The 255,471-nt window shown below is 43.2% G+C and overlaps 4 protein-coding genes and 1 long non-coding RNA gene across 7 annotated transcripts in view; 1 reads left to right on the forward strand and 4 right to left on the reverse strand.

The window, feature by feature from the left end:
* LOC132592868 (uncharacterized) overlaps nt 1-16,976 on the reverse strand; it is a 102,359-nt gene extending 85,383 nt beyond the window's left edge. Inside the window, exon 1 of the long non-coding RNA XR_009558424.2 lies at nt 16,878-16,976. This is a non-coding gene — a long non-coding RNA (uncharacterized LOC132592868). The remainder of the gene's footprint in view (nt 1-16,877) is intronic.
* Nucleotides 16,977-35,627: 18,651 nt separating this feature from the next.
* On the reverse strand, nt 35,628-107,167 carry DNAJB6 (DnaJ heat shock protein family (Hsp40) member B6). Its single transcript, XM_060280911.2, has 10 exons — nt 107,029-107,167; nt 95,057-95,149; nt 92,693-92,802; nt 89,575-89,631; nt 87,198-87,308; nt 75,821-75,952; nt 74,342-74,483; nt 73,654-73,724; nt 41,886-42,083; nt 35,628-37,341 (listed from the first exon to the last, which is right to left on the reverse strand). The coding sequence occupies exons 2-10, from the start codon at nt 95,119-95,121 to the stop codon at nt 37,259-37,261; spliced, it is 969 nt and encodes a 322-aa protein (XP_060136894.1). The 5' UTR covers nt 95,122-95,149; nt 107,029-107,167; the 3' UTR covers nt 35,628-37,258.
* LOC148684297 (uncharacterized) lies at nt 42,239-43,284 on the reverse strand. Its single transcript, XM_088653801.1, has one exon. The coding sequence runs from the start codon at nt 43,132-43,134 to the stop codon at nt 42,382-42,384; it is 753 nt and encodes a 250-aa protein (XP_088509927.1). The 5' UTR covers nt 43,135-43,284; the 3' UTR covers nt 42,239-42,381.
* A 4,780-nt stretch (nt 107,168-111,947) lies between the features above and the next one.
* On the reverse strand, nt 111,948-176,526 carry UBE3C (ubiquitin protein ligase E3C). Of its 3 annotated transcripts, XR_015946324.1 has the most exons (24): nt 175,970-176,526; nt 170,476-170,529; nt 166,846-166,920; nt 165,538-165,684; nt 164,140-164,255; nt 163,707-163,864; nt 162,737-162,890; nt 162,161-162,381; nt 157,433-157,587; nt 155,022-155,209; nt 144,282-144,368; nt 143,049-143,206; nt 142,041-142,273; nt 135,353-135,457; nt 134,355-134,442; nt 132,432-132,529; nt 131,230-131,362; nt 130,019-130,266; nt 121,220-121,432; nt 118,331-118,519; nt 118,161-118,227; nt 116,819-116,949; nt 113,644-113,938; nt 111,948-112,177 (listed from the first exon to the last, which is right to left on the reverse strand). XR_015946324.1 is itself a non-coding variant. In XM_035128957.3 (23 exons), the coding sequence occupies exons 1-23, from the start codon at nt 176,033-176,035 to the stop codon at nt 113,768-113,770; spliced, it is 3,255 nt and encodes a 1,084-aa protein (XP_034984848.2). In that variant the 5' UTR covers nt 176,036-176,526; the 3' UTR covers nt 112,291-113,767. The 3 variants fall into 3 exon arrangements, 2 of the variants coding, with proteins under 2 accessions (XP_034984848.2, XP_088509926.1); XM_035128957.3 differs by lacking the exon at nt 111,948-112,177 and having other exon boundaries at nt 112,291-113,938; XM_088653800.1 differs by lacking the exon at nt 111,948-112,177 and having other exon boundaries at nt 112,291-113,938; nt 166,846-166,916; nt 175,970-176,054.
* Nucleotides 176,527-228,403: 51,877 nt separating this feature from the next.
* MNX1 (motor neuron and pancreas homeobox 1) lies at nt 228,404-240,303 on the forward strand. The gene is made up of 3 exons (XM_035129838.3): nt 228,404-229,233; nt 234,295-234,455; nt 237,702-240,303. Exons 1-3 carry the CDS (start codon nt 228,624-228,626, stop codon nt 238,077-238,079), a joined length of 1,149 nt encoding a protein of 382 aa, XP_034985729.3. The 5' UTR covers nt 228,404-228,623; the 3' UTR covers nt 238,080-240,303.
* Nucleotides 240,304-255,471: the final 15,168 nt, after the last annotated feature.

The raw sequence follows: 255,471 nt of genomic DNA on the forward strand, positions 1-255,471 counted from the left end.
TCATAAACTGAAGCGAACTTTCCCATTGAAAGTAATGGAAAGTGAATTAATCCATTCCAGATGGGTCCGCGGCATTCGTAAACTGAAAATTCGTAAACCGAGGTGTTCATAAACCAAGGTTCTACTGTAATGTGCTTTGAAAGTGCTTTAAAGGTATCGTGTGTACGCAGCCTCCGTTACAGAACGGCATGGCCAGGGCGCTCAAATTTCAGCAACGCCCTGGACAACGCTAAAATTAGGTGCTCACACACTCCTCTTGTGGCTCCATTCTACACCATTGTTGCAGTGTCCCCAATGTGGCCGAACGGGTCACACTACCCTAAAACCACCTCTGGCATGGCCATGGTGATACCTAACTTTGTATACATACACACATATACACACATCTACCCACACACTGTGCAATGGGGGTGAAGGGGTGGGCCATTTGAGTCTAGCTCTGCAGACCTACTTTGAGGCTTTGCAGACCTAGGCCCAGACTTACCGTATTTAAAATGATGGGCGCTTAGTTTGGGTTATTTATTTTTGATTTTATTTATTTTTGATTTTTTTTGGCCTCTTTGATACACTTCTCAGGTACCCACTTACATTCCCAAGCACTGCAAAAAGGCTTATTCTAATCACATGGACCATGATCATGATAATACTTTTTTATAAAATAAAAATCTCTTGGTCATTAAGAAGTATTCATACTACTTTAATAAAGGAAATTCTGACATTGGAGTTCCCAATTGTATACTTAAAAAATGTAATCCCTTTCTGCCTGGTGGAGTCCTTGCGACACATATACAAATTGCAATTGTCTTATAGGTTTAAGGAAACTTCTTTTATACCTTTGAAATACAGAGAGGGAGAATTTAAGGGTTTCCTGTCAATTAAACAGCCTGTTGCCTAATTAAAAAACAACATCCCAAGATAATGAATACTCCTAGGAAGTTCTGCACCAACTGAACAAGAATAGTGCTAATATGTTCTTGAGTGTTTTGTTTAGTGCATATAAATTATAAATTATAACAGATATCAAGAACATGATGGGGACCAAAGAACAGAATATGTGGAAAGACGTTATTCAAAAGTAGGAAATATATTCTTCATTGAGATAACTACCCTATCTTTTTTTCTGCCTCTGCAAAATAAGAAAACAATTCCATCTATCTACTCCTGCCCTAAGCACCCCAACACACACACCTTGTTCTAAAAAAAATTCCACACACACCCCGGCCCAACAGAGTCCATACCCTTCAAGGAAAACTTATGTAACAAGGTAAGTCTGGGATAGCTCACTCAGTAGTGCATGAGACTCTTAATCTCAGGGTCGTGGGTTTGAGCCCCATGCTAGGCAAAATATTCCTGCATTGCACGGGGTTGGACTAGATCAGGCATCCCCAAACTGGGGCCCTCCAGATGTTTTGGCCTACAACTCCCATGATCCCTAGCTAACAGGACCAGTGCTCAGAGATGATGGGAATTGTAGTCCAAAACATCTGGAGGGCCGAAGTTTGGGGATGCCTGGACTAGATGATCTTCGTGGTCTCTTCCAACTCTACAATTCTGTGATTCGAAGATGTACTTGAAATAACCAAGTATTCCTTAGGACAGGGTGGGGAACCTTTTCCCTTCTTCAGCTTCTAAAATTAATCCATGGTCGGAACTACTACCTACATTGCATGATTCCTTCAAAATCCCCAAATGTGAGCATTGGAGAACTTCCAGCTTTATATAGAGAGAGAGATGGGGGGGAGTGTATTTAAGGTGAATGTACCAGGTCAATACCTGGCAATATCGCAGAAACCAGAACAAAGCCAAGAAGGATTCCACTTGTAAGAGAGCAGGCTTTGATGATAGACATTGACCTTTGCTCCTCCTTTTAAGAAGGAGGGACATTATTTTGAGAGGGAACATAGCTCAGCAGCAGAGCACTTATTTGCACCCAGAAGTCCCCAGGTTCAACCCCCTGTGTGTGGTGGTGGTTTTCAAAATAATAAAATAGTGGGAAATGGAAAAGAACTTTCTCTTGTCTGAGATCCTGAGGCAGCCGAGGTAGATGACAGCAGACTCAGTGAGCAAACCATCCGATGTGGTCTAAAAGCAACTTCATAGAATAAATTACTCCCCATCATGTGGCTTATATAACTTGATTTATAAGAGGTATCTAATTTACCCTAACACAGAGTTGCATTCAACGTTGGTCATACTCAGACATGGGTGTAGCCAGGGCAGCTCCTCCCCCCCAAAAAAATCAAATAAATAAATAAATCTTAACCAAAAGTAGAAATAATCAGAATATTTGAAATTGAAATGCTTGGGTGATGTTGTGGTGTATTCAAGGAAAGCAACTAGCAGCTCGGTTCTGGAACAGGGTAGGTGGGAGTCCTGCCCTCCCAACATAATGGTTACGATCATGTACTCAGAGTAGACCCACTGAAATCAATGAATACGACTAGCTTAATTTCAATGGGTCTACTCCGAGTATAACTTAGTTGGGTACAACCTACACATTTTTTATCATTTAGTAAAGCAACAATAGTGTACTTCCCATTCCAATGTATCATGCCACAGTTCTGCGAGCCCTGTAATACAGCTATTAAATAAAATTAAACTATTCTTCAAATACCGTAACGCTGTTCAAACCCTCAGTGTGCTAGTGATCCGTCTACTGGGAGCAGATGAATTTTGAAGCCCAGAGAACGAACAATAAAAACCACCTATTTTAGGGTGATGTAAAAATGCATATCAATTTTGGGTTAAGTTTCTTCTTCTTCTTCCTCCTCCTCCTCTTCTGGCTTGCTTGGAGCCATTATGGCTTAAGGAGATCAATTCAGCTTTGGGGATGCATCGCTTTCTAATTTCCAGAAACACATTTTATTTATCTGAAAGACCATATGGCTTATCGGGTAACTGTGTATACAGTATAGCTACAACAAATCCACAAGGAAGATAATATTTACCTAATAGACCATAACAGCACAGAATAACACAATATGGCCCCCTATTTGATTGTGCATTTCGGTACGAGCACATCCTGACCATTTACAGAGCAGGCTATCACCCTGGTCAATCCATATTTAAGCAATTCAATTCAAAGTGGATTTCCAACAACAGAGAGATTAGAGGCATCCCTCGGATGCATTATGGCTCATGTAGTAATTTGGAAAATACTTTGTACATCACTGATAATTGACTCCAAAGGAGCTGTTAGGCTTTTATCAGTTAAACACATCCTTTTGATATGCAGGGTAAATTTGAAAAGCAAAATATTTGCTGAATAATTTACTACACCAGACTAAGTGCAACATAGGCATGTAAGGGGGCTGGGGTAGGCTTTATAGTGCGTTATATTGTTATGAGTTTGTGGGTGCCTGGCACCTACCGGTATAATCCAAGGAAGTGTTAAAATATAAGCCAGGCCAGCTCCCTGCATTGAGGAAATCGCCTGGGTGATGGGCCATTAAGAGAGCAAAGAAAAGGGGGCTCTGGGCCAGACCGGAAATGGAGTGGAGTCCCTCCTCCAGTATTTAGATAGTTGGTAGGACAAAACCTGGGAGGGAGAGCAGAGTTGGCTGTGATGCAACCTAGATAAAAGGCTGCAGACTGGAAAGTCAGAGAGGCAGAGCATGATGTTTGATTTCTGTTTGAATCCAAAGCTGCAATCATGAAAGAAACAAGACCCACTCGGGGCGTTAATGCTGTGAACCTCTCCATCATAGGCTCAGGTTGTATATATATTTAAATACACCATACATCACAAAGACACTGCAGTCTCCCCTGTGCCCTATTCCCAAAAGGAAACATGAACCCTGCATAAGCCCCTGGGACTCCTGAAATCACGCACCATTCAGAGACTGGGCTGGGGTGCGACAATATTTTGCCAACAGGGAGGGGATTGAGGAGGCGGTGAAGGGGAAGAATCCCACCCCACAGCTTGACACAGGGGTCAGCAAACTTTTTCAGCAGGGGGCTGGTCCACTGTCCCTCAGACCTTGTGGGGGGGCGGATTATATATTTTGGAAAGAAGAAAAAAATGAACAAAAAATGAACGAATTCCTATGCCCCACAAATAACCCAGAGATGCATTTGAAATAAAAGCACACATTCTACTCATGTCAAAACACCAGGCAGGCCCCACAAATAACCCAGAGGTGCATTTGAAATAAAAAGGGCACATTCTACTCATGTAAAAACATGCTGATTCCCAGACCGTCTGTGGGCCAGATTTAGTAGGCGATTGGGCCGGATCCGGCCCCCGGGCCTTAGTTTGCCTACCCATGGCTTATTCAGTGCAAAAGTTAATAATGCAGGTTATGTCAGTCTTGCATCAAGCACCCTCCATGAGGAAGTAGCACAGGTTTAAAGCACATTAATTGAGTTGCTCGGCTTTGCTCATATAGTCTGCTACCAGACGCAGAAACTGCCATCCTAATGATTTCTATTTACATTTTAACAGCAAGCTTCTTGTCCTCAGCATTGCTAACATCTCATGACAGCTCAGAAACCAAATTCGGGGTTGCACTTAGCAGCAACAGCCCTGTGCATGCCCTGCTGTATGCACAGAACCTCGTATCAGAACTTTAAATGAATAGGGATAGATTACGGCTGCTGCCACAATCCCGCTCCTCTTCAATGCATGCACGCACATTTGTGTGATGGAAGTTTGAACCAGGAACCCCTTAGCTCACACCTCCAGTTTGCTCTGGTCCATGGGGTCATGAAGAGTCGGACATGACTAAACGACGAAACAACTACTACTACACTAGTTGCCATAGCAGTGTTGACCAAAGATTTTCTAGCAAACATTCCCCAAGTCAAATAAGAGGCAGTATCTCTCTAGTGCAGGCATCCCCAAACTTCGGCCCTCCAGATGTTTTGGACAACAATTCCCATCTTCCCCAACCTCTGGTCCTGTTAGCTAGGGATCATGGGAGTTGTAGGCCAAAACATCTGGAGGGCCGCAGTTTGGGGGTGCCTGCTCTAGTGCATGCTTCATGGTATATCTGCAGCAAGTCACACACACACACACACACACACACACACACACACACCTATCCCCTAGGCCTGGGGGAGGGGGTGTCCTCCTACTCCTGCTTAGGCATGCTGCAAATTCCCAGGATACCTGCTACTTGGGGCAACAATGCCACCAACAGGCTACCAACATTCTACTTATCCTCTTAGAGATTTCCATATCCAAATAGTTGCTTTACAGCAGGTGTGAGGAACTTTTGGCCCTCCAGATGTTGCTGAGCTACAACTCCCATCATCCCTGGCCATTGGGCATGCTTTCTGGGCCTGATGGAAGTTGTAGTTCTGCAGCATCTGGGGGGCCAGAAGTCCTCTCCCCAGGCCTTCCTTAGAGCACTTAAATGCAATTGAAAAATTCAAGGTCAGAACAGTACAACTGTGAGTAGCTCGATCCAATAAACAGTATGCTCCTATATGCATTCAAATGTCAATACAAGGCCACATACTGCTGTTATGAGGTCATTATTTTTAAAAAAAAAATGATGGAGTCAAGACTGCTGTGCAACTGAACCAACATTTTTGCACAGCAAGCTTGGAGAAAGTTGGTCTAAAGCAAGCTATGATTCTCTTTCTTCCAAGCCCACTCCCCCGGAAAAAAAACAGGGTAAAGAGGAGGACAAAATGGGCCTTCTCTTAGCACAGACTTCAGTTCAAGGGGGGGAAAAGCACCTGAGCTCTCAAGCATTAGATAGGCCAAATGCAACTGGCAAGCACCGTTAGCAACCTTTCAAATAAGGACGGTGTTTCCAGGTGCAAGGAACAGAAAACAGAGGAATGCAATTGTTGTTTGCATCATGTATGAGCTCACTGACAAACAAAAAATAAAGCTGCATTGAAGCTGTAAGAAACAAAATCTAAAACACAGAGCACAGCCATAGCTACAGAGGGGTGAGTCTAGCCGGGTTTCCCGCCCTGGGAGAAGCCTCCAGAGGGCAGCCACTGAGACACCAGCCTATGTGTGTCTGTATGCGAATACATGTGGGAGTGTGCCAAACTGGGTCTTTGACCCGGGTGAAATAAAGCTTAGTTTCACCCTTGCACAGAGTTGGGCAATGCCTTGCTTAGGATCAAGCACAAAGTTCCAAAACCGTGAGCTAGCCTTCAAGTTCCCCAGAATTCTTCATCAGGCTGCATGTTAAGTAACGCAAGGGGGAAGGAGAAAGCGGGGCATTCAAGAAAGAACCATATATATATAAGATGCAGACCGTATGATGATAATAATAATAATAATAATAATAATAATAATAATAATAATAATACAATTATTTATACTACTCTGGGCGGCTTCCAACAAAATATTAAAATACAGTAGTCCATCAAACATTAAAAGATTCCCTAAACAGGGCTGCCTTCAGATGTCTTCTAAAAGTTTGGTAATTGTTTCTCTCTTTGACATCTGGTGGGAGGGCGTTCCACAGGGTGGGTGCCACTATCGAGAAGGCTCTCTGCCTGGTTCCCTGTAACTTGGCTTCTCGCAGTGAGGAAACCGCCAGAAGGCCCTCGGCGCTGGACCTCAGTGTCCGGGCAGAACGATGGGGGTAGAGATGCTCCTTCAGGTATACTGGGCCGAGGCCGTTTAGGGCTTTAAAGGTCAGCACCAACACTTTGAATTGTACTCGGAAACGAACTGGGAGCCAATGCAGGTCTTTCAAGACCGGTGTTATGTGGTCTCGGCGGCCGCTCCCAGTCACCAGTCTAGCTGCCGCATTCAGGATTAGTTGTAGTTTCTGAGTCACCTTCAAAGGTAGCCCCACATAGAGCGCATTGCAGTAGCCCAAGCAGGAGTCCAGCAGTAAGGAAACAAGGTTTGCTCCATCATTCAGTCCACCCCAATTTTGAAGTATTTGTGGATTAATGGATCAGCGATTTTTCTAGGGAATGATCCATTGTTGTTACTAGCATTCCAAGAAAAGAGGTGAATCAAAATCTTCTGATTTTACTATAATTATTTGGCTTCCTTTTTTCCACCTTCAGCCTCCAACCTGCCCCTTGAATATGCAAAATGAAAGCATGAGATTGAAGGGAGTTTGGGAGCCATTGTCCTGGGATATCAGAAGCAGCAAAAATGTGCTTCAGCTGCCCTTGCTTTAAGACAGCATTTCTCCACCCTGGTAGGAAACATGACCAGGCATAATTAGCTAGGGCTCATAGGGCTCTTTAAAGATGAAAAGTACTTGTTAGTTTTTTTAATGTCTGAATTTCCTCACTTTGGTTTTAATTGGCTTGGTTCATAACCTTCAATGTTCTTTCCCTCTATTTTTGCGTGCACCTTAATTCTTCGTAGGCGAAATGAAAATGCATAATATAAAGCCCCATGAATAACAAAACCCAGCATTCCAGCCTAGTGGTGTTTAATTAAAGTTGCTTGCCCACTCCTGCTTCGGTGATGCTTCTAGTTGCTCCCACTCACAGCTGCAACTCAAAAGAAAGCAACTTTAAAGGAAAGAGGGAGGTGGAAAGAATATGTAGTCCTGTGTTTCTGGACTGAGGAGGATGGCTAAATGTGCAAAGGCCTGTACTTCTGGATTTCTGTGCCGAATTAAAACACATATAGGGGACCTATACTAAATTTTCTTGTTACACTCATACAGGGACACGGGTGGCGCTGTCGTCTAAACCACTAAGGCTTGCAGATCGGAAGGTTTGTGGTTTGAATCCCCGTGATAGAGTGAGCTCCCATTGCTCTGTCCCAGCTTCTGCCAACCTAGCAATTCGAAAGCATGCCATTGCAAGTAGATAAATAGGTACCGCTGCAGTGGGAAGATAAATGGCGTTTCCATGCACTCTGGCTTATGTCACAGTGTTCCGTTGTGCCAGAAGCGCTTTAGTCATGAACCGGAAAGCTGTCTGCAAACAAAGGCCAGCTCCCTCAGCCTGAAACAAGATGAGTGCCGCACCCCATGGGCACCTTTGACTGGACTTAACCACCCAGGGGTCCTTTACCTTTACCTATTTTTACCTATGCTCATACATTAGGGATTGGCAAATCTGCCAATTCTGGTTTCTTGTTTTTTCAGTCTTAAGTTCAGCTCTCTACATTTTCACATAAAACTTGGGGTTTTTTTAAAAAAAAGTTCTCATGAAAACTAATAATACTTGAGTGTAAATTTATCCTAATATACATTTTTCTTCAAGCAGTTTTCCCTAATATAAGGCATTTTTATTTTTTAACTGATATTTCTAAGCACACTTTATCCTATTATATCATATTTATCCGGTTGCATGCCTTTTTGCATGCATTACTTGGTTGCAGAACTGGATTGCGAAATCGAGGGAAGTGAGTATTTCAAAGGATTTGCGCATTTTGGTTCACATATACAGTGGTACCTCGGTTTACGAACTTTATCCATTCTGGAAGTCCGTTCTTAAAACCGAAACCGTTCTTAAACCGAGGCACGCTTTCCCTAATGAGGCCTCCCGTCGCTGATGCCCTTCCACCGTTCAGATTCCGTTCTTAGACCAAGGTAAAATTCTCAAACCAAGACACTATTACCGGTTTTGCGGAGTTTGTAAACCAAATCGCTCTTACACCGGACTATTCTTAAACCGAGGTACCTCTGTAGTTTCAAGCCATACAAATAACGTAGATTTACCTTTAAATGAAAATTGATGGCAAGCCCACCCAAAGGAACTTACATCTTTTTTAAAAACCAGAGTGAGTAACAACAGTAACAACAACAACAACAACAACAACAACAACAACAACAACAACAACAACAACAAGAGTTTCAATTAGGTAATGACCCCGTTGTCCTATGAGCATTAGTGGTGGATTTATACTGGCCAAATGTGACAGCTGAGTGGGGCAACACACCCATCAATCAATCACTGACCTCATTACATCATCACATCATTGGCAGGTGGGTTGTCCCACCCGCCTGTTGAAATCCCTTGCTGTCAGGCACTAAGACACAAGGGGCATTGCCAACCCTATGCTTGGCATCTGGGGAAGCCCTGAGCACAGAGGTGGCAGGGAGAAGAGAACGAAGACAGCATTTTGCAAGCACTGGCTGAAGGCAGAAGAAATCTATCTTGTACCCGATGCCTGCAAGAAAGTGAGACTTAGAACAAACTTGGGACTCCAGGTGTTTTTTGCAATACAACTCATCATCCCTAGCTAACAATGCCCATGGTCTGGGAGGATGGGAATTGTAATCCAACAGCAGCTGGAGACCCAAGTTTGGGAAACACTGACTTAGCAACCCTTCCATTCCTATTGATGCTCTGAAAGCCCCCAGAGTGCTCTATTCCAGAAAGCCACACTGGAAAATACAGCTGCTTGGTTTACTCCAAAACTGAATTCAGCACAACACTTTAATACACATACATATATTTTAGAGATTTCCATATTGCCCTTCAGCAGAGCTTCCAGGGTGGTTTGCAAAAATGCATAATGTATATATCTTGGTCCCAACCAGTATACAGTACATTAAGAGTAACAGTATCATTATTCTGCTCTCAAAAGATTTCCAGTACCTCAAAAAAAGGTGGTAGAGCTGCAAGGCTAGCAGCCGGGCTAAGCTTGTCCATGTAAATAATCATTTTGTCGCTCCTTCCCAAGCAGAGAACCTCACTGTCATCAGTCATTCCACTACAAACGTCTAAAGCTAGCAATAGACAGAACAATGCCTTCCCCATGGAGCATAACTACTGTTCTCCGTGCTTCGTATCCGCCTGACCCTGTTTTCTCAAGCTGTTAAAGAAGACTGCGGTATTACTGTACAGTGGTACCTCTGGATGCGAATGGGATCCGTTCTGGAGCCCCGTTCGCATCCAGAGCAGCACTCAACCCGCGTCAGCACTTCTGCGCAGGCACGGGTTGCGAACCGCCGAACCCAGAAGTAACCCGTTCCATTACTTCCGGGTTCGGCGTGTACGTAACCCACAGCATTTTACATGTTCCATGGAAAAAAACCACAAAGGTAGTTGCTAGGCCAGGGGTGGCTGCCCTGTGGTCCACCAGATATTGAGGGACTACAACTCAAGTCATACCTGTCCAGTGACCGTGCTGGCTGGGGCTGATGGGAGTTGGAGTCAAACAATATCTAGAGGGCCACAGGTTCCCTCATACCGGCTCCAAACATACCAGTAGAGCTGGGAAGAAAGATGGCAGACCTCTGCCTTCCTCTTCATTCTAGTTCATCTCCAAGCATAAAGCGAGTGCCCCACCCTCATACTTATACGTGTTTGGCTAAATGTGGCAACAGGCCCTGAAACAAGTACCGCTAGGCCAAGGTTTCCAAACTTAGGTCTCCAGTTGTTGGACTACAACTCCCATCATCCCTAACTAACAGGACCAGTGGTCAAGGTTGATAGGAACTGTAGTCCAAAAACAGCTGGAGACCCAAGTTTGGGAAACCCTGTGACAGAGCCTGTTCTCACATCATTCACTCTGACGGGGTGGCTGAAGAAGAAAGGCCAGCAACCATGATGCCATTCAGTAATCCCCTAACAATTCTCAACAACCTTACTAACTGCAGTTCCCAGGATTCTTTGGGGGAAGCCAGGACAGTTTTGTTGGATTCCTAGAATCCAAGACCGCCATTTGGGGCAAGTGTTATTTGCTGAGAGAACCTTAGCAGAGATTTAAAATCACAAAACATGCATCAGTGAAAAGCATGGAAATATAGGCTGTAGAATCTTTAAAGTGAGGGCCCCCAAAACGGCCCCAAAGCTTTCCCCAAGCTGCCCCACATCCCTAGCACAGAGATAGGCCACACATTTGGTAAGTCATAAAATAGCTTACTTACAAAACTCTTCAAAGGCCAGATTCACAGTCAGAAAAGTTATGAAAGGTAAAACTTAGGGGTCAGCAAACCTTTTCAGCAGGGGGCCGGTCCACTGTCCCTCAGACCTTGTGGGGGGCCGGGCTATATTTTTTGGGGGGGGGGGGTTGAACAAATTCCTATGCCCTACAAATAACCCAGAGATGCATTTTAAATAAAAGCACACATTCTAATCATGTAAAAACACGCTGATATCTGGACCATCGGCAGGCCAGACTGAGAAGGCCTGAGATGGCTACCCATGAGATAAGCTGTGTGAGAGTTACTGTCTCTTTTCAAGAAAGGCACATGTACCTTATTCAAGCTTCAATGGAACTCAGAACATTATTGGCATAGGAGAGAAAATGCTAGTTTCAGATTCCATTCTGGTCTGAAACAAAAGGCTTGGTAAAGCCATGCAGCTGCAATGACCAGCTCAAGAGCTCCTTATATATTGAATTCACATGGAAACGAGGAATAACAAAGGCTTGGTGACCGATTTCCTCCCAAGTGAGGGGAAGTGACATAGGCTAAACCTGGCAGGACTGCTTACTCTATGGGTTTAACCCCTTTATGCACCAATTAGATTCAAACTTGCTAGGGTTTTATGAAGATGGAACCCTACATGTTTAAAGTATAGCATGTAATGTATAAATGTACAGTGGTACCTCGACTTATGAATGACTCAACTTACAAATGTTTCGACTTACTAATGGAGCTCCGTCCGCCATCTTGGATGCGATTTAGATAGGGTTGCTTCGACTTACGAATTTTTTCTCCCAATGCATTCCTATGGGAATCGACTTACGAATGTGCGTTCGGAACGCATTAAATTCGTAAGTCAAGGTACCACTGTATAGGGCAGATGGGAGGTCCTCATTTCCATGTGTGGCTTTATACGTCATAATGCCAAATCAGTCCCAGAAGTGGAACAGTGACATATCTGAACCATTCCTAGGATTGCCAACTTTTTCAACCAGTCACCAGTGCCTTGATATACTGTACACCAGTTGATAATAATTAAAGCTTATCTTGGGATGGAGATAAACGTTCTCACCTGCTAAGGGCTTCAGATTAATCTCCTGTGAAAGGCACAGCTGCAAAGTCTGGTTGTAAAGTTGGCGACTCTCCATCTGTCTTTTAGGCCTGTGTGTGCACGCACACAGAGAGAAAGAGAGCAAAGAGCAAAGTACTTTACTATGCACTGTTCAAAATAGCAGGAATTAAATGCATAGGAGTGTTCTCAGCCCAAAAGAGGGAGCAGGCAGAGGTAGTGCTTTTAGTGCTGAGCATTAGCACACATTTCCCCAGCATGCTAACAGGTAAAACTAGGGATAATTCCATTTTCTAAAATACTGCCCCTGGAGTATATGAATAACAGGTGGATGTAAAACATGGCTGGCATGTAAGAAATCTCTGGCAGGGAGAGGGAAGAATGATGCTTTAATGAAGGTGATTGGTGGGGTGTTTTTTTTAAGGGGCTGTTTTCTGTCACAATTTTGCCTTTTGAGTCTGAATGCTACTATAAAGTAAAAACTCTGTTACCAAGCCTTTCGGGGTGAAAAACAAAACTCAAAAGTACAAGCCAAAGTTGAGAGCAAGTGCAATACCTGAAAAGAATCCCACCTGAATTTTCTTGCACGGTAATTCCGCTACAGCATGTCAAATATTCATTCCACAGTCCTACTAAAGTACAAATATTTGTTTTATCCAGTGCCTACCTGCTTAAAAACCATTTAGCCCTGTTGTGGTAATGAATACTAATGTACCTTATAAGTGATATTTATAGCCAACTCTAGATGGGCTTACAAAATATTCCTTTCTGGCGAGTCTTTGTAGTATACTGTCCTCCTGCATTTCTTTTTTTAAGTTTAAAGAAGAAAACTGGGGGAGGGTATATGACTCATGCAGAAATATACATATATATATGTGCTAAGTTTCCAAGAGCTCTTATAGCCATTTCAGCCCATTATTGTGCAGCTAAAAGAATTGAAAGGGAAAGCAACAAAATGGGATATTTGGGCCAATGGCGGCAACTACCCTTATTCAACAGTAGAAGCATGTGAAAAGTTAAAGAGAGTTTAAAGGGATGTTCTTTTGTTGTACTTAACACTGATAAATGACATACAAGTCAGGATAACAGGGCAGAGCTCCTGTCAGGGAGACAGTGATAAATGAGAAGCCCTAGACAGAAAGGTCTACTAAACAGAAATCTGTATATGACACATTTCTTGTTGATAGACTTGTCTGCACAGACCAACTAACCCAACGAAGCTAAGATTCTCTATCCGGTCACATTCTTCGCTGAGTCCATCATGCACAGTGACCCATCTCTTGTTGGGTTTTTTCCCATTTCCTTGCGGCAAGGATGATCAGTTGACCTTATTGAGGGCAATGGTGCCAGCCTCAGAATTGTGGCTCTCCTGCAAAATATGACTGGTACCCATTTCAGGCGGGTAATTGTAAAGCAAAAAATGAACCCCAAAGCAAGAAAGCCTTGCCGTTATTTACCATTGCCTGAACAATCTCATTCCTCTTGAAAATACTGTTTGATATAAAAAGCTTTGCCTCACAGGGAGGAGGAAATAATACAGTAATAATAAAAACCCTATTCTTTATGAGTGGGGGGAAAGGCACAAGAGCTATGATTCATGGACTAAAGCTACGTAAGTCTCTTGCTCCTGAACTCGCAGCAGCCTACATCACATCACACAAGACATCTTTATCCCCACAAAGAGGAAAGACGAAGAGGGGAACGTGACAATCGGGAGACAATCGCAAAAAGGCGTTTCTGTCACCCATTTATAGCAGTCAGGAAAATAATACCCAAGAATAATCACACATAACATTGCCTTCTTTACAGATCCCTTGGTTTCTTTCTCGGTCTTCCAGTTTGACGGTGTTTGTCACTGAAGAATAAAAGTTATCAGGTAATGGACATTGAAGGAGGGCGTTAAAGCTGAACAGCTCTCAAGGAAGGAGACCCTAGGACGTTGAGGAAAACACGCTTTATATAGAACTAAAGGCATTCTGTTTGGGGAAGTACTTTGAAGGTCATCTTAGTCTGGGGACGTTTCACACGTTCTTCCTTCAAGGATTATTTATGATCACTGAATCAAAGAACTGTAGAGATGGAAGACACACTGAGGGTCATCTAGTCCAGCCCCCTGCAATGCAGGAATCTCAACTAAAGTATCCATGACAGATTGCCGTAGAACCTCTGCTGTTGTTGTTGACTTGTCTGCCCCAGAACCTCAAATGTCACAGGGGAATTCTAAAGTGCACACTCCATCCACGGAGGGCGCTTTGCGTTTGCTTTAGAATACCCCTGCTGCCTGAAGTGGTACAGTCCAGGAGAAGAAACTTTGCCACCTGACTCTGCTGGCTGCAAAAACCAGGGATAGGAAACCTGTGGCCTTAAAGATAGTGCTGGACTACAAGGGAAGTAACAGTACCACTGTATTCTGCTCTGGTCAGACCTCACCTGGAGTACTGTGTCCAGTTCTGGGCACCACAGTTCAAGAAGGATACTGATAAGCTGGAACGTGTCCAGAAGAGGGCAACCAAAATGGTCAAAGGCCTGGAAACGATGCCTTATGAGGAACGGCTTAGGGAGCTGGGTATGTTTAGCCTGGAGAAGAGAAGGTTAAGGGGTGATATGATAGCCATGTTCAAATATATAAAAGGATGTCATATGGAGGAGGGAGAAAGATCGTTTTCTGCTGCTCCAGAGAAGCGGAAACGGAGCAATGGATTCAAACTACAAGAAAGAAGATTCCACCTCAACATTAGGAAGAACTTCCTGACAGTAAGAGCTGTTCGGCAGTGGAATTTGCTACCAAGGAGTCTCCTTCTTTGGAGGTCTTTAAGCAGAGGCTTGACAGGCATATGTCAAGAATGCTTTGATGGTGTTTCCTGCTTGGCAGGGGGTTGGACTGGATGGCCCTTGTGGTCTCTTCCAACTCTATGATTCTATGATTCTAACTCCTATCAGCTCCAGCCAAGTATGCAAATTGTCCCTAAACCACTGACACATACAAAGTATTCCAGTATACGTAAAGCTAATATCGGGAGAAGGACTATAGACTACACTAGACAAATAAGACATACTGTACTTGCCTGCCTCCTCTTAGATTGTAACATGTTCAGATGAAAAGAAAACACCACCTAGGAGATTTAAAGCAAACATTCATTGGAGATTAGGATAACTGGGTGTGCCAGAGGTTAATTAAATTATTCGCAAGAATTTGTTGTTGTTAAAATTTATACTCCAGCCTTTCCACAAGGAGCTTGGCATGGTATGCAACATCTTTCCAACCTCACATTTGACTCTCACAACAACCTTGGCAGGTAGGTTAAGCTGAGAGAGTGTGGCCCACAGTCACCCAATGAGATTCATGTCTGACCCTGAAGAGGGATTGGATCCTCTCCCCACTGTTAATCCAACACCAGTCATCACCCTGTCCTGGTTCTTTTATTTCTAAATCAGGCATGGCCAAACTTGGCCCTCCAGATGTTTGGGGACTACAACTCCCATCATCCCTAGCTAAAAGGACCCGTGGTCAGGGATGATGGGAATTGTAGTCCCCAAACATCTGGAGGGCCAAGGTTGGCCATGCCTGTTCTAAATTATGTCATAGCTAGGTACTGACATAGTTCTGAGGTCTCAGGGGGAACACTTGAAGCTGCCTCCAAGTCAAAACATTGAGCCATTGAGCCCAGAACTGTCTACAACAGTGATGGGCAACCTTTTGAGCTTGGTGTGTCAAAATTCGCCAAAAAACTGAGCATAACTCGGGTGGTGTGTCACTTCCAGAAAAAAACATAATTTCGCGATATTTATAGTTTAAATAACAAAAATGTAATATATAACTGTATTTAATAAACCAAAAACTAATGATTTAACCAAACCAAACCAAACCAAACCAAAAAACCCTTATTTATGACAAAGTGCCCAGAGTTGTTGAGCTTTTTGGGGGGAGCTGCTGACCAAAGTTTTGGAGGTTTTTTGGGGGGGTGCAAAAGTTGTTTTGCTTTTTTGGAGGGGATGCCCCAAAGCTGCTGCACTTTTTTGGGGGGGGGAAGAGAACAGAAATAAATGACGAATAATACCTTCGCTGGAACTAACACGCAGCACCGACATCATCGTCTGCCAAAGCACACACCCCCCAAAGCACAGAACGGGTTAGAAAACGAATGCTGTTACACCCAATCATAATCTGCCAAAGCGCCATAAAAACAGCACAGAAAGGGTTAAAAAACCAATCTCTGGCTACCAGCAACAACAACAAAGGATCCGGGTTTTAACAGCGGAGACAAGCTGTAGCGGAGACAAGCTGTAGGAGGAGTGGGAGAACAAATAGGGGGGGGGAACCAACAGCAGCGTAAATGGGCCGATGGGGCGCGTGCCAGCAGTGAGGGCTCTGCGTGTCACGCCTGACACGCGTGTCATAGGTTCGCCATCACTGGTCTACAAGGACTGGCAACATCTCCCTGGAGTATCAGAAGAGAGGCATTTCCCAACCCCACCTGGCAATGCCAGGAATTGGGCCTGGGGCTTTCTCCATGCACAAGTGTGTCCTCCATGACCCCTTCCCAAAACCCTTTAGAAATTGTCAGATATTCTACGCACTGCATGGAACGAGGCGGCAGAGTGACCTGGGAGAATTAAAATAATTTTTTTCAGTCTGGAGGCATATAGCCCAGAACTCTAAGATACATACCCTTCCATTTGGTGTAATGGGTACAACAGCTTTTACACAAAGCCCTGTTCTCAGTGTTTGTTGGGGAAATGGCTGCAAATGAAAACACCCATTCTGTGATGTTGCTGAAACTATTTGCCCCTTTCTTCCTGGCTGAGGGAGAGGTTTATAGTTTGGGAGAGACTTGGCCTCTAGGGTAAGGTTGCTATGGGTTGAACAGAGTTTTTTTTAAAAAAATCTCACCCCTGGTAGCAAAATCAAAAGCATAGGAATTAAGCAGCTTGTTTTGAGCAAGTCCAGCAACAAAGTAAGATGGCTTCCCCCTTTCCACCCTGCTTAACAAAGTATCAGGCAACAACCTGGGAAGGAAGTTTAAAAAATAAGATTTACTTACTTTGGCAATCATGCATTGGTTCACAGCAATGGCAGCTATGCAGGCAAAATATCTATATTTACAGGATAACCAACTCCCGGTCCATGTGTCTAAAGCTGGAGCAAGCAGAGGTCAAAGGAAGAGAGAGAGAGAGGAACAGGAAGTGCTACATGCTCCTTCCTCTTCAGGAAAGGAGGGAAATGACATCACACAGAGCCCTCTCCCCCACTTGTATTTCTGTGGGACTGAGTATCTGCCTGTCAGCTCTGTGGAATTAGTCCCTTCTCGTGTTAACTAGCAAGAATATGCATTTGTTAGGTTTGGCTGCTAATCTCCCACAGTGAGGGGATAAGGCAGCGAGCATGGGGATGCCTGATTGGCTCAGCTGGTGCACAAGTAACACCTGCAGGACCCAAAAAATTCCCTGTCCCTAATCTAAATAATGTCTCACACCTGCACTTGGTTTTCCTCAGTCTAGTAGTCCTTTCTGCAGCAAAAGCCCCAGTCCATGTGAATTTCAGTTGGACTACCATGGAGCAAAACTGAACTGCTGATTGCAGGCTGAATTATCCATCTCTTCCACGTGTAATATTCTGCTGTTAGGTTGCAACTTTATCAACTTTTCTGGGCCTGGTGATTTTTATCACAAGTCTTAGGAGGGGGGGGGGCTCAGAGCCTAGAAATGCAAGATTTGAGATAAGGCACCCCATTCACAGTTTTCATTTGATGCTTTAGTTATCTTGGCGACAAATAGATACTGGGGGATGTGATTGGAATGCATCTTAAAGGTGCAAAAAAAAGCCCACCACCCACTCCAAAACCCCAAAAGATAAAAGAAGAAATTATCTCTTTTTTAAAAAAAATAATAATCATAGCTTTATTTTGTGGATGTTCTTTTTCACCATTGACAGGTGATGCATTGGCTCAAAATTACCTATGTCATCTTAGCTGCCTCATAAAGAAATTGTCTGTAGGTTTAATGGGAAACTGCCTTCTCAGTCATGGTGTGTGTCTGTCTGTCTGTCTGTCTTGTTTTCCTTGCTGTATCCTCTTTAATGCTCTGAATCTTGCAGAAGTTTTATCATCAGAGGAAATGGAATTTCTCTCCTGCCTTTAGAACACAAAAAGTACAGCATGCTAAACACTTGCAGCCAAAGAACCGTCTCTTTCATTCAAATCGATACATGAAATTTGGCATCTCGTAGGCTCTTTTTAAGATTCACAATTCACGGTGAATGGCAAAACCATCCCTTCCGTGTAACTCTTAAAAGCACAAGGGGTGCTCAAGGTCTAGATTTAACACATTCCGGCTGCAATCCTGTACCCATTTACCTGGGAGTAGACCCCGCTGAACTCAATTAATCTCACGAGTAGGCAGGTATGAGTTTCATTGTTACCACGTGGCCTTTTTCCCTCTTGTGAGCTCAATGAGACTTATTCCCAGGTTAGTATGCATAGAACTGTAGCCCTAATCCCCTCACCTCCATAGGCCACAGTCTCCAAGCGTTGTCCTCTGACCTCTTCCATTGATCTTATATATCTCACTCCATTACACCCTCTGGCTGCCCCGCATTGCTTTAGCTACCCTGCTCAAAAGTTCCCATTTTCAGTGTGTGAGCTTTTCACTGGAAAGCGGAGAATGAAAATGAAGCGTAAATCAGAAAGGATATTTTTTAAAATATATTAATCGGTAATATACTATGCAAATTAAATATGGGCTCAGTCTTTAGTCATTCCTTGGAGAGTAAAAGAAATTCTACTTTACGATCTCAGTGATAACATTCACATCAAATTAGAAAATTGGAGCTTTTCACCGGAACCGGCTATAGCATTCCTAAAAGCAAGTATAAAGAAGAAATTAATATTTTACATTGCAATTTGGTGCATATTCATCTGGGAGAAGACCTGCTCACTAAAGAGTACAATTTGCCTTTATACAATTTAATTTAATGAACTGGCATTTGAAACATTTCTTAATCCAAGCTCAGCCTTAACTAGCTGTGATAAATAGAAACCTGTGCATACAGGTTTAGAGCTTTGGTTTGGAGGAAATAATGGCCACTGAAGGGGGAAATCAAGCAAGACAATTTATAGTGGTAAAATAATAATAATAACAACAATAATAATCAAACATTAATTCTAATCTGACATCCAAATTGTAAATATTTGCAATGGTGTGTTTGCCTGCAGCACTGGAATAATGCATGGTTGGGGATGCAATGGTATTATAGCATTTGGCACAACCCATTCATAGGTGAGGGACTGTCACTCAGTAGCTGGGCACAAGTTTGCATATAGAATGTCTTGGGTTCAGTGGTGCCCATTGGGTCTGATAGGGTGGAATGCAGGGAGCCCAGCAGTAGGTGGCGCCAGAGCCAATGCCCAGACATTCTAATTTTGTCCCCATACTGTACTTTTCCCTGAACTTGGTTCTACAGGGGCAACACTGAGACTATGGAGGAGGAAGCTGGCATCCAATGCCTTTCCCCTGCACTGGATGGAAGTAAGAAGGCAGGCAAGTGGGGGCAACTTTGGTTGGTGGGGCAGTTCCCCATTCACCCCAATGGACCAGACCCCACTACTTGTAGCAGGTGGTGTGAAAGACCTTTCTCTGTCCGGCAGCTGCAGACAGAGGGCTACAGGGGCCAGATGGACAAACCAGTTGACCTTGTTGTTGTTTAGTCGTGTCCGACTCTTCGTGACCCCATGGACCAGAGCACGCCAGGCATTCCTGTCTTCCACTGCCTCTCGCAGTTTGGTCAAACTCATGTTCGTAGCTTCGAGAATACTGTCCAACCATCTCATCTTCTGTCGTCTCCTTCTCCTAGTGCCCAGTTGACCTAGCAGAGTGCAGATTCCTACGGTACTTTAAATTTATACCAGCACAGCAAGTGATGTCCTTGATAGATACTGAAGAGCACTTCAACAAATGAGGTTATGATCCAGCTGAAGTTAGTGGTGACTGAGGCTGCAATCCTAATGCTGCTTAAACTGGGAGTGAGCCCTGTTGAATTCAGGACGACTTTCCCCTCTGGCGCTAGACATCCTTCGGCTGGCCCACCTGCCCCCAGGAGCCAAGGCAGCCACGGATTGGTTCCCAGGTGTCAAGAAGAAGAAAGGAGGCTCTGCACAGCACTGCAAAAAAACCACCCCGCCCATTTCATGGAAGGAAAATGCATCTCCTACTATTTGTCTGCTCAAAATCACCTCTTCCAGGCTCCTGGTGTATGGGGAAAATACATACAGTACGGTCTTTTTCTCTGTTGAAAGACAAACAGGTTAGGAAGGACATTTTTTAAACAACAACCTAGAGAAAAGTCAACATCTGTATACAATCCAAATAAGCCTTAATTACCAAGGAATGGGGTGATAATGGAGTGCTTGTTTATTAGAAAAATCTGAATATTAGACATTTTAATATCTATCAATTGAAGCTGACAGCTAGAGGACACCACACTGGCAGGAAGTAGCCAACACCACATATGGGGTGAAAATTTGGGCTGTTCTGTTGTTCCTTTAAAAGGTTAGCAGCCAAGCACATGTATCCACAAATGCGAGCTGAATTTACTAGTATTTTATATTTATCTTCAGGTTTCCACATTTGGCTGGCTATCATATTTTAAAAAGAAAAGGGCTGGAGTCTTTGTCACCGGAATCCTTCTCTACAGGGTGAAGAAAATTACTTTTTTGCCATATAGGATTGATGAAGATTTGGTGGGTGCATTCTGCTGTGTGGAAGAAACAACTACACAATTTACAACTTGATATATTCCTTTGTTATTGGTATACGGAGAAAGAGAAAAGGAAATGTATACAGCATCAGCAAGAAATACAGCTTCATTATCAAAAGATGACTTGTTTGCCAAAATAATATCCTACCTCTCTGAAATACTCTCACTTTAAGTGCTGGTCCTTAGCTGAGTTGGGGGCTTTGAATTTGTTTCCAACATCTGGGCACTTGGAACTAAAATTTGCCAAGCTTCACATGCAAAATCAAATTGCGAGTCTCCCTGAGTATAAGCAGAGTTCTTTTCCCATTGATTAAAAAAAAAACGGACCTAGGTGGGAAATGGCCCTGAAGATGTGCAGAGTGTCTTTTCTTTGAGAAGCGAATGATTATTTGCCTACCCAGAAACTATTTGGATCTGCTGCAGGGCCTGGTTTTCTTTTCATTGAAGAATGAAGTGGTCGCTCAAAGGAAGGGTGAGCCTCAGTTTCTCCTCTGGAGTGGCTGGCATGTTCAGGGGGGCAATGCGCACACATGGCCAGGCTCAATGCATTATCCAAAAGAAGGCTGATCGCTGAAGAATCGTTGCTTTTGAATTATGGTGCTGGAGGAGACTCTTGAGAGTCCCATGGACTGCAAGAAGATCAAACCTATCCATTCTGAAGGAAATCAGCCCTGAGTGCTCACTGGAAGGACAGATACTGAAGCTGAGGCTCCAATACTTTGGCCACCTCATGAGAAGAGAAGAATCCTTGGAAAAGACCCTGATGTTGGGAAAGATTGAGGGCACAAGGAGAAGGGGAAGACAGAGGACGAGATGGTTGGACAGTGTTCTCGAAGCTACCAACACGAGTTTGACCAAACTGCGGGAGGCAGTGGAAGACAGGAGTGCCTGGCGTGCTCTGGTCCATGGGGTCACAAAGAGTCGGCCACGACTAAATGACTAAACAACAACAAAATGTTAAAATGACTTGGCTGGGTTTCTTATTATTTTATTTTTTGGGGGGGATGATTTTCATCCAACAGTCGATCAACAGAGTGAAATCCAAGCTAATAAAATTATGACCATTTGGTAACCCTGTCTAGAATATGTAAATGGGCATGTTTAATTTGCTTTCTCCTTACCAGTGAGGAATTGCAATCCCAGCTCCCCAAGCCATGCCCCAACACACATCTAGGGTCAGTCAGAGGCTGGCTTTGAGGTCAAGCAATGCAGCTTCCATACAGAGGCTGAGCAATTTATTTGAATTTATCCCATCCCATCCCATGACCTCAGAGCAGGTAGAGATATTAAAGCCTAAATAATGCAGCCCATTATACAATGCCCATTAAACTACTAAAATGCAATTAAACTTGCCCCCCATTAAAATGGGGCTAATGCTTTAAAAATTATGAGAAACAATCCAATTTCCTTGCATTGCTTTGCAAATGTCATAAAACGAAGCTGGGGGCCTTAGCAATATACAGTTCAGGATGCATAAACCGCTCTGTTACCCTTTGTTCCTGCCTTCCTATGTATATTCAGCTAATAACCAAGGCTGTGTTATATTCTCCGCTTTTAAGCAGAACTGACGGATTTGCTGTCTCCCATTCCGCCATGGGTGGATTTGAATGCAGCTGATTTTCTCTCCCTTTCCGTAGTAAATATGTCCCTCCAGTGGCCTCTTCAGAAACCACATCATGAAATTGTTGCATCTGGTATTCCTGGGAAGGAAATGCACTGTGGAAATTTTCTTGGGAAACTGTACAGTTTGGAGATGTTGCTGTTGTTTTGTTAGTTGTTAAATACTGGCTTATAAAGATCAAAGAAGAGTGAATCTCCTGTTCAGAAGATGACATTCTGAAGGGTAAACACTGAAGAAAAGTATAGCCTTGGAATTTCATGAAGAAAACAAACAAACAAACAAACAAACAAACACACACACACACACACCCCTACCTTGTGGCGCTTTAAATACAAATTTAGCCTCTTGGTTTACTCCTCCAATCAGTGCCAGGCAGGCCCCTCCAACAGATGCTGGCTGGCTGCCATTTTAAATTTCCAACAGTGCCCCACAGTGCCTCTCACTCCAGGGCATTGTGGGAAATTTAACAAGGTGGCTTGTAGATGCCATTGGCCAGATGCTGGTGTTCACATCTAGGGTGCTGATACCCCAGGGACTTCCCAGTGCCCAATGTTGGATGCTGACATTGGCCTTGACTACTGAAGAGTATGAATGGGGTGTCCACGTATCCCATTTTACAGAGGGTGGTCCTCTGTTTTGAAGAGCTGGCAGAGGGCAGTTTCTGAGTGTTACCCTTTTTAATATCTGAGCTATGTCAAATTACTTTCTTGGGTAGAGACGGTCAAAAAAGGCATGGGCACAATAGACTAACACACTGCCCTTCTAGAATTCGTTGCAATAAAAGCATTCCATTGAAGCCCTCCCAATGGTTTGGCATCTTGGGCTGAGCGGGAATAAAACTATCCATCATACTGGGTGATGTCATAGTTGCCCTTCCTTTCATGGACCACTTGCCTGGATAAAAGGTGTCAGCCGTGTTTTTCTGTCACCTTGGCTTCTAGCAGCTGAGTTGGACTCTTGCAGGTAGAAGTGGAAGTTGGAGTGGAGCAGGTAGATCAGGCCTACCTACTTCTTTAAAGGATGGAGAAATTAGAATATCAGAAGGAGAGAGAAACCACAATGGACAGGTCTGCCCATCCCATGTTTAGCTTTTAGGGAGAAGTATCTAGGCATTGTTGCTCCAGTTATCAGATTGGGAATTTGGGGCGGGCTCCTTTGAGCTAAAGGGGGAAGAAAACCTCAAAGTGATGAATTACTAGAACTTAAAGATGGGAGGGAATTGTTCGTTTTCAAGAGAAAAGTGGCAAATGAGGCTGTTTTGTCCCCTGTCCCAATGGTGGCTCCCCCATGCAACACTTGAGCCTTTTAAGAATGGCAGCTATAGACGAAAGGATTTCAAGACTTAATCACAATTTGACTAGTCTTAAGGATGTAACTGGAACTCTTAAGTGTTCAAGTGGCTTCATGTCCCTTGACAAAAGATTTTCTTTCTGTTCATAATCAAGGGCCATTGCCTTGATTGGTCTCCCATTGACCTCCATAGGAGTTACGTCAGGCTAAATATGAACCAATTAGCATCTAGCTGTAATTAATCAGAAGCTTGAAAGGAGCCAATGTGAGGAGCTGTGATCCTAAGCATGTTTACTCAGAGCTAAGTCTCACTGAGTTCAATGGGTCTTGCTCAGGATTCCTTTGTGGACAATATGCCCACAAAGAAATACTTTGTGAAGGATTGCAGCCCTGTAAGGGTAAAGGTTGCAGGCTCTAAACATATCCATGGTCCCATCTGGAACACCTTGTATTAAGGATTGCAAAAATATGTATTCTTTTCTTCTTTCAATCTTTTCCACAGCTGGAAATGAATAGGGGAAGCAGAAAGCCTTTAAAGGCACTGTAACAAGCACGTGTTGTGATAGGAGATCACCTAATCCACTTCTTGCCTGAGTGGGCTCTCCAATTTCTGCCTCAGAGCTGACAATTCCCTTTGGTTTTATGGAAGGAAGGTTCTTGTTCTTTTTTTATTTGCTGAATTTGTCTCCAGGGAAATCTCAGAGGATCAGCTTCTTGCCATGAGAAATAACTCCCCCCCCCCAATACTTCTTTCCTCATTTAGATAAGCTTCACAATTCCATTAAATGTTGCTTTTGTTAAGGTTCCTCTGCTCTCGTCTGGACTCTGAAAGTATTAGGTGCATCTTAACAGCATGATTGAGTTGGGCCAACCTCCACTATGCTAGGCTTCAACTGACAGACAAGCAGCAGAAATCGTTCTTCAACCTGCTTTTGTAGGAGCGGCATTTTGGCTCAGGACCCGACTGTGGATAATATAGACTCTACTCCACTTGGAGTAGAAATGGCAGAAATAAAACTGTTTCCTACTCTTCTCCATACGGAGAGATGCAAATATTCTGATCTGGATCATTAAAATATGAAATGGGAAACTGGAAGCAGGAGAAATCTTCCTGCTTTTTGCTCTCATCCTCAACATTCCTCATCACTGCCCCCCCCCAGCCTCCCAGCTCCTGTTGCCTAAGAGGCAAGCACCTCAGTCTGTCAAACAGTAGGACTGGCCCATCTACTTGCAAGACCAGTCAGTAAGGCAATTAACTGGAGCTTTACTGAGTATTGTAAAGATAAAGATAAAGGGACTCCTGACCAATAGGTCCAGTCGCGGACGACTCTGGGGTTGCGGCGCTCATGACTATGCTCAAAAAGGTTTTGTGAAGGCCCCATGAAGCAGGCCAAGGAAGGTACGTGTGAATGTGAGGGCTCAGTCACATTCAGCGGTGCAAGCACAAGACTACAGTTACCTGCAGCAACAGAAGGAGACAACATCAATTGTGCTCCCCTGACATGGGTAGGATATTGTTATTAGAGAAAAAAATATTAGGAGGAGCAAACAGGGGCTAAACCACAGCACCATGTGGTGTTTGAAGTGAGGTATGAAGTCATGTATGAAATTCTATTTTTATGTGGGCAAAATCCCTCATTTTTTAATATCTGCCTCCTGCTTCTAGATGATGCAGCTTATCATCCTGAAAGTAAATGTGATTTCATTGAGTGGCAGCCGGTATCTCACAATCGTGTGTGTGTGTGCTTTGCAATGTTAATCGACAAAGGAAGAGAATGTGGCCATTTAGTGCAGTCAAGAAATTGATTTTTTAATCATTCTGTTTAATTCTGATTTTTAAGTGGGTTCTCTTTATTCTTACAGGCCATGATTAAAACAATTGTGTAACTTTAATGAATGTGCAACTTTAATGAATTTTTTAAAAGTTACCTATTGAAGGTCATTCTCAAAAATGTAGATAAGGCAAAAACTACCTTTATCTGGAATATTGCAGTGTCATTTTCTGATTGCATTCAGATACTCACATACATTTTGGGTCTTGGACTGTTTTGGGACTTAACTAGCCATGATGGCCATGTTGTGCCTCCACTGGCAGACACAGTATGCTTCTGAATACCACTTTCTGGGGACTGCAGTTGGGGAGGGCGCCTGTGGTACTCAGCACCTGTTTGCAGGCTTCCCATAGGGGTCTGGTTGGCCACCAAGATGAGCTAGATGAGTCCAGCAGCCTCTTCTTATGTTCTTACGGTTTTACTATTGGTTTTTCAGCTCTAGGAGAGGGTGAGGTTGTGCTCTCCCTGAAGGATCAGGTTCATATTTTGGGAATACTCCTGGATTCCAGCTCGTCACTAGAGTCTCAAGTGGCTTTTGTTGCTAGGAGCGCTTAAGCCCAGCTATCGTCATCCCTAGACCAGGATAGCCTCAGTTGTCCATGCTCTAGTGACATCCCATTTGGGCTACTGTGATGTGATCTACCTGGTATATGGTCTGGAGCTGCAGCTGTGCAGAATCTTGGCATTTGGGGCAGCTGGATGGGAGCATGTGATACTGGTCCTGAAAGCACTGCATGGGCTGTCAGTTGTAAGCATGCAGAGGGTCGAAAGGCCAGCTGGCTAGCCCCCAGCTAGGTCATCTCTTCAAAGATACATTGGCCTCTGGCTCTGACATAAATCAGTGACCCAGGCCTCCCAGAATTTATCAGCAGAGCAAACTGGGCAAAAAGAATAGGCATGAGGCTTGTGGAACCATACTACAACTACCCTTGGACCCCTGCCTTGCCGACGCCTTGCTCCTTGGACCCCTGCCTTGCCGACGCCTTGCTCCTTGGACCCTCGCCTTGCCGACGCCTTGATCCTCAACCCTTGGACCTCTGCCTTGCTGACGTCTTGATCCTCGACCCTTGGACCTTTGCCTTGCCGACGCCTTGCTCCTTGACTCCCAGACCTTCGCCTCTGCCTTGCTCCTTGACCCTGCGATTGCCTGCTGCTGGACCCTCAGCCCTGCACCTGTTCCTGCTTCTTCACCACCATCTTGCCTCTGGTCCTGACGTCCTCAGCCAGGGCTTCAACCGCCCGCTGACCGGACCGTGACACTACGGATTTATTAATCATAATTCAGGACAAAATAAACATGTTGACTCTCTGTCTTCTTGGCGAGAGAGAGTGAAAAGCAAAAGCAACAACAACACAACGGAAGTTCCACTTGTTCCAGCAAACAGTGCTGGAATGTAAACAGACATATGACACACAAGAATCCCATGGCTGCAACTAAAGGAGGAAAGGCTGCAGGGTCGTCTCTAGGCCCGGGTCTGGTGGCGCGGGGCACCAGGGCGCCAGGCCACCAGGGGCGCCACAGCGCCCGTTGAGAGGCGTGGCGGAGGCCGCCCCAGGTGCGCCGGATGCAGCCCTAGGTGTGCCTCTCAGCTGTTCAGGCTGCTCTCCGGAGGCACCCGGGCCTGGGTGGGGCCGCCTCCGCCGCGCACAGGGGCGTTGCAACAGGGGGCGGCCAGGCTGGATGGCGCAGGGCGCCGGCCCTCCAGGTGGCAGCCGCGCTGCGCCCACCTGCCACGCCGGGAAACGGGGCGGGGGCGCCGGAGGGATCCGTCGCGCCAGGGCGCCAGGCATGCTTAAGACGGCCCTGAATGGCTGCTGGGCCCAACTCAAGGTGTTGGTACTAGCATATAGAGCCCTAAATGGCTTGGCACCCAAGTCTAAAAGAGCACCAATGATCCTAGACACTGTGTTTGGCAAGTGAGGCCTTGTTAGTGGTGCTGCCAGTAGGGCCTGCCCAGTTGCTGCTGCCCCACGATAAAGGCCTTTTCAGTGTTGGTTCCCCAGTTGTGGAATGCCTTCCCTATTGAGGGTGCACCTGTCGCCATCATTTTTAACTTTCAGGGGGAATTTAAAAACATGACTGTATACCCAGGCACAGGGTGGGTGGAGAATACAGTTCTTGGCCACCAGGGCCGACCCAAGACATTTTGGCAGCTGAGGCAAACCACCAAATGGTGCCTCCCACCTCGCCTTGCTAGAGAAGAAGGGTTGAGTGAAGGTGTACATCAGCAGCAATTGGTGGGGGGGTGGGTGGGTAAAGATCTACATTGGATCTGTTGCCCCTTTGGATCTTGCCAGTCCCCTGGTCTTAAGGGCCCCTGATCACTGCATGGAATGTTTTTCACTATAACTGCTTTTAGATATTTTTAGCTGTAATTGTTTTCAGAAAGTTCCCCCTTTGTTTTTGCTTCCCCCCCCCCTTTTTTACATAGTGGATCTGTTTGCATTGCCCCAGTGTGAGGCAGCTATGGGGAAAGGCAGGTTTTCTGCTAGGGATCATTAGGAAAGGAATGAAAATAAAGCTGCCAATATCATAAAGGCCATTCTACAAATCTACAGTGCGACCACACTTGGAACACTGTGTACCCTTCTGGTCACCACAGTTCCACAAGGATGTTGTAGAAATCAAAAGGGTTTAGAAAAGGGCAAACCAAAATGATCAAAGGAATGGAGCAATTCCCCGAGAGGAAAGGCTACAACCTTTGGGGCTCTCTGTTCCTGCTCTGCTCCTATGTCACCACTTACTCCTTATTTCCCAGCTTGTTTCTTCCTGTTTTGCTTTGCCCTTACAAGCAAGAAAGCCACACAAAATTTAAAAAAGCTCGGCTTCTCTTCACCACCACTAAAAGCGAATAGTCAGACCACCATTTGTCTCTACTAAACCAGGCTAGCTGCTATGGATAGAGCTTTGGCTTTTTTTATTTGTATACACAATTCTCCGATGTTGAAGTTCACATTTCTCAGCTCTACCTGCCTTTTAGCATCGCAGGCATGAGCAGCTGCGGCGGAAAACTTATCTGGCAAACAGCTCTTTCTCCCATCTGTACTTTCAGATGAAGCCCAGGATCTGGCACCAGATTTATCCCTTTGAGTTATGAAAAGCTGGACCTGTTTTTTAAAGTTTACAGCAGAGCATAGGCGCATGTGAAGAATGGACGGAGACAGCATATGGCCTGGGACATTTGGAGCAGAACTCGAAAAGGGAAAACTGGTGCTTTCTTCTGAAACTCTGTTCCAGTTTGTTTTATTAGCTGCTGGTACAAACTAGATTGGGTGGCTGCCACTCCTCCCCTTCTGCCAAGAAGCAGAGCGCCCACTTCCAAGGGAAGAGGGGGAAATATTTTGTGCCAACCAATGGGAGCAAGGAGCAATCGAGCAAAGTCTAACCTGAGCCTTGTAACGTGTGTGAGCAATATTGCGTTATTAAAACCGTAAGTGAGATGGGCCTCTTTTTGCTGCTCAGCTCTTAAATGCTTTAAAGAAAGAAACCCAAACCCTCTTGTTGAGACATCATCAGATGAATGAGTAGAAATCAGAAGTATGCAGTCAAATTATTGCTGCACAAAATAAGATAACAATTGAAACAGAAATATAGACTTCCCTACATTAAAAAAGGGAAGGAGAAGACCGTGTGTTACTCACTCTGGAAATACTCTCCCCAGCATTTCTTAGGCACCAGGCAAAAACATTCCTCTTAAACCAGGTAAAAGGTAAAGGGTAAAGGGACCCCTGACCATTAGGTCCAGTCATGACCGACTCTGGGGTTGTGCGCTCATCTCGCATTATTGGCCGAGGGAGCCGGCGTACAGCTTCCAGGTCATGTGGCCAGCATGACAAAGCCGCTTCTGGCAAACCAGAGCAACACATGGAAACGCCGTTTACCTTCTCGCTGTAGCGGTTCCTATTTATCTACTTGCACTTTTGACGTGCTTTCAAACTGCTAGGTTGGCAGGAGCTGGGACCAAGCAACGGGAGCTCACCCCGTCACAGGGATTCGAACCGCTGACCTTCTGATCAGCAAGCCCTAGGCTCAGTGGTTTAACCACAGCGCTGATTAACATATGTCCTTTAAATGTGTTTGTGGGAGGCAGGGTTATTGGTTTTGTTCTTGTTTTTATTATGTACTTTGTGGTTCTATTCTGCATTTTTATACTGTGAGCCACCCTGAGATCTTTGGATGAAGGGCAGTATGCAATTGTTGTTGTTGTTGTTGTTGTTGTTGTTGTTGTTACCCCACCCATCTGGCTGGGTTTCCCCAGCCACTCTGGGCGGCTTCCAACAAAATATTAAAATACAATAGTCCGTCAAACATTAAAAGCTTCCCTAAACAGGGCTGCCGTCAGATGCCTTCCAAAAGTCTGGTAGTTGTTTTTCTCTTTGACATCTGGTGGGAGGGTGTTCCACAGGGCGGGTGCCACTACCGAGAAGGCCCTCTGCCTGGTTCCCTGTAACTTGGCTTCTCGTATCGAGGGAACTGCCAGAAGGCCCTCGGCACTGAACCTCAGTGTCAGGGCAGAACGATGGGGGTGGAGACGCTCCTTCAGGTATAATAAATGATGATGACAACAATATAAATCAAATTGCAAAATGACAGTCTTGGCCCCATGGAAATAGAAGTAAATGCATAACATCATTTCTTCTGGATGTTGGTGGTGTGATCCTATGAGAGTAGACACCATATTGGGCATGCGAACCACGACACTGCTTTGCAGATTTGTGTAGGGTGTAATAGTTTCATTTCCAACGTGGAAATGCTTTTAAAAACACTATCGGCGCGTGGCTCCCCCCCCCTTTCCCTCTTGCATTTAAATGTCATTTCTGCACCAAATAAAGTACAGGCAACTTCTCCTGAAAACAGAAAAACCAGCCACTCCCAGGCTTAATGTTCACCTGTCAAAACAAGAGTAGCTGCGGATGCACAGAAGATTCTCCACTCAAGTTGTGCCTTAGCCCTGTCTTAGTCCTTGAGTGCTCAAAGAGCGGCATTCATTTAAAGAGTGGAAATTATTATATTCTTACCCCTTTTTGCATATTTGAGTGCATGCTTTAACATGCAACCTTATTTTTTAAAGCATGTAATAAGGGAATGTACATGCTTTGAAGGAAATGGGTGTCTTCTGTTGCAAGACCATTCAAAAGCAAGGTGCACGTATCAGAACCATTGCTATTAATATTTTTAGCATGGGGGATGTGTACCAAAAATCTAAGCATGCAGGTAAATCGTCTTCCAATAAGAATGATGGTAGTTTTTCAGTCATGAGGATCATATTATAATGACAATATTTTGTAGTGATGTTGTTTTTGAAATGTATTTTTATATTCTGCTAATTTGCCAAGTCTTCACATTCTGTAGAAAATCTGTTGTTGTTGTTGTTGTTGTTGTTGCTGTTGTTGTTACTAGGTAAGCATCCAATTTTCACTTAGGAGGAAAAACCAGTGCCCTAGATATCAAAACTGCTTAAGTTGGGAAATACTGTCCTAGAATGTGAACTTTACCAGTTTTTAAAGGGGGAGAAAGAGAAATCAAAACAGCAGCATAAATCGTTCCATTTGTTGTGCAGTATGTTGCTGTCAAGACTAAACAAGCTGGATTATATTTTGGAAACAGCAAATTCTGTCTTCTGCCTGAAATGCGTGCGTTCACCACATGGGGGCATATTTACACAAAACTGTGTAATACCACAGATTTTTCTACCATGGTGACTGGAACAAGCATGGCTCACAGCTTTACCTTAGTAAAGTGGTGTATAGAGACAGCAGTACAACAGACAGCACATCTAAAACTCACTTGGGGCTGGTTCAGACATGCAAGAACAATCACAAGGTTATCCTTGCTATAAGTTCTAACCACCCTTAGGAACAGGATCTCAAACTGCTAGATATCAGTGTAACACGTGAACTGGGAAGGCACTTTCCTTACCCAAGATACCGTGTGCATGTCTGGACTGCTGCAGTCATGGAAACTGCAGCAAACTCTGCCCGTCTGTAATTTGTTTCGTTTTTGTCACATATGCAGAGGCAGAAGGGATCACATATGAAGAAACTCCTACAGCTTTTCTTCTGCTTCAAAAACTATTTTGCCATGCAGTCTTGGGGCTTATTCTATTTTTTTTAAAGGGAGGCAGCCAGACTCAAAACGGACAGCTACGTTACCGACAGCGGGAGCAGAAAGGATAATTCAAAAAGAGCATTTGAGCAGCTCAAACATTTAAACCATGCAAATGTTTTATTATGGTAGGTGATGTAAAAAGACGTCGATAGGATTAAGTAATCCAGACTCGCCTAGAATCCCAAACCCTGATCAATCATGTCCAGGGGTACCCAAATAAAGGTCCGCGGGCCGGATGCGGCCCAATCGCCTTCTAAATCCGGCCCGCAGACGGTCCAGGAATCAGCATGTTTTTACATGAGTAGAATGTGTGCTTTTATTTAAAATGCATCTCTGGGTTATTTGTGGGGCCTGCCTGGTGTTTTTACATGAGTAGAATGTGACCTTTTATTTAAAACGCATCTCTGGGTAATTTGTGGGGCATAGGAATTCGTTCATATTTTTCTCCAAAATATAGTCCGGCCCCCCACAAGGCCTGAGGGACAGTGGACCGCCCCCCTGCTGTAAAAGTTTGCTGACCCCTGTCATATCCATTTCTCCTCTTAACCCCCCACCCGCCAGATATGCTTCCTATGATGCTGTCAGATTCCCAGTTCTGAGTGTTTTCTCTCTACATTGGCTGCTTAATGTTCTGAATGAGAGCTGCCCTTCTTATATATTCATACTAATTAAACATATTTTGGCAAGCCAAAACTCCAGCACTGGATTATTTTGTTTGCTGCTGTTGCTGCTTTATTGGCAATTTTAAATAATTTGGCTCCAACAGGCAAGATGTCAAGCTTGTATCCTATAAGGCAGGTGTACAAAAGCCTTAGCATATTGTAAGATGATATAGTCTTGAAACATATATACGCAAGGAATTGTGTGGCTAAAATTCAGCTCAGGTCTCCTTGGTTCTGCTCCCAGCTGGACGCGTGCCTACTGAATCATTCTCAGGTAATTTTCCATTTCAGCATTCTGCTAACCAGGTAGGAAAGACAGGCTCACTAAATACTGCAGGAAATTTCCACTAATGTTAACCCCAAGCATAAGTAATACGGCTGGCAAGTAGAAACGCCCATCTCTTCCCACTTGCATCAGCAGAAACTTAATGCAACTGGTAAACCGGGGATTTCCAAATATTTTTGCAGCTGAGACTTCTTTTCCGAAGATCACCTTTTTTCTCAGATCTTCGATGCAAAGTACTGTATGCTCTTCTCCTTCCAATCATCCGGATCCAGGCAGTGGCATTTAGGAAGGGGGGGGGTTACTATTGCTAACCACCTCCCACTAAACACACACACACACACACCGAATGCATTTCAAACCCAGAAGCAATTATTGGGCCAGTTCGCTGCTTTTTTGTGACTATTGTGGATAAAACTCCTCTCTGTGCACTAAGTGTGCATGCCAAAAAGGAGGGGGGGGGGACACAACCCATTGCTTAACGAAGTGGGGGGCAGTGGAGAGAGAATGCTAATATATAAACAATACTATAGTTCATACGAGGTATTGAAAGTAACTGAATAATCACAAACAATTATTTTGGGAATGTTGCCTTGATTAACTCAGAGACTGTGGGACTCCAGTTTCCATCAGTCCCAGCCAGCATTGCCACTGATCAGAGATGATTGGATTTTTAGTCCAACAATAGCTGGAGGGCTACATTTTATCTATGCTTGGTGTAAACTCTGCCAAGAAGCATGCCCCAAACATGAAATAGCATGCCTGCCTGGATTCAGTCCTCTCTCCATCAGGGCCATCTAGTCCAACCCCTCTGCAATGCAGGATTCTTATTACCTATGTGGTGCTCAAACCCACGACCCTGAGATGAAGAGTCTCGTGCCGACTGAGCTATCCCAGCAGCCACCAACCCTGTACTTACATTAGGCTCATCTAGATGAGCTTTCAGAACTGCTTCATAAATTATGTTTTCCACCCAGATGGAGAGTAAATCAAGGAAGTGGTATGAAGCAGTCCTCTCCCCATCATGCACAGAATCAGAGTTAGAAGGGATGTGAATTGTCTCCAACACAAATGAATCACATGGGCCCCGAATTTGCTTTGTCCTAAATTATTTCCTTGAAATGACTCTAATATAGCCAGTAAAACCTGCTGTTCACAGCTTTACAGGAACAGTCTGTCCTGTTAAATCACCTGTACAAGGAAGCATGTCAGAGGGACCTTCTAGGATGTGTGTGTTTTTAAAATCTAAACCTACATTTGCAAGCAGAAAACATCCGAACTGATTTGAATCTCCAGACAGGAAGTATAAGCTCTTCCAGTGGGACCACTGGCCAGTTTATGCACAGCAAATAAGCTTTAGAACAGGCATAGGCAAACTCGGCCCTCCAGATCTTTTGGGACTTCTTTGGTGATCATTCGCAGCCGAGTAAGATTGTCTTCCAGAAACACGGTTTTAACAATGAGTCCGTAAGTGACTGTGGAGGCCAATTCTGGACCCACACGTCCTTCCACAGTGGGGACATTGGTTCCTGGGCAGGAGCTGATCACGGTGTGGATTTGCCGAGCGTGCCTTCCTCTTAGCACGTTTCTCCCTTGCGTTCTGAGTTCAAGTGTCTTCAAAGTCCATGACACCTTTGGTAAAGGCTGTTCTCCAACTGGAGCACTCGCAGGCCAGTGTTTCCCAGTGGTCGGTGTTCATACTACATTTTTTAAGATTTGCCTTGAGACAGTCTGTAAACCTCTTTTGTTGACCACTAGCATTACACTTTCTATTTTTAAGTTCAGAATAGAGTAGTTACTTTAGAAGATGATAATCAGGCATCTGCACAACATGACCAGTCCAACGAAGTTGATGTTGAAGAATCATTGCTTCAACACTGGTGATCTTTGCTTCTTCCAGTACACTGATATTAGTTCGCCTGTCTTCCCAAGTGATGTGTAAGATTTTTCGGAGACACCGTTGATGGAATCTTTCGAGAAGTTGGAGATGATGTTTGTAAGTGGTCCATGTTTCACAAGCATACAGTAAGGTTGGTAGTACAATAGCTTTGTAAATAAGCCTTTTTGTTTCCCTGCAAATGTCCTGGTCCTCGAACACTCTGCACTTCAATTGGGTGGGAGAAAGCCGCACTCACAGAGCTCAGGCGATGCTGGATTTCGGCATCAATGTTGACCCATGATCCCTAGCTAGCAGGACCAGTGGTCAGGGATGATGGGAATTGTAGTCCCAAAACATCTGGAGGGCAGAGTTTGCCTATGCCTGATTTAGAACAAGGGTGGCTAACCTTTCCCCATTCAAAGGCCGCATTCTCTCCTAGGCTATCTTCTGGGGGCCGCATTCAAGTTGTGGGCATAGCCCAGCCCACCTGCAGCCACGATGGACCTATATGATCCCCAAGTGCTTGTATTAATGGGATGCTGCACCCAAGGTGGCAAAAATCAACAGTTCCAGTCATCTCAGGCAAGGCCCAGGCTGTGAATGAAGCAAGTCCTACACAATCGAATTTCCCCAGGGCGTTTTATTGGACTTTAAATTAAAACCCAGCACACCAGAAATTCCCTTGGCCGGTGGCACCAAACCCTAATGTGTCATCGAGAAATCCATTCTTGGGCTCCAATAAGTGAGAAACAGAGTCACTATGTTCTTCCACTTATTTCTGCAGCCCGTAAGAACAACAGTCATGTTGGCATCTCTTGGAACAGAGAGCTAAAAATAAAAATAATAAACCTAGTATAAAATCATTTCAGGCAATCACACACAAATCTATTCGACCAAAAAATATAATCATAGAAAATGTGTGCAGTAAAACATTCCAATTTTCAAAAATGGTATATTGAAATTGTAATGTACATATGGCATGAAGGTGGCACTACGTATCATTAAAGTGCTTGAGAATATATTTGGACAGATTCTAAAAATGTTATGTGATTATATTGATTGTGTGAATAAATCTCTCTCTCTGTATGTGTGTAACATTAAGGTTTTTAGACTTTTACTCAGACTTAAGCTATCTGTTTTTCCATCCATAGGATCTCCTGCTGTCTCTTGTTACCTCCTCAGATGCAATTCCAATAAATATTCATTTCTACGGAGAGCTATAAATCCACCCTTCATCTTGTTAGCGATGCAAAAATTCCCTCTTTCTAGAAACTTCCATTGAGTTAGTTTAGCACCCTGACTTTTTAAATATAAATGTCCGAAACCCATTTTTGGCGCTGTTCAAATAAAAATAAAAAGCCAAGGAATGGGGAACTTGCTTTATTTCTTTAAATATTAGTAACACGGCACGACACAAATCAGTGGTATTCATGTAACAAAAAGGGGGGGGGAATGGTTCTGCATCAAACTTCAGACATATTGTGTTTTAAATACCTAATGAGTTGCACAAGATTACATTTTCATAATACGAGCATTAAAGATTAATCCGAATAAGTACCCCAAATCCTCTTGCATCCTAATCTTCCTGGACCTAAGATACATTATTAGGGGGGCTAATCAAAGAATTCTCCAGGAAATTTGGGGTTTCCAACAGTGCCAAGGAAGAGAATTGCCACATAATTTATCAGGGAGAGAAGGGAAGGGAGGACACACAGGAGATCAAAGCAGCTGAGAACTTCAAATCGGGGATTAAGCAGCAAGGAGGCAACTTGCTTATACAGTAACCATGCTTGGGAAGAGTTAAAGGAATGGAAGGCTCCAACTTAGTAGTATTTATGAGGTTAACAGAAGCCACGTACCATGCAAATGAAACATTTATATGGAGGGGAATGAAGTTGCCTTGCTACATCCAACTCCTTAATTCACCCCTTCAACCCCAATTTAGACCAAATGGGAAGCAGCACATACTGTATACACCCAATGTACAAATACGTAGCCTGGATCTGACCTAGGAATACAGGCCGTAAGCTCTTTCCGGCTAGTCAAGGCTCTACTCTACCCTTGTATAGCCTCACATGCCACCCTAGGAAGGTGAGACGGGGTGCCGTGACCCTCGCTCTACTTGGCATGAACACATCATCAAGGCTACTGATTTTCGGCCAATGGGCATAGGGAAGTATTTCAAAGTATGCCTTTCATTATTTGGCTCGAGAGAGAGAGTTCTGGGGATCATAATGAACTCGCAAGGGTTGATTTCACTAAGAAGCTTGTGGGGGGGACCTGCTCTCTCACAATCATGGCCCACTGTTTGTGATGCATAGCACATAAATAATGGCATGTGCAAGCAAGGAAAATCAACTGCTTCTTCCCCTGTGGAAAATAAGATGCAGGGCTGAATCTCCCGAGAACTGATCCTCAGCCATTATGGGTCCAGCTAAGTTTTGAAGGAAAATTACGGTCATATGAAATGAGAAACATATTAAGGTCAGAATATCCCATGATGAAAACTGTTTGGTTTTTTTTTTTTGAAATATAGACACATCGTTTACAACCTTTTCAAGTTCTAGAAGAAGCACACTAGACTACGATAGCTTTAGCCCCAGGAAAGAAAGAGGTTCAAAAGGTTCTACCACATTATTATTATTTTTCTTTTTCGGAAAATAAAACACATTTCAAGCCAGGATCTGCTTATCTGATGCACCTGACATCCTGATCCTAAACACACGACTCAGAAGCCAAACCCACTGATTTCAATGGAAGCGACTTCCGTGAAGCGGGCTTCTGACAGGGGTGTCATACAGAAACTCAAGCAAATCTGTGGTGCTCAAGCATAATAGTGCAAGTTTAGTGTACTTTAGAGAGGAGCCATAGTTCCCCCCCCCCTTGCTAAGTGAGATTAGCCGTAAGAAAATATAAGCACCAGGAAAGGAGTGTAGGTGGGGGTCAAGTGGCATGACAGCAAAAGGGTCTGTGCTTGGGGGCATCGAAGTCCATTTTAATAGGGTGCCTTGGCTGACTTCTTCTTCTTCTGCTCCTCCCTCAGCTTCTGCTTCTTCCTCTTGCTGACTTCTTTGTATCCTGAGGAGACACGGCTGGTAAAACATTGTTCATATAGTTTCCCCTTCATTAAAGCAGAAGCATTCTGATTTTAAGCCTTTTGAAAATGCAAGGCAGGTCTCCCCCTGAGGAGCACAAGCACATGGCTTCAGCAAGTGCAAGGTTCCTCCCAGGCCACTCACGTTTCCTTAACAGTTGGCCTACCAAAGTTAGCTTCTCCACATGTTAAGTTACTTCCAAAAGGTGACCACCGGTCATAGGCTCAGTGCAATGGCCTCCTGGCCCTATTGAAAGCTCCCTTTAGCCTTCATTTCGGAGAAACTCTATCCATCATCTGAAGAGTCTCTAAAGGCTATGGCTAGGTCTTGACGAGATTGTTTACCCTGCACCTGTGAGTCGAAGAAACTAACAAAAAGGACTGTGTCGCCCAGCCCTAAATCAATGCAATATAGTTTGACTATATTGTTAACTGAAATGGCCCTTTTTGCTTCCATTGTGTCCTCCCTCTCAAAAACTGCAGGCTAGGTTGTGAATTTAGCTCCCTCCCTTCGCCTGTGATCTACTCGGTCCTATTTCAGAGCAACCCTGCCTGTCATCAGTTGAGGTTTTGAAAACTTTTGTCGAAATAGGCTTACCTTGTTAATTTGGCTTTTAACAACCCTACCAGTTTTTAAAGGCTGCTTTAAGGTCATCTCTGTGTCTGTTTCTGAAGGCATTCCTTTGAAATTTGGGGAAGAGTTAACAAAACATTCAAAGGAATTCTAGATGGCCTTGTTTATTTTCTTATCAAATGTGTACCAGTTTAAATGATGGGGTGGGTGGGTATTTTAAATTATCTATACTGTTTGCAGTAGTGAGACAGTATATGGCGCAAAGAGCACTCGCTCCTTTCAGTGGGGATTAAGCAGTTATAGTGCTTAAGTCAACAGGAGACTAACATGCACTAAAATACTTGGACCATGATATACTTACAGCACAGTTTAATGCATTGTCCTGTACCAGCAGACAAGCCAAATATTTGGTGCAGGGGTGGGGAAGCAACCCTGCATGGAATAAGCGGGCTTCCATTTGAATTATGCAGAAACAGGTAGTTTAGTTTGCCATTTGAATTCTACAGAAATCTGTAGTGCAACCAATTATTTAGAGCTGAAATCACCTGCTATGACATGTGAAGGCTGCTCCGTGGACAATGGTTGCTCTGTTTCTAAACTCTTTGACAAACTATTTTAATAGGGAAATTGCATACAAACCCCAAGAGATAAAGCACTGAGAAACCACCCTCTTGTCCTTACAAGGAAAATGCAGGTTTAATTGCATTGGTTAAAATTTGGTAGGGTAAACAAGAGGCCAGATAGGGGTTTTTTTGGTGAGCAATATCCAGCCCAAAAGGGAGCCACCGGTAGTTTTGAGTTGTCGGTGTCTCAAAATGGGCACTCGCTTCTCTCGTATCCAAGGTTGAAATTATTCACTGGATTCAAGTTCAGATTTTTGCTACTCCAAAAATGGGGGAGCTGCTCAAACCAGTTTTTCAGAACTACTGCCATTTACCAGTTCAGTCAGCTACCTAACCAGGGGGACAAACAAGTTAGGTATGCCCCATCCTAGGGACAGTTGTCCCTGATGCAGAACCTATGATCTTATTCAGAGACAGTAGGAACCCAACACAGGCAGTGGCAAGACTCCTAAATCACGGGTGAGGGCCCACCAGCAAGAGCCTTGTAAGTGGACCACCAGGTTGCCAACAGGGGGTAAATATTGACAACGTAAGCTTGTACTTCCACTTCCAGATACAAGGCTACAACCAACCGTTGGATCTCACAAGAGAGACAAAATTGCACAAGTGTCTGTCTCAGCAAAGAAGTGAGGACCCAGTGGGGCGAGAAGTACTAGAGTTCTAGCAACATGATTCATAGAATATACGAAACCATCTTCATCTGACCACTGGTCTATGTCACCCAGCATTGTATACTTCAACCGGCAGCTGCTCTTCAAGACACATCCACACTACGCTTCAAGATACACCTTCCTGCTCCTGAGATCAGTTTTCATGGGAGATGCCAGGTACTGAACCTGGGGCCTGCTGGATGCAAGGCATCTTTGCACACTACCCAATGCGCCCTATCTCCCACCCCATAAGTGATGCTGGGAAAAGTTGACCAGTGCCAAAGTCCATTTTTGGGGCAGCTTTCTTGTGTCTGCAATGCACGGTACAGGGAATAGTGATACTTACCTGATCGAACAAAAGTTTGTAAAAAGATGCAATGATTTTAAACGAGGAAGCATTGTAATTTTTGAATCTGACATGCGATAGCCTCTGGTCCCTTTAAAAAAACATGGAGCATTACCTCAATCACATGCACTTCCTGGTGTGTTTTTCTAACGCCCAAGGCTGTGCTACCTAGCAAACTGCGCTATGCCTAGCATTTTAAAATGATGGGCGCTAGTCTGCGGGAGATGGGTGGGGATTTGACAGCCCCTGTTTTACTTGCAAAGCAAAAAGCACAGATGGCTCCGATATTACATTGTCAGATTACAAACAACAGCAAGACAACGGCGTAGCTGCTGCAGCTGCAGACCCCTCTTTCATGTTATTCCAAAGAGCCACTTCAAAAAAAAACCTGCGTCCAGCAATTGACAAGGAAACAACCAGCCGCCGAAGCATAGTTACTCAAGTTGTGGGGAAGGTCAGCTTCCTGTTACCAGGTGTTGCCTTGCCTGTTTAGCCCCTGCTCTCATGCCAGCCTTGACCACAAAGCATCCTTGATACGTGCAGTATCAGGAGAAAATGTGGAGCGGTACCAGCGCTAGTCAGAGAGAGAGTAGATCCATTGAAACAAACAGAAATGACTAAGGTAAGTGAATGGATCTACTCTGAACTTAGTAGGAGATCATCCATGGCCATTAAGGCTGGCATATCAATGGCCTCAGAAGCAATGGGAGGGAAACAGGCAAAAGGTTTGAGGGCCCCAAAATGACAGCCCTTTGGCAACCTATTGATGAGTGACTTTAGTGCTTAATTTTAAGCAAACAAGAGTTTCCCTCTGGGTTGTTTCAAGTTTCCTAAGTTTGCACCATGAAAGCTTCCCAAGGTGGTCACCACTCTCGATTCTGGTCTCCATGGTTCATGGGAGCTGAAAGGAAGCCCTTGAAGAGTCATCCCAGCCAAACCTTGCCATAAAGCAGGTTTCTGCAAGTTCATATCCGCTTTTCCCAGATTGCGGAATGCCATGAGCAGGGATGATGAATAAGATGCTTGAGGGTAGAAGTGCCTGCAGTCAAGGAGCAACATGAGAGAGGATAACTCACCCCATCTGGCTGTGCTGCCTTGCCATAGCAAGGAAAGACCCAAAGACATTTCCCTTTCTATTCTGTCAGGGACTAGGTGAACACAATCCACCCTGGAACTTCTACACTCAGGGCAGTTTCTCATATTACACAGGGCAATTTGAGCCTACCAATCCTGGCTCCTCAACACACCTCCCTTTGTGAGACAGGGGTTTGTTGTGGGTTGGATCCAAACAGCCCCTTCCTCCTTCCACCTGAGGGAGAAAACCTCCGGATCCAACCCCCCCCCCACTTTAGGTGTGCACCTAAAAACCATGCTATGTGAAATCTTCCTCACACCGTCATTTCTCCTTAGTTCATGTTCATTTTGCTTGCGGTGGCACTCCAAGAAGTATGGAAAATGGGCAGTGACCACCTGGCAATGGTGAAACTGAGGTTTCCTGAAAATAAGTTCCCCAAAACTGGTTCTGAAGTTAAGCCATAGCAGGGGGGGCGGGGGCGGGGAGACTGAGAAGATTCAGTTGTGCAGTTACTAAGCTACAGTACCGCAGCTTCTCGTTTTAGTAAGCACATGAAACAGACTGGACCAGCAACTTAGTGCACTTGCGTCTCCCATGACGGCAGGCGGTAAAAAACAAATAGGGTATGAACAATGGATTATTCACATTAAGGAGCTTGTTAATACTGGATACCAAGGGAAATGTGAATCTTGCAGTATCAATCTGCAAATTAGATGTTTTTTAGATCTGGCACCGATTGAAATGAGCAAAAGGATGAGTGGGCTGCTGCTTATGTCAGCTCTTGCTAAATATATACTTTTGCTAAAGGAAATGAGGAGGGGGGGGCAAGCCATTTTGCCAAGGAGACTCCACCAGGTCTCAAAATTTTGAAAATCTAGTTACCTACCTGACAGTGCAAAGAACAAAATCTATCCAGGCTACTAGAAACCTGCATTCAGAGCAAGGGAAGCAAGCAACGTGTCAGCTACTAAACACAGTTCTGCTGTTTGCTGTGAGCTGTATGCACCATTTGGCATAGGCAATGAATTTTATTTGGGTATCTTCTGAAAACGGGCAGGGTAAGGTAGTCCTGAAGCTAGTCTGAATGCAGAGGAATAGAGCATGTGAAATGTTAGCATTAAATCAGTACACAGCAACGCGATCTTATTGGGTTCTTTGACTTAGGCTTCTGGCTAAGTGGCATAACTTTTTTTACCGGCTCCTGCTTTAGCACTGGCTCCTGCTTTTTTACCGGTTCCTGTGTCACCTTTTTGTGCACACCTGATGAATAAATGGGCGTCTCCCAGTTGGTCATAACCAAGTCATCATCCTCATCGCTATTACAGTGAAAGGTATGCTTGGGGTAGGCGGCAGGCTTCAGGGCTGATTTTGGAGAACGGGCATTAGCAGGCTGGAAAGGCAAGGCGTTTTGTCCTCTGCGTCTGCATTCCTCTGCAAAAGCTTCGTCGTCAGCTACACCTGAGAGGGGGGGAAAAAGCAGACCATTCAAGAAAGAAATGAGGGGGGTCACCCAGGATGGCTCTGTCTCCAATGGAAACAAGAGAAAAACCAGTCTCGTAACTTTAGCTGTTGTCCCAAGCAAGTCACTTAAGCTTTTTTTTTTTACACTTCAGTTTCTCCATCTGCAACCAATAATAATAATAATAATAATAATAATAATAATAATAATAATTTATTATTTATACCCCGCCCATCTGGCCAGGTTCCCCCAGCCACTCTGGGCGGCTTCCAACAAACATTAAAATACAGAGATCCATCAAACATTAAAAGCTTCCCTAAATAGGGCTGCCTTGAGATGCCTTCTAAAGGTCTGATAATTGTTGTTCTCTTTGACCTCTGATGGGAGGGCATTCCACAGGGTGGGCGCCACTACCGAGAAGGCCCTCTGCCTGGTTCCCTGTAACTTGGCTTCTCGTAGCGAGGGAACCGCCAGAAGACCCTCAGCGCTGGACCTCAGTGTCCGGGCAGAACGATGGGGGTGGAGATGCTCCTTCAGGTATAATGGACCAAGGCCGTTTAGGGCTTTAAAGGTCAACACCAACACTTTGAATTGTGCTCGGAAATGTACTGGGAGCCAATGTAGGTCTTTCAGGACCGGTGGTATGTGGTCTCGGCGGCCGCTCCCAGTCACCAGTCTAGCTGCCGCATTCTGGGTTAGTTGTAGTTTCCGGGTCACCTTCAAAGGTAGCCCCACATAGAGTGCATTGCAGTAGTCCAAGCGGGAGATAACCAGAGCATGCACCACTCTGGTGAGACAGTCCACGGGCAGGTAGGGTCTCAGCCTGCGTACCAGATGGAGCTGATAAACAGCTGCCCTGGACACAGAATTGACCTGTGCCTCCATGGACAGTTGCGAGTCCAAAATGACTCCCAGGCTGCGCACCTGGTCCTTCAGGGGCACAGTTACCCCATTCAGGACCAGGGAGTCCTCCACACCTGCCCGCCTCCTGTCCCCCACAAACAGTACTTCTGTCTTGTTAGGATTCAATCTCAATCTGTTAGCCGCCATCCATCCTCCAACCACCTCCAGACACTCACACAGGACCTTCACCGCCTTCACTGGTTCTGATTTGAAAGAGAGGTAGAGCTGGGTATCATCCGCATACTGATGATCTCTCCTAGCGGCTGCATATAGATGTTAAAAAGCATGGGGGAGAGGACAGAACCCTGAGGCATCCCACAAGTGAGAGCCCAGGGGTCTGAACACTCATCCCCCACCACCACTTTCTGAACACGGCCCAGGAGGAAGGAGCGGAACCACTGTATGACAGTGCCCCTAGCTCCCAAGCCCTCTAGACGGTCCAGTAGGGTGTTATGGTCAATGGTGTCAAAAGCAGCTAAGAGATCCAGCAGAACTAGGAAACAGCTCTCACCTTTGTCCCTAGCCTACTGGAGATCATCGACCAGTGCAACCAAAGCAGTTTCAGTCCCATGATGAGGCCTGAATCCTGACTGGAAGGGATCCAAATGGTCTGCTTCTTCCAGGCGTGCCTGGAGTTGTTCAGCAACCACTCGCTCAATCACCTTGGCCAGGAATGGAAGATTTGAGACTGGGCGATAGTTGGCCATATTAGCCACATCTAAAGACGGTTTTTTAAGAAGTGGTTTAATAACCGCCTCTTTCAGCAGGTCTGGGAAGGCTCCCTCACAGAGAGAAGCATTCACCAACCCGCGAAGCCCATCGCCCAGCCCTTCCTGGCTAGCTTTTACAAGCCAGGATGGGCAAGGGTCAAGGAGACAGGTGGTTGGTTTCACTCGTCCAAGCAGCCTGTCCACATCCTCGGAGGTAACAGATTGGAATCGATCCCCCACAACTTGACTAGACAGGACTCTAGCACTCCCCCGCCCCGGCCCTGCTCCCATGGTGGAGTCTACCTCTTCCCGAATCTGAGCGACTTTATCTGCAAAAAACTTTGCAAAATCATTGCAGGAGATCATGTGGCCCATACTGGGCCCGGATGGAGCAGGTGGTTCCGCTAAATTGCAAACCACCTGAAAGAGTCTCCTGCTGTTGTTTTCTGCAGATGCGATAGAAACGGTGAAGAAGGTCCTCTTTGCCATCGCTATTGCCACTTGGTAGGCTCGAAGTTGAGCTCTAGCCCGTGTCCGGTCTGATTCAGAATGAGTTTTTCGCCACCGGCGCTCTAGCCGTCTCAACGACTGTTTCATCACCCTCAGGCGCTTCGGAGCCAGACAGTCAATAGCCCTGGTTAACTCCGCATTCCAGCGGGCCACCAGGGAATCAGCTGAAAGGCCATCAACATGGGATAAAACATCCCCTGCCACTCTCTGGAAGCCAATTGGATCCATTAAGTAGCGGGGGTGGACCATCCGAATCGGTCCCACCTCCCTGCAGATGGGAAGGGTTGCGGAGAAGTCCAGTTGCACCAGAAAGTGATCTGACCATGGCACTTCTTTTGTTTCGCTTTTACTTAATGTCAGACCACCAACATCCATAGAGGTAAACACCAGGTCCAAGGCATGTCCGCGGCTATGAGTTGGGCCAGACTTATTCAGGGACAGCCCCATGGAGGCCATGCTTTCCACGAAGTCCCGGGCAGCTCCATGTAAGGTCGTGTCGGCATGGATGTTAAAATCCCCTAAAACAACCAAGCTAGGTGTCTCCTGAGTATTTCTGAGTAAGAGAATTTCTACCCATCATATTGGCACAGACCACAAATTGTGCCAGGGTAACTGCACAGCTACATTTTAGAATAGTGAGGCAAGTAGAAGAATATTGTACTTGCAAGTCGAAACTCCTAACAAAGGTTGTTGCAAGTGTACCGTGTTTCCCCTTTTTTAAGACACCGTCTTATAACTTTTTTCCTCAAAAAAACCACAGGGTGGCTTACTTTCGGTGGGGTGTCTTATTTTTTTTTAATTGCCGGTACGGTATTTATGGCTCAGGGCGCCGCTGGGCTCTCTTGAGTGCTCGGTGCTGCAGCAGCCACTGGTTCCAGGTGGCGGGGCGGCAGGCGTCCTTGACCAGGCCAGGCGGAGGCCGCTGGCTCAGGCGCTCCGCCCGCTGCTGCAGGGTGCTCCAAGCTCCTTGGCTGGGCCAGGCAAGGAAGAAGCAGTGAGCCCAGCGGTGGCGGCAAGCACAGAAGCAGTAGGGACGGCAGTGGATGAGAAGGCGGAGCACGGGGATGCAGCCAGCAAGGCGGGAGCGCGATCAGCTGTTAAGCGACGCTCTTGGAGCGCCGCTTCACAGCTGATCGTGCTCCTGCAGTGCCGGCCGCATGGAGTGACTCTGTGAGTGGAGGTGCCTGTGGGGGTTGGTTTCCGCGGCGCAGAAGTATGGCTTATTTTCGGGGTATGTCTTATATTTCTCAAATCCTTAAAAACCCTGCCATGGCTTACTTTATGACTATGTATTAAAAAAGGGGAAACAGGGTATACCACATTCCATTTTGAAGGAAATGACACACGGGAGTGCTCTGTTCTCTAAATTCTCCTTGAGCGTGTGCAGGACGTGGAGGCAACAAGACAAAACAGGTGTACTCAGCGGACTCTGCTTCCGGGAAGATCCCATGCTCTGAACACATCTAATGCCACTAGAATCCTACCCTGTTTCTCATATTTTAAGGCATCCCCATAAAATAAGCCATAGCAGGATTTTTAAGCATTCAAGGAATATAAGCCATACCCCGAAAATAAGACATAGTGATAGGAGCAGCAGCAATGCCGGCCGCGGCAGGAGGAGGAGGAAAAAAATAAGACATCCCTTGAAAATAAGCCATAGTGTGTTTTTTTGAGGAAAAAATAAATATAAGACGTGTCTTATAATATGAGAAACACGGTAGAGTTGGGAGGGGATCGCCAAGAGGAACCAGAAGAAAAAGCCCTGCAAAAATCTGCAACACAGCAAGATGTAAACTCAGGTGCATTAAAAACATAAGCAGGCCTGGATCCTAGTGACCATCTTTTGAGTGTTCAGAAATGGCACCAACAGATCATGCATTTCATTGTGACGCTACCTTCTGAAGGCCTGTTAAAGGGGGACTTTGGCAATAAGTGAAGAGCTTACTTGGGAGGCAAAAGGAAAGCTGAGGATTGCAAGAAAGATTGCAAAGATGAATAAGATCATGCAAAGGGAGAAAGAGATTTGTGCAAAGTGATCTTGACCACTGCCTGGGATGTAATGAGGCAAAAACTTTAAGGCAGAACTTGCGTTTTCGACATCTCTCTTTTAATAGCTTGCACTTCTCTTGACACAGATGGTGAGTTGCAAAGAGGTTACAGGACCCACCAGGTCTCTGCACCCATTTCTTTGGATCAACTCACTCAGATGCCCTTGACTGCCATGTCTCCCTAAATGGCTGCCCGTGGATTTGAAGCACAAGGTGTCTGGTTGAGGGGAGTCTGCAACCCTCTAGAAGAGACTACCAGTATTGTGCAATCCTGAGACCTGCACTCTGGGGTTCATTCATCTTATTCAAGAACCAAAGAGTCCAAGCAACTTTTCAAGTAAAAGGGTAACTGTTCACACTGGCATGGCAGAATTGACATTTTATTAGAGGTCAGTATTGCAAGAAGTTCAAGGTTCCTACTACAAGGAAGTACAAAAGCTCAGTGTAGCCTAGCTTTATGTTCCAACCAGCATAAACCAGTCTTTCCTAACCTAGTGTTGTCCAGACATTTTAGACTGCAGATTCTATTTTCCCTGACCTTCAGCCTTGCTGGCATAAACTCTCCAGAAAGCAACTGAGCCCACCAGAGGTGCATTCATAACAAAGCTTGAGTTATCCACAAGGAAGTGATGACCATCTGGAGCTGTCATCATCCATCCATTCATTCACATTTGAGCAAGAGTATAAAAAAGCAGCTACCTTCCATAGGGTATCACTCAATGTGGCTGTTGAACATATCTGCTTACATCCCATCTCACACAGCCCCCTAAAAGGCTTTTGCAGGCCTTTCCCCTTTTCACAGAGGCACAGACAAGCATAGTGAGTGGCTCCTTTGTTCTGCAAATTGAGCTTATCCAACTTCCCAGCTCAGTTCCACCGCTAGAAAAAGCCTTCATTTTTAGGCCTTTGGGTTTGTAAATCTATTGTTTTAGACTTCTGTGCTTTTAAATCTGGCTGTTTTAAACCTGCTTTGCTTACCAAGGATTTCCCTAAGGTTTTAAGAGATCCTGGCAGCCCCTCTGTTGCCACTACGAAGTGTCGTAGGTTAAAAACAAAGCAACCTCAGATACTGGGAATAAAATCCTCATGGGGCAAGCTATAAACCAACCACAGGAGACACCCCAAAGGGCTGCCCCAGTTTTAAGGAACGGAACGGATTAGTTCTTGAGGCAAGACATAAAAGTAGAAATGAAAAAGGCAGGCAGAGTGCGCCAGGAGGAAAACTTTTACCACCACAGAGACATTAAACAATATGAAAGAGGCGCTGGAATTTCCAACACATTGCTTAGTTCACCTCGTTAATCAGATTTAATGAGTGCTCATAAAAGCATGGTGTCATCCAAGGTGGTGCCACATTTTGTGCATGCTTTCCCTGCTGGCTCACGCATCATTTGGTAAGGATGGCAAGATGGATGGATGTAGTTCATTACAAGCGAGTCCTGTGACAAAGAGGACTAGGAACTGGTGTGAAGAAGTAAGACAGGTCAAAGGGAAAGGAAGTCCTTAAGAAGTATTGTATGTGCAAATCTAGGGGGCTCTTGGATCACAGCACTGAAAAGTAGTATGACAATAGTTCTCAAATGCCACTGAGGCACCTTTTTCAAACAGGACTAACATGGAAAACTGGCAGAACCCACGTGCCAGCTTGAAACTAGAGTTTAATTCAAAGTTCAGACATAACATAACCCTCCCCAAGCCCACCTTCTCTTGCCCTCAGTCTAAATTCTGAGTAATGGAAGTACTGTAATCTACAAAACAAAGCTGACTTCTTATAATGCCAAAGGCTTTGAGGAGCTTATCAGGAAAATATTAAACAGTGAGGCATGGAAACACTATTAAACTGATTTTAAGAAGGAGTTTTACTTCCTCTTCTACTGCCCATAACATTTTTTTAAGGGGGGTGCCCTTTCTCAGCTGTAAGAGAACATAATGTCTCCACCAGTCCCCACTAAATAGGACCAAGTCTCATCCTTGCACAGGATAAATTCTCAGTTGATTTTTCACAAAATACAAGATACTGCTGGCCCTCTGCTGTGATTTAGGTGACACAATAATTGCTCGGTTCGTTTAAGGACAGCAAATCCACAGTCAGCACCACTTATCCTAAAGTAGCCTGTGTAGGCTGCTCAGATTTGTTTCTATATAGCCCTGGAAGCCAGTATGCAGCTGGCCAGCCTATTGCTACATCAAAACAGAAAGTCACTGAGTTGTGGCTTGCACACTTAAATGATTGTGCGATTTGTACCAAGTTTAATGGGGATATTTTTGGGAGGGGGTAGGTATGATTGTTTGGGGAAGAAGAAACACACGTACAAAGGCTGCCAAGGGAAATGAATGTTGCTTCCACGTGCTGCAGTAGCAATGCTGGCCCAAGATATTTTGCTACTTGTGGCAGAAGGGAAACAGCACCCCCTCATTCCAAGTCAAAGTGCATGGTAACCAATTTTGGCACCTGAATCAGAAAATCCCAAAAATGCTTCTCCCATTTCCTAGGAGGAAAAGAAATGCAATAAATAGTAATACAGTAGGGGGGGAAATGGGGGGGGGAAATCCTAACTTGCTGCTCTTTTGTGACACCCAAAGTCTGCTGCCTGAGGCAGACGCCCCATTCTGCCTAATGGGAGGGCTAGCCCTGAATAGCAAAAGGAATTTCTTCTACACAGAAGTTCAATCCTGATAAGAGTGAGGCACTGTTAGTGGGTAGTTCCCTAGACTGGATGGATGGATGGGAGGTTGCCTGCTCTTGATGGGGTGACACTCCCACTGAAGGAGTGGGTAGACAACTTTGGAGTCCTTTTGGACCCTTTGCTGTCACTTGAGGCTCAGGTGGCCTCAGTGGCACAGAGTGCCTTTCATCAGCTTCGGCTAGTGGCGCCGTTGTGCCCCTATCCTAACTACTGCTGTCTGGGCTCTGGCAACCTCTAGGTTAGATTACTGCAATGCATTATATGTGGGTGCCTCTTAAGATGCTTCAGAAACTTAAGCTGGTGCAGGATTCGGCAGCCATGTTGCTCAGTGCGACAGGACAGTTTGAGCATCTTACACCGATCCTGGTCCAACTACACTGGCTGCCGATTCTGGGCCCCAATTCAAAGGGTTGGTTTTTACCTAGAAAGCTCTAAAAGGCTCAGGACTGCAATACCTCAATGGCCACATCTCACCATATGAACTGACCTGCACCCTGCAATCATCACCTGAGGCCTTTCTTCGGATGCCTCCTCCACGAGAGGCCCAGAAAGTGGCAACATTTTCTGCAGGGGCTCCCTGTTTGGGGAATACTCTCCTCAGGGCAGCTTGCCTGGCACTTTCATAACATATATTTAAGTGCCAGGTGAAAACGCTTCTCTTCAACAAGGCATTTGGCTGGTTAACAATCTATGGCTTTTTAAAATGTGTTCATGGGAAGGGGGGGATATTGGTTTTGTTGGTTATGTATTTTGTATTTTTCTGTTGTGAACAGCCCTGAGATCTTCGGATGAAGAGCGGTATACAAATTTAATAAGCTGTCGTCGTCATCATCATCATCATATCTATGCAGCCAGCTAGGGCTGTTTAATGATAAGGCTCTCTCTCTCAAGCCTAACCAGTTCCTAAATTATAACACTCTTTTCATTCCATGTTTGAAGACTGGTTTTCTGCCGGTGCCATTAAAGGCAGTTCAGATGGCAACAGGTCGAGGAAAAGTTTCAAAAGCCAACCACCATGCACAGGGAGAGTCATGAGGTCTGGATGATTATGAATAGGAATGTACATGTGATTTGACTGATCCGGTTTCTCTTCCACTCCATAAAGATTGCAGTTCAGGGACAGAAACGTAGGAAGTTGGCTTGTGACAGGTCAGGCTGCTGTCTACTCTGACTCACATCAGCTCTTGGGAGTGTCAAGCAAATAGCTTTACCATCACCACCTATGCCAAGGCTTTTAACCTGGAAGTTCTGTATGCAGAGCTGTGATCTACCACTGAGTCAGAAATCTACCTGCATATTCCTACATACATACATTCAGCCAGGTCACATTTAATTCCCTACCCACAGGCCACCACAACTTGTCCAGTAAATCCAAGGTAGATCATTTTTGGGGCGAAGATCAGAACAGATACTTTCTCACCAGAAGCGGCTTGGTCATGCTGGCCACATGACCTGGAAGCTGTACGCCAGCTCCCTCGGCCTATAGAGCGAGATGAGCGCCGCAACCCCAGTGTCGTCCGCAACTGCACCTAACGGTCAGGGGTCCCTTTCCCCCCCCCAGCTTACTAAAATAGGGTTTTCTTCTCCCCATGCAATTAGCAGTATTGGCTTTATTCCTCTCTAACCCAATTAAAATTCTCTTATGAAAAGAGTTCTTAGGCAGAACGGCTAGGATTCAAAGCTATCACACAAGTAACTGATAATTTGAATGTTAAAACTAGCTGCTTCTTTCATCTGATTGTTATAGCCAAATTTAATTGTAAAATGACTTAAAAGGTAATTCCAATCATGCTGATGTGCTAATTGTTAACTGCAACGCTGGAGATCTTTTCCAAAGAGAGACTTGTGTGGCTCAGTTGTTTGGATCTGACTTCTTCATTCAGTCGTGCAAGTCCCTTTTCGGATAGGAGTTTGCACTTATGTTTACCCAAGAACCTCATTTTACCCCAAAGGGCTGGCCCAGAAAGGGGCAGAGCTTTATTCTTTAGCAGATAGTTCAGCAGGTCTTAATCTCAGGGTCATAGGTTCCAGACCCATGTTGGGCAAAAGGATCCCTGCATTGCAGGGGGTTGGACTAGATGGCCCCCTGTGGTCCCTTCCAATTCCACAATTCTATTCTAAGGGTCAGCAAGTGTTCACTCTTAAATGAACATCTTAAGGAAACCTAAGAGCGACAGGAAGGCTTTGAGAAGTTGTGGCAGTATCTTAAACTGTGGCATGAAGAAGAAATGGAAGTGTACAATATATAAAAATAAAAGTATGGGCTGGAAACTAGATAATGGTTGCTCCATTCCCTTGATCCCTTGACTTGCTGTTTATGAACCATGTTTCTTCTCTGCTGATGTCTAGCAGAAGACAACATGTGATGTAGATGCTCTTGAGCAGGCATCCCCAAACTGCGGCCCTCCAGATGTTTTGGCCTACAACTCCCATGATCCCTAGCTAACAGGACCAGTGGTTGGGGAAGATGGAAATTGTAGTCCAAAACATCTGGAGGGCCGAAGTTTGGGGATGCCTGCTCTTGAGTTTCTTTGTCCCGCCCCCATGAGCAGCAGCCAATTAAGCAGAACCAGGGGTGAGGCAAAGCAGGAGCCCAACGTCTCCTGTAATACCCCTAGATCAGGCATCCCCAAACTGTGGCCCTCCAGATGTTTTGGACTACAATTCCCATCATCCCTGACCACTGGTCCTCTTAGCTAGGGATCATGGGAGTTGTAGGCCAAAACATCTGGAGAGCCGCAGTTTGGGGATGCCTGCCCTAGATTATTGGCTCTCAAACTTTTTTTCTCTTGGCCACACTTTCACACACGTGTGTGTGTGTGTGTGTGTGTGTGTGTGTGTGTGTGTGTGTAATACATCTGGAAACACAACTAGGATTGTCCTCAGTATCACTTGATGTTCTTGCTCCCATTTTGAAAAATAGCTATCCATATTCTGCCAAAAAAATAAAAAATATACATATTATGCTACACTACACTGAAATGCTTAAATGTTTCCTTGGTTGTCCTTGAATCTTCCTGCCCACACCTGCCATCTTCTTCTGCTGCACCAGTGTGGCAGGTCACACACACTTTGAGAACCACTGGTCTAGCTTGACTGGAGCTATCCAAGGCCTAATGTTGCAGAAGCATTTACAAGGCAATACATGGTGTTAGATAACTTGCTGGAATTGGTGTTAAATGAATATTCAGCATTTCAAGGCATATTCCCAAAGGTCTGTTCAGGTTGTATGATGAAACCTGAATAAACAGGAATCTCTCTTAACATCTTTCAGAGTCACAATAATATGAATTAGTTTAACCTAACTGGTAGGACAAGAAAATCCCCAAACCTCCATATTATCCTGTGTCTGAACACAACCCTCTTATCTAGAAGGGGGGGAAATGATATAATGAAGTATATACATTCTAGCCAGCAGAGGGCAGTGCTACACACTGAGAAAGATCAACTGAGGAAGATCAACATTGAAGTAATCTGTCAACACTTTTAATAAGGAATAGGTTTTCAGTGCATGCCTAATAAAAGGGTAAAAGGCACGACGATAAGTCAGTACATTTGCTGAAGATGCGCACTTCAAATTTACTGACAACTCTTCATTGTCAGAAGCAAAACTGCATGCATCCGTTCTGCAGTTTGTGGAAGGGCAAAGAGGCAATTAGCAACTGATATTTCTGAAACAAAGGCTTGGAGGGCAACCAAAACATAGTGATGAGCATAAGAGAAGTGGTGACACACTGATGATTAGATGCATTGCAAAAAGATCTGCGAAATTGAAGAGGGTGGTCTATTGATGGATATGAGCAAAGATGGCCAAAATAAATCTCCATTTTCAGAGACAGTACATCCAGAGTCCCTTACAAAATGCCAAATGTAGGAGACAAGCAACAGAGAAAGGCACTCAACAGACAGTGCTGGCCTGGGATGATGTCAGCCATAAACTAGCAGAGTGTTTTTGGCAAATCTCCTTCCCCTCCCCTCCCACACCTTAGCCTCAATTCTAGATCTGCAAAATGGGCACTTTTTCAAGAACTGTTGTAAACATCTGTTCTAAGATTGTAAAGAACTTTGCACACTTAATAGGAGAAATGACTCCTTCTCATAGGACACTGCAGAGTTAAGAGAGAGGGAGTTTACTGGTGAAGCAAGACTCAGCTTGCCATTCTTGAGGGTGAAGCAGCAATAAATGTATCCCAGCATAAGGGCATGGCTGAAGCAGGGAAACCCCAACTGTGGGACAAAGCTCTGACAAGATGGTACAGCTTCTTCTCTCACACCCTGGCCTCAGGCTGCATCTCATTTCATTGTACTTTTCGGGGTGGGGTGGGGTGGGGGTTTAAGTGAATGGAGTGCTTGCTTTGTCTCATGTTGGGATCACCATTACAAATGAACCTTTGTGCAACCTAATGGAAAGAGGTATACATGCTTTTAAGCATCTAAAAAGCACAAATCCTGCAGGAGTGCAGCAGTTATTTCTATTCAGCCCATGCTGGGGGGGGGGGGGAGCAAGAATATGTCACTGTAAAAACAATTTAAAATAGCCTTCCTTTCACCTCCCAAAACTAAGCGTTCCCGGAATACTGCCCTGCTCCCACTCACACTAATACAACATTGCTGAAATACCAATTTAAACCAAAAAAGCTACCATGATTCTTTGAGAACTTACTTCCAAATGCTGGTATCCGGCTATCTTCTACTACCCCTCCCCCCAAAAAAACCCCTCTCTTCACATTTTTCTCTGTCAAGTTCCCCAGTGTACAATTTATATTTCTATTTGCAACAGGCCTCTATTTGCAAAGCAGACTTAATGCCGCTTTGCTTCAGCGACATGGTTACATCATTGTGCCTCTAGACCAGGCATCCCCAAACTGCGGCCCTCCAGATGTTTTGGCCTACAACTCCCATGATCCCTAGCTAACAGGACCAGTGGTCGGGGAAGATGGGAATCGTAGTCCAAAACATCTGGAGGGCTGAAGTTTGGGGGTGCCTGCTCTAGATCAAAGCATCGTAGACAAATCAAGGGTTAATATTTAGTTTGCCAAAATAAATTAGTGCCTATGACAAGGCCGGCGTGATTCAAAAACAGTACAGTCAAAAACAAAGGACTACAGTAAACTGGACCCGGGTGAATGGTTTGGCAGTGGTGGCTCCCAGAGGGTAGGGGGAAACAGCTCTGCATGGAAGAAAAGGAAAATTTGCACCAATTACAATGCATTTGCTGCAACGGCATTTGAGATTCCTGAGCAAAATTTGGAAGCTTTTGCCCAAGTATTTTGCAACATGCAGGGGGAAGCATCCTTCTAAGCACAGCAGAGCAATGTTAGATACCATCTGTTGCATACCGAGAACCTCACCAAAAGCTCCCGAGAGTTTAGGAGAGCTGCCTTGTTGCTTTTAAGGTTTCCTCTTAAATTATGCACGTTAAAGTCAACTCTTTTAAAAGGATAGCTCAGATTCCCAAGTGATGCCATTTTGTGCTAGACGCTGCCATCGTGGTGTTGACTACAGCAGTGTGCATTCATAGATCACTGGATGCGATCAAATGTTGACATATCAAGCAGCTCGCGTTAGATATTTGCTTAGGAACACACTGAATTAATGAAGCCAAGAGGCTTGGGTAACTGGAAAACCATTACAGTACTTTCTTATTGCATTTTGTGCTAACACATGTCCTACAAAGACCACCCTCCCTCTCAATTTAGCATCCAGCATTCATTTTAGTAGACTAAATGCCCAATGGGGATCTGCTTGGGGGGGGGAGGGGGGCTGCAACCTTCCATTGATTTGGCAGTACTCAGCACCCTAAAAATCTTGAAGCATTTTCCAACACAGGGAACCTTCAGAGTTCAAAATACTGCCAGTTCCATGGCTCATACAGATGCTTCTGAATATTAAAAATTCTCCCCAGCAAGTGTTTCAAATTCCAGAAAAACCGCAACACTTGCAGCACTTCCAAATAAGGCAAAGTTATAATAAAAATCAACTTGCTTTTTCAAAAACACGAATGCTTTGCTATACTTCATCATGCATTTTTTTAAATTGAACTTAAGTTGATATATGTTCTACTTAAAAAAAAAAATTGAAATATCCCAGGGTTTGATATTATGTGAAAAGTCACTATTTTAGAAATTCCTGGCCAAACAATGCTTTGTAGACATGAGACTGAAATCATCTAGGAACCATTTATGGAATGTCAAAGCAGCTGTGAAATCACTAGCATGTGGTATTTTGCAAGTCTGGAAGAGATTTATTTGTTTTTTTAGCTCATCCCTGCCTGTGTTTACTCAGAAGTAAACCCCACAAAGTTCAATGGGACTCAGAGCAGCACATATACCCCCTTCTCCAGTGTATCATCACAAAGACATTAGTAGGTAAAGCTGACACCTAGGCAACTACAGCAGATTTGAAACCAATTCCACTCTACAGGATACAGGGGTCAGCTGGTTCACTCCAGCAGAGATCCCGCCGTGGGCCAGATCACGCGCCTGCACATGATTTCCAGCATCTCCACAGGCGTGATTTCCAGCGCCACAGAAGCGAGTCCCTGCGCCGCTTTAGCGCAGCGCACGGGGACTCACCGAGCAGGTGGCTCTGTTCGGGGGTGGCTTGGGGGCCGGTTAACAACCCCCGTGGGCCGCTTGTGGCCCAGGGGGCTTAGGTTGCCGACCCCTGCTCTATCCGTAACCACATTGGCTCTGTGTTCTTGCAGCTCCTGCTGAACCATTTAAGGACACTGTCGCATTCTAGATAAATAATCACTACAGCTTTGGAGATGATGCCAGCTTCCTCTGTTATCTATAGATCTGCCAAAACACCCCCCAAAACTAGGTGGTCTCTGATTGGACAATATAAGCTTGTGATCATATGAAGGCAGATCAGAATGAGAAGAACTACTTGAGAGAAATGAGCGTGGGGAGTAGAAAATGGGAATGGTGGGGGGCAGTAAATTAGAGGAAATAAAGTTCTGCGCTATGGAGACATGGCTGATGTTTCATGGGCAATTGCTTCCTGGTTTCTGAAATCTCAGGTGATCTCACTCCACGACTTTCAGTCTACATTTGTGACAGTTCACTGTGTTCCGACAGCCTTGAGCAATACAGAGAAGACAAACAGGGAAATTCCCATTCTTCCGTGATGTTTCTCTGCTTTTAGTTGTATGAATTTACTAAGAGCTCTTCCAAGAATGAATTTCCAGTTGCAGGTGTGGTATAAAACATTATACAAGACTGTAATGCAGAACACCCAACGTCTCGCCTTCAGAAAGCAAGGCCCTTTCGATAGTTTTCACAGCACCCTGTTACAGCCTCCTATTTTTGGAAGATTTGATCTGGCAGGCCTAAGCCTCAGACAAACTATTTTGGAACCAAGCTCACTCTTATGGTCGAAGAATGCCTAGCCGTTTGCCAAACAAAAGCTCTGCTGAACCAATGAAGGCATGGCAGCCTGATATGCAATGTGCCAAAGGTCGCTGCCTGAACATGACAAGTTTCATTTCAGTATGTTCCTCTGAGCTCAGTTCTTTTCGTACCCTGAACCGATTGCAGCAGCACAAACAAAACAAGCATGCTTCTCGTAATTCTAGAAGATAATGCATTCTTGGGCCCCTGCCCTATCTAACGTCAGGGACGGGCTGAGATGGCTATGAAGCAGACACTGTACCCTTACACTGAAGCAAGCGCTCTAGTCCCCAACTCACCTCACCTGCACCACACCCTGAACATAGCATACAGCTATGAAAGGCCTACTAGTCGAATTAAGGTCCACACACACAGTGCCAGCATTCAAAATTTCCCAGGTGCCAGATTGGCGATGGACAACTTCATCCCTCTGGCCTCTCCAGCTGTCTTAAGCAGGTAAGCAGAAGAGCTTTATCACTGCATTCTTATCCCACCTTTTCCTCCAAGGAATACATGGTTCACGCTCCTCCGCAGTTAATCCCTATGACCCTGTGAGGTAGGTTAAGAGGCTGGGACTGGCCCAAGGTCACCCAGTGAGCTTCATTCCTGAGTGGGGATTTGAACCCTGATCTCTCAGGTCCTAGTCCAGCACTCTAACCGCTACACCACACTGGCTCCCTAGAGTACTTCTGCTATGGGGCAGCTATAAAAATTAAGTAGGTAAATAAATATGGGGAAAGCAAAAAGTCACTTAGGGAAGGATCTGAAATATTCTCCTTGAACATGGGTAGGCAAACTAAGGCCCAGGGGCCGGATCCGGCCCAATCGCCTTCTCAATCTGGCCTGCAGACGGTCCAGGAATCAGCGTGTTTTTACATGAGTAGATTGTGTCCTTTGCATCTCTGGGTTATTTGTGCGGCATAAGAATTTGTTCATATTTTCCCCCCAAAATACAGTCCGGCCCCCCACAAGGTGTGAGGGACAGTGGACCAGCCCCCTGCTGAAAAAGTTTGCTGACTCCTATCAAACAGTGGCTGCCAAACCATCCTTCCCCAAGAGTATTATTGTTCATTATTAATGCATATACCCCTTTAGGTCGAAATAGGCTTCTAAGTGGTTTACAAGATTAAAAGCCAATTTCGCCAACATTAAACTATAAGCCTCAATAATTAAAGCATGCAATAAAACAATCCCATTAAAACAACTCAGCAATTAAAACAGGTCAAGAGATCAAGGGAATGTGTGTAATCAGGTGTGTCTTCAGAAGCCAGCGGAATGCCAATACAGATGGGGCCTCCTTTATTTCAGCAGAGAGGTTATCAGCGAATGAGTCACAGTGTATCCTGAAGGGCACAGCTGATCCACCAGCCAAAGATACAGATAGGGTATTAGCCCAAAACTAGTGACTTACAAAAGTAGCAGACAGCCATCTAAGAAGAAGCAGCACAGTATAAAGCTGTTAGTAAAACTAATCTTCTGGCCCGAGTTCTTGCAATTTACTGTTTATTTCTGGACTTTACCAAGAACTCCAATTTCTACTGCAGTAAAACTAATCCAGCATCCTTTCCTAAAATTGTAGTGCACTGTCACAGCTAAATATATTGAAAGCCTTCCATTCAATCTCACCACACCCCCAGTCTCCCTTGTTAGCCTTAAACAAGCCACAATTCTCTGACCCTCCGATCCCCCATCTACAACATGGTAACAAGCTTATTATACAGAAGATGCATTTGAAGTGCTTTGAACACTGGAATGCACAGTATAAATACCGTCTGCTATCGACAGTAAGCAGGTCTTGCTTTCTGATAACTGCAGCCTTTTATTTGAATGCCTGTCTTATGCTCAATAATTTACCTTGCAGTGGTATCTTTTGACGGGCATTTGGCACTTAAAGGACTGCTCATTGCCATGATGGGATATCCCAACCCGTTTATGTTTACTCAGCAGACTGCAAAGTTTGCTGATCCGGGCTTTATAATTCTGTGAAACCTCATACAAGCCCCATAAGTACTCAGGATAGATGCCAAAGGCTCAACTCCTATTATAGCACAGCCAACAGGTCTGGTGTATTGGAAGTTTTAGAATCTTTTAGGAGAAAGCTTGATTTGCTTAAGAAATGCAGTCAAGCCACAGACCTCTCATTCCAAGGATGAAATGGGAAGAATAGAGAGGTGGGCATTGAACGAAGCCTCAGTACTGAAGAAGTAAAATCCTGAAGAGACCACCCATTTCACACCAACCATCCCTTCGTAACTTCTCAGTGGCTGGAAGGTCTGATAAAGCAAGGAATACTCACAACCACCAAGTGTAATAAGCTAAATATGCAGCTATGGACTGCATGTGCGTCAGGTCTCACACCTTACACACAAGTAGTCTCACACAGGTAGGTAGTGCACCACACGTGAGAGGCGTGACACTCCACAAAAGGCAGCCCTTTGCTTTTTAGCGGTTTGCTTCAAGATGTTTCATGTTGTCTATTCGATGTGCATCTTTCTCTTTCCATGTATGGAAATCATGCAGTAACCTGCAGTACCTGACAACTTGAAGGATAGTCTTTCCCACATGTATCTACCGGAACATTAAGAGCTTCATCAGATACCCTTCTCCTGGTGCTCCTCTCTACTGAAATTAGGCAGGGGGCAACAGCAAAGAGCACCTTCTCAGCTTCAGTACTGTTTATGGAATGTTCTACTCAGGGAAAGCTCACCTGGTGCAATGCACTCTATGTGGGGCTACCTTTGAAGGTGACCCGGAAACTACAACTAACCCAGAATGCGGCAGCTAGACTGGTGACTGGGAGCGGCCACAGAGACCAGATAACACCGGTCTTTCAAGACCTACAGTGGTGCCTCACTTAACGAATGCTCTGCTTAACGAAATTTCCGCTTAACGAAAGGATTTTTCGAGCGGAGGTTGCCTCGCTAGACAAATTCGTTTTATGAAAAATTCGTCTAGCGAATCGCGGTTTCACATAGGAATCCTTTGAAATTCAATTAATGCTTTCCTATGAGCAAAAAGAAATTTAAAAAAAATTCAATGCATTCCTATGGGATTCGCTAGACAAATTTTTCGTTATAAGAAAAGACCTGTGGAACGAATTAAATTTGTCTAGCGAGGCACCACTGTACATTGGTTCCCAGTACGTTTCCGAGCACAATTCAAAGTGTTGGTGCTGACCTTTAAAGCCCTAAACGGCCTCGGTCCAGTATACCTGAAGGAGTGTCTCCACCCCCATCGTTCTGCCCTCACACTGAGGTCCAGCGCCGTGGGCCTTCTGGCGGTTCCCTCGCTACGAGAAGCCAAGTTGCAGGGAACCAGGCAGAGGGCCTTCCCGGTAGTGGCACCCACCTTGTGGAATGCCCTCCCACCAGATGTCAAAGAGAACAACAATTACCAGACCTTTAGAAGGCATCTCAAGGCAGCCCTGTTTAGGGAAGCTTTTAATGTTTGATGGATTTCTGTATTTTAATATTTTGTTGGAAGCCGCCCAGAGTGGCTGGGGGAACCCGGCCAGATGGGCGGGGTATAAATAATAAATTATTATTATTATTATTATTATTATTATTATTATTATTATTATTATTATTATTAGGCTTTTCTCAACAGCAAGGCCCTTTAAATGTTCCCAACCTTTTATAGATGGCTAGTTAGCTGCTGTGGATATTGTGCCTTTATCCCATTTCTTCTAGGAAAAAGGACTTTTTCATGCAGCCCACGGTTAAACTACGGAATTCACTTCCACAAGAAGCGGTGATGGCACCAACATAGAGATCTTTTTTAAAGTGTTAAAATTCATGGAGAGAGCTTTTGATGGCTGCTAGTCATTATGGCTATTCTCTGCCTCTACAGTTGGGATGTAGCAATGCTTCTGAATACCAGCTGCTGGAAACCACAGGAGAGTGCTCTTGCGCTTGAATCCTGCTTGCTGGTTTCCCACACTGTGAGAACAGGATGCTGGACTAGATGGGCCATTGGTTTCATCCAGCACATTCTTATGATGTTCTATTTTTATTGTGACTGTTTTTTATTAACTCAACAGTTGGAACGTATTTAAATGTCTGTAATGCTTTGTTCCCTGGTGCAGGATAGAAAATCGTTTAAGTAAGAATGTTCTATTGTCAAACTAAGAAAGGACTGATAAGTTAACATTCTTCCTAAACTTGCACATATGTTTGCCATAACATCTGAAGGACAGCTTTTCCTTGCTTCAAGAATAAAGAGAGATTATAACCAGCTGGGGAAAAGTAGCTTTGTGCTATTATGATAGCATGTTTTTAAATATTTGGGACTGCTTAAGACCTTGAGTTAAGATTATGCAAGAGTAGTAAATTGCAAAATTATTTGTCCTTCTTAGTTTAAACTAAGGCTACTTTCCTCAAGGAGAATTAATGAGGCATCTGCTGCAACCCATTAGTATACAGAAAATATGCAAACTTTCTGGTTGCACAAGCAACTATTGAATCAAGAGTCACTCCAGCACTGCTTGGTAATGTCAGAAATTAATGGTCATATAGAGGAAAATTTGCTCTGCAGCTCCTTTCCACATTAGATTTGCAATTCTCAGAAACTGGAGCAATGCTGGAAAGAACTGTGGCATAAAAGGTAAAGGTAAAGGGACCCCTGACCATTAGGTCCAGTCGTGACCGACTCTGGGGTTGCGCGCTTATCTCGCATTATTGGCCGAGGGAGCCGGCGTACAGCTTCCAGGTCATGTGGCCAGCATGACAAAGCCGCTTCTGGCAAACCAGAGCAGCACATGGAAATGCCGTTTACCTTCCCACTGTAGCGGTTCCTATTTATCTACTTGCATTTTGACGTGCTTTCGAACTGCTAGGTTGGCAGGAGCTGGGACCAAGCAACGGGAGCTCACCCCGTCACAGGGATTTGAACCGCCGACCTTCTGATCAGCAAGCCCTAGGCTCAGTGGCATAAAAAGGAGCCTCAAAAGACTGAAGGAGCCAAGTTTAGTGTAGCCTTAAAATCTCACCTGGTTTCATGAAGCAGAACAGAATTCAGGTTCTGCAGAAACAAACGAATGGGGTTTTGTTTTTTTTAAGTAGTAGTTTGACATAGAGGGCAGGTCTCCTCATCAATCAAATACAATGCAGCAAACACTATCTAGGGAAATCTTGTACCAAGTCACACCTACACATTCTGGCAAGCAAGGGAGCCTTTCCCGGCAGTATTCTCAGACAAACCAGTTACTATCCTTGTAGGCAAGTGTTGCCGTGTTTTAGAAAGTCCCAAAGACCATTGCACACACTGGACACCATGCAAAGAGGAAGTTACTTGGCTCCGTTGGAAATAAAAGCATTGACAATCCAAGGAAGTACAAAACTAAAGGAAAACCCAAAACTAATCTAAGAATGGTTTTGTTCTCAAGGGGAATAAACAGACCCTAAGTAAGTTTAAGCTAATAATACAAAGCACTGGAAGGCGGCTTAAAGACAGCATGCTAATTCACGGTGCTCTCCTAAAACCCGTCAATGCCAGGGGGCAGCAACCTTTTTCAGCCATGGGCCAGTCCACATTTTGGTGAAAAAAATGAACGAATTCCTATGCCCCACAAATAACCCAGAGATGCATTTTAAATAAAAGGACACATTCTACTCATGTAAAAACACTAGGCAGGCCCCACAAATAACAAAGAGATGCATTTTAAACAAAAGGACACATTCTACTCATGTAAAAACACGCTGATTCCTGGACCGTCCGTGGGCCGGATTGAGAAGGCAATTGGACCGCATTTGGTCCACGGGCCTTAGGTTGCCTACCCCTGGTCAATACTAAGAGAAGTGTTTTCTAGCCGGAAGGTAAGCCAGACTGCTGGTGGATCCACTATAAGACGCTGCCTAGGGGTCCACACATTTTGCCTTCTCTATGAAGCCAACTAGAAATGTATTATTGCCAGAAGCCTTGTCGTTGCCTCGCACAACAGTTCCAAAAGTCAGCATGGGATCAGGAACAGTGGTCTGCTCCCCTTGAAAGAAGGGCAAGCCCCAACCCTTATGCTGAGTTAGCTAGAGAGGCGTGTGGCAAATATCCCTGCTGTGCTGCTGAGGCCTGAGTGCCTCCAAAGTGCAGCATAGCTACAGGGACAAGGTTCCAAACTGAAGAGGGGGCTGTATCTCACGCTTCTCATATTGCACAGCTGTGAAGATAACAACACCCTGCTCCCCCTCCAGCTCTAACTGTGGGAGGAAGGCTGGAGCTTGTGATGAGGGTCAGAAAACTTGAAGCTTAGAAAACGTTTTTCAGGGAAGGAAATACAAAGGTACAATACTCCCCCCCCCAAATCCTATAAGAGAAAAACAGTTCTAGGAAAAGATACCGTGCATCAAGTGCTTGTAAAAGAGCTCTTGGCTGTTTATCAAAGATCTCTGCTTCCACCAGAGGAGTAAGCAAGCCAATACTTTACTTCTGACTGAGCAGCCTTTATTTAGTCCATCAGCTTGCAAACAGGCCTCTTGGACATGCTTCTTAACAGTACTGGAAATGTTCATTTTTAAAAATTATACTACCTGAACGATTATCTTGATTGCCTTCACTGTCAGGGTTAGTGCTCTGAAGAGACAAGCATTCAAGCTTTATACAAAAGTGCTTGTCACAGGTTTTCACCCAACATACAGGCAAGCTAGTACCTGGGAAGTATACTCCCAAAGCAATAATCTGACTGCTTTGCCACTTTCCCAAACCACTGGACACAGGAGGAGATACATGTAATGTTCTAAATTTTCACCCTTTGGCACCGAGGAGGTTTCTCTTCAGGGAGCTATCATAATCGGAGAAAAACAAAATTTCTTCACAGTGAATGTGCAGTTCTTTTTTGATATGGCAGAAAGTGTACAGACTGTAGCTGTCATCTGGTCTAAAAAAACCACTATTTTAACATAACCCAGACACCAGCTGACAAGCCACCAAGTCTTAGCTTGCACCATCTGCCCTAGATCGCTCACTCTGGCCAGGTAAGCATCTTTAAACAGTCTGCAGTAAGCTTCAACACATTTTCTTATATATTGTTGCACAACTTGCAGACTATCTTGAGAGTCCAGGTCACATGGTTGTTGCTGCAGTATTGCTTGTATATTCCAACAGGCACACATATGGAATGTGTACACTAAATATATATACTTTTCTGTCTGAAAGTCTAGAGCTAAGGCCAGAGCTATAAAATGCAGTGTGAATTGCCTAGAGCCAATTTGGAATAGTGGTTAGAATACGGGACTAGAGTCTGGGAGACCAGGTTCAAATTATGAAGCTCACTGGGTGACCTTGGGCCAGCCACTGTCTCTCAGCCTAATCTACCTTGCAGAGTTGTTGGGAGGGGGAGAACCATGCACATCATCTTGTCCTCCTCGGAGGAAAATGCAAAAGTATATATAATAATACTATGCCAATGCCTTTCAGAATAGCTTGGGTCCTTCATTTGCCCAATCTTGTCCTGGCAACCTTTTTTTGTTTTGTTTTGCCAAACAAAACAAACGCAAGTCCTGCCTACGTACAGTCATACCTTGGAAGTCGAACAGAATCAGTTCCGGAAGTACATTCAACTTCCAAAATGTTCAGAAACCAAAGTGCAGCTTCTGATTGGCTCCAGGAAGCTCCTGCAGCCAATCAAAAGCCGTGGAAGCCCCGTCAGACGTTTGGGTTCCAAAGAACGTTCACAAACCGGAACAATCACTTCAGGATTTGCGGCGTTCAGGAGCCAAAATGTCCGAGTACCAAGGCGTTCAGGATCCAAGGTACAACTTTATTGCCAAATGCTTCACATTTCAGAGCCAGTGAGATGGATGGCTCCTCTATCCTTTCTCATTTCTCTTGCTTGAGCCCTTACTGCCATGCCACCTTCTTTCCTCTCATCTTAAAGCCAGGTCTTTGGTTGGATGGAACAAAAGCAATGGAAATACAGTCTCCCGCCCGACCCCCCCCCCAAAGGTTAGTCCTAAATTTCAGCTGGGTGGGGGGAACGGTCTCCTGCCCTTTCCCCACACTAATTTCTACTGTGTTGGTATGTGGTGTGACAGCTAGAATGTTGAGAAGCACACATGGGACCACGCCTGTCAACAAGACGTTATAAATGTTGAGATATATGGATTAGAATTGTTGAATTGTAGAGTTGGAAGGGACTCCAAGTGTCATCCAATCCAACCTCCCACAATTGTCTGGCTCAGTATAAGGAGGTTTCCCATCTTCCTAAAAATACTGTGTTCATGCAGGCAAACCTTAAAAAAGGATAACATACCTTTGATACTTGTTTCGCACAACTAAACAATCACATCAATAAGAGTCAGGATTCTGAACACTAGTAACTTTTAGAACACTGTAACAGTTTTCAACCATAATCAGATTAAGCAAATGCCTGTTGCACAAATTTCTGGCTAAAATTAGGAAGGCACTGAGTACAAAGAGCGCTCTTTGAATGAGCAAGTGGGGAGCAACGAAAACATGCACATTAGATGAAATGCAAATAGAAAAGGCATCCTATAAAAGTCTTGTTTGTTTCTGCTATATAGAAATACACAAAATCAGTAGCTGCTACTGATTTGCCATTGTTTTCAATGCAGAAGGTTCAACCCAAGTTTTGTCACTACCTGCATTCAATGAATTCTTCCTGTACGTTTCAACAGGCTGTCATGTTTGACATTTGTCAATTCATAAGACATCTGCAGTGATCAGTTAATTAGGCTGTGCCACCCATAATTCCAGAAACTGCTCTCCCTTTCCCAGGGCACATGCCTCTCTGGGCCTCTCACTCTCAAGACAGCCACACAAAGGAAGGAAGAAGCGCATGTGTGACTCCTTGCCCCAGGCGGCGCCCTAGATTGTCCCAGGGGGTGTCTGTTTAGCACCTACTGACCTACATTATTCAAATAATATGCTATTATTTCCTGGCCAGCTGCCATTAACAGGCCCAAACAGCAATTTAGGAAATTTTTACCACCACACCCAACAGTGAACTTCTATCTCCACCCAAAATCTAATTACGTGACAGTCTAGTACTTTTTACCTTGGGTACACACATCAGAAATCTAAGTCACTGGAGTGCTTTTGAGAGACTCCCACAACAGAAGATATGCTGCTTGGGAAGGCATTATTTGTGTATCCAACTGCAGCAATTTATGGGAGAAAACAGAGTTACCATGGATCTAATCTTATGTAAACGTTCTGGGACGACGCACATAATGAAAACACAGCTGAATGCCCTTTTAAGTACCAAGTGGAATTATGATTTGAGAGGCACACTAGGGCCTTTATTTTTGTCTAAGGAGGTGACTTAGATGAGGAAGCCCTGCGACCATGGATTCTGACCTTTGTCAACAGCTTTTGAAACCTGTGCATTATTTTAAAAATACTCTAAATAAACTTCCCAAACATTAGAATGGTTTGCTCAGTACTTTTTACAGATTTGTGACTAATGGTTGCATCTCATACAGCAACGTAATAGTCCAGTCAGTACTAGAATGGGGCAATTCCTTCCTTTTTAAGCACTGCCTAGGAGCATTTTCTAATTTATATTTGTTTTCCCTGGTACATTTAGAATTATTGGGCTGCAGCCTAAGGCCAAATAAACTAAAAATTTGATTTAACTTCTGTGGCTATCAGCTCTTGCCTAAGTTCAGTTCAAACTCTCTGGTGGCTTGGTGTTTATTAATGGCTAACTAACTGGGTTTGTTTTTTGCTTTTAACAAATGTCCCTTACATCCCTTAGAAATGCAAATGGTTAAGCGGTATATCAGTGCCTTAAATAAACAAATAAGCCAGTCAACGCTAAAAGTATGAGATGGAGCACATTCAAGTGTGTTCTGTAATGCATATGCCCCTTGTGCCTTGGTGTACTTTTGCCTCTAGTCTACTGAGCTGGGGAGCCAGTGGTGAGGTACCATGAAAGTAACAGATGTCAGTGCAGGTGTGATTGTATGTCACAAGCAGTATCATGCACATATAGACATCTTATCTAATAACCACTGGTAGCCTTATCCTCCTGCAATTCCCTTATTTTTCACCTGAATCTTTCAAGAGAGCTATTGAATACACAGTAGCAGGGCTAGGAAAGATCTTTATCAAACAAAGTGGAAAGCCAGTGAGAGTAAACAATGCCAAGCTAAGTGAATCAATGATCTGGCTCAATATAAGGCAGTTCAAGGCGTCAATACGTCCAGTGTGAGCAACCTAATGCACAGCTTTAGGATTAAAAGCTTCTTCAAAAATCTGAGTACAAATAAATTCAGAATTCTACAGCCAGCAAAATAGAAGCAAGGACGTTTAAGACTGCAGCCTGCCCTGGACAACCTCAAAACATATGCTGAATAGAGATTGACTCAAATTCTTTTTTCAACCTGACCTTAATCAGAAACATGTACAGTAACCTAAAAAGTAACCTAAATATTCTGCTAGTGCAACTCAAATGACAAGAAACATACATGAAGATGCTACCAAGCAACTCATTATGAAGAGTGAAGGAAGAAGAGAAGTTTCGTTGGGTTGACTGTCGGTCATTTGACATGTGAAATCTCATTACAAGCAAGCTCAACTCTTAGGCTCAGAAAAGCATTTTGTATAAAGAGCAAAGTAACTGTTATAGGGAAGCCAGATGGCAATGGTGTTCTGCCGAGCATCGTAAGTAAAAAGACTAATGCAGCCCTTAAATTATAAAGAATGACAGTGACCATCATAAAGTAAGATATGAAACAGAGCTACTCCAGGTGGAGGACAGAAACCAAACAGCAGTCTCACATGCCACAGTACTACAGAAAATGAAATTAGTTTCGAATGCAGCTTATGATACATCATGGGAATCAGAACTGGGAGCAGAGAGATACCCAAACCCTGCTTGTATGGAGGACATTAGACTGAAGGTTTGGCAAAGTACCCACCAATAAGAACTGAGAATTAAGGCAAAGGCCTCACTGTCCTATATCACATCACAATGAGGGCACAGGTTGTAAACTATATGCAATCACTAAGATACCCAACTGCAGCCTCATTTATCAATTTTCAGCATATAGCATTTAAAAAAACACTTTTGTAGATGAAGAAACTGAGGTTAAGTGACTCATCTTGTAACAACAGTTAAGCAAGAGCTAAGCAGATTTTATGTTTGAGCATTTGGGTCTAATGTGAACCTACACGTATGGTTAATGAAGACTCCAAAACATACTGGGACACAACACTATACAAGACATCAGACAAATGCTATTTGCATACAAACCAATATGTTCAGCCAGGCAGATGGGCAACAGAGAAAGCCCAGACATGAGAATGACATGTATAAGTCAATGTTTAAATCTTTCAAAATTAAATCAGACATCTCAAAACTTAAGACACTCACATAAATTATACCTTTACAAAACACAACATTTTAAAGGGGACAGTTTAGCAATACCTTGTTGGAAATCAATCCCAAGGTACAAATGACAGCGTTCAATCTAGTAACTAGACAGAAGACAGGTTAATACAATGTATTTAATAATAAATTTCACGATTTAGAAAATTTGGTATTAGCATGTCTCAGTATTGAATGCTTCAACAACTGGGTCAAGTTTCAAACAAGGGGGGGAAATGTGTTTCATGTGCTAATGCAGAAGATTGCAGACCTTGTCACCTACACACAAATAAGCCACAGTACAGCATGCATTTAGTGGCCTTTAGAAACAACTTTTGAGACTTACCCAAGCTTTTAAAATAAAAGATGCCAAAGTTCCACAGAAAGTTATGATACAGCTACTTACCCACAGGATTTAAACATAGTACACATAGTAGGCTTGATTCAGACTTAGCTGCACATACACCCCACTGAAATTAACAGCACAAATAAAATCATGCCTTTGTTCCATTGATTTCAAAGTGCAACAAAGTCTGGATCCAATTTACAGCAGCTGTAAAATGTAGCCCATCTCAAGACTAGATGATCAGCTACACCAGCCAGTTGCAGCTAAAAAAACCCCACAAGTGATAGTCAAAGCTATCATTCCGTAATATAATAGTGTGCCAATGGAGCAGAATCTGTAGTCAGGAAGTGCCATAGGGTCAGTGGCAAAAAGCATATTGTTTGCATGCGGAATGTCCATGTTCTGCCACTCAGTGCGGACAACACTGAGCAAGAGGGACCAACACCCGTGTTAAAATAAGTATGGTGGTACCAATTAAGTATAAATCCATAACCTGCCCATTTGTTATCATTGTTGAATATTTCACCTCTAATTCCTTTTCCCATCCTACTCAATCACCCCCCTCTAATAACCATCTCAGCTGATGAGTGCTGACAGGGTTGGGTTTTTTTAAGCCAAAACATGAGTGCACTGAGAAACAAGACAGAGCTATAAGTGGGTTCATGGGAACCCCAAAACTTGCAGTAATTATTTTTTTTGGGGGGGGGGTCCACATAAGGACGCAGCATGTTCAGCAGTCACAAAATGCTGAGTGCTTGTTAGGATAGGGGAGAACCAAGCCAGGGTGGCGGCAGAATGGAATATCCAGGAAGAGAACATGGCTAGTTGGAATACTTGTAAGTAATCCACACTGGAACAGTTTGCTGTAGGTCTCACTTCCTCCCTCTAATTGAGAACTCGGGTGGTTGAATGCTTTATCATTTAGGAAGAGAAACAGAGCCATACATAGGGGAGTGGTTTTTACAGGAAACTTTCTAGGTGTGCAGAAATATACATACTTGGAAATGAAATGTTTTTTTAAATTTTTTAAAAAATGCAAAAGCTACTTTGACAAGAACCTGTCACATTACAGAACGCTGGTGGCAGATGAGTATATTGAGAGGGGCTCTAAATAAGCTGTTAGGCAGACTGCGGAAGTCTACAAATTAAATATATGGTCAAAAGTAATTGGAACAAAAATTTCAGGTCATTGGAAAAAAAAAGTAGGGCGAGTGGAAAATGGACTTGTCAAACCTCTGACATTTTACACTGCTTATTCCAGAAAAGGGGGGATGGCACTGGTTTGGGGAGCTGCATAAGCAAAAACAATTACATGACTCGGAATAGGAAAATGGTATTGTATTGTACTCGATATGTATGGCTGGAAAACTAATTACATCAATGAAGGGACAGGAAAGAAATCAAATAATATAAATCAGAAGATGGCACAACTGTAGACAAAGATCCACTTTGACTTCTCAGTCTTTCAAAAAAGGACAACAACCAACTCTTGAGGAGCTGATCACTTATATAATGGACAATTGATAAAACAAATCTCAATTGCTAAATACTAAGCAGTCAAAACACTTCTTTGTCTACTAGTGTGCAATCTTCTGATTTGATTTGATTTTTGTATCTTCAATGATGTAGTTTACATTAGATAAATAGATGATAGATAAAGATAGACAGACAGACAGACAGACAGACAGACAGACAGACAGACAGACAGACCATGTTTATACTCTGGGTCTTGCAATTGTTCTTGCTTTGGCTTCTAAGGACCTTCATTTTTATTGTTCTTTATCTTCGGGAGGTGCATGCCATGAAGCAAACCCCCAGGAAAGTAAATGAGCACCTTTTACCCTTTCCAGACTGGTAACAGGTAAACTGAATTTTTTGTGGATGCATGGACCAGGCCACTGACTAACAGGTTTTTGTTGGACTAAAAACAATACACCCAACCCCCAGATAAGGTCTGGATTTATTCTCACAAATGCTAAGCAGTAAGGACCACATTTCGCCAGATCAAATTTAACACCTTGTACATACAGACAACACAAAGTGTAGCTTGGCTTGCAATACCAGAAAGGTTAGCAGCTGAGAGTTAGATTTGACATCCAAATGACTAGCTGCTGCTAAATATTATGCAGCGCATTTGGAAAACATAGAACTGCCAGGCAAGTGGTATACTGGGGCTGTGTGCATTCTATGATCAGATTGCACAAGTACAAAAATCATCTAGCGCAGTATTCAGCATCCTGAAAATCTCCGCTCTTGATAGGCTACAAAGTATGAGCGGCATGTCTGTCAGTGATGCCAATTACATGTTTTCTCATAATTCCCATGGGATTATGCCAACTTGAAGGTTGGTGGTGAAGGTTTTGCAGATAATGCATATGCTTGATGCCTGGTGAAGTCTCATGAGATTTCAAGTGATATAGGAGAGGGCTTCAAAATAAGCAAATATGTAAATTTTAAATGCAGGGCAGGATGCAGGATGTTGACAATTCTTGGCACACAGTTCTGATTTTCAACCACAGTATACACACAGCCCCATGTTTGCCTGCATAGAGCCATTCCAGCAAAAGCACCCATTTGGCAAGTTAAGCACATTGTGTTTTGAAATATGAAATAATGTACAGTATTCTACTTTTTTTATCACCATAATATAGTTGTTGGTGGGCAAGCCTTCTAACTCTTGTCAAGTTTTGCCCAACAATACAGTTTGATTCTAATTTATTACAGTCATACATCGTGTTGGGTCAACTTCATGTTGCGTCTTTTTGCGTTATGTCCCACGGCAACCCAAAAGTACCAGAACAGGTTACTTCCGGGTTTCGCTGCTTGCACATGTGCAGAAGCGCTAAATCACACTTCACAGATGAACGCCAAATTGCACCACGCGCAGACACAGCGCTTCAAATTGTGGGCATTTCACATTACGGACAGGCCTCTGGGACGGATCCCGTCTGTAACATGAGGTACCACTGTAATAAGATACAGCTAGCACTGTCAATAGTTCTTAAACTGTGAATGTTGAGAAGGTACCAGGGGCTGATTCTTCAATGAAAGTAACCTATTAATGCTCTCCTTTAGCAACTTGGATGGAATTTATGAGGAGTGAAATGGAAAATGCACAAGGCAGCTAGTTTATGTTTCAGTTAAAGGCTTCTGATTATAGCAAGTGTGGTTAGCCTTTCCTAACTCAGTATAATTCACCCTCATGTTTCCCAAAGAGAACAGAAATAAGAAATGAAATATAATAGGTTATCATAATAGGTTACTGATTAATGAATTCTGTGTTTTTTCAAAAAAAATCTGAGCTTTTCTAATTCCTTTGTCCCACATGCCGTAGAATGGCACTTGGCCAGGGGCACTGTGGAAGATGCAGAATGGTGGTCAGCCTGTCACCACAGCCATTGCTGCTGCCACTTTTGTAGCAGCAAGGGGGGCGGGAACTCAGGGGGAAAGAAACTGCTACAGCCACTGCTAGTGGTGAGCTCCACACCCACAAGGAAGTGCTGGAGAATTTCTTCTCCCAATAAAGGAGTTTGGTGAAATGGTCCCCTCCCCTCTTTAATCATACAAGGACAGTCAATTTGGAAGACACTGCCCAAGATATGTGAACGTATGCCAACCATTGAGAGATTTACATTAGGGAGGACCTTAAAAGGGGTATGATCATAGAATCCAAAAACTGTAGTTGGAAGGGACCCCAAGAGCCATCTAGTCCAATTCCCTGCAATGCAGGAATGATGCTTTCTATAATTTGTAGGTAGGGTATCCAAAGCTAGAAATGGATACAAAGTGCGCTTGCACTTTCTAAATGAATAGGTACTGACTTTTTACTGAAGTTATATGGCATGGTGGCTAACATACAGTCCTCGAGATGTTATTGGACTACAACTCCCATCAGTCCCAGCCACCAGGAACAACAATGGGATGGGAACTGTAGTCCAACAACTTCCAGAAGGCTACGGGTTAGCCACTAGTGACTAGTAGGAAACAACTTCATTACAATGAATGATGATCTAAAGGTTTTAGAGCAAAGCTGCCCTGATAAAGGTTTACCTTCGCCTTTTTCTCCCACACTTCCAGTGTGATCCTCTGTCTCTTAGGTTAATCTAAACAGGTTTCACTGGAGCCTATTTTATACAGAATAAGGGACTCGCCCGTGTACTTATTTGACGGAAATGGCAGTCTAAAAAATGCAACACTTAAACTGAAAAACAAATATATGTTTCCTATTTTGCTTTTTGCAGCCATCTACTGTTTCAAGAAAAAACAAAAAGCATTGCTCACTGAAAAATAATGGAAATAAAAAAATTCCTTCCAGTAGCACCTTAGAGACCAACTAAGTTTGTCACTGGTTTGAGCTTTTGTGTGCATGCACACTTCTTCAGATACCATGCACACGAAAGCTCATACCAATGACAAACTTAGTTGGTCTCTAAGGTGCTACTGGAAGGAATTTTTGTTTTGTTTTGTTTTGACTATGGCAGACCAACACGGCTACCTACCTGTAACTTGAGAAATAATTGTTAGAGCTGCATTTCTGTCAGTTCACAAAAAAATGAATTTAGAGGGTGATATCAATTTCAATTTCTGGTGTCCTGCTTGAGCAATGAGCTTCGTGCAAATGGAACTTAACTCTTGCTCTCCCCACACATTCTCAAAAACTGCTTCAAAAGGTTTGGGGAACTCTCTGGCGCAGATGGGGGGGGGTTGCAGGCAGAGGACAAAAACAATTGTTTCACATCCGCTGGTGTGACATTTACCTAATCCAGAGAAATAACACTTGTCTAGTTGAGAATGTTGTGGTTAATCTTTTAGTGGCACCCAATTCTTATATGTGGCAATGTTTGCAAGGAAGAAAGTCTGAAGTAAGCAGGTACTGAAAAGCAGAGTATAGTTATCATCCAAGTTACACAGGCGCACAAAAAAAGCTACAAATGTTACCCATGAAAGAATGCACCACAAACATCAGCATTTATTCATTTTTTAAACGTTTTAGCAAAAATGACAACGTACCCAAGCTCACTAGTTTTAACTTTTGTTAGCCTAGGCTTAAACATTACACATTTAGATGTCAAAACTGACTAAATTGCCAGCATTCATGCACAACTAGAAAACATCCTTAATTCGTTTAAACCAAAAATGCACCATCTGTAACATATTAACATTATTTCACTACTAAATATTGAAAGCTTGAAACTAAATCTGCCTCAGAAATGTTAAACTTCACAGTAGATTTAAACTACTAGTTGGCTCACACATCAAACAAACAAACAAAAAAATCAAAAAAGCAGGATTCATGCTAATGTTAGTGTACAATTTTGCCCTAGCGCTAATGCAGGGTAATTGTCCACCTAGAATCAGGTTTAATAAAAAGCAAAGTGCATACAGAAATTTACAACAATTTTAAGGACAAAAAATGGTCCTATTCATGTGGTCCCAGCAAATAAACGCAAAAGTCTGACAGTATCATGAGCTCCGATGAGCTGTTTATAAATACTTTAGATTACGTACAGTATAATGAAAAGAGTTCTTTTGAAATCTTCAAAAAAATGTTCCTGTTAATCCTCAAAGGGTGCTCGTTATAGCTTAACATTTCTGTTAAATGCGTGCGTTGAATTACTTGTTATCCAAGCGTAGCAGCTGCTCCTTACCATTTACTGTTAAAGACTTTAACTGGCCATCTTCTTCAACTTCTACTCTCTCTTGTCCATTCTCAACAATTCTGCAGGATAAAAATCCATTTAATAGTCTTTTCTGAAGTGTTTTGGTTTTGTAAATAGCAACCAGGTGGCACATGGATATCTTGTCCATAAAGTGATTACCACTGATTGGCATCAAATAGCAGCAGCTAAACTGGCAAGCTTCATTTTATGCAAAAGCTTAGAACAATTCTGACTGCTTATGTAAACTGAACCCATTATGAAATCCTGAGCCACCATTTTAGCACAATTCCAATTTCATCCAGATCCTACATCACAATTTCACATATTTATCACATCTCTAATCCACTAGGACTGGATCTTTGGCACCTCAAACACAGGAATATTCAGCTAATTCAGACACCACTAACACCACACTCAAAACTTGGGAAAATCAGAGACAGCAACCTGAAAACAGAGAACCTAAGCTTATTGGGAACTGAGTGTGTCGCTAATGTAAACAGAGTCTATACACACTTTGAAGTTAATTCTGGCTAGTGAAAGCATTTGTTTCCTTCCTTGGGCAAGTAATAAAGTAGCAATTTATTTCTATAATTCTATGTCTTTAAAAATCTATTAAGACTACAGAAAACCAGTTGCATAACTAACCTACTGAAAATGTGAATTTAGATCACTGTACCTCTTTGTAGTAATTTTTCTGCCATTAACTATTTTAGTTGAAGTTGATACAGATTTGAAGTTGCCCATCCCGGTGCCACCAAACGATGTGGAGGAGAATGAAGTAAGGCCCCCATGTCCCAGAGAACCAAATGAAGTAAAACCTGGTAAGGATATCAAAGTGTCAGAATGTACTTGAACCAAGGCAGAAAAAGGGGTACATCTCCCCCCCTGAACCCCCCCAACAGTTTTTCACTCATGCTTTTCCCATAGATTAATAAACTCAGTAAAATGATTTGTCAAGCCACTATGTGTAACCATGTCTATTAACTTCAAATACCAGTTTATATCCTGATTCCGGCATTTTTTTTAAAAAAAAAACCCGCCAATCTCTTAAATTTAGCTGTTGTTTTTCCCTCAGCTTTCGATGCTCCAACTCAAAATGAAGTTTGGGTCCTTAATATGATATTCTAATACAGTCATACCTCGGTTTAAGTACGCCTTGGTTTGAGTATTTTCAGTCTAAGTACTCCGCGGACCCGTCTGGAACGGATTAATCCACTTTCCATTACTTTCAATGGGAAAGTTCACTTCAGGTTAAGTACGCTTCAGGTTAAGTACGGACTTCCAGAACCAATTACACTCATACCTCGGGTTAAGTACGCTTCAGGTTGAGTACTCCGCTGACCCGTCTGGAACAGATTAATCCACTTTCCATTACTTTCAATGGGAAAGTTCGCTTCAGGTTAAGTACACTTCAGTTTAAGTACTCCACGGACCGTCTGGAACGGATTAATCCACTTTCCATTACTTTCAATGGGAAAGTTTGCTTCAGGTTAAGTACAGACTTCCAGAACCAATTGTGTTTGTAAACCAAGGTACCACTGTATAATGATACTAAGAAATTAAATTAACAGTAAACCACATAATGTATTGCTTGTGAAAGTTAAAATTATGTAATTCACTGGTTTAAACCTATGCTGCAAGCCTTTTGAAGAGCTTTCCTAAATGCTAGCATTTCCTAAATGCTAGCTGGAATCCAAACTGTAATTTTATTTTTATGATGTAAGCCACCCTGTGCTCTGAAAGATGGCATATTATCAGTATTGTTATTAGTGTTACTAATAATAGTTTACCCAATGTCACATGGAAAATCACTTTTGAAACTGATGAACTTTTCAGAAAACAAACTACAGGCAAGTTCAAATTCAAGCCTTTATGTGCATCTAAAATAGCTCTGGAATCAGCACTGTTTCCTATCAGTTATCAGTTCTCATAATTCTAGCTCAGGTGAAGGGAATCTGTGGTGCTCCAGAGGCTGCTGTACTACAACTCCCACCAGCCTTGGGCAAGCACAGCCAATGTTCAGGGATGATGACTCCCAAATTTTCATGTCTAAACTAGTGGATCATCAAACAATCCTACCATTTATAGGTTAAACTTTGCTGTAATTGGGAAATTGTCTACATTTGCTGACTAAACTGAATTTAATTCACCTTACCTGTATCAAATGAAGAGAAACCACTCCCAAATGCCGGAAATCCGCCAAAAGCGGAGAAAAAGGATCCACCACCTCTGTTCCTATTTCCGCGTGGCCCTCGCCTATTGCCAAAGAAGTCATCGAAAGGATCTTCTGCAAATAAAATTAAAGTTTTAAAAAATCATATACCAGTAAGCTTCAGTACTACACACTCTTAAGTAAGGTACAAAATTAGTGACTTTTTAAGTATTAAAGACAACCAAGCCAGTGCTTGCTGTCTACTTGCAATATCACACACTTTCCATCATTAACAAACTTTAGTTCTCCAACTGGCAGATACCGTGTTTCTCCTAAAATAAGACGGTCCTCAAAAATAAGCCATGTCAGGCTTTTCGTTAGTAGAATAAATATAAGACATCACCCGAAAATAAGCCGGGGGTGGGAGCCGCTTGGCTGCAGGTGAAGCCCGGGATCTGCGTGGGCGACTGGGGGCGAACACCCTGAGCACTGCGGCGGTGGCGAAGAGGCACCCGATCAGCCCGCTTCTCAGCTGATCGGGCGCCTCTTCGCCACCGCCGCAGCGTTCAGGGCGTTCGCCCCCAGTCGCCCACGCAGATCCCAGGCTTCACCTGCAGCCGCAGCTGCCTCTCACCAGGCTCTTCGCGCTGCGCTGTGCTCCCCGAAGCGGCTCCCGTGCAGCCGCCTCTTGCCGCGGGGACCGTGCAGCCGCTTGGACTTGGATCGGATTTCACAGCGTGAGTAGGCACCGGGCGGGGCGTGAGTGTAGCTTTTGCGCATTTTCCAGCCCAAGTGCCGGCGGAGAACATTAGCTGCGAATGGACAATCGCTGCCTGCCTCCTGGCGCCCTATCAGTCAGCCCCGTGTGCTGCGCGCGAGAGCTGAGGGCTGTTGCCTGCCGGCGGTGCGAGACCTTGGGGGAAAAGAACAGACAGCTCGGCTCGCTGTGCACAAAGCGAGGGCGGCGGGTGGGAAGGGGAGAGATGTGTGGGGAGAACCCTTTCGCTGTTTGGAGCAAGAGGGGATGTATGGAGGTGTACTGCGGAAGAGGCAGCTGCTGTCACCGCCTTTCCATACTCCTTTCTGTGCAAAGGGAGAGCGGGTTTCTTACAGCCGCCGCGTTTCTTTGGGCATTGCTTACGAGCGCCGAGAAAGAGCCCTGTGTCATCCTCAGCAGAGCAGAACAGACAGTGCTGGCTAAGAGAAAAATGACTCGCGGTGCCCTTGCTGCGCCCAAAGTTATTGCTCTTGTGAGTCTCTCCCCCCTCCGCAAAGACAGCAAAAAAAAAAAGACATCCCCTGAAAATAAGCCGTGCTGTGTTTTTTGGGAGGAAAAATAAATATAAGACGTGTCTTATTTTAGGAGAAACACGGTACATGGAGTGGTCTCTCCTTTTCAGTGCAACCTTATGCAGGTATACATAGAAGTATATCTCATTGTGTTCACGAAAGTCTGCAGAGATTTACAGCCTTTGTGATCTTTTCCTCCCTATTGGAAGGGATGCAGCTGATTTTGCGGAAAGGTTCATTGTCACTGCAGGTAGTTCATTTTTAAATCATCATTGCCATTTAGAGAAATACATTATATATTCAAAATCCTGAAAGTATAACTACTAAACTCTGTTAAAGGAGATGAATCTGGTTTTCTAGATTCACTTTAACAAAATATCTTAAAAGCCATCACAAAGACTACAGATCATAATAAAGTATTAGAAAACCCACATTGGATGTGCTTGAAGAAACTAAGCAAGAAAATTTCTGGCAATGTGAAGTTCAAGTAGTTGGCATTTTGAAAGCTCAATTGTGATTTTATATGTTGCATTATCTCTTTTAAAATTGAGAGCTAGTCTTTCCTCTCTGAAAGCGGATCTATTGTAAAAGCCATGTCTTCCCTAAATAAACTTAAATGGTCCATTACATCTGATTGTGAGCGTATATGAAATCCTTGAATACTACCTGAATGCTAAAGTTATACTCCAAGCACTTTACCATAGTCGGTACAAATAAGTTGTATCAATATGCACGAAGTGTTTGAAGATGCATTAAGCAGACATATGAACTATGAACATACTAGGAATAACAAATAGGAATTTATTATATACTGCTGTAACTTTTTTATTAAGAAACAAAAACCATTTTGCACCCCTTTTGATAGGGGAAGTATTTTCATGAAACTTTTCTAAAGTAGTGTTTTGAATGTTATGCGTATGTTATGTTGTCGTTTAGTCGTTTAGTCGTGTCCAACTCTTCGTGACCCCATGGACCATAGCACGCCAGGCTGTTATGTTAAGCAGCATTATTTATTTATTTATTTATTTCATTTATAATATCGCTTTTCTGCCAAGGCATCCAATGAAGCTTACCATTTTTAAATAGTAAAACAAACAAATGGTGTAAATTATATGTTTGAAGGTCATTTGAGGTGTTTTTCCACAATCAATGGTATATAAATGTTGTTATGCAATAAATAAATAATTTGTAAAAAGTGAGTTTTCAGTCCTTGCGGATTTTTAAGAGGAACATTAAAATAAAATATGAACAAGGTAAAAGAAAAAAATACAGGTTAAGCAATGGAATTCAACAACTATATGAAGATGAATGGCTGAAAATGGAATGCTAGATCCAGACTACCTTAGCTGAATCAGAGGCTCACTGAAATTATGAAACATTAGGCAATGAGTTCAACGGGACTAACATGCAACCAACAATCTACCATAGATCCTACCCAGAATGCATAGCATTTACATATGCACAACACCCAGGAACCTTTTGGCAGAGGAAAAAGTCTGTGTGCCAAGTCAAAAGTACCCTGTGGCACAGGAAAAACTCGTTGCTTCCACATGTATTATGTAACTCCAGTTAAAATGCAGTTTTCCAGGATCAGAAGCATCTCTTATTTTCCCAGCTTCAAAACTTATCTAAATCAAAGAGTGCCTGAGAACAAGTTCCAAGCTGGATATACAGTACATATATATATTGCCTGTTCACACATTATAAACATAATGTATCTGACAAGGATACTTGTTTGAGCTCATATAAAGTGTAGTCAATGTTTGCATGCCTCATGAGGAGGAGAGAGGTTAAAAAAGTATCTGCATGATGCCTAGAGAATACCTTGCACCTAAATAGTTTCTATCTATGGGCTGTTAGGCTGCTGAAAGGAAAATAATATAGTGCAACTGACTTTCAGGGTTGGTGTGTTGTGCAACAAGCACACAGAGTGCAATGAGATGAGTGTTTGTGGGGGAGGAAGGCTCAGTTAATTTCAATGTACACAGGTTGTACATTGAGAATAAAGGTATTCTTATTATGAACAGTCACTAGTCAGGGAGCCTAACGTGGCTGCAGCTGTGAAAACATGACAGAAAACCCAGCTTTGCTGACAGCATACAAAAGAGGCCTTAGAGGCATTCCTGAAATTTGCAACTTGAAACATACTTACTAGGATTTAATTTATATGCACATATTCAGATACATAATCTCATAGGCATCCAAGTATTTGGGCTTAAGTGGCATCATTTCACAGCACGGGGAAAATTTCCTCCATCTCCTTCAGAAGTAAGGGGACCAAGATGAATAAAAACTTGGGACCATTATGCTCTTGGGGTGATATACGTTCAATACCATCTGCTCTGTCTTGGGTGTATACTAAATTTTTGTTCAAGGGAGTTTTCTTTGGTAGCTCTTTCCCTTCAACCTAATTTGACAACGGCAACAAAGCAAAAAAACACTCTCTGATAGGTCACTCATTCCCCTACTTCCAAAATCAGACATCAGTTAAAAAGAGGAGAAACAACACCTTGTTCATGAGTGAAAACCAGCCATTAAAAATATGGAACATATCTAGAACTAGTTGTCAAATTTGTTTTTAATTACTCCTGATATTACTGCCTCCTATGGGAGTAAAATCCATATAACTATCTGCTGTGTGAAGAAGTATTTTCTATCACTTGTACTCAGTCTTTGAACTTCAGATTCCTTGGATGTCCATGATTTCTAGTGTGGTGAGGGAGAAAAAAATTCCCCTACTCACTTTCTCCATGCCAGGCATAATTTTATAAACTTCTATTGCGTCACTTCTTATTCACCTTTTCTCTAAACTAAAACGTCCCAAACCCTGCAATCATTCTTCACAGGGGAGTTGCCTCATCCCCTCAATCATTTTGGTGGCACTTTTCCAACTTTACAGTGTCCTTTTTGAGGTGCGGCAACCAGAACTGTAGTGTTTTCCAAATGCGGTTGCATCATAGACTTGTATAATGGTTCTAGGTTTTCAACCACTGTTGTACTGTTGGTAAAACAATGATGTCTGTTGCTGCTACACAATTCACTTGGTCATTAATCACACTAATTAATCTGACCAACATCTTCCCAATAGGGCTTAACAGTGCATCTGTAAATCAAACAAGCATGTCACCTTCATGCTCCCATACTGCTAATTCTTATCTTCATAAATGTCCAAATTGAAAAAAGGGGGAGGTGAAAACTGCAAAACATTTATCTTCTGCTGGATAAGCCTGAGGCTAAGTCAAGAGCTGCATGGGCAAAAGAATTAACAGTGCCCTTCAGTTGCAACTGTTTAAGATTTTGCCCAGAATCCTGAATCCATTTAACTCTCAAATAATCCATATTGGGTGGTATAGTCCTACTTAGCATAAATGTACTGAGGTTAATGGACATGACCAACTTAAGCTTATTAATTCCAGTGGCTCTACTCTGAATAGGACTTATACCCCATTAGGTTCAGAACTTCAAAACAGTGGACCCTCCGGATATGAATTAAATCCATTCTGGAGGTCCATCCCCAAACCCGAAAAAGTCCATAGGCAGATGTGCCGCTTCTGTGCACACGCACTTCCGGGTTTGCCACGTTCGTAACCCAAAAGCTACGTATCCAGAGTGAAACAAAACTAGAGGGTCCACTGTATTATAGAATAGACAGCTGTTTAGCCAACATCAGAAAACTTGTGGGGTTGGGTTTGGTTTTTTTGAAAATTGGCAATAGGATAAAACTGATCATTTAGACCAGGCATAGGCAAACTCCGGCCCTCCAGATGTTTGGGACTACAATTCCCATCACCCCTGACCACTGGTCCTGTTAGCTAAGGATGATGGGAATTGTAGTCCCAAACATATGGAGGGCCAGAGTTTGCCTATGCCTAATCTAGACCAAACATATGGAGGGCCGGAGTTTGCCTATGCCTAATCTAGACCAACTAACTGCAATAGAGATGTAATTCCACATAGCACACATTTTTCTCTATTTATTCTGGATAAATCAAGTTAAATATTTTCTTGTAAAGTTGTATACATATGAAAATAAGGGTCAACAAAAAATGAGTTGGAGTAGCCCTCTGACCCTTTGACTGCAATTATATTTGGGGTATGCAGATATATGATGTTTGTGCATACAGCTGAAAGGCATAGCGCATGTCTATGTGCTATCATCATAAAGAGTAACATACATCTATCTATCTCATACATTAAAACAAGCATTAGTGCTTTGGTAGGATGTTTGCCAAGCACTACAAATGAGACAAAAAGCTTGGAAAGATTGTTCATGTATTAAAACTTGAGAACATATCCCTTCTCAGCTGAATGCACTATCAGGTAAACCACTAATGCAACAGTCTAAATTATTCCTCCCAAAGTGATTTGACTCACTAGCAAACTATGAAGGTCACTTGTGTAAACATGAACAATATTATATTACTGCCCACTATTATGCATCTATATATAACCAAGTTTTCTTTTGCTTTTTTGCTTTTAAGTTACCTGGTCATTTTCTTAAAACACATTGTCACACTCAACCCTATAGGATTATGAATGTAAAGTGGAAGGAGGCCTGAAGTTACCCCTATTCTCTCCATATTAAAATTATTGTAGTTGGGGGTGACTCAAGCCTTCAATTCCATAGGAATACCAAATTACCTTCTCTTACCATTCAGCAACACTGAGCTCTTGGGGAAAGTGTACTTCATCCCTTTCAGTTCTATCACTGTATGCCTTTGCATCAATGCACTTAATTCACCAGGTATTCTTTTCCATTCAAGTTATTTGACCTCATTTGTCTACATGCCTAGCACCTGGTGTGATAGTGCTCCAAATATCATACACATGATTTGTAGAAAAACTAAATTGTAGAGTAGAACAGAGTTTAAACATTAACTTGCACATAGTTAATTTTAACCTTTGTTTTGTGCTTGCTTTCTGTGAGATGCTCAAGTTACGCAGGTCAGCATGTCCTAAAATCAAAACCCAAAATAATTCTGATTTTGACATGTGTTGAGTGAAGTATCCCACTCTACAGTGATAATCCATAATCTTAATGTGAAAACTTTTTGTAAACACTAACAAGGTGCTTAGGAAGTTATTTAGGGATCTTTTATCTCTTCCCTTGTCTGCAGATCCCCCCACTTGCAGATACCATGCAACTATATACTGAAGCAGGCAATACCTTATCTTAAGAGAGTTATCCATTTGCAAATCTCTTACTGTCCTTCCAGTGCCAGTTACCCTGTTTCTCATATTTTAAGACATACCCATAAAATAAGCCATAGCAGGATTTTTAAGCATTCAAGGAATACAAGCCATACCCCGAAAATAAGACATAGTGATAGGCGTAGCAGCAATGCTGGCCATGGCAGGAGGAGGAGGAGGAGGAAAAAAATAAGACATCCCTTGAAAATAAGCCATAGTGTGTTTTTTTGAGGAAAAAATAAATATAAGACATGTCTTATAATATGAGAAACACGGTAGTAGAGGAATAAGACAGTTTCCACTGAATGGGATGCACTTAATTGACAGTTAACATGAAGCACTGGCTTAGCTGATAGCAATATTTGTCCTTTTTAACCTCACCTACCACATGTTCATTTTGAGCCAACTTGTTTAATGCAGTAGGGCTAAATGGACAGCGATTAAGGTGCATGTGAGAAAGCAAATGCACAAATAATGCTTTGCATTGATATGGGCCTCATACAGTGTGAACAGGAGTGTGTGAATCTGAACTTGTGATAAGGTTGCTCTCTGTAGATCATGACATATGTACAAGGTTGGCACAACTTAAATATGATGGTAAACCCTCCAGAATAAAATTTGGTGACCCTGGAGCAAGCCTGATACCAAGCCTCCTGAAAGGCATTCAGACATATCTTGAGTTCACCCACATCTGACCTAAAGATTAACACATGCAAATTTAATTGGCAAGCACAGGAACTCCTCAATGGGAGCCATCTACACAATGGTAAGGTGATTTGAAGGCAGATAGCAGACAGAAGGCCAGAGTCAGACAAATGGTTCACTATCAAAGTTGGTTAAACAAACAAGATGGCCAGTTTTCAGTCCTCTTCTGGCTAGGATGGGCAAGGTGAGAAATGGGCAGGAACTCTGAGGGAAAGACAGAAATTCCTCATCTCAAAGCCTGTCCTACTAGGAGACATTGGCTACCTCCTTAATTTGTAACTTTGCTGTCTGAAGCAGCATTTACTTACTCTGCCACTCCTATGTCATATAATAAGCCAAACTTTCTTTATTCCTGTGTGTGAGAGCTTCTTGTGGGTATAAGGTTATGGGTTAACACACATCCATAACAAGGGCTGCGCACATGTGAATTCAGGCACTTGTTACAACAGTATCAAGAAACTTCCATATCACACAAAACAGAAAAGCTACAATATTGATGTTTGAAAAAAAAAAATATGTGTTGACCACAAAAAATGTGGTACTTTATTCGCAACAGAAACATATTGGTGATCTGCTGAAAAGGCAACAAAATAGATTAATTAGGCGTCAAGTGTATAGACAACTCCCCCCCAAAAACCCAACTGTGTAGAAAGATACTCTTCAATATGGTTAGAGCTATTTTGTCCCCAAAGGAAACAAGCTTTGCAATTAAACAAAGGTACAGTAGCTGAAAATATGCTCATCTGTTAACACTCCTTCAGTACAATTATGAAATACTTGTATAACCAAGCAGGAGCAATTTCAGCAACCATTTTGAAGGGGATACAATTTGATTACAACTTCTTTGATTTGAACACATACCGGTATTTATATAAAAGCCCTCAGACCGTTTGAATGAGACCACCACAAAGTAATTTCATTCATTAATGTTGATCTATTTGTGCTGCTCTATTAACATCTCAACGGAAAAATAAGTAATTTTACAGTACTTCAACACAGAAGGCCAATTCATTATTCAGGCTAACAGATATTATTCTACACTGCTTTGAAGGGGTCCCTAGAGGCACTTTTAGAAATCTAAGAAACTGTGCACCACAAAATACTCATTTCACAGGAGAAAAACTGGTGATGCCTAGAACTACTAACAAATACAGCACAGACAAAAAATGCGGGCAACATCTCCTCAAACATAGGCATAGCACTCTACGAAGCAACTTTTTAAAAACCCTAGCTAAACACACCCACGGTTACAAAAAAAGCCAGGAAAACTCAATTTCAAAAATAAAATTGGGAGGGGCAAAGGGCTAGATAAGCCTATATAATGTACAAAGCCATCTACATAAAAGCAAGCATTCAGGCAGGATCTGTTAAGTATTCTGAACATTCCCAAAACTAGTAAGTGCTTGAAGTAGTGTTGTATTCAAACCGAACTATTCTATTGCTAAATTACTTTGTACTCCACAACTAAGCACCCTCAGAGAAGTAAAGAGGCAATTTAGATAAATAATTTATTAATTTTAATGTTTCCTTTCAGTAGAATTCCTCCAACTCTGATCCTATACTTATTTCTTCTTCCAGCTCCTCCAAGGTTATACTGCTAGGCTCTTCTGTCCACTCTTCTGACACTAAACTCACTTCCTCCTCAAATGACTCTTCTGCTACTCCTTCAGAGTCCTCCTCCTCCACTAGTAGCTCTTCCAACTCAATAGATCCTTCATCATATTCTTCAAAGACCTCAAATAAATCTTCACAATATTCTTCATAAAGCTCTTCCTCTAGCACTTCCTCCAGCTCCTCTGCCACTTCTATTGACTCATAACTACACTCATCCTCCAGCTCCTCTATAGACCTTTCTTCTGATCCTTCATTAGAATCCTCTGGCAGCCAACTGATAATCATTGAGTAGGTATCTACAAAAAGTACCAATTGCAGTTAAGTAAATTCATTAAATTAATTTGTTATTCAATATTTTGAGTTGCAATACCTTAATTTATGAATTAAATGAACTTTTCCATGTGAAGCCTCATAACTTTAAACAATTATGTAATACTAAGCTTTGTCAACTGAAACTTTTTTTCCATATATCAAGAGTCTCATGCTCTACCGAATGAGCTGACCAATGAATGATAAATTATATACTACAGTTCAGTGATCAATTGTCACACTGGTGGATCTCAATGAAGGTATCAGTTTAATAGCTTTGTTCAAGTTGATTTCTGTCACTTGTTAGTAAAGATTCAGAAATTTCCCACCCTATTTTTTTGGAATAACGCTAAAGACACCTTAAATATGCCCTGCTTGCAAGGAATGCAATTTTAACTCTGTCATTCCCATTTTATCCCCAATGCTTTATGAAAGCACTTGGGTGCAGTCATTAGGAAGTTTGGGACAAGGTGCCACCAGTATGCTGATAACTCTGCTCTATTTCTGTGCTATATCTGAATAATGAGAAGCTGTGCAGGTCCTGGACCAGTGCCTTGATGGAGTAGTGGGATGGATGAGGAATAATAAGCTGAGTTTGAATCCCAGCTAGTCAGGAACGGTGGGTGAGCGGTTCCTATATCAGAGAAATCAGCCAACTGCTTGCCTTAGATGGGTTGCACTGCCTCTGAAGGAGTAGGTATGCTGTTTGGGGGTGCCTCTTGAGCCAGGTTTGTCACTGGAGACCCAGGAAGCTTTCTGGGCTACAAGTGCCTTCTACCAGCTGTGGCCATTCCTGACCACAGTAATTCAAGCATGGGTGACCAAGATTAGATTAAGGCAATGAGTTCTATGTGATGGTTCTATTGCATTTGGTCCAGAATCTGCAGTTTATGCAGAATGTTGCCTATTTGTTACCAGGCCAAATTCAAGGTGTTACTATTAGTATTTGATCCTAACAGCTTGGTACCAGTTTACTAGAAGGATTGCCTTACCCCATGTGCGCTCACTTGATCACTTCAATCTGCAGAACTGGCACTTTTCCACTTGTAAGGAATCAATCTTTTACTGCAGCAGCTACACTCAAACTCCCTGCCCACTGCCATTAGGCAGGCACCTTCGCTGCATTCTTTCCAGCGCCTGCTAAAAGGGTTTTTGTTTAGGCAAGCCTACCTGGACATGTAAAGTTGACATGTATTTTAACCTGTAATGTATATTTTTAACTGTTGGTTTTGTTTATATTTTGATTTTTTTAAAAAAATTATCTTGTTTTAGCTTTTACCAAGATTAACTATTTTATGGTATATTGCATATTTTTTGTAAACTGCTTAAAGATTTTATTTACAATTAAGTGATATACAAATTCTGTTAAATAAAATACATTTGTAAGTATAAGAAGGAAAAAGGAACTGAATCTCTAGTGAGATTCAGACACTTCTATGGCATGCGTATTCTAGCTGGTCATTAAGGTGCCGACTCATAGAAAAAGTGGCCAGCTTGTTCAGAAGCACCTTGCTAGGCAATTATCCATACACTTTGCCATACCATCAAAGCACACTCTACCCAAGCAGGGGTGCCAGCTAGATTGCATTAACCTGACTTGCACTTTTCAAAGAATCCACCATCACCAAGCAGTGTTTACAGCAAGCCCACCCCCCACAATATTTAGAGTGCAATATATAAATATAGCTATACAGAATCCTATTTACTTCTACCCATGTCACCTCAAGACAAAAGAAATAAAAGGGTGCGAGGTCATTTCAAGCTGGTTTACAGCAGAGGTAACTAGCTTCGTAAGACCTCAGAATGTATATGAATAAGTAAGTCAATTTCAAACGGGAAAGCTTGAAAGCAAATCACTTCTGTAGCTGCAGTGCTACCAACAAGAACGTAACGTAATAAAACCCTGCTGGATTAGGCCGGTGCCCTCACAGTAGCCAACCAGATGCCTATAGGAAACCCACAAGGCGGCTCTTCACACAGTGACACTCTCCCCTCCTATGGTTTTCCAACAACTGGTGCAGACTGTTGCCTATTTAACAAATTCACAGTAGCCCTGAAATATCCAACTAAAGATACAAAGTCAGACTTTGTGTACTGTATACTGAAGCTATCCTTTTGTCAACACCAACAGTAAGTATAAAAGGTACAGATTTTATCACCACACCCTTATTGGGATCCATACATGAAAAAATGCAGCATATTTATTACCAACATATGTGTTTTAACATTTTTCATATCCGCATTTCCAAAAATGTCAAAGTTGTATACTCACCAAAAAAATCAAATGAGAATGGGTCTCTTCCACCAAAGAATTCCCTGAAGACATCTTCCGGATTCCGGAATGTAAAACCATATTCAAAGGGACTGTCAAAATGAGTTCCACCTGCAACAAGAGAACACTCAACATCACACCAATTCTGCATCTTATTTTCATATATAATAATAATTTATTTATACCCCACCCATCTGGCTGGGTTTCCCCAGCCACTCTGGGCGGCTTCCAGCAGAAATATTAAAATACAATAATTTATTAAACATTAAAACAGGACTGCCTTCAGATGTCCTCTAAAAGTCTGGTAGTTGTTTTTCTCTTTGACATCTGGTGGGAGGGCGTTCCACAGGGTGGGTGCCACTACCGAGAAGGCCCTCTGCCTGGTTCCCTGTAACTTGGCTTCTCGCAGCGAGGGAACTGTCAAAAGGCCCTCGGCAGTGGACCTCAGTGTCCGGGCAGAACGATGGGGGTGGAGACACTCCTTCAGGTATACTGGACCGAGGCCGTTTAGGGCTCTAAAGGTCAGCACCAACACTTTGAATTGTGCTCGGAAATGTACTGGGAGCCAATGTAGGTCTTTCAAGAACGGTGTTATGTGGTCTCGGCGGCTGTTCTCAGTAATGGTTCAGTATGACAAACCTGTCAAAGTTATTATTTTTCTTCTGAGGCATATTGACAATTTTACTAAAATCATAAGAGCTGCAACCGAAGATTCCCGGATCAGGAAATCTTAGGACAATAGTTGACTTGCCTAGAATTCTTTCCATCCTTTAAAGCTCCCCAAATCCTCAACATACATTTTAGACTACAAACTGAGTTCATTTCTAAGGTATTTAAAATTGTGTTAAGAGGACTAGAATATTCTTTTGAAAAAGTTATGACAAAGGTTTTCCGCAACGTCTGAGTCATTGTGTGAATTAGCAATGTCAAATTCATTAGCATATCATTTCTTACATTTTAACCTACTTCCTCCATGGAGGCATATGTAGTTCTTCCCTTATCATCATCAAGCTCACCCTTAACTAAACTAAGGGGTAGCAAGCTAAGGTCACTCAGTGAACTTCTAGTTGAGTAGTGATTTGAAGCTCGATCTCCACTGTCATACTCCAATACAGTAATTACAACACCACGAGCTCATACTGTTCATCTGGGCTTTACTAGACCTGCATACCCAGCAATCCCCACAATGTACAGAGGCCATGACACATTAAGATAGGTGACAGAATGTCATGTGTCATTTTTGTGTAAGCTGCTTGGCCCTTTGTGCAAACATTTGCTGCTTTAAGTTAAATTTACTGGACTGCCTCATGATAAAAATCACAGCAAACAGCTATGAAGCCAAAGAAAAGGGTGACAAGTATTTTGGCACGCCAATATTTGAATGTGCCAGAGTGCCTTGTGTGGAAAACCACTGATGAAGCAGGGCTCCCAGTTACTCTCTTCACCTTTCCCAGATTATGGTAAATTCATAGCTTGCGTTTTAAGTAGGTCTGACCACATCGAGTAATAAAATAAATGGGAAAGCCCTGCCCATGGTTCAGCTCCTGATCAATTAAAAATGTATATTCAGGGTGGTTTTTTTTAGTTAGTTCTTAGTTCTTCACTCAGCTGAAAACCACAAAGGCCTTCTGCCTTGGATTGGTGACTGAGAATTTTATTGATCTAATTATCTATCTATCTATCTATCTATCTATCTATCTATCTATCTATCTATTATCTATCTATCATCTGGCCCTTCTTATCAAAGGAGCTCAGGTAAATATGCTGTGGAACTTAGAACTATTTCACATCCAGATGGGCTGCAGGGAGTTATGAGAAGAGTATATTACCTACTCATATTGATCACTTTCTTAACTACAGAATTACAGAATTGTAGAGTTGGAAAGGAGCATGGGGGTCACCCAGTCCAATCCCCTGCAATGCTTATACTCACGACTTGAGATTAAGAGCCTCATGCTGCTTAGGAGTTAATGCAAATTAAATCAAATTGCTCTGTTGGTTTAGATTTCATCATATATAAGTTGCTTTATATTCACATATTTGATCTCATGCAACTTACTTTATTTCCCATCAATTTTTCCATAGCAACATTCCATTAAACTTTGTACAACAATACAGTAAGTGATTCAGTCCAGTTACAACCCTGATTCTGTGGTTTACACTCCCTGTTCCACTGTGTTGCTACTGAACAAATCTGAATGTTGACTGGGGAAATCCAATGAATGTTAGTACATTTGCCAGAATTCAGTATGGTAGGCACTGGTGGCATTCACTGGATCTCCAAATTAACCTGTTTGTATTAACATGCCAGAAACATCTTTAGCTAAAAAGTTATTCATAACATTAAAATAGGAGAAAGCATTGAACCCCTACGTACCTCCTCCTCCATTTAAGCCTTCCTTTCCATATTTGTCATATATATCACGTTTTTTAGCTATAAAGAACAGAGAATAGATAAGAAATAGATTACATTGATATGAAAGTAATGAAACATGAAAAATATATTAAGGTTATATATTAAGAATACATTCTATTTTAAATCATTATAACGAAAGGATCAAAATGTGTAATAAAATGGGCCTCAATATGTAAGCTATGCATATAAAACTAGTTACATGATTTTGACGCAGCAATATTTAAGTGTAATCATCCAAATAAAATAAAAAGCAGAGGCATATTCATTACTTAGTGCGAATTTTAATGGTGTTCAAGTTCAAGCTGCTATTTCCCCCCCCTGTATCTATTATTCAGCCATGAAGCAAAATGTATTATTCTTTCCTGCAAATTGCAACTAAATACCTTCAAAATATATAAATTAAGCATATGACTTAAATACATGTGTTGCAGAAAAATACAATCCAGAAATATCAGGAAATTTTCAAATAAAAAAACCTATTTGATATAACTTTGAAGAATCTCTCAAACCAAACACTACTGGAATCAACAGCAGCAGTAATATTATTATTATAGGCTGTGCTTTTAAAACATAACCATGTAAGAAAATTCATCATAATAGAAAAGCTTGAAAAAACCCCAGACATGTCAATTATTTAAAAATAAAAAGCATAAAATTCAAAAAACTAGTAATATAAAAATGGTTTCAAAACAGTTTTATTACTTGAAACTTGAAGCATTAAAAAAGGTCAATTAAACAAGGCAATTCAAAATAAGCAGACTTAAAAAAACCCATTAAAAAACTTGCAGTACTCCTCTGTGGGGAGAGAGTGCCATAATCTTATTATTTCTAATAAACTTGATGGCTTATTAATGCTGCAAGTGAAAAGCTAGTATGCTACACTATGAGAGGATCCAGTTATTGGGTCCAGACATTTCCCTAAATATAAAACAGACTTTGCAGAGAACAAAGCAGTTTTATCCATGATACAGAATTGTCAGGGGGACTCCCTACAGGGAGCCTCCCCCCCATCATCCTGAACGGCACTTCGCCCAGCGACAGCGCTAGCAGTGGGTCAGGGGGAAGCGGAATGGAGGAGGGAAGGGCTCAGTGAGGCATCAGAGCCCCTGCACCACTCTAACCAACAAGTGGAGGAGGGACGGCTCAGGGAGGCGTCAGAGCCCAGGCACTGCCCCAGCTAGCAAGGGGAAGAAGGGGCACTGCTCCTTCCGACGCCCGAATTGAGGCGCACGCCCAAACGCAGGGCAAGGGGGAGGTATTTCGGGGTGCCCAGGTCATTATGCTGGCCCCGAAGCAGACGGGCGCCATTGCCGGGTTCTGAGAGTGACTAGGAGGTCATGTTTTCTGCTATCTCTGCACTGTAAATAGTATGCACAATAAAACCTTTAAAGACACAACGGACTGGAGCGTCTTTACTCGGAATAGCCGCAACAACTCCCTGACAAGAATGAATTCTAAGCCTTGGTGTTTGCTTTTGTTAAATAGTGTGACCAACTTATGTCCAATATAAGTTTTGTTCTATCCTATATAATAAAGTACAAGTGTCTCTGCGTCCAGTCCCTGTGTCCCTGGGTTTGCGCTACTGCGGTTGTGCCCCACGGACAGCCGTTGGGACTTGGAACGCAGAGACACTTGGATATTATTATAGATGATATCTCGCTCGCGCACCCAGGGGGGGTCCTGCGCGTCTCACAGGGATCAGACACAGCGCCGTCGATCCCTCAGCTGTGATGAACACAAGCCTCCCCTTCGCATGTATCTTTAAGTTTAGTCGCCTGCCTGTAAAAGAAAGGAGCGGCAGGATCGGGGGCAAGAGAGGCCTCCACCCCTTCGGCTGCGCCTTCCCAGCAGGGCTTTCCAGGGGGAACCGCGAGCAGAGGCCCGGCTCTGTCCCCGCCCCCTCTCCCCGCCCGGCCAATCACTGTCGGTGCTGCCCGTGCGCTGTGGCCGTCCTGTAAAGGGAACCGCCCTGCTGTACCGAGACGAGCGCCAGAGCGGAGCGGGTGGGGCTGCGGAGCAGGGGAGGGACGGGGGAACGGGGAAGGAGGAGGGCGCTGGTGAAGCGCCTCTATTTGCCCTGGAAGAACGCCGCTTCTTTCTCTCTTTCTAGCCTCCAGCGGGGTCGGGTTCTCTCGGTGCTCTGTACCGGGAGCTGAGCCGGTTTCCCAGCGTGACTTATGCCAGTGTAGGAGTCGGGTTTGCACAGAGTGCCTGCCCCTCTACACGGGTGAGCCAGTTGTGCAGGTTAGGCGCTCTCCTCTCCCGGTCCCGGCTTCAGAAGAGCCGAGGTTGTGTGGATAAGCCCAGTGGGAGGTTGGGCTGAGCTGTTGGTGGGTGGGCAGTTTCCCTCCCCATTCTCTTTTCGATGGGCTTCAGCACTGCTCCGTTAAAAATACTATCGCGTTGAAGTAGTGAACAGCATGTTGCAAGTGACTCAAGCCCACGCTGGGGAATAGACTGGCTTAGAAACCACATACAGTATGTTCTAGCACCTGTTAATTTAATGGGCTTAATGATACTAGTAGTTAATAATATAATCCCACTCAATATACCAGGCATCCCCAAACTTCGGCCCTCCAGATGTTTTGGACTACAATTCCCATCTTCCCCAACCACTGGTCCTGTTAGCTAGGGATCATGGGAGTTGTAGGCCAAAACATCTGGAGGGCCACAGTTTGGGGATGCCTGCAATATACTAACAGACAAGAGCACACACAACACAAACCCTTGTTTGTCCCTCCTTTAAAAAAAAAGTAGTTGAGAGCATTCCTTGAAGAAGAAAAAACTCCTCTGCAACAAACAGCACAGAGAGCCACAGCCAGTTCTTTGGCAAGAAATAAAAGTTGTGTAACATGTTTCACTGCTAGCTCAGATTAGCAGCAGCTTTTGCTTTGGCAAGTAGTATGGTCTCATCCCAACTGGGAAGGTAAGCTGTAAAATTCCAGCACAGAGTTATTTTGATGGTAATCAATTCTAAAAATAAGTTTAACTTCCCAAACTGCAAAGGAACTGGCTTGAGCCAAATTTGCAGTCAGATTTAGAAGGTAAAAAACACATTTTAAATTTATCTAATACTCACTATCGGACAGAACTTCATAAGCCTCAGCTACTTGCTTAAATTGCCTTTCAGCTTCTTCTTTGTTATCTGGATTCTTGTCAGGGTGCCACTTTAATGCCAGTTTGCGGTACCTGAAACAAAAGGGGAAGTTGTGTAAGCTAATTTTATTCAAAATGGACAACACATACAAAATGAGAGATTTTATTCAAGAGGGACATCACATACAAAATGAGAGGAAATTGATTAATTCAACTGGCTAAGTTATAGTAGTAGTAGCAGTAGTATGTATACAGTACTCGCAGGTCTCAAGGCGGTTCACAGGATAAAATCAGAATATAAAAGCACAAAATGCATAATCAAGATAAAAACAAAAACAACCCAATAACTCCCCCAACACATTTTAAAAGGGCATGGGATGCCAATCAATCAAAGACCTGGTTAAAGAGGAACCTTTTTGCCTGGTGCCTAAAGGTGTATAAAGAAGGCACCAGGCAAACCTTTAATGTGTTAAAGTAGTCAGCAAACACATATTTTAAATGCAGTGAGTGGAATCCAATGTAGCACACACAGAGAGAGGGAATTTCCCTCTCCCACTGCAGCACTGGACTCGATATGCTGGTCTATAACCGTAATAAAGTACTTGACTGAACTGGACTCAAAGATGCTTACTGATTACAGGAACTTTTAATAAAATGATATGTAACTTCCCAATATGAATTATTTGAAGGCAGTGATATAGTAACATAATATAATACAGTGTAAGTTGATAAGCTTTAAGGCCTGTAAGATTTAAGATACTTTTAATAACCTTTTAATAACCCTCTCCATTTCTCAATTATCACTAACCATAGATTCCTATGATATTCAAATTGACAAACAATGATAGGCTCCTGCCCTCCAAACTATAGCACATGATTCTGGCAAATACTATCAATAGTTTGTCAATTCAGTTATCTTAGCAAATGGCTCGTAATACTAAATAGAGAAAAGAGAAGATGCCAGCAGCATTCTCAAGATCCTCCAAAGCCATGGTTTGTGGAATCACCTGAACTGAGCCTTTGTCTTCACATAGGAGAGCACATGTAGCAACTCATACAATTTCCTTAAATTGCCAATTAACATTAAAGAAGTTATTACAAACAATGGAGAATCTCAACCTGAAACAAATGAAACAAGTGAATGTTCCCAGATTAAGGTCTAAATTTTGCAAGATGAACTTTGATTCTTGTTGTACATACTAAAGTATGAAACCTGCTTGCAGCAAATTTTTATTGCCTCGTTCCCTAATTTCTCATTTGAACAAGCTCTCAGAAAATGTTCAGCTGAAGGAACAAGGAAGTAAACACTATTTATAGTTTTACCCCTAATAGTTAACCAAACTGATGAAAGTATCTCAATATATGTTTTTGAAAATTTGGACAGATTGGACAGCTAAAATAGGCAGATTGCTTCTAGGAAATGCAGAGCTGTTTTAACTCGGAAACACTGCAACAGCATACCTAGGGCAGTCATAAGAGCAAACAAATAGGAACACTGTCCTACATAGTATAAAGGCTGTACAGACGTACCTCGGAAGTCGAACGGAAAGTCCATTTGACTTCCGAAGTTTGAAAACCAAGGCACAGCTTCTGATCGGTTCCCAACTGCGGAGCCGCGCCAGAAACAATAATGGAAGCCACACCATACATTCGGCTTTTAAAAAAAACGTTCGAAAACCGTAACACTCATTTCCAGTTTTCGATCATTCAGGAGCCGGAATGTTCCGACTCCCAAGGCGTCCGGGAGCCGAAGTACAACTGTATTGAACTGGAAGGCTGTATTGAAAGGCTGTATTGGATTGAAAGCAAAATCATGATTTAATGCTATATGAAGGAGCCTAGCCTCTTCCCTAGTTCACATACACCTGTTCCTTCCCTTTGAGGGAAGACAAAGCTAAAGTTTCTCACCTAGGAATTGTGATTAACTATTGTTGGTATCAAAGTAAGTCAGCTTCAAATCATCCTTTATGAAGTTGGCTTCTTTAAAGTAACCATAGTCAATGTTACCCACAAATTCCCAGTCTAGACAAAATGAGAATTGTGTTAGTTAAAAGCAAAATCTTCTGAACTCATGGAGTCGGAGAGAAAAACAAACCTGGATATACCCCAAAAATTGCTGGAAAAGCATATTCAAGAATTCTTCTCATGACTTATCGATTCTCAAGACAGTTGTCTGGTACAGAACATCATCTGATACAGTAAATAATTCCAGTGATCACAAGCAATGAACACAGTAACTTGATGTATGAGACCATGTTAGCCACCCAAAATGTGGAGGAGACAATACATTCAAAGAAATTCAAAACTTATTTGCAGCTTACCTAGAGTTTTAAAGATTGGTACTTACGCTTTTTTAATGTCTTCTTGCGAGGCATGTCTGTGCACTCCTAGAACTTCATAATAATCCACCATGTTTTATATTGCTTTGATAACAAGAGTCCTTGGGGGAGAAAACAAGGGTTTTAACAAATATTAACACTGCAAATTTTGATTGCATGATAGAAATAGCTGAACTGGACATATATGCATTCATTTCTCCTGTATCTACCAATTTCTTCCAAACCCTATTTCAATGAACCCTTCTCACTTCTGTCACAGAGAGCTCTAGGAGAAAAACACAAGGGCCCCTTTCATCCATATCCATTAGAAAAGTTTCAATTGCACCATTTCCTAATGGCACGTGGAGAAACTTTATAACCCAAGTGCCTAATGCCCTCAATGGAAAGTAATGTTGCAGGGGAGGCACTGAAGTGGGCTGGGCCAAAGCCATGCCTCCCAAAGCAGCCATTTTCTGACTGGCACCCACAGCACTTTCTAAAATTCAAAATACACAGCTGAAACATACCATAGTTAATGGTATCAAATGCTGCAGATAAGTCCAAAAGGACCAAAAGAACTGCACTCACTGGTTCCTGGCATAAGTCATCCACCAGGGCAACCAAGCCTGTTTCAATACCAAACTCAGATTGAAGCCTGGATTAGAAAGCAGCCAGTAAGTTTCTGAATATCAAGTATCAAGTGGTTTTTGGAAGGTACCGTATTTCCATTTTAAACCAATACAGAATATACAGGAAAAGCTAACCATAAGAAATGTAAATAAGATTACTAATTACAAGTAAGAACAGAATGGCAATGCAGGGGGGAAAGGAATGAACAGCAAGCAGAAGAAAATCCATTTCAGCATTTATCAGCCTGATAAGCCTTGAAAAGATAAGGGATATCCTTTCAGTATGCGTCAGCTAAATGTGCTGAAAATTATATCCTCACCATTATGCAGTAAATAGAAGCTGAATTTCCTTTGACTATGGCTCTACAAATACTTAATGCTAACCGGTAATTTCTAACCCTCATTAGATTAAGAGCATAGACTTCATATGACTAACGGTTAATGTGTTTTGCTTTGGCAAGTCATAATCTTACAAGCCCAACTATAATGCAAAAGGAAAACTGAAAGCAGGTTTCAGTGTCCCACCACACACTGCATGCAAAGCATATCGCTACCGAACAAGCTAATCAGAGTTGTAGTAAAAAAATAAAAAATAAAAGTAGATGTTTGCACTTGCAAACTTGACATGTGAATACAAAATGGAAAAAAATGAATATATGTGTAAACACATTTAAGCAATGTGTAAACCTTACATGCTTTACTGATATCCATGAAATAAAATCCAAAGGTCACTCTTATTATATTTTAAGATTAAGCACAGTTACAGTACAATGCTAATAAAAGTTGGTACCAGCCAGTATGTGCATTTGTTACATAAACTAGTATCAATGCAGGCAATATTGGAGAATGCATCTTCAGAAAAAACCATCAAGGAAGTGATATAGGCAAAAATCTGCCCTTATTCCCTTATTGGGTTCTCCATCGGTTGGAGAATATAACAGAGGACAACCAGAGAAGTTTGAGAAGCAAAGCCTTTATTTTCGCTGTTGCAACAGGGTCCTTCCCCTCACGCAGGAGAACAAGGAAGGAACCCCAAACAAAGGTGTCCTGCCCTTAAAAAGAAATTTGAAATTGGTTTCAGCCCACCCCCCAGAAGCATCACCCGTACATCACAGAAGGGGTATAGCCCAAGACCGCCCTCCCTAGATTCATCATAGGTACATCATGAAAGGGGAGGTCTGGTGGCAGTAATCTGAGCATCCTGGACCCTGCCCCCTGCCCCCAAAACCTAATCAACAAAAAAGAGAGATATTTACATTTCCCTGTTTCCCAGCCAAGTTAATCATACCCTTTTGTCTGGCACTCAGGTATCAGGATGCCAGGGATTATTACTTTAATTCCTGAGACAATGAGAAGGTTCCCCCCACCCCCCTTCTTCCTTGCAGAGGAACACCTGGTCAGAGAGAGAGTCAAAATGGTGTCAGTCAGGCCTGTCTTCCTGTGCTGCTTCAGACATGTTTCTGTACATTCATGTACATGTTTTATGAACAATTATATATATGACCTCAAAATTCTTATAACAGAAGCAAAACGCAGAAAAATATAGGTCAACTTCTTCAGGGACTAGAAGGGACACAGCAGGGCAAACAGCTGGTCACAATTTTCATGAATTATAAGTTAACAATATAGATTTTCGGCAAGAGGAAGCTATCAAATTGGTACCTTTGCATTTCAAGAATTCCAAAATGTGGTACCTCTGACATTTCATACTTTTTAAAAACCAACAATTCTATCAATAGTTCATGCCACTTCACAAAATTTGTTTGAGGCTGCTTGTGGATAAGCAAAACAAGAATTCTATGAAGGAGTAAACATGCCAATTCAGTGCCATCAAGAAAATTCATGCTAATTGCTTCATTAGAATTTAAATCTGTCAGCATTTTGAAAAGCCATCCACCACCACTATTTGGAAAGAGTGAAGATAAAGGGTGCCGGACAACAACTCCATTCATTCAGTCTTAACACTTTAGTCTCAGGTTGCCCACCTAGTGGGATGTAATTATAAATCAAGAGAATCAGAGAGGCCAATTAAACAAAGGAAAATGGAACAGAAAGGAGGACACTGGTATGAAGCAGCAGTGGCCATATGATTTATGCAAAGAATGCAATAGTAAAGACAGCTGCATGATAGAACTTAAATATCATGCACCAGCTTTACACTGACATGTCTCCAATCCTACACAACCATTTCATGAAAGTACAAAGCAATACATATTGCATAGCTGTCAAGTTTTCCCTTTTCTCACGAGGAAGCCTATTAAGCATAAGGGAATTTCCCTTTAAAAAAGGGAGAATTTGACAGCTATAACATATTGGGGGGCAGGGGAGAACTGATGGTACGTTCAAGGGAATTTTACCAAGACACCCATCATGAAACACACATCACATTTATATACGCGCAGTATCCACATCATTCCACTAGCATAAGAAACTTGTCTGGCAGTATGGGATTTTCTTATCCTCTCCTATGCAGTCTTCTGTACACCTTCAAACTCAGCTCCAAAGGGTTAGGGAACCCTCCAGAGAAGATTGGAGGTATGCCCCAGGGGAGGGGGGAGGGGGAGGAAAGGAAGCAGAACTGCTACTGCATCAGCAGAACTCTGCTGGCAATGCTTGGGATACAATTCTTCTTCTTTTTTCTGATTTTCCCCTCTACTATACTATTCCAAAGGGCTCCCAAAAGGTACACAAAAGAGGCAGAGGAGGAGCTGAAACTTGACAACGCCGCATTCCATCAGCAGAGCTGCAGAATAGTAATAGTAATAGTAATTTATTTCGGCTATATGCCCATGAAAACAAAACAAATCAAGAGCAAAGGACGCACATACGCGTTTCCAATACACAAGTAAATGAATACAACTATAAAATGAATAGAGCTGCAGAATACAGTTCTTATGCTTTTTTAAAAAAGAGTATAGTTTTAGTATTAGCAGTGTAAAACTGTCTTTCTTCTAAAGCAATGCATCCCAGTTTGCAGCTGTTTTTTGACTACAACTCCTATCATCCCTAGCTAGCAGGACCAGTGGCCAGGGATGATGGGAACTGTAGTCCAAAAACAACTAGAGACCCAGGTTTGGGAAACACTGTTCTAAACCCTCTACTTGCCAATGGACTTGAGGGGGAAAGGGGAGGAATTTGTTTAAGACATTGTTACCATGCTAGTCAGCTGAAAAAGACTCTGAGATTGGTTTAAATACAGTGGTACCTCGGTTTATGAACACAATTGGTTCCGGAAGTCTGTCCATAAACTGAAGCGTTCATAAACTGAAGCGAACTTTCCCATTGAAAGTAATGGAAAGTGGATTAATCTGTTCCAGACGGTCCACGGAGTACTTAAACTGAGGCGTTCATAAACTGAAGAGAACTTTCCCATTGAAAGTAATGGAAAGTGGATTAATCCGTTCCAGACAGGTCAGCGGAGTACTCAACCTGAAGCGTACTTAACCCAAAGCATGGGTGTAATTGGTTCCGGAAGTCTGTTTATAAACTGAACTGTTCATAAACTGAAGCAAACTTTCCCATGGAAAGTGAATTAATCCGTTCCAGATGCGGCGTCTGCGGCGTTCGTAAACCGAAAATTCGTAAACCGAGGTGTTCATAAACCAAGGTTCCACTGTAGTAAGATTAAGTAGACAGTCCCTGCCTGCAGCCTTCTAATCTAAAAAAAAAACTGGAACAAAAGGAAAACAGCATGGAGGGAAGAAGCAAAACAGCAAACTCATGTGTCAGTTCTTAAAAGTTACAATGTTTTTATAAACAGATTGAATATAAACAATTCAGAAATAGGAGCCAAATAGAACCAGTCTCTCAGGAAAGCAAATGGAGTGGACCCTACTTTCCTCCTATCTCTCTCTCTACAGCAAGCAAATAGAATGATTGCTGATAGATGAGTAGATGGCAAGTAGGCATGTTGAAGTTTATGGCCAACAATAGCTAGACAATACTGCACTAGCTACATGCCTTATTGGAAATCCAGGTAGATTATTTCATCTGCTATGTGCTTCCAATAATTCAAGGGGTCTTGAAAAGAAAGTTCAGGAACCTCAATAAAAACACATGATTAAATTCATCATCCAAAACTGAGGCTACATATGGAGCAAAGAACTGGCTATGCAGAAAGGCCCAACTGAGAATAGTGGCCTTTCCAGCGAAACAACATTTAACAGTGAGAAGAAGGTCTGAGAAGAAAGCAGTCTTCTCCCATTTTTACAAATGTTTCAATAAAATTAAAAATAGCAAGGCACATTATGCTGCTCTTTCTTCCCTTCTTCACTACTGTGCATGTGATAGAAGACTGTGCATCTCCCTCAATACCTAGCAATTGCAGGAGACCCGGAAGAACTTTCTAAGTTCATTTGGATAAAAATGGAACAACAGGGGTTCCCCCCCCCCATTTCAAACATTCTCAAAAGAAACATGCAGGAGGAAGACACAGGAGGGGTTAGTGGCAAGCACCTATTTTTGTACCCCTAATAAAAGTGTATTAATTCCAACCATTAAAAAAAAAATTAGTCATTAAATCCAGAAGTAAGATGTGGTGTAAGGAACTTCTCTGCGTCCTGCCTCAGGGAACTGTGTATTAGGTAGTAGGGCTGGACGATATCTGATTTTTAACATCACGATATATCACACATCACAATATTTCAATTTATCACAATATCTGAAATAAGGCAGGAGCTATGTAGAGGTGAACATGGTAATGACCTGGCAACTTCTACTACCGGTACTTATGGGTCTAACTTAAAAACTGAAAATTTTTTGTTTATGTTTGTGTGCAGAGATATCAAAGGTAAGGTGAGAGAATGCTCCCTAAAAAATTAACTACATTACTAAACAAGAAAAAAGCCAATTCAGTGTCACACTTTTTGAAATTCAAATATAATTCACTGCTTCCATCCCAAAACCAAACACCTGGGGTGGGGGAAGAGAGCCACACAGACAACTACACACACCACACTGCCCCCCACCACAGTTTTTTTTAGGGGGCGGAAGAGTAGCATACCCAGAGCATGTCTTTCTTTTTGATTTTTTTTGCCAGCCAGCTCTTGAGATTTGCACAGCCATAGGCAGGGGAAACTGGAGGCAGTGTTAATGCTCCATTTGGTTCCTCAATCATTTCAGTCACAGGCAGCTCTTGTGATTTGCTGCCTGCAGGAGGCAGGGGGGAGCTTGGGCAGGAGTTAGCAAGGGCTGCACAAGACAAAGCATAGGCTTCCCCCAAGCTTTTCCAATACCGTGCTTGTTTCACAATAAATTGCCATGTCCTTTTTAAACAGTTATCACAATTTTCTCTAAATATCCATTTTAAACAGCATATTGATATACTGTATTGCACAGGCCTATTAGGTAGAAATACAAAAGGCAGCCTTTTTCCTCTGTGGCCCTCCCTTGCTGTGGAGCACCTGACTGACGCTAACACTAGCTATATTTCAGCAGAAGTTAGAAACTGGCTGTGTTGAGGGCGGATTGGTATACAGACTGCTTATGCTGGCTGCTGGTGTTTAGCATTTAACATTTTGTGCAGAGTACGATTATCATGTTTTAATGTTTTGAGAATCACCACTGGTCTGCTGCAGTTTGCTTCTTTGACTTCCAGCTGTGAATCTTGGGTGGGATATCAGTATTTAGGGATTGTTTTACCTGATCTATCTTGTCCTGAGATCAACCAATACAGGATGGGTTAGAAAGATCTTGGCAAATAAACAAAACTGTTTCCTGAAGGCAAACAAGGGCAATTCAGATATATGGTGTTATCCATCGCCCACAGTGGATTATAAATGGCAGATACAGTCATACCTCGTGTTACGTTCACTTCACGTTGTGGCTTTTCAGGTTAAAAATGCAGCAAACCCGAAAGTGTATACTTCCAGGTTCACTGCGCGCGCAGAAGCAATCTGCGTGCTTTATGCACACGCAGTAGCTCTACTTATGGACTTTTTGGGGTGCGAATGGCAACCCGAAACTGATCGCGTTCGTAAGTAGAGGTACCACTGTACCAGCATTTTGTACTGAATAGAACAGGCATAGGCAAACTCAGCCTTCCAGATGTTTTGGGACTACAGCTCCCATCATCCCTGACCACTGGTCCTGTTAGCTAGGGATGATGGGAGTTGTAGTCCCAAAACATCTGGAGGGCCGAGTTTGCTTATGCCTGGAATAGAAACTTGTATTTGTTGGATGACTTACCATCATCACACAAGAAATGAGAGCAAGAATGATGACAGGCTGAATAAAATTTCAGTTTGGACTTTTTTATTTCTATGTTTAAGAGTTTATAAAACAAAAATTTCCAGACGACAAAAAAGACATTAAAAAGCTATCCTATTTTTATCAACACTGTTCAACCATAGACCATATCTCCACAAACTCATCAACATGGAAGCTCTTTTAATGAGCATCAAATGAAGCAACCTTACAAATTATTTTGTCACTTATTAATGCAAATGTGTCAGCTGAATTCATCTTGCACCTAAACTCTTCAGTAAACAATCTTCTGATGTTACAGACTGACATATTGGAAACAGAAACTTCAGTTAACCTTTTAAGGCATCTGCAGAACAGAGGTAATTCCCAATCACAATGACTTTGCAAGCAACCTGAAGCAGGCTATATTTTAATGACTTATAAGTGACTACATACTTCAAGATGCCTAAATGGTTTGCAACCATCTAGAAGTTTCACAAGTAAATACAAAATAAAAATAAAAGTTCTGCACCTCACAGCAGCACATAAATATAAACTGGGGACCATATCGCTAATGACTGAATGTTAAGAGCCATGCCTGATTAAAACATTCTGTACCAAGCAAGTTTCTAGCACTAGATAAAACTGTCCTGCATCTTCCTCATAAGGGTACTAATATAGTATGTGGCAGAGCAAAATGCAAGGTGTATTTTTGCTGTTTTGCTTAAATATGTCTTGCTTAATTTATAAAGATGCCATCCTTGAAGAAAGGGTGTTAAACATGAAGTGGTACGTGACAGGGGGGGTGGAGGAGCAGAAATTGTAATGGAAGTAGACATCAGAAAGGTGAAGAAGCCTTAATCTGGGATTCAACTCATAAGGTTTTTCTTATGAAGATTTAGTTCTGCTTTTGGGGGAGGGGAGGGGGGAAGCAGGATATAGGTTTTAAAAATTCATAATAAATAATGACTCTATTGAGTTTTTGATCATGTGGTCTTCTGGCTATTCCAATTTATAAGTTACTTTGAATTAACTTAATTTTTTTTAAAAACTAGCAAACTGCCAACAATCCAAATCCTACGGCAAACACTCTGCTAAAGAGGGGTGGTAAAAGTGATTCTGTTGCACAAGAGGGCTTGTAATACAATATAAGAAGTTATAATCCTGCTCCACAATTTCCAGGTTTCAAAAATAAATAAATAATTCTAGGCCTCAATATGAAAAGCAATTAAAGCTCCACTTAAAAGGTACCGGTAGTACTTACACTATGTTAATCCAGGTCTTTACCAGAGTCATAAATGTTTTTGAGAGTCTAGTGTATTTTGAACTCAGCTACTGGAATGAGTACAGTTAAGATGGCCACAACTCTGTTTCTGTCTGAATGAGTACTGTATATTCCTGCGTATAAGACTAGTTTTTAACCCAAGACAATCTTCTCAAAAATTGGGGGTCGTCTTATACGCCGGGTCGTATTTCTTATACGGCGAGTATATCCCAAACTCTGGAACTGTTGAGGGTCGTCTTATATGCCCAGTCGTCTTATACGGTATATAACTTTACTGGGTAAACTGAAATATAAATATAAATAGTCCTTTGGCAAACAGTGTTTCTACAGATTGTGTGTTGAGACAATAGTTGCTGGGCAACAGGATACTTGCTTTTGGTCTCATCGCTGCCTCCTGTGCATTTTTCCTCATCACAAGGGAAGCTCTCCCTGAACAGCCTTTCCACATGCTGCATCTTATAAGGCTGATGCTTAAATCCTTTGATAAAGGTGAGATTGGCACTCTATTGGGAATTTTTGAAAACCTTAATACTCCTACCGGTATGTCCTGCTGATGCTCCATCCAACCTTTTTCTAATCTTGACCTTTGAGCTTCTAATTATCTCCTGAATGATTCTTGTCCTAAATACTTCCTTAAGGCTTCAAATGATCCTATTACAAGACCAACTTCTCTCTTCTTGTTACAGGCAGGTGGCCGTGTTGGTCTGCCGTAGTCGAAACAAAATTTAAAAATTCCTTCCAGTACGGTAGCACCTTAGAGACCAACTAAGTTTGTTATTGGTATGAGCTTTCGTGTGCATGTGGTATCTGAAGAAGTGTACATGCACATGAAAGCTCATACCAATAACAAACTTAGTTGGTCTCTTAGGTGCTACTGGAAGAATTTTTTTTCCTCTCTTCTAGTTCAGTCTGGTTTGGCTAGCAGGTATAGTGATGTCTGCTTAACCATATGCTTTGCAAATAAATGGTTCAGTAATTTCCATTTAAAAAGGACCAAAGAAGCAATATTTGAAAAGGCATAGGACAACCACTGTGAGAACAGTGATATTGAAATAGATGGTTATGGACCAATGGCCTGATTTTGCACAAAACAGGTTCTTAAGTTCACTCCGAGGACCAAATTATTCAGAAATATAGACTAAAGGGTGAGTAAAAGCCTTCAGCTAGAGCAAGCTTTGTCTTAGTGAAGAAAAAAATAGAAATACTGTACAGAAAAAAAATGCAAACTAATGTAGCATTTTGACACAGTGGCCGGAGTGGGCTACTTCAGAGTAACGACTCTACACAGCTCTGCATTTTATCTTTTTATTGGTGCTACGTATTTACAGTGCTGAAGGCAGTGCTATTTACAGAGACACATCTTATCCGCTAGAGTCAGAACCTCCGAATGGCGTTTGGCGCGTTTTCCTCCAACATAACAACTTGGGGAGACCCATCCTCTTCCCCCTACGTTTTCTGCGCAATTCCGGAGTTGGGGGGACAGGTCTGCCCCCCTTGCTTCCCCCTTCCTGTCTCACCTGGGGCGCTGGCTCCGCTACCCTGTCTGAGCCTCGGATCCCACTTCCTGCTTCCCCACTTGAGAAGGAGCTCTCCCTGCTTTCCCCTGCGCTCGGGGATGGGCTGGAACTCAGGAGGGGAGGGACTTCGCGATATCCCCTGTCCCTCACACATTTGGCTTTTAATTAATCCTAAAACAATTACTAAAGTACAGCCATCATAATCTGCCAATGGAAATTCAACCATGGTACAGTATATACATTTAACCATCATTTTTAAATTCTAAAATTTAGCTTTAAGATAATATTACTGTGGAAGACAAATGAACTCTGGGACAAATATAGTGTCTGGCGTCCTCCTACTTAGACCTTTAAGACAAAATGAATAATTACACAGTGAAAGGGGGGGAAATGAATTTCCATTTTTAAATCTAATGTGTTATTAACATTAATTAAATCTAATGTGTTATTAACATTAATTAAATTTGTATTTAATGAGTAATAAAATGTATGTTTTGTAAAGAATAAATAGAATTGTAGAGTTGGACTGTATCATCACTTTACTATCCTTTCCCTAGCTACTTAATCTCCTTCATTATGAGTCTGGAAATTTCTAGGGAAACAGGTAAAATCCCAGATGCCCAAAAGATCAACAGAGGCACCACATACTGGTAAATGGCCTCCAGTCTAGTCTTGCTGTTAAGTCACCCACTTAAAGCAAGTAACACATCTTTCAGTAATTTATTATCTCCTGCTCATCAAATAAGGCTTACTTAGGGCAGCTTACACAAGGCTGAACAAAACCAACAATTTAATATGTGAACTTTGGGTATTTTGTTAACCCACTCCTGACAAAAAGCTGGGCCAAATATGAAATATTGGACCCAGAACAAGTTTTACAAAATCCAAAGTAGCCAGTTTTTGTATATATCATCTCTACACAACCTCCAAAGTTTCATCTGAATCAAGTAACCAACCAAGGGATTGTTTGCTTTACTGTCCTGTAAAAGTTACCCTACTACTTTTTATTTTATTTTAGAAATGATACTTTAGATAAAATTTGTCAAGCAAGTACAGTATTATTAGTTATGCTTTAACAGATATACAAAGTATTCATCTACTTTTAAATCATAAGATTCCAACTTTCAAAAGTCCCCCCACAGCAATTTAACAGCTTCCAATTAAAGACAATTCTTTCTACATCTTCTAGACTGCAATCCCAATCATATTCAACAGGAGTCGCATCTAAGTAAACATGCAAAGCACTATTAGCCTATTCCTAATAGTTTTCAAATGGCAGTTTCTGACCTAAGCCTCAGCTCAGTTTGTTCTCTGAGGAATTTCGAAAGAGACAAAGGATTCAATTTCATACCGGTATTTTTAAATAGTAACTAACAACATTTGTACAGAGCCGTTAAAAACAATCCAAAAAAAGCAGGAAGGCTTCTTGAAGTTGCAAAGCATTGTGTAAAACCAAAAAGAATTTTAAAAAAGAAACAAAACAGGCAATTGCCACAGAAAAGAAATCGCTCACAGCAATACCATTCCAGAGAACAAGCCATGTTAGCCTACTACAGCAAAAATGAAAACAAAACAAATTTTTAAAGCGTTACGGTGCCTTCACTTATACAATAAGCTTTCGTGGACCGCAGATGAAATAGGTTGCATGTAGCCGAAGAAAAGCTTATAGCCGCCTCTTTGCATGTACAACAAATATGATCTATTTTGAATTTTTAAGCGTTTATTTTGGACGAAAAAAACATTTTTAAAAGTTGGGCCTCCGCTAAGCTCGAAGCCCTCGAACGACTGAAATCGCTCCCCTCTGCTCCGAAACCCAGACAAGACGCGCCAAGCGTTCCTATGGGGCGCCCACAGTCCACGATGCTCCCCCTTTTTGTGCTTTGTTTTGATTCGTTTCACGGAAGGCGCTACGGGGGCCACCCACTTCCACCAACCCCCCATGGAGTCCACGGCAGCTTCCCGGGGGTGGCAACCCCAGGACGGGGGATGGGAGCAGATCGGTGGGGGTGGGGCTGGGGAAGAGGAGACCAGACAGACAAAGAAGAAAGAGGCGCCTAGGCCATTGCGACCTTTGAGGGCCAATGAGGCACAAATGCCTAGAGAATCTAGGCGTGTGTTGGGGGGGGGGGGAGAATCGTTAGCAAAGGCGAAGCCGAGCACGAGCCGCGAGATAACCATCCTTCTCCCTCCCCCCACTCCCTGCAGCGGGCCTCATCCAATCACGAGAGAGCGCGAGGCGTAGGAGGGTATGAGAGGAGGGGGAAGTCCGCGCGCCCCTGGCGCCAACCCCCCCCCTCATAACAACCCCCCTTCCTTTCCCCTCCCCGCCACCTTCCTTCCCTAACGGGTCCCCGCAACGGCTCCCCGCGCCCTCAGCACTCCCTCACCTGCGAGCTCTTCTCCTTCAAGGCCGGCGACTGTAGCGCTCAGCTCGCGCCTCTCCCTCCCCGCGTCCCTTCCCGCTCTCTGATAAAGCAGTGGCAGCCGTGACGGTGAAGACGATGCCTCTCCTCCTCTCAGGGCCGCAAACAGGAAATGCGTCACACGCTGAAAGCGTCCGAAGAGCCGTTGGTGGTTTTTTTTCCTTCGTTTTGTTTCCTTCCTCCCTCCCCTGACCAGCGCGCCTCCGTAGATGTAGGAAATGAAAGAGTGACACGTTAGCTGAACTTCCAAGGTTTCGAAAGGTTCTCGATTTCCTCCTCCCCATTCTTTCATCCTAGCTCAACTCGCCTGGCGGAAATAATTTTGATATAATGTCTGATTGGGGAGCAGCGTACCCCCCCCCCAACAAAGGCAACCAGGAAGTTACCAGTGTTTTAATCTCTCATTTAATTTCATGTAAATATTTCATGTAAAATGTGAATATGTTTTAATCCTCCCCTGGCCTATGACATTTCATTATTTTCAGAGATGATAATAATAATTATTATTATTTATTTATACCCCGCCTATCTGGCGGGGATAACAAAATAATAATAGAATAATGGAATTGTAGACTTCGATGGGATCCCGAGGGTCATCTAGTTCAACCCCTGGTAATCCAGGAATCTCAACTCAATTATACATATGGAATAAATGATGATAATAAACAACAATGATGATAACCAGAACAATGATGATAGTTACCGGTATAATACCTGCTTGCAAAAGGTTCGAAGTATCGCTGGACGGTTGTTGTAAGCCACTCTGCTCAACCTTTAAAAAAAATTAAATTGTGCACACCAAAATAAAAACGGCTTTAATAATTATAATTATAATTATATTTGCTGCCGTCTTTCCGGGTGAATACGTTGTCGCTCAGTCACGATTATGGTCGAATCTTGGAATTTCCTCATTCATTTCTATTAACGCAGCTCTTGATTTACCGTAATGTGGACCCGGAAATTCCCGATCTGTGAGATTTGGTCGTTCTCTATCATTTCTTTTCTCTGTGACCGTAAACCTGGAGAGAAAGGGAAGGAAGAGAACGCGAGAGGAGGAAGTCTCAGCTCTCACTTCCGCCGGGGTTTAGTACTTTCCGGAAGTTTCTAGAATAACTCCTCCTGCTTTTTGGCGTCTCCACCCCGCCCCCTGTTCCACTGCCGCAGATGGGAGGGGGGATATTTCGGCCGCGGGCGGGCGCTCCCTGGCGGCTATGAGGAGGCGCTGCGCTATTAAGAGGACAGCAGTTGGGAGCGGGAGCAACGTCTCTAGCCTTCCTCAACCTTGGGACCCCCAGGTGTTGTAGGACTGCAACTCTCACATCATCCCTGACCACTGGTCCGGATAGCTAGGGTGGGATGATGGGAGTTGTAGGCCAACCTCTGGGGACCAAAGCTTGAGAAACCCTGGTCTGGACAAAGCCCAGGTAACATTTAGGGCAGGCATTCCCAAACTCTGCCCTCCAGATGTTTTGGGACTACAACTCCCATCATCCCTAGCTAATAGGACCAGTGGTCAGGAATGATAGGAATTGTAGTCCCAAAACAGCTGGAGGGCAGAGTTTGGGGATGCCTGATTTAGGGTGAGGCCAGTGGACACCTTTCCTCCCTGCTGCCCCAATATTTCTGGTCATCATTTTTAAGTAGCAGCTGTCACTCTCTTACTATCAATAGGCTTCTGGCTGACCAGTCGTCCCATCTGTGTGGCGAACTGAGGCAGCCACCTCAGGCGGTGGAAACCAAGGGGCAGTGCCCGTCTGTCAGCACTGCTGGAGCAGCAGTGGCTTCCAGGGAGATCTGACAAGAGCTGCATAAGATCTAGAGGGGGCTCTTGCAAAATGTTGTTGGAAGCTGCCACCTCCACTACTTCTCCTTACTTATCTGGCACCTCCATGCCAGTCTCTCCCACCCATCGGCAGAGAAGTGGCTACAGTCGCAGCTTCTGGGTTGCAGTGGGATCTCATGGATCTCTTGCAAGATCTGGCTGGAAGCCAAAAGCGCATGCAGGGCTTCAGCAAGGGACTGGGACAGGCCCTGTGGCCAACTGATTAGGTAGAGAGGTGGTTAATAGTCCCAGATAATCTGATATTCCCTCACTTAGGCGCAAATACCGGTAGATGACCATCTGATAGCTTAGATAGTGTTGTTGAATAAGATGCCCATCAGATTTTTACTTAGCAAATGACAACCTTAAAGCTTAGCAAATGACAACCTTAAAGCTGAAGAGAGTGGGTAGAAGGTACGTGGGAGAGGGAGACACTTTTGTTCTTGGACTTGGCTTTAATTTGCTACGAGCCATATTAATTTGTTGGTTTTGTCCCTTCACCAGCAGGTCCCAGGTTGAGTTATAGTAATAAAAAAAATGCCTTCAAAACAATTTAGTCAAAGAACAGGGTGCATGGCTTTTATATTTGTGTAAGCTATCTTTAATGCAAAAGGTGAAAGGTGTCCCATGTGAAAGCTTGGAGAGCTGCTGGCAGTTAGTTTAGAAGACAGTACTGAGCTAGATGGACCAGTGATCTGACTTGGTATAAAGCAGCTTCTTGTGTAAAAAGAAACACTTGAGACTTGGGAAGATACTCAGTTGCTGGAGTTGGCCATGGACAACTTACCTGTCACTCTGGAGGAATCTTCTGGGTTAAAGGAGTTCGCTTTTTCTGACACTCATCCAAATGATTCAAAGAAACGACTGTGGCAAGGCCTCAAAATTCTCCAAGTGGGGGTGCAAAAAGATGTGTATAACCGTTACAGACAAACCAATCCTTTAGTAATTTAGAGTATGTGTAGAATTGGCCCAGTGAGCCAGGTAACAGGCCCCTCCGAACCACCATAGCCTTATAATAATCCATTCCGGAAGTCCGTTCAACTTCCAAGGTGCAGCTTCCGATTGGCTGCAGGAACTTCCTGTAGCCAATCGGAAGCCCCACCGAACATTCTGCTTCCAAAAGAACATTTGCAAACCAGAACACTCACTTCCGGGTTTGTGGCGTTCAGCAGCCAAAACAGTCAACCGCTAAGGCATTCGTCAACCAAGGTACGACTGTAATTGAGTGATCTCTCCCTCCACACCGCCAGTGCAAACACAGCTTGAGTGAGTGCAAGCCTTGTGGAGACGTGGATGCCACCCTCCAAAGTTTCTCTCTGAACAAAACTAAACTCTGCCCCTTATTCCAGGACTCATCCATTTCTAGGGTCATATTTACATACACAATTCTGTGGCTCAGTGGACATCTCAGTAACATGGCCAGTGGATTAAGGTAAGGATTGCAAGGGATACAGAGACTGAACTGAGGCCCTAGGAAAGATACAGTAGCTATGTGACAAGTGGAGCTGCATTCACCTACCAATTCAACATGGGCATTTCTGTACAGATTCTGACAATTGGTTGGTATCTTGCTAGTCCGTTGCATAATAAATATGACTGCCAGCTCCCAGGCAGCATGATGTTGCAATACATTTTTTTTATTTTCCAAGGCTGGAAAGAACTGACTGTATTCCTTTCAGGCTCTGCTCCTCCCTGCTTTTTTTCATTGTGCTAATTGTCATTAAGATTTTAGCCCTTGAAATTTTACACCACCTATGCTGTAGGTCAGTGATGGGCAACCTTTTGAGCTTGGTGTGTCAAAATTCGCCAAAAAACTGAGCATAACTCGGGTGGTGTGTCACTTCAGGACAAAAACCATAATTTTGCGATATTTATAGTTTAAATACGGTACCAAAAATGTATAATTGTAATACCCTGTTTCTCATATTTTAAGACATACCCATAAAATAAGCCATAGCAGGATTTTTAAGCATTCAAGGAATATAAGCCATACCCCGAAAATAAGACATAGTGATAGGCACAGCAGCAATGCCGGCCGCGGCAGGAGGAGGAGGAAAAAAATAAGACATCCCTTGAAAATAAGCCATAGTGTGTTTTTTTGAGGAAAAAATAAGTATAAGATGTCTTATAATATGAGAAACACGGTATATAACTGTATTTAATAAACCAAAAACTAATTATTTAAACAAAACAAACCAAAAAACCCTTCTTTATCACAAAGTGCCCAGAGTTGTTGAACTTTGGGGGGGGGAGCTGCTGACCAAAGTTTAGGAGGTTTTGGGGGGGGGGTGCAAAAGTTGCTTTGCTTTTTTTGGGGGGTGCCCCCAAGCTGTTGTGCTTTTTGGGGGGGGAAAGAGAACAGAAATAAATAACGAATAATACCTTCGTGGGAACTAACACGCAGCACCGACATAGCCAAAGCGCCAAAAAACCCAGCACAGAACGGGTTAAAAAATGCCATAGTCTGCCAAAGCGCCAGAAAAAAACAGCAGAGAACGGGTTAAAAACCAATCTCTGGCTACCAGCAGCAGCAACAACAACAAAGGACCCGGGTTTTAACAGCAGAGAGAAGCTCTAGTGGAGACAAGCTGTAGGAGGAGTGGGAGAACAAATGGGGGGGGAAAACAACACCAGCGTGAATGGGCCGATGGGGCGCGTGCCAGCAGTGAGGGCTCTGCGTGTCACGTCTGACACGCGTGTCATAGGTTCGCCATCACTGCTGTAGGTCCTGCCCACAGGAACATACTGGACAAAGTCAAATATGTGCTAATATACTTCCTATCCCTCCCAATCCAAAAGCACTAAGAGCAGCACTTTATAGCACATGGCAGACCACCTACAAAAACATTTTGTTTAAAAATGGTTGCAATGTAGCATGGAAGAGAAAGGGGAGTGGAAGAGCTCATTTGATTTTGGCCAGTGTCAACCTCATTCTGGTTTTGGCTTCCTCGGTAACATTTTAGAAACTGTGCCTTATGCTTGCACAACAAGAGTAAATGATAACTTACCAGACGTTAAAATAATGTGGCCTAAAACTAACAAAACCCTGGAAATACTATGACTCAATACAAAAAGAGTTTAATTTACATTTTACAACTTACAAACATGACAGCTTTTAATCCAGCAAATTAATTCAGTTAAAAAAGTAATTTCAAAATATTTAATACTTTGGATTATAGAATAAATAATGGTGTGTGTTTTTTTAAAAGGAAATGTCCAGGCTTTGCTTTTTAGGGAAGGCAGCAGTCCTGTTAAAGGTTTCTATAGTCCTTCTGTGTTAAGTTCCATAATCTATATAAAAATAAAAATAAAAATAAAAAGAACACAGGCAGCCAACTATCAGGAACAGAATAGGCAGGGCATCGTAAATGTTACCATAAATAAAGCAGCTTAGAACAAAACCAAAAAGAAAACAATTGTTTTATTTATGTACATTGTGACTACAAATAGTATTTTTAACACTTCATTTCTTATCCAAATCATGAAATTATACATTTTTTGTACTAACACTAGTAAACATCTTAAAATCACTCAAGAGCTCTTCTGCACATTTAAAATATATTGCTGTTTACTGCTAATTAAATATGAAATTCAGAAGCTTCCCCAGCAGTAAAATAGCTTTCGGTCTAAGAGGCCGGAAGTGGAAGGGCCCCCCACCCCAATGTAAAAGTTCTCAGGCCTTTTCCAACTGACAATAAAGGACACACTTGATTCTGCCCGTTAATGATTTAGGTTCTAATTATATTATTAAAAAAATAATTTAGTGAGAATTGCACGTGAAGACAAATGTTGACCCAGTGCCATAACCATTTCTGAACCACATGAAACAAATGTTTGCCTTGTCAGCCAAACATCGTCCAGTGATGCACTCCTTTTCCCGTGTCCAAGCAGCTAACTGCTAACTGAGCAAATGGATTCGTAGTTGTTTAGTCATGGTAAATAATGAAGGAAAGCCCAGTTTCTACACCAACCCCAGTTATTCCTGACAGAGAAAGCTGAAGAGGGTATGTGAACACCCACCCACAGGCTTTCAGATATAAAAGATTAAAAGCCTGGAGCTTCCGGTTCAAATATATTTTAATAGTTGTTACAAGTATTTCTTTTCCAAAGTCACAGCTATTGTATGTATTATATATGCCAAAGAAGTCTGTCGCATTAAAAAGTCTACAGGCACACAGGAGAAAATGGAACAGAGGAAGGAAAAAACATGTCCAGTTAATCAAGACACAGGTAGTGACTGAAGAACAGGTATGCCCATTCAGATAACTGAAGGTATTGAAAAAACACGCACACACACGTGAAATAAACACTTTCTTTCAATGCCTACCACGGTAATAAAAATGCATTTTCCCCCCAGTTGCAACAAACTGCAGTTGCAGAAAGGTTTGTAAACAATTTCTGCCTCTTGAAGAAGAAAAAAGTGGAACTGCTTTTAGCCTCTCAGTTCCGAGCCACTTGCAAAATGCCTGCTTCCCTCTCCAAAGTCATCACCCTGTTTATTCCTTGTGGGCTGCTTTGTATGTTGATTTATTGCCAGCTTATGGAATTATTCTGTATTTGAACAGCACAAAGCCAAAGCTTCATCTTTGGTTATTTTCAAAATGATGTTACTGTGCCCCAAATATGCTCTTTCTTGGAAAGCCTACCAAATTGCACACAGCTTCATTATTTTGAAATCAGAGTAAGATACCGTTGATACAGTTAAATGCTAAATGAGTGACAGAGAAATAACATCTTGCACTGAAACTGAAACCTACTTGAGAGTATTTGACAGGAAAGATGAGTTGCAGAAACCCAGGTGGGATTCTCTTAATCTGCTTGGTGTGGGTGGTGCGTATGGAGTAGGCACTGATTAGTTCCTCAACAGAGCATTGTAGTAGCTCAGCTCAACTCAAATCCAGCAGCGCATTCAATGGCATAAAGCAGCTTACTTCGCATAAGGTTCTCATCATAAAACTCTGGAAGCTTCAATAAATTCATGCAGGTACTGGCAGTGGGTAGTCGCTCTAAATCAGAGCCTCCGTTGTGTATGCAAAAAGCAGGATACAATTCCTGGGGCAGGAGAGAAGATGTTAATGATGAAACAAGGATTAGAGCAAACATCCAAACGAGGAGAAAAAACAATCCAAATGAAATTTTCTTCATGGCCTCAAAGAAGCCCCCAAAAATTATGTTAAAATATTAAGAGATACACTATTGGGTTCTAAAGTCGCAATAACCTCCTATTGTGGAATTTTATGTGAAATGGACAACTACAAGGTATTTTCCCCACATCAGTTCATTTTTTATAATTTTATAATATTGAACAGTGTTGTATAATGATAGTTGCCAGCTTGAGATTCTGGCCAGGATCCACAGAAAGGTTGAAGAAGTAGAATTTCTTCAAAAGCAGCAAACGCTGGTTTTGAAACTGAGAGGAGTTTCAAAAGCAGCTTCTGATACAGCATGGAAGTCATCTGTTAAAAGTAAAACTGGATTAGCATTGAGATTCTTGTGTAAACTTAACACAGCAATGTGATTATTGGCCCATAGATTAAAAACAAAAACACAACTGTTGTTCCACAAAACACATATTCTATCGTTAAAAGCCTAACTGTGATTCACTGAAAAGCTAATTTGCATGTGTTTATCAGGAATCAAGATGTCTTATGAAGCTGAGCAATCTGTAATGTGCACTTGGGTGTTTATCCAAACATACATTTAAGTAATCCTCAAACCATTTGTTTCATACAGCAATACAACACTTAGAGAAAAAGTATGTAGCGTTATACCATTGTGAGCATGGGGGGTGGGGTGGGGAGATTGTTGTGTGGAGTCCAGAGGTCAGCTCTCAGTAGAAAGTAATTATATTCTAACATTTGAGGAATCAAATATATTCTCTCTCTCTCTCTCTCTCTCTCTCACACACACACACACACACACACACACACACACACATGTTGGTGACACACTTTTTAGACATGCATCAGTTCGTGACACAGTAGTTCAGTTTTACTAGCAAAACCAGAGGTGAAACCAACTCTTTCCAGCACCAGGAGAAGTGCAGGGAGTGTTTACAAGACACACCTACACACTGCAGCCAACACGCTAACATGTTGTGACACACAGTTTGGAAAGCTCTGATCCAGCTACTTAACAACTCTGCCTCTAACAAAATAAGAACATTCCTAAGGTGTAAAATGGTTATACCCCTCCCCCCACAAAAGGAAAATAAAATAGGTTTTCCTCAATTCTTAAAAAAAAAAAAGGTTTCTCCTCCCACCCCACACCCTAGGGGTGCCTAAGACATTTCCACATTATATCCAAAGCTCTCCTTTTCTTTACAAGAGTTTATTAATTTAATCAAATGCTTTGGTGAGTGAAAATAGATTGTCTGGTTTTAGAAACTGCAAAAAAAAAACCTAACACCCCATGCCAGAAGGTTAATGAGATTTTAAGTTAAATTATTGTTTAAATGGAGGCCTTAAAATGTATGTCATAGATAAAATGCTGTATTTTTAGTGTTCCTTTCAAAATGCTAATTGAATTTTCCTACTTTAAGCTTTAAAAATGTTAAAAATGAAGTTCTATATTGAAATGTCAAGCCAAGGGCACCATTTGTTGAATAATTAAATACTGTGGAACGGGAATCTGCAATAGTGGAGAAGTGAGAAGCATCATCAATTTATCGTGTGACCTGATTGGAACTTAACAGTTTCCAACTGCACTTTAATGATTTTTTTTTGTCTGTAACAATCTCATTTATTAAACTTATTAAACTTTAATTAGCTTTAGCATATGTTATTGTGAGCTCAAGCTGCTGGCAGTAAAGGCTTCCATTTTCTTTCTTTTTTAAATAGTGCAAGTCGTGACTGTGCTATTTATAAGTAAAGTACTTCAAGACACACTGCATTCTTCTAAATGAGTCTGAACTAACTTTAGCAAAGGTGAAGGTTCCACAATGTAGCATGGACAAGATTTCAAAGCCAGGCTATTAGAAAGTTATGTTCTTAACAGTAACATTTAATTATCTTCTACTTTAATGCAGCTATGTACAATTAATTACCGAAGACATTTTGTACTAATTGCTGCCCTCAATATATATATTTTTTCATTAAATGAATCCACTTATTTCATTGCAAATACTAATTACTACTTACAGTACATGGTGCTCTTCATCTTCAAAAAAGCACTGCAGCAGCATTTGTAATAGTCACACTGAATTATGCTACTTATCTCAGGGCTCCTATGCTGCTTGGGCGCAACATGGTAACAGTACATCTCCCTGAGCTTGGTGGGCAAACAATAACAGCTCTTGGCATTTGACGGGAGTTATTCATCAACCTACACAATTATCAGACAGCGGTAACAGCTGTTGGGAATCTTTGCCCATAAATGGAGGAAGCATCTTTCCTGCTGCTCATGTCAAATAATATGCACTACGTGGTAGGATTTTACTGGGTGGGCTCAGTCCCTGTAACGAGCATATAAGAAATATAAAGCTGTACATCGCCATCATCTATATGTATGCTGATTCCCAATGGTATGCCATATTCAAAGCAGCTCACAATATCAAGAAGTTAACAAATAATTCCAGGCACAACGGAAAATGCAGAAATAGTGAGGGGGGGGGGGTAGAATATGTGATAAGCCAGAGGTCTGTGAAACCTTATTTCTCATGTCAAGGTGCAGAAATGAAGAGCACAAAATCCCTCAATGCCCTCTAGTCTCCTGAAAATACTTCACCATGGGTCGTGGCATGGAGTAACCCCCAAAATCAGACAGCGGCACTTGATGAGCACTAATCGCCGTGTGCAAATGTTGAGTACTTCTATTTATTGTGCTTTTTTCTTAAATTGTTGAGCAATTATTTCTTAATTTGCTAAAGCATGGGAATGGCTGCAATAAATCAGATTATGCTTCTGTTAAGCCAATTTCAGGAACACAAGATACCTTAAACCCCAAGAGTGGAGGCCGTGAACAGCTTGTCACAAACTTGAGCAATTTACGCTTTTCGTCATCGGTGAAACTTTCTACAACTCTCCAAAAGATTTTGATTACTGGATGATCTGCAGAATAACCACCTACAATTTTCCAAAAGAAAAACAAACTATCAATGTTGAACAGTGTATTACGATATACTGTTAGGAGACAGCTACAGTGCATTCTGGATACATCGATAAATCTGAATGAATGAAATGCATCAATTAGATCTTATCTAATGCTAGCCATGCTGCAAGTTACCTCATTACTGGTTTCTTTTGTTCACACGTCTTACAGTACTCACTGCAGAAAATCAGATGTGCAGAGTATAACACCCCATATGTGCCAGCAAAAGAACCAATATATTCTGAACCACCTGATACATCAGTACTGAGAGCAACAGAATGGTATATCCCATTCCATATTAGCCTCAGGGATTCAATAAATGTGCAACATCTATAAGATTCAGCACATTTTGGAAGCAGCCCAGCATTCTAAAACTGAGCTCAATCAATGCAACATTTGCACATTAAGCAGAAATGGTGAAAAACAAAGGCATGAGTGAGAAGGCACCTTGAATAGTTCCATTTCCAAGACTAAGCAAGTCTGAGCCAGACCAATATGGGGAAAGAAGACCCACCTGGGAGACTCAGCGCCATGGGGAAAGGGTACAATACCAAATACAGCAATCAGGACTTTCAATTACAGTATAGAGTTTCCAGCTGGAAGGTTATCTGCCTTCACTATCTTTTCATTAAACATATGCATATTTAAATTTGAGGGGTTGGACCCAGCAGGAGGGAAGCAGCAGACATAATGTGACAAGGTCTCTCACCAATGACTGCAACAGGTTTCGAAACACTAAAATCGAAGATAATATACTAAAAATTGACTACATTTGAGTGTTTTCTTTCATGTCCTATGAGAGTATTAATGTAGCTTTAAAAACTCATTCTAGTGGACATTCTTAGGCATTCTGATCATCATGAATTATTGTACATTTGTATGACATTATTATATATTTGGTGTTCTCAGTCTTCTTTGTGGCACTTGGCATCATCCAAGAGCTCTCTAATATAAAACTGGGCCAATTAAGACCTTTGTTGTAACTGGTTGCTGTTTTAAGTATTGCTCTTAAAAATTGTGATGTGGAATATGATCCAACTAAAATTTGGAACTACAGTAATTTGAATCCCATGAAATGGGGAGAAATTAAACACAGTTAATTCTTCAATTGAAAATCGTGGCTCAACCTTCCTGGCTCGTGCCTTTGATTTTGTCTTATTTATCATCTGAATTACAATATACTTGCCTGAATAGTTTGTGAAAGTTTTAAGGTCGTCTAGACTAATAGGAACCTGTGCACCAGATATCAAAACCTAGAACAGATAGGGAAAGATAGGTGCATAGTTTAGTTTCAGACAGGATTTTCAAAGGTATATATTACTAAATTATTTTGTCCACAGAGCTATGCAACAGTACCTGAATTTCTTGCTGATCAAACATTCTAAGCCACTCAAGATTAACAACATTGGCAAGACCCTGTCTAAATGCAAGGCAATGCTGCCTGATCTGTTTGTTTAACCTGTAGTCTGCCACAAGATGGATGTATGCAATTCGATTGGCGCTAGTGACAGGAATATCCTTTCCCCCAGGCTTTAGTTCAACCACCTGCAAAACATAAAAATATTCTATGAAATAAATGTCAGTCTTGTGAACTGTTTTTCCTCCTAAATCCTAATATACTTGATGACAATCTGGTGGCATATCAGCCTATATATCGCCCAATATTACTGTGGATCACTAATTCATGCATTATTTGTATGAAGACCCATCAACGCAAATGGGCATTTACGGCGTGATATAAGCAGAAATTAAAAACCCAGTCCTTCCTGACTAACTAAATTTAGGCAGTAGTTCTGTTGCACCTTCTGCCACTAGATGGCATAACTATAAAGTCTATTTAAAATTATGCAAGCCATAGTTCACAAGTCTTTAAACCGGCAATACAGTATGCCTTTTTAAACGCTTTTCCTTTCATTTTGACCAAACCCAAACCCAAAAGAACCTCTTCCATGAATAAGTAAAAAAAATCAACATTCCCCTAAAGAGGCTTTATCAGCGAGATTCAGCTGCAGTGTAGAAGCAAAGTATTTCAAGAATACACTTAACATTCTGACCACAAATATTTTAATATATAATTAGGGATAAGCAAATGCAAGGAGTTCCAGTCAGTGAAGTTTTGGCAGAGCCAGGAATGAATCAGTTCTACTCTGCCAAAATTCTGGAGAAGATTCCTGAATTCAAAATGCATCATCCCCCACAAAAAAAAGCATTGTGGGTATCTGTTGATGGCACATTCTGGGTCCATTACGAATGTATGCAAGGTGGGGCCGAGGATGTCACCCAACCAGGCTAGCGAAGAACTTTATAGACCCCAAGATCTCGGATACAGCAAAGTCTCGGTGATAGCATCAGCCATGCTAGATCTTGCCTGGTATATTCCAAGGTGCAATGTGACAGCTGGTAAGTGAGGCTCTATCTGGAGCATGGCACCTTCCCGCTCTACCTCAGACAGGGCAGGCCGCTCCTGCTGACACTCATATCTAGATTTACCAATTAATGCAGTCCTTTGCTCCATTATCAAACATTTCTAGTCTAGAAGGAGGCCTCTGTGCTTGGATGTCTTTGTGTCAGACTGCTGAGCACAATACAGCCGCATAGCAACACACATTTATTTGGAATCACTGCTATTCTTGTGCCCTCCAATATACCATTCAATTCTCATTGCCAAGTTTTAATCAACACAGATTGAACACTGTCAACGCTTCTGTGAAGTCAACGGCATCATCACACTTTCCAATTAGTTTTCCTTGAAACGGTTAAGTTTTTTTGAAAGGGCAGAAGGGATGTAACTAAGAGGGAGAACATCTGAAACTCTGGTGAGGTGCTGCCAGCATATATAACCAACAGCTAGATAGGCCAGTGGACTGACTTTAACACAAGTTCCTATCCCAGAGTCCAAGGCCTGAAGAATGTGGTTCATCATGAATGTGGTTCATCATGAACAATGTGGTTGATGATATTTTTGGGATGCATTTATTAGGCATTATTAAGCAATTAAGCAATCATCAGGAATTAAAGCTAGGTTCTAAATGAAATCCACCTCCCTTTCTGCCTCAATACTTATTACACCCAAATTTAGGATATTGTGGTTTAATCCGAGACTGGTACATAATCTTTTCAACTAGCAAAACGGACACAATGAGCAGGGAATGGTGGTGATGGGTGTGGCCAATTGCAACAAGTATCTTGTAACAGTACAATGGCTAAACTCTACAAAAGTTCAGATAGCTTTGCTGATGCTCTTGCTGACTTTAACAGTGGCCTCTTACTGGACTTCTCTAGCCAATATCCAGCCAACTTTCAGGGGGACAGATGGGTCGCCTGTATTTAAGACCCTACTTTTAACTGGATTTCCATAAAAGTCCCCTTCATCTCAATAGCATGATTAGGATTGTGTCTGAGACTGGATTTTCTCCAAGTTATAATAGCTTTCCTTTATTGGTAGTTGAACTGCTTCCTTATAGAAACAGTCAATTAAGATATGAAATTGTTCTTCTTAAATTCTTTCACAAGGATATTCTCAGAAGCACCCAGCAGAAGTAATTACAATGGCAGAGATCCAGCGAGATACTTTAGGTGCACCCAAGGGCTTAAGCAGGACCCCCTTACTGTATCACACACTGCTTTTCAAATTCTCCTCTGTTTCAGTGAGCATTTGCCGCATAGCAGGAGTTCCTGTTCTAAAAGCACAACCCAAAGTTCCTCTGGAACTAATTGTCCAGTTCTTTTGTATTCGAGCTCATATACTCTTGAAAACCCACTAATAGGGTTTTCTATTCGAGTCATTGCCTTCCATGTAGAATTGCCCTTCATAGCATCCTGAACATCTACAAATTCGGTATTCCATACCAACATTTTAGAATCATCAACTACAACTATTTATGAAAACTATTCAACCGGCAAGTCAAACAGGCAAATACTTTGTGACACTTGTAAAGCAGTATTCTCTGCGTACCCCAATGTATAAGTGCTTCTGATTAAACTGAAGAACTTGAGGTTGATGCAAAGCATTTTCAATTTAAATACAAAAAATCATGTAATAATTTCCCCCATAACAACCAAAGTTTGTATCTAAAGGCATATATGACTTCCCATAAGAGCTAGTTTGAGGAGTATCAATACAAAGAGGGCCTGTATGCTTTGATTCCAAGTTACAACGTCATTCATGAACGTCATTATGACATCTGAATAGAAATGTTGCTGAGAAATTAAGTTAAGTGGAAGGGAAAAGCCTAAGTCCCTTACCTGTGCTTCCCCCAATTCATTATTCACCACAGTAAAATTCAGCCCAAGTTCTTCCACATCCCCTTCATAGCTCTTGAGAAAAAGTAGGTTTTTGTACATTTCGGGATCTAGTGAAGCCAAGTGATGAATGTCCACATCTGCACTTGTTCCCAACAACTTTGAAAGGAAAAAACCGGCGAATGGAAGCTCGACAAGCATATTTTCATATAAAGCCTATAAAAAATGTAAAGTTCAGAATTATTTTTATATACTTCGGAAGCCGAGTATTTACTATGTCCTTTCACTTCAGAAACTTAGCAGGATATCTCCTCCATCTATGGGAGTACTATACAAGTTCCCCCATTCATCTTCATATCATCCATCCCATGTAAATATTTTATTTCAACATTTTTGTATTGCCCTTCACCAAAAGTGGTCATCGGGCAGTTTGTATCAGTATAAGGCAAAAAGTATCAGAAAAGGCAATACAAAAAATGCATAAACAAAAACATTAAAACAAGTCTCATAAATACATAAAGTAATTAGCAATGACTTAATCAAGCTGTGCCATGGTAGAGTTGCAGAGAATCTCTTTCCACCATTTAACAGTTGCCAAAACATTATATAAGAAAACCTGAAAGCTTTTATTTGAAGTCAAAATGAAAAAGACCATCTCCTTACTCATTAAATGGCAGCTTATCTCCTGTGTGTATTCAGTCAATTCTACTTACTTTTGGAAACTCTGATTTTCTCTTTAGCCCTATTCTAGGTTAGATTACTGCGGGAGGCAGTGCAAGACAGGAGTGCCTGGCGTGCTCTGGTCCATGGGGTCACGAAGAGTCGGACACGACTAAACGACTAAACAACAAAGGTTAGATTACGCTAATGTAATCTAATCTGAAGACAGATCAGAAACTTCAGCTGGTACAGAATTCAGTGGCCAGGTTACTCACCAGGGCAACAGAGTTTGAACATATAATGTCAATCCTGGCCAGACTGTGCTGGCTGCCAATTATTTTCTGAGCTCAATTCAAAGTGCTGGTTTTGACTAATAAACATTAAACAGCTCAGGACTGCAATATCTCAAGGAGCACCTCTCCCCATATGAAGGTGAATTCTGTGTGTTGTGAAAATTTTGAGGATTTGTGTGGCCATGTTTACTTGGTTGGTTTACCACTGCTAGTAATGGAAAGGGCCAAAGGAACTAAGGAGTGCTTAGCCTTCCCAGCCCTGAATCTAATTCCCCTCTCATCCACCCACCCAACCACCCCATTTTATATTTTGAGATTCCACCCAGTAAAGACATGTGTCCATTTCCCCCCATTTATTTACATGAAAGGAGAGATTCTCACAACATGGGGAATCCATACCGCATGCCAAATTCTGCACTTGGACAGAAGAGCTAAATGCAGTAACAAACCCCGAGCGAGAGAGGCATATGGTTACTTATGTACAAACTTTTTAATGCATCTCGAATGTATTTAGAGATACACATTGTATGAAACATTACAAGGCTATGGGTATTGCTACTGTTTTACTATTATTTTATAAATGCAGTAAAGTTAGGGTCTTGGTGCCTGGTATCTAACAGAAAGGTGACACATTTTTTAAAAAAAACAGTACGCTAGCTACTCATAATGCATTAAAATTGAAGTTAGAAAAAGTATTCAAAAGTAGGTATGCACCACTGCTGCTATCTAGCATCTTCAAATTCAAGTTCTCCTACAAGTGAACCAATGTCCTTGGGTCACTCGGTCAATTCAATGCTAGAATATTTCCTGGCCCTTAAAATATAAATGCCTTTCTTTTCTTTTCCATACCTCACCAGGATTTTGGATAGGCAAACACCAACCCCACGCTCTATATGCTAAGAGTCCTTAATTCCAATGCATTTACTGGCTGTTATAGTATTAAACTGAATTATGGGCCACCCTATTTATCAATGGTAGACACATACTGCTTTCACCTAGACATTCAGAACGATGCGCCTATCTATCTGCCCATAAAGTGATAGCTAATGACAGCTTTCAATTAAACACTGGAAGCTGCAGATTGTGCTACTCTAGGTTTGTTTGTTTCATTTGTAATTAGCTCTATATCCTATACTACTCCGCTCTAGATCTTTAGGTTTCTGCTCTTTGATGAGTTGGCATAATTACTCTCATTAACAGCATGTATATGAGAACAGAGCAGCTCCTTCCTTCTATTTCCAAATGGAAATCTTCAAAAACTTTCTGTATTCAGGGTCAAGAAAAATTTACAGAACCACAAAGAGCAGTAAAAACCACCAATCTCCTAATGATGCCCTATCAAAATACCTTCACACACAAACACTGTGTGACAGTTTAGCCCCAAGAATGTATGAATAACAAGATCAAAGCCAGGGAGGCATTATGTGTGCACCACTGAATGGTTTAGGAAAAGGGATGAAAACTGAAACCTTTGTTTGTGTAGCTGAAAAAGTAAACTTCAAGTGTAAATCATTAATTTGCAATCTGTATGGTCACAGTTTGCTATTCTGAATTAGTAACAGACACACACACTCCACAACTTTGGTAAATATATCAAAGCTACCTGAAATCTGAAGCAGAATTTAATCACTGACTCACCAAATACTTCTGCATCCTTATATATATTTTCCCCGTCCCCACCCCCAACACAAGTCAGGTTTAGGCATTTAAAGCATTTAATATACAAGCACTAATAAATGATGGCCCTAAACACTATGATCACATCAGCTAAATGGATTATAAATTAAATTTCCATAATGTATGCAACTGAAATACAAATGTAAGCATAAATCAAGGTATTTTCTAAACACAGGTTAATTACACAGATTCAAGAACTGTCTATTTTTTATGCAAAATAATCCACTTACCATTTTTCATATGGGTCTTAATTCTTAGCCACATGTTAACACTGGCTCCTAGAAGCCTATCAATAACTCCTTGTCAAGGGAAAATAGCAATAGGTATATTGAAAGAACCTGCATGTTATTTTTCAAGTGTCTGTCTTTTATGAGTGTTTATTGCTGGAAATTGTGCCAAAATGATTTGAAATAAAAAGGATTAATTATCGTAGAAGCCTTTTAATATAAGTGAGTGCACTAGCAATGCAATTAATGCAAATTGTGGTGCTATCAGGAGAATAAATGTGAACAACATCACAGGCCATTTCTGTTTGCTGCCAAATAACTTTAGTAATTTACTACATTAAGAATCAATATAAAAATAATGCTTTTCAAATGCAGATCTATCAATCTTCAGGTAGCTCCACAGCAAACATTTATAACTTAATCTAAAAACTATATAAAACATTTCTAGGCCACCTTGATTGTGCCAGCTTGACTATAATTTTAATTAAACACAGTTTCCCATAGCCAAGTTCTTCCAAATATAAAAGACAAAAGAAACATTCATAGTATAAACAAGGTGAGATGAATAGTTAATATTCCAATTAGAGTAAAAGCTAAGTTTTTTAAACAGGCATCTGCAAAATGTACAGCAGTTCTTTGATAAGTTAGTCACAGTTAAGCTCTTCTCTTTCTACGTGGCAAAATATAATAAGCCACACATTGCAGTAGGTGCACACTTGCCCAGACTTCTGGGGTTTCTTGATCAAGCCAAGCTCACCTTGGTCCTTTATTTTCAAAGTTAAAAACTAAAAATACATCAGGCTTGAGCACTCCCTGCTCCTTCTCCCATGCAGCCAGGAAAAAAAGTTTGGAAGTTCTTGGTACCAGTTATTCTTAAGCGTGCAAAATTGCTGTTAAGTTAAGATGGTTGCTGCCGAACTCATTCTGGCCACATGGGAGGAGAAGCATGCAAGTATGAAGCAGTGGCGAACAGTGCCGCTTGACTGCCCGGGGCAGCACCCCCTGGGGGTGGAGCATCGCTCCGCCGCACGCATGCATCCTGACGTAACGACACACGCGCCAGGATGGACTGCGCAATCTGTCCGGGTTGGCGCTGCTGCTCTGCTCGGCCGGCGCGCTCTGAAGCAGAGCGCGCTACGGAGCGGGTTGCTGGGTGGCGGTGGTGGCAGCAAACTCATGATCCCCTGAATGATTAATATATTCTTTTACACTGAAAGAAACTTTTACTCACACATATTAAACAGAAAAATAGCTATGTACTTCTATTATGAGCAGACACACAGGATAACGTTATGGGCCTCTGGCATTTCAGTTACAGAACCAAAACTACAAAAGATATGGGAGGATTTGTGCTTATCTTCCAAGCAGAAGTTTCAAAGTCGTACAGTGGTACCTCGCTAGACGGAACGCCTCGCGGCATGAAAAAATTGCAAGACGAAAATGTTTTGCGATTTTTTTGGCAGACTCGCAAGACGAAGTTTTCTATGGCCATGCCATAGAAAACTTTGCAAGATGAAGCAGGGCACCGCGAGGAGAAAGTCAGACCGAGAGCCAGCGCGCCTCGCAGTTCCGCCACCCGCCATTGCCCGGCTTCTGCAACAGCCGGATCCCCCCTCACTCACCTTACGTCTGCCTGCCTGCGCATGAACGGGCTGGCTGTCTGGTTGGGCGCGAGGGTCCAGCTGCTGGGGAAGGAGGGAGGGAGCCTCTCCCTGGCCCTCCTGCTTCCCCCTGAAAAACTTCTGGCCGTGGCAGGTGAGACTGTGCCTTTTTTGTGCTTCCCCCCCATAGGAACACATGAATTAAATTTCAATGCATTCCTATGGGAAACCGCGCTTCGCAAGACGAACTTATCGCAACACGAAACGACTCGTGGAACGAATTAATTTCGTCTTGCGAGGTACCACTGTATTTCACACACCTGCACATCTGTTTCTGTGCACATAACTAGAATCACAAGACTACAATTTCCTATAATGATCCGCATTAAGGAAGAATTTTTGCTACGCTGCACAGATAGCCACAGGGCCTTAAGAGTACGAGTGCCCTAGAATTATCAAAAGAATTATCCTGTTGCAAGTTCATGAAGATGAGCTCTTAGAATAAAATTACCAGCATGAAGTATAATTTTTCTTTATGAAGCATTTGTTTAAAAACAACAACTGGGCAGAGGTAATTATAATTAATCCATGTGGTGGGAACACGTATTGAGATGAATCAATATCTTCAAATCAGCAGAGTACTCATTTTCAGTAAGAGTTCAAACATGACAATTTATTCCACTAAATATTCTGAACTTAATTGACTTAAATGGACCTAGGTGTTTCCAAAGGCAAAAGAAGATCAGGATGCCATTACCACATACTTTAACTGTTTATTTATTCCCTGTCTAGGAAGCCTGATTTAGGAGCTATAAAATGCAATCAGTACACAAACCAGAAGCTGGAATCATCTGCTAATGGAACTTTTAATTGAGAAGTGACCACTGACATGAGGTAATTCTTTCCATGTAGAATTGCTTGCAGAGACCTTTGTGCACTTTATCACAGTAAACAATCACTAACATATGCATTAAAGAAAATTTAAATACATTATGACCCAATAAATATCACAATCAATCAATACAATCTTTTCCTTTTCAAAGATTTAGTGTTAAAATACCACACTTTTAGTAGTCCTTTAGTGCTGGACACATATTTATAAATGCTGGTACTAAGTTTAGCCATTTGTAATGAAAAGATAATTGGTTATGTGAAAGGTACTGGTAGAGGGATGCATACAGTATTAGTTATGTTAAAACCATTTCAAAAATAAGTTAGCATTAGGGAATTATTAAAATCTGTTGAACAATACTGAGTTCTTATACTACTAAATCATTAGCCAATTCATACTATTTTGAAATTATTCAAATAGCACATTTCTTTGTGCTATTAACATATTGAATAAAAAAGGCCCAAACCACCAAAGTAGAATATCAGGCAGTTTACTTAATGGCATTAAAAAATGTTTTAGGGGACGTAAAAAGATTTTTAAAAAGATTTCTAGTTTTTATTTGACATCTATTTGAGGCGAGGATAAAGAAGGATAGAGCCAACCTAGGAGTTCTTCAAAGCACAGAGCAGGCTCAGATATCTGATCTGCTCCTGTTCCCCCTGGGTATGTCTAGTTTTCTAGCAAATCACCTGGTCCCTCAACAACTGCATGACATGAAAGTTCAACATGCTTTTCCCATGGTGGAAATGCAGTACCGGAGAAAACCTTCCCTCTAGAATTTGTGTCTGCCATGAAGTTCTTTGAAGTTCAGTAATATTCCCACACACAAAAATGAACCACCTCTGCTCCAAAGCACTAGATTCAATTTGGCTTACTCCCAGGTAAGTGGGGTTGGGATTGCAGCCATACTTAATCATATGAGTTTCAGTCAAATAATTTTTAATAACTGGAAGAAAAGCATGCAAGTGAAACAGTTTTGAAACAGTAACTCAACATTTTCAGACACTTGGTTCTGTCACCTTAAGAGACATTCCCTGCTGTTTCATAACGCCTCTAGTGCCACCTCAAAGCTCAACCTGAATTCATTTTCAAAATCTGCTGCCTATTTGATCAATATATTAGTCTATCAAAATGTTTTAAACTGATTTATTGAACCAATGAACCTATTACCTTATACCCTCCATATCTAAAAGTAAGCCTCACTGAACTGAATATGACTTATTTTCAAGTAGAAGTGCATAGATGTACCGTTCTATAAATGTACCGTAATCCCAAGTAGTTATGGCTGCAGTCCTAATCTTTCTTACCTAGAAGTAAGCCCCACTGAATTCAATAGGACTTGCTTCTTAGTAGACATGGTTAGGACTGATATGAAGCATCTATAATTCAATTATATTTGGAGGGGGGGTAATATTCTTTCAAAATTGCAACTACCACAATGAAGAGTTTTTAATGTGTATTATTATAAATTGCCAGGGATATAATATAATTTATTCAAGACAGAACTGGAACAAGAGAGTAATAAAAATGGATATCTGCATGGGCTGGGAAAATTTGATCCATAGTATCTATGATTAAGATAACTTATAACAAAAGAATACATATAAGCCATGTTTATGGTAAAATGGGTATTTTTGTAATATTTTAGAACAAGATCAATGATAATGCCCTATGCTATGCTGCTTTCATCCTGCTGTAGTAGTATTTATTTATGTTCTTTATTTTATTTAATAATAAACATTGGGGGGGAATTAAAAATATTTGGGGTAAGAAATATTCATCACTAACTAAAATATACTAGGTGATTACCTCTGAATGGCTGGCTACAAAGAATATAGGTAAATCATTCAATGTTAATGTATTTGTTTTCTGATAATAGTGTCATATAAATAGAGCTCTTAGCAGAACATTCTCTGCATTTTTATTTATTTTCTGTGGATTTCAGACGGCTTCCTTTGTATGGCATGCAGTTTATTTATACAAAGACTAAACAACTGCAGCATTCAGAAATTATTTGCAAATGGATAAAAGGTAAGTATTTTTATAAAACAGAAGAATTTAATGAAGTCTTTAACTAAAACCACAATACTGGCAGGGACCAAATAGTAAAACCGTGCCTTATCTTGCTACTGAATTCATCAGCTTTCCAAACATGCCAGTTAAAGGGTGTTTCTGCACCTGGGTACAGCTAATTATTAAATAACGTAGTCATTTTGTGCCTTATGCAAACACAGAACACACACACATCAATATTTGACTGCTTTCAAAATGACAAGTAACTGGGTTCCTTCTGATTTCAAAGTATAAGAACAGCCATGCCACTCAGCTTATCCCAACCCAAAGTCAAACTTCCCCCACTCCCCTTTTAACACTTTAACAATTAACCTGTTAATATCCAAGTAAAATATAGCAGCTTTTGTATTTTAGATGTTGGCGAGGTAAGTCTTCCAGATCCAATACATGTCTACTCTAGCAGTTACAAGTAGCTCCAAGATCAGCACAAACTATTCTATAGTGTTGTTATGTGGAGCCTTGATATGGGCAGATGGCAAAGGCCATTTCACACACCATGTTGAGACAAATCCAGAGTGTGCAGTCAAGCGTGCTCCAACCCAACAAGTCTCCCGATGACACAAGTTTGCAAAGAAGTTCGTGATTTACATGTTTTGATGTGCACTTAAAATATCTTAGGTGTACACCTAAAAACATAATGTGTGAAATTGTTCTACTCCTGCATCTTCACCCCTCTGTGCAACTGGTGTCACTCTCAGGAACGCTGGTAATTATGGAATCCTGCTCTTTTGTTTAACTTATCATGGCTCAGTGCTGTTGAGTATCTAAGGTCCTGCTCCACGCACTAGAGACAAGAAAAAAAGTTGCTCGGTTGGGTTGGGAAAGGAATCATCTTGGTAGAATTCAAATGTATTTTTCCGGACACTGAAAAAACTAAAACTTGACACCATGACCAGGCTTGAGATTCTATGAATGAAACCCTATCAAATCAGAGAGTTCAATATCATATCTATCTATAATTGTCTGCCTGAAAAAGAAATTTATCTGACACTAGTGATCATTCAGACTTCATAATCTATAACCTGCTTACAAAGTCTTGTTAATTTTATGTGTGAAGGCGATTCAACTTGGAAAATGTCCTGGCCAAAAATGGTATGTGTAAATTTTAACTTAAAACACGGAGCATTAAGAAAGTAACCCCGCAAGTAGTAAGATTGTCAAGCATGAAGAATGAAGCTGTGCACATTTAACAATCAATATCATTAAAGCAAATGAAGACGCCCTTCTCTTCATACAAAGGGCAAAGAAAATGGATACATAACTAATATTGTTTCCCAAGTACTTTCCATTTCTGAAAACATTCCGTTAAAAAATATCCACTTCTATCCCATATACTACACAAGCAGCTCCTATTCATATATATCTGCTTTTTTTTTTACCTTTCCAAGCATCCTCCCAAGGAAATAGTAGTGCCTTGCATATGACTCTCCAATGAGCATGTGTGCAGCAGGGTTAGGGTAAAGCAGTCCTTCATTAGTGGTCTTAAAAAAACCTTGGTTAGGGTTAAATCCTGATTTAAGCAGTTCGTTCAGAAATTCTCTGAATATTCCACCCCCATCAATACCGGCTTCATCTAGACCATGGGCATTAAGTAAATGGACACGAATTCGTTTTTTCAAATCTGGTTCTAGAGAAAGAGAAAACAAGTTATGTAAGGATTTGCAAATGCACAACTCTTTACACATAAAAAAGTGCAATCTAAAAGTACATGAGCTAAAACTCATTGTCCCAATGTAATGGATTTCCTGAGGTTGGTTTTCTTTCTTTCTTTCCAAAAAATCCACTGATGGGTAAAGTAGTCCCTTTATGTTATGAAGTCTGTTGACCTTATCGACATGCCTAATGTTATAAAACAATTACAGTTCCACTTAAACAAAAATTAAAGGTGCATTTGGTTCAGGCTTTCTTCAGGACAAATCGTTCTAAATAAGTGCTGAGGAACCTGCACCCCTGTAAGGTGCTGTTAGATAACTCCTATCAGACCATTCCATCTTAAGACTTATAGGGTTTATTTTTGGAACCCAACTACTGAATGAAGCCTCTCTGTTTTTATTGCTCGCTGAACTTAACATTTCTACAGTGGTTCTGTCCTTAATTAGAAAGCAAGTACTGTATAGCTTCACCAATGAATGTTGACCTTGAAAGATGAACCAAAACTGCCTGCTTTTATTCAATCATGAGCTCTTTCATCTTACCACAATAGTCTATCCACTAATAAGCTATTCACAAATTAAATGCTTGAAATCCTACTGAAAGTATGGAAATCCACTCACAACATGGGAAAAAACAGGCAACACATCGAATAAATCTAGGCAAAATTAATGTGCAACAGGCTTTTTTTATATAAAAAAAAGGTTTTTTAAAATCCCAAAAAAGAACAGCTTCACAAGTGCCCGGTGGAGACAGATAGATAGAATTCCGAGGTAGAAAATCATTCATCTTCATATGGTGCACTAACCAAATTGGCCCACAATCTGGATGTAAGCTTCTCATGCAATAAAATAGTATATAGCTCATATTTTTATAGTTCCCAATGCAAGTGATTTTATTACTATGAACTTATTTTAGCATTAATTTAAAAATGCATTACCATTTTCAGGGGAAAGTTTGTCATATGCATCTTCATAAATATAATTTCTCCTAATAGTGACATTAATTCCATCCAGAAATGGGCCTTCTCCTTGAACTTCTTGTTTGTCAGCATAGATCAGCCTTTGAAATATCTTGTATAAATCGAGAAATAAAAGGGAGAGAAAAAGTAATATACTGGAGAGTTTGTTAATGTGTGTGAACTGTTAATACAGGGAATAGTTTAAAAAAGTATTATGCCTCCATTAAGAAACTTGACGAATGCAAGTTTCAAGTTATAATTCTGTTCTGTATCACTTATAAGTCTTGCACCAAAGCGAAACAACACGTTTCCCCTCCATTTATCATTGTCCTTTTGGGAAACAGTGATTTATTTCTCCCATGAAACTATCTTTCATTTCCTTGATAGTACTAGCACACATTGATGGCAGCACAATTCTGGGAATTCAGTTTGCTAATTAGCTGAAAGCTGTAGAGTCAACAAAAGAACCTTAGAAAGTTATTACAGTTTTTTTAAACTAAGAAGATGAAGACAGCCCCTTTAAACAATAGGCACTTTGTGGTATACTTCAAAGGGCTGATGATTTTCAAAGTTATAACTAAATTATAGGTTGAGGTCAGGATCCCCCAGCCCCGACCCCACCCCCAAAAAGGCACTCCCCATTCTAAAAGTATAACAGCGCTTTGGACTTTGTTTCTCTAGTGTTGCCCATCCTCTGCAACCAGAACAACAAATGACTGTTAAACACCAGCAAGGCATACACAGCTGTGATCATAAGGCAACTTTCTCCAACCTGGTGCCCTGCCGGTGTCTTGGGCTACAATTCCCATCCTCCGTGACCATTAGGCACACTAATGAAAGCTGTAGTCCAAAACACCGTCATTACACCAGGTTGGGAGAGGAGGCACGAAGAATAGCTTTGGCGCATCTAGGGAGAAAGAAAAACATCACACCACGAGACACATACAAACATTCCAGGCCACTTTAAGACGGAGGCACTAAAACTGAAGAACCTTTGAAACATACCACCACTCACTTAATTATTTTAAAATAGCTTCTGGAATGATAGGATCACCCAGAAAGATCACCTACTTCTGTGCTGCAGAACAGGGTCCTTTACAAATGTAGTAAGATTCTGTATTTAGCAAATACATTGGTTTATGCTAACTGTCAAAAGTACAATACTTAAAGAGATGATGTACCTTTACTCTTTCTTCAAAAGGAACCACAAAAGGTAGCTCAGTCAATATTGCAAGTTGTCGTTCCTCAGACACGGAAAGAGGTGCTGGATCCAACCCCACTTTTTAAATTGAAAGTCAGAGAGAAAGAGAGAGCTCGGTTTTTAGTGCACAATACAATATACTACCTTTCCATTCTTCTCTGGATGGTAAAGAGGTCACCACTCCATACAGAGAGTCAAGCTTGCTGACTGTATAAAGCAATGAGAAACTGAGAAATAGTTGTGTGGGGAGTTACTGCTCATATACTAAAGACTTGGTGGCATTTCTTCCTACTGAACCATCCACATACTTTGTGCCACTCAACACGCAGTTCCCAAACTCAAAGGATACTGGGAGTGGTCTCCAATGCAAAGTGAGAAGCTGTAATTCAGAAATGAAACTGTAGGAAGTCCCACCAGGTATGCAGATGCACACACAATTGTATAACCCTAACTGAGTCCTGGCTATAGTCACTGGAACAAGAGACATGTTGTCTGTGTTAAACTGTACACCTCATATAAATGTTCATGTGGACAAAGGCAAACCAATTTGGTTGGAAATAAAAACTCCCCAAACAAAGAAAGTACAGTACAAAATTTTAGTTATTTGCGTAAATGATTAAAGATCTATTCCCAAGCACAGGCAGACACTGTCTGCAGGAATGGTAAAACATTCTTGGAAGACTGGGTATGTATGACTTGAGTATTAAAGCAGAGGAAATGCTCGGAGGCAATTTATCATCATCTGTTTGCAGGATAGCAGTGACTAGCTGGCCTTTCAATAGCAAGCATCAGCAGTAACAGATACTATACTTTTGAGCTCCTCAAGCTATTTTTAACTAGAGCTATTAAGAGTGTCTATTTAGTGCAACAGAAACAGAGCTGAGAACTTTTGGCAAATACCAATATTGTAAACCCTTGGAATGAGTGTTTTCCTAACTTTCAGTAAACAGTTTTAATTACAGTCAACGTATGCTATCTATTAAGCTAAGGGTTAAAAGCGTTTTAAAACAAAGTGCATGTACAGCAAAGGTAAACCACTATCTAACTTCAGCAGTTCAATTATTCTGGTCAATTAGTCAATTTTATCTACATTGCCCCATCAACGTTTCCATCTTTAAAGAGAAATATGGGATGGAGTCATCAATACACAAGACATTTAGAACTCAAGAGCTTGCCATTTAAGTAAATGAAAAAGCACAAATAAACATAACCATATGTGAGTCAGTGGTTCTTTCACACTAATTGATTCTAGCCCATATGGAGTCAAGTGGGATTAAACAAATCATAAACACACTGTTATGTGCCCTTCTTCACACAATCATGTTGATCACATCTTTTTTCATTTCAAGGGCATTCAATCAAGAAAGCCAGAGGAACAACCTATGGAAGATTAAGCCTTTATTTCACCAAGAAATTAAAGTGGACATGAACAGGCAGAGAAAACTGATTTTGGTTGCAAATCTATCTGTTGCACAGATAAGAGGGCATCAAATACAGTGGAATTTCAAGTACCTACCAACTGGCCATGTAAAAAGCTACTGGTCTTTAGTGGGTACCATCAATTGTCTAGGTAAGATTTAGCTCACTCAATCCCAGAGGCAGTTGGTATATTAACAACTGCTGGCATGAATGTAGGAAAAATCCTACATCATCAAACCAAGGGTTCATCTAGTCCAGCATCCTGTCTGGTTGTCCCACCAGATATTTGGGGAAGCCCCAAAATGGACATGAGCACAATGTATTGTTCCCCAGCAACTACAATTCAGAAGCATGCTATTGCCAATGAACTGTGTTGTGATTGGAGCACAAATTCTCTTAAATGCTTTATCAAGAGATTGGGAAAGCTCAAATTCCTTTATTAAAAGAAAGAAACATTTTCCGAGGCAAAGCAATACTGTCTTACCATCTAGAGTAGACTGCAGTGGTCCTATTCTTCCCATTCTTCTCACTCTCCATACATGCCTGGCTGATGGCACATAAAGCTGTGTAACCTAGTTGTTTATTAAATGAAATAGTTAAATATTTCATGTTAAAACTGTAAGACAAAAATTTTTCCTGCTGTTTAATCATTATTATCAGAAACAGAGTTTCAAATGACATAAAGCTCTGTTAAGATACCACAAACCATGTTCTAGGAAAACAGATACCATGTATTAAAATAATGCTCAACTCAAATAAAACACCATTCCCGACCCCTAAATTCTGATTAACTCTACATATGCATTGGGCCACAGAGCAAGGCATCACAAGTTTATCCTGGAATATGACAAATACCTTGTGCTACAATCCTACACAAAATTATTCCCAAGTATGTACCACTGAATTCAGTGCAACTTTCTTCTTAGTAAACATGCATATTAAAGGTAAAGGGACCCCTAACCATTAGGTCCAGTTGTGACCAACTCTGGAGTTGCGGCGCTCATCTCGCGATATTGGCTGAGGGATCCGGCGTACAGCTTCCTGGTCATGTGGCCAGCATGACAAAGCCGCTTCTGGCAAACCAGAGCAGCACACGGAAGCGCCATTTACCTTCCCGCTGTAGCGGTACCTATTTATCTACTTGCACTTTGACGTGCTTTCGAACTGCTAGGTTGGCAGGAGCAGGGACTGAACAACGGGCGCTCACCCCGTCTGATCGGCAAGCCCTAGGCTCTGTGGTTTAACCCTGCATACAGTGGGATATGACAAATATATCACAAATAGAGAACTGAGAACAAGTGACATAAACATGCAAAATGCTTCAAGGAGTCGGGTTAACACCTGCATCAGAATTGTACTAAAGTATGTATGTGACCATTAATACCAGGATTCTGATTTTAAAAGGAAACTGAATTTAAATCTGTACAGTGTTTGATTTTTAAAAGAATTAAGAGCTTTTTAAAACAGCCACATCTGTATTACCTTATCTGCTCTAATGTTTTCCTGTTCTGAAAGCCAGTGGTTTGGTGGACAGAAATTCCTTCTTGTATCTCTAGATTTCAACATTTTCACCAAGTTAGTGATTACCTGGATGGCAGAAATATATCAATATAGATTGTAACTTTGTCTTTTTCAGAATACCACAGACAAAGCAGCAATATTTTAAAATATACAATGTTACAGTATTTTTGTTCTTAAGAGACATGATTAAGTAATCAAATATTTGGCCAAAGTTCATTAGATACATTATTTAAATTACATCTTCATCAAGACAACTGAAATCACTCAACATGTAAAAAGTTCGGATTTCAAGGAAAGTCAAGGTAACTAAATTGTTTTCATTTACCGTAATTTAAAATAGAATACCCAATTGTACCATTTATTTACTTAAATTTACAATCTGCCATTCCCTGGGCAGAAAACACACACTAAATAAATGAATGAATGAATAAGACATTTTAAAAGTAAATAAAAACAAATTTAAAACATAAAAACAACCACGTACAATAAAACATCTAAAACAGATTTAAGAGCAGATGTAACAAAATTACACATCTGGATAGGCCAGCTGAACCAGAAAAGTTTTCTGCAGGCATCATGGTGACTGTCCAAAGGACAGGTGCTGCCACATTAAGGGAATTACTCCTTGCAAATGTAGACATGGCACAAGTTCTACAGATCAAAGTGATCGCATTCGTATGTATGAAGTAAGGTGATCTATTAAGTAATCTGGTCCCAAACAATTAAGAGCTTTTTTGTACCTATAGTAACTCAACCCAGTAGCCAACTGGTAGCCAGTGCCAGTCTTTAAGCACAAGTGTAATATTCTGACAGACTCTCATTCCCATCAACAATCGCACTGCCTCATTTTGCACTAACTGCAGTCATTAATAGTGGCTGTATTCGAATATACAGTACTACTAAACCATGGTTCAGCATTACAAGAATGGGCCACAGTAAGCCTCAGCAAAGTATTGCTTCCATTTCAGATTAACTGTCATTTGTCATGACATCTGAACCCAGATAAACTGTGGTTAAACTTTACTATAGTTTGTTGGAATAGGCCATAGTTAAGATTAACCACAGTTTGTACAGTTCAGGTGTCACAACAAGCGGCAGTTATTTTAAAATGGAATTGAGTATTTCTTAACTCCTCTTTACAAATGCGCCCAAGGAGGAGATGGAAGTATATAAGACCAAGGCTTGCTGCAGCTCACTGTTGTAAAGGTTTAACATTACATAACGTTACATTTGAACAGGCCTGTATCTACTCATCATGATATAAGGACAAAGTTTCAGGAGGCAGGATATCTGAGTAAGATACCCACATAGAAGTAGTTGCCCCACAGTTCCAGTTACCACCCAGAGGCAGCTTAAAATCCAAAATAGTTTACGGCTGTAAAAGATAAGTCTTTAGTAATACAGTTCTAGGTGTTCATATATACATACAGCTTGTTGGCTCTGCAGATACAGATACACATATATGCAAGCATAAAGCATAAACCTTCAAGACAACACAGACTCCAACTCATGGACAGACTGACTGACTAATGAGCTGACATGATGACTTAAACACTGGGTCATTGCCATAGTAACTGCCTTAGTTGACTTTACCTGTTGATTTCTCTCATACATCTGGTGATTTGTGACCATAAAAGAAATTAACACCTACATAAATATCCAGTTCCTCCAACAGTTACCAGTGCTAGATCACAGGTGATAATTGGAGGTAGGGAAAAGAATAATGCTAGAAAAGAGATGTTACATATTCCCTTCCTTGGGACATTCACAAGATCCAAGAATGCATATGATGATTCAAGACCCAGATCGTAATTGAACATTTTAAGACACTCTTATTTAATTTCTAAGACTAAATTATTATTATTTATTATTATTATTATTATTTATACCCCGCCCATCTGGCTGGGTTTCCTCCGCCACTCTGGGTGGCTTCCAAAAGAAATATTAGAATACAATAATTTATTAAACATTAAAAGCTTCCCTAAACAGGGCTGCCTTCAGATGTCCTCTAAAAGTCTGGTACGGTAGTTGTTTTTCTCTTTAACATCCCTGCCCTTCCCATAGTTATATCAAGTTTGAAAGCAGCACAGTAGATGTATGGCACTATGGTGTACAGTATTGAGCCAATAGGGGTTTTTTTTTATTTAAAAAAATGTAATTACTTCAATAATGTCTCAACTGGTGCATTAGTGGGCAGATGCCAAAAGGAGCAAAAAAACTTAATGGGCAATCAAAAGGGTTTCCTTTTCACATACTGAAGCTATTTTTTTTTAATGACCTGGTTTATTAAGTGAACTTTTTACAGGTTAGAAAACTACTGGTGGGGGGACCATTAGGAGATCTGTATGATTATGCAGAATCTTTTTCACCACTTTTTGCCCTTTGTAAAATTCAATGCAGGTTAGCCAAGTTGGTCACTCAAGCACTGATTCCATTAGGCCCTGATTGCGAACGTCATGAGATATTGCATGTGAAACCTTTCAAGCACTGAGGGAAGTAATCTGAAAGACATTCAAATAAATTAATCTGAGGAAGAGATAGTCTTTATTGCTTCTTTTTTTGAGGAGGGGTGACCAATTTCCTATAAGCCTGCTCAGAAACACACCAGAGGGGGGACGGAATTTACAAAAGAGAACCATTCTTTATTCTAAAAACGAGGCATGAACATCAAGAGCCCTGCTGGATCATACCAGAGGCCAGATCATACCAGAAGGAAAGGATTACCTTTTTCTGCCTCCCCACTTCCAGCCACTCTCTGAAGACTGGAGAAGAGACCCTCTTAAGAATATTAAGAGGGGAAGGACTAGACCAGGCATCCCCAAACTGCGGCCCTCCAGATGTTTTGGCCTACAACTCCCATGATCCCTAGCTAACAGGACCAGTGATCGGGGAAGATGGGAATTGTAGTCCAAAGCATCTGGAGGGCCGAAGTTTGGGGAGGCCTGGACTAGACCATGGGAAAAATGAACACAATATTTTAACTGCAGTTCATTCATTTTCAAGCTTTGTATTCTTGTTATTAAAAAGATGTGCCTAGACATTCAGTTGTTGCGCCCATAACCTTGGTTTAAAGTGCCATTTAGCACTTAGCTTTCATATCTCAGTTTCTAACACTGTCAGAAAGTTAATCCTAATGTTTAGGCAAAATCTCATTTCTTGTAATTTGAAACCATCTGAATTTAGTATTCAGAAGCACGCTGTATATGATTATAGAAGTAGTGCCCAGCCATTGATTGCCTTATCCTCCATTAATTTGTCTCATTCCCTTTTAAAGCCACCCATGTTGTCAGCCTATGGCAGTGAATTCCTATGTGTTGTGTTAAGAAGCACTTCCTTTTATCAGTCCTGAATCTTCTACAAACCAACTTCATTGGGTGATCTTGGGCCCTAGATCAGGGTCCTATTATGGAGAATTCCATAGAGAGAATTCTCTATCCACTTTCTCCACACCATGCCTAATAATTATCTAAATTTCTATCCTGTCCCCTCTTTATTCCAATACTAAAACTAAAGTAACAATGTAACTTTAAAAATTATTCTCTTAAGTAAGGTTCTGTTGTTTTTTACAAATTGTTTTAGGAATCTCTTCAGCTTTTGTAAAACATTTGGAACTAGAATATGGGGAAAGCATTTTTTTATAGAAATGAAACAATTTCATAAACTTTGTTACTTCAATAGGTTTCTTTCCAAATTTTCATTAAAATATTCTTGGAGAGTGGAACTAAGGATAAGTCAAAACAGCAATCTGAAGAACACCTGAAGAAGTGTGCGTGCACACGAAAGCTCATACCAATGACAAACTTAGTTGGTCCCTAAGGTGCTACTGGAAGGAATTTTTCTTTTTTCTTTTTATTTTGTTTCAAAACAGCAATGAATCCTTTTGACCTTTATAGAAAGAGACCCAGGTTTGTCAACAGCAGAAGCATGCAAACAAGGATAAAACTATTTGTTTGGAAGTGGCACCTACAGTCCCTCTTTCAGCTGCCTCTTTGGCACAAATGGAAGAGTAACTTTGTTGCAAACTGGTTCCATTAAGTAAGAAGTTACTACTTTAGAGGCAGGAATGCACACTGCTTGAGTGAGACAGAGATTTCTTCCCTTCTTGGGGCAGATTTCAAAGAGAAGGATTGAACTGTGCATGTCTGTCTAGGTAATAGGAATTTTTTGTGATGGGTTACTTGATTATCAGTGAGAGCATCACCCACTACAACTCGCGTGAAAAACTGAATCTCATGCAAAAATGCAGGACTTAAAACCTTTAGTACTACAGATTATATTCCACAAATCTCATTCAATTTGTTTACCATAGACTCCTACATTCACAGAACATGACAGAAGTGGGTTAGATCTATGTTATATCTGACATACAGATCATAGAGTGGAAGGGAAGCCAAGGATCATCTAGTCCACCTCCTAAAATGCAGAAATACACAGCTGTCCTATATGGGGATCTAACCTGCACTCTGCTTTAATGAGATGAGATTCTATCATTTTGTGTTGGGCAAAAGGCATGGAAAACCTGTAGCCCTCCAGAGGTTGGACTCAAGCTCCCATCAGCCATGGGGTATGTTCAGGGATGGTGGGAGTCAGATCTGGGAGGCCACATGTTTTCCCCCCTTGGCCACAGAGGTGTGTCTTGTGCAGTTCCATTTTTAAAGGCACAGAATATACACAGATTAAGAGAAATGCATTATATATATTTCTTGTTTGGTAAACATTATACTGCAACTTGCTTTTCTTTGTACAATTTTAATTATCATGACCCACTGGAACTACAGTTCTTTTTGTAGATTTCAACACCAGATAGTTTGCTAAATGGATGTAATGATGCCCAGCGCAAGGACATGGCATGATTTCATAACATACAAAAACATATGTTGGGCCTCTCTGCACAGCTTAACAAACTGAGCATGTAACAGGATAATGAAAGGACATCTAATTAAATAAAATTGTGCAAACAGATATTAGATCAATCTGCAAAAATTCTAACTTCAGTGATGCATTAGGGCCGTATTCAACACAATCAAAACATTATCAGTTACTCTCATCACTGGTAATGTCCGTAATGTTCATGCTCATAAGTGAAATGTGTTGTAAAAATCGGGCAAAATGGGCGGGATAGAGGCTATTGTAGACTTGTAGAATGAATAAGCATTCCTTAATTAGCCCATCAGGTTAAGTGCAAGCATTAATGGGCCTTTCCTAAAGTCTAGCATGACATCTTTCTCCAAACATGGCCAAGAAGAAAGTTCCATTAGCAATATTAATACAAGCTTAGTTGATCATTTTCATTCAATTAACTTCTTTCAATTAAATAGATAGCTTGACAAAAGCAGTGATAAAAGACCTGAAGGGACGGCTGATGACTCGAACTGAACATTAGTGTGTGAGAGGTCGCCAGTATTAAACCGACTGTAAATCTAGCATTCAATTTGGAAAATGCATTTCTTCTGCTTCCACTCCTTTAATGAGTAATTTTAGCTGACTATATGTGTTTGCTGCAGAAATTTCATGGCAAGTCAAGCACTTTCTTGCACAACCGTTAATATTCTCAATTCCTAACCCACCTCCTTAGTGTTGTTCAACCTTGCGTTGCCAAAAAGAAAAATAGACTGGGTAGAAGACTACTTATTTAGAAATGTTTAATACAAAGAGCACACTCCTGAACAATCTTATTTGTGAACAGTCTCCCTGAAATACTAACTGATGAGCAAAGTTAGCTGGCTATACCCATAGTTGGTTGAATCAACACAATAGCTTTTCAGCCAGGCTCTGCAATGTGTATGGTACTCAAAAAGGGGCTTAAGATCATACAGACACCCTGAAAATCAGTACATAAAGTATGGATCATGGGCAGAGCTCCAAGATTGTCTCAACAGAGAAAAAAGAAATAATAGGGGAAAACTGAATAATGTATTATTAGCCCTACTGATTCACTAACAAAGGGTTGCCAACCAGGTGTCCTCCAGATGTTCTTAGACTACAACTATCATCAGCCCAACCAACCATAGCCCAGCAACCTCTGGAATGTTCCCTACCCTTGTGCTAACAGAATAGTTTCTTTTAAAAATAAAATAAAAAACCAACTTCTGCTATCCATTTTTGTAAAAGACCCATCTCTAAAGCCCTACTCAGTTTGGTCCTTTTTACTGCATTGTTCCAAACTGTCTGAAAGCAGAGCAATAAGCTCTAAACATGCCAATAGTCATCAATAGGACAATGGTGACCCTGGGATACTCATTATTTATTGACATTTAACATCTGCAAGAACTGACAACTGAACATCAATAGCTGAATCAGAAACGAATGTAGCATCCATTTTCTACATCACTTCTCCTTTCTGCATCTAAGCTCCTCAAGAAAACTACTTGTTCCAAGATATAGTGGCGTTTTTCACAATTCTATAATCCCACTTAAATTCAATTAGATTAAAAGTATACTGCCAGAAATACTATTTTATAATAGCCTTTACAATCAGGAGAAACATACTCTATAAAAGCCCCTTTCATTAAAAAACTAGTATCGCTTACTGTCTTTGCCATTAAATCAGGTGCTAACTCCATATGTAGACATCATCACCTGTGTTATCTCCATGTTTAAAGTGCATGCAAAAGGGAAGTTCTATATATAAATCAAAACCATATTGTACCTTAAAGAGTTGAATCCACCGTTTCTGTTCTGTTTGGATGCACTGTTGCATTTCTGTATTTGTGGTGACTCCAACACTTCTAAACGCTGCAATGTATTCTTCACGAACTTCTGGTTTGGTTTCAGGATATGCCAATTTAATGATTCCTAAGCAAGCATCTCGAAGGCAGCGTGATAATATTACCAGTTCTTCTAACGTAAAAGGCATCATCGATGACTGCCTTGGACCTACAACTAGACAATACATAAATAGAAGTTATTTCTCTGGACCCAAGCTACAAGACAGAACTGGAGAAGATATTTTGGATCTATGCTAATATTGTCTGGTCAGAATTATGCCTCTTTGCTTTCAACGTAGCTAAGAGTTAGCTACATTTCTAATATAGCAGATTAAGTATAGGGCTTTGGTTTTAACATTTTTGCATGCCAATTTTATACAAGCAGTGCAAGCCGAATAAAACCTTCCCTGTTGTTTTATCTATGACAATTTTTAAACTCAAATTTGGCACTTTATTTTTAACCAGATCCATACAACTTCTAACCCAAAAAGCCCAACACAGCCTACACACCATGTATGGAAGCACCAGAATGCTCCTTTTTACTGCTTGGCTGCTTTCAGCTGCCCAAATAAAATATGGTTAAGCATCCTGCAGACTACCATTGTGTGTCCAATGGGTTCTGTCCAGCTTGAAAGTCATAAGTTGCACAGGCCTGACTAAAACCCCAGCAAATTCAGCATCCACTCCATCCAAATTTCCCCTCCACTCCTGAGATATTAAAGGGCAGGGACAGACAAACGAACAGGGGAATATTTCAAAATTATGGTATAATTATAGCAACAACAAAACAATGAGACAACCAACAGTTACTCAGTTTTGTAGAATTTTGGAAAATACTGTACACTTCCAGCCCGTGTGGATAATACATACACAACTATACGTTTATAACAATATGAGTTTTGAAGGAAAATATTTCACTAGACAAAAGCTGTCGAGGAGGATACTCTTACCTTCTATAGGATCACCAAAAAATTCATTATCATGTATAGAAATAAGCGAGTGACTAAACAAAGAACTAAAAAGATAAAAGAGAGGGATGATCCGACTAGAATCTTCTAAAGACATCGGTGAGCCACGTGATATCACCTGAAGGAGAGGCACCATAGACCTTAAGAGAATGAAACAAAAGATGAAGGAAGAACTGTCATAAATTTAATCTTAGGCCTGGGAACTGCGGGGTGGAGGGAGAGAGGACTTGAGGTGATTTTTATTTTCCTGATGCCACAATATGGAACAAGTTAAAAGTGATGAAATATGCTTTTTAGAATCAGCAAATAACATTTTTGGGCCTTTGGATGAAGGGAGGTATTCAAATTTATTAAATAAAATATTTATATCATTTATTTACATTTAAAAGGTGGAAGATTCATAATCTATCTTGTAACATGGATTCTAATGAAATAATGCTGGCATCTATGTTTCTGTTTATATAATATTCTCAGGACAGTTAACACGCAGCTGAATATCCCAATGGAACATTAGGTATTTTCTGTCACTTAGCCAGGCATTAAAAATGTTAAAAGCTATTTTATGAATATCTACAGAGAAGACACTAACATACCAGAATGTACAGACACTCACATTAAGAAGTCTTAAATAGCATGTTCTAATTGGAAAAATGAGGTGCACTGAAGTTGGGGGGGGGGAACCAAAGCTAAATTCCCAGGTGGATGGGCGGATGTGATAGGTGTATCAGTGCATCACAGTACTTATGCAACTTCAGGATCAATCCGTTTTGCATTACTTTCTATGGGAAAGTGTGCCTTGGTTTGGAACTGTTTGGTTTTGGAACAGACTTCTGGAAAGGATTAAATTTGAGAACCAAGGTACCACTGTATGCTTTTTTTTAAAGTGTATTTTGTTTTTAGATGATTCATAGATGTGTTAAGAACTAAGAAGAGCCTTGCTCAATCAGACCAAAGGCCCTTCTAGCCCAGCATCCTGTTCTCAGTGGCCAACAAGATGACTTTGGGAAGCCCACAAACAAGACAGCAGGCATCATTTTACAGGAAACTTCCTTCTTCATTCTCACATAGGAGGCAGTGCCTCTTTAAGATGGCACCTGCTGTCTCCAAGTTTGTATGAAGTACAACACACCTCCCATTTATTCTCACACACCGTTTCATTCTGCATTGGCACACACTGCTCCATTTACATTTAGATTATTAATGAATACTACATACCCAGTAATCATTCGTGTAGTCATTGAGGAGATTAAATACCAAAGATGCCTCAGGAACCTGGCATTAAAAGCCAAGCTGTACAGAAGTCTAAAAAGGAAAAAGCAAATAGGTTGGAAAATGTTGTGTGGGTAATAAAAAGCAGCTTTGTCAACTTTCATTGTATTTATCTCAAAGCAACATGCCTAAATAGGTATTATTTCCAGCACTAGTCAACTTGCTTTATTTTATCTCTGTGTTAACTGTACAGATGCTTCACAAGTAATCAGAGATGATCTGTTAAAACTTAACCTGTTCTTCTATGTTTCACTTATCATTACAGGCCCCTTCCAAATTATAATTGTAGTTAGTCTCATGTATTCAATTTATTACACAAAAGCTTCTGTGAACTGAGATATTATGGGAAGAACCTTAACAGAATCATAACCTTCCTGTAACTTCAAAAACATTGAACTTCTGTGCAAAAAATGTTTCACATATTCAAGAACTACTACATGTATTTTTGCCATATCTTAAGCCATAAGAGCCTATGGAATTTCCAAGATCACTAAGAAAGCGATATGGTATGGGTCTGTAAGGCAGGTGTGCAAAACCTCAGGTCCATAGGCTTAACTAGGACTGCCAGGCCTCACCATTTGGTCTACATTGGGTTTCCCCAAAATTGTGCTCACCTGATACAGGACAGATATTCCTGCGCAGCCGAATTGAAAAGGAAGAATTGGGAGCACACAGATTCTTCCTTTCCATCCACTGGCACATTTTTCTCTCACCCAGTGGCAACAGCAAAAGGTGTTAAAAAATTTAAAGCACTGAATTATATTCAGAAAGAAATAATTATAGCTGAAAACAAATAAAGGTAGGTAGCCCCAGGCACATGTCAAAATGGCCTGAGGTGGTGGTGGAGTTTTAGATCCACTTCCCAACCCAACAAAGAGGAAAGGAGTCCAGGAAGCCAGCAAATTCCTTCTGAAGCTACATCTACTATTACCAATCCCAAAAGGAATAGCTTTGAAATTCCCAGCAAAGTGCACCCTTATCTACAACCACAGCTCTATAAACAATTAACGCTTAATTCAAATGAAATTAAAACAATCCTTAAATGACATCACCTTTTTCCATTTCTGGCAGCTACTGTAAAGCAGCATAACCCAATTACTTATGTACATTAACACATCTCACCCAACACATATTATCTGTTGTTGTTGTTGTGTTGTTTAGTCGTTTAGTCGTGTCCGACTCTTCGTGACCCCATGGACCATAGCACGCCAGGCACTCCTGTCTTGCACTGCCTCCCGCAGTTTGGTCAAACTCATGTTCGTAGCTTCGAGAACACTGTCCAACCATCTTGTCCTCTGTCGTCCCCTTCTCCTTGTGCCCTCCATCTTTCCCAGCATCAAGGTCTTTTCCAAGGATTCTTCTCTTCTCATGAGGTGGCCAAAGTATTGGAGCCTCAGCTTCACGATCTGTCCTTCCAGGGAGCACTCAGGGCTGATTTGCTTAAGAATGGAGAGGTTTGATCTTCTAGCAGTCCATGGGACTCTCAAGAGTCTCCTCCAGCACCATAATTCAAAAGCATCAATTCTTCGGCGATCAGCCTTCTTTATGGTCCAGCTCTCACTTCCATATATCACTACTGGGAAAACCATAGCTTTAACTATACGGACCTTTGTCGGCAAGGTGATGTCTCTGCTTTTTAAGATGCTGTCTAGGTTTGTCATTGCTTTTCTCCCAAGAAGCAGGCGTCTTTTAATTTCGTGACTGCTGTCACCATCTGCAGTGATCAAGGAGCCCAAGAAAGTAAAATCTCTCACTGCCTCCATTTCTTCCCCTTCTATTTGCCAGGAGGTGATGGGACCAGTGGCCATGATCTTGGTTTTTTTGATGTTGAGCTTCAGACCATATTTTGCGCTCTCCTCTTTCACCCTCATTAAAAGGTTCTTTAATTCCACCTCACTTTCTGCCATCAAGGTTGTGTCATCTGCATATCTGAGGTTGTTGATATTTCTTCCGGCAATCTTAATTCCGGCTTGGGATTCATCTAGTCCAGCCTTTCGCATGATGAATTCTGCATATAAGTTAAATAAGCAGGGAGACAATATACAACCTTGTCGTACTCCTTTCCCAATTTTGAACCAATCAGTTGTTCCATATCCAGTTCTAACTGTAGCTTCTTGTCCCACATAGAGATTTCTCAGGAGACAGATGAGGTGATCAGGCACTCCCATTTCTTTAAGAACTTGCCATAGTTTGCTGTGGTCGACACAGTCAAAGGCTTTTGCATAGTCAATGAAGCAGAAGTAGACGTTTTTCTGGAACTCTCTAGCTTTCTCCATAATCCAGCGCATGTTTGCTATTTGGTCTCTGGTTCCTCTGCCCTTTCGAAATCCAGCTTGCACTTCTGGGAGTTCTCGATCCACATACTGCCTAAGCCTGCCTTGTAGAATTTTAAGCATAACCTTGCTAGCGTGTGAAATGAGCACAATTGTGCGGTAGTTGGAGCATTCTTTGGCACTGCCCTTCTTTGGAATTGGGATGTAGACTGATCTTCTCCAATCCTCTGGCCATTGCTGAGTTTTCCAAACTTGCTGGCATATTGGGTGTAGCACCTTAACAGCATCATCTTTTAAGATTTTAAATAGTTCAGCTGGAATATCATCACTTCCACTGGCCTTGTTATTAGCAGTGCTTTCTAAGGCCCATTTGACTTCACTCTCCAAGATGTCTGGCTCAAGGTCAGCAACCACACTACCTGGGGTGTACGAGACCTCCATATCTTTCTGGTATAATTCCTCTGTGATATTATCTGTTAGGACATTTTATTTTATTTTATTTTATTTTATTTTCTCTAGCTTTTTGTAGCATTTGATTGTACTGCTGTTTTATTACTATCTGCTAATGGAGTCAGTTTTAGTATTTTGTTTTAATTGTTGTAATTTGAATGTACATATCGTTTTAAAATGTTATTAGCTACCTTGAGAGTCTTTGACTGAGAAACAAAATAAAAATAATTTAAATAGAACAAATATGGGATAACTAGCTTCAAACAAATGGGAGTTGGAAGGAGGAAGTATCCAATTTCAGCTTGAACTACTGGGCTGCCAAAGGCCTCCAAGGCTTTGGCTTTATTTATTTTACATCTGTTAAGTTTAAGGGAAGAGTTGTGTAAGCCCCACCCATTTATAAAGAACAGCAATTTTATGTGAATCCTGGAGATTCTCTAAGGAAGCATCTAGTTGTTCACAAAAAGTACATGATTTGTGTGTGTTTGCCAGAAGGGTATCTTGTGCACCCTTGGCTTCTCTCTTTTTATTTTAAAAAAGTGTAAAATTATTTCCGTTGGAATGGGAGAGATTAAATGACCCATTAAGCTTTATTTAGCTGAGGAGATGATGTAAGTTAATTAGCTGAAGGCAAGATTTTCTGGCTAGGTCATAAATTGGGCCCAGTTTCCTACAGAGACCATTTAAGTTAATGAAGAGAATACAACAGAATGAGACAAGCTCATACAGCTAGATAAAAGGTCACCACAGTGGGGCAACACATTTTGACACTTCCTTCAAACTGGAAGGTGCTACAGGTAGAAGATAACAGATGTGACTGCAATTACACAAGATTAAGTGAGCCATTCAGATACACCAGCAAGGAACTGTAAACAAAGGCTCCCTTTCTGCTAATGCCTATCCAATGCTTCTATCCTGCACAAACAAGGAAAACGCTCTCTAGATATTTTTATGCAGTGTGGCATGCGGATTTTTAACACAAGTTCAGAATTGTAATTTCAGGATACATTCATAAATGTTCTTCACTTTTCAAATAACATTTCCCTGAAGCACAACTGCTTCACAGAGGTGCCTTGAACAGATTTTCTGAAAACATGGGTTCTCTCTTAACCACCAAGGCCAATATTCCTGAGTCTCATCTGCCTAATGTTAGAAGATGAGCAGTTCTCATGAGGGTGGATTTGATTTAAATCAAATTTATTTAAATCATGATTTATTTAAATCACTAGTCAGTAAGACTTGATTTTAATCATTTTTTTTTATTTACAAAAAGCTATAATCTTAATATTTACAACCAGATGGTTTCATTTTTTGGAATAAAAAAATGTCAGAGTAATTTTACAGTTATATCAAAAATTACTGATTTGATTATACCGTACTATTAGAAAAATATTGACAGATAATTATGAAATTATTGTGAGGTTTAATAAGTTAACTGTTTATATTTGGACAACTTTTCTGCTGTACTATTTTGGAAGGTGAAAAATATTCATTTCCTTAATAACAATTTAAACAATTTATTTAACTAAAACTGTAACATTATGGAATATGTATCCATGTTTGTTAACTGATGTGGTTAAACATTTTTTTAAAAAACAAACCTTTTAGCACACATGAAAAATTTAAAACAATTAATGATGAATAGCCTTTGGACTATAATGTAACTTAAATAGAAAACTATCTTTAGAAAGGTTTTTCCTCCAAAAGCATTTTATTTTAAAAAACCAATTTAAATTTAAAAAATCTGATTTAAATTTTTAAAAATCCATTTTTTAAAAAATAATTTAAAAAATCATTGATTTTTCTCCACCCTGGTTCTCATGCAATAAGATAGTAAAAAATACATTGTCTTGAATCAGCCATACTGACACTTAATTTTTCAGAAGTTATGTTAATGATCAAGCTGCAAACCCCAATATCCAAGTGCTTGAATAGAGCTTCCTTGCATGAGGGGAGCCAATTAAATAAGTAGCAAGCAATACTACCGGTATGTTGGCTTGAAAGAAAATGCAGCATTGTAGGAGGCAACCTGGTGAGAAGGCCATCCCATAACCTGACTGGTGGACACTGTGAGGCAGCACTCTGTTTACTGTGTGCTGCTTGCTAATCCCCACTCTGGCCTCTCATGAGCACTACTAATTACCAATCTATTCCTGGAAAAGGATAGAATGTAAAAGAAAACCCTACTGAGTCACAATACCATTTTCCTCAGAATGTCCTGAGGTGGCTTGTTAGAAACTCATCTAGCTAGACCTCCCAAACAAACCAACGAAATCCTTATATTCCAAAAAACAAACAAACAAAAACAAAGGAAAGATGCCTTATAACCAATGGTCTATCTAGCACAATATTGTCTACACCAGCAACAACCAACACGCCCCCTCCAAATGTTCCAGCCAGCAGTAAGGAATGGTGCGAAATGTAGTTCAGCAACATCTGGAATGCAACACATTGGCTATCCCTGGTCTACCTTGACTTGCAGCAGCTTTCCAGGATTTCAGACAGGAGTTTCTTCCAACTAGACCTGAAGATGCCAATGACTAAATCTGGGATTGCTTGCATGCAAATCATGTGCTCTACAGCCCTTATTCGTCCTTCCAGTTGTTGCTGTATAACAACTCCCATCAACCCCAGTCAACATAGCCAATAGTAAGGGATGATGGGAACCACAGTCAAGCAACATCTTCAAAGCCAAAGGTTAGCCACCCCTGCACTAGCCTCAATCTGTTTTTGTCTAGTCAACATAAAAATCCAGGATACTCTACAGGATGTTCCTGAGAGCCCCTTCCAAGCCTAAATTTGGTTCTAGCTACCCATGGTTCCAGCCTAGCCCTGACCCAAAGCAAGTGCATCACACAGCCATAGCTCATACTCCCTGTGCCTCACATTTCCATGCTCAACATGGAACCAGTAAATACCAATCAAGTTTTTCCCTTCGAAACTGGGAAAAATAAAACACAACAAGCAACTTGTGAATTATTCAGCAGTTTCAAGATATGATTTTGCAGAAGTATAGTGTGCATTTAACTTTGACCAACTAAAAATGTAACATTATAGGCATAACAAAGTAGTAGCTGAGGGATGGATGTCTACAATTCCATCGGACAAAGTCATCTCTCATATCCGTATGTAACCGGGAATAAAAGCAGTAATTCATATTTTACTTCCGGGTAGTACTTCTGGAAATTTCAGTCTCTTCCAAATTTCTATCCATCTTAACAGGCAACAAGCAGGCAGGAAAGAAAATTAGAAGCCAGACAATTCAAATTAATTTTACCAAAAAACCCAGAAGAGAGCTCTAGATGAAGTGAAATTAACAAGCACTACAAAGAATAGCCACATGCGTTTTATAGGAAATGAAAACATTCAGTTATTTAAATACAATAGCACATTGACAAAGATGGATTAGAGGTGTAAGAACTAACTGCTTAAGAACAAATGGTCATTTCCTTTAGGCACAATTTATTCCAAAATTGCTTTTCTCTGTACACCTGGTGCTTCACAATGCTGACACAACATAGAAATAAACTCAATAGCACAATATAGTCCTAGTTATTCTAGAGTCTATCCTGACATTCCCATTTACTGAAAAATCAAACAGGCAGTTAAAAGGAACTAGTACTCCCAGTACAGACATATACATAGGAGGAGATTATGGCTGCAATCTAATATTCAATTACCTAGAAGTAAGGCTCACTGAAATCAATGGGACTTCCTTCTGGGTAGACACTGAGCTAAATTGTTTTTCTCAATTAGAACAGGGATGGGGAACCTTTGGCCCATCAGGGAGTCCAATTCGGCCTGTGAGGCCATTTTCCTCACACCACGCCCACTCATCCATCAGATGATGTCACATATGATATCAGCTGACAGGCAGCACCTTCTCCTTTGAGTAGTGGGTGGGCAAGCAGATCCTGTACAAAGCAGGTTTCTTTGCCTGCCCCCCCCCCGCCTGCTTCAAGTAGAAGTGCTTTGAGGAAGTCCACAGGCCCCAATGGGTTTAAATACACATAGTAACTGTGCCCTTCCTCCCATCTATTTATAGCCCACCTTTCTTCCATCATGGAGCTCCAGATGGCATACATAGGACTCCCAGGCAGTTTCCCGCTCAGGAACAGACCAGACCCAGATCTCTTAAGCTTCAGCAAAGTTGCTGTATCCTTCAGACCTTACCCCAGATCCTCCTAACTCCTGACTTGAAGACAAAGGTAAAAGGCAGGGAATAGAGACACTGACCAGTGTTACTGCTTGCCTCTGATCTTTATTGCTTTCTCACAACACACACTCAAGGCCTGTGCACTCACTGCAGCCTGACCTGCAGCAATGCCCTATGCTTAAAAGGTAAAGGGACCCCTGACCATTAGGTCCAGTCGTGACCGACTCTGGGGTTGCGGTGCTCATCTCGCTTTATTGGCTGAAGGAGCCGGCGTACAGCTTCCAGGTCATGTGGCCAGCATGACAAAGCCACTTCTGGCGAACCAGAGCAGCACATGGAAATGCCATTTACCTTCCCGCTGTAGCGGTACCTATTTATCTACTTGCACTTTGACGTGCTTTCGAACTGCTAGGTTGGCAGGAGCTGTGCTTACATTGGCACAAATACTAGCACAGCAACAAAGAGTCCTCTGTCTATCAAATGGCTGCGAAGATAAGGAAATATTTATTTCATCAGCTTTGCAAGTGTGAACACACCACAAAGATGTTAGGACTGCACTCTTAACCTGCCCTTATGTCTAACTCTGCTTTTTGCATAAAAAAGGGAAAGCATAGTATGTTTATAGTTTATAGCATGCACATGAAAGCTCATACCAATGACAAACTTAGTTGGTCGCTAAGGTGCTACTGGAAGGATTTTTTATATATTTTTTGTAACTAGATCTATAGTTAATAGTAACAGATCAATAAAAATGTATTTAATAGAGAGCAGTAAATACAATATTTTAATGCTTCCACAGAGAACAACTTTCCCAGAAAAACAGAACTAGAAATCAGCATATTGCTCTCATTGAATACTTTGGTCTTTGAGTGTAGTAGGGCATTCCAACAATACGAACACCATTTTTCATTTAGTATTCCACCCCTCATAACTAGAAAGTAAAAAATAGGAAGGGGTGATCAAGAAAGGAGGGTAGAGCACCTTTATTTTTATTGACTGATTACATAAAAGTGAATTTAAGCAGGTACACACACCCTGCATGCCAAGGTGCACCTGCCAGAAATCTCTCCTTTGTCACCCAAAGAAGAGGAGAAAGGCAGACAGTAAAACAATTAAAAGCAGGCCCCTTTGGGTTAAAGGTGAGCTGTGGGTCTGAAAGGGCTGCCAGCTTAACATGCACGCAATTAAAGTTAACCACTTTCATAACCTGGAAGCAAAACCAAATAAATTCACACAAAGATTTTAAACTACAGTTCCTTGGAGGAAATAGAGGCTGTCGTCATACAATTAAGGCTATAGAAACGTCACTAATTAAGCACCTTTCCTACACAGTTCACCAATAAACCACAAGTCAGAGCAATGGTCCATTTAAATCCCTTAATTACTATCTGAGGCAATAGACCACTTGCAATAAAGAGAGGCATACTAATTCAGCTTCTGCTATGATCTCCAGGTCTCACATCCTGTTCTAATGCCATTAGTTGACAAAGAACTAATTACCCTAATCAAGTGATCACAGTTTCACTGACATCTTACTTCCTTGAGTAGCTATAAACACCAGTGGGCTAAAGAGACTGCACCACTTAGCTTTCTATATCGTTGTTTACCAAGCAGTTTGAGTCAACTGTAGTAGCGCATTCCCAAAATACCAGTATTTATGGTATTTCCCGTAACTGTGCAATTCACCGTTTCTTGTGAGTTTAAAAGGTAGCTGTACCACTTATTCCGTGGGGGGGGGGGTCAGCCAACGCCAAGCGCTACCTCTTGTATTTGTCAGTATTTTATGAAGGTCCACAGTTACATTTAATTTTTCAGTCTTTCTAATCAACACCTCTCACATTTAGCTAACCCAGGCATCCCCAAACTTCGGCCCTCCTGATGTTTTGGACTACAATTCCCATCTTCCCCGACCACTGGGCCTGTTAGCTAGGAATCATGGGAGTAGTAGGCCAAAACATCTGGAGGGCCGCAGTTTGGGGATGCCTGAGCCTGCCTCTTAAAGAGGTGTGCCAGGGTTTTTAGATTGTTCCCCTGCGTTAATAGCTGGATCCACCCACAAAGATCTATCAATAAACTGTTATTGAAACTAACCCATCACCACCACAGCCCCATAGGGCATGTGGAGCTGCTGTCTGAGAAAAGTTTAGCTTAGCCAGCTGGATTCATATACACCAGTTCTGAGAGAACTGCACAGACTACCTATGCAATTCCAGGTGTTTTTAATTACTCTTAAATTGTGTACAGGCAGCAACCGATTTGAGCCAGGGTTATGTCCCAGTCTCCCATGGGCACTGGCAGGGCCAACGTAAGGACGCCCTGCCCTGTTCCACCCCTCCCCTGCCCTGCATTGTGATGTTTTTACGACGTTTTCGGGGCACTCCCAGGTTCAGCGCAATGTGCATGTGAATAGTCGCACACATATCGGACACGCCTAAAACTGTCACTGCCTGTATTAGATATAATTACATTTTATGGTTTTATACATGTATTGTGCCCTGCGGTCAGTTATGATGACGAGCGGCTTAAAATATTTTAAATAAACAAAAAATGCACCTTTCAGCTCAGAGAACTAGATGCATGTTTATTAGGATTCCGGATGATAAGACTTTACATTTCTATCCACTTGTCTAACAAGTGTACTACCGGCAATTTTTATAAAGCTTGTAGTGCTGCATTTGTATTCCCAATGTGAGTGGGCTATTCCATAGAAAGCATGGAAAGCATTCATGCTGCTTTAGCAACTAGCCTGCTTATTTCACTTAAAAACAGTAAGCAAAGCACATTCCATTGCCATACCCATGTGAATAATGTTGCTCAACTGGTCTGGGATGGAGTCCTGCCCAATAATTCACAGGTGATAAATGCTTGCAGGGGTTAACAGCTAACCTGGGCAAAAGGTAATGGTCAGCAGCTTAGCTAAGTTGTCAAGTGGGAAGGTGGCATAAAAACTCTTATAAAATTCCAAAATCCACATTAGGGCAATACCTTTTTTAAAAAAAGCCAAATGAGTTCCAGAGAACTCAGAAGCTTGCACACTATTTTTGTCACATTTTGGTTTGCCTAAAAGGTATTTCCCCATTATGGAATTTGGAATTTCTTATTGGCCAACAGCACTACCTTTACTTTTAAAACAAATAGCTTACACTTAAGCTGCAGAAAGAGGTGGAAACACAATAACATAAACGAGCCTGCAGGACCATCTAGTTCAGTATCCTGTTCTCACAACAGTCTACTACAGGCATCCCCAAACTTCGGCCCTCCAGATGTTTTGGACTACAATTCCCATCTTCCCCGACCACTGGTCCCGTTAGCTAGGGATCATGGGAGTTTTAGGCCAAAACATCTGGAGGGCCGCAGTTTGGGGATGCCTGGTCTACTAGATACCCCTGGTAGGGTATATGGGAAACCCACAATAGTTAAGATCTAAATTAGTTTAAGATGGAAAGCTCTTTGCCTCCTGGTTTCCAAACATCTACAGATCCCTACCACAGCCTTGTTTTCAAGGTTCTCTCAGCAAGTGCATAGTCAATGAAATAAAATGATCTGTTTCTGTATCAAAGCAAAAAAGGATCTCACGTTTTACCAAAAAGTGTCAAAATCAAAGAGAACTGCCCTATATCATGTTGTCCTTAGTACATTTCTAGGGCTTCTGGACAGTGAGCTTCAAAAAAATTCCAACACATACTGCTGATGAAGTAAACATAGGACCAGTGTTTCAGGCACACAGGAAAGAATGCCAGAATTGCCCCTAAATTTGTAGTTTTATGTCTGCAAATGCACTTTTCTTTTTCGTTTTTTTTGACTTACCTGACTTTTGGCACCATCATTCGGTGCTGCACCATCAATGTGTGGCAGATGGAAGCCATCAGAGTAAAAACTTCTTCACTAGCTGAATCTCTCCAAACCATGTTTAGCAGAGTGTTTGTCTGCTGCTTTGTATCCAGTTTTGAAAGACACTCTTCAGTTATATATTGGACTGATATTCTTCCATCTCCCTGCAAAAGAAAAAAAATTAACATCTCAAAGAATCTGTGTTTTTTAAATAATGATGTATATTAACCTCTTTTGGGTGGGAGGAGCTAACAAGCCTCAAAGCACTTATTGCAATTTTCAGCAAAAGCAGGATATCAGTTCTACTTCCTAAATGGGTTTAGAAATGCTTCTGAAGATACGCTTCTGAATCCCACAGTACATGGAAGAGGCTCGTACTATATTAGCCCTTCTGTTCAAGGCAAGCCACAGCACCTAAAAGGCAGGTGGAGGGGAGAGAACTCAGTCACAGATCAGCACCAGCCATGCAGTATGCCTGAGCAGTTTAATCACAATGGGGGGTGGGATTTAGTCTCTCTTCTCTGAAGGGCTGTTCCACTGTTCTATCTGGGTTCCTTACCTACTACCCTAGTACTAGGTGAATAATAAAGAATGCTGCCATGAAGAAAAGCCCTGCAATACTTGTATAATCAGTTTGCAGATTACTATGTAGTACAGCAATGACCTGCCACTCCAGTATGTTGGATCTTTGCACAAACCTGGATGAGTAAAGAAAGCATCACTCTATGGGCAACCTGAAGCAGGGTTGGGAATCTTTTTCAACCCAAGGGCTACATTCCCTCACGCAGGAAGGAAGGCAGGAAGGCACACACGCAACATCCCATTCACATAATTCATAGACACACACACCCATTTACACACTCTACAGCCATGCAAAATCTAGTGTGAGTCCAACAAAGAGGCTGTGAGCCAGAGAACCCGTGACCTAAAAGAGTAAAATCTTGAACTTTCCATACTGTATTGTGGCTCTTTTTCTACAAAGTTTCACCTAATGTTAAGTTAGGTGTTAACCACTGAAAGCTAATTTCCAAGTATTCAAATTCTTCAGAAATGTGGTTTCAAGTCTTGGTTAACTTATGCCAGATCTTCACTTTTTACTTATTTCACTTTGTATCCTTGGCTTTATTAACAAACTAGCTGGCCCTGCCACGCGTTGCTGTGGGTCGCCAGTTCCGTTCCCTGCAAACCTGAACTATCCCGTTCCCATCCTGCCCACACCCGCAATGCAGGTGAGTCCCCAGCTCCGTTCCCTGCAAACCTGAGCTGACGTGTTTTGGGACGTGGGTGGCTAGGGCGTTGCCCTTTGTGGAGGAATGACCGTTCTGGCAGTTATAGCATATTGGTTGCTGAGACGCAGGTTCGGCCTTCTATTTCCCAGGATGCCCGGCAGTGTCTGCTGTCTGAGTTTTGAGGTCTACAAAATGGGGTTTTACCTTGTGTTGGGGTGTCATCTGTGTACGCAAATGGTATGTGGACACTCGCTTATTCGCATGTGATGTTGTGTCCAAATTTCATTGGCATTGGTCAAGTGGTTTTGGTGAGATGTGGAGACCAACACACAAGCCCCTTTTACATGTGTGTGTGTGTGTGTGTGTGTGTGTGTGTGTGTGTGTATAATACTCAAACAAGATACCCAATAAAGATAGTGTTTAAATACCCAAGTTATTTTTCATTTGTGTATTTTCAAAGTTAGTTTTCCAAAAGCATGTAAGAAACATAACAATGACTTAATTATCAAATCCGAACAACTACTTAAAAAAACCCTAAATAGTAATGACTAGTTCAAAGTCTGTTGTAAAAAAGAGTATCTACTAGCATGTGTCCAAGTGCAATGTGTGATGCCTAATACCAGCAACTTTAATATTTTTTTACTACCTGAAATTGACAAATCAGGCTTCTATTTATAAATGCATACAAAGAGCAGTGAGGCTTTTATACACAACCTCACTGATCTCTCTGAACAGTCATTAAATTCTATGCCCCCATTAGAATTCCATTCTCTTCCACAATAAATCACAGTACATTATGCAGCCACCTGTGTAATGTGCTATTTGACTGCAATTGACATGCCTAGCCATGAAAAAGACACTGTAAGCAGTCTGCAACAAAACACCTGGAAATGAGGTGGGTTGGGAGAGGCACTGCACACAATATTCAAAGTTAAACACACACAAAACGTTAAACATTTGTGCTTCCCCACACAGAAAATACAAAGGAAACTGCAAACCGTCCACATGTAAATAGATCCAAACCAAATACAAGTTAACTACTGCCAATATATTTTGCTGCAAAAGCCGAAGAAGAATGGAGTATTACAGAAGAGGAAGCCTACTCCAAGCTTGAGTGTTACCACTGTGCAATTTCTTCTGACAACATTTAATACCTACAGGCATGGAAGTCATCTTGCTAATTCCTTCATCTTCATCTTCAGAGTCACTGGTTGAATCTTGGCAGTCTGCACCTGATGCAGACACCGGTAACTGAGAAAGAAATGTCTGAAGTACTCGCAGGTACACAAGCAGCCCTTCTTCTGAAAGAGATCCTATAATGAGAAAAAGATTAAATACAGAATAAAGAACACAGAAATACTGAGCAGGGATCACTTATGACTCTTTGCAAGAAACTGAGCAAGTCTACCGTGTTTCTCATATTTTAAGGCATCCCCAAAAAATAAGCCATGACAGGATTTCTAAGGGTTGGTGAAAAATAAGACATACCCCGAAAATAATCCATGTCGTGTAGCCCCGACCGAGCGAGAGGCGAAGGCGCGGGACCCAGCAGGAGCTCCCTGCCTGCTTCCCCGAGCCGTCGCGCATCGGGGGACAGAGCCGAAGATCGGCGGGCGCTCCTTGCTGGGCTTGACAAGCCCGGCAAACAGCGCCCGCCGATCTTCGGACCTGTGCTGTGTGACAGGCAGGGGTGGGGGGAAGCGGAGATCGTTCTCCGCTCTCCCCCCACCCCCGCCTGTCACCAAAGATCGGTGGGCGCTCCTTGCTGGGCTTGACAAGCCCGGCAAACAGCGCCCGCCGATCTTCGGACCTGTCCTGTGTGACAGGCGGGGGTGGGGGGGGAAGCGGAGATCGTTCTCCGCTCTCCCCCCACCCCCGCCTGTCACCAAAGATCGGCGGGCGCTGTTTGCTGGGCTTGACAAGCCCGGCAAACAGCGCCCGCCGATCTTCGGACCTGTCCTGTGTGACAGGCGGGGGTGGGGGGGAAGTGGAGATCGTTCTCCGCTCTAACCCCCACCCCCGCCTGTCACCGAAGATCGGCGGGCGCTGTTTGCTGGGCTTGACAAGCCCGGCAAACAGCGCCCGCCGATCTTCGGCCCTGTGCTGTGTGACAGGCGGGGGTGGGGGAGAAGCGGAGATCGTTCTCCGCTCTCCCCCCATCCCCGCCTGTCACCGAAGATCGGCGGGCACTCCTAGCTGGGCTTGACAAGCCCGGCAAACAGCGCCCGCCGATCTTCGGCCCTGTGCTGTGTGACAGGCGGGGGTGGGGGAGAAGCAGAGATCGTTCTCCGCTCTCCCCCCACCCCCGCCTGTCACCAAAGATCGCCGGGCGCTCCTTGCTGGGCTTGACAAGCCCGGCAAACAGCGCCCGCCGATCTTCGGACCTGTCCTGTGTGACAGGCGGGGGTGGGAGGGAAGCGGAGATCGTTCTCCGCTCTCCCCCCACCCCCGCCTGTCACCGAAGATCGGCGGGCGCTGTTTGCTGGGCTTGACAAGCCCGGCAAACAGCGCCCGCCGATCTTCGGACCTGTCCTGTGTGACAGGCGGGGGTGGGGGGGAAGCGGAGATCGTGCTCCGCTCTCCCCCACCCCCGCCTGTCACCAAAGATCGGCGGGCGCTCCTTGCTGGGCTTGACAAGCCCGGCAAACAGCGCCCGCCGACCTGTGCTGTGTGACAGGCGGGGGTGGGGGGGAAGCGGAGATCGTTCTCCGCTCTCCGCCCACCCCCGCCTGTCACCGAAGATCGGCCGGCGCTGTTTGCTGGGCTTGACAAGCCCGGCAAACAGCGCCCGCCGATCTTCGGACCTGTCCTGTGTGACAGGCGGGGGTGGGGTGGGAAGCGGAGATCGTTCTCCGCTCTCCCCCCACCCCCGCCTGTCACCAAAGATCGGCGGGCGCTCCTTGCTGGGCTTGACAAGCCCGGCAAACAGCGCCCGCCGATCTTCGGACCTGTCCTGTGTGACAGGCGGGGGTGGGGGGGAAGCGGAGATCGTGCTCCGCTCTCCCCCACCCCCGCCTGTCACCAAAGATCGGCGGGCGCTCCTTGCTGGGCTTGACAAGCCCGGCAAACAGCGCCCGCCGACCTGTGCTGTGTGACAGGCGGGGGTGGGGGGGAAGCGGAGATCGTTCTCCGCTCTCCGCCCACCCCCGCCTGTCACCGAAGATCGGCCGGCGCTGTTTGCTGGGCTTGACAAGCCCGGCAAACAGCGCCCGCCGATCTTCGGACCTGTCCTGTGTGACAGGCGGGGGTGGGGGGGAAGTGGAGATCGTTCTCCGCTCTAACCCCCACCCCCGCCTGTCACCGAAGATCGGCGGGCGCTGTTTGCTGGGCTTGACAAGCCCGGCAAACAGCGCCCGCCGATCTTCGGCCCTGTGCTGTGTGACAGGCGGGGGTGGGGGAGAAGCGGAGATCGTTCTCCGCTCTCCCCCCATCCCCGCCTGTCACCGAAGATCGGCGGGCACTCCTAGCTGGGCTTGACAAGCCCGGCAAACAGCGCCCGCCGATCTTCGGCCCTGTGCTGTGTGACAGGCGGGGGTGGGGGAGAAGCAGAGATCGTTCTCCGCTCTCCCCCCACCCCCGCCTGTCACCAAAGATCGCCGGGCGCTCCTTGCTGGGCTTGACAAGCCCGGCAAACAGCGCCCGCCGATCTTCGGACCTGTCCTGTGTGACAGGCGGGGGTGGGAGGGAAGCGGAGATCGTTCTCCGCTCTCCCCCCACCCCCGCCTGTCACCGAAGATCGGCGGGCGCTGTTTGCTGGGCTTGACAAGCCCGGCAAACAGCGCCCGCCGATCTTCGGACCTGTCCTGTGTGACAGGCGGGGGTGGGGGGGAAGCGGAGATCGTGCTCCGCTCTCCCCCACCCCCGCCTGTCACCAAAGATCGGCGGGCGCTCCTTGCTGGGCTTGACAAGCCCGGCAAACAGCGCCCGCCGACCTGTGCTGTGTGACAGGCGGGGGTGGGGGGGAAGCGGAGATCGTTCTCCGCTCTCCGCCCACCCCCGCCTGTCACCGAAGATCGGCCGGCGCTGTTTGCTGGGCTTGACAAGCCCGGCAAACAGCGCCCGCCGATCTTCGGACCTGTCCTGTGTGACAGGCGGGGGTGGGGTGGGAAGCGGAGATCGTTCTCCGCTCTCCCCCCACCCCCGCCTGTCACCAAAGATCGGCGGGCGCTCCTTGCTGGGCTTGACAAGCCCGGCAAACAGCGCCCGCCGATCTTCGGACCTGTCCTGTGTGACAGGCGGGGGTGGGGGGGAAGCGGAGATCGTGCTCCGCTCTCCCCCACCCCCGCCTGTCACCAAAGATCGGCGGGCGCTCCTTGCTGGGCTTGACAAGCCCGGCAAACAGCGCCCGCCGACCTGTGCTGTGTGACAGGCGGGGGTGGGGGGGAAGCGGAGATCGTTCTCCGCTCTCCGCCCACCCCCGCCTGTCACCGAAGATCGGCCGGCGCTGTTTGCTGGGCTTGACAAGCCCGGCAAACAGCGCCCGCCGATCTTCGGACCTGTCCTGTGTGACAGGCGGGGGTGGGGTGGGAAGCGGAGATCGTTCTCCGCTCTCCCCCCACCCCCGCCTGTCACCAAAGATCGGCGGGCGCTCCTTGCTGGGCTTGACAAGCCCGGCAAACAGCGCCCGCCGATCTTCGGACCTGTCCTGTGTGACAGGCGGGGGTGGGGGGGAAGCGGAGATCGTGCTCCGCTCTCCCCCCACCCCCGCCTGTCACCAAAGATCGGCGGGCGCTGTTTGCTGGGCTTGACAAGCCCGGCAAACAGCGCCCGCCGACCTGTGCTGTGTGACAGGCGGGGGTGGGGGAGAAGCGGAGATCGTTCTCCGCTCTCCGCCCACCCCCGCCTGTCACCGAAGATCGGTGGGCGCTGTTTGCTGGGCTTGACAAGCCCGGCAAACAGCGCCCGCGTGCACTTTATTAAAAAATAAGACATCCCTCAAAAATAAGCCATGTCGTGTTTTTTTGAAGAAAAAATTAATATAAGACATGACTTATAATATGAGAAACACGGTACTAATCAGCAGACTCGCTGCTGATACTGTACATATTTTAGGGATAAGTAAAATATATATGAATTCCTTCAATAGCACCTTAAAGACCAACTAAGTTTTTATTTTGGTATGAGCTTTCGTGTGCATGCACACTTCTTCAGATACCAGGTATCTGAAGAAGTGTGCATGCACACGAAAGCTCATACCAAAATAAAGTATCTGAAGAAGTGTGCATGCACACGAAAGCTCATACCAAAATAAAAACTTAGTTGGTCTTTAAGGTGCTACTGAAGGAATTTTTTTATTTTACTTCGACCCAGACCAACACGGCTACCTACCTGTAACCTAAAATATATATGGTTCATAGGCCACATGGTGTGCAGATTTTTCAAATCTTGAGGTTATGAGCTTTCTTAAGTTTTAAGACCTCACTGTTGTCAATATCTAAACTTGAGAACCTAAAAACGATTAAATTATGCATTGGGTTTCCGAGATCAGTAAAGAACCAAAACCACATATTTATTCAATTGCGCATATCACAATCATTGTGCGTTTTTATAACAGTATAAAGTCAACCTGCTAAATTTTCACTGGGATGTTGAAGGTTGAAAGTAGGAGAACCTGGGTTCAAATCCCCTTATTCAGGCACGAATGTGACCAAAGACTGGTCAATTAACTCTCAGTTTAACATACCTCATAAAGTTCTTAAGATGAACAATGCAGTAAATCGCAATGTACTCTGCCTTAAGGCCTTTGGAGGAAAGGAAGGATGTAGTAGAAGAGGCATAATAGTAGTAAAAATACTAATGTTTATGACTGTAAAGCACCTAGCCAGCTACTGCAGGGACGACATATAACGAATGGATACTTTAACTGATTAAATATGCTTTACATACCTAAATATGTTTCACCAACAGTCAGAACAACGTAGAAAAGCCAAGGAGCTCTCTCACTTTTCCTCAAACGTCTGCTTTCTGTTAACAATAGTGCATTCAAAAAGAGTTCATAAGGGAAACAGGTCTTCACATCTGCAAGCGCTGGAATGATGAAATGAAATATCTGGTCTGTAAAAGGTGCTGCCAGGAATTCTTCTGTAAAAGCAGCAAAATTCTGTTGCCTGCAGAAGGTAAAGAAAGGATTCTCTTTATGGGAAATGTGAACATACCTTTCCACCACTACATTGACAATACAATAAAAATTTCAAGTTTGGAAATATATTTTACCCATTGAGATTTTTTTCTTCATAATTGTCAAGGTGCAATTCTATTTCTACCCTCTTTTTACTGTATTTATTTTTGCTGAACAAGTCTGCAGAACAGTAATAAGAGGCTGTTTTAAGACTAGAAAGAGATGATCTAGTCATTCCACAAAGCTTTACATATTTGTTCCATTAGTACCTATTAGTGCTTTGCCATGATAAGGGGGGGAAATTAAACTAATACACAATACAATGCACAACTAAACGTGCTTACCTGGCATTTTCTGGACAGGAGCTATAATTAAAGTGCAATGGTTTCAGAACATTCTCTAACAATATTTTTGCAATAGGAACTCGAGACACATCAGAATACTCAATACTTGATGGAAGTTTGTTATTTATTAGCAGATAAAGAGACCTGTAGTATCCTGAAAGAAAAAGAATTCAAGCATTTGTACCCATATTAAGGCATACATTTATTTTTAAACAATAAAATTATTTTACAACTGACTAAAATATATTTCAGAGGCAGAGGCATGTCAAATGTTGCACAAACACAACTATGAGTCTTGTAGGATGCCAAGGACCAGCTTTTCTGGGCCAAAGACCACATTGTGAGATGTGCTTTAATATAATAACTATAATTTTAGCAGCATAGCTGATAAACTAGGGGGGGAACCTGGCAACTGATCTCATCTAGTTAATCAAATCAAAAAATTAGTTTTATTTACATCTAGGAAATAGTGCTAATTCAAATCACTGGCTCTTCAAAACACCAGCTAAATCTGCTGTTTCATAGTATTATGGAATTTGAGCCTAGTAGTCCATGGTTTTACAATTACAAAAAAGAATGTTAAAAGGACTTTGCATTAAACACTTACATGCCATTCTTAAGGATGAATGTTCTCGGTGCAGCTAACAATAAGGCAATATGAACATTAAAGCCATCACAAGTTAAAATAGCAAAAGTAAAAAGTAACACACACATTTTTATTTTTATTTTTAAAAAACTGAATAAAGCATCAGGAAACATTTGAAAACATATACAACCATATGCAAGGCATTAACAATATTTCAATAAGAAATAGCATTTTCGAAGACATAAGAAGATTATGTTTCATTTAAGTATTACTGCAATATTCATAATTGTTGGGTATTATTGTAAATGTAGCTCATTCAGAAAGCTGGCAGCTGTTACATATTCAAAGTTCAATAAAAATTTGTAAAGACATCATTACACGAACCTTTTTGAATCACGTAGTGCAAGATTTGTTCAATTATTGATGCTACATAGTTAGCATCTTGTAAAACAGGCAAATAGGTATTCTCAGATGAAAATACTTCAAGCATCCTCATAGGAAGTGCAACATTCAGACTGTCATCATTGCAGTTTTGCAGCAATCTATGACAAAAATAAAACTTGTCACTCAAATGGTATAGCTTTTCCCTTCTAGTGAAAAAGGAATACAATTCTAACTTGCAAACAATGAAATAAGCTTTCAGACCTCAGAGTTCAAAAGAATACAAAGTGCTCTTGTCCATAGAGCCAACTGGAGCTAAAGACATCATGATGGCCATTTAACATATTTAATATAGATTTGTAGCCTTAAGTGAGCTAATTCTGTTAAGGAACATTGTTAAGTGCGCAATGAGCTGATTAAGCTTACTCGTTTTTACCTGCAACATAAGCCCAACAGCCTTTTTATCTGGAACAGGCATGTAAGTTTCTCAGGGCCATCAAGCTGCTTCACAAACTGAGAATTCTGCTTAATCAAGTTCTGACATATCCATATCTGGAGGTGGGGGGGGGGGGAGAGAGACATCCACATATACAAGTGTTAAAATGCTCTAAAAATGCTCTAAAACTTTAGGCGCGCCGGTCGAGCGATTGGGTGCCACACGGGTGCCTGCTGGAGGAGGGGGTGGCACTCGGGGTGCAGCGATTGGCGCCCAAGCCTGGACGCTCCGTTTAGCTGCACAGGCGTACAACGTGGAGGGGGTCGCACCCCCGTGACTTCAAAACAGAGCCTAAACGGAGCGCCCAGGCTCCAGGCAGATAACCCACTGATGCGTGATAGGTAGAGGGGGATCACGCCCCCCCGCGACTTCCAAAAACCTAGCATCACGGGGGGGGGTTGCGATCCCCCTCTCCGTAGCGATGCCGCGCCCCCCGGCATGGCAATTTGCCGCCCTGGGTGTCGCAGCGCCTCGCTACGCCCCGGGGGGGGGTGTAGAAGGACAATCCAGGAACTAGCACATTAGAAATTAGCACAAGCAAACGAATTAGCAACCATACATATACAGTGCTCTGCAGCTGCTTTTAAGAGAAGGAAAGTGATGTGACCTCACCACACTCACCCCCACCCCCAAAGATTCCACACTTCAGCTTTATTTATTTTAAACACCAACATGTACCAAACGAAGAAACAAATTGCTGGGTGTTGCATACAGTATATGTTTTATTTTGTTGCCTCATGAGCATTGCAGAAAGGTTTTTATGTGGAAGAGGCACTCTTGAGAGGAACTTATGAGTCTCAGGTTCATTCCTAAGTGTTGTTTTCCCCGCCCCCAATGCATACTCAGCCAAATAAGCCTGTGCCATCTTCCATTAATTATAAACTGCTATATAAATTTTATGAAATAAATAAAGCCCTTAAGGTTAGACAGCACTGACTTTATGACAGCATCTGAATGTTTATTAGGATGTCATGTTCTCCGAAACTTGGGGGGGGGGATCCACACACTTCAGCATGAAAACTGAAAGCATGTTTTCCCACAGAAAAGGAAGTGGAGATTTTTTTGGGGTGGCACCATTCTCTTGCAGCAGATGGTAGACTGCCCTTAGTGAAACCCTGACCTTTGGGAGGGAAGAAGGAGTCCTTTCTTGGGGTTGCTACCAGAAAAGGAGGAAGAATGGGAAAGCCACCCCCTCTCTGCAAGGACAAGTAACTTTCTGCATGTCCCGATTCAACCTCACTGTCTTTTGAACAGATCATTCAGTACTGACAACCAAGAAATTAAAAATAATTACTAAAAAGACACAAGAAACTGGAATCACTTTCACTGAGTACTTACCAAACGTTTAGAATCTTCATTATGCCTATAGAAAAACAGAAGCTGGCGAACTAAAAGAGTCAGATTTGCTCCATTGGCGGTGGAGAAACTTCCTCCAGATTGTGCTAGATTAGCACAGTAATCAAATTCGCTCCTCTGAATGGAATACTTAAATTGAAGAATAAAATTTAAGTTAATGTACTGTATTGTCAACATTATTAAATACAGGCAAGATTTCAATATACTCATTTGAAGCTGCAGCTTTCATTGATAAGCCAATGAACAATTTTATGCATATAATTTCTTCAGCATTGATTTTTGTTTATAACCCGAGGTATACTGCGGTACAATCACTTGCTCAAGGCCAAGTGTGGAGGTTAAATTGGCTTGTACACAAAGGTGCAAAAATGCAAAGTGATGTCATAGCATTTTCAGAAATTTTAAAAGCATCATCAGTACAAGTATTGTCATCTGTACACATCGACTCCCTCAGATCCTATGGAAACAGAACTGCCTATGTACTAAGAGCAGAATTAGAGCTCATTTTGAAAGCTAGAATGAACCAAGAATAAAATTAATGTGAAGGAAGTACTTCTGTGTGAATTCATCTTCTACTGAATTGTTCATCTAATTGAGACTAACAATAAACAAGTTTCCCAACAGGCATTACGACTATACATATGAATAAATGTTCCAGATTAGAACTTCTGTACATATTTTCATAATTTTATTGCACTTTTACACAGGGAAGGATTGAAGGGGCGTTCTGGAGAGTTTTGCTCCTGCCCACTGGCTCCAGAGCTTCCTATGTAGCACAAGGAGCTGCAGTCAAAGGAAGGTATTTGGCAAACCTCTGGACATAAACAGATGTTCCTGGGAGAAAGCACAGGGTTCTTTCAAGCCATACAATAGATATTTTATATTTCTGGTTATAGTTCATTTTTACTGTGCTCTTATTCATCACAAGTCCTCCTAAATGGAGTGAGTTCCAAACTAAATTTAAGACTATGATTTCCCCACAGGCTGCAACCAATAGCCCCAGTCCAGAGAATCACTGAACAGGAGTCTTATACTACAGGGAGAAAAGAACTAACATTCAGTACAAGCTTGTCCACATGGCTATTACATAGTGAGTGGGTTTGAGGAAGTAATAAGTATCAGAGGGTTTTCTACAGCAGATCAGCATACATTGTTTCTGCACAGGCTGATAGTAGTCACTAGAAGGCAGGCTGAAATAGCGACAGTGTCAACTGTTAGATATCTATTTCTGTGGTCACTGTGCAAACTCAGAAGCACATAAGAAAAGTCAATCATAAAAAAAATGCCTACTTGGTGTTTTCTGTCCCTGTACCCTCGAACAAAGGACTGGATGATTATTGCATTTTTCAGCCTTCTCCTTTCTTCCTAAGGAGACAAGACAAAGGTCAAAATAAAATTTGCTGCATTGTAGTTAATAGAACAAAGCACTGACAAGAAAAAAACACCTGTGCAGTCAATGAATAAACTGACACACACAAAAACCTCTCTCTTCATCAGTATCAGAGGAACACAAGCAGTGGAGTTTGTGGTAGAGAAGGTCTGGGTTCTCCACCTAACTTGGGCTTACGCTGCCCGACACCAAGCCATAGCCAAACAGGACAGACTGAAAGGAACACAAATATCTTGATGCCCATTAAGAGCATTGTGATTTTCCACTGATATGCTTTTCTGCTGTTATGCAAGCTCTCTTTATTATATACATATCCAACAAGTTTACCATATAATGTATTTCCTGTCAAATCTGTCAAATTTAAAACAAAGTTTGTTTTATTTTTTTAAAAAAACTAAGTTCCTAGCCTTTATGCTGAAGACTCAAGCCAAATGCTGTTTGGGCAGGTCGTCCATTGTTTAGAGACCAGGGCATCACCACCCTACAAAGCTCCTTGCTTTTCCCACCAGCTAATAAAAAGCTAAACATCGCATCTCATATCCAACTGTGCCCCAGCATTCCTTATGTACCCCATGGCTGTCAAAACAGAAAATGTTGACCCGAAGCTACTAAAATATCTATTTAATAGATGTTGGTGGAATGAGAATACAGCATTACAAGTTAAATATGAAGGGGGAAAAGATTACTTGAGGTGGAATTCAGATTTTTATACACTACTGTGGCAGCACACATAAATGAAGGAATGATAGAACAGAAATAAGAAACTGAATGAATAAAGATTTGGCAACAAGTGAGCCAATGATATTCAAATGACAGACCCTGGAAACAGGGAGCCTGCTGATCAACTTGTACTTTTTTTTTTTATAAGAAAAACAGAAACAAAACAGGAAAATTCATCAGCAATCTCAACAGCAGCAGCAACTGATCTTCCACAGCACGCAGCTGAATTACAACACAAGACAGTTATGTTCTCCTCATTAGGCATAGGTTTCATCCAAGAATGCATAATTGTCAATTAGTGACCCATAGTTGCAAATGTTTGAAGCCTGAGGTCACTGCAGCAATTTCACTACTCATTTTTTTAAAGCTGTGTCCGATTTTATTCTCAATAGACTGAGTCATGTTTTCTTCCCGATATATGCTACGTCTTCAAAAGTACATTAGTGTAACAAAATATATTCTTGTAAATACAGAGTGCCTTGTTTCTTGTGCACATTTTCTGCATCAGAGCCTTACAAATAATGAAATGAGCAAATTATCTGCTCATTGGACCAGGTAAAAGAATTGCCATGGTTGTAGTTAATCAACTTTATAATGATGGTTGGTATGTACAGTCTCAAACATAGGCAGTGCCTATGACACTGAAGTCCACTTCACGCAACACACAGAAACAGTTTAGTAATATGCACCCAAGAAGGAAGAAGCTGCAGTGAGCCTCAGGCTGAGGCGCTCCCCTTTTCCCTCCCCATCCTGCATGACTCCATGAATTTTCAGCTCCATTCTCCTTTAAAGGCAGGCTTGGTGCATCATACAGATCAAGAAAAGTGGTTTGTTAATAAACTCTACACAGACTGTCAGGAACCACTGCTTGAAGTTAGCTTGTTTTGAAACTGAGAAGAACTGGCTGGTTCAGATGACACAACAAGCCTAGCTGTACAGGAAGCAAGAAAAGAAATTGTTGGAGTCCAAGAGGGGAGGATGAAAGCTAGAGGCAGCTCCTTCCTGCCTATGCATATGTCAGTAAACCATGGTTAATCAGGAAACATTATCATACAAATCCCTAAGGAGAATGGCATAGTAGACACTGTTCTAGTCTGCCAAACAAGCGTGTGAATCAGCCCTACAACTAGTTTTTCTGCTAGTGGTCAGGATCATGCTAGCAATTCTAAGGTACCATGCTTGATTACATTATCCCAGCAAAATGTAAATTTGGTGCAAAACAATGTAATGGGTGGACCCTATTTTAGGGTTACCAGATGTCCCTGTTTCCCAGGAACAGTCCCTGGATTTGCAACTCTGTCCCCAGACAAATTCTGTCCCCAGAATGTCCCCGGATTTCATTAAAAATCCCCGGGAAGCATGGCAGCAGCAACAGAGCCGGAGCAAGGCAGAAGCAGCACGCTCTGGACCCATGCAGGCAGGGTCCGGTATGGTTTCAAATTGGATGGGAGACCTTGTATTGAGACTCCTGCATTGCAGGGGGCTGGACTAGATGACCCTTGGGGTCCCCTCCAACTCTAGAATTCTGTGATTCTTCTGTCACAAGCTGAGTGTGACTGGGAAAATATATATGTGTATAACTGTGTATTCTGAGAAATGCAGAATACCAATGAGAGGGCCTCTTGGGAAGGAGCTCAGGGCTCTACTAGCAACTTTCTGTGGATAGATGTCACTGCAATATCTGTGGGATGAGGCAATTATGAATTTTAGCAATAAAAAATATAGTTCTGTACACTTTTATGTGTCAAATCAGCAGAATTTCCATTTCACAGCTATCCAGCAGGTCTACAAAAGCCAACTCATGCTGTATTTGTTGTGTTGGTGGAAGCAGTGCCATAACTATTGGGGGAGAGGGGCTAGCTGGTTTTTTTACCCCAGATGAAGCCTCCAAGGAGGGGGGGGGCACCATTCAGGCCTATGTGTGTATATACACAAATGTGTGTGCCAAACTGGGTCTTTGACCCAGGTGAAATAAAGTCTACTTTTGCCCCTGGATGAAAGCAGTGCTTCTAAATGACAGGAATATAATATTACACCAGGGCAAAACCTCTAAGGGCCTGTCCATAGCTCGGCTTAATGTGGATTGTGAACCCCTTGTGCCTCCTTTACTTATGGATAATAAAGCATGACTTTTTTTAAGTGTCCCCGGATTCATTGAAAAAAAATCTGGTAACCATATACTATTTAACATTCAAAAATTCAGCAACTACAAAATGAGGAAAACAGGTTAAAAAACAGGTTTTTAAAAGCCAATATCCAAGCTATTTTATTTATTTAGGAGTTTTATATACCATCCTTTGCCAGTAGGGCCCATGGAGGGTTACACTTATAAAAAAAAATACAAAACAATTAAATAAAATACTAATTTAATATAAATCAGTTCGTAGCTCCAACACAGAGAAGGGACGATAGATAGCGTCAAACTGCTCATCAATGCTTAAAAAAAAGAGGTAGCTATAAAAAAAAATCAGCTAACCATTCTTCACCTCCTTCAAAATCCTGTCAAGAGAGGGGTGTCTTGTTCTGCTGCCTAAGAGTAAAAGAACAAGGCAGACAAATCTCACTGTGGAAGGAATTCCACCATTCTGGAGCCACCACTAAACAGAAAACCCTACACACAATCCTATGTATCTAGCACTGCACAGGAAGCCCTAGGAGGGCACTGTCAAGGGATCTCACTGAACGGCAGCAAGTATTCTCTCAGATACTCGGGGTCCAGCTGTTCAGTGCTTTTAAATACAAGCATAAGCATTTTCATCATACAATATTTCAACTGGCAGCTATTTTAAAAGGCTTTACTTATATCATACCTCTCGTTTCCGCCTCTCTTCCTGTGTGCGATGCAAAAGAGATGCTTTTTCCTCCTGGAAAAGATGAGAAATTATATTCTGTTTCTACCTAAACAAATGCATTTACAGTTTTGCATAAAGATAAGCATCATCTTTCAAAAATATTTTGCAGGAAAGTAACATGCATCTTCCTCCTTTATGTGCTTACGCAATCAATGATACACAACAAATCAGCCTAAAGTCATTCTACCTAACGGACTCCATCACAAATGTGAATATGATTATTTCTTTATTTTGCTCAAACTAGAGTAATTAACACAATTTAAAACTGCAGTGAATTCAATTGGCACAATCAGTTAACAGGAATGAATGAATGAATGAACAAACATCTATTACAATTTCTGATTTTCCCAACAAAGTCTCAAAAAAAGTTTTCAGCCACATACTTCTATTTATGCAGTTTAATTGAGTGAACAGTATCTAAATAAATGCCCATTTTCTCCAAACAATACCCACCCACAGCCCAATGTCAGAGAAGGTGCAAAAAGAAAACTGCATATGAAAGTATTTCTTGCATTTGAGCACCATGATGAAATGTATTTAGGGAACTATAATATAGTTAAGGAATTAAATCAAAGCAATTTAAAAAGGAAAGTTACAGTAGAAAAACTTTTTAACAATACTGCCTTATTTGGTTTTATATTTTGATAAATATCAGAAAAGAAGTGGTGAAGCCTACATACTTAAGATATTTCTCTATTGATTACACAAAGCAGTATTAAACATTTGCAATAGCAAATAAGCCTAATTTGGTGAAGAGATTCATAAATGAACTTGCATTTTAAAAGCCAGGTACAATTATAACTAGTTTTGCTTTTCAAAGTTACTTTCATTACAAAGTGCATCCTTCTTTATCCATGTATTCATTTTCTTTTGTTTCCACATTCAAAACTCAGGGCACTGGGAAGGAAGCTGAGTAAATTTGACTGGCTTTTACAAAGTCTATTATCAGTATTTTTAAAGTGAAAATAACAGGCCTAACAATAACCAATCAGAAAGGCTAATAAACACCAGATTTACATCCTCATTACTAATGCTGAGTCAACCCAATAGATTTCAGTCATCAGGTGAGGATCCAAACTCAAGATCTCACTATACAGTGGTACCTTGGTTCTTGAACTTAATCCATTCCGGGAGTTCAACTCCCAAAACCGTTTGAAAACCAAGGCACGGCTTCCGATTGGCTGCAGGAGCTTCCTGCACTCAAGAGGAAACCGCATCACAGGTTCGGCTTCCAAAAAACGTTAGCAAACCAGAACACTTACTTCTGGGTTTGTGGTGTTCAGGAGCCAATTTGTTTGACAACTAAGCCTTTCGGGAACCAAGGTAACACTGTACGGTATAGCCAATTTATTAGACATGCAACTTACCCATGTGTAAACAAAATAAAAAAATCCTTCCAGTAGCACCTTAGAGACCAACTAAGTTTGTCATAGGTATGAGCTTTCGTGTGCATGCACACTTCTTCAGAACACACGAAATGCATGCACACGAAAAGCTCATACCTATGACAAACTTAGTTGGTCTCTAAGGTGCTACTGGAAGGATTTTTTTATTTTGTTTTGACTGCGTCAGACCAACACGGTTACCTACCTGTAACTTACCCATGTGTGTTATTTACTGTATTAAATTTATATGCCACCTTTCTGCTCAGGAACCTGAGGTGGTTCACCATTTAAAAAACACTTTAGAACAAATGCATTAAATAAAACGTAAAGTGACTTTCTCAGGCCAAACTGGAGCTGAGGATAAAAGCCTGGGCTCCCTTGCTTCACTCCATTCACACAGAGCTCTAGAGAAGAAGTCAATGGCAAGCTGTTTCAAATGGACAAAACCATTAAAACAATGGAAGCTGCCTCTAAGTCAGGCATCCCCAAACTGCGGCCCTCCAGATATTTTAGCCTACAACTCCCATGATCCCTAGCAAACAGGACCAATGGTCAGGGATGATGGGAATTGTAGTCCAAAACATCTGGAGGGCCGAAGTTTGGGGATGCCTGCTCTAAGTACTGTAGTATGTAAGCATTAGACCCAGCACTAAAGCATCCATCACATTCCTGCATCCTTGGGGAAAACCCTTATCTTAAACACATTTCTTTGAAGGTATATTCTGCTGATTTCAACAGAATTATCTGTCAAGCACGTATTTCAGGATGACTGTGTGGAGAACCTGCTGAATCAGAACAAAGGTTCATCTAGCCCAGTACCCTATTTACACCACACCAGCTGCTTCCAGGAAGACCACAAGCAGGGCATGAAGGCAACAGCCCTCTCATACAGTCTCCCTCCAGCAACTGTTATTCAGCAGCATACCATTTCTGAACATGGAACTTCCATTTAGCTGCCATCGCTAATAGTCATTGATAGACCTTTTCTCCATGAATTTGTCCAATTCCATTTTAAAGCCATGACCATCACTGCATCTTTGACAGCAAGTTCCATAAATTAGGTGTTGTGGGAAGAAGTGCTTCCTTTTTTTCTGTCCTGAATCTACTGTGGATCAATTTCAATGGGTGACCCTGTGTTCCAGTGTTATGAGAGCGGGGGGGGGGGGGAAGCAGGGGGAAAGGTCTATCCATTTTCTGCATCATTTTATAAAGCTCCACCATAGCCCACTTTAGCTGTCCCCACCACCATTACCTGGATAGAGGGGGTCACAGCAGAGGTGAGGGGGGTGGGCCTCATGTTTACATGGCAATTCTTACAGAATAAACCAATTTCTGGGAGGCAGTCTGTGTGGATGGGAGTGGGATCAAATTTACAGGGGATGGGGAAAACTGAAAGAGGCAAGATAATAAAGGAAGGGAAAATGTGTTACAAGTTCACCAATGAGCTTCTCAAGTGATTTAGGTAATAATCCAAGAGGAAGACACCAAGGGAGGGAGGCAAAGAAATCAGGGCCTGCTCCAGCCAGACTGTTTCCCCACCCTGGCCAACTTTACATTCTGTTTCATTTGTTTTAATACTTTAGAACTGTAAACCACATTGGGCACCTTGGCAGAAAGGCGGTATATAAGTGTAATAAATAACACTGTATCCCTATAAATTTTCAGCTTAAATGCAAGCAAAGGCAAGTGTTTCAGCCTCCGCAAGAGCTCAGTTTCCCCCAGTACTCCATGAGAAATCCAAAGTCACATTCTTTCTCCTGGCAGATCTAATCTTAAGGACAATAAACTGACTGGTTTCTTCTACTGTCAGCACACTTTGGTCCAGTGTAACACTAAAGAGTGCTTATTCCTGTTTCCTGTCTACCGAAACCTTCCTGCAATAGTGCTTTACCAGAGGGAGAAGAGGTGTCTTCACAGGATAAATTAAGGCAGAAAGATTTCAGCACACAAAGCAGAACAGGGTTCTTATTTTTTTCCCTACAATTATTTTACATATTACCAAACTATTGGGTCAGTGCAGAGATCTGGGCTGCAGATCAGCTATCCCTGATCTAAGTCTTAAGAAATCACGCTCATTATTATTGCACAGTTAGCCTAACCCTTAGTTGTTGTTTAAGATTCAACAGAGGTTTAAAAATCATAGCAAGAATATGTTATTCCTGCCCAACTTTTGAACAAAGCAGCACAATCTTAATCGTTACTATTACTGTTCATAATTTGATGACAAAAGATGTAAAGAACCTGATACATTCCTGAAGAACAGGACATACCCTGCCAATTGCTGGCTTTGCATATCAAGATTTATTCTTTCTTCAGTGCAGAAAACAATATTGCACATGTGATTTAATGAACGCAAATGGCTTCTAGCCATCAGAAATCTATCAGTAGATAGTTCCTCAATAATTCAGATGAATAGCTACACATACCTGATATACTTCTGATGTGCATCTGATTCATGAAAATATGGCCTAGGTAACACTGCACAGAAAAGGGTGTGCTGTGATATTTATTTATGGCAGATTACACAATATATCATTTAAATGTCCCATCTCATACAATTCATGAGAAGTATTTTAAATTTCAGAATAAAAAAATAAAAATCAAGAATCAAAATAAAGCATATTTTCATTATTAACTGACACAGTACTTTCAGTATGCAAACTGCTTCACAAGCTTCAAGATCTTGTACAGTATTTGTTACCTGAATAGCTTCAAACCAGACTGACCAGCTGTTGCTTTTAGGTCTGCCTCAATTCTGAATTATGGGTACATTTAAACACACAGGCCGTTATAGTTAACTAAAGCAAATGCAAAATGACTGCATTTGTGGGTAAACCTGTTCCTTTGCATAGCAATCCTATGAGATAAGCATTATTATTCCCATTGCAGGCAGGAAACTTATGTTAAGAACCAATGACTTCCATAAGGCCTCTAAACGACTAAAAGACACAATACAGTTTTGAAACCAGGCCAGGTCTCAGTTTGTGGCATCTCAATACTTAAAAAGCACACACACCCCTATTTAATCCGTTCATTTAGATGACTGATACTTCTTTTAAAATAAATAAATAAAATAAAAAATATTGTGCATGGACATTTTTAGTGGGCCCATTTGCACTTTATCAGCACTAGGAGAGGCCTACAAATTAAATACTGTAAAATAGTGCTGATAAAATTGTGCTGAAAAACCTAGGCTAAAGAGAAGGAATGCATTCCTTGTTGTCCTATCTACTTCAGAAACCTGGAGCGGGTTTTTCCTCAAATCGTGTATTAAAAAGGCAGTGTCCAGAATCAGTATGTTCTGCAGACTCCTGTACAGTTCAGGAGTGCAATGTGGGAATCTAACAGCACAACCCTAACCATGCCTACTCAATTCAATCACACCCAGGCAAACAGTGTTAGGATTACAGACTAAATTCTTAAACTCTCCCCCCCCCCTAACAACACAAGAGTGAGGCCTATCCGCTGCTCTACCCTCCCACAATTACGTTTCACCCAACTGGATGCCAAGCTGATGCCAAAGGACCTGAGGAGTAGACACTTGCAAGAGCTGAAGCATCACAGGAGTTTCCCAAATGGGACGGTGGCCCCTTTCCCCCCCCCTTTTCCAATCACGCCTCTGTCTTTTTGCTGGCTGTTTCGCAACCAAAGCATCTCAAGTTTCTCTTTCCAAAACCTTCGGCCTTGAAGCAAACCCTCTCCGGGAAAAGAGCAAAGCAGGGGCGACAAATGACTCTCCTCCTAACAACAAAAACAAACCCAGGACACACTGGTGCTGAGCTGCACCAGTAGGTCTGAGAGAGGCCCCTGGTCTTGGGGTGAGGGGGGATAATAAAAATCACTATTATGATTACTATTATTAGGAAAGGTGAGAAAACACGAGACACCGTGGAAAACAAGGGTTTGCTCAGATTTAACCTTAGTCACGCCTGCTTCGCGGGGCCCCACCGGAACCTGCACGCAGGCTGGGAAACGGGGTTTGGCGGAGACAAAAACCGCGTAGGGACCCCCGAAGACCTGAGAGGGGCAGCGCAGGCACTGGGGCTGGAGGGGTAGGGGGCGCTTACCTTCTTACTGGCTCCTCCGAGAGACACCTTGGGCCTGGTTTTGAACTCCCCTTCGAAGCTGAACATGGTTACAGCTTATCCTCCCATCCAGAGGGGGAGAGAGAGAGCAGCAGCCGCCTCCGCCGCCTCCTCAGCAGCACCTTGGCAGGGCAGAAAGAGCCAGCGGGGGGTGGGGACCGGGGAAGGGGCGCCCGACCCCAAGAGGAAGCCCCCAGCCTCACGCCCGCCCGCCCACTCCCGGTGCAGGGCTCCTAATGCCAAGGACTGAGGCGCCCCTTCCTCCCACAACCCCTTCCGCACCCCGGCCGGCCAGGAATGGAGATTTCCCCCCACTTCCAAATTATCCCGTGTGGGTGTCTCTCCGTGTGCCTCCGGCTTCCCCTCCCCCGACACCCAGCGGCTACGGCTCAGTGAGTGGCAAGGGGTCTCGCTTGGGGCTGCCTCATTTGCAGCGGAGGTGGAGGGGGGTATAGGTGGGGGGGGTGGAAATCAGCCGGTTCCTGAAAGAAGATGGCCGCCGCCGACTGCAGCTTTCCCTCAGCGCGCTCCCGCCTCTCGGGCGCGCGGGCGCGCTCGCGCCTCCTATCGGGAGGGAGGCGGGAGAGCGAGATGGAGCGCCCGGCGCTTTTTGAAGGAGGATGACAGGCAGAGGAAGCTCAAGGCGGAGTTTTTAGAGCAGGTCCTCGTGTGGGGCAAACAAACACACACACACCAAAAAAAACCACATACGCAACGTAGTGCCCTCAGCTGTGATGGGGCTTCTGGCCTCTTCTGAGATAGGAGTTTCCTTTGCCCCCGGGGCTTCCTAAGGCAGTTTCCCTCCCAAAGAAAAGGGTTCTTGGGGTTTCTGTCCTGTGTGGCCACTGTTTTTATGTTGCACGCAAATAAAGGTTTCATTGGGATGTGGTCGCAGGCTACGCTTTTTCTTTTATTGCCCCCCCCCTTACACACACACATACATCTACACCATATGCATAGAACTGCCCTGAGACCAGCAGGCATAGGGTGGTATACAAATTAAAAAAGAATAAAAGTAAAACAAACTGTTTAATGGTGCTGGTAATTGTAGCTCTGTGAAAAGTATTTTATGGTTCTCGGGATTCTTTGGGGGGAAAGCCATGTGCTTTAAATGTACTTATTTTTTATGTCATAAAATTGATATACCACTTGAGTGTAGGGAAAAAACCCTCAGGGCAGTGTCTACATCTGTACATCAGGAGGAGGGAACCTGTGGTCTTCCAGATGTTGATGGGCTGCAACTCCCTTCCAATTTCCTTCAGCAGTGCCTTCTAGAAAAAAATAGGTGCCGGTACTCACCATGAAGTTGTTACAGCAATGCCACACTTTTTTACAATGAGGGGGAAAAGAGGTGTCGGTACTGCGTACCCGTGAGTACCTCCTGAAGAGAAAACCATTGCCCTTCAGCCCCATCCAGAACAGCAGTCAGGAATGAAGTCCAACATCATCTGGGAAGGTCACAGGTTGCTCTGCTTCCATGCATCCCAGGCTTCCTTGACCTAGTATCCTCCAGATTTTTTGGACTACAATTACCAACAGGCCCAGCCAGTAGGATCAACCAGTAGGGATGATGGGAGCTGTAGGCCACCAACACAGGGAGAGTCATAGGTTCCCAGTTCCTGCTTTAGACTAAAGGCAGGTTCACACGATAATTCACGCATGGAGACACCACATGGTGCTTGAGCCTTCCACAATCTGGTTCCCTCCAGATGTTTTGAAGTAAACAGAAATGGGAGGCTTGTGACCCTTCCGATGTTGTTGGATTTAGCTCCCATCAGCCCCAGCCAGAACTGCTAATGGTCAGGAATGATAAGAGTAGTAGTAATAATAATAATAATTTTTTATTTATACCCCGCCCTCCCCAGTCGAAACCGGGCTCAGGACGGCTGACACCAGTAAAATTACAATAAGACATAAAGTAAGAAAAACAATTAGTTAAAATACAGGTTAAAATACAATTTATATTTAAAATTTTAAATGCAGTAGTCAAACAATCTCTAAAGGGCCACAGATTCCCCACTTCCATTGGCTCCAGAAATCATAGTCAAAGATGGGAGGATAGAATTGTAGCCCCTGTCTTCTCAAAGGTGACATCAGATGTAGTCTAACCTACCTGACAGGGTTAGGATGGGATTAAAGGGTGTTGGGGCAGGGAAAGAGCAAATAACCATGTGTATTGTCTGGAATTTCTTGGAGAAAAAGTGGCTATAATGAAAATATAAAAAATAATAAAAATATAATAAAAATAAATTATGTATTTATTATGCTTTTATCTTGCCCGTTCTCCAAGGAATTCAGAGTAACATACATATTTTTCTCCACACACACACACACACTTTTTGTTAATCCTCACAACAATTCTGTGGGGTAGTCTAGGCCAAGGGATAATGACCGGCCAAACGTCATCAATAAAAAGAAATTTGAATTGTGGGTGGACAGACATACAATGGTACCTCGGGTTAAGAACTTAATTTGTTCTGGAGGTCTGTTCTTAACCTGAAATTGTTCTTAACCTGAGGTACCACTTTAGCTAATGGTGCCTCCTGCTGCCGCCGCCGCCACCGTGCGATTTCTGTTCTCATCCTGAAGGTACTATTTCTGGGTTAGCGGAGTCTGTAACCTGAAGCGTCTGTAACCTGAGGTACCACTGTATCCTAGAGCAGTATGCTATACACCACACACTTTACAAGAAGTTCATTTTTGCTGTGTGGAAGGGGGGGAAGTATTTCACCCATGACACTGGGTGACACAACCTAACCTACAGCCATCCCATACTAGGTGCGATGGGTCAGAGCCCATAGCCACACACCCTGAGGCTTTCACAAGACAAAATACATCCTTCTGCATACATCAAGCACATCATAATGAGCATTTTGCTAGTGGAGAATAATCCCAGAAACCGTCAAAACAGGCATATGTTGGTCTTTTGTCCATCGCCAACAATGTAGTTCAAAGTGTTGGGCAAGGAAACTGGAGGCCAGAGTTCAAATCTCTGCTCAGCCATGAAGCTCACTGGGCGACCTTCAGTCCGTTGCCATCTCTAAGCCTAAGCTGCCTTACAGGATTGTTGTATGGGTAAAATGGAGAGGAAGGAGAACCATGTACCGATATATCACCCTGGGCACCTTAGAGAGAAATGCAATGATAAATAGATATAAAATAAATAAGTATCTCTTCTTCTGAAAATTTGTATTTGAATCTGGACTTGGTCTGTCAGTCATTATGGTTGCCAGTGCCAGAGCAACAAGTGACAATTGGAGCTTTGGCAGCAACAGAAACAAAGCCTCTTTCTCAGAGACCGACTTGGAATTAATGGACTGCTGAGTGGTAATTTATGACTGTAATGTAACACTTCCCGAGAATAACATGCTAACTTTATAATCTTGTAGCTGTTAGTGACTTGCTGTTACCTTAAGTTATAGGCATATAGAGTCTGACTCTATTCGTGACAGGTTTAATTGTTTTCATAAATTTTCATTCAGCCCGTTTTTAAATAAAAATCAAACAGCAAGAAATATAGTGTGCAGTAGTCATTTTACACCCTGATTAATTCAACTGATAAATTTTATTGGGACAATTTATTAGATACCACACTGAGCTTACCATAAAAATTTTTTGTTAACACTAAACAAAAATTTAACAGCTCTGACAAATCATACAATGCTGATGGTGTTAATAATCTGCTCAATGAGAATCCTTGTCAACAACAATGGGTGTTTGACGCACAACTGAGTGAGAACATCTGTCCAGAACCCTGGCGTACCTGGCGACCAGTCCAAAGGGCAAATGCTAGTCTGGCAGTCCATCAGGTCAAGAAACACAGTCCAGGTTCAATACAACAACAAGCCAAGTCCAAAGGCCAGGTTCCCCTCTATGCAGCCAATCCAGAGTTGGGGTACTTGCAGTTCAATCCCATGGAGCTCCTCGGATACCCAAGCCATGGTTCGTCAATATGGGAAGTTGAGTAGACACGGCATCTTGGCTCTGCTTCCCTTTTATCCCTTGAATCTTGATTGTAACATCTGGGCTTTATGAAGCATGTGACTCTCAGCTGCCCTGAGCCTAATCCAGTTGAGGAATCACACACCTATTCCCAGAGCTAACAAGCAGCACCTGGCCAGCTAGTGAGCTGGGCTGTGCGCCTTTGCCTGCCTCAGTCTCCTAGAGCAAGGTTTCCCAAACTTGGGTCTCCTGCTGGTTTTGGACTACAATTCCCATCATCCCTGACCGCTGACCCTGCTAGCTGGGGATGATGGGAGTTGTAGTCTAACAACTCTGAGCTCCCTATAGCTCAGATTCTGCCATGTTTCTAGAGAGAGGGGCCCCTCTAGTGATGGTGAGGGGTCCTACTCTACTAGTTCGTGTGCTCTGACCCCCATCCTCTTGCTGTCCTCTGTCGCCCCACAAGTACTTTCTACGCCCACAACCTCTCCTTCTCCATTCCCAGCTTGCCCCAGTGGGCACCAGTCATGGTTACACAGGCAGCCCTGTTCAGGGAAGTTTTTAGGTGCCATGAGAGCATCTGTTTTTGGGTGCCATGAGAGCATGACCCTGAAAAAAGCACGCCTTTGGGGCTCAGTGATCTCGCATGGGTCATGTGACTTGAGTGGGAGCACAGATGGAAAGACATGCGTCCCAGTTTGGGGACTCAACATGTTGGAGAATATGTAATAAGTCCAATAACCCATTCAGCTGAATGTCACATTCGTGATTAAGTGCATTGAGGACTGGTCACTGAAAGCTGGAAGATAATATGGGACATGGTATTTGTGCATCAGAGAAATTAATATAGATAATTACATTAAACAAGAATACAGGCTGCAGTTACCACTAAGGGGTTTAGATGAATGATTGCCATTACTGTTAATTAATTGAAGTTAATTAATGGGTGCTTTAAGAACATTTGCTGTTCTTGCCCACGAAAACCAAATGCTAACAAGTCAGCAAGAATAGGCATGTCCTTACACAGAAGCAATTTCACTGACAAAATTCACATAAAATTCAGCAGACTCAGGGTTTCATTAATCACTCCAACCTTACCTCTAAGCTTGCAGAGACAACTCAAATCGGTATGATTGACCATAACTGAAAAGAACAACCCCTAAAGCCATTTTTATAAATAAACTAAATTTCTGGGCCAGTTTCAACGTGTCCCTTTCGTGCTGACCGCGACACTTTTTATTCTTGGCAAGGTACATCTAGTTCCTATTAAAAGGAATTATATCTTGTTCATTTATTTGCATTTATAAGCCAGTTTTCCAATACTCCCCCCCCCCAAGCAGCATACCAAGATCTAACAAGATCTAGGTATCTGAAGAAGTGTGCATGCACACGAAAGCTCATACCAATGACAAACTTAGTTGGTCTCTAAGGTGCTACTGGAAGGGGGGGGGGGTATTTTGTTTCGACTACGGCAGACCAACACAGCTACCTACCTGTAGCAAGATCTAACACCGTATGCTTGAAATAATTAAAATAATGATAACAGACTGAAATAACCTAAAACCAGCAGAATCTAGTAGAAATATTACCAATTCAAAAAGGTAAACACAAAAAATCCTTGCCGTGATAGCAGAAAGCAGACTTGCTGTACTCCGATTCATCTGGCCCTGGCAGTTTGTCCACTGCTTCCTTGAGCATCTCTGGTGATGGACTGGCCCAGGCACCCCCAAACTGCGGCCCTCCAGATGTTTTGACCTACAACTCCCATGATCCCTAACTAACAGGACCACTGTGGTCGGGGAAGATGGGAATTGTAGTCCAAAACATCTGGAGGGCCGAAGTTTGGGGGTGCCTGGACTGGCCTCCTTTGTTTGCTTTCTCACTAGTTAGTCAACCAGAGATTGCAACAGACACCACCAAATGGGCTACGACCAACAATTCAAAAGGGACTTTTTAAAAGCATGGGTAGGCAAACTAAGGCCCAGGGGCCAGATCTGGCCCAATCGCCTTCTAAATCCACTCCATGGATGATCAGCGTGTTTTTACATGAGTAGAATGTGTGCTTTTATTTAATATGCAGCTCTGGGTTATTTGTGGGGCATAGGAATTCATTCTTTCTTTTTAAAAAAAATATAGTCCGGCCCCTCACAAGTTCTGAGGGACAGTAGACCGGCCCCCTGCTGAAAAAGTTTGCTGACCCCTGTTCTAAAGAGAATGGTGGCTGTTTCCAGTTTTGGATCCAATATGAATACAAATTTCCAGAGCTAACCACTCACTTGAATCTCAGCAGGACTTGCTTCTGAGTAGATAGGCATAGGATTGCGCTGTTAATTGTAGCAGTGATTTTAGATTGATGCTGGCAAACCGCATCAGATAAAAGCTAGCTATCAAAACCCTCAGCTATCAACACAACGTACAGTGCTGGCAAACCTTCCTGTACGTCAGTATGCACAAACACGCATCCACAAGTTGGGTCAGGGGGACATTAGAGGGCAGCAGGTCACTACTGGGCTGGCCAGAGTTGGGAGGATCCTGATGGAACCGGTTAGAGCAGGTTAGAACAGGGGGGGCTGGTCCAAGCCTGAAGGGTCAGACCCAGGTTAGGAGGAAGACAATGGGAAAATGGCAGAGTGGTGGAAAAACCCCAAGGATCACAAGATTGAGAGGAGGGGGATGTTTACGGAGTAGGCATGTGACAGGGCGAGGTCTGAGAAGTATGTGAGGACCAGGCACTTCCTCTATGGCGGAGTTTGGGGGTGTTGGCAGGATGTGACCTATGCAAGGACACCACCTCTTTTGGAGTTGACCACTTGTCATTGGATGAAGGATGCACCTCTAATTAATCATTGACAGTTCTGAAACTTTACAATAAAAGGGGGTGCCTGCTTTCATTCTGGGCGACCTTCCGATCCACATTCTGTCTCCCGCTGTTGTGACGTGGGGTTTGTGATTTCAGCTCTCTTGACAAAACATGCTGGAGACAGTTCTCTAGTAACAGTTCTTTATTAAAGTGAACAAGACTGAAGACTGAGGAGAGGAAAGCTACATTTATAGGGACAGGGGACTAGCTAGGAAGGGATACATTTTGGAGGGAACAATATCAAGCAATCACAGTGCTGCCTTTTGGAGGAAACCAATAAGACAGAGGATCCAAATACAGCAGCTTAAATGAACCAATAGTAGCTGTACCCTCTGGAACCAAAAGGCAGTTACTTTATCCTAATGCAAATACAGACAATAAAATCCTTTGACTCAATACACAACACCCCTCCCCCCCTAGTGAGCACAGCAGACGTAATCCCTCAGGTACTGTGGGGTCCTACAACTTCTACCTGATCTCCTGACAACAGGTGTTGCAGGTTCTGGATTGGGTGTTACCTGTGGTGGAGGGGCTGTTATAGGGGTTTCATCAGGAACAGATGGAGTCCCAGACATCTCAGGGTCCCCGACCTGTACCTCGTCATCCTGAGGACTAGCAGACCCTGGTTCATTTGCTGAAGCCCCTGGTGACTGTACCTCTGGACCATTTTCACTCTGGTCTTGCAGCTGTGCGTCATTAGCCAGGGATGAATTATCTGACTCCTCCCTGCTGAGTGCCCGGCGCCTCAGCTGATCTATATGTCTCTTCCAAACTTGCCCATTTTCCAAGGTCACATAATAGGACACAGGTCCACTAGCCCGGGTGATCACACCGGCCACCCACCGCGGACCTCGTGAATAGTTCCTCACCCAGACCAGATCTTCAGGGGCGAGATACCTTGTTGTGTCAGTCTCAGCCTGGGGGGTTGCTCTTGAATTACGGTTTGGCATTTTATCTGGGTGGACATAATCCAGCACCGTTACCAGTCTTCTACCTAAGAGCAGCTCGGCTGGCGACTTGCCCGTCGCAGTACACGGCGTCGCATGCTGCAAAAATAACATTCGCGCAATGCGAGCCGACCAGTTACCCTCCATTAAGCGCGCAATGGATTCTTTGGCTGTTCTTACCATGCGCTCAGCCTGCCCATTGGAGGATGGGTGAAAGGGCGCGGATGTGACCCCTCTTATAAAGTTATCAGCCAAGAATGCCCTGAATTCTTGGGATACAAAAGCTGCCCCATTATCTGATACAATGGTCTCAGGTAACCCGTGGGTAGCAAACAGCTGCCTCAACACCTTGATTACGGCAGCTGATGCCATGCTAGGGACCATCGCCACTTCTAACCATTTGGAATATGCATCAACGATAACCAAAAAGACCTTCCCTTGGAATGGCCCAGCAAAATCTATGTGCAGCCGGCTCCAGGGAGTCCTGGACTGCTCCCACCAGTGGACTGGTGCTCTGGCCACTTCTGGCCGCACCTCTTGGCATGCCTTGCATGTTCGTACCCATTGTTCTATGTTCTGGTCCATTCCAGGCCACCACACATAACATCGGGCTAGCGACTTCATCCTGACCATTCCCGGGTGTCCCATGTGAAGCGTCTCAAGAACCCTGTTTCTCAGTGGTGCTGGGATTATCACCCTATCTCCCCATAGGAGACAACCCTTATGCATGGACAATTCGTGCTGCCTTGTCGCATAAGGCCTGAATTTTTCTTCATGCGGACCACCTGGCCACCCCCTCCCCACCCAAGTGAGCACACGGGAGAGAACAGCATCTTTCCTAGTTTTCTCAGCTATATCCGTAGCTGTTACAGGAGCCCCCGGAAGTGTTTCTAGCATCATAATGTGCTCCGCCGGAGCAGGATCCTCATTGCTCCCGCCAGGAAGGGGCAATCGACTCAGCGCATCAGCATGGCACAACTGTTTCCCCGGCACATGGGTCAAGGTGTACTGGAACCCATTCAGGAATATTGACCAACGCAACATTCTGGGGGAGAGAATTTGTGGCGTTTGTTTGTTTGGGTTGAACAACCCTAACAGTGGTTTGTGGTCCGTTTCAATGGAGAAATGGCGACCGTACAAATAATCATAGAACCTTTTGATTCCGGACACAATAGCCAGTGCCTCTTTATCAATTTGAGCATAGTTGCGCTCTGTGGGCGACAACGTACGGGAATAGAAAGAGATGGGCTTTTCCGACCCATCCGGTTCCCTATGACTCAGCACAGCCCCCAGACCGTATTGAGAGGCATCACATGCCAGGACCAGCGGCTTTGACTCATCATAATGAGCAAGGACGCTCCTGCTACTCAGCATTCCTCGCAAGGAGTCAAAAGCCTTCTGCTGCTCCCGCCCCCATCGCCACACATTCTTTTTCTGCAATAGTCTATGTAATGGTTCAGCTACCGAAGCTTTCTGGGGTAAGAACGAATGATAAAAGTTAATAAGTCCCAGGAATGACTGCAACTCCGTCTTGTTCTGTGGTCGTGGTGCCTCGATGATGGCCTTAATCTTAGCATCTGTGGGGTGGATGCCTGATGCATCAATTTTAAACCCCAAGAAATCCACAGTTGGCACCCCAAAACTGCATTTTTCTTTTTTCAGTTGCAACCCCACCTCCTTGAACTTGAGCAACACTGCACGGACACGCGCAACCAGTTCCTGTGGGTCTTTTCCAGCAATCAAAACATCATCAAAAAATGGCAAGACCCCCGGCAGACCTCTTAACAGGCGTTCCATGAGCCCTTGAAAAATCCCTGGGGCCACACAAACTCCGAACTGTAATCTGTTAACTCTGAACGCCCCTTTATGTGTGACAATAGTCTGTGCTTCCGCTGATTGTGGGGTTACTGGCAGCTGTTGGTAAGCTTGTGCCAGGTCAATTTTGGCGAACACCTTGCCCCCAGCCAGTTTAGCCAACAGATGTGATACGACTGGAATGGGGTATGAGTTTCCCCTGAGTGCCTTATTGATAGTACATTTGTAATCTGCACATATCCTGACTTCCCCATTTGCTTTAAGGGGTGTGACGATTGGAGTCTCCCACTTAGCAGAGTCCACGGGTGAGAGAACTCCCTGCTTGACCAATTTATCCAGCTCTGCCTCGATCTTGGGTTGCAGTGCAAATGGCACTCGCCTTGGTTTGAGTCGGATTGGAGCCACCCCGGGGTCCAACTCGAAGTCAACTGGGGGCCCTTTATAACAACCCAGTTTTCCATTAAAGAGACCAGCAAATTCCTTGCATAATGCCTCGCTCATCTCAGGGCAGGTTTGGATTGAATTAAGCCCTGAGATACTCAGTCCCAGGGCGGGGAACCAGTCAGTGCCCAGGAGACTGGGGCGACTGCCCTTCGCAATCACCAGTTTGAGTACAGCCTGTTTGTCCCGGAACTGTACTCTCACAGCACACATTCCCATAACATGGATGCGGCCTGCTGAGTACGACTGCAAGGTTGCCGGGAAGGGCTCCAGAGGGGGCAACTTACCCCTGGGGAAGAATGTCTTCGCGGTCTGGTCCGACACGATGGTGAATGCAGATCCAGAGTCCACCTCCATGTCGCACTGCTGACCCTCAATCTTCACCTTGACGTGTGCCTTGCCTTGCGCTGGAAACTGCACGGCCCTCCCGTTGATCTCCGTTATGTAGTGGCAGTCCTTTCGAAAATGAGTTGCTGTGGGCGGTCTGCGATGCTCCAGTCTAGGTGCTCCTGTTGCTCCTGACGCCGCCGATCTACAGACCCTGGCGATGTGACCTGTCTTCCCGCACATCCGGCACATAGCATCCCTGAAACGACAACTCTTCCGCCCATGGTTTCCGCCACAACCTGGGCAACTGCCTCGGTGATCTTTGTGCACTGTGCAGGCCTGACGCACCAACTCGACCCCACGGACTGGGCTCTGGCTCGGAGTAGCCTCTAGCTCGTCCATGGCATGCGCAACTTCTATCTGTGGCTTAGTGGCCTTGCGACTGGCATCAAGCTCCTCTCTTTCATAATTCTCCGTGGCGGTGGCCTCCTTCAAGGCTGAAGCAAGGGTAACCTCTTCTTTAGCCACGATGCGTCTTCTAGCTTTCTTGCTGCTCAGACCACCAATAAACCGATCCAGGAAAGTCTCTTCCAGATTTTGGAAGCCGCAGTGCTGAGCGAGCTTCCGGAGTTCAGCCAGAAATGCGGATACAGACTCCCCAGCATGCTGCTGCCTCTTATGGAACTCCATCCGCCGGGCCATCTTGGTCTCAGTAGGCGCCAAGTGGCTTGTTAGGCAGGCAAGAATATCTTGGAGAGATGTCTCACTCAGCTTCGCTGGAGCAAGTAATGCCTTGGCTAGCTTGAAGGTCTCGGGCCCACAGTAGCTCAGGAATGTGGCCCTTCTTTTGCTGGCATCGGTGATCCCTTGAGCCACTGCGAAGAACTCAAAGCGTTCGACGTAGTCTTCCCACGTGTGGGGCTCTGATGGCTGGAAGGGCTCCAATACCCTTGGACTCTCCATTGTCCTAGCGGGCAGGGTCGTCTTCTCAGCTGGCCAGTGAGTCTTGTTCTCAGCTGCAATCCGGACTCTGAGGCAGGGTTGTGTTTAACCGCTCCTCAGCATTCCGGATCCCATCCTCGTCGCCAGTTGTTGTGACGTGGGGTTTGTGATTTCAGCTCTCTTGACAAAACATGCTGGAGACAGTTCTCTAGTAACAGTTCTTTATTAAAGTGAACAAGACTGAAGACTGAGGAGAGGAAAGCTACATTTATAGGGACAGGGGACTAGCTAGGAAGGGATACATTTTGGAGGGAACAATATCAAGCAATCACAGTGCTGCCTTTTGGAGGAAACCAATAAGACAGAGGATCCAAATACAGCAGCTTAAATGAACCAATAGTAGCTGTACCCTCTGGAACCAAAAGGCAGTTACTTTATCCTAATGCAAATACAGACAATAAAATCCTTTGACTCAATACACAACACCGCTGTGTTCTTTATCTCGTGCTCTCCACAGTTAATCACAAGTATGTATGAGCAAAAGAAACTCCACCCTCTCAGCAACTTTTTAAATAACAATTATAACCCATTTTGAGGATCAATTTTTGTGAAGCCGTCAGAAACATTTTTCATGAGGTTGCAAACTGTCTTCAGTAATATGAACTAGTGGCCCTTTGTTGGCTTACTTTTGGGCACTCCTAACGCATCTGTCCTGGAGTTAAGTAAATCAAGAACCTTAATTAACAAAGACTGGCAGGAATGCAAAAGCAATGAATTAGTTTGTGCACTACCTGAAGGCTCAAGCTCACACACAAACCCCTAAAATATAGTAGTTACAATTAATGGATTTAATTATTAATGTCAGACCCTGTCTCTGAAAGTGTCTGAGAGGTCCATTTTGGCATTCTTATTACTCTTTAATTATAATTGATGTGCCAAGGGAAAATGTCAGGTAATGTACATTTTAACATGTGTTATTGTCCTCCTTAAGAGCTCCTGGTCCTTGTTTTAAAAAGTCGGTGATATGCAAGACGATAGCGATAAAAGCCAAATTTATTAGGGCATTTTAAAATCATTATTAGCTACTTTGCACAGCAGGTATCTACGAGATAGAACTTCTTTTTTAATATATATACAGGAATTATTTAAGTGTTTTAAAAGGCAGTATTAAACCTGCGGGGTGTTTTGTCACAAGTTTCTGTCTCTCAACTACAGCCCATCCTATAGTTTATAAATGATTCACAAAGACTGGATTGGAAGTTGGGGGGGGGGACTTTGCTTAGCCGTGTGCTACCACAAAACTATTTATGAAACTGATACTAGTCAAATATCCCTTAGCTTCCTTTCCTTCCTAGTTTCACCTAGAACTGATTCCCTGCATACAACCCAAATTTATAGGTCAATTCAGTTCCTACAGTGTATAATGCAGACTGCAGACTTGCACACTGTAATGAAGGCATGTTAATACACCTGTCTCTTCAAGATCACCCAGTCTCTCCCAGTCTCCATCACGGATAAGTGGTGAGGGCTCATGAGGAAAGGCTCCTGTCTCCCACTTTGCTTGCCTCTGCTACTACTATCTGAAAATCAACCCTGTAGTGTTGTGTATGAGGAGACCGGAAGCCTGCTTGTAAGTGGCTGCAATAGGATTGAGTTGGACGAGAATGTCCGCTTAATTTTTCTCAAAATGCTCTTTTGCCTTTCAACTAATTAATTAGTTAATTAGCAGAATTTAAATATCACTTAATTGAAGTAAGATCTCTAAGTGGCTTACAGGAAACACTAATATACAAGAAGTTTTTACTCTTGTATGCCTCCATTTTATGCCGAACGTCTACATCAGGGGCGGACTTTGGCAAAACCAGTCAGACTGCCCGAAATCCTTCTCTGCCTACATGACTTCATTAATGTATAACTGGAGTCTGACAGACAAAAGCAAGCTACCTTGGGCACTGGTGAGGGATAAAGCTGGATGCTGTTTCTGCCTCCCCTCATAAGTGGTTGCTGTGCACCCTGTATGGTGGAAGAGGCTACTAATGGCTGTGTTCTATGAGGCATTATGCCCCCAAATATCAGTTATTGGGAATCTCAGGGGGGCAAAGTGCTGTTACAGTCATGTCCAGTTTCAGCGGTGCCAATTATAGGGGACAGAAGGGGCTACAGCCCCCTCAATATTTCTGGGCAAGCAAGGGGCTGAGCCCCCCCCCATATTGAGGGGGCCACCACCCACCACTTCCCCCTGGTTGAGTGCTGGCCCTCTGGGTGGGGGTGGGACGAGTCACATGACACCAGGCCCTCTCAACATGGGGGGCAAATACAAATTAAGTGTCATGGCTGCCTACCTGAGAGTCCCTTGCACGGCTGGCCTATCCAGTCTGGCAGTCATGGCAGAAAGGAGGCAGTAAAAACCCCGCTTTCCTTGCACACACAATAATAGCACTGTAGGATTCTTCTGTGTTCACTTATTTGTGAACCTAATATTGGCCACAGTGAGGACACCTGAGCTTTATTTTAAACAGGAGAGCTGTCTGGAGATTAGGCACACATTATACTCCTACAATCTTAGCCATAAATAGGAAAAAATACATGATTGCCAAACAAACAAATCACCCATCATTCTTGCAGGCTTTTTTGCAAAGGGTGGCTTTCCCCCGGGATCATTCAGCCCTTTAAAGCTCTAAGCTTCGCAAAGTTGTATTTTAAAGATTGACAGTAAATATATGAATTAAACTAATTAGAGTAATGCTCTGGGTTAATCATGTGCCAAACGCCACCACATCTGCCCCACAGATTTATTAAGTTGATCCTGCCTTGGTGGGAGTCAAATGGCAAATGTCCCGTTGCCTTTATGACTTCCCAGGAACTTCAACAGCCTTTGCCTCCTTTGAATCGCCTGTGCAACAATTCCCTGGAGATCCTTTCCCTACTGCTCAGCTGACAATTGTCACAGCTGCTCGTTGCTTGGCCTGCCCTTAATTTGGCACTGACTTATAGTCCTGAAGTGCAGATCCACACACACAGCCCTACACATTGACATTCTGTAGCAAGGCAAAGCAAATTATATAAAAATAGGAATAGAATTCTGTGCCTTGTTTCAATTATGAAAACGTATGTTATTTCTAATTTTGTATGGCATTTTTTTCCTGTGTTTATTTTGTACAATTTGTTCTGCTTTTGCTAATCCTGGAGACAGTGCTGGATTTACATATAAACTAAACAAGCTATAGCTTAGGGCTCCACTCTCTTGGGGGCCCCCAAAAAAATTAAAGGAAAAAAACTGGATGTACATTTCCAAAATGTAAGATAAAAAACCAAATAAAACCTACATAAAGCAACAATGGCAAATGGCTTTAGATACCTATTAGGTCCATAAATTACCATATAGCATATATTCAACACAAAAAACAGCGACAATTTGTTGTTGACAAAGGACAGCTGGCCATATAAAGGGCCCCATTACCTTCAGTAGCTTAGGGCCTCATCAAACCTAAATCTGGCCCTGCCTGGAGATACCGTAGGAGAAAGTAAAGAGCTTTATGGAGTACCACCTTCTGGTCCCTGAAAATCATATTCAGCAATTCCTCTGCCTTCCGAGATATCATTTGGCATCACCTCCTTGAATCTTTTCAGATCAGGCATCCACCTTTTAATGCTAGTCTACAACTTGCGATCCACATTAATAAAAAAAATAGCCGTGTAAATTTCCTTGTAGTAAAGAGTTATATGGCAAATGGGTCACAGCAAAAGACTTTGGAACAATGTGTCCAGGAATCCAGATAAAACAGTAAGTGAAGGAATGAGGATTGTTCATGTCTCCAGAACTTTGAGTGTTCTACTCATTCATCTCCTTGGCTAGAAAACCAGGGTTCCCATCGAGAAGAGACATGTTGAGCTTGATGTGTGTTGATATGGCCCATGTAAATTGATTCTTAATTTTAAACTGTTTTCAGTGGAAATAGCTTTTGGGCATCATCCCAAAGTGTAATATATACTGGTAATGGATCGTTGCGAGTCATTAGCTACAAGCGTAATGTAGAAAACATATCCTGGGCAACAACTGCCCTTTACACACTGTATTTGGTAGATTCCACTTTCACTTCAATAAATTTATATAATGAATTCTAATGCCAAATGCTAATAACACAGCTGGCTTAAAGACTTAACATGGGTTTCCTATATCATCCAGGCCAGCAAGGGAATATACATATCAGAGCGAATGCAAGAAAATATAATTATATTCAAAGAGGAGTTATCACTGTACTAGCATTAACCTTGCAAAGCGCATACCACCAATGTCTATATAATGAATTTAACCTTGCATTTGATAATGAAATATTATGAAAAGATCAGTGTAGCGCTAGTGTTTCAGGTGATAAGGAATCGCTACAACTTGCTATTTTCACTGTGTGTTGTAAAAGGGGAATGCTGTTTTCTTTGATTTATATTTGGGGGGGGGTTGCTTTAATTCCTTGTGTGCCAGGAACATAAGTATATTTTTTATATAAAAATGTAGAACTTTAAACACAAACAAACCATTAAATATATCCTCTACACAGAGAGCCAATCATAGAGAGGAAGCAATTTATTTAACAAGATTTATAGACCACTTAATAATAATAATAATAATAAAATCTCTAAGTGCTTTACACAAAATAGTATAAAATATTCATAAGAAAACACTGATAAAGTCAACAGACTTGAAAAACAAAGGCTGCTTTTTCAATCATTGCTTGAGCAATTTCATCTACCTGAGCTCTGTTCTTCTTCTGTGTTTCTGGAATTTCCTTTGCTCCTTAACTGTGGCTTCATCTTTATTCTTGCCTCTTGATTTGCCCTCTGATCCCAATTGCTCTTCATTACCAACCCCTGGTTTGTTCTCTGTTTTTTGCTTTCTGACTGGCCCTCTGACCCCCATTGTTTTGTGGCAGAGACTCCTGGCTCTTTCTATGACTCAGCCCTGACTGCATATTACTGTAGATGCACAGGGTGGTATTTGAATGGCCCCTTTTAATAAAACAGTGGTACCTTGATTCTCAGACACCTTGGCTCTTAAACGCTGAAAACCCAGAAGTAGGTGTTCCGGTTTCTGAACATTTTTCAGAAGCCGAAAGTCCAATGTGGTTGTCGGCTATTGTTTCCTGCGCCAATTAGAAGCTGCACCTTGGTTTTTGAACATTTAGAAGTCAAATGGACTTCCAAAACAGATTAAATTTGGCACTTTTGTTTTTGCTATTTATTTTGTATTTTTGTTTTTTAGGCTTTTTCAGTTAATTTGTTTTTGTGGCTGTGTGGAACCCAGTTCAGCTACTGATTGATTGATTGATTGATTGTGTGACTGCGGAAATGGATAAAAGCCCCCCCCCAATCCAAACAATGACTATCATCTGTGCAGGTAAGTTTTTTTTTAATTATAATCTACAATACTGTCTTATTTATTTTATAGTACAGTGCATTGATTTTTGCTTTCATTTTATGGATCAATGGTCTTATTAGATAGTAAAATGCATGTTAATTTGCTATTTTAGGGCTTGTTTTTAAAAGTCTAGAACAGATTAATCCATTTTGCATTACTTTCTATGGGAAAGCACGCCTTGGTTTTGGAACGCTTTGGTTTTGGAACAGACTTTTGGAACAAATTGAAAACCAAGGTACCACTGGAAGAAGAAGAAGAAGAAGAAGAAGAAGAAGAAGAAGAAGAAGAAGAAGAAGAAGAAGAAGAAGAAGAAGAAGAAGAAGAAGAAGAAGAAGAAGCGCCCTAGAAATGTAGTAGTAGCACATCAGGGAGAAAGGTTCTCGTCAGCTCTCTCCTTGGCATGCTAGTTTTCCGTGTGCAGGGAGCTGTGTTTGTTTGGTTTAACTGCACATGAAAAAGCATTCCAAAGTAGAAGCCTAGGCCACTCTCATGTTGTCCAGAGTCGTCTACCCTACTCAGCCATCTCAGACTTCAACCACTTCATTATGTCTAAATCCCCCATAACATGCATCCACGGTGCTACCCTCAATCCAAATCTGAAAGAATCCAGCCCAAGCATAGCATTTCATTCAATAGACATCAAAGGTTAAGAAGATACAGTCTTTGCCCTATTCTTCAACCACAGAATAATCAGCTGTGGAGGGAAGATAGAAATGAAATGAGAGCTATAGATGTGGGGTCTCTCATTCAGCAATGGTGACACTTTCTTCCATTCTTGGCTTTGTGTCATTCTTGTGATGATCAATTAGTCAGACGTTTTAGGACCTACAAAGATTACAGTGAGAATACAGCTTCATCAGTCATTCGTAACAGCAGCAGCAGCAATCTGAGGTGTTTTAGCACTACTTGGGTCAAAACTTTTTTGAAAAAGAATTATTTATTGCTGCTGATTTGGGGATTTTCATGGTGCCAATTAATCAATTTCCTCAGTATTCAGAATTGACAATTAATTGACATTTCTCTCTCATCCTGGCAAAGCTCTTGCAGATCACGGCTGGCAATTTAAAAAAAAAATTACTTCCTGGAGTGGAAGAATGCTATTTCAGACTGAGAAGGAGGAGGGGGAGAAGAAGAAGAAGAAGAAGAAGAAGAAGAAGAAGAAGAAGAAGAAGAAGAAGAAGAAGAAGAAGAAGAAGAAGAAGAAGAAGAAGAAGAAGGAGGAGGAGGAGGAGGAGGAGGAGGAGGAGGAGGAGGAGGAGGAGGAGGAGGAGGAGGAGGAGCACATGAAAGATATACAGTATAAAGAACACCACACAGTTTCTATGAAGCCTAAGTAAAATAAGACATACTGTCCTCATTTGCACTAAGTGTCAGGAGTGCATGCAGGAGCCAGGCCCTGTGACCAGTAGGGCTTCACAGGACTGGGGCTTTCCTAAGTTTGTTCTGAAGAGGCAAGGTGCGGCCGTACAGGTGAGGCCGATTGGTAACGCACAGCACCTGGTGGCAAGAGCCGGGAAGGGATATAAGTTCAGCATTTCCTGCCTTGCTGCGTTTGTCTTCTTGACTCCCGCCTCTCTGACCCTCAGACCCTTGGCTTCCTGACTCCTGGCTTCCGGACTCCCATTCCTGCTCCCACCCTGCCATCTTGCCCCCGGTCCCAATGTCCTCAGCCGGGACTTCGACCGCCCGTAAACCTCACCGTGACACTAAGTTTCTGCTGGTGTTCCATTGATTAGGTCACAACTCCTAATGATTACAGCACTTCCTTGACATTGGTGGTGGGCTTACTATTGCAGATATGATATAGTGAAAGACCACATTTCAGTGGAAGAGCATGTGCTTTGATGCAGAAGGTCTCGGGTTCAGTCCCTTCATCTCTAGGTAGGGCTGCAGAAAGACCCCTGCCTGGAACCCTGGAGAACTTCTGCCAGTCTGTGTTCTTCTTCTTACTCACTGTTGGCTGAGTAAGATTGTCTTCCATAAACACAGTTTTAACAATGAGTCCGTAAGGGACTGTAGAGGCCAGTTCTGGATCCACACATCCTTCCACAGTGAGGACATTGGTTACGGGGCAGGAGTTGATCACGGTTTGGATTTGTCAAGCGTGTCTTCCTCTTAGCACGTTTCTCCCTTGCGTCCTGAGTTCGAGTGTCTTCAAAGCCCATGGCACCTTTGGTAAAGGCTGTTCTCCAATTGGTGCGCTCGCAGGCAAGTGTTTCCCAATGGTTGGTGTTTATACTACATTTTGAAAGATTTGCCTTGAGACAGTGTTTAAACCTCTTTTGTTGACCACCAGCATTACACTTTCCATTTTTAAGTTCGGAATAGAGTAGTTGCTTTGGAAGACGATAATCAGGCATCTGCACAACATGACCAGTCCAACAAAGTTGATGTTGAAGAATCATTGCTTCCACACTGGTGATCTTTGCTTCTTCCAGTACACTGGTATTAGTTTGCCTGCCTTCCCAAGTTATGTGTAGAATTTTCAGAGACACCGTTGATGGAATCTTTCAAGGAGTTTGAGATGGCGTTTATAAGTGGTCCATGTTTCACAAGCATATAGTAATGTTGGTAGTACAATAGCTTTGCAAACAAGCATTTTGGTTTCCCTGCGAATGTCCCGGTCCTCAAACACTCTGCACTTCAATCGGGAGAAAGCCGCAATACTAAGTTGTAGACAATACTAAGCTGGATAAACCATTTCAGTCTGAATCACAGATTTGCAGAGTTAGAAGGTATCTCAAGGGTTATCTATTCCAACCTCGTGCAATGCAGGAATCTCAGCTAAAGCAGTCACTAGAGTGTGAGACTCTTAATCTCAGGGTTGTCCTTTTGAGCCCCATTTTAGGGCAACAGATTCTTGTATTGCAGGGGGTTGGGCTGGATGACCCTGGTGGTCCCTTCCAACTCTATGATTCTATCAGTGACAGATGGCCATCCAATCTCTCCTTAAAAACCTCCAATGAAGGAGAGTCCACAACCTCCCGAGGGAGATTGATAGGGCAGCTTCCTATGTTCCTAACTCCGTGGATATACTCTGTTGTTGCTCAGTGTAGAACCCACCAAGGCAAGTGCTGCCCACTGACAATGTATTGTGGGCTGCAAGTTGCTCCACACGCTCCTGTTTCTACTGTTCTAGCAGGAAGCAAAACCAGACGATTTCTTGCGTGCTTTATTTGAGTCACCAAATATCTATGCTCTGCTGAGCTGTGTTTAGACTTGGTAAAGCACAAGCTGTGCAAGACCGAAAATGAATTACAGAAAATAAGACTACTGTACACTTTTTAATTTTAACCCTTTTGCATCGCTCTGGTACTGTGATGGGATCTTAACACTGGCCCAAACGATCTACCGATCCCTTCCCACTATGACTTTGAATCTCGGTTCTAAAATGCAACTTGTGTGCATACGCAGGTGAGATTTCTTCTCATAAGCATGCTATTTTCATCCCAGACATACTGATGGAGAGGGAGAAATAGTCAGGTTTCACAATCTATTTAAAACAAAGATTCAGAAGGCTACAAGAATGGTGCAGATGTAATATCCAGAACAGAACAAGAACAAAAAGAAAAGAATAACCTCGTCAACATTTGCATAATATCTTGCAGTGGAAAATGGAAGGACAAATGAGAACATTGGTATTAAGTAGATTGTTAAATGTCTGGAAACCTAAATAGTCGCAGAACTGCAATAAAGCAGCTTTTCAAATGTGACTGGAGGATGTCCATAAAGAGGATATAATGAAAAGAACTGTCCAAATGTGGAAGGATAATATAGTTAATGTATTACTACTTTTATTATTTTATCATATTTCATTAATTGCTGGCTTTGTTCCTACAGGACTCGGTTCCATCTAAAGGGCTTTTAGTAAAATGCTTCCAGTGAAACAACCACTTAGAACCCAAGGAGAAGGCTGGAAAAAAGATCACGTGGTTTCTTCAAGGCATATATCCCTCCATTGTAGTGGAGAAGTATGAAATGGAGTTGGACTTGTGTGGACATTCATGGAGCATCAAGCTTGGATCCACAGAAAGGTCTATTGGATAGTTTACGGTACTTAGCATAAGGGTATTTGCTCACAACACCAGTGCTGTGATTGGAAAGACTATAAAGTTTCAAATCCAGCTCAGTTGCTGGTGGAGTGGATAGACAAACGTCATAGCTGTGAGAGAAATAAAAGAGCCAACAGGTTCAAAACTATATTGGGAGGGGTTATTGTTTTGTTTGTTATTATGTTGCTGTTGCATGACACCCCGATCTTCGAGTGGTGTGAGATTCCAGGCGTTCCCCAAGGGTTCATGTTTCCTTTGGCATGAAGGACAGCAGAGACTGTGGTGTCTTTATGATATAGGGCAGTGGTTCCCAACAGGTGGTCCGGGGACCCCCAGGGGTCCGCGAGCTATGCCAGAGGGGTCCGCAAGATGCTATTAGAATAAAAAATATATTAAATACATTTCGTATGATAACAGATTTTTTGTTTCGGCCGCTTCCTGCATGAGCAGAGTCTAGCGCAAAACAAGAATTAGATAGAGGCAGTAGTTCTGCTGTATGTCGTTAGGTGGCGCTTTACAAACACTACTGTTTTGCAAAGAGGCAGCGCGCGCATTCTACTAACGCTCACCTCCCCAAGATGCTTTGCGCGCGTCGGCTTCATTTGTGCGCTACTGCGCAGGTACCCTGTCTTCTCCATTCCCCTCCCTCCTCCCTGGCGCACGCTGCCTCTTTGCAAAACAGTCGTGTTTGTAAACAAAGCAAGCATTTTCTTCCATGTGTTTCATGAAAAACAAATATAGGAATCGGCTCGACATGCGGTCGGATTTCAGAGTGAAAGTTTCAAGTTTGGAACCTAATATTTCAGAAATAATGGACTCAAAGGACAGATTTAACTTATGTCATTAAGAACTGAAAATTAAAACTAACTGTATACTGATGGAGTACTCTGTTGTAACTGTAAAAAAATGTATAAATATAAAATATAAAAAGACTCTTAATTTGGCGCTCACTTTTTAATTTTAGGATTAGGAATTAATGGGGGTCCTTGTCACAATAGCGGCTCGATGAGGGGTCCTCGAGAAAATTTTGTTGGGAACCCCTGATATAGGGTTTATCACATATATACAACCCGAGGCTACAATAAATAATAATAATAATAATATATTTTAATTTGTACCCCACCCTCCCCAGCCAGAGCCGGGCTCAGGGCGGCTAACATCACAAAACTAACACATTATACAAAGAACATTAAAAACGGGCAATCAATTAATTAAAATGCATCCTAAAATTAGTTCAGAGCAAATTAAAATCTGGACAGATGGCAGTCCACGGGTAAAATTGAGAGTGGCTAATATTCTCCAGGGCCAACTGTTACCACTGGTCTTATAAAGGACCTGTGAGCAGGCTAGGAAGCCTCTTTAATGCTTGTACTGTACTTATACAGAAAGAAAAGAATCAGACTGAACCCCGACCAAACGCCTGGTGGAACAGCTCTGTCTTTCAGGCCCTGCGGAAAGATGTCAAATCTCACAGGGCCCTGGTCTCTTGTGAGGGGGGGTTTATAGCAGGCATCCCCAAACTGCGGCCCTCCAAATGTTTTGGCCTACAACTCCCATGATCCCTAGGTAACAGGACCAGTGGTCAGGGATGGTGGGAATTGTAGTCCAAAACATCTGGAGGGCCGAAGTTTGGGGGTGCCTGGTTTACAGCATTAAAAACTCAAAAGGGCCTTGCTTCCCCCATAGCCAGAGCCTTGGATTCCAACAGAAATCAGGCATGTCTCTGGCTTCACAGCCTGCAGCTTTGCTTTCAGCTTCTAGCTCACATCACTCAACTCTCAGCTCTGGGCTTTGTCTTTCTAACTACCAGCAAGTTGGGGGGGGGGGGGGAGAAGGCTCCACCCATCGTCCTTCTGGCACAGATCCACTTCCTTTGTTACCTTAAAGACACATTACCTCACCGGGAAGCAAGCCTGGCTCTTCTGAGAATTTGAATCCTTGAATAGATTTTTAACACTTGCTGGATCACGGAATTAGAAGGGTCTTGGCATACAGTCTACCACCACAACCCTCAAAAAAGCCTCATAATATTATGTATTTTTGTGTTTTCATACTGTGAACCACCCTGCAACCCTTGGATAAAAAGCGGTATAAAAATTCATTAAATAAATATTAAAAAAATATTGTGCCTCTAAAAACCTAGTGAGTCTTGGCAAGAGAAGAAAATACGTTCTCATTACCTCTGAGACACTATTGGAAAGCTATCACACAGTAAGTGATACACACTTTTGATTAATGTCTATGTAGGACATTTCATGACTGTGTTTGTAGGACATTAATTCAATTAATCTCCATTGGTATTCTGAAAGCAATTGGGAAGGTATTTTGGATTCTTGAGTCCATCCTAGCAATAGTTCCCTCCATGGCAAGGAAAAGCAAGGAGGGTGTTCTGCATTAATGCCATCTTCTGAATTTTCATGAAGGCTCCCATGAGTTGTAGGGGTTCTGCTTGGCAATATTGATTAATGTGTGGTTTCTGTGTCCTTCTCTTCCCACTTCTGTGCCTGTATGATACTAAGTGGCACAAGCTTCCCAGCTGTCTGAAAAACTGCAAAGGTTCTCCTCAAGATGCACCTGTGATGCCCACCAGTCATCCAGTGAGCACGGCAGTATCCTTCCCACAATGTCTCACATGTCTCCCCCTGCCACCAGTTCTGGAGCCCAGCCACACTTCCTGATCCCAAGTCTCTCTTCACCTCTTTCACTATTTATTATTCTTTGGCAATCACTCATAGCCGAGTAAGATTGTCTTCCATAAACATGGTTTTCACAGCGAGTCTGTAAGTGATTGTGGAGGCCAATTCTGGATCCTCGCATCTTTCCACAGTGGGAACATAGGTTTTGGGGCAGCAATTGATCACGGTGAGGATTTGCCAAGCGTACCTTCCTCTTAGCACGTTTCTCCCTTTCGTCCTGATTTTGAGCGTCTTCAGAGCCCATGACACCTTTGGTAAAGTCTGTTTTCCAATTGGAGTGCTCACAGGCCAGTGTTTCCCAGTTGTCGGTGTTTATAATACATTTTTTTAGATTTTCCTTGAGAGAGCCTTTGAACCTCTTTTGTTGACCACCAGCATTATGCTTTCCATTTTTAAGTTCGAAATAGAGTAGTTGCTTTGGAAGGCAATAATCAGGCATCCACAAAACATGACCAGTACAACGAAGTTTACTATTTACGGTATTACAAACTAACCCCCCTGCAATCAATGGGGCAATTTCAGGCAAAGAGCATGATCCCAAGCCTTGCACTTGCAGTAGGTTCCCTACTCTCTTCTACAAAGTCAAACATTGGAGGATGTGGAAGGATGTCCCTAATTTCATCAGAGAAATGATGGAATGTATGGAGATGCAACCCCCGATTGAAGGAGATAAGTAACTATACAACCTTTAGAAGACATCTAAAGACAGCCCTGTACAGTTTTATTATGTTTTTATATATGTTGGAGTCCTTCTAGAGTGATTGGGGGAACCCATTCTGATGGATGGAGTATAAATAATAAAATGATGATGATTAAATAGGCTGTCCCTATTATTATTATTATTATTATTATTATTATTATTATTATTGAATTTATATACTTCCCTATACTCACAGTCTCGGGGGCAGTTCACAGGATATTTTCAGCGGAGAATGTTGAAGGATATGACCTGCTTCATTTGACAAAGACAAATTTAGGGTTTGTAAACCTAACAGGTAAAAAACGTATATGAAAGGCTGTAGAGTCAAGCACATTATTATTTGATTTTCAGAATTGTTGATACAAGTGAAGCATTGTTAGTTAGCCTTGTAAAGAATTTGAAATGCAGTTTTGTTATTCACATTACTGAAAGAAATTGTTGTTTGTCTGAATTACCATATCATGTGTTGAAATTTATCAGCAGCCGATGCTTTGGGTTGTAAATGACATGATTGTGGCCTCACAGCAGAAAGAAGGGAAGAAAATAGAGAAACCTAATTACTTGGATAAACTGAAAAATCTATGTGCCTTTACAAATGGGCATCAAATGAAGCCTCCATTATTGTAATGTATTTAGACTGTCAACTCAGCCTAAAAGAGTATGCAACATTATTGTGGAAGGTGGAAACCTTGGAGCCCACCTTTGCAAACCGTTCATCACATTGGTCGCCCTTACTCATCCAAGTAGACCAATTTGAGTGCAGGGATTTACAAGGACCAGGTTTTGTTTTTCAAGCATACATGAACACTGTGCTTACAGTTAAAGTGTCATTCGTTACTTTAAAAATGCACACTGTAAATGATTCTTTACAGGCCCAAGAGTCAGAAATATTTGGTCGGGATGAGAGCAATTTCTGTGTGTGTGACACAGTAAACTCAAATGGCAAATCTAAATAGACATTTTTGTGTATTTATTGCTCCGCAGGGACCATAGATGGATTTCACCTCACTTTGCTACGCCACGAGCAAATTATGTTGAAATCCTTCCAAGAACTGGAATGATACGTTTATAAATCCTCCTTATTGAACTTCTGGCCTCAAGTAACTTTATTATAATAAAACATTTAGCTGGGTTTTCTCCTTTCATTTATTTTGGAACTGCCTTCCACTTACAGGGAAAGAAATGTCGGCCGTTTGTAATTTTGCCTCCATAGGCTGGATGTTATGCTGCAAAACAAGCATGCATCAAATTACAAAATCGCACCCCAGTGTATCCAATATGTAATGAAATTTCTGCATGTGCTGTTTTATTCATTAGGCTGATTTATAGACACTTAAAGTACACAGCAGCCTTAAACAACTTAAGGTTGATTGGTCTGGAGCTGCACTGTGAACCAAGAGACACTGGATCTCTGCCATCCTTTGAAACAATAGCCTGGTTGCCAGTGGGAATAAACAACCTTGGCTGACAGTGCCTTTAGGTGTGTCAAGAAAAAGAAAGCCTATCCTATTCATTTTTAAATGCAATGCCAGTACTCTGAACCAGGCAGTAAGAATTTGAACAGAACTAGTCTATAAGTAGTGTTCTTGGGTGCCCAGACATTATTGGACTACAACTCCCATCAGCCCTGACCATTGGTTAAACTGACCGTGGATGATGGGAGTTGTAGTCCAACCACATCCGGCAACCCAAGGTTGAAGAACAATGCTTTTGCGCATGGGTGGGGAAATGGTGACCTACATGCCAATGTGACCCACAAAACCTTCGAATCTGGCTTATAGATTCAGTCCCTGCCCAGCAATTTGCATGAATGGCATTTTCGCCTCTAAACCTAATTGTCATGTTAAGCATACAGCAGGCATCCCCAAACTTCGGCCCACCAGATGTTTTGGACTACAATTCCCATCATCCCTGACCACTGGTCCTTTTAGCTAGGGATCATGTGAGTTGTAGGCCAAAACATCTGGAGGGCCGCAGTTTGGGGATGCCTGCCATACAGGTTGAGTAGGTGGGTGGTTATTGAGTGAGGGGTAGCAGCTGTGGAGAGTCAAATTAGACCTGACATTGGGAGACCCGTGATTATACACGTGTTTGTATTATTTTGGGCCCCACCAGTTAAAAGATCAGGTAACAGATGACAAGAAAGAACTTTGTCTCTGCCTGAGACCCTGGAGATCAGATGTCAGTCAGAATGACCTCATCCTGGGCTAGGTGGAACAATAGTGGCTGACCTAGTATAACTTAATGTAACTTCCTAGGCTCCCCTCAATTGTGAAATGCACTCTACACATGTTCAGGATGTGCTTTGCCACTCCCACAAATCAACTTGCCTTAGAGATACCCAGCTCAGCATAGATTGGCACCACTGGCGGAGGAACGGGAGTGCGGACGGAGCAGACTGCCCCTGGCACCACTATTCCGGTAGGGTGCCATCGCAGCGCCCCCCGACACGCGCCATGCACCCCCCCTGTGCGTTGGGTGCTATGCATCATGCCCCCAGAACACTCATCACGCCCCTGTGGGCGGCGTACCATACCATCGCAGGCGGCGTACCACACCCTCCGGGTGCAACCATGCCCCTGGGGGCGCCAGCCACAACTCCGCCTGCTCTCTGTCCCCGGTAGTGGAGCATGCAGCTTTGCCACTGATTGGCACTGTTGGTGTTTCTTCTCCTTTTCTGCTCAACTTCCTTATCTCTCTTTCTTTCTCCTCCTCTTTTCTAAAACAAGTCTCCAAAATAGCTGCAAGTCGTAGCGTTAGCCTCATTCACAGAGCACCGTTTGCCTGCTGAAGGCCACCGAATCAGAAAGCAATTCTTAGAATCCCATCTCACACCAAATTTGGCAATCTAAATATGTTTTGAGTTAATGCAATAGTAATGCTTTTTAATCTTATCTACCTCACAAGCTTGCCCCTAACCTTTCTAGTGGGTGGTAATGTAAGTGCCCAGGCTACATCAATTACATTTCCATTAGCATTTCAGATATCTCTTTTCATATAGCATTATCTGAGTGCAGACATAGGAAATGTCAATATTGTCTTTCCCTTCATTATGCTAATCACACCCTGTAATTCAGCAGCTTAGCGTTCTTTAAAAGGAGACTGAGATATTTATGCTGAGATAACATTTCCAGAGAGCTGGCCTGAGTGAACACAGCACCAAACCTGTGCAAATATGCCAGCCAGGTGAATGGTATGGACTCAGAGTTGCTTGTGGCATCAGTCATACGCGCCACTTTGTATGAAGGAGCAGTTCATTGTGCACGACTTCTCACCTGAAGTGGTGCAGCCCTGTCACAGTTGTAGCACCCTCATCTGCTGCTTGTGAGAACCAAGATAAAGTTACATCACTTCCAATTCTTTACAATAAATAGCATAATACGTTTGTCGCCCCTGGAACTGCAGACTTGAAGGGAAGCTGCCTCTGGTCTCTGCCATCAGGGATTAAGGGTCACTGGGTGGGTGGGTGGCTGCACCTCCTACCTCCCAGGGAGAACATCACAGCAACCAGAAGACCAACCTGGTCCCATCCACTGGCCAATGGAAGAGCAGCTGCAGGAAGAAAGGATACTCAGCTCCAATTGCCACTTGTCCTTGGGCTCCAGAATGAAAGGGTAGTGGTGCAACTAGGAACACAGGAAGGTACCTTATGCCAGGTCAGACCATTTGGTCTGTCCAACTCCATTTCGACTGTGCTGAGTGGTCTCAGGTGTGGAGAGTCCTACCCTCCCTTCAGTAACTTCACAGATCAGAATTAACGAGCAGTTTATATTTTATAGTCCTTTTTATTCAATCATCTGGTTGCAAGCAAAAAAAAACCACATTCTCAGTCTCTAATGACGTCTCTGCTGGCTGTTCCCTCCCTTCTGTTTCTCCATCCATCATCTCATAGCTAGGCAACTCCTGTCTAAGCTGCTCAGTGTTTGTGTCTCCCACTGCTTCTGAAACTGCTGGATCTTCCTCCTCCTCCTCCTCTAAGAGGAGCTGATCTACCTGAGAATGCATTTCCCAGTCCTCTGATTTAGACCATTCCCTGACAACTGGCAATGGCTTTCCAGGGTTTCAGGCAGGGCTGTCTGTCAGCTCCACCTGGAGATCCTGGGGGTTGAATTTGAGACCTTCTGTATGTAAAACCTGTGATACACCATTACGGTCCAACCTTAGATAATTTTAGACCCTGACAACCGGGATTTGCCCTTCAAAATGATGCCACTGACTTGGAAGGTATTAAAATGAACTTTAAACGATCTTCCGGACCATCTCCAGCAAAGATTGTGTCCTGTGAAACTTCATCGGAATGGCCATTAATTCAGTTGCTTCCTCCCAATTACCATCCAGAGCATGCCAACTCACAGCACGGAAATTAACGCGACAAAAAAATGCTACCTCCTCCCTGGAAAATTGTAGATGTCACGGCGACAAATTGCTGCCGTTCACACAAATAAGCTAGTAAAGCCGCAGAATCGCTGAGATTTATGTTATTTGTGTTTGATATTTTCAGCATGTCTGCATTTTAAATGCATTTTAATGTAAAGGTTAATGCAGTTTTAATCAAGGTCAGATGGCTACTCTAATGGCCTACTCTTTTAAAACCTCTTTAGCTGGCTAGACAGATATTATTAGCACGGAGTGCCATTAGGGCGGAAAAAGCATGAGTTTGAATCCAATGATTCTTATACCTTAAATTAATTTTCAACCCGAAATTACATTCATTACATACATTTTCAAAAGTTTAAGAAAAATGGCATTATCAATATATTTCCCATCATATGCTCCTGTGAACTCGCCACCTATTATCTATTGCTATATTAGCAGGCCAGCTGCTCCTCCACCTATTAAATATTGTTTCCTATCCAGCGGTGTCAACCTCCAGCCCTCAGCAGAATGATGTCTGAGCGGTGAAATTAGGACAATTAAACTGCCCCTTCCTTGGTTATTGATCACTTCTGTAGTGAGAGATGACCATATTAGTCCTCAAACTGTACCCTAGCCCAGTTGTGCTATGTCATAATGGCTGTGCTTGTTTTGTGACTGTACTCAATGGTATGAACTCTACCATTGCCTCTTTTGCTGCCCATGGCAGCCATTTTGTGCTGGCACCCACAGCCCTTTTATAAAGATATGAGTACCGGCATCTCAGGATATTTACCACACAAAAAAACACTGTATAGTGGTATATTCAGTTATGAGTCCAAGGATCTGTGCCCATGTCTTAAGAATCCTAAGTTTTCAACTGGAACCAAATATTGACAGATGGGAACCGGTAAAGCCTGCTAAGAAAAAGAGAGACTAAAATGAATAGACTCAATTTGGCTGAACTAGAATTTATAAGCAAATCTTATGCTTATTAAATCTGAGCTTAATTAGAGCCACAGGCTTCTTTCCTACTACAGGTGTCAATCTAACATAGCATAACTAGAAATATAGTATTATCACAATCACAGTTATGAATGGATCGGTCTTTTCCCACCTTGAGTGTGAGTTCTTTGTAGAAATTTCACAAAAACACAAATTTCACAAAAACACAAATTTCATGGTCTTTTGACCTTTCTGTTTACATTTATATATTTTTCATTTGCCAGTGCATGTGTGTATATATCTTCTAACAAAAGTTAATACTACGTACATATGAAAAAGTGGGTTCCAGCTAAGAAAATCTTATGCCACAATAAAATTAGATTTAAGGTGTCATGAATCTTGTTGCATTGATCCGTAGGGGGGGGGGAGCAGAGCACAATGAGACAAGTCATTGCTACATTTACCAATAATAATAATATCAAACATTTCTATAGCACTTTTATAGTGTTCAATGCACTTCACACACGTTATTGAACATTTAAGTGCATGCTTAAAATAAATCCCATGGGGAGTTGCATTAAATTCGAGGATACTCATTTGCATGCTTTTCTTGTGAGAAAGGAGCAAATCATATTTGATTATAAATCTCATGAAATCATGGCACCCTATAAAATTGGCAGCCAGAAAATGACCCCCTCATCACCATTCTGAAAGAGCAAAAGAGACAAAATTAAGTGGCAGGTGTCAGAAGAACCCTGTGATATAAATCAACTCTCCAAGCCTTTCTGCATTGGAAATTGTCTGTTTTACTTCTCAGTTTTAGAGAGACATCTGCTCTGCATGGGAAGTGGGTGGCACACCTTGATACTTTAGAAGAGAACATAATTTGAGCATAAGAGATTTGGGGTAGGTAGAGGGGAGTCAGAGAGAGAGAGAGAGAGAGAGAGAGAGAGAGAGAGAGAGAGAGAGAGACTAAAATCTTTCTTGTGCTTAAAGGTAAAGGGACCCCTGACCATTAGGTCCAGTCGTGACCGACTCTGGGGTTGCGCGCTCATCTCGCATTATTGGCCGAGGGAGCCGGCGTACAGCTTCCAGGTCATGTGGCCAGCATGACAAAGCCGCTTCTGGCAAACCAGACCAGCACATGGAAACACCGTTTACCTTCCCGCTGTAGCGGTTCCTATTTATCTACTTGCATTTTGACGTGCTTTCGAACTGCTAGGTTGGCAGGAGCTTGGACCAAGCAACAGGAGCTCACCCTGTCACAGGGATTCGAACCGCCGACCTTCTGATCAGCAAGCCCTAGGCTCAGTGATTTAACCACAGCGTCACCTGGGTCCCTGGGTCTTGTGCTTAGCTGAGAGTAAATCAGCAGACATGTTTAGAATTGCAGTGTTAAAAGTTGTGGGTTTCTTTCTACCCCACATTCCTTTCTTAGATTGACAATTTGTGCAGCAGTTAATGATCTTCATTTTTATCTGTGTGCATACTGCTGCCTGCCTCGTGTCCTTGGTGTTCGGCATGATATGAATCTAGCTAGCAGAGTGCAAACGGAGAAAGAGACTAAGCAAAACTGAATTTACACCAAAGGCATAAATCCCATGGGGAGTTGCATTAAATTCAAGGATACTCATTTGCATGCTTTTCTTGTGAGAAAGGAGCAAATCATGCTTAGGTGCATTTTTAGGTGAAAAAATGTGTATCATAGGAGCTCTCATCAGAGAACAGTGGGTCGCCAAAGCTAAATGCTGAATGCACAGTAGGTGGCAAAGCCAGAGTTGTCCCTGTGATCATGTGTGAAATGGTTCTAGAAGCTCTCTAGCAACATAGATCCCAGTCAACTAAATGGTCATAAAGCAAGGTGTAAATGATGTCACTACTAAAATGGCCAAATACATAGAAAGTCAGCACACCAGGACAACAGTCATTTCTAACTCACTAGCCTTCTGGGCCTAAGGGTTTTGTGTGTGTGTGTGTGTTTTAATGTGGGGAAGCATTCAGTATGCTGAAGCAATATATTAATAGAACAATTTATCATGCATTTTCCCCCTGACCATGTGGATTCACTTTGATGACATGACTGGCCCCTGACAAGCATACGTGTGTTACAGATTAGAGCCCACTGCAATAATTCCTCTGACCCTAGCCAAAATACATGTGCTGCAGCTGCACAGTCTTCCTATGATATTCCAGTTCAATGAGTTGGGATGTCTATGGATGGTGCTTCTGGGGATGTATGTTTCATCAAAAGATATCCAATGTATGGGATGTCTTTTGCTCTCATTGTCACATACTGCATCTTCACCTCCTTGCATAGGAGCCAACTCCTATGTCCTCCTGTCACTTGTATAGAGTTTCTATCCTGGGAGGAAAAGCATCCCAGTGATTTACTATTGTTCTTTCTGGTCTCTAATATACTCACTAACCCAGGCATCCTCAAACTTCGGCCCTCCAGATGTTTTGGACTACAATTCCCATCATCCCTGACCACTGGTCCTGTTAGCTAGGGATCATGGGAGTTGTAGGCCAAAACATCTGGAGGGCCACAGTTTGGGGATGCCTGCACTAACCTGTGTTCTCTTCAGTTATCTGCTATGGTCATTCAGCCATTTGAGGCTTCCTAAACTACACATATTTTTGCTGCTCTGTAATAATAAAAATGAAAGTATTCCCATGTGGAATTTGTCTCAGCCCCATCACAACATAAACTTTGTAGGGCCAGCCCAACCATTGGGCAGCGTGTGAAAGGGTCATGGATCAGCGGTAGAGCACATGCTTTGCAAAGCAAAAGGTCCCAGGCTCCATCCTTGGTGGTGCTGAGAAATACTCTTGGAGAGAAGCTGCCAGTCACTATTGACAATCCTGAGTTAAATGGACCAGTAGTCTAACTCTGTATAAGGCAGCTTCCTATGTTCCTAGACAGAATGAGGACGTCATCTCCCTGGTGGTGGTGGGTGTTGGGGTGTGCAAGAGAGGGACATTTAAAGCAGTAGATAGAGGAACCTCCACATTTCCTAGACTGTCCTTTCTCATAGACTCATAAAATTGTAGAGTTGGAAGGGACCATGTCATAACCTGTGCTGAGTTTCGCTCAGGTGCAAGACTGATACTCTTAGAGCTTCTGACCTCATTTCCTACTTTCTTCTTCGCCATTCTAACCTTGGGAGGGGACACCTCTTTTGTGTTTCTCCTGCTTAGATGCAAGACCAAGCACAGCTTAGGGCAGGCATAGGCAAATGCGGCCCTCCAGATGTTTTGGGACTACAATTCCCATCATCCCTGACCACTGGTCCTGTTAGTTAGGGATCATGGGAGTTGTAGTCCCAAAACATCTGGAGGGGCGAGTTTGCCTACCGGTATGCCTGGCTTAGGGTATCTCTTCTTTACACAGTTAGACAGAACTAGGGTATTTCCTATCAAGCATGAAGTGGCTTTTTCATTTTCCTATACTCAAGAGTTTCAGTGTGCTTCTCCAACAGGGATACAGTTTTAAGTTCAACTTCCGCTGAGCATTTTAGCTCCAAAACGCCAAGACCCCCACCCCTGATTTAAGCATTTGCTTAAATCTCTGCCACTGAAATACAGGAACTTAAAATAACACATAGTCCCTCCTACAATGTGCCCTAAACGTTTTTAACGCATCCTAGAATCTCATGTGTTTGAATGACTGAATAATTCCTAAAAAATCATACGGCCCCTTTGACCTCCGTCGAGTTTACAGGAATGGATTCTTCGTTTCCAAATTCCTTTCATTGTAAACAGCTACATTAAGTCATGTTGGGATTTAAACTCGGTGTTTTTTTTATGAGTGTTTTTAAAATGTGGTAGGTTTGATGGGGTTTTTTCCCCCTGCCTGCAAAAAGGCGCCTTGTCGGATTTGGGATTCTCTTTGCCTCCTCGCGATAGCAGCTTTTTTTTCCTTAAAAGGTCACAGCAGCCAATTGGATCGGATTGGTATGGAAACGGCACGATGCTCTTTTTCATCATTTGAGCTTTCGATGACAGCAGTCCTTCAGGAAAACGGGTCCTCGCGTGTGGCACAGCTTTCAAGACGATTGTTTCCCAAGAAATCAGGATAGAAACGCATTTGGAACAAGATAAGATTGTCGCCCTTTTCGCAATTAATTCTTCCTGACAAACGCGCTGGTCAGTCTCTCTGTGCTCAACCTTTAAATAGGCCTATAATATGATCATGTCTGCTTTTTAAAATCAAAGTTTCCGGCATACAGTTCATTACTCAGAAGTGAACGCAAGCCTATGGAGCTTATTTCCAAATCCATGGCGTTTACTTCGGGGAAAGGAATCAGCTTGAAACTCCCAATGGAAAGTACGTTACGACCAAACGGGATATTTAAACCAATAATGCACAAAGTTATCATTCCACCCAGTCCCTAAATAAATTTCTTTGAAAGTATTGAAAATAATTGAACTTGTATCCACAGGTGTGTGTTTTTGAGTCAGGGTTCCCATGAAATCAGAGGAATCCTTTTGCTGGGAAGACAGGAGCACAACGCATAGCTTAAGCATGGGAAAAGAAGTATATACAAAATTGCTAATGACATGCGTGTACAGAAATTTTATTATTATTATTATTATTATTATTATTATTCCCCGCCCATCTGGCTGTGTTTCCCCAGCCACTGGGGAGCTGTCATGTATGTATTCCAGCATATTTGTGTTCTCATACCAGTGTAAAATCTGCAAGTCAATGCGTGTATATTCAGTAAACAATGTATTGAATATAAATTTCCCCGACACTCCCAGTCCCTTGTTCAGTAGGGTGTTGTTGGTTTTTTTGTCAGATCGGCCGTTGCTTAAAATTAGTATCTGCCTATAAGGATTTCATTGTGTTTTTTAAAACAAGACTTTCAAGCAATGAACTAGGGCGATCCTACTCAATGGTGTCATTTCTTCCTACATTACATACAGATTGTAAGAAGCAAGTAGCAATGGGTGTTTCCCCCCCCCCTTTCACTCTTTTGCAAAATGCTTCCTCCCCCACCTCCATTTCCCCCCCCCCCAGTAGATGTATGGACAAAAAATGTATTATATCTCAAAACCACTCGTTCGAAGGGTGCTGGAAAAGACAGCTCTCACCGCACCCCCCATAAAGACTTTGATGCCTTCAAACAGCCGTTGAAGACGAATGAGAGAACAGTAGTTAAAACCCACATTATATAGTTCTGTCTAGCACCAAATTACGTGTGCTGACCCATATATTTTAAGATTGCAAACGGACTCCAGTCGTTTAAAATACTGCAACGTCGATAGGACTAATTAATTGGAAATAAGAAAACGAAAGAATACAATTAAACGAGCAGAGAATCATTTTCTAATTTAATAGAGGGACATTTATAAAGATCACAAGCTAAAAGGCATGGAATGATTCTATCGACATGGTGTTAAATCAGTAAGATCTAACTTGGCGCGGGAGGGAGGGAGGTGGAAGGGCGCTTTGGCTACTCATCTCGGGTGGCGTTGAGACCCAATCCGAGGATACTGCTCCCCCATTAGCGCGCTCTCCCGCTTTTATTAATGACACGTGTAATCAGTGCTTTCCCAACCGCCCTTTCACGGCCAACCTTTCTAAAGGAACGTTTTCACAGGCTAAACACCTAGTCGGTGGAATCTTGCATGTCTCCAACTGCAGGAGCCGGAACTGCAACAATGCGCCAGGCCTTGTCAGTTGCAAAGTGGAGTGGGTGAAATCGCAGGAGCCCCTCCTACAGAGGTTTGCACGGGACCCCGCTTCGCCGCGTGTTGCTCTTTTATAAGAGCCCCATTTCCTACCCATAATTTATTGCAATAAAACAGACACCCGGGGTCCTCTTAAATTGTCTTTTCATAATGAATAAATTTAAGAGGGCTAATTAATATCTAAACTAACCCAATTTGTCAAGTTGATTTGTATTTTAGTTAATTGTGAAAGTAATTACCACACGGGCAAATTAACAGCTTTCTGGAAATGACCGAGGCTGGGTTTTTATTTCCTTCCTGGGTGAAGAAAATTCATTTTCACCCCCCAGCTCCTGATGTGATGAATAAAAGTCATAAATCTGGATGATTGGTGCAGGCAAAGTCTAAATGGCTTCATATTTCATTTTAGGTTTAATAGAAATATTCATGCTCCGTTTTAATGAAATTAGATCGAAGGGGGGGATGGGAATAGCCGAGGGGAATGAGCTTAAAGGGACATCTACATGGTTTTGCCCACGTTTTCGGAAGAGTGTTTAAGTTGTTGACAGTTTCGTTGCTAAAATTCCAAAAGGTGTTTTCCGAAAGGTCGTGCAAGCGGCGATTTCTCTGAAATTTTGCCCACAAAATGTGAGATTTCAGAAGCCCTTCCTGAGGAACAAAAGAGGATTCATTCAAAGGGGCGTCCATAGATAGGGACTCAAAATATCCAGGGCAAGGGCCCCAGAGCACAAAATTGCGCACAGGTTGTACACGCTAGTTTACATGCATGTGTGCAAATTCAGAAATAATGACCGGGATTTTTAAATTCGCTAAAGCAAGCAGAACAATTTCAATTGCATAACATAACCACTCTTAACATCTTATCCGTCAGCTCAAAGCCACGCAGGGCTCCCCCCCCCCCCAGTGCAATTGCAAGAGGCTCTCGCTCGCTAGAAAAACAGAGGTGGTCGATGCGAAACCATTTGGACCATTTCCTTGGCAGCGGCATTCCTAGGCTTTAATCAGACAAGGGGTGTCTCTCCCAAGCCCTACCTACCTGGAGATGGGACCTGGGACCTGCAAAGCCGAAGTGGCTCCCACGGAACTACGGTCATGGCAGCAGCCAAGGGGGGCAGGGGGGCAGCTCCCCCCACCCCCAGATCAATAAAATAATAATAAAAAAATACTTAACTGAGGTTCTGCCCCCTAACATGGAGTCTGCCCCCCTCCCAACATAAAGCTTGGCTTCGCCCATGATTATAACCCATCCCCACTTAGGCCTTGCGATGTGCGCCTCTCCAAAAAGTATTTCCACACAGAAAACTCGCGAGTAAACTGGAAGTGAGTCTTTATTTAAAGAGGGTGGCAATAAAACGCAAGCAAAACCAAGACGATCAGAATCAAGCAAAATCCCATTTCCCATTCGCAACACCATTGAAACCGAACGCAGGGTAAGGAGAAAAGTTGTGCTAACTTGAAATCCTCCTGGGGCTCGAAGACTTTGCGTCGAAGCAACGCGCAACCGATTGAAGTCCTAAAGCAGAGCTCCGGCGGCCCCCTGCCATGTTTTAGTTGAGATTCCTACATTGCAAGGAGAGGGTGGACTAAATGGTCGTAAGGAAGTGAGACCACGCTGGTCAGCAAAATGGGTTCCTATAAGAAAGGCGACGGTGGTCCTCTGATTTTCAATTCATTCCAGCGAGAAAAGCAGAGTATTGTGGTACCTTAAAGATTAGCAAGGAAATGGACCCTCGTGCACGAAAGCTTTTGCCCCAATAAATGTGTTGGCTTGAATGGTGCCACAAGACTCTTGTGTTGCTTCGCTGCAGAAAGTTAAGGCAGCTTCTCCTCATAAAGCTCTTCTCTTGAGAACAGCCTTGGCTCCGCGAAAGGTCCTGGGTTCAGACCCCGCATCTCCAGCGAGAGCTTGGACTGAGATTCCGCCTGAAATTATGGAGAGACACTGCAGGTTCAGCAGACGTTAAAGGCATTGCTGCAGAAGCCAGCTGAAAACATGGCAACCATATACTGTACAAAGAGTTGGGGGTTAAAAGCTGTTTAAACTCACTGGTCTAAACATCTTTGAGAGCAGATGGGCTTTTCTATGTTGGTGGAATGGGGATCTATGCCTGTCAGTTTCAATGAATGGATAAATACATCGGTATTTATCCGAGTACCTGCCAGAAACAGCGTAACGCAAAGCCACGTTTCGCTTTCATTGATTAAAAATTAGGTGTCAAAAGCAAGATGTTGAGCACTTGCAAGATGCAATATTCGCACACCGTTGTTGCCATTAGCCAATGTGAATCTGGCTGCTGTTCCTCCATTAGAGAGGCTTACGGACGCTGCCCTGGGGTCACACAGCTTTGCTTTCTACGCTCAGTTCTCTTCTACGGATTTTGCCAAGCCATGACTTTTCCAGATACTCATCTTCTTTTAAATAGGAACACTATTTCTATTACTATTATTTTGAAATATACAAGGAGAAGAATGAAAATGACCTTAAGCCTCGCTATTTGAAGAAGAAAAAAATGATATGTAATATTTAGCACTTTCCCTCTTTTTTACAACTTAATCCTGTCTATGTTTACTCGGAAGGAAATGGTGCTGTGTTCAGTTGCTTCCTGTACTAATTATATGTATCCCTCGTCCACAAAAATCCTGAAAGTCCGCAGTATAATATAAACAGCGGATTTCTGCAAGAGAATGTGAACATATTGGCACGTGTGAACACCTCTTAATCTGCATTGCGTTACACTGGGGATGTTGCAGACGGCAGAAAGCAGGAGATGGTAATAATGTAATCAAATTATGGTCTCTCTCCAACTAAGTGGCCCGATTTTCAGAGTCACTTGTAAACCTGGCCACAAGCACTGCAGGAAGGGACAGTGTCACTGACAATGCCATGTTCTCCCTGCGCCCTTTATTCTTTCACTGCACCTGTTTCACACAGAGAAATGGGACGACTGAAGCTCTCCCCAGCCTCCCACTTTATCTCCCTGCGGTTGAGCTGTCGGGGATAGAGAAATGTTAAATGTGAATGCCCTCTTCCTCTTGCATACATCCCAGCAGTACTGTACCTTGAACAGCAGTCTGTCCTAATTGGAGCGAGGCAAGGATTTGGGTTGCAACAAAAGGGTAACCAATGGGAAGAGGCAAAGCACTAATCAGACTTTCAGTGGCTGAGGCCTGAATTTGGACTAGCTTTGGCTACTACCGGTAAGCACGCTAACTTGACTGGGTGGGGGGGAGGAGCCTTTTGGTGCTCTGCTTCAGGCAGCAAAATGTCTTAGACTGACACTGATGGCTAGACATTTCTTGCATTTCAAGGCCACCTGGCACCAATGTTTATAGCCTCCCGCTATACATATAAGTACAGTATGGGTGCTCTGCCAACTGATGATAATACAGTAACTGCAATACTAAGTCTCATTGTGTTCAATGGGGTTGCTCCCAGGTCAGGATTGCAGCCTAACGCTTTACTGTAGGTACCTCATCATTGGGTTTTTTTCCTGCAGGGACTAACAGGCTATCCCTCACCCACTCTTCGTTTATTTGCAGTGGCTGTTAGTGTGACATGGTGTTGATTAGTTCATAGCATTTAGATTATTGTTTTAAATTTATTTGATGTAAACAGGTCTTTCCTAGCACTGAAGGAGTCTAGGAATGTTTTGAGAGTACACCTGAAGTACTCCTAAATTCAACTGAAAACAGAAGGAATTGCTTCAAGGAAACGTTTCAGTTTGCAACACATGGTTCCCACCTTTCTCCTCCATCCCCCAATAGAACATACCTTATCTTCTTTAATTGCTGCATCAGAACAAATAATCAAAGGGGTCTTGTTTCCTCTGGAGTTCCATTGATGGGCAACTTGTCACCAGCTGGATTGCTGCCTATTTGTTTTTCTTTACCCTGCTTTTTGGTGCACACTCAAGGACCTGTGTGTGTGTGTGTGTGTGTGTGTGTGTGTGTGTGTGTGTGTGTGAACTATAATGGTGCTGGACCAGAAGAAAACAGGCAGCTACAGATAATGCGATGAAAGTGTGCATGGGAGAAGAGGGGAAAGCGGATTGCGATGAGACTTATTAAGTCTTACAATCTGATCCTTTGCAGTTTCATCTGAACGCGGACTGCCAGTCAAACGAGAGGATAGGTGGACAAATATTGGGGTGACATTCTCACCTTGCTAGCTGCTGTGCAAACACAGGCTGCAAGGGCCACTTCGCACCTTACCTACCTAAATAATTATAAATACAAAAACACTGTTCGTACCTATATATAATACGATGCAAACGAAGCCGGAGCTGGGGGTGGAGTGGAATGTATTACCTGTGTTTAGCATTTTAGGCCACTCTAAAATAAATGCAAGGTTTTTAGCAGGGGCAATCAGAATAAGATCTATTATTTTATTATTGATGCAAACCCCCCAAATGTATTTTCTATAGTTGTTTTTACCTCAATCGTCAACACATTTTATTTTATTGCTATGGCTAGTGGCTGATGCAACTAAAGATTCTTCTTCTTCTAAATGCAAGAGGCTATGGGCAAAGATGGTTGACGATATATCCCTTCTGTTCTACTCTATATTCACTGTGTCTTCAAAGAGGGCCCAGACCATGTAGGTTTCTCCACTTCTCCCCGCACAACCCAAAGCGAAGTCTCCTAAGTCCCAGCTATTTCCTAAAGCGACTTTATCCCTTTCATGCCAGCGTGAATCGAGAGTCAATGCGGTTTCACCCTCTGCTGCTTCTGATCAAGCTGCTCTTAATGGCTGAAAAGCTGCCCAGCCCTCCGTCCCCTAAGCGTCTCCCCCACCGCAGGCTGCGCCGGTGGAGCCCCTTCGGCAGCCTCCCCTGGGGGCCGAGAGGCCTGCTTGATTTCCCCCGAGCAAAGCCAAGCCTCGACGGCACAGAGGCCCCGACTGGAAGGGCCCGCGCGGCGCGTGGCTGGCGGATGATGGATCGGCCCAAACGCATCAGCTTTATTGGGTTCAGGGCAGCTGCCGAGCGACGCTGCGCCTCCGCCTGACCCTCGTCGCCCATTCGGGGAGGGCAGCCGAGCCTCAGCCCCCGAGCCAGGCGACGAAAGGAAGCCTCCCTCCCTCCGGCTGGAAATGGCGCTTCTCCTCGGCCTCCCTCCTTCCCTCCCGCAGCTAATCTAGCGAAGGCGTCTCGCTCGCGACCAGGCCGCTCCGTAGGCCGCGTCGGCAAAATGTCGCGGGCAATAGGCGTCTCTGGGACCAACAAGATGGCCGCCGACAAGCCAGATCAAAGTCACGGAACCGCATAAGGCAGAAGAGGAGTCATATGGAGAAGCTGCAGTTACCGATTATGTTACTTTAAAAACTAAATACTCGTTTTTCTCCTCGGGCCGCAGATTGATTCCCCCCCTCCCCAATATCAACAGCATCAAAACCATGGTGTGATGAAGAGCACTCGACTCTTCTCCTCTTCTCAGCCCAGAATTATCCATTCTGGTTTAGGGTTGCCAATTGGCCAGAAAAAAGGGGGAAACAAAACAAAACAACGTGCCATTCACAGAGGGTGGATCTTTAGGAATCAGCGGGTGAAGCTTTTATTGTGCGGTTTGCAGTCACCTTATAGGGTGAGCGACTCTCTTAGAAGATGCCTCCCTTCTCTTTTCCAAAAGACTGAATAATAAATTCGTGCCGGGCAAGTCTACCATCGGCTATTCGCTGTAACAGACAAATTGGGGTGAAAGATCCCCTACCCTTGTGGACCCTGCCAACTCTCTGAAATGGAGCCCCCACGTGTACCCTTGAACACCGGTAGGTGCGGGGGGAGGCAGTGATATCAGAGAAGGATTGTTGACTATTTCTTGTTTCGAAGCTTCCCAGAGAACTTCAGGCCAGCCCTGGGAACTGAATGGGAGGACCACCTAGTATGTAGAAAGCTATCTCGGAAGAGATAAAGCAGTCCCGCTTCCCCCGCCCCCATAACAAGGCTCAAAATGCTGGATCAACACAGGTGCATCGGCGGTCAGATCTAAAGGGGTCAGTGGCAGGTCCTGGATGCTCCCACGGCCAACGATTCCTCGTGCTCTCTTGGCAAAGCGGCTGAAGCGAATCCGATCCCCCAAAGAACTTGGAATATTATACTGTATTTGTTGTTGAACTTAATGAGATAGGATGAATTTCTTTCTATCACAGTATGCTGATGAGGATCCTATTTTGCAGGCAGTCGCTACGCCTTCCCAATACTCTTTAATTGCTGCTTCAGAGCTAAGCCCATTGACATCAATGTGGAGCAAATTATAATTGCATGCTTATTAAGCGATACTAAAATAAAATTTGGCTTTAAGATGCTGAAAGACTCTACTGATTTTTCTGCGACATACTGAGATCTAGCCATCCATTCACCCGGGCAATTATTGCATGTTGCCAGCTTCTCAGCTGCTGTGTTTTTAACAGAGACTTGATCTGCAGGAGGACGGTTTGCACGGCAAGGAAATCAAAAACCTTACCAGCTGCCAACTGTTGCAATCGTGGTGCTGTTAAAAGGCCCAGCATCAGGGCCCGCTGGAAAAGTTGGCAACCTTCGTTAAGTAGAATTCATTACATGCCTCTCAGGTTCATTTCCACTTAAATCAATGCTCTCCCCTCCGTCAAATTAATAATGGGTTTAGGATCGGACCTGTGAGAGAACCAGGGGCCCAGTATGAAGATTATATATATAATATCAATGACAGCAGCAACCCTCCCCATGATTAACCCACATAATGAAATTACGATGAAATAGGAGGGGGTCATCTATCAAGCCCCCACCTCCACTCCCCGAATTAATAAAACTTAGGATTCAACAGAAGAAAAATGTCTTGAACGCCTAAACCTTTCAAGAGGCACTCAATTTCAAAGGCGATGAGAAATTTACACGATCGAAATGGTCGGGTAAAAAAAAATTGTGCACGTTATTTCTTCTTCGAGAAAACGGTCAATGTGAAAAATCTCTAAACAGAAGGCAGAAACGAGAGATTTAAGTTCCCCTTTGTAAGATTAATTAAATGGTGTGAGGAGGGCGCATGCGCCCTTGGGAGAGTGCAGGGGGCGGGGCTTTCCTGCGCAGCAAAGATCAGTCCGGCTGAGAGGGAGAGGGTCACCTGGGAGCGCTTAAATGAGTTCATTAGCTAGATTATCTCTCTGATTCCCAGGCCGGCTGGCAGGGGGAGAGGCCTGGCCCCTGGTCGACCCAGCTACAGCTAATTGCGCTTAAGGCTACAGTCCAATAGGCACACTTACTTGGGAGCAAGCACTGTTGAACTCAGTGGGATTTACCTTGTAGGAAACGTGAATGGGATCGGGCAGCTCGTTGCGCTAAAATAAACAGGGCAAGCGAGTCAAGACAAGGTTTGCTTGTCTGTTACTATAAACGACGAGAGATGCCCAAGCGAGTTTCCTGGCTGAGTGGAGATTTGAACCTGGATCTTCCTCATCCTGTCCGACACAATACAGTACTCGATCTCAAGACGCAAGGGAGAAACGTGTTAAGAGGAAGGCACGCTTGGCAAATCCCACACCGTGATCAACTCCCGCCCGGAAACCAATGTCCCCACTGTGGAAGGACGTGTGGATCCAGAATTGGCCTCCACGGTCACTTACGGACCCATTGTTAAAACCGTGTTTATGGAAGACAATCTTACTCGACTACGAGGGATCGCCAAAGAAGGCGGCTACAGCCCACGGGTGCTCGTAACAGAAATGCTTTACCTGTTGGACAGCCTGCCTGCCTGCCTGCCATGTGTTCAGGGTACAGGGCTTTCACGTTCGGTGCTGGGTCTGAAGTTTACGCAGACGTCAAAGCCCCCCAGGGCTGCAATGTCAGTTGATGGCTCGCCGCGCACATGAAATGGGCCATCAGAGATATAACAACGAACGCAGAACTTTCTGGCGCAATCGTATTCCAGTTCATATATTCATACAGTAAATAAAAATCCCGGACGAAATGCGTCTGCGCGGTTATTCCCTGCAGAGGAAAGTGCACTCTGCACATGCACCAAGGCTTGCCCATTTCTGCGCATGGTCCTGGCATCCATTGCTCTGTTCACTTTACCCTTTTCTCCCACCTACCAATTGGCATGTACTTCCTACCCCAGCCCAGAAGGTTGCTCAGGAGGAAATGCGCCCCACGCCTGACGGAAAAAAAATCCCTGCTCCTTCTATAGTATCCCTGGCAATCCAGCCTAGTGATCGGATTATTGGGAGAGGAGCTGTGAAGAGGAGGATGGGGGAGAGAGAGAGGCTTTGATGAAATGCACAAGCCCTTGACCGCTAGTCAACATGGTTACATAGCCGATTTTTAGGATCAGAGACAGGATACCTCGCAACAGCAGGTTATCGGGGATCAAGCTGACCGGTCCGGGGCTGATGGGAGTCTCATCCTATACCTGGATAAAAAAAATCCTTCAGTAGCACCTTAAAGACCAACTAAGTTTTTATTTTGGTATGAGCTTTCGTGTGCATGCACACTTCTTCAGATACAGTGAAATGGAAGTTTCCAGGCACTTATGTAGAGAAGGGGTGGGGAGGGGTGGGGATGGGGAGGGGGGGATCACTCAGAAGGGTGGTGGAAATGGGTGATTGACTGACTGATAGCTGTTGATGACCGCAAACGACTGCAAATGGTTTTGCATGAAAAAGCAAGGGTTGAGATGGCTGAAGATCGCTTATAATGTATAATGAGATAAGAACCCGATATCTCTGTTCAAACCAGGTCCCTCCATGGTTTTGAGCTTGGTGATAAGTTGCAATTCAGCAACTTCTCTTTCCAGTCTATTTCTGAAATTCTTTTGTAGTAAGACAGCTACTTTGAGATCTTGTATAGAATGTCCTGGGAGATTGAAGTGTTCTCCTACTGGTTTTTCTGTCTTCTGGTTCCTGATGTCAGATTTATGTCCATTTATCCTTTGGCGTAGGGTTTGGCCTGTTTGTCCAATATAGAGAGCTGAAGGGCACTGTTGGCATTTGATGGCATACACAATGTTAGAGGATGAGCAATTAAATAGTCCTGAGATGGTATGTTGGATGTTGTTGGGGCCAGTAATGGTGTTGTCTGGGTGTATGTGGCAGCAAAGTTGGCATCTGGGTTTATTGCAGGCTCTGGTACCAGTGTCCATGTTAAGTCTGGTGGTTGTATTATTGTGGGTGAGGAGTTGTTTAAGATTGGGTGGCTGTCTGTAGGCAATGAAAGGTCTTCCTCCCAGAGCTTGAGAAAGGGAGCGGTCATTGTCCAGGAGAGGCTGTAGATCTCTGATGATGCGTTGTACTGTTTTAGCTTGGGAGCTGTATGTGATGACTAGTGGTGTTCTGTTATTTTCTTTTTTGGGTCTGTCTTGCAGCAGGTTCTCTCTAGGTATCTGTCTGGCTCTGTTGATCTGTTGTTTAACTTCATCAGGTGGATATTTTAGTTCTAAAAAGGTTTGCTGTAGATCTCTTAGGTGAGATTCTCTGTCTGTAGAGTTGGAACAGATGCGGTTGTAACGTAAGGCCTGGCTGTATACGATGGATTGTTTGGTATGTTTGGGATGGTAGCTAGAAGCATGTAGATATGTTTGTCGGTCAGTTGGTTTTCTGTATAAGGTGGTGTCTATACGTCCATCCTGTATTTTTATAGTAGTGTCCAAAAAATGTATTTCTTGCATAGATTGGTTCATTGTTAGGTTGATGGTGGGGTGAAAGTCATTGAATGTCTGGTGGAAGGTTTCCAGGGTCTGTTGTCCATGTGTCCAGATAATAAAAATATCGTCAATGTATCGCAGGTACAGGAGAGGTTTGAGTGGGTAGGAGTTAAGGAAACGTTGTTCTAAATCTGCCATGAAGATGTTGGCATACTGTGGGGCCATGCGGGTGCCCATGGCTGTGCCGCTGATCTGGAGGAACAGGTCATCACCAAATTTGAAGTGGTTGTGGGTAAGGACAAAGTGGCAGAGTTTGGTAGCAAAGTCCGCTGTGGTTTTATCTGAAATGGTGTTCCTTATGGCTTGTAAACCATCATTGTGTGGGATGTTGGTATATAGAGATTCCACATCCATAGTGGCTAGTATAGTATTGTTAGGAAGATTGTTCAAATATTGTATTTTCCTCAGAAAATCTGTGGTGTCACGTACGTAGCTGGGAGCACTGATAGCATATGGTTTCAGAACAGAGTCCATATAGCCGGAAACACCCACTGTAATGGTGCCAATACCTGAGATGATGGGGCGTCCTGGGTTTCCTGGTTTGTGTATTTTGGGTAGAAGATAGAAAGTTCCTGGCCGAGGTTCCGCTGGTGTGTTTGTGAGGATCTGTTCTTGGATGTGTAGGGGTAGCTCCTTAATAGTCTTGTTCAGTTCTTTTTTGTATGCTTGTGTGGGGTCTGAGTCCAATTTCATGTAAAAGGCAGTATTGGAAAGTTGTCTGTGGGCCTCTTGGATGTAATCAGTTTTGTTCATGATGACGACAGCTCCACCCTTGTCTGCCTCTTTAATTATAATGTCTGGGTTGTTCCTGAGATTTTCTATGGCTCTCCTTTCAGCATGGTTTAGATTTTGTTGTAAGCGATGGTGTTTTCTGGTCACATCCGTTTGGATTCTGTGGCGGAAGCATTCGATGTACAGATCTAGTGTGGTATTGCGTCCATCAGGAGGGGTCCATGTGGGGTCCCTTTTTGTGTAACTTCTTTTCGGTGGTAGTTGGTGGTCAATGTTCTGTTCATTGATGCGTTTGGAGGGTGATGGTTGTTCCCCAGTAAGTTGAGAGGTGTTGTGTTGTGGGGATGTAGTTTGTTCTACTTTGTCTTGTTCTTGTGTGTGATGAAAATACTCCTTCAGGCGTAAACGGCGGAAAAATGCTTCCAGGTCCCCGCAGAACTGAATCATGTGTTGGGATTTGGCAGGGCAGAATGATAGTCCCCGTGAAAGGACGGATTCCTCAGCTGGGCTGAGTGTTTGCTGTGAAAGATTGACAATGTTGTTGATCTTGTTTTGATTGGTGGCCTGTAGGTTGGAAAGGTTGCAGAGTTTTTTATTTTTCTGGTTCTTCAGTAACTCCAGTTGAGAGTGGTAAATGGTTTGTTTTTCCTTGTGGAACTTCTGCCAGGCCGGGTGATTCCTGATGGAGTTCTCCAGTGCAGAGAGTTCCTCCTTTATTAACTTCTGTTTGGAATACAGAACGCCGATAAGATGTTTCAGCAGTTTCTTAGATAAAGTGTGGCATAGTTTTCTGGCATATTCTGTGGGATAAGTTGATTGAAGAGGGTTCTTAATTCTTAAGATGATTGAAGAGGGTTCTTAATTCTTAAGTTGATTGAAGAGGGTTCTTAATTCCTATACCTGGAAATAGGTTTGGGGTCTAGGATTAATTTAGTTTAGCCTCACACAACCAGCCTGCGAGGTTAGGTTGAAAAATAGTGATAATGTAATGTTGGAAGTGTGGGGATGCATCATGCAACCCAACTTGCCGAGAAGTTTGCACGGGGTTAAAACGGATAGAGAAGGGAACCTCCCTCCCCATTCCTAAACTGTCACGTTGTGTTTAGGAATGAGGAGGTTCTCTAGACTGACCTCTTCCTTGATGTTAGACTGATATTATTAGTTGCAACTTTCATTTCTTGTTTCGCTCCTCACTTATTCCGAGCCTTTTAGGATCCTTTGAATCTTTCTCTGCTGAGAATATAGAGGCACGCGTGGCTCTCTTGGATTGCCAGCTAGATAGTTAGACTCTTTGCTATCCAAGTGTGCTTGTCCCATAATAAAAATAAGCTTTCTGATTTTAAACAACAATCACCACCCTACGCTTCTCCCTCTTTACAGAAACAAATTGCTTATGATGTGAAAGTATTAAAACAAAAAAAGAAGGAATAAAATCGAGGTGTTTGGCTGGCTTCTCTGCCGCCCCTCTCCTTTAGCCTCCTCCTGCCGACAGGGTCTGTAACCCAGAAGGACAACTTTAACAGGGATATAATCAGATCAAACTGCTAATCTCCCGGCTTTCCGCACGGAAAGCAGATTAAAGGAAAGGCAATGAGAACAAGAACGACTTCCTATTAAAAGGCTTCCTCTTTTGCTCCATTAGCGGCTCCGGCTGTAAATCCAGAGTTGCGACTGCTCAACCGAAGGAGGCATGGCCGGTTTCAGTTCAGATTTAACTTATCAGTTTGGGAGATGTGCTTCATTTATAAAAACTGAGAGGCGGGGTAGATGGGGGCACCCCAAGCCCGCTTGCAAGTCACGCCACTCCTTTCCCCTAAAGACCCCACTGTGGACGGATGCGTTGTCAGGGGGCTGCCGGGGTCAAAATCGGTGCCTGTGCCTTTAACTCGGAGCCTTCCTTTGCAGGAGGTATCAGATGGTGGGTGACATTTATCTCCACTGTGAGAAAAGCGCCGACAGCCAATTCCTGCAACTTAAAAGCCTCTCAGTTAAAGGCACAGCTGCAGAGGCCAGTTAAAAAGCTGGCAACCACCCCTCCCTGCCATAGGAGGAGAAATAATAGCTGTCAAGTTTTCCCTTTTTTAAAAGGGAAATTCCCTTATGCTGAATAGGCTTCCTCGCGAGAAAAGGGAAAACTTGACCGCTATGGGAGAAATACCCTGGAGCACCGCTGCAAAAAGCCTGCATTTAAGGTATATTTGATTTGATTTGTCGGTATATGTAACAATAATAAAGAACAGCGTCTAAGTCTAAACGCAGTGAGAACCAACGGGCGAACTTGACCTCCTTCAACATCGCGGGGTTTCCAAATTGTCCTAGAAGTTTTGGCTTAACGGAACTGCGTTGCCACTACTACGACTTAAAAATTTTTTAGGGGGGGGGGTCAACCTGTTAATCGGTGATTTGCTAAGGTTTCCTTGCGCTGCTGGGATCTTCGCAAAAGCCCATCTTCCTAGTTCTATCAGAGACGCCTTTTAAAGCGCCGGGAGGCGAGGGGGATTGATGGATAAATTATGGCCTGTAAGAGAAGGGGTGGGGAAGAGTGCATTATACAAATGAAAGCGATGTGTTTTACAGGCCCATAATTTATAAGCCGGGGGTGGGCGGGGAGGGGAGAGAGAGAGACCCGAGAAGAATCCTGAATGACTCCCAACAGAGCTTGATGGTGAGGTCACAAACCTGGAAGTTTTCGCCCACTTAGAAAGGCTGGGCCGATCCCTTCTTTCTCCTCTGATTTCCACGCGAGAAGGTTTGGTGGGATTCAACTCCCTCCATCCCCACTTAAGTTAGCAAATAAAAAATCCAGTGCATTGGGCTAATCTATTGGCTTCAGGAAGGGCACACCGTCTCCTTTGTTTCACGCGTGTCATAATTCCTTGAGAAGGAACAGTCTATATCAGTGGTTCCCTATTAGGGGTCCGGGGACTCCTGGTGGTGCGCGGAACGCACTCAGGGGGTCCGCAACCTCATCCCTTGCTTGCCCCAAACTATTTTTGTTGTCATTTTTGCATGGTAATATCACAAATTGTATAGTCTTATTTTAGTATGCCTAAAATCCTTTGCTTATTAGGGGCTACCCCACATTTTGTTCAGAAAATTGCTTTGCAGAGGTAACTACCATAGAGTTATCAATTTTTTTCAAAAGTAGGGGGTCCCTGGCTTGGGTTTTTGAAAAATAGGGATCCTCAGCAATTAGCTAATTGGGAACCACTGGCCTATGTCTTTGGATATTTGCAAAATATTAGACGTAACCAAAACAAATGATCATACAATACATTGCTGTTGTGTTATTTACGCCTCATTGCTATTCAGTGTTCCAGAACGAGACTTTCAACCTTTCTGTGACTTGCCCCCGATCCCCTATCCTGGGGGGCAAAAGCCAGAGAATTGGGTTGCCAACTTTTCAGTCGGGCCTTGCTGCTCCGCCTTTATCAATGGGTTGGTTGAATGAGCATCTTATGAGAACAACGTTTTCCTGTTGCCAGGTAGTTCCTACAAGTCGAGTCACCACGTTGTGAGAGGCGCCCATAACAGAGCTGCGTACACACCATGCATTTAAAGCACATTTCCCTCCCACCCCCAAAAGAATAATGGGAACTGTAGTTTATCCCTGGCAGAGCTACAATACCCAGCACCCTAACAAGTTTCCAAGATCCTACTGTTCCCAAGATTATTGGGTCTGCTTTAATTGTGCCTTGCGTTTGCAACCAACCTTGAAGATGAGACAGAAGAACTAGTTAATGAAAGCCCTCCAAGAAGACATGACATGAGTGGGGCCCTGCCGCGCATAGCTGTCAAGTTTTCTCTTTTCTCGCGAGGAAGCCTATTCAGCATAAGGGAATTTCCCTTTAAAAAAAGGAAGAACTTGACAGCTGTGGCCCTGCGACCGCCGTGACTCAGTGACAGAAGGTCGCAGGTTTAATCTTCGGCATCTCCAGGTGTGTGAGAGATGAGAAACACCTCTGTTTGAAGAGATGGCGAGCCCTTGAACCGTTCAACAGTGATAGGTCAGAGGGACAAATTGTTAGCTGACATTCTATTGGACAGCATCCTGGGATGGGAAACCTTTGCTGTGACCTTCCAGATGTTCTTGGATTCAGCTCCCATCATCCTTGGCCATTGGCTGTACTGGCTGGGGCTGATGGGAGTTGGAGTCCAGCAGGTTCCCTGTTTTAAAATCATCTGGAGAAACACAAGGCTCATAGGAGCGCAGTATAGACCCATGAACGTGGTCTCTTGAATTAATGGGGATATCTGCCATAAAGGGGCAGGTGCCACCCTCAAAGTCGATGTGGTTTGGAGAAGTCTTCCTGTCCCTTCCTCAATGCGCGGGAAACTTGGTGAGAAGGGGAGAGGCCCTTTGCACATGCTCCAAGGCAAGTGAGCCTCAGGTTTCCTGCCCTGTATTAATAAACGAGTAAGTAATCATAAAGCAAATCTACAAGCTAAGCGGTGTAGGAACGAAACACGATGCTTAGTTTGACGTGGCCGAGAGATTATCACGATGATGTCCGTGAAATATTCTCATCATCAGCCGCCGTCCAACTAATGGCCATAAAACAAGGCCCCACAACAGACTGCAGGCTGGCTTATTTGTCGCGATATCCTACAGTGCTTTTGATGTTCAGAAGTTCTTCTTCACACGCTTCGCTTTCCTTGGGACGAGATCTCCTATTTCCCGAGAAGCCCCCGAAGGCACCAAAAGGTGAAACCCATTTTCATAAACCTCTTTGACCCCCGGAGGCTGCAGTCTTTTATGAAGCAAAAGCAAGCATGGTCTGGACGCCTTCCCGGTACAAAGTCAGCCGAACTTGGTCTCCTTCACAAAGAGCTTCTGAAGAAAGAGAGGGACAAGAAAAGGGGTGCAGAGAGAGAGAGGCAAAGGACCCGATATTTGCTCTCTCTTCGCCAGCCTTGTATCAACGTTACGTGACCTTCCGTTCACATTCCCGCCGGCGGTTCTGTCTTTCTCTAACCTGCGGTCTTGGCAGTTTCTGATTTCTCCCTCAAAGCAAATGAACCCCAAACTCTTCCCGCTCGCTTTCTTAACGCCTCCTATACACACATTTAGCCGTGTTTGTGTAAGATAAGTGGGTTTAATAACACCATCGACTAAACATGCGTTGGTGGCGGACCTGGCTTCTTTGACCTCGCCGTGTTTATTCTTTCCAGCTGGTTAAAAAGCTGTTGGCACCGTCGAGGCGGGGAATATTTAATTTCAGGTGTCCAGGAATCGGAGGAGAAGCTGGGAGGCAAGAACTTATTCACATTAAATACATTTAACAGACAGCAGAGGAGAAATAAAAGGACCGCATTTTCACGATAGGCAAGGACAACAGAATTTGCAGTTGGTGGAGGGGAGAAAAATAAGAATCTTTGTTGAATAGGAAACCAAGAGAGAACATCATTGACGCCAATTTTAATGGGATTTTAAAAGACTCTTTTTCATTCCCTTTAAATCAGGCTAGTGCATCGTTTCGCGTAAAGGCTATGATGCCTAAGCAAGTTCAAAGTTTTTCCCCCTGAATGTTTGGTTAACAACGGACTGAAATATCAATTCAGGACTTTGGCATAATGAAAAGGATTAAAAAATATTACCCAGGCTCTAGTCCCATGCATGTGGGAGAAGCACCACTGAACTGATAGGGGCTTACATCGGATCGAACTGGTCCTCAGTTGTGACAACCTGAAAAGCAGAACAACGAGCGCGAATAAAACTTTTCTAAAAGACGGCCACATTCGGAGTTTATTGCGCTCATCTCGTTTTTATTTTTGCACCTGCAACTCTGTTACAAAGCATGCGATATTTAAACATTGATCCATAGGTGAGTAAATATAGCACCTTAGCAAATACTCTTTTGATATCATCCTTGGAGGGAATTGCATCCGCCTCCCGCGTTCCATTCCCGGGGAGTAGAACGCTGAAGCCTCTCAGCGTTCCAGAAATGGCAGCATTCGCCATTTCAAACGCTGGATGTCCGTTCCATATCCTGGTCAAGATGCGAGGACGGGTGGGAAAACAAAACAAAAGAACAACTGGGGTTTATATACTTGTCCCTTCTTAATTCACAAAGGTCGTCTTCGGGTGCTACTGTTAAGCATCGCTGAAAGGTCGGCTGCTGACCGCTGAAAGGTTTTAAAAAGAGGGCGAGGAAAATATTTTACGCCACCCCAAAATAATCAGGCTTCAGATGTGATACACCTCGTCCTATCCTAATTATGCTACTTACAGAAGAAAAGTAAAATACAGGAATAACCTGGAGTTCCCTTCTGTGCAAATTATGTATCTCCTTCTGTAATAATATCCACACGGCAAAGGGAACATTTGTGAACTCAGCACCCGGGACAGACAACTTCTAATTAGAGCAGAGCCACGCAAACACACACACAGAGAGAGAGCCTCGGTCCTCGCCTAGCTGCATGAATTGCCCAAATAACTTTCAGTAGCTGAGAAAAGCGAAGAGAAGTTTCCTGCTCCCCACTAATTTAAGGTTAGAGCATGTCGCTGTCGCAGCCAGACGGAGCTTCCTAACTTAGGAAAGAAAGTTAGAGTCGCGATTCCTTCGCTGTTGTTGAACGCAGGGGAAAAAATCCTTTCCCTTCTTTGGGAAATCCGTCTGATGAAGCGTTTTGCGTAAACCGTAAGCGCTCTCTCTCCTTCTCCCTCCAGCCCCCCTGGCCAAAAAGAACAGGAAGCTCCCCCCAGGGGGGCGGGACCTAGCATTCTAGCATCCTTGACGGCTGTGTGCCGAGGCCAATCGGCTGCTCAGGATCGCCTCTCCGACCACCAATGGTGTCCTGCCTCTCCGGAGGGCCAATGGGAGCCTCTCCCGAGCCTTCAAGTGAGCCCAGCCGGCAGGTCCGGAGCGCTTTCGCCAGAGCCTCGCCGCAGCCGAGAGAGGAAGCGCTTATCCCTGGGGTGGGGGAGACATTCGGTGTATCCGTGCAATCTTCGCGGAACGAGCGCGGGGGCGCAAGTTGCGCGGATGGTGTGGCTGCTGCGGGCTGGGACTGATCCGCCGCTGCCTTGGGTTTTCTCCTCCTCCGGAGCTGCTGCTTGCAAGGCATGAGCCTCTTCGAAGCCCTCTAAGCCCGCGACGCCGGGATGGAGAACTCCAAGAATTTCCGAATCGACGCGCTGCTGGCCGTGGATCCTCCCAAGGCAGCGGCCTCGACGGTTCAGACGTCGCCTCTGGCGCTGGTCACGTCGCTGTCGGGCCGCTCCAGCAGCTCCAGCGCCAGCTCCAGCTCCAGCTGCAGCCCTCCCTCGTCGGCGGAACCTCCGCCCTCGTCCGCGGAGTGCCTGCGCAACGACAGCCCGTCGCCGCCTCGGCTCCTGGCCGCGCACTGCGGGCTGGTGCCCAAGCCGGGCTTCCTGGGCGGCGGGGGAGGCGCCGCGGGGGGCCCCCACCCGCACGCGCACCCCCACGCGCACCCCCACGCGCACCCACACGCCGCCCTGGGGCTGCATCCGCAAGGCGGTGCCGGCCTCCACCCGCAAGCCGCCCTCTACGGCCACCCCATGTACGGCTACCCGGCAGCTGCGGCCGCGTTGGCTTCGCAGCACCCGGCGCTCTCCTACTCATACTCGCAGGTGCAGCCGTCGCACCCGACCGCCGACCCCATCAAGCTGAGCGCCAGCACTTTCCAGCTGGACCAGTGGCTGCGGGCCTCCACCGCCGGCATGATCCTGCCCAAGATGCCTGACTTCAACTGTGAGTAGCACAGAGAGAGATCGAGATCGGACAAAAGATCCAGGCAAATATATAATATGCGTGTGGGCTTGCATGCGCACCACTGAATGCGTGATGCTCTTGCTGTGTGTGTGTTTTATATTTAATTTTAATTTTATTATTTATACCCCAGCCATCTGGCTGGGTTTCCCAGAGAGGGGGGGAATGCATACCTAAGCAGCACGGATACGATTGTGTGAACGCTCACACACCTATGATATAGACTCTGTCCCTCTGGAATATGTAATGTACATATATTTAAGGACAAGAGAGTCGCGATCTTTCCTTTGTTATCCCTTTTTCTCGCTGCCAGGCAGTAGCTGGGGCCTAAATGCGCGGATGGCGCCTGCTTTGATTCTGTTCCTCTCCCTTCCTCGCTCCCTCCTTTGCGATAAAAAGACGCGCCCTGGCTGATCGAGGAGGGTGTATTTGGATGAGGTTTTGGGGGGTGCGAGAGGGAGACCCCCGCTAAAAGGAATGTCGCTCTTGGAAAAGCCGAGGTGGCCTTGCAGAGGAGCGGCTCCTCTCAACAAGGAAAGAAAAGGCCGGTGCGTGCATTTTCCTGAGGGAGGTCTTTAAACCAGCAAAACGCGTGCTTTGGGGGTTCGTTCGTTTGGGAATTAAACTCGGTCGAAAACGAGAAGCAGTGGGAAGGGTTGGGGGGGGGGGGTAAAAGGCCAAATATTGTGCACAGGGCAGCGGCCGACTCACTGGAGCCTAAACCGCGAATCCATCGGATTGTCTGGTGGTTGTCCTTGGCCCTACTTAGCAACTGATTTAGGGTTTCATGGGGACAATTCCAGAGCTTCGTTTTTTTCTTTAAAAAAAGGCAATGGAGATGATCCAGTCCCTATTAAGTCCCATTTATTTCAACGGAAGGGTTAACCTTGTGCTTTGTTTGGACTGACTTCCTTTGAGAATGTCGGGATCTTAAAATATTTGTTCCCCTGGGTGCATCCGAGGTCCCTGCTATAATATCCCTAATACGTTTTCTTAATTGTATGGGGAGCACTGGAATACCGAAGCCAAACAATTAGCGGTTCTCACACACAGGGGCTAATGTGTATCCAAAAGACTGACCTCTTAATATTCACTACCAAGATTTGTACTACTGTATTTGGGGTAAAATTGCAGCTAGGCCTAGGCGAGGCTATTTCTTGTATTCCCCCCCTCCCTGTGAAATAATAATTCAGTAAATCCATATTATTATTATTTCATTTTAAGAATAACTCGAGAGAAGTGACCTCACCGAGATAATGGCTTGTTTGGTTACTTGATGTTAACTTTGCTATAAAAGCACTGCAGTTCAGAGTCAGGCTTAGCTTGCTTTTCTTGATAAATCGTCAGAGGGGGGGAAAAGTTACTTGTTTCTTATCCTCCCCGTCCCTTTTTGAAGAAGAAGAAAAGAGGCCCTTCCGACAGGAAAAAGTAACAATTAGGGAAGCTGTCAAAATTCCTGCTCCCGCAAATAAAGCGCACGTGTGAACAAACAGCCCGAAGAAAGGCCATAATGGGAGGCTTGGGGAAATAGCGCCGGGGTGCGAAAACCGCCTTGGCGGTGCTGTTTGCACGTGGCAGGAGGCTCTGGGAATTTAAGGGAGAGAGGAAAAAACACCTACTACTATTCTGATATTTTAAGAGGTTTCCTGCAAATAAAAGTACAGTAATTGTTCTATTGAAAGCAATCCTCTTAAAGCACCCAAAGCGGTGGTGAGGCTGATAAACAGCGGGTTCAGAACTGCAACAAATAAATAAAAATTAAGCATTGATATTGAAATCGACGAGGGTTAAAGGTGGCCTGTATCTTCCTATGTTCAATTCCGGTTAGAAGAACGGGGCTTTGAAGTTTTAAAGGCATCACAAAAGCCCTGGTTGTTAGATAACAGACTTGCGCAACGCGGATTTGCTTTCTAGCAAAAAAAAAAAAAACGTGTTGCAGCTAAATATCAGCGTTTAGATCCCGCTTTTTGACGCGACAAGAAAGTGGAACATTCTCAGGATTTATTTCTGTTACATTTTTCTTTTACATTCCTTACCACGTTTTCCCTAATTTTTTAAAGTTTATTTAGCATAATGAACCTACCACATTTTTAACAAAACAAGTTGCAGAAGACTGATGAAACTTGTCAAGACTGAGCGCTTGTTCCGTCAAAGCCCACCATGGATAGCAGGATTTTAATTCCATGGTGTATTTACAGGGCAATATTAACAAGAGGAGAGTAACATTGATATCCCCGATATCAGTTGGTGGAAACTGACGACCATAATCCGGGTGGAATAAAACACACCCAAATGCAGACCATTCAGTTTGCTGCCAGACAGTCCTCTAGAAAACAGGACTTTTAATTCGTACTGCGTGGAGGAAAACATCTCTCGTTTTCCACGCCGCTTGCAGAAGCTGAGCCCCCGTTTCTTTCCAAAAGTCTTTTGGAATGGTAGCGGGGTATGTTTTGGTTCTATATTAAGTCTAGTCAAGAGAGAGAGTGAAGGCGAAATGTCATGTCGGAGTCTGCTCTCTGTGGCCTTTTCTTCCCAGATCAATTCCCCAAGAGTCCTCCTTTTAATTAAAAAGTCCAGTTCGAGGGTCAGTTTGAGAATAAAGGGGGCACCATTGCTTAAAAGGGGGCGTTAGTTGAAACCCGTCAATGGTTTGCCCCTTACCCTCTCCCTCAGTGCGGTGGGGGGCGAGCTCCCCTGAGTCCTTGGATCGCGCCCCTTTCACTTTCTCCCAATTATTCTCTCTTGGGAAATCAGAGAATGGGCTTGGTGACCCCACCCCGAGGCCGCCCAGTCGTCCGGCTTCTTCGGCTGGGATTGTGCGAAGCCCCGTCGGAGCGCCGCGCTTCCATCTCCCCAGCGCTCTGCGGGCTTTGCCGCGGCCAGGAGCTCTTCGGGGGGACGGGGCTGGCTAGCTGGCTAGAGGGAAGGGTCGCTCCTCCCGCGGCTCTTGGCGTGGCGGAGAGGTAGACTCCCTCGGTGAGAAAGGAGATGTCTAGAGACCCACCAGGGCGCGGGGTCAGCGAGAGCAATATGGGGAACCAAGGCCTCTCCTCGGACGGATCACCCTTCCAGGTGAAGCCCAGGATTTGGAGGAGGAGGAGAAACTGAGAAGGAAGCCACGTTTGCAAACTTCTCCCTTTTGGGGCTTCCTAGGACTTGCCAAGCCCAAGGGCTGTCGGAAGAGCGGCGAGTTTGTCCGCTGCCTTCCTTGGCGTTCGCCGTAGCGCTTTTGCGACGGTCCAGTCCTCGCTTCACGATCTGAAAGGCGAGCAGAAGAGGAGGATCGGGCCAATTCACAGAGGAGAAGGCTAGCAACGCCGCGCATGCCACTCTTTTCTTCCACGAGACCTTCAAGGCGCATTCTGAGAATTCTGGGCACTTGCAGTCGGCTAAAGAACGCTGGGAATTGTAACTCTACAAAGGATGAACTACAGTGCCCAGAATCCTTTGAAGGAAAGAATGAGCTTTAAAGGTTTCGTGTGTCTGCAGAATCTCTGCATATGATATGAGTTGATCGGGATCCTAAAGAGGGGGGGGGAGCTGTTGCTCTCATGTCTTGGGGCTTCTCGCAGGCATCTGGACTAGATGGGCCAGTGACCTGATCCAGCGGGCTCCTCTTATGCACATCTCTCCCTTTGACTTTCTTCTTCCGTGTCCATGAATCAGCGTTTGACCATAGCTGCCAAGTTATCCCTTTTTTTAAGGGATTTCCCCTTATGCTGAATAGGCTTCCTCGCGAGAAAAGGGAAAACTTGGCAGCTATGCGTTTGACATCAGAGCATGACTTCAGACGGAGGCTACTGGCTCAGAGGAAGGATCCCCTTTCTGACTCCATCCTTCCGCGACCAATACTGTACTGTGCTTCTCTCGGAATATTTTTTGAAGGAATCCTTTAAAAATAGTTATTAAAAATAGAATTAAATAGAATTAAATGTTTGTGCCAAAACCTATACAGCTAAATCACTTCCCCTCTTTCCTACATGTGAGATAGCATCATGGATCTGAAAGATGTTGGCTGTGAGATAATCCGCTCTGCTCCGCACACATGTCTTAGCAGCCGCTGCTTGCATTTGAGTAAAGATGTATTCGTGTATACGATTGTGCTGTGGAAAGGGGCATTGTGTGTGTGTGTGTGTGTGTGTGTGTGTGTGTGAGAGAGAGAGAGAGAGAGAGAGAGAGAGAGAGAGAGAGAGAGAGAGAGAGAGAGAGAGAGAGAGATATCATTGATACCGGAGGAGGCGGAGCATTAAAAAATGCTAAGAGATAGGCTCTGGAAAGACGAAACATACAGTAAATGCAATAAATGCTATATAGATGCAATACATGTAAAATAAAAATGCATCGCTAACCGGCGGAACTACAAGCTGCAGTGGTGTCAACGAGGGCAGATGACTTTAAAAGAGAGGGGGGGGGAGATTTTAGACGGATTAGTGAATATTAGGACCGCCATAAGAGCAAAATGATTCTTTGGCAGTCATGCGATTTAAATATATGGTGTGTCCTCAGCCCCCATTGACCGAGGCAGCATATCTCCGGATACCAAGACGCTGAGGGGAGGCTAGCGGGGCAAAGCGCTCCGTGGGACCCGAGTCCCAGAGGAGGTGGCGGCTGTTCATTTTCCTGTTGTACTTTAAGCAAAATAAGACGCCGTCGAGTCCAGGCGACCATGCCCCGCCCCGCGGAACTTACAGTCCAAAATTCGACTCGACTCGGGCGAAAACAAAGGAAGAGGAGGCAGGAGAAGAGGGTATTGAACCGCACGGAAATAACCCCAGAGAGGGTTTCCGTAGGGTTAGTTATTTTGAGGATTTCCCATAGCAATTCCCAGCATGATTTACATAAACAGAAGATGCAGGAAGTCTTTCCTTCCCCCTTAATCGCCATCTCCGTTTCACGCCCGTTTCTCCGGGAGAGTCCTGAGCTCCGCCGCAGAAGTCCCTGCGCAACGGTGCGCGGCTGGAGGGATGCAGGGGATGGCGCGCTCCGCGCTCCTCGCTCCTCCTCCTCTCTCACGCCTTCTCCTTTTCTCTCTCCCTCCCTCAGCCCAAGCACAGTCCAACCTGCTGGGCAAGTGCCGGCGGCCCCGCACGGCCTTCACCAGCCAGCAGCTGCTGGAACTGGAGCATCAGTTCAAGCTGAACAAGTACCTGTCCCGACCGAAGCGCTTCGAGGTGGCCACGTCTCTCATGCTCACCGAGACGCAGGTGAGTGTCTTGCTGGGGAAGGGAGGAGGAGGAGGAGGAGGAGGAGGAGGAGGAGGAGGAGGAGGAGGAGGAGGAGGAGGAGGAGGAGGAGGAGGAGGAGGAGGAGGAGGAGAGGAAGGAGCTGGATTCAGCAAAGGAGGGGGATCATCTGCAGAGGAAGGGGCTTTTCCCTTGCTGGGCTCGCTGCGCATCTTCCCGCAGGCAGGAGGAACCTGCTTAAATTAGCGCCCCCTTGAGGTCCAATAAGCTCACCACCAAGTTAGCGCCCTGCCATTTGAGTGCTCCAGACACTTTTCGAACATGGAAATGCAATAAAGGCTGCAATCCTATTGTCACTTATCTGGCACTGAGTGCACTGAATTCAACAGAATTTACTTCTTAAGGGGAATATGTGGGATTGTACTGTGTGCTATTTCATGGGGGGAAGGCCTTGAGTCAGGGGTGGAGCAGCTGCTTTTCATGCAGAAAAGTTCACTCCCTGGCATCATCTAAAATCCTGGAGTGCTGCAGCCAATCACTGTAGATAGACATTACTGAACGATATGAACCAATAGTCTGACTCGGTGTAGCGTACTATGTTTCCCTGTGTCTTCCTTCCTTCTTTAAATCTAAGGTGGGTTTAATTTAAATGATTCTTTTAGAACAACATGCAGCCGATATAGGAGGCCTCCGGACAGTATGGGGGGAAAGGCATAGGGATCATAATTGCAGATCATAAATGGGAATCAATTTGGCACCACCCATCCGCATGAACAATTTTCGCCTGTCTGCAGGAGACTTCTCTCAAAATTCTATTTTGCTGGCACTGGGCTCCATCATGTCTAGCCAAAATAAAAAACAGCATCTCCCCGCTGGGCTGGAAAGGCTGTGGAGAGATAGGCTCATGTTTTCATGCATGGTGGAGTTGCACATTGCGTTGGTATATTCCTTTTGGGAAACGATTTTTCACATTATTTCCGCAATTACACAGCAACACTTCTCACCCAAGTTGGATCTTGCCTTGTTATCATTAGACTCAAATTTAAAGAATAACCTTAGATGCTGAGATTTAGTATTCTCCCCCCCCCCCCAGTTACTAGCAGCCCAATTAACAATAGCCCAATATTGGAAACAACCTATAGAAATCCCAATGAAATCATGTTAAATAGTATTTGGAATGTGTCTCAATTGGAATGTCTTACCTGCCACAAAAGACTAATTAGAAGCACTTCAAGGACAGACCCTTTTGGTGAGATTTGTTTTCCTTTCTTTTCCTTTATAAATGAGATGGAAGATACTGTTATTCCACCCTCAACACAAGAATCTAACCGGAGAGGCTACTGGAATTGATAATACATAAGCAATATGTTTGTTTATTTATGTATTATGTACTGCATATGAAGCTTAATAATGTTTCACTGGACAAGTTACTGTACTTATGTTATTTATTTGAATGAAAAACAATAAAAATTATTGGGGGGGGGATGTGCCCCCCTAGCAGTTGTTTGACTTCAAGTCCCTTCAGCCATGACCAGGGCCGGATTTAGGTTTGATGAGGCCCTAAGGTCCTGAAGGTAATGGGGCCATTTATATGTCTAGCTGTCCTTTGTCAACAACAAATTTTCGCTGTTTTTTGTGTTGAATATATGCTATATGGTAATTTATGGACCTAATAGGTATCTAAAGCCATTTGCACATAACAAAATATGTATTTTATCAAAGTAATTGTTGAACTGAAATACAATTAAGAAGAAGTATATTAATAGTGAAATACAATTAAGAAGAAGTATATTGGGGGGGGGGCAAGAGAGTGGGGCCCTAATAAACAGCTTGTTTATCTTATACATAAATCTGGCACTGGCCACGACCAACATGACCTGTAATTGGGGATTATGGGAATCAGAATCCAGCCACATGGGGGCATGTATCTCATAGGTTTCTCATTCCCACTCTCATAAATTGCTGAAGGTGGCCTATATGGAGTTACTCCATTTTCTCCCTGTGGGTGGAGGTGGTGACTGCCCCAGGGTCACCCAGTGAACTGTCTGGATTAGCAAGGACTTAAGACTAGGATCTCTTTCTTCTAGATCAGGCATCCCCAAACTTCGGCCCTCCAGATGTTTTGGACTACAATTCCCATCTTCCCTGACCACTGGTCCTGTTAGCTAGGGGTCATGGGAGTTGTAGGCCAAAACATCTGGAGGGCCGCAGTTTGGGGATGCTTGTTCTAGATACACTTGTGGCTATCCACAACACATCTTGCTAGAGATTCTGACCTTTCCTGTTGGTTTTTCTTATTGCCAGCTGTTGATAAAACACACAACAGCCACTGATTGGTTGTGCCATTTGCAGTGTGGGAGGTGATGCTCTTCCTGTTCCATCTTTAGGAGCCTGGGGTGCTGTGAACCAGGAATGCCCTGGCTCAGATCTAAGTTCTATCATGAATTTTCCAGGTGGCCTTTGTCAAGCCACACTCTGCTTTAGCCCAGGGGTGATAAAAATGGCTCTACTGTACTACTTCCAGGGCTGCTGTAAGGATTGTTGACATAATGTGTGTGAATGACTTGGGAAACTTGAGAGGTATCTAAATCCCACTACTGCCACTAATCTCTTGATTAGTAAATTGCCCAAGCTCATGCTATATTGGTAAATGCAGATGCCATGTGGAAGCTTTCCCTTGATAGATTTACAGTATTAAAATATTTACAAACCATCTTTCCAGTTTTTTCATTCTTCAAACAGTCAAAGCTGGCAGAGGGAAATCCAGAATCAGAGGCAGAAGCTGAAGCTAAAGCAGGAGAGGAGGGATGTCAAGAGGCAGAGATGAGTCAGGCTGGTGAAGAGTCATGGGTGTCTCTCCCTCCTGCTGCAACAAGCTCCTCTCCCCATTTGTCTCCTAGAACCAAAATAGGGCTGAAACGGGCAGAGCAGTGACAGGCTGCATGCAGGCATAGTCTCTGATTGCTTGGGGAAAGCCCTGGAGAGGAGGGAACTTAAATGGCTGTAGGGAGACAGGGACTTTCAGTCTCAGCAGCTAATTTTCATGCAGTAAGGCCACCAGGAATTAGCTTCTGTGCTTGTCAGGCCTGTCCCTCAACCAAGTCTGTGGAGATTGTGTTTTTGCTAATAAAGAGTTGACTCCAACTTTGAACAGTGTGATTTACTGCCGGCTCGTTCTGTGACAGACCGTGTTCCTCATGGTATAGCTCTAATCCCATGTATGTTGCTTGATCACATTGTGTGCTGTTTCCACTCTCCTCTCCCCAGGTGAAGATCTGGTTCCAGAACCGGCGTATGAAGTGGAAACGGAGCAAGAAGGCCAAGGAGCAGGCGGCTCAGGAGGCGGAGAAGCCGAAAGGAGGAAGTGTTGGGGAGGACAAAGTGGGGGATGAGGTGCTGCCTGCTGGGGCCCCAGAGAAAAACAATGGAGGGCGCCGCTTGCAAGAACTCAGGGACAGTGACCGGGAGGAAGATGACGATGAGGAAGAGGACGACGAAGAAGAGGAGGAGGAGGAGGAAGATCGGCCCGGACACTGCTGCCCCTATGGGTCTCCCGATTGCTCTGATGGGGATGAGGATGGGAGGCAGCCCCATGGACGGCATGGGGGAGCCCACCCACAACTGCCTCCCACCTCGGCTCCCTGAACACTTGGATCCCAGAGCCAAGAGCCACCTTCCTTGCACTGGTTCAGGATAAAGTCCTTTCCCAACCCCAGGTGTGTTTGTTGCTCTATGTGTAAGCTGGTGCGCTCCAGCTGTTTTTGGACTGCAATTCCCATCAGCCCCAGCCAGCATGGCCATATCTTGCTGGGCCATATGAGACCATGTTGATGCTAACTGGGGCTGATGGGAGTTGTAGTCCAACACATCTGGAAGGTGGCAGGTGGCGAAGGCTGGTCTAAAGTCAAATGCTCTCATTGTCCTCCATTCAACTGACTCTATTGGCCCCAATGGCGCTCTCTGTGCAACTAACCCTGCTCTTCCCAGTTTACACAACCATGTCCCTCAGTGTCCTGCCTCCTCCCCCACGGGGTCAGGCTTAGTGTCAGGGCTTGAGTCAGACACGGGTCAGCATGAAAGGCACAGGACTCCACTGTCTATGCAGTTAACAATTCAAGGAAATGGCATACAACTCAGCAACACTGCCCAGTAGGTCTTGCCCCTATGGAACAGTTGCCAGGACTGAGGGTTCTCTGCCTTCCACTCTTTCTCCTCTCCCAGATGTTTCGCAAACAGTCTCAAGCTGTGTCTACACACCTGTGGCCTCCTTCCTGCTCTCCTCATTTTTCTGTGCATTCTTGGGGACTAATGGGGAGGGGAGGTTGGCGCGACAGGAGAGGGAGACTCTCTGGAGTCTTCAACAGCCTCTTGACCCCCCTCCACTGCTTCAGCCCCGGAGTCTGAACTGCTCCTTGTCACAGGCTCTTCCTGATCACTATACCCTGTTGCCACTTCAGCATCCAGCCCCTCTTCCCAATTGTCTCCCTCTGACCTCTCTTCAATGTTCCATCACAGATCCCTGGGTTCTGAGCCTTCCTCCACTGGGGTTTCCCTTGAGGGATCCTTGGTTGGCCCCTTCCATCATTCCTTTTCATCCAGCCAGTCCTTGACACTTAGCACACGAGAGTTCTCTTAATCCGATTATTATTGTTTAAATTGATTTTTAATCATTATATGGGCTGCTCTTTGAGAGCTTCCCCCAACACATCTTGCAAACAGTATTTACAGTCACAACTACGTTACAATATATAATAAATAAAACCTCCCTTCCGTGACTGCTCTAAAACAAATAATTCCAACAGCCAGCAATGAAACATAATTTTAAAAATAATCCAAGGCCCAGCATGGTTGTGTAAATAGTATAGAAGCTTCTGGGCCTTTAAGGAAAATAGGGTTGACAGTTCAGTCCTGTTTAATTGGCTGGTGGCTTGACCTCCCCATTTTCGCCCTCCACTATTCTCCCTCCAACGCTCCTTTAGCTCCTCCTCAGCATTGCTCAATGAAAGGTATCCCTGACTGTTAGGTCCAGTCGTGGACAACTCTGGGGTTACGGTGCTCACCTCGCTCTATGGGCCGAGGGAGCCAGTGTTTGTCTGCAGACAGTTTCCGGGTCATGTGGCCAGCAGGACTAAGCCTCTTCTGGTGAACCAGAGCAGTGCACGGAAACGTCGTTTACCTTCCCGCCGGAGCGGTACCTATTTATCTACTTGCACTTTGACATGCTTTCGAACTGCTAGGTTGGCAGGAGCTGGGACCGAGCAACGGGAGCTCACCCCGTCACAGGGATTCGAACTGCCGACCTTCTGATCGACAAGCCCTAGGCTCTGTGGTTAGACCACAGCGCGACCACGTCCTGTATTGCTCAATGAACAGGAGTGTAAAACCACATTGTCAGTGGTTGGTGGGAATGTTAAGTCACCAGCTCTTTGTCAGAAGAGCCAACTGGCAGACCAGGTAAAATTCAGTTCACAAGGCACAGCTGATGGGCACCCCCAACCCCCCCCACAACCCAGTACAGGTAGTACCGAAAGCTAGAGTCGTCTCCTTTCTGCAGCCCTGATTAACGATTCCCTGTTCTGTGATGTCAGTGCCACAGTGTTGAAAACTGACACTGGAAATGTGGCTGTTTGGACCACTTTGCCTCTTCTCTTCGACAGTATTGAGAGTTTTTATGCTTTATAAGAAGCAATCTGGGAAACCTACGACCACGAAGCTTGGAACTGCTGGGAATCTCAGGAGGACTGTATTGTCTTTATTTTTGTACATTGTATTTATAAAAAGAGTTAAAATGAAATACCTCTACTTATGCATGCTAAGTTATTAATCAGCTTCTCCCAATGTCCCAAAGGTTATGTAAAATAAAACGGTTTTGTACTTCAGATCTGCATGGATTCCTTGAACCAAAGAGCTGCCTTTAAGGCTCTGTGTGTCAATTTTTCCTAGGCTTTATGCTGAACAAAACCAATTCACAACTCAATTACAATGAAGCAGATAGAATGAGGATTTCCAGGTTTTTTTGTGTGTGCTCCTGTGCCTTAAGAACTGTAGGTCAGGTATAAATTCAACCAGTGATGACATTCCTAGTGCAGAGGTTGAGGGTTGCTAAACGGCTTCCTATCACAGAAGGCTGATACCCTTAAGTAAGGCCTTTTCCCGATTATAAGCACACAATTATTAACTCTAGCTGGATCAGATTAAAAGTCCCTTTGTGCTTGATTTTTAGCTGGATCAGGCCCATTGGTTTTAATGCTGCTTTCTTTCATTTGTTGTTGTTTAGTCGTGTCTGACTCTTCGTGACCCCATGGACCATAGCACGCCAGGCACTCCTGTCTTGCACTGCCTCCCGCAGTTTGGTCAAACTCATGTTCGTAGCTTCGAGAACACTGTCCAAACAGTGCTTTCTTTCATACTGCATTTTAAAATGGGGGCATTGATCAATAGTGATCAAACATTACATAAATGCCTCTAATTAAATGCATACATATACCGAGCGTGCACCGAAAATGCAACTCCAAACTTAGAGGGCTGTACGCAGACCTTTAATTTTGCAACTGCAACCGATTACAGCAGACTGTGTATATTTCCTGTGCACTGAACTGTGTTGCTCACTGTACAGCCTGGGAGCCGTTTGGAGAGAAAACAGAGTGTAAAACTAATGTGTGGATATTTTGAACTGGCAGGAAGCTTGCCATTCCATCCCACACCAGAGGCCAAGGGAGCAGAGAAAACTGATCTCTGCACATCTCGCTAGCTGGATCAGAAACTGCAGGCGTAGATCAAATGTATGCCCAAATGATGATGTTGATTACTTTCAGTACACTTGACTGTCCTTCCCTATTCAGATTCTGTTTCTGAGCCCAGATAGTAATAATAATAAACCTTCCCAGCTCTATTTGCTGCATTCTAAACTTGTATTTTCTATCTGTTTTACCAAATGGAAAAAGAAATATTGAAGTAGATGTAGGAGTCAGGATTTTGCAGCACTGTGTAACACTGGATATAGAATCGTAGAAACATAGAATTGTAGAGTTTGAAGGGACCCTGAGGATCATCTAGTCCAACCCCCCCAAAATGCAGGAATATGCAGCTGTCCCATATGGGGACTGAACCTGTAACCTTGGTGTTATCAGCACCATGCTCTAACCCACACAGAGAGAGATGTAATAAATAGACCAAGCAGTACAAGTTGTATGTGAAAAGTTGCATGCAGAACATATTTAAGAAGTACATTTGGGTAAATAATTAAAAATCATTCCCTTTAATACGGTAGTGGGGTTAGGTGGTAATTGTCAATAGCTTTGAAGCAGAAAACACCAAGGCCATTGAGAATTAAAATAATAATGTCAGCGGATGGACAGGGGGAACCCTCAGGTTTACAGAAGTACAACACCAAGACCTCAGGGGTCAGCCCCCCAAGCAAGCAACTCAGTGAGGTTAGAAATCCATAGCTGAGGACTGCTGTGTGTCAGTTGGAAAAGAAAAATGGAAAACCTGGAAAAGGAGATAGAAATACTTGCCTTTTCCCAGAGGTTACTTTCTGAAGCACCAGGTGCCTACACTGTAGTATTAAGCTGCAATCCTAAACACTCGGAGGAGGAAGCCCCAGTGCAATCCTAACGATGTCTACTCAGAAGTAAGTCCTATTGAGTTCAAGAGCACTTGCTTTCCGGTAAGTGGGGTTAAGAGTGAAACCTTTGTTCTGAGTTAATATGCACTCTGATCTGAATAAACAACCCAACTTTCCCCATTCCGCTAGAAAAGTACCGCTGAAGTCAGTAGGACGCCTCTGGAGTAAACGACTTCAGGCTAATTAAAAGCATCTTCTTTCTCCTCTTGGGTCCACCTCCAATCCTAAAACTCCCTTCGTAGCGGCATAGAAATCAACAGGAATTTGTTCCGATCAAACATGCATGCAGTGGATCCCAAAGGGAGCGAACGTCTTCAGCACCTTGGTCAGCGGGAGCTGTTGGCAACATGGCGCCCTCCAGACGCTACTACAACTCTCATCTGTTGGCTGGCGCTGATGGGAGCTGTAGTCCCAAACATCTGGAAGGCGCCACGTTGCCAGCTGCTGGACAAAGGACTCGGATTTGTGCCAAACCAAAACAATCTTCCCTAGCGTTCCGGCTCAAGTGCAATCAAGCACAGGGTTGTCTGGCTCCCCCGCCCCCATTTTAATTTATATATATATTTAAATTAAACGTCTTACTCAGCAAAAGCATCCCCGCTCCAGCCCCTTAGCAGCGATGGGATTTATATGGCTAATAAATTGAATGATCAATTCCTGCTTGTCAGCGAGGCGCTTCCCCAAATCAATTATAGCAGATTCAAATATCATCACCAGCTCATCGCCGCTAATTCGGGGCCGCCACTCGCTATTCATTGCCCGTGGGGTGAATTACTGCCGGTCGGCCATCTGGCCATCTCCGGCCATCCTTCACTAGCCGCTTCTGGGTTCAAATCAGCTGGAGCGACTGCCACCAAAGAGGCGATGGAAAGAGGTCCCCGCCTCCCTGAACGTAGCGGAGTGACTCCGGAGTGACTCAGGTGTGTGAATGAGGGAACTCCCCCCACCCCAAGAGGTTGTTGTTTCTCTTCTACAACCCCGTCCACTTATCCCTTTTAAAAATGGATAACAGCAGTGATGTAAAAGAGGGACAAAAGTGGATTCCCTTGCTGAGTTGTTGTAAAATCAAAGAGGCAAAAGATGCACACTTACTTAGGGGTAAGCCCCATTGAAATGAGTGGGGTTTACCCCAGAGAGGCAGTCTGTAAGGATGTGATTGAATTCAATTTATTTATTTATTGCACACATACCACCTTTTTCTCAATAGAACTCAATACATGATTCTCCTGTTCTTCATTTATTCTCTACAACAACAACAACAACAACAACAACAACAACAACAACAACAACCCTGTAAAGTAGGTTAGACTCAGAGGCCAAAGGCCACCCAATGAGCTTCATGGCCCAGTGGGCATTTGAACCCTGGTCTCCCAGGTTTTAGTCTAACACTCTAGCCACTACACCATGCTGACTCTACTTCTGAGAGACCCTCTAGACTGGTGTTTTATTGCAGATATATTCGGCAATGTGTTTTTGACATAGTAATAGTGCACTGAGGTGGATGTGTCTGCATTTAGTTTGTTCTGCCGCTGCAATGCTTTCCTAATGCAGCCACATTATTGCTATAGAAATAGGGGGGAAATAGAGCATTTGTGGCACAGAAAGTTACAGGATCTCAACAGGAAGTTATGGGATGTGCTCTCATAGGAAATGAAGCTCTTGCAGGCAAAACAGTGTTGAAAAGTGTTAAAAATGGGTTCGTATGTGACTGCCCTGATAGCATCGTGAGTGCAAATCATCATGAATGTGCAATAAGGAGGAGATCTGGTGGGGCCCTGAATAAACACAGACGGTTGCAAGCAGTGAGGTGTCAGTACTTCCCTCTCAGAAGTAAGGTGGTTCTTTTTTTGCTTGCTAACCACCTTACAAATACAGATGCAGAGAGAAAGTCTCTACAGACTGATTTCCTGTCCTTAGCCACTGTGTATGTCACAAGCCTGTATAATATTCACTCTGTTTGGTCTTAATAGTCTCCTAAACTTTTAGTTGACAACTTTTTAAAATACTCTGCTCCTGTGCCTTTAACAGCACTTAGATGCATTTTAAAAAATGGGGGAAAAAACGTTTTAAATGTTTAATATCTTATTATGTCTTTAAATGTGCTGCAAGCTGCCCAGAGTGGCTGGGGAAACCCAGCCAGATGGGCAGGGTATAAATAATAAAATTATTTTTATTATAATTAAAAGAGCAAAATGAACTTTTTTAATGTCATAGAACTAAAGGGGGTGGGAAAAGTGAAAAAGTGCCAGGAGTTTTAACATCTGTAGCATCAGGCAAAGGAACAATGGGAAAAGTTGTCAACCTTCCATCAAAGTCAACAGAATATAATCTTGCGCAGCAAGCTGGTAAACTCTCTCTCTCTCTCTCTCTCTCTCTCTCTCTCTCTCTCTCTCTCTCTCTCTCAAGGTGTGGGTGTTTATCCCTGGATTGTTCTGGTCAGTTGGGAACACTTGGAATAAGGGAGGGATTTGAGAGTTGCAATTAAAAAAAGTGCCACATCAATTTAATTTTAAAATAATAAATAAGGTTCCAGATAGTTGGAGCACCAGTCTTCTTACAATACAATTATCCCGTGTGTCTCAAGAGCTGTGTGTATTCATGTTTGATTCAGGACTGTAAATAAGACTTGTAGCAGCAGGCCACAGGCTGCAATGGCAAAACCCTACCAGTTTATTGTGCCTTTTGTATAACCTTTATCCCTTTAAAGCCTTCCCTGCATGCCCCAAGAATGCTTTCAGCATGCCAGATTACTAGGGTAAATATGGTTTTCAGATCCCACTTTTTATGGGCGGATTAAAGTTCATTTTCCATAATAGGGCACCTCATAAAAACGTATAAAGCGCTGTCAGTCTTAGCAGCTGGCGGCCTCATTTAACACTTTCACTTCATAAATCATTGCATGGCTCTCCAGGTGTTTCCAGAAAGTGGGAAGTAAACAAATACTACCCCCCTCTCCCGCAAAGAAAAAAAAAGTTGAACCTGGTTGATAAAGATGTAAAAAGGAGGTTTATTTGGTTTGTGGGTGTGCAAACTATGCAGGAGAGAGGGGGGAGAGAGAAAAGGTCATCAAGGGGGCTGTGCTGCTAGAAAACGGAATGTGTAGCTTTTTAAGGTAAGATTTCCATCCCTGGAAGGAAGCCATGGAACATACTTTTCACTTCTGGCCCAGAAATTAAAGTGATTACAAGGGATTGATTACAAGGGATCCTCCTATTAACAAATGTACCTGGGGGGGGGTACTTGCTTGTAGATGATGAGAGGCCCTTGCAGAAGGCACGCAGGCTGCAGCTGCTGTTGTGAGTTTGATTGTGTGTGTCAAACATCCGTAAGTTCTGCTCTCCTGAATATCCACAAACTTCTCGCTGCCACCAGCATTTTATACTGAGGCCAGAGGTTCCTAATGAAGAGCTTAGGCCAGGGATAGAGAATCTGCGGCCCTCTGGATGTTGTTGGAGTCCAATCCCCCCCCTACCCCAGCCAGGTCGGGCATGGTGGGGGTTGGTGAAGTTCAGCAGCATCTGTTGGGCTGCAGGTTCCATATACCTGCATTATACAATTGGAGCAGTATGATACCACTTTAAATAGTCATGTCTGCACCCAAAGAATTCTGGGAGTTGCACTTTGTAATATACTCATGCTAATGCTAATTGTAATTTATTCAGATGCCACCCATCTGACTGGGGTGGATCTACACACAGGAAACCCCCCCCCAACTATGAATAAATCAGAAATTAAATCGTTATGAAAAAAGCGCTATGTAAAAACTCATAGATTTTATTTTGCTCTCTTGCGCCATCTGGTGTTGCATGTTTATAACTCATTCAAAACATTGTTGTTTTACTAATGCAGCTGAGTCCTGGGCTACCCCAGCCACTCTGGGTAGCTCCCAACAAATACAACACAATACAACAATAAACATTAAAAACTTCCCCATACCTTCAATGGTCTTCTAAATCTCAGTGTTGTTTATTTCCTTGACATCTGTTAAGGGTGCTTAGAGGTGTTAGGAGACCTCTATGCTCCCATGTAGAGCTACAGTTTGAGTGGTTTAACAAGCAATCCCTCTTCACAGGGAACTCTGGGAATTGTAGCTCTGGGAAGTGGGGGGGGGGGATTGGGTCCTACCAAAAGCTGAGCAAAGCATAGCAGACAGTATTGCAAGGTGGGCGGCTTAGCCAAGCAGTCCTTTAGATTGCAATAGTCTGCACTGCAGCGTAGTTTGAAACTCTTGTCATGTGCATCCTCTGCTCTAATCAAAAGTTAATGCATGAGGCACACCTCCACCTGGGAGGGGGTGCTCCACCACCTGCATCCATTCATTTTCCTTTCGTATTTGCTTAAGGTACATTTAACCCCTCAGTAGCCTTGGCTTGCCCTGAAGTCAAACAAGAAGAAGGGGAGGGGGGGTGGAGGTTCCCTCTCAGACTGGAATTGTTTAGTAGTGGCCACCCAACTAAAACACAGGCCTGGTTTATATGAGATTTAGCACTGCCCTTGCAACTTATTTTGGTTTACTCAGCTGGAGGGGAACAAAGGTCCTTATCTTGCTATAGCCCCCAGCTGAGTCCTGCTGGCTACCTTCTTGGGGCCAATGGGGCAGAGTCAGGTGAAAACAGCTGGGTCAGGGGTCACAGGGGAGCTTGCATGCCCAGGAAGAAAGAGTGTGTGAGCTTCATTAGGCACCACAGTATGCTGATAACGCTTAAGGGCCTGGGATTGCAGCCCAGTGGTTACGAGAACTGTAGCCTAAGATCAGAAGCTTCAAATTCCCACCTTCATAATTTGGCATGACAAAGTGACCTGTGCAACTCTAAAGCCTGCATGCAGAGCAGCCAGTTTATGGGCTACACACTGCTATAGAAAGTTTGTGGGTGATTTATTAGTGTTAAATAAAAATGCTGAACAACAACGTTTCTATCTCTTCTTTGGTCTTGTAACTTTAACATGCAAACATAAGCCCGTGCCTTTAACCTTACACTTTCGTTTTCAATGTTCATGATCCAAAGACTATCTAAGAGTCAACAGATAACGAAACCTTAAAAAATGTTTTTTTGGCGCTCTGCTGGAGAGGCAGTGAGGAGGAACAAGGATATAGTGAGGTCCTTAACACCACCACATGGATGTCATTAATGAACAGTCTCATAAAGATTAAGGGCTATAACAAATAAGCCCAAATAGGACCCATGTGTTCTAAGGAAAACTGTTCACTGATGAGAAAACCCTAACACATAAGTGATAGAGTCTAGACCCTTCTGTCTTGGAAGCCCTGTGAACAAATTGTCATCCTAAATGAAGGGTTCATCACAGAGCCAGCTCCATCCTGGAAGGCTCCTTGTCTCGTGCTCTAGGTCTCCTCCATTTGCCTGGCACCTACTGCCTACCTAACGCCGTAGTCCTAACTGTGGGATTTGCTCCCACAAGGAGCAGTGATGGCCCCCAACCAGGATGGTTTTTGAAGAGGATTAGACAAACTCATGGCTGCGTCAGTGGTTACTAGCCAGGATGGCTATGTGCTCTCTCCACTGTTGGAGGCAGTATGCCTCTAAGTGCCAGATGCTGGGAATCACAACTGGGGAGAGTGTTGCTGTGGTTCTCAGGTCCTGCTTGTGGGCTTCCCAGGGGCATCTCTTTGGCCAATGTGAGAGAAGGATGTTGGACTAGATCAGTGTTTTCCAAACTTGGGTCTCCAGCTGTTTTTTAATGACAATTCCCATCATCCCTGACCACAGGTCCTCCTAGCAAGGCATGATGGGAGTTGTAGTCCAAAAACAACTGGGGACCCAAGTTTGGGAAACACTGGACTAGATGGATCTTTAGTCTGATCCAACAGGGCTCTCTTCTTACATTTTAACCATGTCTACTCAGAAGTAAATCCAATAGAATTCAGTGCAGCTCACTCCCAGGTAAGTGGGGTCGCGATTGTGGCCTAAGCCCCCAGATCCCATATTTACTTGTTAGCTGATGCCAAGTTGCAGAACATCTGGTTTCTCTTTTAACCAGGATATAGGAATTCCTTCAGGGATATATCATGAGACAATAAAATGGATGGAGTTTCACCCTAGACTCCTGCTGGCCTTTGGATGGGTGGTGCATAGCTGCCAAGTTATCCCTTTTTTTAAGGGAAATTCCATTATGCTGAATAGGCTTCCTCGCAAGAAAAGGGAAAACTTGGCAGCTATGGGGTGGTGTGGGCTACTTTTTCAAATGAAAAATATGAACGGATACAATACCTTTCATGGTCAAGGAGGTCAAGAAGAATTCAAACGCAGTTACAGTTACCTTTGGCTGCTATATGGGAAATGGTGGCAGCCAGCTAGCACCCAGCACCCAGTTATCCAAAGCCACACATTCTGCCAGAATATGCTCAACAAAGCTGGCTCTGCTAGGAGGTTCATGCTGTGTGTTTATGTGGGCAGCAGCCACCTGGCTGTCCTATACCATCAGACCATTGATCCATCTAGCTTAGCACTTTCCACACTTGTGGTCATAAGGAGTAGCTCCTAAGTTAACCTGCTACCCTCAGGTTGAGTGGTAGATGCTGTCCCAGTCATCACTAGTGTTGAAGTCAGATTTATTTGCCTGCTCAGTTAGCTTCTTAGGTTGGCCCTGCCTTCTTAACAAGATGTACACATGTATTCAAGCACTTCTCTTGTGTTTTGGCCTCTGGAAGAGGCAGCTAGTGTACTCACCAATGGGCGAAGCAGTCACTTCCAGCGGTATTAACCAGTCTGCTGAAAACTTAATAAAAGTCCTGCTAGATCAGGCCACCGGATCCAGCATGCTCTTCTCTCAGTGGCCAGTTAGCTGTTTCTAGGAAATGTGAAGCAGAGCCTGAGTGCAATAGCACTTCACACATTTGCGATTACCAGGAAGGCTTCAGGAGTAAACTCTGAGGAAAAACCCATAAACTGCTGCATTGCAGGACATCTTTGGGAGAAGAAAAAGCTAAGGAGTAAACGGTACACAAATCCGGAGTAGAGTCCCTAAGGTGGTGCCTTGTACGCCTCCTCCTGGCAACTCCTGCAACCCAGCTGGTGCCAAATGTATTACTCTGCTTTCCTTTGGACTACATCAGCAAGGTTGAGAGGGGGGGGTCTTGTCATTAGGGCACCCCATAGAAGTTGCTTTGGTGCTGCTAACACCACAAAAACACCACAGGAGGCAGCAGTTACGAGTTACTGGTTTCTGCAGCCACAGCAGGCGCTGTGATTCTCCAGCGGTATGACTTCATCCCCAGAAGTGCAGTCCATTGTCTCTCAAGACAGAAGGATGCCAACAAACAAACAAATACCCATTCATCACTAGTGATGACTGAAGAACAAGGGACAAGCAACCAGGTTTCTATTAACTTCTTTTACGTATACAGCAAAATCTTTCCATGTCTTCCGACATCAGACAGCATTTGAACTTGAGAACAAGCTCTCCTTCCCAAACCAAAGGAAATTACATTACTTGCAGGTCCACCCTGTCCACAACCTGTCACTGGCTATCACAGACCCAAAGTATCATCAAGTTTTGAGGCTGGGTTGGAACAGTGGTCATTATAGTACGTCAGTCCTTCTAACCATCTATTTTGCTGATAAAGTAAGTTTGGTTATCAGCTAGATCAGCCAGCCTTGGCCCTAATGTATATTTTATTTATGTGTTTCAGTATGATTCAAAACATGAGCTATTCACAGTGCAGATATTCTCTGGGGACAGCAAAGGCTGGGAACCTTTGGCCCTCCAGACATTGCTGCACTCCAACTCCTATCAGTCCCAGCCAGCATGGCCAATGGTCAGGGATAATGGGCGTTGTAGTCCAACAACAACTTGAGGGCCAAAGGTCTGGTGTACCTGCGCTAACCAGATGCTCCTCTTTTAACAGAGCCTTTATCTGCAGGAATTAGCGGGCAAAGCTGTTCAGTGTTCAATTGATAGATACAAACATCACCTGCTAGTTTCTGTAGATTAAAATGGCATTTAAGGCATTGTAGCTTACTGAAAAGTTGGCAACTCTTGGGTAAGCACCCAGATCGATGCTAGTGGGAGGCTACTGTGGCATACTTGGTGTTTCACTTAAGTGAGAATGCAGATTCTAGCAGGTTTTGGTGGCAGAGTAGCTGTTTTTATAGAAGCAGGTGTGATTCATATGCCTCTGGGGCGAGAGGTAAATTAAGCTTTATGGGAAAGAAGGGCCTTTAGGTTTAGGAGATCTGAAATTGTGAGAAGTGACAGCTGGTAAAAGAGTCCCCTCCAAATTGTAAGCCCCATCTATTGGGGCAAAAAGGGTGGTTGCATCTGTATTTGAAATATTCACAAACCTATCTGATGTCACAACATTGAACAATAATAATATGATTTTAGACCATGACCTCCCCACTTGCCAGATGTTGCTTGGTTTGTTTTACACTGCAAAAACAAAAATGAAAATGCAGTCAAGTGCAATAATAGGAACACCATTTCAAAGCCATCTTTTAGAATTGGTGACTTGATTACAATCAGGCCACGCCCTATTTGGGACCCTGTTAATCAACAATACTATATTACAATAAAAAACAAAACACCAATACCTTCGTTCTCTGTGGGCTCAGGGCAAATGCTTGATCACAAACCATACAAACTGGGAGACTGTCAAAGGCCTCTTAGAAATAATATGCCACGCAGTGGTAAGGATCCAGCTTGTGGTCTGAAGTCAACAGTGCAGCCATTATTCATGCTGGGCTCTAGTGACCGCTGCTATTTTGGACTTAAGAGCATAAAGAAGAACTTTGCAGGATCAGATCAAAGATGAACCAAGTCTGGTGGTGTGGGATCTGTGCCCCTCCAGAAGCTGTTGGACTCCCAACTCTCACCAGCCTTGGTCAACAATGCTGGGAAGGCCAGAGGTTCTCCCATCTAAGTGCTGTGTGCATCTTGGTTTTTTGATGTACCAATTAGCGAGTTATCTAATTGTAGCCTTCTGTTACTAACCACTTTTGGCATTTTGTAAAAATATTAAATACTTTCAACCCTCAGCTTTATTTCTATACAGAAAGCATTTGCAGAGTTGTGGCAAAGTCCATTCAGATACCATGTCACGAATGAGGGCTTCTGCGGAATCCAGTGAGGGATTGAGGTATAGGGAATGTTAGCGTTAAACTTAACACATGCATCTTCCCTGACAATATGCATTTGATTGGCACCGTTTGGACCCCCAGCCTCTGACAGTTTAACAGATCACGTTCTCTTGAACAATGCAAATCAAACGATTCCAGATGTTTCGAGGACAATATTAAGTTGCCAAGGCAAAACCTGGCTGTCATGCCGACAGACTTGCACATTTGTGGAGAAGTGCTGATATCGAACTCATCCTCCCCCTTTCATGCAGCACAATGGAAAGAATATAATGCTAAAGAGTTCTGCAGAAACTCAGCTCTTTCAGGTGCTCCAGTGTTAAAGCTCTGCCAAAGGGGATTGTGTGTGATTTATCCACGTAACACTTTCTCTCAAGCTACAAAACAGACTTCTTTGTGTTCTCCTGTTAACGCTGATCCAAAAACCAGAATAGTGGGTTTAACATCTCATTGCCCCGACTTTTTTAAAAAAGCTACAGTCCACGACAATAGCTCTGTGTGGAATGTACAACTGACAGCTGGACTATGTCTTTAATCAAACATTATGCTTACATCCTGGACCAGGGTTTTCCAAATGTCTGAGGGACACTTATTATCTGAATTTAAATGGTTAGCATAAAATATGGCCCTTGCTTCCCGAAACGTTAGTTTCACAGAGGAGGGCAACTGTTCTGCTTCAGCTTGAGTCTCTGTTCACTTATTTCCTCCAAGGTATAAAGCCAAATAAATGCATGGCGGCACAACATCCGAAAGCGAACGTTGGGAATGTTTTATTTCATGGAAGGTAATGCTACCAATGGCTGCCAGCCACGATGGCTATGATCTGCCTCCATGGTCAAAAACAATAATAAATGTTGGTGCAAGCAAAAAATAAAATATAGGAAGGATAATTACTGGATGCCAAGATCCAGTTCCTCTTTGCTGAGGAAACCCCAGATGATTCAGAACCACAAAATATTTTATTCTGTGAACCACCCTGAGATTTTATGATGAAGGGCAGTATATAAACCTAATAGATAGATAGATGATAGATAGAATATGCAACAAAGTAAAGCAAGGGAATATAGGCTGACAGACACAGACCTTTAAAATATACCCTTGTGAGTTCCTTCCAAAGTTCCCCCCTTCCCCTAGCATAGAAAAAAAAGACCACACTTTGGGTAAGTTAAAAGTGGTTTACTTATAAACTCTCCAATGGTCAGATTCATGTGCCTTCCCATGCAGTATTCAGAAAAAGTTGCAGAGGTAGTAAAACTTGGCTTAGTTCAGTGGCCAAACTTGGCCCTCCAGCTGTTTTGGGACAACAATTCCCATCATCCCTGACCACTGGTCCTGTTAGCTAGGGATGATGGGAGTTGTAGTCCCAAAACAGCTGGAGGGCTACGTTTGGCCATCACTGGGCCTTAGTTACAGTGGTGAAAGTTCCTAAATTAGTAAAGGACAGGAGCCAGCAAACCTTTTCATTGGAGGGCTGGTCCACTGTCCCTCAAACTTTGTGGGGGGCCAGACTATATTTTGAAAAATACAAATACCGTGCAAGCCGGTCCCACAGCTGCCTCCGGACCAGGAGGAGGAATGTACTCTGCATGTGCTCAGGAACGCGTCTTGGTGCCACCCGCTCACCAGTGTTGTTGATGAGCAGCAGCCGCTCCATCGGCCCGTCCCCACGGAGCTCCCAGGTGGCGTGTACCACATGCTGTGGCTCGTCCTCCGAGGCCAGGTTGAATGGGCGGCGAAGCTTCAGATTGGCTGCAGGAACTCCCTGCAGCCAATCTGAAGCCAAGCCGGCGGTGGTGGCTGCCCAGAGCTGTCCGTGCTTCAGATTGGCTGCAGGAGCTTCCTGCAGCCAATCCGAAGCCGTGCCAGCATCGTGGAAGTCAGTCCCCACGTGGCGAGGCGTCTGCAGAGGGCAGGGACTGACCAAGCGGGCGGCAGGGTTCGCGGGCTGGATTTATAAGCCTGGGGGGCTGCATCTGGCCCCCGCGCCATAGTTTGCCGACCCCTGGTATAAGAACTGAAGAGTGTCTTGTAAGAGCCATGCAGTCTTAAGCTGCAGTAGCCAGTCAAGCCCTCCTCACACCTTGAGCTTCTCTTTTAGATGGGAGGATAAACCAAGGCTTGACTACCTAGTCCAGACATACCCAAACTATGACCCGCGGGCCGGATACAGCCCAAAGGCCTATTTTATCTGGCCTGCGACGACCCCCACCGCCTGCTCTTACCGGTGCGGCGCGGCTGCCCACTTCTGGGTCTGAAAAAGGGCCGGAAATAGCTTGCGCGCACACACGCGTCATTTCCGGCAAACTTCCTGGTCAGAGGAGGCCCGTGCGCACAAGCTATTTCTGGTGCTTTTTCCGACCCATGCGCACAGGGGCGTGCTCCCGTGCATGATCGGCACTGCGGGCACTGGCCCGAAGCCAGGTAAGTTGGGGGACCCCTGATAGTCCCTCCCAAGGTGAGCTAAGCCTGGCTTAACAGCTTACTCTATGGTTTTAACCCCTTCATGCATTAATTAGACTTAAGCATGTTGGTTATGTGAGGCTGGCTATCCCGCTACAAATATCCTGGGCAGAGAGAGTGACTGTTAAACCATTCTGGGAACTGGAGCGCTGAGATGGGAATAAGGATGTACTGAAAATCTTCATCACCCTTCACAAAATACGGTTTCCAGGATTATTTGGGAGAAGCCATAGCTACTTAGGGTGATAAAATACTGCTTTAAATGTGTAGTGCATATGGACCCAACTCTGGAAGTAGTCAATTCCTCGTTATTCTTAAAATAAGTCTCTGAGATAGGATAGACCAGGCATCTCCAAACTTCGGCCCTCCAGATGTTTTGGCCTACAACTCCCATGATCCCTAGCTAAGAGGACCAGGGGTCAGGGATTATGGGAATTGTAGTCGAAAACAGCTGGAGGGCCGATGTTTGGGGATGCCTGGGATAGGCTGATGGGTCCAGGAACACATAGCAAGCTTTACAAACATACAGGGATTTGAAGCCAAATATCCCTTGGCGGCAGTGAATTCTTATCCATAGGGAAAGCCAACCTGATGTTCTCCATATGTTGTTGGAGAACAAGTCCCACGGGTCCCAGGGAGCATGGCTGATGGTCAGGGATGTCAGTTATAGCCCAAAACAGTTACAACCCTTCCCTCTCCCCCACAATAGGAAATACAAAACTGAAGTCAGACTGCAATTCTGTATTTAATTCAATCTTTTATTTTTGGTGCCTGCTGAATATTTTCTTCTTTAACAAGACCTGTCATTCAACAAGACTTCTAAGTACCGAATCTTATCTTGTCAGTATGTGAATTTATTTGAAATGGTTTTATATGCAATTGTTTTAATTGTGTTTTATATGCATAGTTGTTTTGTAGATGGTTTTTATTGTCTTTCAAGATTACTTTGGCATGCCTCATTGAAATAGATTCATAAATGAGTTGCAGTCCAATGACGTCGAGAGGGTTAGAACTTCCACACACTTGTTTCATAGTATACACAAGACAAGCAAAGTCCTAATTTTTGTTACATGGACATTCAATTTAGCAAATGAACTGGTTGAGCGATTCTTTCACAAATTCTCCAAACTAAGTATTGCCTTTTCTTATCCTGTTTTTGGAAGGACAGGCAAGATACATGGCCTCATGAAACTTAAGTGACATTGTAATGTATTGGTTCATTTTGGGTCACAAACCCCTTCTGAGAATCTGATGAAACTATAGACCCCTTACCCAGAAAAATGCATATACACATAAAATTCTGTATACAATTTATTTAATCCCAATGGAAAAGTCATTTTTTGCACCTGGTACATGGACCCCTAGAGATCCATGGACCACAGGTTAAGAAACTCTGCTGTAAAGTAAAAATCCACTTGGCTTGCTTATTATTATTTTACTCAGCTTGATTTGATGAGGTCATAGATTTGTGGACAGTAACCAAAATCAATAATTAGTGGCACTTTAAAACTAATAAAGCTACTGCAGCAAAAAAGCTTTTGTTTTGCACACACAATGAATTTCATAGTCTTTAAGGAGACACAAGTTTCTGTTGCCTTTGCTGCATGAGGAAATTGTGGCTCCCATTTTGATATTTGTCCTTAAGAAGCTACTCTTTATCAGCTTCTGTGGAAGCACAGGCAGAAGAAAATGCAGCAAATGGACCTGAGAACTGTGACGCCCTAGCAAAAATTTCAGTTTAAGCAAATCTAATCCATAAGGTGACAGCAGACATTTGCCCTCATCTTACATTTGGCTTCTATGGAATTCAGTAAGGGAACATAATGGGTAAAGTAATGGGTTTTTTTTGTATGTA

Source organism: Zootoca vivipara, chromosome 11 (genome assembly GCF_965207765.1).
Source record: "Zootoca vivipara chromosome 11, rZooViv2.hap1.1, whole genome shotgun sequence".
Lineage (NCBI taxonomy): Eukaryota > Metazoa > Chordata > Lepidosauria > Squamata > Lacertidae > Zootoca > Zootoca vivipara.

What these genes read in the sequence shown, in the direction of transcription:
- MNX1 (XM_035129838.3), top strand. Translation starts at nt 228,624, where the DNA reads ATGGAGAACTCCAAGAATTTCCGAATCGACGCGCTGCTGGCCGTGGAT. An exon ending in CAAGATGCCTGACTTCAACT is followed by an intron (nt 229,234 to 234,294) that starts GTGAGTAGCACA and finishes TCCCTCCCTCAG; the next exon opens with CCCAAGCACAGTCCAACCTG. An exon ending in TCATGCTCACCGAGACGCAG is followed by an intron (nt 234,456 to 237,701) that starts GTGAGTGTCTTG and finishes TCCTCTCCCCAG; the next exon opens with GTGAAGATCTGGTTCCAGAA.
- LOC148684297 (XM_088653801.1), bottom strand. Translation starts at nt 43,134, where the DNA reads ATGGCGGCTAACAGATTGAGATTGAATCCTAACAAGACAGAAGTACTG.
- DNAJB6 (XM_060280911.2), bottom strand. Translation starts at nt 95,121, where the DNA reads ATGGTGGATTATTATGAAGTTCTAGGAGTGCACAGACATGCCTCGCAA. An exon ending in AGGCTTAAATGGAGGAGGAG is followed by an intron (nt 87,309 to 89,574) that starts GTACGTAGGGGT and finishes CTCTTGTTGCAG; the next exon opens with GTGGAACTCATTTTGACAGT. An exon ending in AGAAAAATTACTACAAAGAG is followed by an intron (nt 73,725 to 74,341) that starts GTACAGTGATCT and finishes TTTATCCTGCAG; the next exon opens with AATTGTTGAGAATGGACAAG.
- UBE3C (XM_035128957.3), bottom strand. Translation starts at nt 176,035, where the DNA reads ATGTTCAGCTTCGAAGGGGAGTTCAAAACCAGGCCCAAGGTGTCTCTC. An exon ending in TTGATCAGCAAGAAATTCAG is followed by an intron (nt 118,228 to 118,330) that starts GTACTGTTGCAT and finishes TATCTGTTCTAG; the next exon opens with GTTTTGATATCTGGTGCACA. An exon ending in CTCCACTCTTGGGGTTTAAG is followed by an intron (nt 113,939 to 116,818) that starts GTATCTTGTGTT and finishes CTCCTGCCCCAG; the next exon opens with GAATTGTATCCTGCTTTTTG.